Genomic DNA, 241,752 nt, shown 5'->3' on the forward strand with positions numbered 1-241,752 from the left:
ATTATATTATTTTCATCAAAATTTGCACAGATGGTGTGAACGTTTATCAACAATATGTCCCTAAAAATTTGAATGCATAACTTTATGTAAAGTAGTAAAAATTTACAGATTTTAAATGACCCAGTAGTGCATTTAGCTCCTTTTGAATAAAACTCAAATTTGCAATCAATTTTTACCAATCTTCCAAGATTTTTTTTTATATGCGATATGGTGCATTTGATTCTCAAGTGTAAGATACGTATTTGTTTTAAGTTTTGGTCAAAACTGGATTTAGCTCCTTTGGAATCAAGCTCTTCATATATTTCACCATTGTACCGTTTTAATCAATAATATGAAACGCTAGATTAAAAAAAAATACTTATAATATTGTTTGTGTTTATTTGTATTATTGTTGTAAAACCACATTACACATAATGATATCTTGAGTAATTTAGTGGTTTTAAAGATTTCAATGGTGGTTATTTCCCCTGACAAGATGAAGAAATATGAATGTTTGTTAGTATGAAATCAGGGGATCGTTGGCATTAGATCATCTCTGAGGCATTGGGTAATGATTCTGGATACAGTGCTTTGAGAAATTGTGAATTTCATTAGAGGAATAAAGTACGCCAAATGTAGGGAACGAGTCATTGTAAATTTGAGTAAATACTCATTTAAAATTGAAAAGTACATAAAAGTTACTAATATGGTTACTTTGCCTGGTATCCATGCAATTCCATGCAAATAACCATTGCATGGCAGTGACCATAACGTAACTTTTATGATACTTGGCACTGAAATGGCGCCCAAGGTCCCGTTACATAAAATATTTGTTTAAAAGCAAATTGAATAATAATTCCAACTCCGGTGACAGTTACACTAATTATGTGACCTGGGTCCCGTATGCTTGACAGATGCCATTCCATTAAAATTCAACAGTATGATTATAGTGGTTGTACACAGCCAGGGGGCTTTCCAGAAATTTTGAAAATTTACATTCTTTAATTGGAAATTTTCACGAAATAGTGCGCAATAACTTCCAGTTTCACTTACGAAAATTCAAAAGCCCCAGATGACGAGACATGATCGGATTCACCTCGTACTCAGAGAGATCACCCTCACCCCTCCCTCAACTTAATGTTCTTCAGTACTCCCGCAACCAAACCCTTGTTCTTCTTTGGTTGTCCCCCTTCCCCTCTGACAAGCCACTTCATACTCAAGCACCCTTCTCAAAACATGATTATTACCCCCCCCCTCAACACATGCCCATACCAAAGTTCTTCCTTCGCTACCTATCCACCGTCTCTTCCAAATTCAACATCTGGATCGAAACCTCAGTCTTTTTCCGTTTCATCAGCTTCACACCACAAATCGCCCTCGCCATTGATTTCTCATCAGCCCTTCTCAAAATTCCCATCTCTTTTTCACTTAACACCACATTTATCCAATCTCGCTAATGTGACATATTACAAAAATTCAAATGGTACAAATAAGAAGGCATTCAATCATATTCAGATTTCTTTTACCCCAAATGTAATAAAAAATCTCTCCTATGTAGCAATATTTACAAAAGCATTTCATCAACACGACATTAAATATTCAGATTCAATTCGATTCATTAGCATGTACAACAGTGTACATAACCACACACAATACCTCCTGGCAGTAGACTCATGCCATCATGACACAACTCTATGCTGACATTAATAATCATTTAAAGCTTATTCCAGTACTATGCAAATAAATCTTTGATAAAAACAAAACAAATAGGTACGACATGTTAGGAATTGTGACAAAAACACAGAATGTTTATGAAATTTAAATCTTTATCAGAAATAGTATGATACTGACCAAGTTAAAATGGGAATAAAAGCCAATATAGTTTTAAAATGTCATGGCCTAATGAAATTATCAAATGTAATGATCAATAATTGAAATAAGAATGTGGTATTCTATACTTAATGCAACAAAAATTGAATACATATAGGTAAGTACATATAACTTTACACAGACAACAAACTGGCAAAGTAAGATTCGCATATGGAAGATTGCTGAAGCTTGCTAAAGGCATGATATCCTGTTTTATTTTGGTCAAAACATAAATTGTTTATGTTCAATATTAATGGATGGAACATAATTCACAATTAAAAGCCTTTCAGCTTTGTATAAGCACTGTTCATGCACATATACATTTTTAAGATTGCAGAAATCCACAGCTTAATTTTACATAGAAGGCAAAAAAAATAATCAGCTGGCAAAGAAATCAGTTTGAAAATGGCAAAAAATCCATGAAAAGTAAACACATAAAATCACTAGGTAACTAAAATCTACATTAGGTCTCCACATTACATGTAGGTAAAACATTTGTGCAATGGCATTCCATGCAGATCTTATACAAGTTTGGAGTGTATGTATGTATCAATGCAGGTAAAATAGAATATTCATTTATGTGCTGAACAAAGAGAGAAAGGCAAGTAATAAAGCTTAGAAGTATACATGTGGTTTGAATGTCTGTGCAAACTGAAAGCAAACCACTGGTGTCGAAGAAAAAGGCAGGTAGTGGTTATTAAGAGGTAAGTGACATGGTGGCTCAGTGGTAAAGCATCCACCTCATGAACAGGGCCCTGTTGTACAAAGAGTAACGGTGATCTGATCAATCGCAACTATGGACGGCCAGCAACGTCAACATCTATTATGCATGTTTGTTCAAAATCTTTTCTAGCTGTGATGTATATTCATGCATTCATTGTTTTCTTGAAAATTCACTGTGCTTCTCTTTGCATAAAAAGGACATTGTGCAAATTTTTCGTAGAAACAATTATGACACTGATGGATTTCCATAGAGTTAAGACTGATCGGATCAATCGTAACTCTTTGTACAACAGGGCCCAGGTCTTCCATTCAATCCCAGACCGAATCATACCAAAGACTTCATGTCAAGCGCTCTACCTTTTAGAATGGAGAAGGGTAATAATAATGTTATGTTATGCAGGGACTGCTGGGAGAACAGTTCATTAGAGCTGAAGTGTTTACCATGGGTTAATAAGAATTATTAATAATATCAAAATTATTATCATTATTAGAATACTATTTTGCCACTTGATCTTCAACCCAATGTATACTTTCCATACAGCCTTATCCCACGTGGTCTCATAATAATTTATCCAAACAAATTCATCTCCTGATTATTTGGTCTGGTTAACATTTATTATTTTTGTCTAATTTCCAGTTAGGCTATACCCATATTGGCTTATACCAATTTCATCTCACACTACTTAATAATTTATATGATTAGAACCAAATTATTCATTTGACAAAGCAACAAGTTGAATGCCTCTGGCCGTCTCACCTGCATCACGCGATTCAACATAGCAGCAGTGCTGACTTTGAAAACTACTATAACTCGCACAAGAAGTTCAGTGATACTTGGTTACTCTTATTTCCACGTTTTATGAATTAGACCAATACACTTACAGAGATAGGATGGCAATTCAACAAATACCCCCAATGCGGCCAAAGTTCATTGATCTCACATGACCTTTGACCTTGATCATGTGACCTAAAACTTGCACAGGATATTCAGTGATATTTGATTACTCTTATGTCCAAGTTTCAAAAGTCAGATCAATAAACTTGCAAAGTTATGATGGTAATTCAACAGATACCCCCATTCTGGCCAAAGTTCATTGACCTTTGACCTTGGTCATGTGACCTATAATGCACACAGGATGTTCAGTGATACTTGATTACTCTTATGTCCAGATTTTATGAACTAGACCAACATACTTTCAAAGTTATGATGGTATTTCAACAAATACCCCCAATTTGACCGAAGTTTATTGACCCTAAATGACCTTTGACCTTGATCATGTGACCTGAAACTTGCACAGATTGTTGGGTGATACTTAATTACTCTTATGTCCAGATTTTATGAACTAGACCAACATACTTTCAAAGTTATGATGGTATTTCAACAAATACCCCCAATTTGACCGAAGTTTATTGACCCTAAATGACCTTTGACCTTGATCATGTGACCTGAAACTTGCACAGATTGTTGGGTGATACTTAATTACTATTATGTCCAAGTTTCATGAATCAGATCCAAAATCTTTTAAAGTTTTGATTGTAATTCAATAGATTCCACCAAATCGGCCAAAGTTCATTGACCCCAAGTGACCTTTGACCTTGGTCATGTGACGTGAAACTCATGCAGGATGTTTGGTGATACTTGATTAATCTTATGGCCAAGTTTCATGAACTAGGTCCATACACTTTCTAAGTTATGATGTCATTTCAAAAACTTAACCTCAGGTTAAGATTTGATGTTGACGCCGCCGCCGTCGCTGTCGCTGTCGGAAAAGCGGCGCTCACTCTGCTAGTCTCATTCTGCTATGCAGGTGAGACAAAAATGTGAGCAAAGAAAAAAATTACACCAAGTGTTGGATGGAACAAATAGAAATTGATGAGAGTGAACCAAGTGGTTTTTGCTATGATTGTGTAAACATTAGACCATCTGCAATTAGACCAACTGGATGCAGACCATCAGAATGGTCAGTTTTCACTTTAATGACGCGAGCCTGTGTCAAGACATTTTTAACATTTATTCAAATTTCTTGATATCAAGAAAGACAATTCCTTGTATCAAGAATGTTTATTTCTTTCAAGAAATTAATTTTGATATCAAGAGTTAAATTCTTTATATCAAGATTGTATTTCTTGGTATTAAAGGAAATTAAAACCCAAGAAGAGAAGCAATCTTATTGGAAAGAGTAAATCAAGAACAATTTAAAAGAAGTTTCATCAAAATCGGTTTTGAAATAGGCAAGTTATGGATGTTTAAGAAGTCTTGGTGAACTTTCTATGGGGAACCTCAAATTGGCTAACATGCTTCAAAATGGCTGATTTTGTGGACAACCCTCCATTTTTTTGTACACAAGTATTCAGATTTTCCCCTTTATTTAACATATTTCCCATCATTTCCTTTTGACCTTGACATATGTGGTGCGAATTATATTTTCCCATGACATACATTATTGCTCAGAATGAGGCAATATGTAATTTGAAAGATAATGGGGAAAATCTGAAAAATTGTGTACAAAACAAACCGATAGTTGTCCCAAAATCAGCCATTTTGAAGCATGATTACCAATTTGAGGATTTCATAGAAAGTACAAGACCTTTAAAAAGTCCATAATTTGCTTATTTCACAAGAAATTTTGATGAAACTTGTTTTAAATTGTTCCTCTCATTTCACTCTTTCCAATAAGATTGCTTCTCTTCTTAAGTTTTGGTTTCCTTCAAGAACTAGGAATAAATGCTAAAAGGGCTTGCCATACAACTGCATCGCTGAAACCGCCGTATATCGCTGAGCGAAAATTTGCTAATGATAATTCATTAGAGATAGCAATTGACGTACATAGCACCCCAGCATTCTAAAAGCAATGGCACTCTATAAAAAAAATGAAATGATTATGGTCTGCTTTACAGGAGGGAAAATTGATGGGCATAAGTTTATGAGCATCAGGGCCCTTTTTAATAAAACTTTTTAAACAATGATATGCAATTACAGTTTAAAGCTACTAAAATCCTTCATTCTGATTGGCTGATAGTAATTTTTTGTATTGAAATCATGCCTTTGCTATTATAACCATATTTCATGCAATGAGCAATGAGAGTTCACCTCCCCCCCCAAAAAAAAAAAACAACATTGAAATACTCTAATACTTTTTCAACAAGGAATAGACCAACAAGTGCAACAAATAATCAAAGTTATTTTTGATTTATGGCACTCATCCACTCATAATCAACACTTGAAACTTCATGTCTTTGTCTTAAAGCTAACCAACCCCCAAAACAATGAAGGATGTGTGTAGTAGAAATTGAGAGGGTCTCCTCCCTACCCCATCAAATTGATAAATTGAAGTGGAGTGAATGAATTATGCACAGATAAATGGTTTTCAGATAACATTGCAGTATTTTGAGCCCGTACCTGTTGTTCATAATAACACATTATGTTCATTTGTTTGGGACTTGACCTATACAGTGAAGGGAATATGATAAAGACTTATCACATTACAAGAGAAACTAAAAAAAGTTGTAAGGAACAAAGAATTGGAAACATATTGATAAAATTGAGCAAATCACATGACTTGTGGAGTTTAGTCCAACTGTGGAAACCCTGATTTCAGTACAGCTAATTGGATTATAAAATTTGTACGCAAAAAAAAGTAATATGGAAAATGGAAATGAAATGATTTTACTGATAAAACATTCCAAGGAGCAAATCACATGTGGAATTTAAATCCCATGTTGGTGGAATTTAAACCCCATGTTGAACCCTGATTTCAGTGTTATGCAAAAATAACTCATTAAATTCTTTAGGAAATCAACAAAGGCAAAGAAAACTATATCATCAAGAAAACAAAATTCATTAGTGCTTTGACATGTATACATCAACTCGTCTTAACCAACAAAATATACACACTTTTTGATAGATGGACACTTACCAAATTTACACAACGGCATATTAAACTGGCTAGTCACCATGTTAACACCATACACCAATAATTGCACTTATAAGAGTCACAAACAGCATAAAGATATTTGGTTTCTTTTGCAACAATGACAATAACCAATCTTTTACTAAAAAGAGTCATAAATATATTCAGTTTCATTCTTTACTTTGCTATTTGTTTACACCAGCCTCCAAATGATTTTAAGTTAATTTACTAATTGCACCTAATTTGCATGATTTCAAAGCAGTTATTAAGCCAAGTCAATTTTCTTCAATTATTTACAAAATCATGTTCCATTTTTCATGCAAGTAGTTTCACTGAATATGTCAAGCAAAAAATTTGTGATATAAAAGGATACATCAAAAAGGATACAAAGTGATCTATGATTTTGCTGGCAGCATGGCTACAATTTCAGACATAATAGAGTGCAGGATTCGCATGTACTACACCGATAGGAGGAAATAAACAATGGCATCATGCACAAAAGACGTATTGGGAAAACAGGCAGAACACATTAATACTAATTCTGTTAACATTTTATAGATAAATATGTGAAATTTTTCATCATATAATAGAATTTGATATTTTTTTTAAATAGGCACCATCCCCAAAGTCAAATAAAGAAAATGCTGGAATGCTATTGCAAATGTTAAATGATCAACTTGCAGATTCATTCAAGTATGCCTGATTACAGATATATTTGATTATACTTTCAATAGAATGATTGTCAGATTTGGGTGGATATTCAAATTGTCTTTTGCAAATTATGATTGATCTTATCATTCGATTGGGGTAGAATCCACAGAAGTTAAATCTCTTTGGACAACAAAATCTGCACAACTTTGGAAAAATTCAAGTTGGACAATGTATATGACAGGTTTGCATATTCTGGTCTGGAAATCGTGATTATTAGACTTTTGGAAGGTTGATTTAAGGCTTGTTCCTAACTGGCCGTACTTGCAAGTGAAAAATTTGGGGATTTGTACATGACGAGTACCGCCTCCATACAAATTCGGGAACACACAGACACAACATAGCATTTTTACTGTATGAGGAACTTACAACGTACTTGAGAGTGAGCGAGCACACCGTACGTGAGAAGCACACAATTCCGAAGGATAACATGGCAATCGCAAGTTGATTGAACATTGTAAGCATGTACAGCTCTCTTACCAAATGCAAAGTACAATGCATGCAACCACTCACAGCCGTGCAAGTGACATGCGTAGGCCTCCTCCTTCCCTACTCTTTCCACTCTCTCCTCACCTTTTTCAGAAAAACATGGAGGCCATAGCCTCAAAAACAAAACCTAGACAATAAATATGCATGGTAGATTGCGACCAAGGTTATATGCAAGTCTATCGGATTGGGTTAATAATGCAAACCAGCAAAGGCAAATCAAAAAAGAATATTCCATGGGTGGGGGGAAATCTTAAATAGGGGGGGGGGGTCAGCATTTGCTTCCCTTGAACTACTACTAGTGTCTCTGGAGTGTGTTCATTGACTAAATTTTGCTTTACAGATTACATTTCACTTCATCTAATTTACCAGTTAATTTCCAAGAGTTATATTCCATATTATGGCACAATACTTATGCAACATTAAAAAATCTCATTACTGTATAATTTTTGTGTAAGTTCATCAAGCCTCCTTTAAAGAGTGAATACGTCATGAAATTGGAACAAAACATATATTTTTTTAGAGAATAAGAATTGTTATAAAGATATTAAGAGATATCAAGATATTAGATATGAAATTGTGCTGTATTCAGGCAAGATTAAGTCGACAGTTTGGGAGCGTTATATTCTGTAATAGTAGAATTATAGAGCAGTAAAGAGATACCATCGCTTGCCATATATATGTAACATGTATATCAAAATTAGAGCTTTTCTACCTACATGTAATCCGATCAATTGCTTGTATGAAAACTGTGTTGCATGAGCCATGACGAGGTAACCATTGAAATACATGGTCCTATTTGACAAAGCTAATTCTCATAGACAAGCTCCAAGGTACTGTTATAGGTTACTGATACCAGACCTGCCAACCTCTCGGAATGAAAACTGTATTCTGTGATAAAAAAACTGTATTTTTCCCCAAAAAAGTGTATTTTATAATAAAATGCTTGGCGCACTCGCTCATCGAGGCGCTCAAGCTGCATGCAAGCTAAAATACGCACTGCTCATGCAGATTGAAAAAAAAACATTGAAACATGTGTATATCTCACCCTGGTTTTTAAAAAATTGATCGACATGTAATAACCATATTTGTGTACGTTTTGTGAAATAGAGACATATAGAGATGATTTTTTTTGTAACAATAAACATATTTTTTAAAGAAAAAACGTACTGCCATATTTTGGTTACAAAAACGTACTGGTTGGCAGGTCTGTGAAACCATGCATTTTGACTGGCCAATAAAACATCTGTCATAATATTTAGCAGTATTGTACTTAAGATCTATAGATTGCATCTAGACTTTTGTGACTATAAAACTGATTGAAGCAGTAAGAGATTTGTCAAAATCCATTTGTTATCCTATGAAGAGGGCAAGACAGACAATTATTCATATTCCTATTTCAAGGATTCCACCAAAAATATGAAAGTATATGAGATATTTTAAAATGCTATAAAACAAAATTAATGATTAATAGTAAAGAAAAAATAACATAAAAAAGTATTTAAAACCTTGATTGTCTCAGCGCATGATGTTTGACCACATAACAAAGTATAAACGTTGGGGACAACTTCATGAATTGAATGGAAATCAACTAGTAAAGAAAATTGAGAACAGTTTACAGAATAAAGTAGATTTGCAAGGTCTTAAAATGGGACAAAATAATTACTAAGAAAGACTGAAAATCTTCCTTTTCACAATTATTAAAATGAGGCTACAAGGCAAACTCTAAAACAGTTCTAAGCAGAGAAGGAAAAAAAGAGGATGAACAGAATGAAAAATGGAAATGAGGATAAGAAGAGAAAGAAATGTAAGAGAAGTAGAAGGAGAGGGAAAATGAGGAGATGGAGAGATGGAGAGATTAAGAATAAGAAAGGGGAGGACACCAAGATCACATGAAGAAAAAAAATAACAAATTGTGTTAGCATTTGATAGTCAACAGTAAGAAACCATTTCTGATGCCAAGATCACTTTAGGTAACACAACAATATACAATTAATAATAAAAGTAAAATGTAATTTGACAGCAAAGAGAATGTTACAACCAGATTATTTATATATCCCTTTGGCAAAATGAAAATTATACACTGCAATTACTTCAAAAGCAATGTATAGAACACTACTGACTTCTTAAGATATGTAAGTTCCAATGACGTCGTCAAAATTTCTGTTCCTGGCAAACCCACTTCGGTTTGATAAAAATTGGTTGGTCCTCAACTAAAGAACAGACTTCATTTGCATAAATGGGTTCAGAAAGGCTGCAGGAACCAAAAGTCAAATACATATCATCAACATCACCCCCTCCGCGTAACCCTTTCCCCCTTTGGTCCACTGGCACATCCCAACTCCCACTGGATGAGTGTACAGGAGTGGAAGAATCTATTCCTGGTACAGGGGGTGGAGTATGGAAGGATAAATCATTTTGTTCATTTTCATCATTGGTTGCATCCCTGCCAGCCTCTAGTGGACCATTCCAGCTATGACTTGTTCTCAGGATGGTCCTGGGATGTTCCATTTCCTGGGAGGGGAGATACACTAGGCGATCATCTGTAGCACTTCCATCACAAGACAAATCACCTCTGAGAAATGGATTCTTCCTCCCAACACTAGGCTCCGCAGACCGGTTCAGTGCTGTAGTTACATCACTATGGAAGACATCACTTTTTGGAGGGGTGGATTTGGCATCGGTAGCTGCATGGGGAGGTTCCGAACGACGTCTATTCATCTTCTCTTCACTCATCTTTATTGCACGATGTCTCTTCTGAACATAATAAAGAGTTTTTGCCTGCAGGGGTTACAAAAAAAATCAAAGAGAAATTGTAATTTGAAAAATATCAGCACAATTGAAGGCATAGATATAATAAATGTCATCAGAAAATAACAGTGATTAATCATATGTATGTACACACTTTGTCAGGAAACTATTTAACTGAAAATATACATGTACAAGAAATCACACCATTGAGAATATCTGATGTGTGCAAAGCTTTGGGACCAATGGCAAGGCATCCTTAATTTTGTCTGAAAAACATGCTAAAGTTTAAAAATTAATATGCCATGAATTGCTTCTACAGAATTAATTATTATGAGAAACATCAGGGGGAGGGGTCACATTTCATCACACAGATTAATGGGGAAGTTCTCCCTCACATAAAGCTGGTTTTAATAAAAGAAGAATAATGATAGAAAAACATAAATCATGGATAGGTGAAATTCTTCAAAGAACAAGAGAAGAATATATTTTTTTAAAATTCCACAAAATGCCATTTTCTCAGAAAATTGGAAATTATTCTATAGATCTGTGCACTCATGGGCATATACACTATTTTATACATGCTTCTGTGAGAAAATATATTATCAGTTATTACAAGCCACTGAAGGATGAGAATTCATAGGATATTAAAGTGGGCTGCTTGCATCACATGCCATTACAAACTCATAACTTAAACAAAAGATGTTACTAAGGCAAGCACATAATACGCCCGCCTGAAACACAGAAAATATAGTTATTGGTCAAGCAAGAAGAGTGGATGGTGGAGACTTCACCTTTGACCTTCTGACCCCAAAATCAATAGACTTGCTGGAATCTATGCTAGTATCATACACATAAAATTATATGAGCCTAGGTTTAAGTTCAACTAAAGTTATCGCATTAACAAGGACTTCAGAAGGGCAAGATGAAAATATGTAATTGATCTTGACCTTTGACCTTTTGACCTCAAAATCAATAGGCTTCCTGGGATCCATGCTAGTATCATATACACCAAATTATATGAGCCTAGGTTATTAAAGTTAAACTGAAGTTATCACATTTACAAGAACTGCAGAAGGGGTAGATAAAAATATGTCACTGTGACCTTGACCGTAAAATCTATAGGTTTCTTGGGATCCATGCTAGTATCATACAAACCAAATTATATAAGCCTCGGTTAAGTCAAACTGAAGTTATCGCATTTACAAGGAAAAGTTAACGGACGGACAGATAGACAGACGGACGGACATCAAACGTGATACCACAATACGTCCCATCTAGGACGGGCGTATAAAAAAGTAAATAACAATGTCATTCTGTCATAGCAAGATTTTCATCAAACTTTCTGTAAATATGTTCCTCTCATTTTTCTACATTTATCAGAATCAGCTTACTGTCTGGGTGGACTTGCCCTTTAGCATTGAATAATCACATTAAAAAAACCTCTGTTTTCACTGAAATTGATATTAGTATTGAAAGCATAAAACCTTGTTAATACATACCAATAAAATGGTACAGTGAGTGTGTGTTATAGGGGCAAGCTCCTCCTTGGCTGTGATTGGTTAGAAGAGCAAAGGAAGGAAAGGAAAATGAATGAATAAAACAACTCCAAAAACACTGCAAACATAACAACAAATGTGTTTAATACAGGAGCCGTAGAATCTGGAATCTATGCGGGGAGGCAGCAGCCTCCACTTTTTTCAGTTAACATGTACAAGAAATATGAAAAATACCAATTGTGTTTTTTTTTTTGTGTGTGGTGGTTGACTTTAGCTCCCATTTTCCCCCAGTAAACACGTGCAAAAACATGAAAGTTACAGACTAATTGCTTTTCTGTATGTTAAACCCCCCTCCCTCAAACTTTCCACATTATTCTGAGGCCCGTAAGTTAAACACATTTTAGATAGGTGCAACAAGAACAAAACTAACAGCAAAATTCTGAATTGTATCTAAAGTATGACTAGATTATTTCCAAACTGTAACTCGGTAATGGAGCTTTGGACTTGTTTAAAATAAAATGAGAATTCAACCAATGTTGCACAGTAAGATCATGTAAGGGGTAACATTTGTATGGTGTATTTATTTGACACCATTTCACAAGCCATCCCAAGAGGATTTAAAGAGAAAGAATGAAATTTCTGTGATGAAAAAGACTAAAGCCTATTTAGGAGGCTTAAAATTTGTAACTAAAATCAAAACAGATTTTTTTCTCCCAAATTAAAGGGACTCACCAGTCCAGTTCAAATACATGTATAGGAAAAGCAGATCATTCATTAATTATTTATTATTTTTTTCCTCTTCTGAAACTTTGTAAATATAATAATGAATTTCTGAATCAAAATGTTCAGAGGGTTGTACAAACTAGGAAACAAACCAATAATATACAAATACACATAATAAAGAAAACTGATTAGTATAACACTGCAAACTTTAACACGTAAATTTGAAATCAGGAAAAATTCTTGAATGCCTTTTACATGTTGAAACTATAGAAAATGCATCATCAAGATAGTACGTGTACTTTAAGAACAATAAGATTAGAATTAGATTTTTCACCAGAAGTAAATGCATTTCAGCAATTCATTTGCTGTTTGGTCACTGTTGAATCCAAATAGCAGTGATTTAAATGGGTTACTGTACATCAATGTACAATATGTAATGTAACTAGAGCTCATTTATACTAATATTATGCATTAACATGTCTCAGCTTTTTTCAAACAGTAGTTGATACTGGGGAAAACATGGAGGTGTCCCCCCCCCCCCCCCCTCCAAAAAAAAGCTGACATTGTGTTATCCTTTTGGTTATTGATTGGCAACATGACTATTTCAGGACCAAGTCTGAAGATTTCCTGTGAAATAAATCAATGCTTTTGTGAATGAAGGAACTTCATTTCTGCATTTAAAAAACCCTTTAAGAACATGCGAATTAAAGAACGTGTAAGGCTGGTTAAATCCTGCAACACTTAAAGGGGAATCCAACCCAAATAAAAACTTGTTTTATAAGAAAAAGAAAAATCAGACAAGTTGGTAGGTGAAAGTTTGAACAATATTGGACAAATAACAAGAAAGTTATGAATTTCTAAAAGTTGTAAATATTTGTAATCACTATACCAATGGAGACTTCAAATTGGCCGCTTATGTGATGTCATAGTGATGTAAGGCAAGGACTACTCTTCCATGTACTCCAATACATATTATGGCTAAAATGTCATTTTCCCCAAAAGTCTTATTTCAAATTATATTTTTCTTTCATGAGGACATTAAACAATATACTACCTGGGATATATTTAGATTACTGCCCCAGGGGAATGGGTACTTAGGAGAAAACCACTAATCCCTGATAATAAATATAGTACATGGCCAATGGGAAAGTTGTCCTTGCCCCTTGTCATAATTTACTTACCCAGTTGCCAATTTGAAATATACATGTTATTAGTGATCTCAATTTTAAAGCAGCTATAACTTTCTTATTGCTTGTCCGATTTCTTTCAAACTTTCACCATTCTGTTTAATTCATTTTTCTCCTTCCCAACACAACATCCTATGGCCAAGGCTGGATTCCCCTTTAAAAAAAAATCAGAAAATTAAATACAAGAAAATCTTGATACAATTTGATGCAGCTCGAGAGCTAGGTTATATAGGATTCGGATCAAGGGGAGTTTCACAAAGGTTTAAGTATGACTAAGTATGAGTCACACCTACGGTAAATGCCTATTAGCATGCGGTATAAAAAGCATGATCGCATTGGTCAGATCATACCAATAGGTCATGCACTACTGCGTATTGATCAATAAGATTGCACGTTGCATATCATGTACACATCAGTATTTAAGTGCGATTCTAAGTCATACTTAAATCTTTGTGAAACACCCCCCACCACAAGGACTGTGAATGAGTTTTAGTTAAAGGTTAGGTTAAGATGTAATGTCGGGCCAAGGAAATGAAGCTAAAATTGGGGAAGGCCATAAAAAATAGCCATTTGTTTGCAATAACAGTGGAAGCAAATTAGGGTTGGTGCCAAATGAGAGGCCATTTTTTGTGTGTGTGGTAGGTACTCCTCTCTATCGAGCCATACAGTATGCATAATGAACATAAATGGAGATCAAGGGTCATCTTGACTGTGTTATTCGCCAGTTTTCTAAACTTTATTGTAAAAAAGAACTTTTAAAAAATTAGTAAACTTAGGATTAGTCAGAACATATTTTTTCCCAAAACTGAATTAAAAAATTAAATTTGATAAGCAGTTTATGTTGGGGGGAAATATATAATCTAGTTCTGTACAGTAAAAAAGAGCCTGATATACAAGTCATTATGAGTTGCGTAAAAAAAAGGGTTTGAAAATTGAAATGGAATACCTGGAAATTATTCAATGTTAAATGAATTATACATGTATGAGCTGGGTTTTACCCTTTCAAAATTTCATGCATCGACAAAGAAAAAATTTAGTCACCATGATCCAGGGATTTCACTCGCCTTACAGTTGTGAAATACAAGGTTATGTAACACAAAATATAGATATCAAGATATCAATCAGAATTAAAGGACTATCTTACTTCCATCTTGGGTGCTGACCTAGCTGCCCTGGCCTCCTCTTGGACTGGTCTAAGCTGCTTACCCCCGGGAGACTTGCCAGTACTGGGTCTCCTTGGATTGGCCGTCCCCATGGACGGGAGCAAGGGGCTCATGGAGGGTAGTATGGGACCCCCAGAAGGGTGGACTCCACCCATCAACGGGTGCGCTGTGGAAGTCATCCCTGGATGGGCGTGGCTCATGTTTGGGTGGGACGGGCTAGCGCCCGGGCTGGAATTGAACTGCATGCTTCCGGGGGAGCTGCAGTAGTCGCTGGTTTCTGATTTGGAGTCGGAGGAAGACACCTGGAGCGTTCTGGGGCGGGATGTGGCCTTGCTATACACCACTGGACTCCCGGCACTTCCTGGAAGGGTTGGTGAACTTGGAGGTCCAAGGTTTCGCAGACTCTCCCAACGTAGTATCTATTACGGAGGATTTTTCAATATATATTTTTTTTTTAGTTCATCATTCAAGCATATTTACGACTACAGTAGATAGAAAAGAATAATCCATTTGTGCATAATGTACAGGTGGTTGGTATTTTGATGGCACATGAAGGCATGCGTTGGTAGCAAGGTTACATCTAGTAAAAAAACCCATATAGGGGTAACTATCGTTCAAAATAATATTGGTGAAAGTGGTGTTAACACAATCAAAGCAAACAAAGGCAACATTACATTGAGGAGTACACAAATGTACAAATCACAGCTTTTGACAGTAATAAATGATAGTTATATCGAAAGACAATAATGCAATTGAATACAATATTTCTCATCAAAAGATAGGTGCATGCACAGTATGGTTCGTTAGATAAATTGAAATCAAAGGAACAATTTGAATTTTTCACAAATCAAAAAATATATATTGATGGGAAACAATTGAGGAAAATTAGTGTTTGATATTCAATAATGATATTACAAAGTGTTTTGTTGACAGTATATACCAATGGAGTATAGATTTAATGCAAAACAAATTCAACGAATAAACAGTTCATACATTTATAAATTACAAGATACTTAAATCAACAAATGGTTACAATGATCAAGGATATAACAAATATAATACATGTAGATATGAATATGATGCCACACATACATGTATGCAATCACAGAATATTTGAAAATGTACAATACCCATTTTTAAAAAAATAGTAAAAATGATATCACCGGACAAACCAATTTGACATCATGTGTTCGGTAGGAAAGAATTTGGAAATAAAGTAAAAAGCCATTAGAAATTGGAAATTTCACAAACTGAAGATTCACAAGCAAAGCCCCTCTTCTTTCTCAAGCAATGAATGGATAAACAAAAGAAATAAATTACTAAGACTTTTAAATTTTGATTTTTAATAACACTTATCCCTCTTCATATATTTCCAAATACATATGAATGTTGATCTTGTTTAATCTAGCATTTTATCTTGATTGACCTAACATTTGATTTTTTTTTACCTAATATTTGATTTGGTTGACCTTTAACCTATTCACATGCAAGCTTTGATGTAGAGCTATGTATAGTGGGGGAGGGGTAAGTTCATTTATGCCTGGTCAAAATTCCAGAAGAATTGACCTTTCATGATTTTGAGTTCTGGGGCCTGTTGCATAAAAGTAACCATTATAGTAACTTTGTCATTCAACTTCCCTGAAATCCTTGATTCTGACTAAATGTTGATCATTGTTGCCATGGAAGTTACTGTCATTGGATGGCAAAGTTACTAACGGGCCCTAGGATGGGGAGGGGTGAGGAATGATTCAGCCTTAATCAATATCAAATGAGAAAAAAACAAATTTATTTACCTAAAATCATGTCGCTCTACAGCTTTTGAAAATCAAATTTTCACTGCTAGTCAATTAGTAAAATTCGCAAAGCAAAATGCTGAAAATTTTATCAAAATCAGATAACAAATAACAAAGTTATTGAATTTTAAAGATTAGTGTTTTTCCGGTGAAACAGTTCTAGGCACGTCTTTATGAATATTCATTAGGTGGGCTGATGATGTCATATCCCCACTTGTTCTTTTGTATTTTATTACATGAAATTAGGTTTATTAAAAAAAATTCTACCAAGAACTAAAACAATTGGATTGACAAATGATTAAGTGCATTAGTTATTTATTGCCACAATTTATTTCATCATAATGGAGACACATCAATTACACAATTATGAAAAATGAAACATTTATGATTTCATGTAATAACAAAACGGAAAGTAGGGATGAAACATTGTGAGCCCATCTAATAAATATTCATGACGATGTGCATAAAACTGTTTTCACAATATATTGATAAACTTTAAAATTCAATATTTTGTTTTAGTTATTTGTTATCAGATTTTGATGAAATTTTCATCATTTTGCTCTGTGAATTTTACTTTATTTTAATAGTTAAATATAAATATTTTCAGCCCAGACCATCCCATTAATAAATAAGAATAATGAAGGATGACATGTGCCTACCCTGAAATCTTCATCGAGGCAGTCCATGGATCGACTCATGTCAAGGTTGCGTGAAATGGAGCCCTGCATGGAATTATGGGATAGCAATGGAGGAGGAAAAAACTCAAGGTGAAATGGATGCAACATGAATGATGAAACAAGAATGTATTGGATAATGAAAAATTATATCGTTGATTGAACTTCAAAATGCATCTTCGTTGAGATATTGAAATGAAATTGGTGGATCAGTTGACGAAGGCAAATGGGGGTATTGAGGACGGCCGTGTGTCCTCCGCATGGCAAAGTTTTATCAGGCAAAACTACGTATCTCTAACTTTGCCATGCGGAGGACATACGTAGGCCTGATAAATATTTGCCACGGCCTCGGCCGCGTACCTTGTGACATACGTAGTTTTGCCTGATAAACATTTGCCACGCGGCCGCGTACCTTGTGACATACGTAGTTTTGCCTGATAAGTTAGAACATACGTAGTTTTGCCTGATAAAAAGCTCGGAGTGTGTCATCGATTTTATCAGGCAAAAGTGCGTATGTTTTAAAAAAAGTGGAAAATTAGAAGATTAAATGAGTAAATCAACTAGTTTTTGGTGCCAATAGCTTTTATAAGTTCCGCAGATCAAAGGAAAACAAAAAAAATCGATATACCATTTTCCACTTTTCCAAGAAAAGCAAAAGGAGCAATGTAAAATATTCAAGCTCGAATATCTCGGAATGGCAAAAAAGGAGATACATAGTTTTGCCAGATCACGGCCGTGGAGGGATAATACATGTAGGTATGTTTTAATGGCTTTTGAGTTTGAGGAGGAGGGGGGAGGGGGCAATCAAAAAAGAAAAGCAAGTAGAGGAGAGTAAGAGGGTTGGTTTGATGGAGGAGGATGCACTGAATTGTGAAGGAAGGGAGGGGGTAAGGGCAATTGCTGCAAGTGTGGGGTGAGTTTGGCCATCCCGCTAAACAGGGACAAAAGCGGACTTCAAACTTTGGACTCCTGCCTGACTCACATGATAGGAAATCAAACAGAGATGCAAAGACCCAAAATTTTAACATGACTTTTTCTTATTCTTAGACTTTTATCTGATTGAACAGAGATCGGCATAGATAATAAATTGTGCAAACATGATTGGACATTATAATGGATAGTATATATGTACATATTTTCCATACATACTTATTAGCATACAACAAAAGAAGGAAGAATATAGAGGATCCTGTTTTGTTTCATTCAGGCAGAGCATTTATCATAATGAACAATTTAATACAGCATTATACACAAGGCAATCTAAAACATAAAAAAAAATAGTTCTTAATAAAATGCGTAAAACAAATGGAAATAGCTCCCTATTTTAATTATCAATTCATGTCTTTCCCATTTCTAATCAGAAATTGCTCAAATATTTTAACCAATGGGCAATTCCAAAAAATATGTCCGACCACTTATATGTGGGACCTTCATGAAATTTTCTGTCTCTGATTTCTGGTTCTTATAAAAGTCTGTAATGCTCTAAAAATGATCATGACTTGGTCAGTTTATAAAGTGAAGTAAAACTTTAGAAAAATGGGGGTGGGATGTACAAAAATATTGATTATTTTATCAATTTGCCCCAATGTCACATCTGGAAGGACTTTCTCTTTTCAAGATGAAACTTATCGCTCTTAACAGAGTAGAGTACTTAGACCTCAAGTGTTCCATCATAACATGATAATGGATTTAGAATGTTATAAATGAACCCAAATATCTCATTCTTTAGTTCTGTTAACAAATGTCATGAAAGGCAATACACATTACATAATTACCGTATGTACATGTATATCATGCAAATACACTCCATGTCATAAAGCTTTGGATATACATATGTTGGCATTAAATAGCTTTAACTTGTAAATGGAAAAATAAAGGCCATGGAATAAAAAAAAGTTAGAGTGTTTGATTATCATGAATAGATACATATACTAATAGAGATGTAATTGTGAAGTAAGCAAGATTGGAAAAGAAAATCTAAAGACTTACATCTTTATTTGAATAGTAGAATACTGGCTATAATTCAGTAATAAGGAAACACATTTCAATGTCCAAGATAGAATAACTATTGTAATATAAATATACAATGGAGAAGAATCCCACTTAAAACAAAGAAAGAAATCACAAAACTTAAGCAAGCACACACTGTATGATCCATTTTGCAATCCATTTTTGGAGAAATTTCTAATAACATTCGAATTATAAAGTCATAACAATGAAAATTACAGTGGTATGAATATTACATGTACTTCCCAGTCAATTGCGAGTCTCCTGACAAAGAATAAGCACATCATAATTCAAATCCTGGTTACATCACAGCATATCGGCCATGATTTGAAGCTGATTCTACTCCTACAACAAGGCTTGCAGAATTTTTTAATTTTAGTATTCCTAGCAAGCACTATCTAAAACTTCAAAATATGATGAGTTTACTTGATTAAATTTTCATATCTGATACAACATTCTATATGTTACAAATTTTGGCCGCAGCTGGATGTAACAGAATGCAGCAGGCTTCACATTGACAAAACCACAAGTATATTTCTTCTGTCATGTGTTTACTTTGAATACTAAAACACATATAAAATACACTACATACATATATAACTAAGGGTAAGGAGAGAAATATTGCAAGGGACCAATGAAAACAGAGAGTGGAAGGGGAAGGAGCAAGGGAGGATTGAAGAGAGAAAGAGAGGGAAAAGGTAATGGGAGAAAGGAGCAGCAGCAGATTAGAGTGATGGGGAGAGGACCGACTTCAAAGGAAATTGTAAGGATGATCGAAAGATATTAACATATATGTAGGCACAATTTACTAACAAATGTCGCTAAGGCGAGCACATATTACGCCTGCCTGTAACATGGAAAATGGAGTTATTGGTCAAGCAAGAAAAGTGGGAGGTGGCAACTTCATCTTTGACCTTCTGACCTTAAATTCAATAGAATTTCTGGGATCTATGCTAGTATCACACACACCAAATTATATGAGCCTACACTGTAGGTTAAGCTGAACTAAAGTAATCGCGTTTACAAGGACTTCAGAAGGGTAAGATGGAAACATGTCACTGTGATCTTGACCTTTGACCTTTTGACCTCTAAATCAAAAGGCTTCCTGGCATCCATGCTTGTATCATACACACCAAATTATATGAGCCTGGGTTAAGTTAAACTAAAGTTATCATGTCTGCAAGGGCTGCAGAAGGGTAAGATGAAAGCATGTCACTGTGACCTTAATCTTTGGACCTCAAAATCAACAGGCTTTCTGGGATCCATGCTAGTATCATACTCACCACAATATATGAGCCTAGGTTAAGTCAAAACCATGACACTGTAACCTTGACCTTTGACCTCTTGACCTCAAAATCAATAGGCTTCCTAGCATCTATGCTAGTATCATACAAACCAAATTATATGAACCTAGGTTAAGTCAAATGGACGGACGGACGGACACCTTGCATGATCCCATAATACGTCCCGTCTAGGACGGCCGTATAAAAATTAGAGAAAAGTATACTTACAGGTATGTTCGGTACACTGGACGTCTTCCTCAAATTGCGCCCCCTACTGGCCAGCTTCTCCTTGATGATGACCTCCTGCCGTAATCTATCAAGTGCTAGGATACTCTCGACTGCCGAAACCCCTCTTGTGTACTTCTCAATGTAAGTTTCCCCATCTCCAGTACTGCCATTCTCTTCCGCTCCTGCTGCAGCCATCAAGGCCAAGGATTCCCGGTCTTCAGGGTCTTCTGATGCCTGTTAAGCATTGAAGAGGATTCTTGATTTGGGAAATGAATATTAAATACCCTTTCACCTCATAAGGTAAGAAATTCAAGTTCCTTTTAATAGTCTGTCCTTTTATTCATGTTTTGCAGGTATATCAAACAGCAATGAGTGCATGCATGCAATACACTGATGGAAAAGTTTTGGGTAAAGTTGATAGATCGTTGAAAAGAAAGGTGAGGGGAAAGGGACTACTTAACATTTAAGAGGCATAATAATAATAATAATAATAATAATAGAAATAGCTATTGTTTATATAGCACTTTTCCCATGATGGCCCAAAGCGCATTGCAGCATATTATAACCCCAGTCATCAGATCCCTGCATGCCCGCATACAATGTATGCACCTTCTCCACTACCTGGTACCATTCCAACAAGAGTTCCAAGACTCAATTGCTAGGCATACTAACATCATCCTACCGGGTACCCATTTAGCACCTGGGTCGAGAGTGGCAAATTGTGGATTAATGCCTTGCCAAAGGATGCTAGACCGTATTGGGATTCAAACACACAACCCTCTGTACTCAGGCTATACCACAGCTCTTCCACACATACAGGCAAAGACTTGAAAGCTGTACTGGTCAAATCAGCCAATGCTTCTAATTGTAAACAAGTGTCAAGTGTGAAATCATATGGCAGAGTTCTACATGGAGTAAGAAGTTGTGATTGTTCTCAACAATGTTCTTCATGTATTCAAGTTTAAATCAGTATTCAATAACCCGTTTAAAATACACAATATGTGTGTGGGGGTGTAATTGGGTCTCATATGTGTATAGAGACTTACCTTAAATACACACACACAAAAAAAAGATTGACCCTCAGATCTATACTTCATTGTCTAAAATTCACTTCTAGCTGTTTACAGATGCATACAGCAATGCCCCACAAGAAGTCCTAATGAATAATGCTAGATTAAACATCTACCTATTAACTGAACCTTTTATAGTATACTGAAACAAGTGACCATTTACCTTTGGAATGTTTGAGACAATCTCATAGGTCACACCACAGGAATGAACTGTGTCCTGAAAGAGAAAAAAATCAGAAGAAATATTATACAAGGATTACTGACCATAAAATGCCATTGGCATAATTAGATGGCTTCTCAACTGCACACATGATATTCTTCAAGGTTTCATGTTTCAGCATGTATTCAATAGAATCTTCTGCCAAACACTAAATGTCATTTGCAATTGTCCCTTCACTATTAATTAATAGCTTATGATTGAGTTTGATGTGATTCACATTCGTTAGTTAAAAAAAAAAAGATAATCAAATGTCACTCAAAGATATCATCATCAAATACAACCTACCCCTTTCCCTAGCCGTCTTCTGAATGCCGTTGCAAAACCTTGTTTCTTGTAGATATTGACACAGATGCGTTTCCTGACGACCAATTCCATGGTTGCGGGGTGACTAAGCTGAACCACCGCCTTGACGATGAGATAGATGCGTTCGTTAGGGTTGGTATTTCTGTTCAGGTACGGTGAGTCATGGAGGGAGGAGTCCCATGATGCACACGCACACACCTAATGCAATGTATGAGGAGTAGAACATAAAACAATAGAAAGAGAATATAGATAGGAGCGTGTGGCCTTGTCAGTTAAACACTATATTTTGGCAATCCTTGACACTCCTGGTATCCATACCTGCCAACCCTGACAGAAATGGAAACAAATTACAGGCAATTTCCAGATTTATCAACCTTATCAAATTTCCTTTTCAGCAATACAGAAAAGTTTCCAAAGAAATAGAAACATAGAGGTTTATTTGCCAACCTTTTTTAAACCAAAAATAGGAATATTCCTATTTACAAGGAACTCAAGGCAGGTATTGATATCTCAAGTTAAGAGACTTGACCCAACTGTATTGGTATATGAAATTACCGGTAGTGTCATATGATTTCTTAGAAAATTCGGGGATGGGCACTCAGTTGACCAATATCATTTATAAAAGGGTTAGTTGTTGTATGGCACTTTAAAGTGTTTCATTTGACACAGAAAAGCTTTGACTTAAAACATGATCTAATTCTATAGCAATGAAGTAACTTACATCTTTTTCATAGTACTTGATAATGGGTAGATTGACCATCTTAGTCCCAAGTTCCTTTGGTAGGATGGAGTGATAACCAGCTGCATGAATTCCTTCAAGTAAACCTGATGTACCCATCTCATCAGCTAAACAAAACAAAATAGAACAAAAATCAGTAAATGATTGCAATTCAAGTAGGAAGCAGTGCTCTTTTTTCTTGTGAGAATAATGGAGGTCACTCGCTGTTGGAAAGTAACCATATTGAAATTTACTTTCAAAGCGCGTACCTCTAGATATTTTTTCATCATATATACACTCCTCAACAATGGGGTAAAGTTGGTTCAACTCACTTTCAATATCAAGGAATAGTACTGGTATATGTGTCTCCATGCCCGCAGGAGGGGTCCAGTTAGCAGGTGCCCCTGGTACCCCGCTCTCTGGGGCTGGGACCAAGACAGCATTCCTCTCCTCTGTGAGGGAGACCCACTGGTTGATCAGGCTGGCTTCTCTCTCAGTGTCTTTCTGTGTTCTCCCTGTGAGTTCAGAAGAGAAAATAGAACAATGATAAAGGGAAATTCGATACAATAATCAACCCTTTTTGTACATCTTACCCCACATTTTACTCTTTTTTAACTTCACTTCACAATCTGCTAAAGTCATGATTTTTTCAAAGCTTTTCAACTTATGTTCAAAGTAGAAAACAGAGACCAATGATTTCCAGAAAGTCCCACATATACATGTAGATGGGTCAGAATGAAAATACTTTATGGAATTACCCTTTTATAATATTTTGTATTTATAGAGTGCATATCACATTATCTATGCAATGTCTATATGTGCTTGCTGGGCTTTAGATAATATTACATCCTAGATGAAGGCCAGCAGCTTTTTACATGGCACATGCATATCAAGGAATTGTTCATGCCAGATCCTTTAATTCCCTGTTACCTCATCTGGGTCAAGTGTGGAAAATTTAAATCAATGCCTTGACAAATGAGCATTATTGCTCCAGTAGCCAAACTTGAATTCATAAACATATATGCACAAATTGCTAATTTAAAATTGATTCATTTGCATATTTCTATGAATTATTCCATTCCCATATAACCCTCTTGACAACAGTCCCTATTACAACTGAGGAAATATACATGTAAATGAAGGTGATGAATGTTCTTGCTCTATGATGACTTTATTGTCATAATATACCCTTACCCTAGCAATATAGTTTCCAACACATTCAATTCATGCTTTTTTGCATGTCTCCACTCAAAGAAACATATGTGCCAAGTGTCATGAGCATCAGTTGAAAACCGAGGCACTAGTTCTTACCCGGTTTATGCATAATTTTATGAATCTGTTCATCAAGATATTCTCTCCTCTTCATCAGGGCGTCTGACCATCTCTCCCTCAGCCTGGTCAGGTCTCCATCTTGGTAGCTATCCAGACCTTTCTGGAGCTTGGAGCGAGCGCAGATGCTACCAACGGAGATTGATGTAATGGCTTCACAGATGATTGGTAAAGTCCCAGAGTTCTGGACTGGTTTTACCCTCACTAGTATCCTCCGAGAGTGACCCTGATAAACAATTTCCATAAATAATAATATTGATAATATTGGTCTTGCCAGTTAAATAGGACACTCAATAGTGGCATTCCACAATTATTACCTGGAGGCATTTCATATAGCTGTTCGTCAATTATTCATGACTTAATGCATAACTGAAAATCCTTTTTTGTGCTAAATCATTTCATAATATTAAAACAAATTTAGGCTTCTAAAATCATTAGATTTGGTTGGCTGATAGTGATTTTTTTTACAGAAATTACGAATTTGTATTATAACATGCCTTTATGAAACAGGACCCCCAAAACCAAAAATTTCTGTTGAAATACTATAGCACTGAACTTTCTATCATTCCTTTAATACCAAATACTTGTATACTTTTTAACAATGAGATATTAATCTATACATATCAGAATTCAACATGAGCTGATAAAAACACAATTTATGAGTACATGATTTAGCACAATCAAATGGTCACCAGTCACTTGTACAGTCATTTGTAATTTTAATACAGTTTAGTGGAATATCCATCACATCACCAGAGGCCCATAACACAAAGGTTAGCGATTGATTGTAAGCTTGACTTTTCTGATTGATTGTACATTGTAATCAATGGAATCGATCGTAGAAAAATGTTCTATGATCATGGCTAAGTTTTGTGTTCTGGGCCCCTGGTCATGTGTAAAGAAAGTTACAAACAGTTTAATAAAATATTAGCCTGATTTGATATTTTTACCTGTCTGATTTGGAAGATGCCTCCGGTTAGAACCTCAGGCTTGATATGGCTCTCGACAGGTACGTATTCACCTTGTTCATTCAATTCATGAATCTCAACCCAAAGCTCAATCTTCCTTATTAACTCAGTCCATCTACAAAGTGATTGAAATGTACAGACGGTCACAAAAATATCCAGATATAATTTCTCAAATTTCATCTCATCAAATGTTGTATGCAGTCTGATATGAACAGAACTGTCAAACTTCAATCTCCCTTAATATTGGACCTTCCTATCATGAGTTGCCTCTTTCATCTCAATCTAATAGGGCTTAAGCAGCAAGAATGGAGAAAATGATGGTTGGACACATGAAACGGTTGTTTATTTTAAGCACTTGCCCTGCTTTACATAAAAAGTACAAGTACATGTAGTAGTCATAGTGGTACATTTAGTATCAGTACAACCACTTTCTCGGATTACTTTTTTAGCCCAGGGTTAAAACTGAAAAAGTTCACTAAAAACAGAAAAAATGTCAAAGACTCTTGAAGGCAGAGAAGGGGGGGGGGGGGTAGATGAAGTATAGATTGGTGATTTGAAGAACCAGTGATGGCATTATGAGAATTAATTACCTCTGTAAACAGAATGCTCAGTAGTGAGCATATTATTTACTAACAAGCTATACTTACCTATACCATCTCATCAAATTGCTATTCGTTACCCTGACTCGAATAGCCACCGGTAAAAACTCCCCGAAAAAGGCTAACTGCAATCAGATAGCCTGGGAAACCCGTCACGGGACGAGACCCATAAAACCCCCTCGCCACATATAAGCCTCCTCTTTCGTTGCCAAGGAGGGGCGAGGTCTGCTGGGGAGGACGGGAGGGGAGCTATAGGTAAGTATAGCTTGTTAGTAAATAATATGCTCACTACTGAGCATTCTGATTACTACACTGCGCTATACTTACCTATACCATCTCATCAAATTGCTAGAATAGCACGGAAAAACTGGAGGAGGGGCAGAAACGAGACCCTTTCCAGACAAGTAGGCAAAACAATGATAAAGAAACTGATTTTCTATAAAATGGAGTAGTCTCCCAACTGGAGAAGCTACTCTTGTAATAAAGGGATAAGAATCATCAACCACGTTAATGAAATATATCAAGTGGAAATAGCCTAGGAAAATTTAGGACAAGACAAGAACCGCCAAGGCAAAACCTGTGTCTTGGCTATTACATCAAATAAGTAATAAGATACAAGATATTGAATAGGTCCAATAGGATGCCTGGAGGATCTCCTCCAAAGAGGTACCCTGAAAAGTGCCCAAGATGCTGCTATGCCCCGTGAATCGTGGGCTCTAAAGGATCCTGATAAAATGGTATTTTCTCCATCTGACCTGATCCCCTGCACTAACCTTCGAGAAATTGTAATTGGATTAACAGGGCTGTGAGGTTCTATTGAACTAATGAACAGTTGGTGGGAAGTGCGAATGTACTTTAATCAATGTACCACTTTAAGGCACGTACGGGACAACATAACCTATCTTCGGAAACTGACGAGAGACTGTAAAATCACATTGTTCACCCTAGGACTTGAACCTGGGACTCCAAGGACGCTAGTCAAGTGCGTTATCCATTCAGCCATGATATCCCCCTAATGGTTGGAAGAACATCACAGGATTTAGGGGTTTCTATTTCTTAGCTAGGAAATCAGGTCTAGGGATCAAGCGGACTCTGTCCTCCCAACGAATATGACCCGGTCTCACCGTGGTGTATGAAGCAAACTACGTCTTAGACTTGAAGCTATAGTCAACAAGAAGGCTGTCTTAATGGAAAGATCAAGAAGGGAGCAATTATGGGTTTAAAGGGGAATTTGGCTAGGGCACCGAAGGACTCTTGGCAGGTTCCAATTGGGGAAGAGTCTTCGGCTGGGAGGAATCTGTTAAGAAGAAGGATCTTGTTAGTCTGGTAAGGACAGCTGAATTGAGGTAGTTTCCCTATTATAGAAGCCTGAATGAATGGCTGCTATGGTTGACCAGTAACCCCTTATAAAAGAGACTGATAAACCTTCATCAAATAATAAAGGAAATAAATCTGCTATCTGACTTAAAGAGGCAGAAATTGGATCAATTTGTAAACTGCCACACCATCTGAAGTATCTCTGGAGTCTAGAATCATGAGTGTTCTAATTATGATGTATATTCATGCATTCATTGTTTTCTTAAAATTTCAATGAGCTTCTCTTGTTTACAAATGACATTATGCAAATTTCCTGTAGAAAAAAAATTTACGACACTGATGGATTTCAATATAGTTACAATGAATTGGACGATTGATTGGATCAATCGTAACTCTTTGTAAGACAGGGCCCTGGTTTGAGAACAAACCTGTCATATCATAAGATATAACCTTTCTGGTGGAATCCCTAACAAATCTAGAATTTTTTTTGTTATTTTCTATCCTTTTCAAATAGTTATTTTGGATGGAGACCTCTTTACACAGCACTTGCTCAACCCTTTTGATAGTTGTTGGATTGCTGCAAGGTCCATAGGGACTATTTGATATCATACGAGGGCTTCATGATCAAACCAATGACATTTGCATAATAATGAATATCGTACAGATGATGTGGAGCGTTGTGGCCCTGTGGATTAGTCTTCCAACTTAGTAACTGAGGGTCGTGGGCTCATATCCCAGTCATGGCATAATAACCTTCAGCAAATTTTTTTTTTTTTTTATTTTTTATTTTTTTTTTTATCCACATTGCGCAGCACTCAATCCAAGAGAGATGAATGGGTACCTGGCAGGACTTTATTCCTCGAAACCCCAGGGTAATAATATCCAGGTCTTTGGACATAATGTGATATGTGCTAAACAAGAACTGATTTATTATCATTAACCAATTCCTGATGAAAGTTGCAGGCAAAATATATGAGATACCATATTGGCCTTCAATTTGATGTAGGCAAAAAATTGACCACCCCTTGTACACTTTCAGAACCAGTTAGTTGGATCAGTTGGTAGAATGTACTTCTCACAAACAGGTGTGGGGGGGTATTTGCTACCACCCTGTTCGGCGTTCAACATTTAGAGTATAGAGCCTCATCGGTCTGGAGCTGCACAGTGGCTGCCAGGCTCACAATAAATTGGGTAAAAAGAATTGTGGAATATTTCTAAACTCAGATTTCTATTACGAACATTAAAATATTATCTTAATCACAATCCCTGATTGAGAACTCTGGGATTGTATGGGAATCTTTATCATTGGAACACACAGTAGATTTATGTCATAAATATTTCCGAGAAGCTGATATCATTGTGGCAAGTGTGGTAGAAACTGATGGACAATAGCAGCAATTCTTAAGGGTTCACCACCCTCAGGCCTTGGTTTGAGATCTCAAGACTGTCTGAGCATCCAAAGACCACTCCATAAACCACATCTACAAGTTACTTCTGTCATTGCTTTATAAGCCAAAAATAGTGTAGATATATACCTCAGATGCCACAAAATTATCAAGAATATTACTAGGTCTACATTCTATACAAGTGAACGCAACTTTGTAAGTAACCCAAGTTTGGCAAGTTTTACCATTATGCCTGTATGATTTGCCTGGTATGATTTTGACAACCTCATCCATCACCACTATTTCCTCCTTTCTATGTTCTTCTGATATGAAAGGGTAGTTTTTTTTTTTTTTTTTTTTTGGCACATGAACACCTCAATATTACATATTGCTGTGGACTTGGAACAGATTTCAAATAATGAAAAGTAAAGGCAAAGAAATAGTCTTCTCCCTACTGCTTGTGGGGAAGGGTTAGTGTTAGATTGTCATAAGTCCCGGTTATGAGTGGGGGCCCTGAATTTGGTGCATTGAAAGAACGCCTGGCGGCCCCGTCCCCCCACCATGAGGATTCCTATGACTTTCCCAGCGGCCCCTTTCATTCCTGGCGTCGCTACCAGAGCGAGGGAAGAGGGGGATGACCCTTTAAGTTCATTATAGGTCTAGGGTATGGAGCTAGAGCTAGCGTATGGAGGTCTCTGGTCTGGGCCTGGCCCTGGACTAGGGCCTGGCGGACTAGGTCTACTCGAGGAGAGCTAATAAAATGTCTTGTCAGCTGTGGTGTTGGCTGAAAAAGACTTGTGCAATGCTTCTTGAAAGTGTCCATAAACAAGTCCTTACCTTCGCAAGGAAGCTTATTGAGAATGAGAAGTCCAGCTCAGTAGCTGCCCCTTTCTCAATCATCTTGAGAGCATCTAGTCTTTAGCCCTCCTTGCCCTTGTGCATAGCAGTGTTGATTGCTGCTTGCTCATACTGGAGATCAGCGATTTTGTGACTCTAGCAATAAGTTCTTGTCATTGGTAGAGACTCAGTCCAAGCCGCTCAGCTTCACTACGAGCGGATATCAGATACCCCTAGTACATCGCGAAAACCATACCGCTCCGGGCGGCCACGTCCAGCGCTGCAACTGTAAGCTGATAGTCGGCTGAGTGGTAACCAGTGCCGCGGCGAGGGTTACGGCCCGATCTAGTCTTCCTCGCTCCCGCATCCCCGACACGGAAAGCAACGTCCGGGGCCGAAGGGATGCACAAAAAATCCTCAGTCTTGAGCGGCAAACCGATAAAGTTCGAGACTTCTTTACTGATGGGTATAAGCCAAGAGTATTGCTTATCTGGGAGCGGACGTCCCGAAAGCAGGATCTATATACGGAACGTCCATCTTGATCGCAGACGGACGAGTTCAGGCGGAAGATTGACTTCTTCTTCGCTCATATTCGCTGCTAGCTACGTATACGCTACTGGTATACTGTTTTCGGCCCGAAGATGAGGGCAGTATTTAAAAGGCATGTTCCCACTAGTCGGAGTATCGCGTTTGAGTAAGCCAGAACTCTCTCGTACCCCTAATGGTGAATCTCTTCGATCGAATCCCATTTGCTGGGCAGCTTTCAGGGAATGCAAGGAGCTGCTACACTGTTAGAAAATTTATCCTTAAAATAAAAGAAGTTCCTGCAGCAGAGTCTGTTCTGTTGAATTGCAGAAAAGTTCCTGTTTAATGAATTTACAGAATGATTCTGTTATTAATTTCTGCATAATCGTCTGTTTATTTCCAGTAAAATCACGTTTTTTTTTTTTTTTTTTTTTTTTTTTTTTTTTACAGTGTATAAGAAATTGTTGGGGGAAATCGCCCCCAATCTCTTCTAATGAATTGGGTCGGTGGTAATCGAATTCCGAATCAGATTCTCCCACGATGGAAAACTATTATCTACGGCTAGTACGAGGCGAGTTATCATTAGCCCCAACTCCGCGATCTGTATGAGGCGATCTAGGCCTCTCTCTCTACGTCTAGAGCATTGAATTATGGTCTAGAATGAGTCGAGTTTTCATTAGCTCATTGTCTCGGGCGGCTAGGGGTCGGGATGGGTCGATTGCAGCACCCGATGGGGGAGGATCGCCTGCAAGGCTTCCAAGATCCAACTACTACAATTGTTAATAATTTCTCTTAATTATTATTATTTTAGACCGCATGTACGTAGAATAGATCTTAATTCCACAGCACTGCATGAACTCCTGCACAATTCTACAAGTACGATGATACACCAACCTGGTGGACTGTACTATAGATAACTGATGATGACCCGTCTCGGCGGGGTCTGGCAATGAATGGACTGACCGGTCACAATCCCGGGCCAGTCGAAGCTTCTTATAAAATATAGGGGTTGTAGTGAGTCGTTAACTCGAGCCTGATTGTCATTAGAACACGAGTGGTCATAGCGAGGCTTCTTCTTGCCCGCCCTATACTCTTTGATGAGGAGTTACCCCGATCGGAAGGAGTGTAAACAGCCTCTTCCGATTTATCCGTACCCTTGTCTACCTCCCGCCTAAGGGGCTGGGTGTCTGATTGTGTAGTGTCATTTGCCGGCGTTGTCTTGGCCGGGTTATAAGTGTTAGACTTCTTATTCTTCGGCTTTATCTTGGCCGCCTTATCATCGTGCTGTTATTATTTCTCGGCTTTGTCTTGACCGAGATAATGGCCCTCGGCTTTATCTTGACCGAGTTGATCTCCCCTTTTTATTGAGATCTTTAGGGTTGGAAAATAATAATGTTTATTTCAGTTATTTCTTCAGACATCGTGATTCATAAAAAAATTGCGCGGTGGCTAAACGTTTCGAGTGTACTCAACGACGTCGCGGTAACGAAAGAGGTTTTATGGGTCTCGTCCCGTGACGGGTTTCCCAGGCTATCTGATTGCAGTTAGCCTCTTTCGGGGAGTTTTTACCGGTGGCTATTCGAGTCAGGGTAACGAATAGCAATTTGATGAGATGGTATAGGTAAGTATAGCGCAGTGTAGTAAATTAGTCTGTTGCAATAAGGTCATGTGAAAACCATTTCAACAAATAGAGTACATCATTTAATTTTCTTCTGAAAATTATCATTTCATCTCAAAGTTACTTCAAATTCTATGCCATGTGGATCTAAAGCTAAATCTGCAGTGTATTAGAATATGCAGTGTATCACACAATGTTATGAACTCAATTATGAGCATATGAATATTCAATATTGTTGGCAGTTCTATAGAATATGTGCAGATTAATTCAGGTGTACTGCTAAGGCATCAGGTATATCAATTTCTCTTTTCAAGTTAGATTTGTTACTACAACAAACTTCTAAACTATCTCACATATTTGAATCATGCTGTAGTGTGGTTAATTATGCATATAAAGTATATCATATTCTACATGTACATGTACATATCAAACTTTACATTCTATATTTTCAAGTTTACAAAGTTGCAAGATATTTTAAATGTCAGACATTGCAAGTATGGAAAGAAAAATCACACATCACACCATACATAATTTCTGATGTTCCCCTTTTCAAGCATTGTAACCAATCAAATTTTGGAAGTAAACAAAATAATCAGCAGTGATCTAAATTGCTCTAGAATAATTACATATTAGATTTAAAAACATTCAGTGATTTTACATGTTGAGATAATTAGTCATCATCCAAAACTAATTAAAGTATTTTTTTAAGTTAGAGTGCTGATAACTGTAATGAAATAATTTGATCATCTTTAAAATCCCTCAACATTTGCTTCTTTACAATAACCAAAACTAGTTAAAGGTAAATGCTAGTTTTGGTAACGATATCAAAATGAGTTCGTACAGAATCCAATGAAATGACCACTAAAGTGTCTGTTTGTATAAATAAAACGCATGTGCCAAAGGATTCTGGAAGAAATTGTGTAATTGCTGAGAAATCAGCAAATAAGCACAGGATTCGGGTAGGGCGTCGGGCCCGACGCCCTGAGCAATAATTATACATTGTCCCACGTGCGCTTATCTGTGTTGGGGATTTTCGGTGTGAACATTTTTCAGCGTAGATTTCAAGATTTCACAAAGTCCAGTTAATGTAACTGTACCAGATCTAGATCCTCGATGATATACTTGCAATTAAGCCTTGTTTTACAGACTTTCTCATGAAATCAGTGTTAACTGCAACTACTGGAATTTCTCTTTAACATTGCGTGACTTCTGAGGACATGTATATGTATTCTTGGAGAAATGTGAAAATAGTGAGAATGAATTAATATTGCAATGTTAGTATCCACATCACTCACATGCTGTTAGTACCTCTATCTTTGTGCTGGTGCAAAATCTTATTATCTGCACAAATCAACTCACTGGATACTCACCCAAAACTTTCATACTCAGTCACTGGTCTAATAATTTGAGAAATCATGCAGGAATTTACAAAATAACAAAAACATCAAGATTGGTCGCATGCACAATGTAATGGAGGAAACGTGTAAATGGACATAGCATTACAGACCAGTTTTCACAGAGCAAAACAATCGAAGGAGCAATCCCACAAGGATTGCAAAGTCCGACATTTATTTCTAAGTCACCCAAAATCATAAATACGTGTTGTGGTCAAGATGCACTACCAAACATTCATGTACTTTTTCTAGTAATAATATTTTTTTAAGTTCAAGAAGCTTCTGTACATAATTATTGCAGAGGCACCAGAACAATATCTGGCAATGCCTTCAAACCAAAATATTTTTATAGCCCCTTTGAAATGATTCAGAGCTTATTAATTTATTTTGAATAATTACATCCCTGTGCGACTGTGAAAACTAGTCATAACATAACTACATACATGTAAATGCAGACAAAAGGAAATGATTGTTTTAACCTGGAGCACAAAAAGTTATCAATTTTAACTTAAACTGGGAGACTCCTCATTTGGTAATCTGTCCTCTTCAATCCTATGAGATGATATAGGTTTCAATATTGTATGATTGATGCATTTTCACCCACTGAATGTATGCACAGCATTATTTTTTTCTATGATTGTCAACATTAATTTTGACATGCTTCAAAGCTTGTACAACTGTCCAAGGCAATTATGCACACCAGTAAGAACCTGTGTGTGCATCTCATGTTTGTTATGATAGTATGAAAAACAAAAGATTTTGCCAACAATACATTTTTCAGAAAACAAGCAACATTGCTAAATTCATACATTAACTTTGGTCCAAATGCTCAAACAAATTGTGATCAATGATCCTCAAAAATTAAGGATAAAAAGTAATCTGAACTATGTTTGAAATAGTAACTTTTTATGCCAAGGTGGATGAGAAGGGGGGGGGGGGAACATACAATATGTACAATGACTACATGCTTTAGATTTGACAAGATGCAAGCTGACATGCAAACAAAGCATCATGAATAGCAACAGGATTTCAACAATAGACATTAAAAGCTATGGTTGTTTACCACATTAAGGGCACAACATGATTATTCATCGAGGGGTGAATAAAATACCTTTTAAAAATTCAGAGCCACATAAACATCTTTTTGTTATTAATTCTTATACATGGATTTCATCACAGACTAATCAATGAGGAATGCAAGAAAGCCACTATGAAGAAAACAAATAGTGCCTTCAAAGATTCATCAGGGGCAGATCAAAGGGTTTCAACAACAAAAATAGGAGAGAAAAAAGAAAAGAAGGGAAAAGAGAGGAGAAAAAAAAGAGGAAGATGATTGAATAAAGTAAGGTGAGGGGGAAGACTTGAAAAAAAAATTCATGTCACTATAAAAAGTTTCTCACATTGCAATTCGATGAAATACATATCTTGCTCAATAAGCTAATATGGAAACTAAAATATCAAGTATTAGAGTCAATATACAAATTATATTTCAGTTTGGACATCAACCTTTCAGTATTTTGTTTGATTTACAAATTGATTTTCAAAAAGTGCTCTGTAAAATGTTCACTTTATTGTCTGATTATCAACATTTTCAGCCCGCAGCGTGGGCTCGCATTATTCAATTTGTCAAGTACCTTTTCTCTTTGTGTGTTTCATAAGGTTCACAAAATATCACTTTTTAGGTTTGATTATCAAAACCAATCAGCTAGCACTGCGTGCTTGCATTTTGATTGGTGAGTAATGTAAACCTCTATTGTAATTCTACAACAAACTACTTAAAATCCCGTTTTCCTCAGTGACGTTTTATCAAAACTTTTAGCTAGCGATTTGCATTTACATTAATTGTCAAAGGACAAGTCCACTCCAACAAATAGTTGATTTGAATAAAAAGAGAAAAGATAAAAATCCAACAAGCACATCCACTTCATTCGTGCCTGTTCATGCTAAAAGATGCAGCTCAGACTATTGACATAGCTAAAAACTGCTTCAACTTTGATCAATTTCACTGGTAACAATTACTTCCCACACGTTCTCTCAAATCTTATGATTTGCTTTGGCCAAGGATTTGGGATAAGATAAGGAGAGACACATAAATGGTGTAAAAAAGAAAACCCGAAAAGGAAAATAAACAAAGAAACTTGAGAGAGTGGTAAAGAGAAAGAGAGGATCAATATGGAAAAGTCACTGTTGAGAATGGTAGATAACAGGAGAGAATTGAAGAGAATATAGATAAAGAATATGAAACAGACAAGGAGGGACAGAAAGGAGAGTATACACATAATGGAAGGATGTGGTAGAAAAATTAATTTGTTTAAAAAATGAAGACGATGCATGGGAAAGAAAGAGACATAGGGAATGACAGACATCAAATCAACAGCCCTTGTAAGCAAGAAAAACATCAACTGAAAAAAATGCTGTTGATGATAAAGACATCCTTTCATACCTATCTGCCAGGGATCTCGACTTGGAATGTAAGCTGTCGATCTCCCAGCCAGGTTTGGAGATGAGACCATGGTTGCCGACACGATGACCCCACACCTCCACAGCTAGTGATCCCTCCAGGGCGTGCTCTATGAACTCTTCTGTCACATTCACTGTGAATTCCTGCAACAGATTTAGAAATCCCATCAATCTGTAACATTACCAAGTACGACTATTTGAGTCCAGGGCTCGTTTTTTTTAAACCATCACATATCTAAATTCCTGGATAACTAAAATAAAAATGTGTGAAAATACAGCAATATTCCTAGTTTGTTCTCAAGATAAGACTTGCAATGGGTTTGTTACACAGACCTAAGTTAGAGTAAGTCAGGTTTATTTGCAACCAAAGTTAGTAACAAATTACAGGTATTGTAAGTTGGAAATCTCTAGCAAAATTCCCTGACAGCCCCAAAATTGTACATGCCACTGGATAAATATATAATCATAAAAACATTATCTCCGATAGTTACTTTCTTAATAAAATCACATTCTTGATAATTCAAAGGCTAAGCTTTGAACAGTAAACAATGCTTGTCAGGGTCCCTTGTCCTCAATTCATTTGCAGAAAACAAGAATTTTCTCGGAACAGGTGTACTAAAAATGTATTTTCCCAAGATTTGAACAGAAAAAATGTTTGCAATATTGAAATTTGCAACGTTGGACTCCCAACTCGAATGTGAAAAAAATAGAATATGGATTATTAATTATTCATTTTAACAACCCTTCGGGTTCCTAACAGAACATCTAGAATATAAACAAATTAAAATCTAATGCATACAGAGGATTCTCAAAGAAGTAAGACAGAAAAAGTTTCAAGTACTTTTGTATGGTTGAACTTCATAACACCCTTCGTAGCTTCAGGGCCCCTTCCAGGTTCATCATCAACATCAGGATTTATATAGGGTGGGACTACAGTAGGACCATCTTTGCCAAAAAAGGTATACTGGCAGAAGACAAAATGGGCTAGACTCAGTGGTAGATCATAGGCTTCCTTGATTTTTAACTGTGGATAAAAGAATGTGACAAGAATGAGCAAGGTTAAAGGTACATGTAAGGTTATTACATAATACATGCAGTGACTAGGATGCAGGCAATGCCTAATCTATACTTTATATCTCTTATATTCCACAATACGCTTGAAACATGGCACTTTGAAGTTTCTAACACACTCGTTTTACTTTTAGTCTTTCATATATATGTCTTCAAATAGAGATCAATAGGTGTGCCTGGTTGGAAAAAAACCAAAATGGTTTGGTTCTTCCAATTTACCAAAGACGGATGGACCGCCTGCCTGGCAGACAACATACTGATTCCTATGTTACCCTCTTCAAAGTTTGGCTGGTGGTGCAGACTGTTTTATTAAGATTTAAAGTGTCAACAACCAGTTTTAACTCACATTTCTGCACTTGATATTCCTGTTGTTCAAAAGAATTATGCACTTTACTTTCCCTATCGTTCATAAAATACATATTATTGCAGTGTTGATTGATATATAAATTCATTTATACGATTACAAGAACTAGAGTAAGTATAGTGGGAATTATTCCGTTCAGATGTACTGGTAAAATAACTATTTTTCCCTCGGAACTTTGCCCCTCGGGGTAAAATAATAATGCCTGTCCAACCTTAGATGAATAATTCCCACTTTAATCACTCAAAACCTGGTATATTTGTATATAATTTCTCATTTCGATAAGGGACATCCATCCTACAAGCTTTGTTTTTCAATAGACCCCTCCACTTTATCATTTTATAGGTACATGTCAAAATCTGCATATTTCGTGCAGATGATATATCTTTTCCAAAGATTGAAATGTAATAAAATGTAATGAATAATTTATGGAATATGAATAAATAAATCAATGAATAAAGCCATTGACACTTTACAATAATACAAGGTGCCACACAGGTTGTATACAAATATGTGTACGGTATTTGAAAAGGATTCTATTCAATTTACATGTTTGATACCTGCCAGCTATGAATCCCAAGAAAATGAAAGAACTGGAAGACAAAGGCTTACAATACGGACATTACATACCCTGCAGGTGAGAGGTGCTCCTACTGCTAGGCTTCCCTCAGGGTCTGGTTCTTCCGCCCCTTCTGATCCTCCAGAACTACCGTTAGAGGTGGTCGACTCTTCTTCTCCATTCACATCTGGTATAGACCCACTTATCCTTTGGATCTCTATGTTTAGTTTCCCAGCAACCTGTTAGTAAAATATAAAAACGATTGACCTCTATATGATCTGATATATCTCACATTGTGATGAAACTCACATCATCATCATCAACACCACCACCACAACCACCATCATCTATTCTCCGATGGAAGGCCCCCAATTATGGCTGTCAAAAGTTAGTTAAGTCAAACTCAGATGTAATTATTATTCTTATGATTGCTTTGACTAGCATATAACTGCTAAGAAGTAAGAACACAATTAATCTTAATGAAATAACAAAAAAGGAAATAAAAGTTGTAACTTGAAATAATATACAAGTACATTCAATAACCATCTGCAATACTTCAATATTAAGAATATTGTAAAAAACATAGCCATGCACTTAACACTGATCTATTCTCCATTAGTTTGTACTACTAGTCAACCATTCCTTGCATTAATCATAGCAATCCAATATGTCCATACCTCCCCTTGTTGGCTGATGATCGGCACACCGTAGTTTAGTTTCACATCATGAAATAGCACTTCTAGGAAGACATTAGCAACCCCGATGAGGCTGTGATTTTCTTGAGATTCGTAAAACGGATCTTCATCCTATTAGATGCAAAGGAAAAAACATGTCAAAGACAAATAACAATGACACTAATTCCAAAGTTTAGAATGGAATAGAATCATTATACATATTTCAAAGGAACAGCCATTCTTACAAGTATCAGCACACCGATGAAAGCTGAAGAAATGATGATACGCTGTCATAAAGATGCTGCAAAGTGTAAAATAGCTCAAAGGATGAAACAATGTATGGATGTACTTGTAGCAATGTGTATGGTACAATGGTACAAAGTTAAAAAAAAAAGTTCTGGGGCCCGTTGCATAAAACTTTTTACCTGAGAAAACTCAGGTTGTTTTTACCGGAGTTTTTGCCCTGTGTTAAAGTCAATGGCATAAATCAGACTAGACCAAAAGCTTCGGTCTCTGTTTTGTTGGTTGTTCAGCTGAACTTCATTGGCTTCACTCACCAAATACAGAGACCGAAGTTCTAGCGCGATCTGTACAGGGGACTCAATGGCTATATGTTTATGTACTTAAGATCGGATAAAACGGGGAAGTGAATTTGCGCGACAGCCGAGGTAAGTCACTGTTTTTGTTCCTTTTAACTTCATTTTTCTCCGTTTTTTGGCAATTGATGCCAAGAGGGAATATAAATTTGCACTCTGGTCACTATAATTTTCGAAATTTTTATTCATTAAAGACAAAAATTGAAAAGCCCCGACGGGGGGATTTTGCATTGCAAGTCCCCTAATGGTGGCTGCACGATAGCGAGCCGTCTGTGTACGAGGAGAAATAAAAAAAAATGTTAAAAAACTCCTCGAAACAGACGGCTGCCAGCTGTCTAAAATCAGACTAACCTTAGTTTTCAGTTTTTACCAGGGTTTTCTCAGGTAAAAAGTTTTATACAACAGGCTCCTGATGTTGTGTTCTACAAAGCATTAAAATAAATGTGGATATATTTGTTGGCCTCTTCTGTTAATGTAGGTTCAAGTAGCTGTATGAACTGACAATTAGATAAATTGAATTTACAAGTAGCCCGCATTTCAGACCAGGGGCAGAATTCTGAAAACTGTCGAAACACAAATATTCTTGTATCTTCATAGTACTGATAAAATCAATATTCAGAAAAAATATCCTGTACATGTATTAAACTTTTCTTGTAACTTTCACTGAGCACACATGATATCAGAGCTATTATATGCTCAAGCTAAAAGGTATTCTGAAAATTCACTTATCCTTTTCCTCATAATAGGAAAAAAAATCAGCTCAAACATGTACATCTGTACCAAATTAGCTTAGCATTTGTAATGTTAGATGATCGGATTATCAATTTTATTCAAAACCGGGGGGGGGGGGGGGGTGTTTCACGAAGATGTAAGTATGACTTTAATAGAGTCGCACATAAATGCTGACGCATAAATGTACATGATTTGCAACACGTAATCTTATTGATCAATACGCAGTATTGCGCACCCTCTTGGCATGATCTGACCAATGCGGTCATGCCTTTTATACTGCACGCAACCAGGCATTTAAATGCGAGTGCCACTTTAAGTAAACTTAAGTCTTTGTGAAGCACCCCTAAGGTCACTACATTACCATATAATCTCACATACTGTATATCGGTGCAAATATGTGACAACAAAATGATGGTTTATAATAAAAAGACTTGCATTTATGAAGAAAAACAATGTACAATCAAATTTTAAACACTGTACCATAGTGATAATAGTTCTGCATTCATAACTTTTTTTTCATTGAATTTTGTAGTTTTTGAGGTGAAGAGTTTTCTGACTCACTCGGTATAAATAAAGCCCCTGTACTGCTGACATTATAATATGAGGGATTGTGATCAAACGTATGAAAACAAATATCAATATTACAATGTTTTATAGAAAATTTCTATGCTTCTTGAATTTTGGTACTCTTTTTTTTTGTCCCTTCTTTTAGTTTCAGTTGTGCATAAATAACAAAAAAAAACTTCATGAAACAAGGGTCCTATTTCATAAAACGTGTCACCAATGACAAAATAATGCTATCATTCCCTGAGAACTCACTGAGTTTACATCAATCAAATTATACCAATCCAACACCTACCAAAGGAACAAGAACTTCTATTTGCCACTGACAATTCTCATGAAAGAGGGCTCAGTAATATGTAGCAATTATAATGTGGATGACAGACAAATATAGCATTCAAATGATTGTAAAGAAGACACAAAAGGAACTGGAAAGCAGATGAGTGGGACTACACTGTGGATCAGGTGCATGCAGCTACAGGATGGGTGCAGTGACACAGCACACTAAGGGTCAAAGGAGAGGTCATATAAAGGTCAAAGGTCACCTCTGATGCTGGAGAAGGAGTCTGAACATTGCTTGGAACAGGAACTGTCAAATTCTGGTCCTTTTCAGGATTGCCATTGGGTAAGAAATATATAGAAATGAACTGAATTAGATATTAGATACAGTATGTTGTTAAACGCATAAGACAAAAGGCATAAATACAAAAATTTGAAGGAGAAATGAAATATATGTACATGTACATGGATGCCTTTTTATCAACCTTAAAGGTAAATTCCAGTTTTGGTAACGATCTCAAAATAACTTTTTACAGAATCTAATATAATGACCACCCAAGTGTCTGTTTGTATGAATAAAAAATATGTGCCAAAGGATTCTGGAAGAAATTGTGTAATTGCTGAGAAATAAGCAAAATAAGCGCGGATTCGGTCATTTCTGTCGGGTCTTTATTCCAGCAATAATAATACACTGTCCCAAGTGTGCCTACATGTATCTGTGTTGGCGATCTTCAGTGTGATCGTATTTCAGCTTAGATTTTATGATTTCACAAAGTTCAGTTTCTGTAACTGTACCAGATCTAGATCCAGTCATGATTTAGTCATACTTAACCTTGGTTTACAGACTTTCTTACTGCAACTACTATCATTTAGCTTTGAAACCCTGAAACCAACAAAAGAAATGCTTTAGATACGTTATAATTGAAGATTTTGTGTAATTTCTTATTGTGCTCATAATAATAGAACGAGTGTATGTCATGAAATTAAGATGCTGTTTTCGGTCACTATATATCTCAAGTTTTTTTAAAGTCAAATCAATGTTAGTCAATGGAAAGTACATCCTGGTACAAAGTTTAAATATATGGGCAGAAAAACAAAAGAAATGAGTGAGTAAGGGTTTGGTGAAAATCCATCAAAGAATAACAAGAGTTTCAATTATTTTTATTTTTTATTTTGTGACATCACAAACAAGCAATTCCCCCATACATCATCTAAAACACACTTCATATAAAAATGTGATTTTCAAGGTAAAATGAATTCATTTGAAATTTTCAGCACCAGACACATAATTTCTCACCCCTTGTCATAAAATATTTTATTCATCATTTGAATAACAAAATTGGAGTTTATGGATTTCATGACACAAAACAGGCAGGATATTCCCCGAGGTTCTGAAAAAAAATCTGGGGAAAAAATGTAGCCAATGGTCTCCGCCGAAGTCTGAGGCGGCCTGGTTGGGGTTACAAGCTCTCGCATAGTAAACAAATCAATAGTGATTTTTCAAGGTGAGTCTGCATGATAGTTTTATTATTTGACTTTAAAAAGCAGATAAAAAACAGCATGAGAATATTTTGGGGCAAAGGATTTCACATTAAAAATAATCTTTTTTTTTTTCTTTTTCAAATCAGAATTACAATTTTAGTAGAGAATATCATGCCTGATAAAATGAGACAGCTTTTCACACATGATTTCAGTTTAGAAACTTCGGAAATACATGATTCCTTCACTCTTTGATGAGTTGTCATCAAATTTTCTTTCGATTTTGTTTTCTGCTTTTATTAAAACCAATCTATTTTGAGGTAAACTTTCAATTTAATAGTAACAATAAATGTCAAGAGATTGAATACTGAAATGGGTTAAAGTCATTTTGATTGGTTAACCATGCATGCTATCTCTCTTTGAAATGATCAATCAATCAGTTATAATGAAAGATTATAAAAATTAATACTGACTAAACAATTAAACATTTTCGTCAAAACATTTGAATGAGTGGGAAACTCAAGCTCACAAAAAAAAGTAAAGAGGAAAGAAGAAAATTGACATAGCAAGGGAATGAAGTATCAATTCAAAAGGATTTTTTTTTTTTCATAAAAAAAATTTACAAAGTACACTATATCATCAGAAGTTAACTGAGAGGTTGTTTTTCAATTACATGCAGTTAAGCTATATAATTGAAAGATGAATTGTTTCTTCACAGAAATAGTGCAATGACATTGAAAGGAAAAAGGTAAATCTATACTTCTTCTAACAACATGCGACATAGAGAACACGGTTTACTAATGAGCATGTTCATATGAATTCATTTATAGGTAAAAGAGAGAAAAAAAAACTCAAGCTTCATGTGCATGAACAAAGTAAACATAAGTTTCAATTCATCATGCCAGTTTTAAATGTGACATTCAAATGCATGCTCATGTGAATGATTTGAATAGATAACTACAAAAACACAAATTAACTTTTAGGGAATATAAAAACAAAAAACTTCCACCAAGTGTAACATTCAGAAAATAATCTGTGAAACAGTAACAATGGTGCAATCATTAGGGGAGGGGGTTGGTTTAAATTGGACTCAATCCCCCTTTTTTAAGCTAATGCATTGTCTGCAGTCTCCATGTACTTGTACATGCATGGGTAATAAACCAACTTTGACACAATTATCAAGACTGTATACTAACTATATAAAGAACAACTTTCTAGGAATGATAAATATACTATAGTCAACTTGAACATACAGACCACCAAAGAAAGGCAAGAAAATTGTCTTTAAGGGCAGATGCTATCTTTGTAGATAGTGTCTATTAATATAACTCAAATGAGAATTCTATCAAAAACAAGTGGAATGCCTCTGGCCGTCTCAACTGCATCACGCGATTCAACATAGCAGCAGTACTGACTTTGAAAACTACTATAACTCGCACAAGATGTTCAGTGATACTTGGTTACTCTTATTTCCACGTTTTATGAACTAAACCAATACACTTTATAGCTCTAGATAGGATGGTAATTCAACAAATACCCACAATGTGGCCAAAGTTCATTGACCTCACATGACCTTTGACCTTGATCATGTGACCTGAAACTTGCACAGGATATTCAGTGATACTTGATTACTCTTATTTCCAAGTTTCAAAAGTCAGATCAATAAACTTGCAAAGTTATGATGGCAATTCAACAGATACCCCCATTATTGCCAAAGTTCATTGACCTTTGACCTTGGTCATGTGACCTAAAATGTGCACAGGATGTTCAGTGATACTTGATTACTCTTATGTTCAAGTTTTATTAACTAGACCAACATACTTCTAAAGTTATGATGGTAATTCAACAAATATCCCCAATTCGGCCAAAGTTCATTGACCCTAAATGACCTTTGACCTTGATCAGGATGTTCAGTGATACTTGATTACTATCATGTCCAAGTTTCATGAATCAGATCCAAAAACTTAAAGTTTTGATTGTAATTCAACAGATACCCCCAAATCGGTCAAAGTTCATTGACCCTAAATGACCTTTGACCTCGGTCATGTGATTTGAAACTCCAGCAGGATGTTTGGTGATACTTGATTAAACTTATGTCTAAGTTTCATGAACTAGGTCCATATATTTTCTAAGTTATGATGACATTTCAAAAACTTAACCTCGGGTTAAGATTTTGATGTTGATTCTCCCAACATGGACTAAGTTCATTGACCCTAAATGACCTTTGACCTTGGTCATGTGACATGAAACTCTAATAGGATGTTCAGTAATACTTGATTAACCTTATGGCCAAGTTTCATGAACTAGGTCCACATACTTATTAAGTTATGATGTCATTTCAAAAACTTAACCTTAGGTTAAGATTTGATGTTGACGCCGCCGCCGCCGTCGGAAAAGCGGGGCCTTTAGTCTCTCTCTGCTATGCAGGTGAGACAAAAAACTAATGGTCTGTACTGACAAGTGGTCACTACAGCAGGTGTACAACCCCTGTCCATTACGGAAAGATGTGATGAGCCTAACTCGAAAAAGCCACATGCAACTTGATTTTCATACAAAACGTAGTGCGCATTAAAAAGACTTGTCAAAGATCTTTAATGAAGCAATTGATTGCAACTCTTTCTCCATAAATACAAACAAGGCACTTGACAGTGTAGATGGAACAGTCACTATTAGTTAAATGTTAAAAATTAAACAATACGTTTCCTTATTTGTGAATTAGTTGATGAAGAGAGAGAGAGAGACAGAAAGAGACACAGAGACAAAGATAGACAGACAGAAAAAAAGAGAAAAAAAATAAAAGAAAGAGCTATCCATGTGCTTTTCTACATGTACAACCGCAGTTAATCGATTGAAGACTTTCTGTATTTAAAAGGAAACTTTTTTATTGCAATGCTACATGTACATTTATATTTGTCCTAGTAGAGGATAGAAACATTTCTGCAATGTTGATGATGAGACATACATGTATAAGCGATTTCTTAATTCTTCTGAGTGAAGTAAAGGAGAAGCTTTCTAACATACATGTACACTAGCATGCCACTCTAATACATGACTTTGTGCACTCTTATGTCATCACAAGTAGAATAACTACATGTACGTATATATTCATTATAAGTAGACATTTCATGGGCAAAATGTAGCAAGGTAAAAAAATTTGAAACAGATTTCTTTAATAGATGAGTGGTAAAGAGATTATAATTCAAAAAAATATTGTCATTCTAAAATGACAAAATAATGTGAATAAATAAATCTGTAACAAATTTTTAAAGTCAAATATAATTGTTTGTTTCAAAATACAATTTACTCATGGTTTTAGGTGAACCTGCTGGGTCTATAAAATGAAAGTCGTAAGTTTGAATGATTTTTTTTTTACATTAATCCTATGTTGCTGTTTTTTTTCTTTCATTTGTTTGAAAATTTTTCTTTGTTCATTAATCATATTGGTTGGTTTGACTCAGTCCTATTTCAAACCATCAATAAAGTTAGTTTGGGACAAAAAACAAAAATGCATGTATGAGTTTGCTATTATCCTCACTGCCACTATTTCATTGCCAGAAAATCATTCTCTAATGTTCAACTACAGTTGCCTGAAACAGAGTGCATACATGTACATGTAGGTAGGCAACATATCATACAGTCTATACACATCAAAGTACAAGATTTCAAACCTTAAACAGTGGCAATGGCAATGGTAGTAGAGACATTGGAGATGCGAGCGAGTCCTAGCCAAAGATCGGCAAGCAATGTAAAAAAAATAAACCATGATGGCTATTTTATTTTCTACTCTCTAGTTATTATTTTATCTAATGTACTACATAACTATTTTCTTCTTCTTTTATCATATAATTAATATACCAGTAGTCATTAATACTCGATATCAGAGAAACCAAAATCATGAAAATTTGACTTTTTATCACCTTAATATTCATACTTGGATCCTAGCATGTTCCAAGGAACTTTATCTTTACAAAATAGGAGGGATTTTGAATAATAATAGACTTATATGAATAAATATTAAATTAACCATATTTTACCATTCACTATTTTTGGTAAATTAGGTTAACTTTATAGAATTTCAACAGTGTATGAAGTCATGTATGTTTTGTTCATATAATTTTTTAAGGAAAGGCCTACATCATTTTCAAAAACTCAATTACAAAATAATAAGATATATATGCTATAATTGATATTAACCTCCCAAAAAAATCAACCCCATCATCCTTTGCAAATTACAAATTTCATTAAAGGCATGGGCCGGGCTGAAAATAAATGGAGTAAAATTCATCAAAATCGGAAAACAAATAACAAAGTTATTGAATTTTAAAGTTTATAAATATTTTGTGAAAACAGTTATATGCACTTTGTCATGAATATTAACGAGGTGGGCTGATGATGTCAAATCCCCACTTTTTTTATGTAATTGCATGAAATCATAAATGTTTCAGTTTTCATGTGTAAATGATGTGTCTCCATTATGAGGATATAAGTTGTGGCAGTAAATACATGTAGGGGAAGGCGGGGTAAGTTGAGCATAGGGGCAAGTTGAGCCACCAGCCCCAGGCCAATAATGAATGAGTCAGACATTGTGGTGGTGTCATGTATTGATGACCCATAGCATAACCCCTGACCCCACCATATTGTTTTCAACTTTGAAACAAAAAGTAGTTTTTTAGAGGGAAAAATATGAATTTCAGCCAAAAAAGTAAAGAAGAGTGTGAAATAGATAGGTGCTTTATAAACACACACGTCTTTAAATATAATAAAGACATGATAACAACATTATTAGTCCAGGTATGGATCTTCATTCTTGTCACAGTCTTTTATATGATGGATGCATAATAAATGTGTGGATACAAAATTATCGCACTAAGTTCGGACTGGGGTAAGTTGAGCCAAACAGCATGGGGCAAGTTGAGCCATGGTAATTCCTATGGTAATGTATCTTAAAAAACAAACAAACCATAAAAATCGATTGAAATGCTGGCTGAAAGGAGCAAATTTACATGACTGCTCTTTTCCTTTTAAAGGATGTTAGTATTTATAGAGAATTAGCAAGTGAAAAGACTTTAAACAAAAAATTGACATGCTGGTTCTCCCCTCATACATTTTGTACATAGTTTTTGTGGCTCAACTTACCCCAGAAGGTGGCTCAAACTTACCCCATATATGGGGCAAGTTGAGCCATTTGACATCGTTTTTTTTCAAAGGTCATGATGACTTTCAGTGTGGGGATAGAAAGTTATATATAGGTGGAAAATATTTCAGAAGAATTAAATTTCAAGTCAAGGTACTTATTTCGACAAGATTATTAATCATATCAATTCTAACATGCAAAAAGCAAAAACTGTCACAACTTACCCCGCCTTCCCCTAACTAATGCACTTAATCAGTTGTCAATTCAATTGTTTTAGTTCTTGGTAGAAAGATTTTAAATAAACCTAATTTCATATAATACAAAAGAACAAGTGGGGATATGACATCATAAGCCCACCTAATGAATATTCATGACTACATGCCTAGAATTGTTTCACTGCAATAATGCAAATCTTTAAAATTCAATAACTGTTATCTGTTATCTGATTTTGATCAAATTTTCAGCATTTTGCTCTGTGAATTTTACATTTATTGAGATAGAAATATCTCCAGCCTGGATCATCCCTATAAATTAATGGCCTTATCCTAAAGAAATCATAAAAGTTTCTTCATGACTTATTTGTACTTCTACTGTTCTAAGAACAGCTACAAGACCTAAAAACAAAACAGAAATTCAAATTGAAAAGTATACCTGTGACTCAAAGAAGGAGAGCTTGCGAAGCGAATCTGTTTCTTCATCCTTTTGAGTGCAACAGGAATGCATAAACAGAACCAATTAGTTATATCAAATGTCACATTTCTTTTCCTTTTTTGGGGGGGGGGGCTTTTTTTAAGTAAGAGTTAATTTGTACTAAAATGTGTACAATTTAAGCCATAGGAATACATGAACACACAAGTCTCCCCATAAAAATGACACAAATAAATTATCTATATGAAAATTGTTCATATAAAAAAATATCTATATAAAAGACACAATGGCCACAGTTTGCTGATTTTAAGGTCACCTTACCAATGTTCTGTCCAAAGAAGTCATGTGCTTCTGATCTCACAATATTCTACTTCAATATAACAGCATACCTGATATACAGTACCTAACAGATGTGAGTACATCCCTCATGGACATGATGATTAACATAGTACAACTTTGTGCGTAGCTTCTTATAACAAGAATAAATTCTTCATGGTCAAAATAATTGATGTACATGTTAATGTATCATAAGAGGTGTGCTATATTTCGGGGTCAATGCTCGAGTTAAAACCTTGAGCTGCACTGATAATTAGATGTTTCTGAGAAGGAAGTACTCGCTCATGTGGAACATTGTATATGTACAAACAAAATACAAATGCCATCGATCATCAATAAATTTCAATGAAATATAGCATCTGTAAGATAAACAAAGATTAACACTGTACCACTGGATTATTTTCATCCATAAACCATATCTTACCTTTAATGGAATGCCTTTATCTTTTCTATCGTTGTACATATCACGCATGTCAATGATCTTATTCTCTAACTTTTCCACGGACCAGATTTGTGTACCCCTGTCCTTACGCTTCACCTGAATGGCTGGTTCACTCACTATTGCTCCCCTCTGACCAATGAAATTAAAGGTTACAAAGATACATGCAGTCAAGTCAGTTCTTAACATGAATATTTATCATCTTAAGTTTAATATACTTTTGAATGTGTGGATCTTTCCATGATATTCAAAACCATGCACATAAGATATAAAATATGAAAATACTTACCTGATTTTCTTATTTACGAGATAACTCATACATCTACTTGATTTGCTAGTTCAGCCCTCTGGACTGCCATACCCGAATAGAACTCCCAAGGATTTAAAAAGCGCGAGCGCGCCCTCTCCCGTTCAGGCTTACTACCCATGATCACCGCGCAACTAGCGTCCATCTTCCTCACCTTTCGCAAGCCCATACGTTGAAACATGTTGCTACGCAAGGCGGAGGGTCGGTGGGAGGGTATCAAGTAGATGTATGAGTTATCTCGTAAATAAGAAAATCAGGTAAGTATTTTCATAATTTACTTCAATAACTCCATACATCTACTTGATTTGCTAGACCAGCACGGACTCAAACCGTAGGGAGGCATGTTTTCAATTGTAAGCCTAAGAAAATTTAAAAGAAAAAACAAAAACAACGAAATTTAGGGAGAGGGGGAAAAAGCCGCAGCTGCTTTAAGCGCCGAAGCAGCAAATCTCGCCTCGCTGGACGGAATGTCCTTCAAGTAGAAAGAAGTGAAGGAGTTAGTTGAGCGCCAAAAGGCGGCCCTCAAAAATGTCCTCGAGAGGAATGCCCTGTATACTCAGGAATACTAAGTATCATGGGCCCTCGGCCTAGTGTCAGGAGAACAACATCACCTGCTGACTAGAGCGTAAGAATCGAAATTTGTTGAAAATTTCAACAAGAATCGTGATCGGAAAACTGAAGCTTTTAAGGCTCAGTAAGTGATCAATCGACCAACCTGAGAAGGCGAGATATCTCAGAACCCCTACCGAAATTTAAGCGTGCCGCTTGCTAGTAACTAGCATGCGACTAGCAGGGCACTCGCTTAATAAGCGAGTGCATGCTAGCGAACAGTCCCTGCTCGCTAAAAGATCGCTTAACTATTACTCTGCACGCATATCACACGCTTATTAAGCTAACCGCATGCTAGTTACTAGCATGCCGCAAGCTTGCGCAAGCTAGTCGCACGCTTCCCGCAAGCTTGGAAATTTCTGTAGGGGAAGCCTCCGCGTGGGAGAAAACGCCCAGAATTCGATATCTGTCTCAAATGCGTGAGGGCAGAAATCTGCAGAATTCTGATAGAGAGCTGTGGTAAAAAGTTACTAGCGGTCCGAAGGGGACCAGGAACGACGGAGAGTAGGGATTTAGGAAGAAAACCACTCGTAAGGCAGACAAGGGTCGAGAAAGCGACTGAGTGCCATCCTGTTAATAAGGAATGCCGCGGACATGTTGCCTATGTAGAATAGAGCAGTCTGGTCAAAACAGCTCAACCGGGCGTGTCAGGGATACAGCGCGGTACACATCACGACAAAAGTGTGTTAGACCGAGTGATCGAGAGAGAACTCAGGATCCCCTTTCTCCCATACTGATTGAAGCACCCATCTGAGGGTGCAGTGCCCGCGGTGGAAGAGGTGGCTTGGCTCAAGCCACCATCGCCGAGAGAGCCCGTGAGGCTAGGCTGCGATGGCTGTCCGCTGGGCGGGGGAATCCCTAGCAGCAGCAAGTGTACGCCAGAGGGAGCTGGCGAAAAAAAATCTGTCACGATATTACGTGTAAACGACCATCAAGAGATGCTCTAAACGAACAGACATCGCCAGATATGATACCTCAACCGTTACATTCCCAACGGAATCGAATGAGGTAGCAACGGCCCTGTCCTATCAAGTTAGGGACGGAAACTGGCTAAGAGTGTCGAAGTCCTCGCTTGAAGAAACAAGCGAAGGAGACTTGAGGAAGTAATCACAAAATTTCCATCAGTCTGCGGTGAGAACCAGTTGTTTATGAAAACAGTCACAAGGCCTGTTTCTCAGGTGATCGTAAGAGCGAGCACCGCCGGCGCCGGTTGCGGCAGCGTGGAACAGTCCGATATCGGTAAGATAAGGAGCTCCAAAAAGCTGCGGGGGGGGGGGGGGCGGCAAAAATGACGCCCTAAGCAGCGGGGGATGAGAATCTAAATTTCTAAAAGAAGAACTCCAGTGAAGTAAATCACTTACATGGAGAGGCTCATCCACAGTCGGCCCGAGAGAAGGCGGGTCGTAGTGATCGTGGTTAGGAAGGCATAAGCATACATCCATCCACTGTTACATCATCCTCGGTCGTGCGGTGACCCTGGCCACATGCCTTGCATGGAAGGAGGATGAAAGCAGCATGCGGGGCGACTCGAGTGTGCCGTGAAAAAAATTTCTAAGAAAGAAGCCGATTCGACTAACGGGCACGGTAAAGACATCCACCGTAGACCACTCCGCACAAGGAGGGAGCGGCGGAGACGCCCGCAAGATTGACCCACATAGAGGGCAGTCTATAAGATAGACAGTTAGAGCTCGACCGATGGTCTGGCGGTGTACAGTTTGGTGTGAACTCGCCGACCCGGTACGGTGGGTGTGCCCAGAAAGTAGGCATAGAATGCCGACAGAGAATCCTGGGGCTTTAAACAAGTTTGAACGCACGTACATAGCCAACAATCTCATGAGATGTACGGCGGTTACTTTCCTCCGAGATGATGTTTACCCAACCGGGAAAGACTCGGGGAACAGCTGTGAATGTCAACAGGAGGGATATCTAGCATATGAAAAGCTGATTCCTTCCACGTATTCGGTGCGGGTGCTGCCGGCGGTGTCCGGGGGGACGACCGGTGATGGCAGCTCGGGCAGGGTTCGTACGAGCCGCCCGAATACGAGACAAATAGGTTAACATAACCATAATGCATCGGGTGGTGAAGGCATAGCGATTATTAAGCACAGGAGAACTTTTAATCGCCGTGACATTCAGATCCGATATACATACTCATAAGCTCGGAGAGCTATGAGATAGTGAGACATACCGCTGAGCGGTGATGGTGCTCATATCAGAGTCGCCCTCTCTTCAGCGGCGATCGCTGGAGAACGGGTGTCTGTACTATAGCCCTGACTCTGGCGTTGCAAGGGTAGGAGCTAAGTAAGACAGGGCACCCTTACTTTCGAATAGAAAGTGAGGTTCAGGCCAGAAAAGCGACGGTCCCGTCGCCTGGGCGGACGGTCCGCGGACGTGATAGGTTGTCCTCTCAAAGCAGCCAAACATTCTCACGAGAGAAGTGCGGCATGCGGTATGTAAGAGATTCATACCTCCAATCTACGGGCCCGCTTAGGGGGAAGAATGGAGAGGGTTACCGCTGAAGGAGTCGTCGCCGTATGTGAGCTTGACGTAGAGGGCGAATTCGGGAGTACCTGCATAATAATCGCCCCCCCCCCCTGCCTCTGCCTTCTCGCTAGCCTCGAGAGGCTTGAAAATTTCAAAGACGGCGGCGCCGGAGCCTGGCGCTTCCGGGCAGCAGCAGAGCGGGGGTGGGTTTACACCCACGGAGCTGGCGGCTTCCTCGTCGTAGGAGCCGCCTCGTCTAGAGCGACCCCGTCACTCTCCGAGACCCCCAATTCGGCCGATTGAGCTCGGAGCGCCTGAAGAGGCGGGGCGAGAAAATATGGACTCCCTTGCTTCATCAATACCCCCGCTCGGAGGGTAGATGTGAGGTAGATACTTGTCAAGCAGCGCCTGAGCGCTTACTGAAAAGTCGCCCGCGGGATAGGGGTTGTCCTCGTAAAGGGAGTCTCGCTCTATGGACTGAACCGGGAGGTTGTCCAGTAAGCGCCGGGGTGGCCCCGCGTGTCGGCTGGGACACGTGCTCTGAGATCGACGAAAATGCTGGAAAGCACACGCGATCTTGGGGCACCCGGTTAGTCGGTGCACTGGCTGGCGATTTAACAGAATCGCTCGAGGATTTCCCGGGTGTCTGGTGGTTATTGCCCACTTGTCTCGCTTGATGCTCAGGGGCATCAGCGGGGTGAGTAGACGTCGAGGGTGGGGTGAACCCGCACTACTCGAAAGCAGAATGTAGCAGCATGAATAGCTGTGACATCTGACCACCGACACAAGGGTCTGAAGGAGGGACGCCCATGGCAACAGGGCTGGCCGACCTCACCTTCGACCTCTTCTTCTTCGCGGCCTCCGCCGGTGTGGCCGGGGCAGAAGAAGGCACAAGAGGCACGGGTGATTTCTTACGATTTGCCGCCCCTGGCAGGGCGGCCGTCAACAACGAAACTTCACCCGAATCTGACGGGGTCAGATTGTGGTCACAGTCTGATGTGTGACGCCTCTCGCGGTAGCAGAATGTAGCAGCATGAATAGCTGTAACATCTGACCACCGACACAAGGGTCTGAAGGAGGAACGCCCATGGCAGCAGGGCTGGCCAACCTCTCCTTCGACCTCTTCTTCTTCTTCTCTTTCTGCGGGCTCCGCCGGCGTGGCCGGGGCAGAAGAAGGCATGAGAGGCACGGGTGATTTCTTACGATTTGCCGCCCCTGGCAGGGCGGCCGCCGACAATGAAACTTCACCCGAATCTGACGGGGTCAGATTGTGGTCACAGCCCGATGTGTGACGCCTCTCGCGGTAGCAGAATATAGCAGCATAACATGTATGACTGTAACATCTGGCCACCGATAAGAGGGTCTGAAGGAGGAATGCCCATGGCAACAGGGCTGGCCGACCTCTCCTTCGACCTCTTCTTCTTCTTCTTATTTTGCGGGCTCCGCCGGCGTGGCCGGAGCAGAAGAAGGCACAAGAGGCACGGGTGATCTCTTACGATTTGCCGCCCCTGGCAGGGCGGCCGCCAACAACGAAACTTCACCCGAATCTGACGGGGTCAGATTGTGGTCACGATCAGATTGTGGTTACAGTCTGTGTGACGCCTCTCGCGGTCAGGGGCTGGGCGATCTCTCCCGATGCTGTCAACGGAGGACGACTTATACGGCAGAGATCCTGACCTGTGCCGGGGGGAGAGAACCGCACTCTCCCTCCGGACTTCTGGTGACCCGGTAGCCGGTGGGTCGCATAGCCCTATGGGTGCTGCGGCGGCAGGACCTAGTTTAGGCTTGGAAGCCTTGGCTACCACTTTTTCCTTTGTCCGAGACCGTGGCACCACAGTCTCGGCCTTCCTTCTCTTAGCATCCGACCGCAAATTCGGAATGCTGATCGACGCACCCTCATACTCACCGCCGCTGGGCGCTCACCGCGGCGTCCCTCCTGCTCGCCTGGAGGCGGCCGACTTCTGTAACTTGCAATCGGGACGGTCCCCGTGGAGGGCACCAGGTCCTCTGGGGCTGTGTTAGTCCCATTCAAAGATACCTCTCTCTACCCTGAAAAAGGAAAAACAAGAATTTTTCTTTTTCTTTTTTTTTTTTTTTACAAAGATCTCGCTTAGATTAAAAGTGGAGACCGGAGTGGTCTTTCCCTCCTCCTAAAAGGAGTTTGTTTGAGCAAACAGAACAAAACAAGAGGGGAGGGGTAGGGAGGAAGAAGAACCTAAGAATAGTTTAGGTATCTGCCTGTAAGAAAATAAAAAGGAGGTCGGAGACTTTGAAAAAAGAACTCCTACAAGGTTCCCCTACTATATTCTCTTTTTTTTTTTTTGTGCCCGAAGGAAAAATTCGAAACAAAAATTCAAAAATGAATGCAAGTTCAGAAGAGAAAGAAGTTTCCACCTGCGAAGAAACACAAAAACAAGCATTTCAGAGCAGGAAGAAAAGGGATTGAGAGACAAATAATTCCTAGATAAGAGAAATTTTACGATAATTTCCAAGAGGAAAAAAAAAGTAACCTCCTGTGGAAAGGTAAAGAAATTCAGAACAGGAGGAAGGAGGAACGTCTCTAGTAACGATTCCAAGAGGAAGAACGACACAGTAAATCCTCAAAGGGAATCGTAGAGCCCGCCTGTCGAAATAAAAAAATATATAAGACTAGGAGGGAAGAGGGAATTGAACGAAGAAAACAATTCCGGGACAGGTCAAAAAAATTTCTAACAGGAAGGAGACCCCACCTGTAAAGAACAAAAATTTTTTTTTTTTTTTTTTAGGGGGGATTGAATAACCAAACAATCATCAGGTATAATTGCGTAAGCCGAATTAAACAATCCCCGAAGCGTCTGTGAATAAAATATTAATCAAGAATTTTATTCAGAACAGAAAGGAAAAGGAATTGAGCTTTAGGATCCGCCTGTGAATAAAATATCAATCAAGAAATTTATTCAGAACAGAAGGAAAAGGAATTGAGCTTTAAGATCCGCCTGTGAATAAAATATCAATCAAGAAATTTATTCAGAACAGAAGGAAAAAGGAATTGAGCTTTAAGATCCGCCTGTGAATAAAATATCAATTAAGAAATTTATTCAGAACAGAAAGGAAAGAGAATTGAAGAATTAATCAATCAATAATCAATCGAAAATCTTAATAAATCAATTCCAGAAAGCAAGGAAGGAACAGAGTTGAAGATCCCAACCTGCAAAAAGAAATAACAATAACACCCTCGACAACAAAGTGTAGAGGCTGTCTAGAATTTAATTCAAAAACGGCACCAAAAGCCACCACGCTTTGAACGTGAAGAACAATAACCATGACAGGTGGTGAAGGCTTGCTGCCACGTAGGCAGGCCAAGCCCGGTGCCTCGCGAACGCGCTAGCGATGCGGCGCGACGAGAACTCAAACGTTAGAAAACAATTTAAGTGTCACCAAAAACACGTCTAAAAAGTCACGCCAAGTGTAAATTCTGAACACAATCTTACACACAAATGGAAAGATTGAAATTAAAAGGGAGAATGCACCACAGATAAGCGAAAATAATATACCAAAGCTCAAAAAGATTTGAGCTCTTAGGAGACTTATCTGAGCACGTCTTGACAGGTGGCTTGCCGAAAGCAAAAGAGGAAGATGGACGCTAGTTGCGCGGTGATCATGGGTAGTAAGCCTGAACGGGAGAGGGCGCGCTCGCGCTTTTTAAATCCTTGGGAGTTCTATTCGGGTATGGCAGTCCAGAGGGCTGAACTAGCAAATCAAGTAGATGTATGGAGTTATTGAAGTAAATTATGTTTACCAGTATATTTATATTTCATATACAAAGGAATTTTTATTTTATTAAAGAAATCTGACATTGTTGGGAGTATATATGGTTTAAGCTGTTGTAATTCCCTTTAATTACATATTAAATTCCTTTCCTGAAAATAACAGCTATATAGTGTAAGCAGGTATAATAACCACCTGCTATAATGAAACATACAAAAATAAAGCATTTCAGAAGTCTGGTTATTCATCAAGAGATATTTTCTTTATGTTTTAGAATTACTTCATTGGATAAATTCATCAGCCAAATGACCACTGAATTGGTAAAGTTTATGTCAAAAATTGAGAAAGCACAAGAATAAACAGGGTCGAAGTAATAAAACACATACATGTATTCTATTCCTTTTCTATCTAAATGATCATTTCATAAAACTTGCAGAAACTGCAAAAAAAAATCAGCAATTTTCTACAGCACCGTGATAGAGGAGTAAGTGTAATTAATAGAAGAGCTACCTTCCTATTTGGAGTAAGGTTACAGGCGGGTATTTGCAGTGTGACTCTGAACTCTGTCTGTTTCCCCATTTCCTCCCCCAGGAAGTTGGCCTCTCTGATTAGGGCATTTGCTTTGACAACGTCTTCCCTCAGCTTGGCCAGGCTCTGTCTGAACATATCGTCCCTATAGATAAAAAAAATATCAGAATACAAATAGCTTGCCTATCGCAATGAAGAATACTTAGAATAATAGCAAATTCAGTAGGTTTGAAGTCTTGCATTGAGCTAAAGTTTAGACAGATATTCTAGACATCCTTGCAGAGTAGGCGTGTTGCAGAGAAAGATCTAAATTTCCAAAAGGTGATGAGCTTTCCTCTAGAGAGTCAAAAGATTGGTTCTTTTTATAATAAAATCCTTTTGTCATGTTAAGTATATGTGTGTCCACACTTAGAGGTCAGTGCAATTTTACCAAAGCTAATTAATAGCTAACTTAGATGGTCTGGGAAACAATTTTTCATAGCATAATCAGACTTATTACATTAATGAAGTAATTTTCCATCTTTTTAATGTCATATCTAGCGATACATGTATATTGAATAAATTATCAACAAATTCATTCCCCTTGAATTACCCCCCCCCCCCTCCACCTTATGACCAGTATTCTGTCATAAAGACAACAATTCATGCTAAAAGAACAATTCACATATGTTTTTTAACCAAACAAACTTCTCTTTGTATCTACACACATCCTCACAATCGATCACCACCAACCTATCTTCGCTCCACTCCTCGTATGGCTCCACCCCTAGCGACGACCCCACCCCTAACGATGACCCATCCCCACTCTGGCTCTGGTTTCCCTCATCCTCTATCCTTCTGTCCTCCTGCCTGTTGTTGGTTTGGTGGCCTGTGGAGTTCTTGGGAAGCAGCTGCTGCTTGAGTGCGGCCAGCTCCTGCTCGTACGCCTCACGCTGCTTGGAGAGGGCGCCATCTTTGTCCTTCTGGTGTTGATCTTCTAAGAGTTTCATTGCAGCTTGGACAGGATCTGATGGTATGAACATATACATTAAGGTCATAGGAAACATTCATCTGATAGGTGTGATCATAATACTACTAATAATAACAAAGCATGTATAATAGACAAAAATCTATCTACTATGCTTTACAGAATAGGAGAATTGCATATTTATGAAATTTAAAATATTGGCAGGAAAAAAAAATATTCTGAAGGGTATAAATTACTGAGACAACTTGAAAACACAACATTGGATAATTGAAATACATGTAAATCTAGACATAAGATGTGTATCAAATCACATGATGTGAAAAATATATCTTTTTTCAAAATCATGAAATTCTACCTGACTTGAGCCTTGAAGATTCCCAATCTAGAATCTTCAGATTCCGTTATTCCATTCCATTTTACTTTAATATACTTATATCATCAACATGAACTCAAAAGAAAAACTTATCTGTTTGTAATGTGTTTTTTTTAGAATGAAACTATCATGTGAGACTTTTATCAATGTGAATAATAATGCAAGGTTCTTTTTTCTAAAGTAAATTAGAAACAAAAATATATATAGAATATGTATGTATCATGTAAGAAAGGGTACATAGATCAGCTGATTCATATGTGTCTTATTTTATTTTATTTTTTTATTTCACATGATTTGTATTCTTTGAATGAACCTGTTAAAATTGAATTTGGTATAAAGTATGTGAGGTAGTCATTCATGTGGATGGAATACAGGTCTGCAGTTGAAATGTTCATCAACATGTACTGTATAAGGAAAACGAAAATTCAGTTTTGCTTCTGTGAATTTCACTAGGAATGATTTCCGTGAAAAATTTTCACTCCTAAATACATGTATCTATCATTGCACACAAAAGTAAAACCAAAACTACCAAAACAACATGCAAATGTTATTATAAAAAAGTAAAATATGTATACTTAAAGATTGTACTTAACATTCATATAAAGTCATACCGGTATGTGATTGTGTTACATACCGTTGTGTAGTTCTTGCATCATGACTTCATTCTGTGCATAATCAAAGTCAAAGCTTTCTGTAACAGGCTGGGCTACAGGTTCGGGGGTTGTTGTTCCACTTGATCCTAAGAATTGACCAAAAATACAAATGGCATAATGACCAGTTGTCAGATAAGGGGTGTAACATGAAAGGATGCAACTAATATTTAAAACTGATTGTAACTATTTGCGTATGGTTTGCAGTAAACTTTCCATTAGACTTCATTAAATTGATTTTTTTATTGTGTGGAAGATTCGTGGTGTAGCCGTTCGGAATCTTGCCTTGTAATAAGAAGGGCCATGTGTTCAAATCAGACCACAGCATAATGTGCTTTGGCGAAGCATCAATCCACACTATGCCACTCTCCACCCAGGTGTTAGTGGGTATCCAGTAGCAAAGTTACCCTGAGCAGTTTTTAATAAAGTTATTCATAAAATTATGGAAAAGTTTACAAATGGCAGGAATCTAGCATGTTCAAAATGTCGCCCAATTACCTTAATCACATCATTCTAATTGAGAATTTTATTACAGATGTCCACATATTTATTCATCAATCTATCTAAAGTAACAAACTATAGCACCTAATTCCTTACCAACTCCTGGTGCACGAGGGCAGTTTATCCTGAAGAAATGGTAGTTGCCGAGTAATATCCTGTCACCGTGCCTCAATGACGTCTTGCTTGTGACTGCACTTCCATTCACATACACCCTAAGGAACACAACAGCGATAACAATTTGACTCTACAATCTATGAAACAATATACCCTTAGAAAAAAAAAGAATAGCAAAAGAAGAACACACCCTTAGAAAAACCATCAGCAACATCAATTTTACCCTACAGAACGGAACGATAAAGTGTTAAAACATACAAAAACCTATACATACTTTGCTAATTATAAGATGGTGGCGAAAGAAAATGGCAGAAGAATGAACTTTTGGAAGATGATTAAAGCATCAGGATTTCACTATAAACAAAAAAAATCTACAAACATGAATGCATGGATAAAAACAGATTCCATCTCTCTATATTCAATCAGAGGTACCTACCTCCTGCTACAGAACATGCCTGCTTAATATCACCCCCCCCCCATATATCAAATGGACCTATTCATAAAATTGATTTATTACAACTAATTTCCCCCTGAACTTTGAAAACATGAACTACTTTTAGATAGTCCCTCCTACCCCTTCAATACTGAGGAAGAATGTAATGAACTCCCCTTCCTGTAATGAACACCACTACCTGCAATGAACATCATGACCCTCCTTGACCTACATTCCAAATCAATAAGATTGTAGATTACATCTCTACACCTGCCACCATATTGTAGAATTCACTTCAGAATTTGTAATTAAAATACCAGTGTAATTTATTGCTTGTAGATATCTGCCAATCAATGCAAATCACAGGTGCACACCCTCCATATTTTACAAAGTCATTTTGTTTGAAGGTTATAAGAAATGTCGAGAGTCTGGGTATTTATCAATTGATTCATTTATTCACCGATTCATTCTTTATTCATCTGATCATTTACTTATTCATTTATTTATTTATTGATTAATATACTTATTTATTTTTATATTTATTTTTTTTCTTACTTCATTCATAAGAATTCATATTCTGTTTCTCAAGTGCTACTCGTGTTAGCATTTCAAATGTACAAATCATCATAACATTTCAACATTCATCAAACCAAATGAATAAAAGTAAAGCAGTATCTCATATCAACATCAAATAAATGTTTTTCATCAACAAATCACATGCATTTCTCCTCCTAAAATGTTACAATGATTCACTGAATTGTTTGTAAGAAAGGAGAAATCTTTTTTTTTTAACTTAGCATTTTCACAAGGAATGGTTTGCATACATGTAGCTTCTTGCAATAATCCTATGCTCATAATTTTCTTATTATTCATTCAGTTACATGTATTCTACAACTTTTATTTAACTACTTCTTTGTTGCGTTTTTAATAAGATTCAAATCATTTTGAGGCTTTCATTCTCCTTAAATTTTGTCTGTAAGAAATGTGCAATGAATTAGACTTACTTTGCATTTTCACAAGGAGTGATATAGACATCGATCTCATTTTCTACATCAATAGTACAATGTCTTGGCATGATGCCGAGTCCGTTAAGCTGGATATCCGTCTGTGTGTCCTCATCAGGCCTACCAGCTACATTGTGATCCTATACAGAAACAAAAACATGTAGCAAAATCATTGATCAGCTAATGAATCAGAATGGCATGAATTTGATACAACTTCATTGGTACTGCTTTGCAGTGTCTACACTGGCTACTGACTCAACTTTAAACCCTCCCCCCCTTCTGTCAAAAATAAAATGAAAAAGAAAGATAGGGAGAGAAAGAGAAGAAAAAAGTCAAAGGAATTAAAACTGCTTTACAAATGAACGTTTCACTGGGTGAACCAGCAATCTATAAATTGTTTGGAAATTCCTATACCTAGAAACAGTTTCCAATTGCAGGAATCTTGAACTGACAAATACTATCAACAAGGTAAATTCCATCAGCCTTGTTCTCTTCGGACACCCAAATGGGGGGCGGTTACTTAATCAATTGAGTATTTTCTTTTCTTCTTTAACCCTATCTAGGGTTGAGGGGGGTCCTCTGAGGCCCCCCTCAACGAATCGCACGATATTTTTGCCGTGCAAAATTTTTTGACCACACCACTTGCTGAGTTTTTACTTTCAATCAAGTCTTGCGCAACTTTTGAGACCAATTTTTCGTCACCCGGGTATGTGGTTCCGAAATTACTTAACATTATGTAAGTGCATGTCAGACCGAAAATTGCTCGAAAACGTGATTTCGTGTACAAAGTCAATGCAAATTGTGTTTTCAACCAAAATTCATAAATGTATTATTTTTGGTTTTGCCAGACTAAATGTATTCATTTTATGATTTTTATGATCACAGAAGAGTCCCCAACAAATTTCATTGAAAAAACAATGAAAAACAAAAGGTCAAAAATCAAATACATAAGAAATTGCAAAAAGCAATACATAAGAAAATGATTTGATATCACTTTTTCATGTACTCTTGCTAAGGACAGCATAAAGAGTTTCTATACCAAAAATTAGTATATTTGGAGCTACATTTTAATAGGGAGTTAGAGGAAAAAGTATGATTTCGCATACTAATTACGCATAAATTAGCATAATCACTTAATAGCGATTCGCATGAAATAAATTACTATACAATCTTGTAGATTATGTCCCAGACAACCCGCGTGCCAATTTTCGGCGCGATCGCGTGGTCGACGGCCGATATTAGGGGGGGGGGCTGGGAGGCCCCCCCCCAGGCCATAGGAACTTCCAAAATACCCCGGCCTAGATAGGGTTAAAGAATGACAAAACAGAATTATTTTTTATAGATACACTGTAGCTCAGTCGGCAGAGCCGGGTTCGGATTCCGGTGACCAGGGTTCAATTCCTACTTCATGTGCTAGTGCCCTTTGGGTAGGCATTTATCCTCATTGCCAGGTCCCTCGGAGAGGACCTAAGCTGTCAGTCCTTTGATTGCTTGCTTGCTTACAAGCATTCATGCTTTCTAAGCTATCAGGTAATAAATCAGGGCCAATTTAAGGGATATGTATGGAACCAATTTGGCAACATTGGCTGCAATGATCTTTTAATACACCAATTCATCTATCTATCTAATACCCTTTTCATAAACCTATCCTCCAATTAGCCGCCTAAGAGTAATGCGGATAATTCAATAAAAATTGCGTTCATAAACTCCGAAAATAAGCCGCATTATTTTTACGAGCACCCGTCCTGAAAAAGGCGGATAATCGCCATGACAACTGGACACGCCCCCTCCGATGCGGTTGTGTTGGAAAAGGGTGACCTTGTGACCGCACCATGGCAATTATCCGCATTATTTGGAAATGCGTTCATAAACTCAAAATCTTATCCCGATGCTGCTATTATGCGGATAATAGCAGCATCAGAGTAATGCGGATAACTCTTGTCCTCCTCCAATTTTACGACCAAATTATGCTGCTATTAGCCGCCTAATTCATTTTAATGGGGTTTATGAAAGGGGTATAAATGTACATGTATGACATGGTTAGCATTTAATTTGCAGCAAAATTCTAATTTTACTTGTTTCTCTGATCATAGATACTTTATCACATTTTTACTACTACATAACATGTTATTTCATCTGTATATTTTTCATCATTATCACATTTGGAAGTGTGATTGAGAATCATGTGATATTTGTCATTGGTGTGAAATATCAGTGCAATGAATAACCATAATCACAATGGCCAATTGAATTCAAGGATTCCCCTGTGGTTTATACTGAATGCCAATATGTATCATTGATAGAAATGAGTAGTCATCGGCCCTTTTATATCAAGCATACCAACTGACCATGATCCTGACTTTTAAGATTGATCATACATAATAATCAGTGCAATCAATGATAGAAATCAAGCTAAAGATCAATCACTAGGCCTTGCCCTGACTTGCCTTGAGGTAGTAAACAAGCAGTTCATTGAGAGAAGGATCCGCATTGAGATTGACCAAAAAACATTTATTTCTTTCAACTTTGATGCCGGACGTCTGCACGGAGATGCCCATTTGTTCCAATGCTGCTTGCCTCTCCTGAAATCAAAGAAGTACATAAGTATAAAATACAACATTAAAACATGAACAGATCATTATAACCATCACATTCAGCACAGTCATTATCATCACCATCAACGCAATTATCAATGTCATCATCACCAACAACATAATCATCAAAATCATCATCATCGTTATCATCACCACAATCATCATCATAAACATCACCATCTTCATCATCATCATCACCATTGTTATCATCACCATCATCATCATCATAAACATCATCATAATCATCATCGTTATCATAAACATCATAATCACCATCATCATCATCTTCATCATTAACATTATCACCACCACCACCACCATCTTCATCATAATCACCATCATCATCATCATCATAATCACCATCATCATCATCACCAACACCATCATCATCATCATAAACATCATCAATGGCAACCAAAATCATTTCCATTGGATTGTTATAGAATTAAATCAGATCATTGTAGGAGCTACCATTAATACCCTAGCAGAGGTTGTAAAGAAAGTGTTCATTTTTTGGTTACCTTCAGATGGAAGTAATGATCTTACTTTGTGTATTCTTTCTGTGTTGACTAGTTTTTCCTCCCAACTCAGTGACATCTCTTTCATCAGCTTCTCTGATTCCTCTAGTCGATCCTTCAGACTGTCAGCTTTCATACTCTTAACAAATAAATGGAAGAACAGGTTATACATGTATATAAATGAATAATGAAATACTTGAAGGAAATACATGTAGATAAACCTGTAAAGACTAACATGTACACTGTGAAATTTAACCCTGAATTTCCCAATAAAGCATCTGAATTGAACTACAAAAAAACAAACAAATTACTAGTGGGACAATCTAAGATTTAACCGATTTCTTCCGGAACAGAACAGGTGCGAAGAGTAACACAGAAAAGTATGATAATCATTCATACTCAATGATAATAACTATTTACTCATAAATGATTTTTTTTCTTTTATTATCAGCCATTTAAGTATGTCCATTAAGTATATGGCATAGAACATTTCTGCTCTTTGAATGTTACAGTTTTGGACATTGTTAAGTTATTAATACAGTCTATAGACATGTGGATCACATTATAAAAATATCTGTTTGAATTATTTTTAAAATATTAAAGGAAATTCAACACATATTAAACAGGAAATAGAAAGTTACAGATGTTTGGAACAGCGAAACTATAAACCCATTTTGCCCATTCAAATTCAAATTTGTATTGTTTTCATGCTTCCATAAATCCAGAGATGCCAAACGAATCAAAGCTTCTCAGTATTTTAAGAGTTAAAATAAGTATTTTGGTAAACAAAAATCAGTATTTTCACAGATATACCATAGGACAACAAAATCAACTGAAACTTAAGAAATCAGTAATTTGCATGAAACCACCAGTATTCTTTCTCATTTTTCAGTAATAATTACTGAAATCCAGTACTACTTGGCAGCTCTGCAAATCTAATTTTCATATTATCTGTCTTTCATTTCGTCAACTAGGCGGTAGGACTGGATTTACGAATCTGACCTTTCACTCCCTAAATTTACAAATGTATTTCTTAATTTCAATTCAAAAACATTTAAAAAATGTAAGTATACCACAATGCAAAATAAATAAGTGGAGTGCCTCTGGCAGTCTCACCTGCGTCACGCGATTCAATATAGCAGCAGTGCGTACTTTGAAATATACTACAATGTATAAATAATTATTCACAAAAAACACAATTCATATAATGATACAATACTATGTTCATTGACAATAAATGACATTTGACCTTGATCATGCGACCTAAGACTTTTCAGTGATACTTGATTACCCCTATATCCAAACTTTGAAAGTTATGACAGCAATCTAATAGTTACCTCCAAAGTGGCCAAAGTTCATTCACCTTAAAGATAAATGCCAGTTGAAAGATTAGTTTTTACAGAATCTAATACAATGACCACCCAAATGAAAAAATATGTGCCAAAGGATTCTTGAAGAAAATGTGTAATTGCTGAGAAATAAGCAAATAAGCGCGGATTTGGTCACTTCCGTTGGGTCTTTATTCCAGCAATAATAATACACTGTCCCACGTGTGCCTATCTGTGTTGGCAATCTTCAGTGTGATCGTTTTTCAGGTTAAATTTATGATTTCACAGAGTTCAGTTTATGTAACTGTACCAGATCTAGATCTACGATGATATAGTAATACTTAACCTTGGTTTTACAGACTTCCTCAAGAAATCAGTGTTTTATTGCAACTACTTTCAGTTTTAAATGACCTTTCACTTTGGTCATGTGACCTGAATCTCACATGAGATGTTCAGTAATACTTGATTACCCTTATGTCCAAGTTTTATGAAATAGATCCAAACACTTTTGGAGTTATAATGGTTATTCAACAAATTCCCCCCCCCCCCCCCGACATGGGCAAAGTTTACTGACCTTTGACCTTGAGTCATGTAAATCTGAAACTCGTACAGGATGTTCAGTCATACTTGATTACTCTTATGTCCAAGTTTATGGACTAGACCAATACACTTACAGAGTTATGATGGTAATTCAACAAATACCCACACCATATCAAAAGTTCATTGACCTTAAATGACCTTTGACCTTGGACATGTGACCTGAAACTCATACAGGATGTTCAGTGATACTTGTTATTCTTATGTCCATGTTATACATGTACGAATTAGATCCATAAACTTTCAAAGATATGATGGTAATTCAACAAATACCCACACCATAGCCAAAGTTCATTGACCCTAAATGACCTTTGACCTTGGTCATGTGACTTGAAACTCGGGCAGAATGTTCAGTTATACTTGATTAATCTGATGTCGAGGATTCATGAACTAGGTCCATATACTTTCTAAGTTATGCTGTCATTTGAAAAAAAAACGATTTGATGTTGATGCCACCGCCGTCGAAAAAAGCGGCGCCTATAGTCTCCACTCTGATATGCAGGTGAGACAAAAATAAGGCCATTTTCAAATAGAGATGACGTTGATCTATTGTGTTGCCAATTTAGGCATTATAATGAATAACTTTTAAGTCAAAGCGCTCTTATTAAAATATGTATCCCAATATAATCCCAAATGTAAACAATCTAGATCAAATGATACTGGAATAAAATACTTTGATTTGCCTAGAAATAAGCAATTTTTATTAGCTGAAAAAATAAAACCACAATCATCTTACCTCTGCTTCTTTAAGTTGCTTCTTCAACATATCAACCTCTTCCCTGAGTTCTCTGATGATCTATATAGAAATAACAGTGACATTGGTCTTACATGTATATCATGCCATAGCTACATGTAATCTATAGTGTGCTCAGGGTGTTTTTCAAGAAATATTGAAGGAAATAGCAGATCTAAACATTTTTAATGTCTTCAGGGTGACTGTTCCTTAACTTAAAGGGTCAGAGGTCAGTGATCATTCTCCCAAGATTTTGGAAACTTTATGGGTAATAGAAACCATCACTTCTAAATATGAGCATGTGCAAAATTTAACTGAAGTGTTTGAAAATGATTTGTCATTACCTTTGCATTGGGATCTTCATTGATCACGGCATTGTTGACGATCCTCTTGGCCCTGTCTGCATACCGTAATGTTGATAACGATTCTTCGTAATTATCAGCTGCTGGGCTCACCGTGGCAACCATGACAGTTTTACTATTTCCTCCAAGGCATTCCTACATGTACATTCAAAATACATTAGATTTATATATTTTGAAAAGAGTTGTATCTTTTGTTGCTGCTTAAAGAAAGTAAATATATTGTTACTGCTAAAAGATAGTAGTACTTTCAATGTGGGATATTTCAAAGTATGGACATTTTGTGTATTTTGAGCAGCTTTTGACAATGGTGTAAATAATAAAGTCACAAAAAAAATCATTCATTTTACATGTCTAAGATATTGAGGAAACATTTAGAGTTCACTCTTCATTGCTTAAAAAAGCAAAAACATGATGTAGATTTATACCAAAATGTTTCAAATATAGAATATCTCACAATATGGATTTTTTAATGAATTTTCAACAGCTTAACAATGGCGTAAAAAGGAATCATGGTACAGCATAACTATTTATACATTATCAAGTATACAGAGCTTCATCAGTACTGCACCAATTTTGTTTCATAGGAAGGATTCCAATAATTCTTGTTTAAACATTCCACAATTTTCACCTTCAGAAGCCATGTTAGTACTGAGTCTCTGTAAGGCACAAAACTGTTCTTCTTCTTCCCTGACGACTGATCGGCGAGATGAGAGATGACTAGACCTAACGTTGTTAGGGATCTGCAAGGCAAAAAGTATTTACATGACAATTGTTACATGATATTTTTTAAACATAAAAAGAACAATAAATGTGTCTTCGATATAACTACGAATTAAGAAATTGTCTTATACTTGGATATAGCGTGAAGATCATTTGTAACTTCAAATGTGAAATGTATTCACTTGTCATGTGTCATCAATGATAATGATGGTGATGGTCATCATGATGATGATGACGATGGCGATAATGAGGATGATGATGGTAATGGTGGTGATGGTGATGATGACAACAATGATAATGATGATTGATGATGATAATGAAGGTGGTAGTGGTGGTGGTGGTGGTGGTGTTGATGACGACGATGATGATGATGGTGAAAATGATGATGGTGAAAATGATGATGATGATGATGTTGATGATGACAATGATGATCAACTTACTTATTGATGTTACTGCCTTCTCGTAACCTTTCACCTGATGACCCTGTCTTGTGCACCCTTTCACTTCCTGCTAGGTCAACCAAGCTGATTTTGCTTACCTTTTCACCAGATACCTAATATATTGGTATACAAAAACCAGATCATGAATCTATCAACTGATAACCTGATAAAATCAGATGTATATAAAGGAAAACCTAACAAAATACACTGTACTTTTCACTAAAATAATCTTTAAACTTTTACAAGCAAAAAAAAAACCAAGTGCAATAAACCATTTCTTGATTGCTTCCAGTAATAATGAAAGAGAGAGGGAAATGAGAATTAATTCATGTTCTCACCATCAACAGATTGCCTTCAGAAATAGACCAATTGAGCATTTCATGTAATAGTCAGTGATTTTCATACACTGGCTCTTCTTTAAGCTACCCAAACCTGAAAATCATTGACTAGATGCTGAATATGAAACACTCTCCAACAGCACAAAAGCATAAACAGATGATAACATAACAATAAAGGATATTGACAAACAAATGCACAAATTTGTAATGGAATGTACATTTCTTGTGAGTGTTGCTGCTGTCATGTGGTTTTGCACTAATCTCAGTGATGCACCTAACCCCGATGCCTTGCAGGATATTAACAAAGCTCTACATATTGACTTTGTGGACATGAAGCTCCATGTAAAATGAAAATCTGCACATGACACGGAAAAGAAAATCAATTTATTCTGCCATTTAAAATGCGTCCACATGGTAAACATATTGGGCATAAGTGAATAAAATAGTTCCAACCTGCAAAACATTACTGGCAGAAAAGGTATAAAAGACAAAAGGAAAGAATGAAGATGACAACTTAAGTGTCAAAATAGTAAGATTTTTTTTATGAGGAAAGGCAATCAGTGCATACATTATATATATATATATACATATGTTTTTAACAACTGTTTCAGAAACGGATTTTGAATTCTCTTTTTTTTTTGTCACATCATGGGCACTGACGAAGAGTGTGACTTTACCTTTCATTTTTGAGGGCTATGCTCTTTTTAAAATCTATGATTTTATTTCTACGGCATTTACTATACCATTCATGATTTATATATATATATATATATATATATATATATGTAAAGAAAACATGGCATAAAATAAAATACTTGTATAGGCATACTAAACAAGGGGTAGAAAACATACAGAGGGAATGAGACAATACAGACACAGAGGGAAAGAGAGAAAGATAGAAACATAAACAAAGTATGCAGTGGGAAAGAGAGAGAGAAAGAAACAGACAGGTATGAACAAACCTTAGAGAGATTGATGAAGAGAGACATGGACACACAGAGAGACAAACATGTACATGTACAGTGCAGATCAAAACAGAGAGAGGAGAGAAAGATAGAGAAAACATGCAAGGGGAGGTATGCTTCACATGTTGATAAAAGGTACATGAAGAGTAAACAAATGAGGCAAGAAGGCCAAAGAGAGTAATATGTGTGTGATCATAGATTGAAAGAATGCTTACCACTCTAATGGTATCATTAGCATCCTGATGATAGTGTTGATGATGATGAGGTGAAAGAACATGAAATTGGTGTTTGGTAGAAAAACAAAGAGACCACAAGTGCAGACAAACATGAACAATGAGACAAACAAGGGATACATTTGCTTGCACATAGAATCAAAACACTAGAAAACACTATCAAAACACACTTTTAATCTAATTTCAATAGCTTTCATTATCAGCTGAACCATATTTCATTAACACTGCTCATATTTCCAATTATTGTGTTATGAGGGCACTTGTTTAAAATTTTGTAGAAATTTATATTCAAAATGGAATACAAAAATATACTTGAATATCTCCCTTTTCATTTTGTCAAGCATTTTCTAATATAACAATACAGTGTAATTAAAGGACAAGATCACCAAAAAAAAAGTTGATTTGAATAAAAAGAGAAAAATCCAACAACCATAACACGGAAAATTTCATCAAAATCAGATGTAAAATAAGAAAGTAATGACATTTTAAAGTTTCGCTTAATTTTCACAAAACAGTTATGCACATCCTGGTCAGTTTGCAAATGAGGAGACTGATGATGTCATCCACTCACTATTTCTTTTGTATTTTCTTATATGAAGTATAAAATATTCTAATTTTCTCCTCATTGTCAAGTGAAACAACGGTTAATTCCTCCATGAACAAATGAAATTAATGTAGCATTGTTTAATACTACATGGTTCAGTCAAGTTGGTCCTTCTTGTCAAATCTGTAAAAAATGAAATATTGTATAATTCAAACAATAGAAAAAAAAGAAATAGTGAGTGAGGGATATCATCGACCATCTCATTTGCATGCCACTGAGTTGTTAATATCACTGTTTTGTGAAAAAAAGGCAAAACTTGAAAATGTAATAACTTACTTTATTTAATATCTGATTTTGATTAAATTTTCAGCGTTATGCTAGTTTGATTTTTCTCTATTTATTCAAATCAACATTTTTCTGCTCTTGACCAATTTTGATTAATAATAATAATAATCCGCTTTTATATAGCGCTTAATCCATCGGAACAACGTTTCTAAGCGCTTTACAGATATATTATTACCCCGGTCATCGGATTCAATCAGTCATTCCCGCACACAATGTGTGCACATCCTCCACTCCCTGGGGAGTATTCCAGTCAATCGCCGGTGAGGCGCACACAATACTGGACAAGCTACAATGACTTTCACATCCTACCGGGTACCCATTTAGCACCTGGGTCGAGAGTGGCAAAGTGTGGATTAACGCCTTGCCAAAGGACGCCAGACCGCGGTGGGATTCGAACACACGACCCTCTGTTTACAAGGCGAGAGTCAGAACCACTACACCACGGCTCCTCCATGATGAAATAATGTTTTGAAAAAAAATATTACTTGGACAGAAAGCTAACTGATAGGCTACATGAATTTTATTCCCACTCGACATTTTAATTGCACTTCTGAAAATATTTTTTATCACAAGTCTGTCGTAACATTGGCTCATATACAATGTTCATACCATCTCAATTTATCTACCCACCATATAATTCCTTCAAGCACAATCATTAAAAATTCTAAAATATTGTGGAACAGATATCAAGGCTAATATCTACAGCAACATATATTAGTCCAGACCAGCAAAAAATGAAACTTTAACAGGAAGTCAGAAACTTCCTTTACTACAGCAGGAATGTTTGTAGGAAGTGAATCTGTAAGGCCTTTGAGGCTTTTTTTGTCCATATTTCCAGGAGTAAAATATTTTGAACACATTATTTTTCTTAATGAAAGGATATTTTACTAAAGATGTTGCCAGTGGAACAAAGCAGAAGTAATGGCCCGTATTCTGAAGACTGGCTTAACTTTATAGGCTATGGTTTAGCTCTGTTATAATTATGGGAAGGAACAAATTTCAAAATAACATTTTTATAAATTTTGCCATCTTTAAACGGTTCCTTCCTCTTGTTTTAATGATGGAAAGAACTATTTCAGTAATTATTCCCAGTCAGTTATGCTGACAAATGTAACTTTTATGGTCACAGATATTTTTCTCAGTTTGCAATCCACAGCAATCATAACTTTTGACCAGAGTTCAGAAAGCGGACCGATAAGTCTTGTACATTAGATGCACAGCTCCCAGACCAGTTGGGTGTTTCATAAAGCTGTTCGTAAGTTAAGAGCGACTTTAAGAACGACTGGTGATCCTTTCTTGTGGTAAATGGTATGTTGAATTAGAGATGGCTTGGTGCGTAAGAAAGGATCATCAGTCGTCCTTAAAGTCGCTCTTAACTTGCAAACAGCTTTATGAAACGGCTCCCAGGTGGATGATTCGTACAGCTGTTTGTAAGATAAGAATGACTTAACACACAACTGGCGATCCTTTCTTGTGCTATGTGACATCATAATTAATTTATGACCTAAGAACATGTTCCAGTCATGCGTAAAGCCATGCGTAACTTTGCAAAAACTTTATGTAACACCCACCAGGCGAGTTTGGTCATTTCTTAAATCATCTAGAACCTACGCTTATCATATTCCATGTCCCATAATATATTCAAGTCTGTCAAAAGTCATACAGGGGTCTGTTACAAGGGTAACTCTGCCATGATGGCAACTACATGTACCATCATGACAAAAATCTTGCTTGTGATTGGCTATTGACCTGTGGTAGTTGCCATAATGGTAAAGTCACCATAGCTGTAACTCTTTATAAAAATTTTCCTTGAACTTTTGAAAAGTTTGATGGAACACCAAAGGTCCTGCATTCAGACATTTGTCCAAAATTTAATACCCCTCTTAAAACACGCAAATTTTAGAGTGCTTTAGAAAAGACTGTCATCACAACTATTTTTATGTGATCATTAGTGCAATCTAATGTACCTTTGAAATTTACCCAAACTGAGACCCATGACTTAAAGCTTTATATACAATTGATAATGGAGCTGAGTTTTAAGATTGATCTTACACAATAACCATATGGAATCAATGTTAGAAAACAATAATCAATCACTTAAGCCGCATTTTTAAAAGTCTCATACTTACATCTGATTCTATATCAGTGAGTGTCTGTGTTAGGGTGATATTGAAGACTGCATGTGATCTACTGCTCTCTGAGTTCATGTTGGTTGCTGCAACAGTTCTGGACTTGTTACCTTCTGACATCAAGGCTTCTATGTTCTATAAAAAAAGAAATAAATGAAAGAGATATCCACTTAAAATAAGGCAATTTCTGATTGAGAAAAAAATATATATTGATACAAGTATTACTCTTGTTTTGTTTCAAAATATTGTAACTCTCAACAGTTTCAACTGGGAGGGTTTTAAACTTCTATCATGGAGCTAAAAGCTAGGAAGAAACATACAGATGGTGCAATGAATCTGTTTTAGTGGTAAGTCAGTACATAAAATATCTTTTGTTGGTATACTTTATTAAAGCATTGAAAAATAAATTTTCAAAAAAGAAAACTGGGCCTCATTACATAAAAGTTACTATTAATTGTAACTTTGTCATCCAGTGGTAACTTTCATTGAATCCTTGATTCTATGATACATGTAGCTGAACAAGCCTAACACTTACAAATACATACACCTAATACCTACAGGGATACTGTGTATGTATGCAGACCTGAGAAGAAAAATGGCATCCTCATAGAAGCTATTTTTTTTATAAAGTAGCGCCACACTTTGTCTACGTACTTGCTCAAGATTTACAAGAGGGTAGTTTTACATGTTGGCTTGCCCGGATCATGAACTCGGCTTCAACAAGTCCGAGACACATATCAGGTGTCCTTTTCCAATTTAGTCTAGAAATCCCGAAACCTGAAACCTTTTCATCTGATAGTGAGAATTCACAAGGGTGCATGAGAACATTGGAAAGGCATGCATGAATTCTTTCCAAGACATCGTCTGGTGGGAGCTGAAAGGACTTCAACGGGAGAAATAAACCCCCATATCAAGTTTAGTAGTTCTAACTGATGGACAGTTTCAGAAGAAGAAGAACTTGATAAAAATAAGACAAATGTTTGTATTTATCTTGTTTCTTTACTTTTTTATAGCTTTGGGCAAGTATTCAGGGTTTGCTTGATGAAGAGAACATTGAGGGAAGCATTTCATGGAATAATCAGTCACAGAATTTCACTGGCTGTTTGTTATAAGCTACTGAAATCCTTGCATCTGATTGGTTCAAAGCAGTGACAAGATTGTACATGAAATACTCAACTGGTGGATGTTTCATAAAGCTGTTCATAAGATACAAATGACTTTGACTGGCGATCCTTTCTTGTGCTATGTGATAATCCCTATGTAATTACTACCGAAGAACATGTTCCAGTCATGCGTAAAATAAATAACAATAATAATTAACATTATTAGTATAGCACTTATCACAAAACATGTCTAAGTGCTTAGGAAAGTTGTGCGTAACTTTATGAAACCCCCTCCAGGTCTAAATACATATGGATGATGGTTACCATTCAGCCCTTCACAAAATTGGTGAGCTTCGCTGTTACGTTTTCTGAAATTGTGGCAAAACGTACATGTAGGCCTATACTAGGTACTGTAATGTTTATGTAATTAAGATTACATTAATAGTAAACAGGGATTGTTTCTAAAAGTTACAAACTAATATGTCTCATAACTGGAGTATACGTGACTTCATTTTGGGAACACACTTTTGAATAATATTTGCAAAGTAAGGTGAAGCTCGGCCCGCATACGTGTATACTGTATATAAGTTCCAAGTGGGATTCAAGATTAAGATGGATAGTATTACAAATTGCATGTAAAACACCTCAAGCAAAATTCAATCGATTCTATTTTAGACTCGACCCTGTTTACATCTAAAAGTAAAACTGAAAATGAAACTGAGAGCTGGCTCTGTTACACAAAGGTTTCCAATGGATTGCAAACATGAGAGAACAGTTCTGATTGGTTCATGCTCAGCATTTTGTGCAAATTATGCATGCAAGTAATGACCATTATTGGCCATTTAGTGATTGATTTCAAACCTTTGTGTTCAGGGACTCAGGTGCTTACTTCCCGAACTCTAATTTCAGTCAAATAAAGAAAATTTGCATGTTAATGTCTTTTAAAAATAGTCATGTTGATCATTTCCTTTTCTTCAAAAAAGTTAATTTCCTTTTTGTCACAACTGTCTACACAGGATCTAATGTTTTTTTTATAATGAAATACCATTTTACATGAAAGGTAAATTTACTTCCATTAGAATATTAATGTAAAGATTTTCAAATAAATGAGCTTATTGAATATTCATCTGAATTAGAAGTACATGTAGGCAGATCTATGTTATTATGAGAGTTCTTGCTGAATATACTTTGAAATTAGCAAAGTATATGGCAGAAACAAAAAAATACAGAACATGAAAACTTTGTTTTAAAAAAATCATTAAATTCTAATCTAATGAATGTGCTTTCAAAAACAGCTTGCTAAAAGTCAATATTTGGCTCCCAGTCTCTAAAGGCCTTTTATTTACCAATCTGAAATAACTCCTCTGCAGTTTAGCCATGCTTAAAGGACAAGTCCATCCCAACAAAAAGTTTATTTGAATAAAAAGAGTAAAATCCAACAAACATAATACTGAAAGATTTCATCAAAATCTGGTGTAAAATAAGAAAGTTATAACATTTTAAATTTTCGCTTTATTTCACGAAACAGTTATATGCACATTCTGGTTGGCATGCAAATGAGGAGACTATGACTTCATCCACTCACTATTCCTTTTGAATTTTATCATATGAAATATGAAATATTTTAATTTTCTCCTCATTGTTATTAAAGTGATACAATGATTAATTTCTCCCTGAACATGTGGAATTAGCATTGTTTAAAGGGGAAGTTCACCCTGAAGAAAACTTTGTTGTAAAAATAGCAGAAAAAATAGTGAAAAATATTGGTGAAGGTTTGAGGAAAATCCGTTAAAGAGTAAGAACGTTATTAGAGTTCAAAGTTTTGGATTTGTGACGTCATAAACGAGCAGTTGCCCCATGTGTTATGTAATATAAAACGCATGAATTTCAAATTTTATATGGTTCCTGATGCCTTGATTTTGTTTTCTATTTATGATCGGGTGTGAAATGATTTTTCTATTTATATACAAAAGGTACAGTAAAAACCATTTTCAATTTTCTGAGAAAATGACATTTCATTGATTTTTTTACCATTCGCTATGTAGGAATGCTGCTCGCATATGACGTCACAAATCAAATAATTGAAATTCTAATAACTTTTTAATTATTTGATGAATTTTTCTCAAACCTTCAGCAATATTTTTTATTATTTTTTCTGCTATTTTTACAATAAACTTTTTGTCAGGGTGAACTTCCCCTTTAATAGTTCTATATGGTTCAATCAAGTTGGTCCTTATTGTCAAATCTATAAAAAAATGAAATATTGTATAAATAAAACAATAAAAAACAAAAGAAATAGTGAGTAATGGGCATCGACTGACTCACCTAGTTGTGCATATCACTGTTTGTGAAAAAAAAGCGAAACTTTAAACTGTCATAACTTTCTTATTTTACGTCCGATTTTGATGAAATTTACAGCACTATGTTAGTTTGATTGTTCTCTACATATTCAAGTCAGCATTTTCCTGGGGTGGACTTGACCTTTAAAGACATGGCTTCATGCACAATGATTAATACCATGGTACTCAACGAGGCGTAACATTAAAAGAACAGTTGAGTGCACCTCAAAACAGGGTGGTATTAGTAATTCTGTCCCTTGATTTGTTTATTCATATGACTGGAGAAGGGTTGTCCCTTATACAAGACAATATCTGCAAAAAAAATATTCCATATTTTGAAATGATTGTTTCCAATCTGGGGCCCGAGCCACTTTGCATTAGAAGTATTTTGGGGTTTTTAAAACTGTTTATGCATTTTGTCTTGCAAATAAGTAAAATCTATCAGATAATTTATAGACTTGTTGTGTCTCTTTTGTGCTAGTTAGACTATATCACTACACAGAATATATTTGAATATGATGATCATCATGTAAAATATATAATTGCAAACCAGGGGTGGTATTCTGGAACACTGTCATAACTTTTGTCATAAATTTTGTCATTTCTCTCTGAGATGTGACACGGCTATGATTGTCACAAATCGGTATTCTGAACATTGTCTTTTCCCTGACATATCTTTTAAAGTTCCCGCCCATCTTTTTGGAAGCAAACCAAGCAAAATCATTGTTAGTTCCCAATTGGAGCCCTTCTAGCCAATAAGAAGGCCCTGTGGAAGGAACATGTAGGGCGTAACCCCAATACAGTTGCTTGCATCATGCAACCACACATATATTGATGCGCTTTACAAAGAGAGACAGGGAGCTGTGAAGGATTTTAGAAGAGAAATTGAAAAAGAAGGAAAACAGAACAAAAAAGGAGGAAATAATATGTACATGTAGGGCCTAACTAATTGTAGCATGAAAATTAATTTTGAAAATTGTCATGGATGATGAGTGCAACTAATTCAGTCGCTAGGGTATCGGGATATTTGGTACTAAAAAATTTGACTAAATTGATTTTGTCATATCTTTTGCTTGTATAAACTATGAGGATTATGCGTATTTAAAGCTGCATATTTTTGGTCCTTACTAAAGAGAAGAGACAAAATTTATGACAATATTTGTGACAAAAGATATGACATCCACCAGAATACCGATTTTGTCATACATGTATCTCTTAGAAAAAGATAAAATATGGAGAACAGATAATGTTCAGAATATCGTTTACAGGGTTATAACACTACGGATCCATGGGACCTAAATGTATAAACTCTGTGCATATATCAGGATAATGTGCGGCGTGGCCTGTACCTACACAAACGTAACCCCAGCGCAAGATTTCTACGCAATCAGTGTATGTTTGCGCACGCCATGCATGATGCACGACTGCAAGGTAATCACTTACGTCACAACTGCTTATTAAGGGTTACTTTGCTAAGTTTGTGAATAACCTGAAATCAGACCCCTACAGAAATTTAAGCGTGCCGCTTGCTAGTAACTAGCATGCGACTAGCAGGGCGCTCGCTTAATAAGCGAGTGCATGCTAGCGAACAGTCCCTGCTTGCTAAAAGATCGCTTAACTATTACTCTGCACGCATATTACACGCTTATTAAGCTAGCCGCATGCTAGTTACTAGCATGCCGCAAGCTTGCGCAAGCTAGTCGCACGCTTCCCGCAAGCTTGGAAATTTCTGTAGGGGGAAGTAGCACTGATAAGCAAACAGGCATATAAATTGTTCCAAATTGAAGCTTGAATTACACATTGTACAGCCATAGGTAATAACAATAATATTGACTGGCTCTTCTTTCGAGAAACATCAATATGTTGCCCTTAAAGAACCATATTGCCCTCGTCTAAGACTCGAGCCAATATGATTCTGTTGCGGACAACATACAGCCGGAATGCAAAGTTTATTTTCCATGCACGGCGACCGTGCATTTTTTTCATTTTTCCATAGCACGGTTGAGCTAACGTGTGTGTATGTACATTTTGTATGTGTGTGTGTTCGCGCGCATCAAAGTCAGCGCATTGATCAACAAGTGGAATGCCTCTGGCCGTCTCACCTGCATTACGCAGTTCAATATAGCATCAGTGCTGACTTTGAAAACTACTCTAACTGGCACAAGATGTTCAGTGATACATGGTTACTTTTAGTTTTATGTCCACTTTTTATGAACTAGACCAATAAACTTACAGAGATATGATGGTTATTCAACGAAAGAACCCAACATGGCCAAAGTTCATTGACCTTATATGACCTTTGACCTTGATCATGTGACTTGAAACTCACACAGTTTGTTCAGTGATACTTGATTACTCTTATGTCCAAGATTCGTGAATCAGATTCATAAACTTTCAAAGTTATGATGGTAATTCAACAGATACACCCAATTCGGCCAAAGTTCATTGACCTTTGACCTTGGTCATGTGACCTGAAATGCGCACAGGATGTTCAGTGATACTTGATTACTCTAATGTCCAAGTTTAACAAACTAGACCAATACATTTTCAAAGTTATGATGGTAATTCAACAGATACCCCCAATTTGGCCACAGTTCATTGACCCTAAATGACCTTTGACCTTAATCATGAGAGCTGAAACTTGTACAAAATGTTCAGTGATGCTTGATTACTATTATGTCCATGTTTCATGAATCAGATCCATAAACTGTCAAAGTTATGATGGGAATTCAACAGATACCCCCAATTCGGCCAAAGTTCATTGACCCTAAATGACCTTTGACCTTGGTCATGTGACATAAAACTCACGCAGGATGTTCAGTGATAATTGTTTAACCTTATGTCCAAGTTTCATGAACTAGGTCCATATATTTTCTAAGTTATGATGACATTTCAAAAACTTAACCTCAGGTTAAGATTTCAAGTTCAAGTTCAAGTTCAAGTTTATTTATTCAAAACCAAAAACATCACATAATCAAAATAGATGTACATACAACGTAAATGACTACATGAACATACATCAATCAGACTATAGCATATAGGAATTGGTTTTAGGACCCCTTTAAAAGCAAAGCTTGTGAGTAGGGCCCTGGAATACTTATGATTATTAACATAAAACATAGGATATACTAATCTACAAGATACAGAGAGAGAGAAAAAAAAAATGTATAATAAGGTTAAGATGCTAAAAATAAAATGGAAAAAACTATAACAAACACACATATATACACAAACCCACACACACACACAACCACATCCACCCACAAATATACATGTTAAACATAGATTCTGAGTAGGTCATCAACTTAAATGCAAATTAACTTAAACACATATTGAAGGAAAATAATCACAATCTGTCAAGAAAATAAGTTTTGGATAATCTTTTGAACATGAAATGAGTTTTACTATTTTTTATATCAACAGGTAAATTGTTCCACTCTTTAATACATGATATATGAAAGGAGGTCAGAGTGACATTTGTTCTTGCAAATGGCTGACGAATCAGATCCTTTTGACGTGTATTATAATTATGTATTTTTGAATTCTGAAGAAATAATTTTTCGATGCTGATTCCTCCAACATGGTCTAAGTTCATTGACCCTAAATGACCTTTGACCTTGGTCATGTGACATGAAACTCTATTAGGATGTTCAGTAATACTTGATTAACCATTAACCTTATGGCCAAGTTTCATGAACTAGGTCCATATACTTTTTAAGTTATGATGTCATTCAAAAACTTAACCTCAGGTTAAGATTTGATGTTGACGCCGCCGCCGCCGTCGGAAAAGCGGCGCCTACAGTCTCACTCTGCTATGCAGGTGAGACAACAAGGCTGACTGTGCGCACTCAAATTCATGAATCAAAGTATGTCACAAAAGAACAAAAACAATTGTCTGCTTTCATACACGAGGAAAATAATATTTTCAGAGAAAATGAAATGTCAGACAAGGGCAAAATATGTCTGAATTCCATCTGCTTTTTTTTCTCTCTATTGTCAAAGAACAAAAGCTAGAAAATGCATGTCTTCATTCCTCCATTATGCGACCTATCCACTCTCAATGAGGCTGTGCTCAATCCATTGCACGAAGCTGTTTGTTCACCCCATAGCACCCAGCCTAAAGCTTCGTGCAATAGATTGAACAGAGCCTCAACTTGTGTGAGGATAGATCGATTTAATAATGAACTCATGTGCATGCATCATTTGTACACCAATTTTTCTGTATTAGGCACATACATCTGTTCTTTATCGTCTAAAATCAATCAAGCAATCAATAAATTGGGTCCTCCATTTAAAAGCTATGGGGAAATCTTATCCATCCTATTTGCCACTTAACTATACTTGTGATTTTTTAAAACTCTTTTCTTTCCTACTTTTAATCTTTTAATATAAAATGAAAATACAAGAAAGTTCAGGGAGGGGTAATAAATGAATCTCTGCCCCCCCCCCCCCTCTCTTGCCTATTGGTAAGACTCATTTCTTTATTCCTTGATGCTTCAGCTCTTCTTTAATCAAAATGCACTGACGTACTTACAACATCTCTCAGAATAAAAAGACCAATCAGTATGCTTGGGGTCTCTATTTCTCCGCAAACACCCCCCCCCCCCCTTCTGCCCTACTTTCCATGAATTCCATTAATTTCCCTTGCCTCTTTATTACTCAGCACTTCAGCTATTTTTTAATCACACCTCACTGTAACATTCTATTCAGAAATGACTTCTAGAATTCTGGCATCTGAATTCAAAAAGGGAGAAAAATTACACTATACTAGCCTAGACATACATAATGCCACATTTGATGTTTCCCTCATGCAAAGAAAAGAGGCTGAATATTACATTATCATAATTGGTGGATGCTGGGCACCATCATGTGAAACCACAGACTTGCATCATCCAGGATTGTTGGTGCGCTGAAGGAAGTTGATCCATGTTCCATTATTACTCTTCCATCTTGATTACAAACATCTCTAGTTTTTTCAATTCATATGGCAAGCATCTCTATTTTTCTCTGCCGGCACATACATTTTAGTATGTGGACCTGTGGGGGTACATTTTTTTTTACATACACTGTATCTATATCTTTGTTAAAAATGTATTTCCCTATTTGTACAATTTTCCAGGGAATAAAGTTGGTTCTCATATTTGTTCCTAAAGCAGTTAAAAGCCTCTATAATGTCTTTTCTGTACAGTTCTCCACTATGTGAAATTAAGAAATTATGTGTGGCAGTTAAAGAAAAATGCAAAGCAAACAGAGATGCAATACAAAAACAAATCATCTCATATTCAGACCTTCATTTTTGAGGAGTGCGATCGTGCCGGCACTCCTACTGCGCTCCTCAAAAAAAAAAAAATCGTGCCCCATACTATTTTACTACTATTTTCAAAACATGACTTTAAAAATATGTTTCTTGTACGCGCCCGCACCCCTTTTTGATTGCCACATCAATTTTCTTGATATTTATTATTTTTATGGCAGCTGAAAAGCGAAAAATACACGATTGACAAGCAATTTGCTCTCATCTACTCTGGCATCGCTCCTGCAACTCCTAAAACAATTGAAAAGTCCCATATCACTGTAACTGCAATGAAGAAAAAAAATCTGGTTTCGTTTTTTTATTGGTAATTTTGAAAATACAATCCTAAATTAGCAAAATAAAGTTTACGATCTCAGAAAAAATAACAGATTTCTTCATTTTTACTGCATTTTCAAAGACTGCGCTTTCTGAATCTGAACCAATCTGTCGCATGCTTTGGAAATATGGCACAGATAAAGCAACAATAAAGGACGTAATTTGTATTTTAGCGGGGATTTTGGTGAGTGATAGCGCTTGTTGATGTGATCGATGTGTGTTGTGGTGATTGACTGTGCTTGTGTTGCTGTTATGTGATTGACTGTGCTGGTGCGACATGTGAAATGAATAATTTTCTGGCTAGTTATCCAGCAGCAATGCATTGAATATTCAAAAATATATATTTTCAAGAGTTATTTATTATCAAATATTGAAAATTATAAATAGGATTCCTGGAAGTACCAACTCTGAATTTAATGAACTTCATTCTTCCTTACCAGAAGCATAATAGTGCGAGCTATCGCTACCACATTGCTATTAACTCTATATTGTCACTTTGAGAAAAGCGATTTTTGAGCTCCAAGAAATCATAAACATGAAGGGCTGCATATTAATCCCTTATACATATTTACTCTTCAATGATCTATGCATTAGCTAAATGTATGTTCATCTCTTAAAACTGATAAAAGGACACATGTGAAGGATAGCGATTTTAAACTGACATTCACAACAAGCAGAAGTATGTTAAAATTTATGCAATATAGCTGCAAAAAGAGCAGAAAAAGCAAAAGCATCAGTGCTGTCAAGTGTGTTTTACTCAAACTGTGCTCAATAAAGGTCAGAGATTTTCTAGGACATTTTCCATGAAACATAACCTTAGACAATGTAGCCTGACAAAACTTACATGTGAAACAAGAGGCCCTTTGACCATTTGCTGTCTATTTTTATTCTCTAGTTTGACAAAACAATGTCTATTCTTGATTTTTTAGTCATTCAATTATTTCCACTAAGTTGAGATGATAGTTTTTCCTATTGCAGTTTTCAAAGAATGAAAATGTTGTACTTATTCTGTACACTATAAAAGGGGGGATAAGTCAATTTTCGAGAATGATGCATAAAAGAAAATGGGATTTGTTGACAGTACTCTCATCAATACGACAAAGTATCATTTCCTTCATATTAGATTTCATCTGAATTATGGGTGAAGTGAGAATATGCACGCAGAAAAATGGGACTAATCTCCTGGGATTTCATACTGATACTTTATACAGCATGCTATGCTTCAGGCTAATGAGCTAAAGACACACATCTGGGCCCTGGAAGAATTGTGACTGATCCAATCAATCTCAACTATAGAACTGCATAGGCATCCCTAGGTGTGTGTGTCTATGAATTTTACTTGCTAGAAGGCAGTTATGTAAAAATAGAGTTGCTGCAATATGGGGAGTTCATCTTTTGTCTTTTTTTATATATGGTAATACTATTTTCATAGTTATATTTCTCAGTAAATATTTCTGTATTCCGGCATTTTTTTTACCTATAAACAATTTTTATAATTCAGCTCATTCTGTCAATCAATCTTGAAATAAATATAATATTGACAGTGTATAGATATTGTTTGGAAACATACCCAATATTTTATGGAATTCCATGCTTATTTTGCTCATATCTTGACATTTACACATTTTTTCCAGAGCAATTTAGCACACATTGATTATTCACACATACAAACATGCACTTTGGTGACCATTACATTGGATTCTGTTTGAACTCATTCATATATTATTACCACAACTGGGTGGTGTTTCATAAAGCTGTTTGTAAAGTTACGCACAACTTTACGAACGACTGGAACATGTTTTTATACATAAGTCAGCTACATAGGGATATATCACATAGCACAAGAAAGGGTCACCAGTTGTGCGTAAAGTCATTCGTAACTTACGAACAGCTTTATGAAACGGGCCCCTGGTATTTATCTTTAAATGCTGTAGAAGTCTTTAAAAAAATATGGAGCAAATTGTGATGCAATACCAGGAAAACTATTCCCTGCAATTTTAAGTGTGAATCCAGCTGCTCTGGTTTATGATATTGATGTCCCCTGCGGGATTGTATATGAAGGTATTCAGATGGTATACTAATAAGGTAAATATGTAAATCAAATGTATACATACAATAATACATGTATATTCAATTTTAAAAATCATGACTTGTCCAAAATACAATTTCAAGGAACTGTGGTTTATTATGTCTTCTGTGGGATTATATAGAGAGATTCGGGTTACACGCTAATGTGGTATTATATTTTTTAAATCTATGAATGTGTCCCAATACAATTTTTAACGTGAACCCAGCTACTGTGGTTTATGATGTCTCCTGTTGGATTATGTGGAGGTATTCAGATGGCATGCTAATGAGGTAAGGAGATCTCAACAACAATCTGTCTCCATTGGAAATTATCCATCCCATGACAGGAATAGAGAAGAAGTATAAAGAGAAGGTCAAGAGGCAAAGATAAAACCTTGAATAAATATCTAAAGTTTACGAAAAATGAAATATATCAGAGAGGAGACTGGAGAGCAATAATTTCTTTTCATTTCACATTCTAATCATCCTCTGTACAGTCATTTACTCAAAACTAATAAATAGTCTTGAACCAGGGAAAAATTACAAGGGGGCTCGGAGCTATGTCGCCCTCAAAACACTCAAGAGAGCCCTGGAAATTAATTTTAAAAAGAGCCTCAGAATATTCCCGTTAAAGTCTGTGTATAGCTTTGGTAAAGGGTCAATAATGTGATTGATAATCGAATATCATCTAATATGACAGTCTTACTGAAGCGTAGAGACCGTTAGATATTTTTCCAACTGCACTTCTATGAGAAAATTTCAAATATTCAAATCTTGGATATATAGCGCCCTCTCTCAGCGATGCTTGTTTTAAATTAAAAAAATGGGCATTCAAGCACTTATCTTATAAATTTTGTGATTAGATATCCAAAAGTTACAGACAAAGAACATATATCTTGAAAGTTTCAGCCCATTCCATGATTTGGAATAGGATTTAATTGAAAGACAAAAACACACAGATATTTTAATTTGATCGGGTGACCCGATCAAGTTAAATTTCCATGTAAAATCGCAAAATTTATCCTGTAAAACACATTTTTATTTCATATCCTCCACATCATAACTGTTATAGGGCATATCCATTCATATTAGCTAGCAATGAATTGGAATAATGATAGGTGCATTTTGGTGGATTTACCAAAACTATACACAAGCTTTAAAGCTTATCCAATGTAGCAGATTTAGGCAGTAGGTTGCGAAAAGTAGCCCCCCCCCCCAAATAAAAAGAAATGAACAAAAATTGATTGTCTTGAACAAAGATTTTTAAGAGAAAAACATTTGAAAATGAACGTACATAATATACAGGGTGAAACAAGGCAAAAGCAATTGTGTGTCTCGCCCACTTATGAAAATAACCAGAAATATCGTGATTTGCGAGGGCATGCAACAGCATTGTATCGAAACTTCATTGTGAAATGGCTGGGATGGAATAACACTTATCATAAGAGCCTAGCACGTAAACTTTAACCCTAAATAGACTGGGCTATTTCGACGCCTAAAAAGACTGAATCAGCCCCCCCCCCTTATGATCTCGGCCGTCGATCGCGCGATCGCGACGAAAATTGGCACACACGTTACCCATGGCATTATCTACAAAACTGTAACATCAAATTCTGCAAAAAATCTCATGTCTCATTAATTATGCTAATTTATGCGTAAAATCATGTTTGCTCTAATTAATAAAATAATGCCCCTGAAATGCTAATTTTTGTTTCACATACTCTAGATAGGCATCTGATCAAGTTGATTTTAAAAAAATTCAAAATCACATTTATTTTCTTATGTATTCTATTGTTTTCTGAATTTCTTATGTATTTCTGTGTTTTTCGACTTTTTGTTTTTTATTGTTTTTTCAATGGATATTGTAGGGGACTTTATTTTGACCATAAAAAAGATAAAATTAATTGATTTTAAGCAGCAAAAGGAAAAATAATGATACATTTATGAATTTTGGCTAAGAACATTATTTGCATTGGATTTGTACACAAATTCACGTTTTTGAGTAATTTTGGGTCTGCATGCACTTACGAAATGTTGCGTAACTTTGGAACCGCGTACCTGGGGGTCACAATTTTGGTCTCAAAAGTTGCGCGAGACTTGAAAGTAAATAGTCAGCGAGCGACGCGGTCAAAAAATTTTGCGCGGCGAATTTAGCGCGAAAAATGTCTTTTTAGGGTTAATGTTGGCCTGAAATCGACCTTTGACCTTACCATGTGACCTCCGACAGCAGCATAATATGCAGGTCGCTTAAGTCAATCTACCATCCAGTTTAGTTGAAAATTCACTTAACATAGCGGAGTTAGGTGTCATACATGTAAGTCTTGCATGTAAAGTTTAATACTGACCTGAAAATCAGGTTTGACCTAACCATGTGACCTCCGACTGCAGCATCAAATGCATGTCCCCAAAGTCAATCTACCATCCAAGTTTGGTTGAAGAGCGACTTACGGTTGCGGAGTTAGGTGTCTTAAGAGAGTCTTGAATGTAAACACTGACGTTGACCTAAAAATGACCTTTGACCTTATCATGTGACCTTCGACTACCATCTACCATCCAAGCTTGGTTGAAAAGCGACTTACGTTTGCAGAGTTAGGTGTCATAAAGAGAGTCTTGCATGTAAACTTTAACGTTGACCTGAAAATGACCTTTGACCTTACCATTTGACCTCCGACTGCAGCATAACATGCAGGTCCCCCAAATCCATCTACCATCCAAGTTTGGTTGAAAAGCAACTTACGGTTATGGAGTTAGGTGTCATTAGGTTTGTGACGGACGGACAACGGACAACATTTGGATCCCTAAGTCTCGCCTTCACCTCTGGTGGGCAATAACATCAAATTCTGCAAATTATTTGCAGCAATGGACGGATAGTAGAGCTGCGGCCAGCCTGTGTACTGCTGGTTCCAAGAGTTTTCGGACTTATTTTCTTCCACCTTGTAGAAGAAAAATACCCCCATGACTTGGCCTTAACACCAACCACCATCAATAACCTTTTCTTCTTCATTTTACTATACTGCAAAGTTTGGAAGATATTCAACAAAATGAGTAAGGAACAAATAATGTAATGGCAAAGTGGAATATTTAAAATAAATGCCAGACAACTGAAGCAATACCAACCTCGAATGAGGAGACAGCAAGGGTAGATAAGCCATCCACATATGGACCATAAATCTTGTGTTCCCTAACTTTCAGATTCTGTTTGTTCCTGGAAGATAGAACATATGTGAAAAGCAAAAAGAAGAGAAAATTATAGAACAAAAACATGAGTATGCCGAATTTCACAAGTCATATCTTCAAAGTATTATTCTCTACTGTGTACAGTTAAAACATCACACTTGAAACCTAATATGAATTTGGACTACTTACTTTGTAATTCAACATTTGACTTACAGTTTCTGTTTAAAATCACAGATAAAAATGCATGGAATATAGCACGACCAAGCTGGGGCAAGTTCCACAAACAGCGGTAATCGAGCACATCTCTACACTACATTGTTCAAGTTTTAAAAACTTCAAAACTTTTTTGGATTTTCAGTTTTTTCTCAATTAATACGCACCTTTTTGAGAAAGTCATTATTGCATTTTTTAAATATTTGGACAGAATATGAAATAAACAAACTGAATTCAATTAAAATAAAAATGCATCTTGGCTTTAAACAATAGTTTTCATGCTTTGGGACTTTATTATTTCATCTTATAATCTCTCTGCGACAGGCCACTGGAAAGTAGACTGGGTTCCTGCAGTAACCTTAGGATGTAGATTCGCACATTACAAAAATCCATTTATTTACAAAACTAATAATAAGACCATTATAGACGAATAAAGAAGAATTACTATATCAAAACAGTCAGAGCTACAACAGAGATATTTCATACGAATAAGAGGAAAGTCACAAGCAATGAAGAAATTTGATTGGTTGGTAGAGATTTGGTTGTAATTTAGCGATTTGGAAACAGGGACGTGGGTATTGATCTATCAAGGCATATTCACACTGCTTTTAAAGGACAAGTCCACCCCAACAAAAACTTGATTTGAATAAAAAGAGAATAACTCAACAAGCATAACACTGAAAATTCATCAATCGGATGTAAAATAAGAAAGTTATGACATTTTAAAGTTTCGCTTCATTTTCACAAAACAGTTATATGCACATCTCGGTCGGTATGCAAATGAGGGAACTGATGACATCACTCACTCACTATTTCTTTTGTATTTTATTATATGAAATATGAAATATTTATTTTCTCGTCATTGTCATGTGAAATGAAGTTTCATTCCTCCCTGAACACGTGGAATTCCATTATTTTAACATTATGTGTTTCAGGCAAGAAGGTCCTAATCATCGAATTCGTAAAAATTGAAATATTGTATAATTCAAACAATAAAAAACAAAAGAAATAGTGAGTGAGTGACATCATCGACTCTCTCATTTGGATGTAACTGGCTCGTTCAAGTAACTATTTTGTTAAAAATAAGTGAAACTTTGAAATGTCATAACTTTCTTATTTTACATCCGATTTTGATGAAATTTTCAGCATTGTGCTTATCTGATTTTCCTCTTTTCTCTATTGATTCAAATTAACATTTTTCTGAGGTGGACTTGACCTTAAAGTTCGAGAATACTGACCAGGTATTCTCTCATCAGGAAATTTGTCCTGATCTACTCCAATCGGAAATACCTTTTTTTTTTCCTTTTTTGCCAATGTGTAAACAAAATACTTGTAATATTCCTGAAAGAAAATACCTGCTAAAAGTACTTGTCAAAATTTTCAGAACTTTTGCAGGGATTTTTCCGAAGTTGCAGGTATTTTGGCAGTGTGAAAATACATGATCACTTTTTCTAACCAAGCAAGTAATTGGTCACAAGTGCTGTGGGTGGCTGCTCAGCTAGCGATTTTGAATCATACACTTGCCTGCCAATCAGACCATACTGCGCATCTTCGTAACTTTAGTGACTGTGTAAATGCAGAAAATACTTGACAGGTATTTTTGAGCCAGACTGCATGTTCTCATAATTTAACGGGTACTCTAGTGAAGGAGGCAGTCTGAATACACCTTCTGTTATATATTTTCTTACCCTTTTGGATCGAGCAAATCTCTGACTTTCTCATTGTAGATCTCCATGTAGGAGACCTCGACCTTGAAAGAAAGGGTGTCCTCATTAGCTTCCTTGGCCATCCTCTCAAACAGGGTATCACAGAGGCGAGGGATTATACCCTTCTGATCCTCTGTACCCATCATGGTGTAGGATTTACCTGATCCTGAGGGAAGGAGGAGAAAGGGGTGGTTTAAGAATACATTGAATATGAATGTATTAGAGCTAATAAGTGCACATGAATGATGAGATACAATCATCATCATCTGTTAAAGTACAGTCCACCAGGTTGGTGTATCATCGTACTTGTAGAATTGTGCAGGAGTATAAACAGTGCTGTGGAATTATGATCTATTCTATGTACGTGCCGGGGGGCCACTTCCATTCACGAGTGGATACCATGCGCGACCATGGGGTCTGGAAAAGCACCCTAAACACGTAATTTCCATATTCTGAAAATGCACCCCTTAACAAGTATTGGCGTGTGAAACCCTACCCTTAACAAGTATTGGAAACAAAACGATACTCTTGGCAAATATTACCTGAAATGAACCCCTAAACAAGTACAGTAATGTTTTATTGTTACGGGTCCTTCGGTCGTCGGCTTTACCTTATTTGGTTTAGTACGACCCCACGTTCTTCTACACCTCGCGCAAATCTGACTCTAAACACGAAGTGTTGGGGCAAAAAGGACATCCTTTATAAAACATTTTAATTTTGTTTTATCATCCCGACAATTTCGACCCTAAACACGTAATTTTCCTAGTGAAATAGATACCCTTTTTTCATTATTTTTGTGTTTTTGACACCCTTATCACGTTACGTACGTAACGTGCCCTATCGTGAAAAAGACATCCTTTTTACATGTTTTTTTGGTCGCGCATGGTATCCACTCGTCAACGTAAGTGGCCCCCCGGGATGTACGTGCGGTTTAAAAATAAAAAATTAAAAAAGAATCAGCGCAGTCTTAGCGCAATTGGATTTTCTGCACCTCAGCCTTGAAGCTGGCTACTGAAGTGCAGTTAACTGTAATGGCAGCGAGAATATTCCACAGTCTAATGGCATCAGGAATAAAAGTTTTCTGATAAGTAACAGTGCGAGAATGAGGGACGTGTAACCTCATCTGATGACCATGAAGCGAAGTGGAAGTACAGCAGCCTGTTTGAAGCACTGTACCTTTGGTACATCAACAATTGTGTTTACCAAGCGATAAACCATCACCACAAGTTTGTGAACAAGAAGATTAAAAAGTCCAGATACATTAACATGCCCTGTTCCTCATCTGTAAATCAGGATCCCGTAGCAGAAAAGTTGCCATACAATGGTAACACGCATGGAATCCTTGAATTTTATTGGCTGTTGAGCATCGTTACCATGGTAGTAACCTTTACCATTGGATGGCAAAGTTACCATATTGCAATGGGGCCCAGGTTATAAAGATAATATCGTGGCAGAATGAGAACAAAAGACAAGAACTTCAATGTTTTTTTTCTAAATAGTCATCATCAAGTCAACTTGATAAGATACAGCAACTGAAGCCCATAAGATAAAGCTTAGCAATCATCGCACAACATTTTCTTTTTACAACAGACTGTATTGACTACAGTGTACTATTAATCATGAAAATCAAGCGTACGATTGATCTCTAACCTTTGTGTTATGTGACCCAGGTCCCATTGCCCTCTTGATGAAACCAAGTGTTCTCTCATCTTCTTCATTGTCTTTAATTCCAAATCACATCAGTGTAATTTCAGGCTCCCATATATTTTTTTCTGAAGTAGAAGTACTCTATATTCACATACATGTAATATAAAAGTACAAAATTTCTGTTTTCTAAAATTCAATTTATGTGTTCTTTGGTAAAGGTACAAACCATATGATAAAGAAATTATAAACTGAAAATCTTAAGGCCTGGTCACACCGCCCGAGCGTCGTTGGAGCGGTCGTGGAGCGGTAGGGAAAGAGGGTCGAATTTAGCTTTCAAAATTGGGGGAAAAAATCGAAAACAAAAATCAAAAACAAAAAAACAATTGAAAATGAAAATGGTGAACGGTAGCGAGCGGTGATGATTTTTCTCTCTCCGCTGATCAACCGCTCCAACAACGCTCGGGCGGTGTGACCATGCCTTTAGAAAAAAAACCTAAGTTGTCTCTTACCAGTTTGTCCATATGCAAAGATGCATGCATTGTATCCTTCAAAGGCATTGTCTAAGAGATCCCTGCCCAGGCAGTCAAATACTTTCAGCTGACCTACAAGAAAGAAAAAAGGGGAGAGATAGACAAACAGAGGTGAATAGTGAGTGAAAGAGATAGTTAAGAGAGGGAAAGAGAGAAAGAGATTATCATTAGTCATGGTTAAGGTTACAGAATTTTCACAACTGTTGTTTTATAATTGGCCAAGCAGAGGGGGAGGCCAAAACCCTAGTATGTATTGTGCATTCCTTTCTTGCTCTTTAGAAACTTAACATACATGTATAAAGCCATACCATACTGTATACTACTATGCCATTTTTGCACCAACTTGCAAAATTTCTCATACTGCTTTCATTAATTCATAATAAAATGGCTTTTACAAAAAATATGTTTATTGTTTCAAAATAGTCTGAACTACTTTTTTTCCAAGTTGATCAAGGAAATGGTGCAGATTATTGCAATGGTATTCCTGCTTTGCTCCATAACCATGGATTTGGAAAAGGGGTATTTTTGATTTGAGAAGAAAATTGGAGTCAACCTAGAGCTAATACATGTGTACAAAAACTCAAAACTACGCCTTCAATTTAATACATCAACAAAATTCCACATTCATTTAATATTTCAATAATAATGAGTTTTAATCATAAAATAAGTTTAATCATTTTAATGTTTTTGATTATGATTATATTGAAATATAAATCAGGATTAAATCCTAGAATTTAAGAAATTAAATGACATGTCAACCCCAACAAAAAGTTAAGTTTAAAGAGAAAAATCCAACAAGCATAACACTGAAAATTTCATCAAAATCGAATGTTAAATAAGAAAGTTATGACAAATTATGTTTCGCTTCATTTCACAAAACAGTTAAATGCACATTCTGGTTGGTATGCTAATGAGGAGACTGATGACATCATCCACTCAATTTTTCATTTGTATCTTATTATATGAAATATGACATATTTTCTCCTCATTGCTAATTGAAATGATTGATTCCTCCGTGAACATGTGGAATTTGCAATGTTTAATACTATATGGTTCGGTCATGTTGGCCCTTATTGTCAAAATTGTTTTTGAAATAATGCATAATTCAAACAATAAAAAACAAAAGAAATAGTGAGGGACATCATCGACTGTCTCATTTGCATGTCACTGAGTTGTGCATACCACTGTTTTATGATAGGCCTAAATAAGCGTAACTTTGAAATGTCATTACTTTCTTATTTCACATCTAATTTTGATGAAATATTCAGCGTTATGCTAGTTTAATTTTTCTCTATTTATTCAAATCCACATTTTTCTGGGGTGAACTTCACCTTTAAATTATCTATCTATTCTATTTCATGTTTATTTTACAGAGTCACCCTCCTGGCTTAGTCTTTTATAAGCCCCTGCTAAATAATGTTCATATACATATAGCTTGCAAACATCCACAAACGATAACAAACTGCATCTTGTACATGTAGACATTAACAGTGGCCACCAGAAATACAACTCGGGCAACCACTATTTAAAATCGTGCAACCAATAATTTTTAAAGTAGCGCAATTTTTCTCCTGACTTTGCACACATTTTTATCAAATTTCTACAGTTCAAATTACAAGCCAGATAGACTTCCAACTTTATCCTCGATCTACACACAAAATACACACACAAAGTTTGCATAGTCCTGACAATACATAATGCTATAGCATGCAAGGCACGGCATACAGCTGAATGAAGCCTTTGCAACTAGCAGCCTGTGGATGTACATGTAGCTGCGACACGAAATCTCAGCCAAAGTCACATTAATTAAATGCCCTTCTACAGTCCATATTGCGAAAATCTGGTGTACCCTAATTATTTGCAAGCATTAGAAAGAGGAATCATGACCTCTCTTTTGACTCAAAAAGACCCAATTTTAAATGAATCAATACACACAAAAACCCATAGGAGAGGCTAGAAAACACAAAGCTTCGAAAGAAACTATCAGTATCAACACACATACAAATGCACGTGTGGGGACATTACAGTCCCCACGCGTGCATTTGTATGTGTGTTGATACTAATAGTTTCTTTCGAAGCTTTGTGTTTTCTAGCCAAAATTAAACAGATAATTTCTTTCTTCATTGTTTATAAATGACTTCTCAAAAGTACTCTTGAGAAATATACTTTTAGAAGGCATTTCATCGATATGAAATGTGGATTTTTCCGACATTTTGGCAAATATAGGGAAGGACTTTTCTCACTTTTTTTCCGGATGTAGGCTTACTTTCGTCATTCCCTTATCATTCTTTTTTCTCTTTCATTTTTTGACAGTGGTTAGGTTGTTTCTACCCCTTCCAATTGACTCTGCCTGATTAAAGAATATGACAAAAATGATTAATAATACAAACTGACGGATATAAAAATAGAACTGCCCCATTCCCAAAAGGCAAGTGAAAATTATTTGCTTGGCTTTTAATTGTATCAAGTTCCAGTCACTAGTCAGAATAGACTTTTGGCACAGCTGTTAAAAATATTTGTTATGGCTTCTTAATTTTCCCCCTTTCTCTTCCCCTTTTCCCCTTTTTCCCAATTTTTATTTTCATTTTGTTTTATTCATTTTTCTTCATGTTCTTTTGTTTCTTTTCTTTTTTTCTAAATTTGTTCTTTTCTTTTTTTTCTCTTACTTTTTTTTGCTGTTCTTTTTTCTTTCATTTCTTTTTTTTTGTTTTATTCCACTACTTTCTTTATTTTTGTATGCCTCCCACTTTTATGCATTGTTCTAATTTTGCAGCATATTTTGCAATGATTTTCTCCTGCTATGATATGCTGAAAGGCAGAGAAAACAAAAATAAACTAGTTTGGGGCCTGCATACTCTAGGTTTGGGATTCAATGAGGAAGAAAGGGAAATTTATTGTTTTGTATCAAGTTTGTTATGCATAATTTATTTGCTTTAACATTATGATCGTGTGTCTATATTACAAGTATGCGTAGATCAATGAAAAAAGGTCCACACAACCTGGGAATAATACAATTGATTTATTCTCTTTCAATCATTTCATATTTACAATGATGAAATAAATTATATTTTACCACAAATCAATTTGCAAACTATAATAACAGCAAACAAGGTTTATATACAAGAGTAACAAGATACACAAAGTGAAAGTACATGTAATGGTGCTTGTGGCTACAGAATTAATATTTTACAAGTTAGCTTATTCATTTTGAATGTTTTTCTTTATATTTTTCGGGCCAAAAAAAAATAGTACATGAAGGTTTTGGTGGCCCGAACAGGCCACCACCAAAAAAAGTTAATGTAGAGCCTTGATGTATGCCTATTAATGCAGTATCAATCTGCCCATAACTGCCAAGTGAGCCCTAAAACCAGAATTAAACACTATTCTCATTACGCTTTCTACAATTACTTTTAATACTGGAAACCAATTCAGGAAACCAGTTTGGAAGATCACTTTGCTAGCAATCCCAGTTTGATCACTGTGACATGAAAGTGGTTTTCAAAATCCATTCACGTAAAGCGATTTTGTTGCAATGGAAATACTCTCAGTGGGGTGACATGTTTCGTGTCACTTTCGTGAACTTTGAAACTGCAGTGTAGGCATTCTACACCTGTCGTGTAGAGTAGCGCGCTCAAATGTGCCAAGATCGCTTCCCGAAGAACGGTTGTATCCTCACTTTATACGCTAAAACCAGTTTAACGAGGCAAAGTGATCTTGAAAACTACATCACGATGTAGATTTCTGAAAGAAAGATTTTTCTGGAAGATTGCTTCGACCGTTCTCAAAACACGCTATTAGTTTCCACTAAAATTTGTTTCCAGTAAACTAGTTTTAGGAAGCCAGGTAGTTAGAAAGGTATCTTACACTTGTATTATATGATGACCTGTTCCATACAATTGATAGTTTATTATGGCATCTGAACTCCCAAGAATATCACCAGTTGTAGACAGCAGATTCATCATACACTGAGTCATCAGCTTTAAATACACCCAGACAGAACCAAGCTTTCTGAGGTCATATGCATGCAAGGACACTATAATTTGCCACTCAAAAAAGAAAAAAAAGGTTGCCATGGCAACTTGGCATCAGGAGATGCATTGATTTACAATGCAGAGTTTTGTAGACTAGAGCTGGACTTGATTATCATGTTTTTTTACAGATGCTGGTATAAAACTTATGAGTAATTTGGTTTCCATTATGAAACTACATGTAGTAGGCCTACAGAGATCAACAGACATGTAGGCCCTATAGCCCCCCCCCCCCTCCCCCAATAAGAATCCTTGTTGTTTAGGGATTATGATTTTCCTTTTTTTTTCATAAAGGATTCATTCATATATAAAAATAACAATTATTCAATCTCTTTAAGCTTATATCCTTTTTGGGGTGGTTAAACTGATATTAAACTTGGTATACATTTTCAAGCCTACAGCAGGTGTTCACAATTGTTGTGGATCGTTATGTAGGTCAGCATGCAAAAAAACTTTTATCCTTTGATAATAATAAAAAGTGTAATTTTCAAGATTATTGGCACTATATCTTACACATGTAATACCAGGGATATGCGGCATATCCCTGGTAATACTATGCCTTGCTTCAGTGGCATTAAATTAATACTGGAATTGACAATGAACTCTCCCAATGTTACATGTACACTTTCATTAAACAACGCCTCTGGCAGTCTCACCTGCACTACGCGGTTCGTAGCAGCAGTGCTGACTTTGAAATCAGAGCTTTATTCACAAAGGAAAACACTCATATATATGTCCATTGACCCAACATGACCTTTGACCATGATCATGTGAGCAAAGATGTGCAAAACAATCATTCATACTTGATTATGTTTATGAACATCATGTGTGTAGATCCATAAACTTTCTAAATGTAAGCAGAGCTGCCAACTTGAACAAGAGCATTTCAGTATTCTAAAAGTAGAAAATCAGTATTTTGGTGAGGAAATCAGTATTTCCAAAGAAATACCATAGAACACATAAAACTGAAACCTAGAAATCAGTATTTTGCATGAAACCATCAGTATTCTTCTCATTTTTCAGTACTAAATACTGAAAATCAGTAATAGTTGGCACCTCTGTGTAAGGTACATGTATGATGCCAATTCAACAAATACCCCCAACAGGGCCAATGTTCACTGACTCTAAATGACCTTTGATTTTGGTCATGTGACCAGAAACAAGCACAAGATATTCAGGGATACATGGTTGCTCTTATGTCCCAAGTTTCATGAACTAGCTCTATAAACTCTAAAGTTATGATGACACTTCCACAAATATCCCCAACATTATCAAAGTTTGTTGACCTTGAGTGACGTTTGACCTTGGTCAAGTGACCTGAAACTCAGGCAGGATCTTCAGTGATACACTATTACCCTTATATGTTCATAGTTTCTAAGTTATGATGACATCTCAAAAACTTTAATAACCTTGGTTAAAATCTCGATATTGATTCCCCCAACATGGTCTATTAAAGTTCATTGACCCTAAATGACCTTTGGCATTGGTCACGCAACCTGAAACTCAAGCAGGATGTAAGTAATACTTGATTACCCTTACGTCCAAGTTTCGTGAACTACATTTAGGTCCATATACATGTACTTTGTATTGTTATGGTGACATTTCAAAAACTTGACCTTGGTTAAGATATCAATGTTGACGACGCCGCCGCCATCGCCACCGCAACTGGCGTCAGAAAAGCTGCGCCTACAGTCTCGCTCTGCTATGCAGGCGAGACAAAACCCAACAAGTCCATGTGAAATCAAGTCCATTATAGAAGGACATGAGATATTTAGGCAAAAAAAATCATTCTGTGCATGTCAGGGCCTGTTCTAACCACAATGACAGTGTGCATTATGCAGTGAGAATGCACAAAGCAGTACCCCTGTGGTCTTCAATTCTGAGATTATATAAAAATTATCAATCGTGAGTGCAAACATATAATGTATGTAGAGCACGGCTCTTTTTTTTTACCTCTGCCATTTTTCACCTCTGCCATTATTACCTTTGCCATTTTTACCTCTGCCATTTTTACCTCTGCCATTATTACCTCTGCCATTTTTACCTCTGCCATTTTTGCCTCTGCCATTATTACCTTTGCCATTTTTGCCTCTGCCATTATTACCTTTGCCATTTTTACCTCTGTCATTTTTACCTCTGCCATTTTTACCTCTGCCATTATTACCTCTGCCATTATTACCTCTGCCATTTTTACCTCTGCCATTTTTACCTCTGCCATTTTTACCTCTGCCATTATTACCTCTGCCATTATTACCTCTGCCATTTTTACCTTTGCCATTATTACCTTTGCCATTTTTACCTCTGCCATTTTTACCTCTGCCATTTTTACCTCTGCCATTATTACCTCTGCCATTTTTACCTCTGCCATTTTTGCCTCTGCCATTATTACCTTTGCCATTTTTGCCTCTGCCATTATTACCTTTGCCATTTTTACCTCTGTCATTTTTACCTCTGCCATTTTTACCTCTGCCATTTTTACCTCTGCCATTTTTACCTCTGCCATTATTACCTCTGCCATTATTACCTCTGCCATTTTTACCTCTGCCATTATTACCTCTGCCATTTTTACCTGGCACCGTAGAGCACAGCTATCTCAATTCATAAATAAGAAATCCTACTTGTAGTTTATGGCAATTTTTTCCTGCATCAAATACAGTGGGACAACAGTAGGTAGCATAATACAATGCAGTGATCAGCTACTAATTAAAAGTTCTTGTTTGTTATCTTTGTAATTGTTGTTTTTCTCTTTTGCTTGATTGTTTGTTTTTCTTTCAATGATGTAAAAAAATATTCTACCAGTTTACAATCTTATGCAGCTTCAAAATGATATAACAGCCCAAAGAAATTTTTATTCGTATGTTGATCATGTGTTGTTTTTTTTTATGGAATTATGCCCATTTTATGTCCAATCAAAGTTGATAACATTCTATATGTTCAATGTGTTTTTCTCATATACATGTATTGTACTCATATAAATTGCGTGTAATGCTTAATAGCTATCGCAGTTTTCAGTATTTTACATCATTTTTGTTATTCATTTTTGCTGCTTACTTTTCTTTTGTTACAAGTACATGTATACTGATTCAATGTTGTTAAGCCTTTAAAAATGAATAAATTAAAACATATAAAACAAAATTAAAAGCTTTATAGAGCAGACAAAAAATACACAGGGACTAAGGAAAATTTTGACTCAAAATGCTCAAAAGTGCCCTGGTAACATTTTTCAAAAGGCCATGAATTCCTATTTGATGTTTCTCAGAAGTTTGTAGGAGCCATAATAATTTTTTTAATTTTAATTTAATTTTTTTGTGGGGGGTCTTTTAAAGCTTCTCAGAAGTTCTGAGCCGACATTATTTTTGTATTATAATTTATTTTTGTTTTTTTTTTTGGGGGGGGGCCTCTTCCCGTGTCCAGGTCCAGAGCAATTTCAGACAGGCCCTCTCCTTGAATTTTACAGGAAAAGCACATATTGGCTACAAAACATACATTAGGGCCTACATGTACTTGAAGGTCTATTTTATGCAAACAATCATCTACATGTAGGCCAGTAAGAAACTCAGATTTGGACATTGACTTCGCCTTCAAAATAAATTCAGGAATTTCTATACATTGTAGATCAACCTTGACTTTTACTGCATTGTAAACTCGTCTTTCACAGAGACCCAAAATCCACACAGACAGTTCGTGCCAATCAAAAGCTGGTAGAAAATAAGTGACATTTCTCACACTCAATCAACTTCCTTCATAATACTACTCCCACATAAAACATACTGTAGTCTAGGCAGAGCTCCTGTGCCATGGCAGATTCACCCAAATGACATTACCAGCTGATATGCCAATTTAGAGCAGTTGTAGAACATTATAACTGTCTCTTCACATGACTGCATGCTTGGTGAAATCATGCTTTTCAGACTACGACCCTGTTCTCATTACCGACCTAAAACTAGTTTACTGGAAACTAGTTTCCAGTAGCGTTCTTGAAAGCGATCTTCCAAACCAGTTCTCAAAACCACCTCGCGATGTAGATTACAAGATCGCTTTGCCTAGTTAGACTGGTTTTAGCGTAGGTGAGGTCCGTGAGGACACAACCGTTCTTCGGGAAGCGATCTTCGCACATGTGGAGTGGTTTCAAAATTTTGCATGAAACTGCAGAGCATAGGCCTACCCATAGAAACAAGATCGCTCTCCATGAGGCGGTCATGAAGAGGTTTTTAAAACGACTTTCGGTGATCAAATGGGATCTTCCAAACTGGTTTCCTGAACTGGTTTCCAGTAAACTATTTTTCATGATTGTCATGCCAACGGTAGCTTAAGTTTCTAAACCCTGAAAATGTCATCAAAATCTTAATAATGAAGCTATTGAATTTTAAAGTTCTTAAATATTTTGTAATAACTATAGGCCTACAAGGGGAGTGAATATACCATCTCCACTTTCCATTTTTCTCATTTTATCACATGAAATCATATTCATATTTCCATTCATGTACATCTAAACATGTATCTCTCCATTGTAAAACAATGTACATGTATCAATAACAAGTTGCAGCAATGACATCAGTTGTCTTATTTTTCTTTCTTTGCTCTGGGCTTTATGTTACAAGACGTAAGGTTTAGAGTTGCTATATGTTGTTAAGTTACATGTACATAATATTACCCCACCCACAAGTTTTTTTAAATGAAAACTTCTAGGGCTTCCCAATCCCATGTTTTTACCTATTTTGTGTATACCTGTATTTTCATGATTTATTGATTGAAATTGAATTATGTACACATAATATTAGGGTTAGGTTTAGGGTAGGGTATTCGGGGTTAAAGTAAATATCGTCTTTAGGGCAAGTCCAAGAATTCGCGCGCGTTACGTATGGGACATTTCAGAGGCTTTAATGACCTGAAAAATAGTGTTAAATGACTTTGATTAGATTGAATACCCTCATGATGGTAGACATCTAGGAAAAGAATAATCATGCAAAAAATGGTGACATTTGACCTTGACCTTGACCTTTTAGAGGGAAAAGATGGGCCGTTACGTATGGGACGCAGAAAAAAGACAATTTTTGAAACATTTTTTTCAAGCTGAGAATTCTCTAAAAGTATTTCATTTGACAACTTGTAACTTACTGTGATAAAAGTCACAATACTCTAGTATATCTAAGGCAAGTTTCATGTCATAAGCGAAATCCCTCTAATTACAGACTCTAATTAAACAAATTAATGACATGTTACGTATGGGACAGTTACGTATGGGACATTTTGTCCCCATAGAGAACGTACACAATTTTCCCCATAATTCAAAAAAATTGAAATAATTTAAAATATGGAAATAACAAGAGTTTCAGTCTTTTAAAATGTTCTATTGAGACATATTTGATATGACTGAAGAGGAAATTAGCCATTTCAACATTTTTTTCTTTTTTTTTTCATGGTTTCATGAATTTCTGTATTTCTATTGTTTTTATTTTTTTTCATATTTTTCCATTTTCACAAATTTTTTGTTTCAATTGCTTTCATTAATCAGTATTCATAACAAATCAGTCTTTAAAAACTAAAGAAAAGGTAAATAATCACTTTTTAGAGCACTCTTGAAATTTGTTTTTCTCCATTCACTTTGTACACAAATCTCCCCATTGACATTGTGTGTAAATGTCCCATACGTAACATGTTGTCCCATACGTAACAATTTTTTAATTAACTTTTAATTAAAAGGTGAACTCTATTTTTGAAACTTTTTTGGGTATAACATTTTCATACTTTATAAATTAGAACTTCCCAGAGATGCAACAATACAAGTATTGTATTATGAGAAATAACTTAAAAAAACGTCCTCAAAATGTTACGTATGGGACATTCCATCGTTGGACAAGACCTAATTTGCATAATTAATTAGATGACACCACTTTTTTTTCCCCAAAATTAATAAGATGTGAGGGGGTCCATGTCCCACCTATGACTAAATCTCACAAGTTTTCTTTTCATTTTCTATGAGTTTTTATAATTGTCCCATACGTAACGCCCATTTTACCAATTATGCAAATTAGGTGCCCCAAATTAGCATAAATATGCATATTATCAAATTTTTCTTAATGAAATTTTAAAATTCAACATTTGGGCTTTCTTACCCCACCAAAGATAACTTCTTAAATTAAAGATGAAATTTTGCCTTCTAGGGTGACCTTTCTTGGACTTGCCCTTTACATGTGATCGGCTTTTGGTTCAGAACCGCGAGTCGATACAGAATCGGCTTTTGGGTTTATCTTGCACCGCGTTTATACGCTGTTACAGCTCGCGGTGCAGAATCGGCTCACGTGGCAAGAACCTGAAATGATACGAGCACCAACAATATACGTCATAACAAAGACAATGCTGGATCCATGCGCTTTGAAGTACATGTACGTCACAATGGTAAAGCAAATGAAATGCGCGCCAATTGCCGATGCAGAATTGGCTTTCTGTTTACACGCAACAAAAAAGCAGATTCTGCATCGGCTCGCGGTTCAGAAACGCGAGCAGATGCAAAAGCCGATCACATGTAAACACGGAATATGTCAGTTGCTTGAAGTGTGAAAAATTTACAGCGAAGCAATTGTCGCCAGAGCAAACATCATGGAATCCGGTAATTATTGCTTACTCTACAGTTTAGATTTGGCTTTTATCTCTACCACAATTTGCTCACTGCATAGTGCATGCAATCTGCCAGCATGAAGTGACCATGAAAAATCCACACAAAATCAATTTTATAGGTCTACAGCAATGATAGTGGTTTTGAGGCACTGATACACTTTTCAATGTAGAACTGTTCTGAAAATAACACCTTTTATCATGATTCATCGACCTAGAACAATGATGACTAATTAGATTGAATAACTAAGGAAATAAATGTGAACTCCCGACTGATTTTGATAACAATATCATTATAATGAGTCATTACCAACAAAATGTTGTCACAGACAGGGATATTATTATAGTAAGGATAGGATCACTCAAAATTCAGAGAGAGGGGGGCAAGAGAAACTGAGAATGAAAAGAAAGTCCTGGCCTGGGAATGGAGAGAGATGGGGGAGGGGGTCCAGAGAAACAGAGGACAAGAGATAAATGTACCGTTCTTTATATTCCATGCAGCAAATTTCATCATAATCTGTTGAAGAATAATTGATTGACTATCATTTAAAATACTGTACATATACATAGTTGGGCTGATGATGTCCCCACTCTCCCTTTTTCTCTTTCACTACATGAATAAAAAACTTCATCAATTGCAATTTATATTATTTTCTAATACTTGTGTAATGTATAAAATGTGTCTTCCCTGAATTCCTTGTGACAAAATATTATAAGTTTCAGCAATGATTATGATTTTTTATACATATTCAATACCCAACCCTATCAAAAACATCTTTAATTTCATACAATACAAAATAAATGTACAAAGGGAAGTGACATCCTCTGCTCATTCATAAAAACAGATCTATTTCATTGAAATAATTCGAAACTTCTAAATCAAGTTTATAGAAATATACACACTGTACTGCACATGATATTTGTATGTACTTGTAAAAGAGGGCAATACAAAGTTTACGCCAATCGAAGTCTAAAAGTGATACATAAAATCACTGATAACTTTCAGGTTCTTTTTCTCAACTTCAAAAATATAATCAAAAGGAGTAGATTTGTGCATCATTCACTTTCTACAGCTGGGGTAATAATATCCAAGTCCTATAGAAGCGCATATATAGACATTATTCATTATGTGATATGCGCTATACAAGAACTTTATATTCTTTAAAGTGGATACACAATGTCATACAATGTAGGACTAGAGTTAGCATTTTTTTAATTTAATAATTTTAAAAATCTGATTTTCCCAGTATTGCACTTCAATAATCAATCTTTCTTTTTACATAAATGGGCAGTGGCTACTGGCATGTGTGCATACACAATAAAACAAATAGTGAAAGTGAAAATCAATAGTTCCCCACTTTTCTGATTGATTGCAGAATTTCATTTTGGTGATTGCAGCAGAAAGGTCATGCAGGAGATAAAATCATCACATTGTACGTTTGCAGGAAAAATTCCTTTGGAGTCCGCTATGTATTTCCAATAAAACTTTGCTGCAGCGCGCAACACTGGCACTGGTCAGACAGTCCCAGACCAGTAAAAATTGCTGTCGGGCCAGTAACTTTTCAGAAATAGCCAGATTTACTGGTCTGAAATGACCAGTATTATATCAAACTATTAAATATAATTATGATATTTTCTCCTCTATAGTCAATAATAAAAAAATAACTTTGGCATGTTATAAAATGGCTTTCCAAAATTGAGAAATGGTTCTTATGAATGATGTGTGTACTGTTTTGTTAGTAAGTTTTTTTTGGGGGGGGCAAAAAAGCAAAAAAATACAGCAAAATAAGCAAGTCTTTATGTTTTTCTTTATTTTGGGGGAACAGTGAAATTTAGGTTTGGACCAGTAAAAAATGGAAAAACTGGGTATCTGCTGGTCCGACATGAACAGGTTGGACCAGTAGAAATAAAGGGTTAGTGTGGAGCCCTGCTTGCTGTCAAAGAAAATGTCTTTTTTTCTGCTGGCATTCTCATTTTCTCTATTACCTGTATTGCCCTGCATAAAGCAAGACATATCAATTTTGTTTAATAGATTAAAGATGATACAATAAATGGCAAGCATCATAAAAGCCATGGCATTTAAATTTATATTTTGATTTTTTTTGGGGGGGGTATCCAAATAAATTCACATGTTGTCCCTTTTATGTTGATTTTTCTTTCGCAGCTCCCTCTCTTTCGATCGTACTATATTCCCTTTTCTCTGCCCTTTTCACTCTTCTTCCATTTTTTTGTTCTTGTTTTGATTTTTTTTTCTTATCAATAAAAACCAAGAATATACAGTATATTCAATGGAACAAAAATTAACGTAATTATGTAAATATTTGATCCATCCAATATTTCTCTCACTATATCACAATGAAATTGCATTTGTAAATAATGTGATATTATTTGAGAATCAATGATTTGTTACAAATTCCATCAACATACTTCAGCTTTTAAATCAGTACAAATTTTGTGGAAGCATAACTCTCCAATATTGCAAAATTGCTAAATTTCCGAATACCATAAATATTTGTCTTTTGTCTCTTGCCAATATTGGGAGGCATGGTATTGATACTGATTGAACCATGTCAGAAGCAATTTAGGACAAACTTGTCTTCGTGGCAAACAGAGGGAGTGTTTTCATCAGTCTCCGTAATAACACACAAAACCGTGATTAATTGGTGACTTGATGTACATACATGTACATGTACATACATACAAACACATTAAACACATACATGTATCTGGGTCCCATAATACAAAGGTTAGCGATTGATCGTATGCTTGATTTTCACGAATGGTTGTAAATTGTAGTCAATGGAATCAAGTAGAAAATTATTCTACGATCATTGCTAAGTTTTGTGTTACAGCCCCCTGGTGTTACAACTTACATGTACATTGTTGGTGTTGGATCAACATCTGTCTGGGTTCTATTACAACACCTTTGCTTGTTGCTTTAACACTCTTTGGTGTTACTATGTATGTTCTATCTCTATATTAGGTGTAAATCAAACACCCAATAGGGGTGTTGGTCTCTAGGTACACCAACTGGAGTCAGTTTTAACACACCAAGTTTTCAGGTAACACTCTGAATTTGGCCAACTTGATCACAACATGGATTTTTTTTTAATGAAAACCAAACAATAATCAACTGTAGTTCCCATATGTGGGTGATACAGCTACAAATCAATTATTTTATCATCAAAGGCAACCAAACTCTGTAGATCTGGGGCCCAATTACACTTGTTATGATAAAAAATGCAATCAACAGTTTTAGCGCTACTGAAATTGTTTGATTTGGTTGGCTGTTTTTAGTTAAACCCGTTTTATATAGAAATTGTGCATAATTCGTTCCCTACATGTATACTATAACAAGTCTTTAAATGGAACCATGACTCCCATATAAACCAAGATGGGGTACATACAGTAATTAGGTATCCTCTATCAGGGGCAGATCCAAGGTTTTCCAAAAGAAGGCACATTTTCCTGAAGAAAATTTGACAAGCAAAAAAAAAAAGGGTTTTCACATTAAGATCTAAGGTCATTTCGTCCGCGGAAAATTGGAAAAGCAAAAAAAAAGTCCTTACTTTTAAAAGGGGGCACAGTTGGTTGGTAAAAATGGGATATACATCATAACAAATTTTAATTATGGCTCTCAAAGGGGGGCACGGGCCGGCTGTGCCCCCCCCCCCCCCCCCCCCCGGATCCACCACTAGCCTGTATGAGCTGTCGTTTTTGTATGCAGAATTTTCGCAAATCACAGGGATCCCAACAATTTTATGAGTTTATGAATTTGCGATCGGAAGATAATATAGTACATATATCTGATCTATGGTTGCTGGAAATAGCTTATACTTTTTGTTGGTTATTGCATACTGTACATGCATCATGAGTACTGATTGAATATTGTGGAAAGGCATAACAGTCGAGAGTTTGATGTCCTCTTTATCCCCATTCAAATATTGCAACATGTAAGTCTGCACGCATGGGCAATTAGTTCAAAATGTCATAGTCTGAGTGGATCCTAACAGGCAAATTAGCTTGCCGATTGGTTTTCAAAGCGGCTCATTTTATGAACAAGCTCTCGCTTTACTGATATGGTTAGCGTGGTGCAGAATTAGATGGTTCATTTTAACAATCTCTGAAAATTCTTTAGCTGGAGTTCCTGATAAGGTTCCATTCCATGGATTCATCAATACCCATTTCCCATTCAGCTCAAGCTTTTGGCCCGCTAAAATTTATCCACACAACTGACAAGCCTTTCACAGTAAAAACATTTGGACAAATTACCATTGAAACATTGTCCTCACATTTATGCTTGACCTTGTATTTGGTGGGCAAAAATTTTGTACAGTTTTTAACCAGTTTAAAAGGCATGTATGCCCTAGTCTTACATGAAGAATGTACCTGAACCCCTTCGCCTGGTCAAACTACCATCCTATAACTATTTACTGGAAAAAAATTGTTACTTGTAATGAGAACGGTCCAAGCTGTCTTGGAAGTGATCTTCCAAACCACACTTCCAAACCACACCAGTGATCTTCCAAACCAAACCAATGTAAATTTCAAAGTGAGGACACAACTGGTCTTCCGGAAGCAATCTTTGCAACTTCATGCACTGTGTGTAGTATGCCTATGCTGCAGTTTCAAATTCTGCGTGAAACATGTCCCCCACTGAGAGTGCTCCAGTAGCGACAAGACCACTTTACTATACAAGGCAAAAGCGATTTTGTGTCTCGTCGACTATGAAAATAACCAGAAATATCGTGATTTGTGAGGGCACGAAACATAATTGTATTGAAACTTCATTATGAAATGACTGGGATGGAATAACACAATTTTGTCATAAGAGCCTTGCCATTAACTTTAATACTGACCTGAAAATGACGTTCGACCGTAACATGTGACCTCCGACTGCAGCATAACAGCAGGTCACCTAAGTACATCTACCATCTAAGTTTGGTTGAAAAGTGACTTACGGTTGCACAGTTAGGTGTCATAAGAGTGTCTTGCATGTAAACTTTAACGTTGACCTGAAAATTACCTTTGACCTTAACATGTGACCTCCGACTGCAGCATAACATGCAGGTCCCCAAAGTCCACCTACCATCCAAGTTTGGTTGAAAAGTGACTTACAGTTGCGGAGTTAGGTGTTAGAAGAGAGTCTTGCATGTAAACTTTAACGTTGACCTGAAAATGACCTCTGACCTTACCATGTGACCTCCGACTGCAGCATAACATGCAGGTAATCCAAGTCCATCTAACATTCAAGTTTGGTTGAAAAGTGATTTACGGTTACGGAGTTAGGTGTCATAAGAGAGTCTTGCATGTAAACGTTAACGTTGACATGAAAATAACCTTTGACCTACCATGTGACCGCCGACTGCAGCAGAATATGCAGGTCCTCCAAGTCCATCTACCATCCAAGTTTGGTTGAAAAACAACTTACGGTTGTGGAGTTACATGTATGTGTCATTAGATTTGTGACTGACGGACGTACGACGGACGACATTTGGATCCCTACCTCGCCTTCACCTCTGGTGGGCGAGACAAAAAGTGGTTTTGTAAACAACTGATCAAATGGGAATGCCACAGCAAAGCGATTTTCCACCAAACTGGTTTTCGTAAACCATTTCCCAGTAAACTAGTTTTAGAAAGTATAATGAGAACAGGGTATGCATGAGATGAATTCATTTTCTATGTGAAACCTGTGGGAAAAGGCCTTGCAGACATGGGTTTCCTCCTCCCCCTTAATAGGTTTATTTTTATGTTTACTGTCAGGCCTATTTATAAAAACAAACAAAAATTCATATTGCAACTTTCAATCAGCAATGAGCAAACAAAGGTCGTCAAGTTGTAAGTTTCATTTCTTAGATTTAAAATATCTCTCCAGGTTATCATTTTCTCTCCATGCACTTGTGTTTTGTTGTTTTTTTTAATTCAAATAAGGGTTAAGTCAGCCAACAAATGTATTATGCATACATATACATGTACATAAACATATAACTTGTTCCTTTTTTTCTGAAGGGTACATGAGATACAATTATATGACTATGTTAACATCTACTTTAATAGAAAGTGCATTTTCCCTATTATACATTGTATGCATATTTGTTTTTATTCAAACGATTGTAAAGTCAACCAACAAATTTTAAAAAGCATATTTATCTACATATACGTTATGTACATACTACATGTACAGGTAGTACATGTATGTTGCTTCGTGTGTGTTAACATCTACCTTAAGTAACGGTGTATTAACCGCACCTTTTTCTCGGCGGGACAGAAGCAAAAGTCGGGGGTGCGGTTTATACACGGTGACGGGTCCGAGCCAGCCCGCCGTAACCCCTCCCGTACATGTACGATGTCTGCCAGTTCACAACACGTCGAGTGGCCGGGCGTAGCCGCCCAGGCAATGTCGTTTAGAGGGGTATGAGCCGCGGGTAATGGGAAGCGAACGATCTTAATTAAATGATGTCCATAACAAACGCACCCACCTTCATGACACTAATTTTGACTTTATTCTCGATTCAAAGTAGTGAAGTTCCCTGGCTAATTTAAAAGGGACGCCAAGCATACTCGGTATATTTTTGTCACCGCCAAGCACACTCGCCAATATTTTTGTCACCGATGAGCGAGAGTTGAGTGAGCTTGCTTAGAGATTGCGTTGGAATGTGGTTATAATGCGACTTAAGCTGGCGCTATTCAAAGTCCCGTTTCGCGCCAGCTTTTTTTTTGCCTTCCTGTTTGCTTTTCATAAGATACCATGTAAACCATGCACGAGAGAGACGGCACGAAGCCGAAAAAAACAACTGGACAAAATGTCAATTTCTTTGTTTCTTGAATCTTCCTGTAATCCCGTATCCAAAATTCATGCTAAGACATCAAATTTTCGAAAGTGATTGTGAGGTTGTGATGCAAGAAATGTGAATGTTTCTTCCTCCTACGCTGGGAAAGACACAGATCATAATTTGATGTACTGGCATGACTGGTACTGTATCGTAGTTTGCAATGTAATGGCAGTGCTATGTGTGTGCGTGTACACTGTGACTGTGAGGTGAGTGTGTAAGTTGCCAATATTGGCGGGACCGTTCTTTCTTTCTAACATTTGTAGATGAATTGATCAAGAACAGCAGATTTCCGCATACCGGTGATCTCTTTGGATACTTTGAAATATTAAAAACTTCGATTTTGTTTCTTCGTACCTCAAATATGCATGTAAATGTAAGATTTTTTTTTTTAGTCCAAAGTTGGGGGTGCGGTTAATACACGGGTGCGGTTAATACACCGTTACTTACGGTACTTTAGAAAGTGCATGGTGTTGTATTCAGTGCTTGGCCTTGACTTTTCTATTGCTAATGTGTATCCTTTGTATTAAGGAAGCCTTCATCTCTATACGAATTTTTTGCCTGCAACCCTCATTACACATTCAATACATGAACTTCTTCGCACTATTAAGATGTACACATGTAATGGCTTGTTGAACAGCCACCCCCCCCCCCCCTTGACACTCTCTCATGTATATATCTCTCTATCCATTTGTCTGCAATCCTCATTTACATCACCATTCCAATTCATCAATATTTTCTTCACACTGATTTACTGATGTATACTTGGTTTGTTGAACAGCCCCCCCCCCAAAAAAAAAAAAAATTTCTTTCATATAATTTACATGTATGTCTCTATTAAATGAGAATCCTTGATGCAGTAATTGTACATTGCACTGTTTATGTTGGCTTTATTTTTCTCTGAGCACTACCTGATTCACTTGCACCACCACCCCACTAATACACTTTATTACATTTCTATCAGAACTGACTACCTGCCCCTATTCTTACCCCCCCCCCACACTTTCCCTCTCCCTCTCTGACTCTTTCTCTCTGTGTTGCCCCCTCCCCTTTCTTCTGCCTAAATACTTGCCCTGACACTCTATTTTCCAAATTTTTTTTTATATGGATACATGAAAATACATGTAAAGTGTCTTCTCCCCACCATCCCCCTTTGCTCTGGCATAGCTGTTTGTCTCCAACTGTGGATAACTATCCCTGAAATACCCTTTTTACACAGGATTTTCTTAGCCCCGGACTATCGCTAACCCCGTTTTAACCCCAGACTAGTGGTAGCTCATGCTTTAAATACATTTGTCGATCATTCGTAGTACAAGTACTTCACTCGTACACTTTTTACACACGCTAAAATTTCCTTAACCCCGTACTATAGGTGGGGCTAAATTGCCATTTAGCCCCACCTATAGTACCGGGTTAAGGTTAGCCCACTTTCGTTTTACACTAGCGATCTTAACCCTGTACTATCGCTCTTAGCACTGCAATTGCTGAGATAACCCTGCTTTTTTGCAGGGCCAAAAAATCCCGTACTAAAGGTGGGGTTAGCCCACTTTGCAAAAATGCTGTGTAAAAAGAAAGGGGGCTAAGCTTAACCCAGTACTATCGGTGGGGCTAAATGGCAATTTAGCCCCACCTATAGTACGGGGTTAAGGAAATTTCTGCGTGTGTAAAAAGGGTATTGGAGTACAATCATGCTGTTGTAATAACATGTGTTGGCAGTAAGTATTTGAAGCTGGTGAGATATCATTTTTGCCATGCAGAAGGAAATGAAAATGAATCCACAGTAGGCCTATAGAGTAGAATGCTGAATGTTCATTGACTATTTCTGAGACCTAAGCACAACATCAATTTTACAGTTCATCTATAATTACTGGTAGTCAGTAAATTACAAGTCAAATGTGTACATGTACATGTTATCATACTGATTTCAACATTGTAGCCTACATGTGTTGTTTTTTGTTTTCTTTTAATATGGATATTCTTCCCCCTAACAATAATTCAATTCCGATTTGAAAGTTACCAAAGTCTGAAATGGTACAGTACGAAAAAGCCTTGTGAAAACACTTCATGTACAAAATCAATAGGAAATATGGGGCAACATAACGTTTATAATGATATTTTTCTGCTATGGCTACATACATGTACATGTACAACATGTATATGAACAGCATGAATGTGTACAAAACGCAGACCAATCAAATTTCTTTTAAACATTAGCCTATTTAGACAGAGTTTCACATGAAATAATATGAATCATTTAATCAAAATGAAATCAATGCCATCATGGAAAAATATTCCAATTCAGCATACATGTCAATGCACCAAGTGCAACATTCAATTCATTTCAATTTGTTTTGTTTCCATTAAAAAACATCAAAATATACATGTATAGTACATTCATGATACCGTAGACAGCTGAACCATGTACGTACATGTATACATGTATACAAAAAAATAATTCATATACATGCATAAGATTATAAGTAAAAACTACGATCATTGATGTAGAGCTCATCCGGCATCTACATGTAACAACGAAATTTAACACAATTTTAATTTCAGCCCAGTTGACACTGTAGTGAATGATATTGGTGACATAAATTGAGGATAGAAATTAGAATTGAAATTGATGAAGAAATGACATAGAAGCATTTTTTGTGATCTATTCATAAATTTCATATAAATGAAGCATAAATAACTTTCTAGTCAAAATTTCTTAACTCTGTGTAGAACCTTGGTCAATCTAATGTAGCTCTCAGACGGAACAAAAATAATCAAAATCAATCAACAGATAAATAAAGGAATTTTTGTGAGTTTTGAAAATATATGAATAAATTAGCATATTCAAAGAAATTCAAAATTCTGTGTTGAAATTTTGTATCACCACCTCGAGCTATCATATAAAGCAAACAAAATTGAAATTGACCAATAAACAAAGAAGAAAAAACATTTTTTGTGATTTATGAATAAATTTTGCATAAATTAGGATAAACAATTTTCCAGACACAATTTCAAAATTTTCTGTACAAGTTTGGTGAACCTCATGCAGTTCTACCTGATGGAAGAACAAAATCAAAATCGGTCAACAAATAAATAAGAGGCATTTCTGTGATTTCTGAATAAATTTTACATAAATTAGCATAAGTAATTTTCTACTGAAAATATCAAAATTATGTGTAGAAGTTTGGTGAACCTTATTAAGTTCTACCAGATGGAAGAAAAAAAATCAAAATCGATCAATATTTAAAGAAGAAAAAGCATTTTATTGGAATTTATAAAAATATGAATAAATTAAATTAGCATAAAAATTGTTCTAGTCAAAATTTCAAAATTCTGTGCAGAATTTTGTTGAACCTCATCAAGCTCTACCAGATGGAAGAAAAAAAAATGGGTCAACAAATAAAGAAGAAACATTTTATGTGAATTTTTAAAATATGCATAAATTAATTTCACATAAATTACCATAAAAATTGTTCAGTTCAAAAATTCAAAATTCTGTGTAGAAGTTTGCTAAAACCTCATGAAGCTCTACCAGGTGGAAGTAAAAAATTCAAAATCGGTCAACAAATAAAAGCATTTTTTGTGAATTTTGAAAATGTGCATAAATTAGCATATTTAATGAATTTCAAAATTCTGTGTAGAAGTTTCGAACCCCCCACCTAGTGCTATCATATAAAGCAAACAGAATTGAAATCGGACTTGAAATGGCGAAGAAGGAGCATTTTGAAATTGTGGATGGACGACAGACAACGGACGCCACGCCACGGCATAAAGCTCATTTGGCCCTTCGGGCCGGATGAGCTAACAAATAATGGAAAATGGAACACCTGTAGTGAAGCTTTTTTTTAAGCTTGTATTATGACAGGAGTCCCACAGTACAAAATACAGAATGTATTATTTAATAGATGGTGCATGTATTTGAATTCAACATCTCCCCCCCCCTGCACATGTACCTCCAACCCCATCTCTCTCAGGTACATGTACATGTACATGTATGGAATGATTTTGAATGGACTGAAATTCTTTTTCTGTTGTATTAGTACAGAAGTAATTAAGAGGCCTCCAAAATTGATATCAATTCTTGTACTGTAGAGAGTTCTGAACTTAATCATGAATTTATCAAATTTTCTTATGAGGTATAGGCCTACATGTACATGTATATACATGTATTGTGACCAGCCATTTTCAATAACTGTTGAATCAAGCAATATAAATATTCCCTGCATTCAATTACAATAAAAATGTCCTTTCAACCATGAAAAGGACTCCAGTCTGATTGATATACAGCTGAATGTCAAGGATATGAGCCAACTGACTACAAAATTGTTCAAGCAACACATTCAAATGGATGATTGGTCAGTGAAAATGGAGAAAACAACTCCCTACACCATTCAGTATTATGTGAAGATAACAAAAAATAGTATGGCACACCACACGGTCGATCGCATGCATGCATACCACCCTGGAGATATCTAAAGTATGTAAATGAATGCCACAACCGTTGTCTCATTGAGCCCTGGCTCATGTATGGAGGCTGAATCCAGCATTCAATTATTAAAAGCAGAAGAAACAGGCAGCCAGTGGCCGGCAAATTATGAACTTGAAAAATGATGCTTGAACATTCAAAATGTGCGCTTGTGACAAGGTATTGAAAGATTATATGCTCTTCTTGTTTTGTTTATTCGTATAGGGTTTCTTCCCTTTACTCATTCTCTCTCTTAAAAATCATAAGCCCAAATTCACAACCCTGCTTTTTAAAACCCTCGGTTGAATGCATGGTTTATGCGGAAATCCTGTATACATGTAAATTACGCTTTACTGTGTTCATTAAAAAATTCCAATGCTGATGCGCGTTTTTGTCGCAGTGCGCCAAATTGACGTCTGTTGCCATGGTTAAGTTCGCTATTTCATTCATGAGTCCACTGTTTTGAATTGATGACTTAACTCTTCAAACAGTGGACTCATGAATAAATTAGCATCTTACAGGCGTCAATTTGGTGCACTGTGACAAAAGCGCAAATCAACATTGGATATTTTTTATACAATCGCCCGATACCCGGTAAATTAAGCATAATTTATACAGGAAATCTGCATAAACCATGGATTCAATCGTGGGTTTTCAAAACCACCTTTTAAATTTGAGCCATGAAAATTGAAGCACCATTAACAATAAGAATGCAACGCTGCCTTTATGGACAAAGGTTTTAGAGATAGCCTTCTTTTAAGTTTCAACCTATCCAAAATACAAAAATATTTATTTTAATACTTACTTGCAAATTTCTTATTCTTTTCATCCATGGAGAAGAAGCAGTGATCAAATGCAAATGTCTACAAGTGGAGATAGAAAAATAAATTTAATTTCATTTAATCATTTGAAATGAGAAAGGGAGAGAGACAGAAAGGGGGGGAGGACTAAAGCTACAACATTCCTGGAACATCCTTTCTCACAAATATGCGTGTTTACCGTGTTTAAATTGTTTTTAATTTCAAACTTTAGATCCGACAGTCAAAATATTATAAATTGTTACATGTTTTCTGTTAAGCTTGAACTGGGAGGTATCTTTTATTCCAAGCAAATAAAATATACTAGTGAAATCAAATACTTAGCTCTAACATATATATTACATTACATGTACATGTTGGCCCTATTGAAATAATTTTATCTTCCTTACTATAGCTGCATGGTATATATGTTTTAACAGAGAGGAATCAAAATATTAAGCATGCAATTACAGGTATTAAAGGATGTACTACAGTATACATGTACTTAAAGGTCAAGTCCACCTCAGAAAAATGTTGATTTGAATCAATAGAGAAAAATCAGACAAGCACAATGCTGAAAATTTCATCAAAATCGGATGTAAAATAAGAAAGTTATGACATTTTAAATTTTCGCTTATTTTCAACAAAATAGTTATATGAACGAGCCAGTTACATCCAAATGGGAGAGTCAATGATGTCACTCACTCACTATTTCTTTTGTTTTTTATTGTTTGAATTATACAATATTTCAATTTTTACGAATTTGACGATTAGGGCCTCCTTGCCTGAAAGGGGAATCCAGCCTTGGCCATAAAATGTTGTGTCGGGAAGGAGAAAAATAAATCAAACAGAATGGTGAAAGTTTGAAAGAAATTAGACAAGAAATAAGACAGTTATAGCTGCTTTCAAATTGAGATCACTAATATTATGTAGATTTCAAATTGGCAACTCAGTAAGTAAATTATGACAAGGGGCAAGGACAACTATTTCTCATAGGCCATGTACTTTATTATCAGGGATTTGTGGTTTTCTCCAAAGTACCTATTCCCCTGGGGCAGTAATCTAAATATAACCCAGGTAGTATATTGTTTTATGTCCTCATGAAAGAAAAATATAATTTGAAATAAAACTTTTGGGGAAAATGACATTTTAGCCAAAATATGTATTGGAGTACATGGAGGAATAGTCCTTGCCTTACATCACTATGACATCCCATATGCGGCCAATATGAAGCCTCCATGGGTATAGTGATTACCAATATTTACAACTTTTAAAAATTCATAACTTTCTTGTTGTTTGTCCATTATTGTTCAAACTTTCACCTATCAACTTGTCTGATTTTTCTTTTCCTTATAAAAACATTTTTTTATTTGGTTGGATTCTCCTTGAAGCACAAAATGTTAAAATAATGGAATTCTACGTGTTCAGGGAGGAATGAAACTTCATTTCACATGACAATGACGAGAAAATAAAAATATTTCATATTTCATATAATAAAATACAAAAGAAATAGTGAGTGAGTGATGTCATCAACTCTCTCATTTGGATGTAACTGGCTCGTTCATATAACTATTTTGTTGAAAATAAGCGAAACTTTAAAATGCCATATTCATCCCTTTCTATTTTAGGAGGTAAAACAATTTAAATCGTGTCCATGAAGCAAATTAAAGGTATTGGGCAGAATGAAAACCTTGAGGGGCATTGATACATGTACAAGATATTAATTTCCCCACAATTTACATTAAAGATGCGCAGTTTATTCATACTATCTAGTAAAAAAAACATAAAACACATTTTTTTAATAATATGTAACAGTACCAGTAATAAAATCTAATTTAGTTATTCATTACATTGTACTTACTCTTGTGCCTTTCCTGTAATTTGGTATTCCAACAGAAGAGAGATATGCAAAACAAACAGAAGAAAAATAACACTGAATTGATCAACAATATAAATAGTTTGGTTGCAATTTTGAATGGTATGCTACTGTACTGAAAATAGGGAAATTATACCAACATACAGATACATGTATTCAAAAAGGGGTATTCAAAAATGTACATGTATTTTTATATAAAAAATAAATTGGAACCACGTTAAAACAACGAACCTGTACTGTAGACAATGTAGTCATTCGAACATCTGTGAAATACTGGTAAGTTGGTAATTCAACAGACATTTGCCTGATATGAGGTACATGTAGGCCTATATGTATATTTACTGTATGTACAGTACAAGTACATGTATTATGTTATGTAAAGTTTGAGTGAAGTTCTTTCCAAGTTTTGTCAAATTTAATACCAAACAGCCAGTGTGAGTGTCTGAACTAATCAGTCTACATAGTATGGTCTTAAAGGTAAATGCTAGTTTTGGTAACAATATCAAAATGAGTTCGTACAGAATCCAATGAAATGACCACCAAAGTGTCTGTAAAATAAAGCGTATGTGCCAAAGGATTCTGGAAGAAATTGTGAAATTGCTGAGAAATCAGCAAATAAGCACAGGATTCGGGTAGAGCGTCGGGCGCGACATTTGAAGCAATAATTCTACACTGTCCCACATGCATTTATCTGTGTTGGGGATCTTCAGTCTGAACATTTTTCAGGCTCATAGATTTCAAGATTTCACAAAGTTCATTTTATGTACCTGTTCCAGATCTAGATCCTCGATGATATACTGACAATTAAGCCTTGTTTCACAGACTTTCTCATGAAATCAGTGTTTACTGCAACTACTGGAATTTCTCTTTAAGTACAATTTTAAACATACAGGTATGTAGACCATGGTCTACCTGAAATTCTGTGCTAGAATGATGGGAACCCCAAATTCTATGCTTTAATATTATTTCTTTCTTCATCCATTAACAATGAAGACAATCAGCTTTATCATTTTGAGAGAATCATGAATGACAAAGACCCCTGTTACATCTGAGAGATTCCCTACCTCTGGCCGGCCCGGGGCGTACCTCGGGTCGCAAAGAAATCAGATGTAAACATCCCAAACCTACCTCGGGCCACCTTTTAGCGAACCTACCCGAGACCACATCCAGAGGTAGTCTCGGGTAGGTATTGGGCCGGCCCCGGTCCACCGATTCGTAGATGTAAATGCACACAAGCTTTCGAACCTATCTCGGTCCGTGGATACCGGATACCATGCCGATAGGGGAGGGAATGAACACTGTGATGTAAACAGACCACATTTCGGACTCGGTCCATTCGCTAATCCACCAATAATCTAGTCAAGGTTGCAAATGGACTCGGTCGGGTCTCGGGTAGGAAACTTTCAGATGCAACAGGGGTCTTTGGTGCCAAATAAGCCGATTTAACCTCGCTTGTTTTGTGTCACAATGGACAATCGATCCATGGGAGAACCACCGTTTCAGACCAGTGTTATACCATATCAAACCTTAGTTCAGAATATGGGCAATAGAATTCAATCAACAATGATGTATTTCAGGAAGTTTTTTTTCCTTCATGGCAATAGATGGTGTCAAACCACCTCGATCACAATAATCCCTGTTAAATTACGAGAACTTTTTTAGGCTAAAAAATACCCATTAATTATTCCTGCATTCACACCGCCCTGAAACATACCCTTTCGGAAAAAGTTCCCGAAGTTACGAGCATGCGCAGTATGGTCTGATAAGCAGGCAAGGCGCGAGATTCAAAATCACTAGCCCAGCAGCCACCCACGCCGCCGCGCCCAACGACACGCTGGGCTAAAAGTTCCCGTAAATTGCTTTCACATTGCCAAAATACCTGCGACCTTGGAAAAATCCCCGCGAAAGTTCTCGTAATTTCGCCAAGTACCTACTATTTAGCGGGTATTTTCTTTCGGGGAAATTAAGCGTAGTTTGCTTTTACATTAGGGCAAGTCCAAGAAAAGGTCACCCTAGAAGGCAAAATTTCATCTTTAATTTAAGAAGTTATCTTTGGTGGGGTAAGAAAGCCCAAATGTTGAATTTTAAAATTTCATTGAGAAAAATTTGATAATATGCATATTTATGCTAATTTGGGGCACCTAATTTGCATAATTGGTAAAATGGGTGTTACGTATGGGACAATTATAAAAACTCATAGAAAATAAAAAGAAAACTTGTGAGATTTAGTCATAGGTGGGACATGGACCCCCTAACATCTTAATACTTTTTTGGGGAAAAAAGCGGTGTCATCTAATTAATTATGCAAATTAGGTCTTGTCCAAGGATGGAATGTCCCATACGTAACATTTTGAGGATGTTTTTTTAAGTTATTTCTCATAATACAATACTTGTATTGTTGCTTCTCAGGGAAGTTCTAATTTATCAAGTATGAAAATGCTATACCCAAAAAAGTTTCAAAAATAGAGTTTACTTTTTAATTAAAAGTTAATTAAAAAATTGTTACGTATGGGACAACATGTTACGTATGGGACATTTACACACAATGTCAATGGGGAGATTTGTGTACAAAGTGAATGGAGAAAAACAAATTTCAAGAGTGCTCTAAAAAGTGATTATTTACCTTTTCTTTAGTTTTTAAAGACTGATTTGTTATGAATACTGATTAATGAAAACAATTGAAGTAAAAAAATTGTGAAAATGGAAAAATATGAAAAAATGAAAAACAATAGAAATACATAAGAAATTCATGAAACCATGAAAAACAAGAAAAAAAAATATTGAAATGGCTAATTTCCTCTTCAGTCATATCAAATATGTATCTATAGAACATTTTAAAAGACAGAAACTCTTTTGTTATTTCCATATTTTAAATTATTTCAATTTTTTTAATTATGGGGAAAATTGTGTACGTTCTCTATGGGGACAAAATGTCCCATACGTAACTGTCCCATACGTAACATGTCATTAATTTGTTTAATTAGAGTCTGTAATTAGAGGGATTTGGCTTATGACATGAAACTTGCTTTAGATATACTAGAGTATTGTGACTTCTATCACACTAAGTTACAAGTTGTCAAATGAAATAATTTCAGAGAATCCTCAACTTGAAAAAAATGTTTCAAAAGTTGTCTTTTTTCTGCGTCCCATACGTAACAGCCCATCTTTTCTCTCTAAAAGGCCAAGGTCGAGGTCAAATGTCACCATTTTTTGCATGATTATTCTTCTCCTAGATGTCTACCATCATGAGGGTAATTAATCTAATCAAAGTCAATTAACACTATTTTTCAGGTCATTAAAGCCTCTGAAATGTCCCATACGTAACACGCGCGAATTCTTGGACTTGCCCTTTACCAAAATACCTGGTATTTTCTGATCGGGGTAAATTTCCCGATCAGAGAATACCTGGAACTGACGAACTTCGAGGCGGTCTGAAACCACCTACTCATCATCAATCTAAACTTGGACACCTCTGCAAACACTCTGTCACATTATCAGAGAAAAATCTATAAATCCTGAACTTTTCTTAAACTGTTCTCATATGCTTCCCTTGCTCTCTCTTCACCTAAATATGTTCCAGCCTCCCCCCCCCCCTTCCTTCCCACCTTTCCCTCACACAAGAATAAAACCAATTTGTCATCATCATGGAAAATACACTGCATGAATACATCTATAGTCAACCCCGGGTACAGAAAATGGGATATAATTATGAAAGTCCTATTACCAGCCTTGGCTGAAAAGATATGTCAATTACATGTACATGTAGGTCGTTTGAGGGGAAATAAAAGCAATCAATGGTTTTCCTGGGCAGGCTATAGAAACAACCATCTACAATGTATTGTTACTGTGACAATGGACTTCCTTCAACACATTGCTTGGAGCAAGAAATTCCCCATTAGCTGCGATCAGTAGGAAATGAAGATGAAGCTTTGGCAAGGTTGTTATTTTTTGTTGAAATAATCTTTAATCCTGGGTTCATTCTCACACACATGCCAGTTTTGTCAAAAAAGCTTTTGGCCAATACACCATTAATTACTAGTATACATGTACATGTAGTTTGTCATTGTACCAAGCTCCATATGTATAAACTGTACATACATAGAGCTAATATACAGAAGGAGAACCATCTTCCAATTCCTCTGTTAATCCTTTGTTATCGCTTCCTTCTGGCGAAGGAACGATACATGTATCTAACATCAATCGGCCAAGCCGCCAGGCGAAAGTTAGAGCCCGCTTACATAACGCGAAAAGCCCGCTCAAAAAATCTGAGGTCAGAGATTTTTTGAAGGTCCCTGCGAGGCACAGCCATTAACGACGTTCTCCCACATAACTTCCCTTCGAGCTCTGTTTTTTTCAAAAATCGAAACACGACTTGCTGTTCTTCCAACATCCATATCTCTTCGTACGGATTTCTGATGTACCGGTATGTCTTTTATGTATGGTTGAACTTCTGAGATGATCCACTTTGCATACATACCAAATACGTTACAATCTCATTCACCCCAGCCACGATACGAACAGAAAAAGTTGGATAATAACTGATACTAGTATCAGTTATTATACCAAACAGTTTTCCAAATTTCGTAAGATTAATAACATTGCCTTTACGTTCTAATGAATTTGTAACATATTTCCAAAGTGGAGTAACTTTTTCACATTCACAAAATAGGTGTACAATCGCTTCTTCTTCCTTTTCACAAAATACAGTTGGGAGATTTCTTTCTATTGATTTTGAATAAAAAATCATTCAATGCTATTGTTTTATGAAATATTCTAAAATAAAAAGAGTGCAATCTAGTGTCAAAAGTACAAGTGAAATTGACATTATGAACCATCTCCCAAATGGTTTCTTCAGGAACAGTAATTTGACTTTTCCAATAATACCTCTTCTCAGGGATATGAGGTACATTCAGCATACTTCAAAGTTGATTTCGATGGTAAGATTGTATGCCTTGAAAATATAACAACGAATCTACGGGGCATTTCTACATCGATTGATGCATCGTTGAGTATCTTCCGGTGCCCAACGTACTCCTATTTGTGTAAGTTGAAGGTGAGTATGATGCTTGAGCTCCGAGCTTGCTCGCTCAGCTCATTCACACAGTATAGGCCTGAGCTCCGGACCATTTCAGAAAAATACTAGAATTGATGAACTTGAAGCAATAGATCTAGAACGAACGTTTATGATATTTCGTTGATTATGATCTGTAAATTTTTTATATTAATATTTAATACCCATTGGGTAAAGTTTAAATTTGTATTCGATCAACTTTCCCTATCTGATTTAGGGCTGATTCAAGGGGGGCCTGCGCCTGTAAGTGTGAAAGTGCCGTGATGGACCACCCTGCTGTGAGGGGATTAGCGGTGCAGCACATGGGGCAAAGCATTGTAGAGTCAGTCCTCCTTCTGTAATAGCTCTATGGTACATACATGTACATTTAGTAAAGTACAGAGTGTAAGTCAATAATTGATGCAAAATTGATGACATGCATAATCTGATAAGAGGCCTACTGTGAATGTGCATGTACAAGGGACAGACAAGAAGCAGCAACTGTTTGTTTGAAAACAATCACAGTATTTCAACACCTGTATTAATAACTTATTTGATCCCCCTAGATCCATCACTATGCAAGTACAAGTAATTTCCAGGGTGATGGGGAAAAATTTATGTATGTACACAAAGCATTTCAGATTTGGTTCAATCTGTGTTCGTTCATAGTGTTGGAAATGCCTGCCCCTCCCACTTGCAAAGTCCATACCAGTCAGTCCGCAGCCCGTCCGAAAGTGCTCTATTTTATTCAGCGGTATGCATAGCCGTCCGTGGTTATGCATACGTAATGAGCTGTGAAGACGAACTTTCCGATCGGTGTTTTTTGCTCTTAGAATCGTTTATTCCTCACAAAATTGGTCTTATTTTATAGATAAGGCTTTGAAATATCTGATCATTTGAATAAAATGCACATTTGACGTATTTTGAAGACCGATATTTAGCTTAGAAAAAAGGATTTTTTTCAAGAAATATGTGTGAATAAACGGAGCGTATTTTTGCATAGAAATCACACTTGCGTCAAATTGATATTATAATCAATGTAAAGCGTAGACATTCTTCTTTACGACTAAAAAAAAATCATGAAATTTCATGATGTAGCAAAGTCAGGAACCACAAAAAACCACGGCAATGTCCATCGCAAAATGATTGGAATTGCAGTACAATTGCCGACGCGTTCTGATTGGTCAACAGCGGCGCACAGACTTACAACATCTTATATAGCATTAAAAACCCGGAAGTGGTACGAAAGCGGTCTGTGGCGACTTGCGTAGGCACTATGTTTGACGAGTGCAGGGACCCTGGTTCGAATCCGATCGACGGAGTTTTTTTTTTTTTCGTGGGGGGAGGGGGAATATATTTTGGCTTTTTCTTTAAATCATATTCCTCCCCGTTCCTACCCAGCTTTATTCTCTTTTTTTTTACTTTCATGTGAATTTCTATTTAGGGCTGCATTATTAAATCATGGAGCTATGAATAAATCTTCTACTTAATCACTTCTGATTTTCAGGTTCTTGATTACACTTATTTGGGCAGAGGTGGGAAGGGAAGTGAGTTAAAGGTCAAGTGCACATCAACAAAAAATTCTTTGAATAGAGAAATTTCCCCTTTTTAACACATAACAGTTATATACACAAAACAATGGTATGCAAATAGAGTTGATTATGTCATTCACATCACATTACTTTCTAAATTTTGGTTGCATTTTATTATATCAATTTTAGCAAATTTGTTATAAAAACTCTTCGAGTCACAATAGGTTACATTCATGGAAACTACAAATGTTAATGGAGGAATTAAAATCTCTCAAAATTTGTCAAAGAAAATGAGAAAATCAAAATAAAACATACATGTCATGAACAGGTATCAAACAAAAAAATACACAAGAAATTAGAGTGTGTGTGACATAATCAGTTCTGTAATTTGCACCTTGACCAAGATGAGCATATAATTGTTTAATGAAATTAGGCAAATTTCTAAATGTCAAAATTATAATTTTTTAAATTTTGAATCATAATGTTTATTAAATTTTCTGCAATACTTTATCTTTCTTTAAATTCAAATTACTTTTTTGTTGGGGTGGACCTCTCCTTTACATGGAATGTAGGGAATGCACATTAATATTTATCCACGAACAAAATTGTCTTAAAGTGTGCAAATCAGTAATTGGACACATGTTCACTTTCCTTTCATCCAGGCCACTCCCTCACATCCACCAGGTTTACAGTCTTACAACAAAAATGATGAATTAATCATAATAACATCACACCATAGCTCCATGATCACACAACATTCACACAGTGCTTCGCAACAAATATTTCACTTCTGTTCACTTCACACATGCAATAATTACTGTGGAAAACAAAAACAAAGCGTAACCACATTCGAATACCGTTTAAAAGGACAAATATATTATAACTTTTGAGAAAAAAATTGTGAACATACATAAACACTTAACCTTCAGCACATTGGATAACATTAACAGAGTTGCTTGAGAACAAAATATAATTATGGGGCATTGCAAGAAACTTATGTTCAATTGCAAATCAACTACATGTTTGTGTTTAAGCAAAGGACTTACCCTTGATTTTGGAATGTGTGAATGAGTAGAAAGTTTCTTGCAATGCACCATTAGTAACATTAAAACTGTTCTTTGGTTTTAAATTGTGTATTCTTATTTTTGTCAAGCTGTATTCCTGTCAAAGTCAGTATTCTTAGTCCTCTCCAAAACTGTGCTCGAATTTTCTTGTTTCCAATATCGATAAAGATCAATTTTCTGTTGTATCATTATCACTTCAAAATTTGCAAACGAAAAATGGCTTTGTCCAAATCAGTCCGACCAGTACATGATGGATCATCTCCCAGAATGAAGTAGCGAGCAGGGACCAGAGTCAGCAAGTGTGCAGATCTGAGTGTAGAAGAGACAAAAAAAAGAGATAAATAGTCTAAATTACTAAATAATCATTCAAAGTACATGTATGATACATGTAAGAGAGACTATTTACACGTAGTACTGTACTGTCTGCGCTGCAACAGCCACATTTTTTTTATTTGAACAAAATGGTTTATAAATACTACTGAGTACGGTAGTACCAAACTTTTTAGTTGACTTGAAATTGTTTATTTTCTATAGAGTAGACTGTCTAAAATAATCATCATTTCATTCTTAACCGCAGCCTGTGGCAAAAATCATCATGGGACTCAACTTCGACTAGGCCTAATTATTAAGAAAAAGGTTAACTTTTTTTCAACATAGGCCTAAATCAAGAAATATCTCAATCTATAAAAACTTGATGGAATTCGGAAACCTGATAATCATTAAATAAATTTTAGAAGACATCTACTTATTGAGCTTCGTTTATATTAAGTCTTAATTACAAATAAAAACAGGTCCACCGTCCACAGTCACATAAATAATGCGAGCCATCTGTCATCATTACAGAAGTTTCAACGTATGGGACCAAAGACGAAATCCTACCAACCCGCGACGAACGCAATTTTAGCATTATTTCGCGCCATCGTAGAGTGAACGCGAAGGTTACTTCCGGGTAAAACGTAAATTTCTTGATTTTTAGGGTATCATTTTCTCTAAAATAAAAATATAAGGTGAGTTTGCGTCAAATCGGTTCTGACATATTTTGAACAGTGACTTTTCTTCTTTATAAAAAACCCCGATCGAAACAATTTGGTTATGTAGCAAAGCCAGGAACTAAAAGTGAAATTCCGACTACAAAATCGTAGTTAAAATATTACTAAAATAAGCATCAATTAAACAGGTAAAAATGGTAGGTTGAAAATGTCGAAATATGAAAAATTATATATCAAAATGTAGATGAAGGCCTTGAGAATACCTTACCACAATTCGTTTCGACGTAAACTGAAGTTAGCGACCAGTACAGAGCTATAACTTCAGCCCCTCCAAATCACTGGGAAAATCAAGCCAAATTGATCGCACGTTTTCCTTCGGAGACCGCTAGAGGGCCGCTGAATAAATCTTCGTGAATATGCTCATTATCGCGCGAGCTGCGGTCTGACTGTTACTCTACGCCTGCATAGTGTACAGGATCAATGGTGTACATGTATGCATGGAGGGTTTTGGGACTGTAGACATATGTACATATATATATACAAATTGCAACTGAGGGTTTGGTTTGTTTTTGGTTTTATTATTAACCTTATCATAAAAATCATTACAAAATACATTATAAAAAATATCAAAATTTATGACATCTAGAAAGATCCTTGTGATTTGATTGATTGTTTGACTTGTTTTAATTATGTATGTTTTATTTTATGAGTTACTGTAATATTTTTTTTTATATATTCTTATTGTCTCACTTTTACATGTTTTTTAATGTTCACGGACTTGCTGAAAAGCAGTCTGTAATGACTGAATGTAAGTTTAAGTTATGTAAGTTCATTCAGTCCATTTTTATAGCAATGACGTCATCAACCGTGCAATTTTGGATCCATTCATCTTGCAATTTTGGAACCATATGATTTTGTCCATTGCACTCGCGCACCAAGACTGCATGCAGCTCATGCACCAGCAGTGCGCATATTGTAATGACATACATGTAACAATCAACAGACCGAACTCGCACGGCATGAGCATGTTTTGCATCAAAATTCATGAATTTCGTATGGGAAAAATATCATTTTTAAGGTGTCATATACATGTACATAAAACCAAATAATGAATGTTTTTTCATTGAATGGATCATCATGAAGTGAAAGATGAAATAATGATCCATTCAACTAGGCGTAGCCGAGTTGAATGGATCATTTCTTCTTTCACCTCATGAAGTATTCTGTCCATTGCACTCATAAACATTCATTATATGTATATACATGTACAAACACCATATGGATGGATCACTCTATTCAGAGCCATTGATATAATGGCTCTGTTCTTTCATTAATAGTGGGCTTGTCTGGTCTAGTGGTTCTGACTCTCGCCTTTCAAACAGAGGGTCGTGGGTTTGAATCCTAGCCATGGCGTGCTTTCCTTCAGCAAGAAATTTATCCACACTGTGCTGCACTCGACCCAGGTGAGGAAAATGGGTACCGGCAGGAAGTAATTCCTCTAAAAGCTGTGCACACCAGAATCAGAAGACTAGCTTTAATAGCCAGGGTATAATATAGGAGTGCCTTGAGCACCTACATGTAGCAAGGTGGATACATATTATTATTCACATGTTCAAGGGGTGCAACCTGATAGCTTTCAAAAAAAATATATCATTTTCATTTTACATTTAAGTTCTCTAATTCTATCTAGCAGTTGTCAAAGTTTTCAAGAGAGTTACTGTCGGAATATCCAGAGTGTTGGCTCAGTTGGTAGAGCGCCAGTCTCATGACCAGGTCGGGAGTTCAACCCCCAGCCACGTCAGACAAAAAGACGTAAAAAGGTGGGAGTTGTTGCTCCCCTGTTTGGCATTCAACATTTTAATAAAGATATAGCCTCGTTGATCTGGCTCTGCACAGTGGCTACCACCATCAATTGGGCAAAATGAATTTTCCAAATATTTCTATTTTGAACAATAAAATATGGATTTTCATTTAAAGCCTTTCAATATAAGGCACCACAATCCCTCTCATTAGAGAAGCTAAAGGGGCAAAAGTGAAGGGGAGAAAACAAAATTACAAAGGAATTCACAGAATATGCAACAACAAAAACAGGGTCGGCAATTTTTTTTTTTTAATTATTTTAAAAAATGGATTTATTTGATTTAAATCAGAATTTTTGTATTTTTTCAGCAAAGCTCAAACACCAAAAATATAATCTTTTCACTGATATCAATTTTAAAATCATACATGTACATAATGTACAATTCACTACTAAAATTATTCTTCAAAATCTATTTCATAATTAAATCCAGTCTAATAGAATTTATAGAAAACATTATGTGATGAAGATGCTGATTTTTCTGCATACTCGGGTGTAGAGAGCCTGTACTGACTAGTTCAGGCCAAGTTGAGTACTGTCTTGGTGCAGCGAATGCTGTTAAGTTGGTGGTCCTAGGGTGCATTTATGTGCCACTTTTTTACCCTAGAATGATGATCTGAATCCCGGGGGGGCGGGGGCCACTTACATTGATGAGTGGATACCATGCGCGACCAAAAAATAAGGATGCGCGACCACGTAAAAGGATGTCTTTTTCACGATAGGGGACGTTACGTACGTAACGTGATAAGGGTGTAAAAAAACACAAAAATAATGAAAAAAGGTATCTATTTCGCTAGAAAAATTACATGTTTAGGGTCGATTTTGCGGGGATGAAAAAACAAAATTAAACTAATGTATAAAGGGTGTCCTTTTTGCCCCAACACAGTTTAGAGTCCGATTTGCGCGAGGTGTAGAAGGTGGGGTCGTACTAAACCAAATAAGGTAAAGCCAAGGACCGAAGGACCCGTAACAATAAAACATTCCTATACTTGTTTAGGGGTTCATTTCAGGGAATATTTGCCAAGAGTATCGTTTTGTTTCCAATACTTGTTAAGGGTAGGGTTTCGCACGCCAATACTTGTTAAGGGGTGCACTTTCAGAATATGGAAATTATGTGTTTAGGGTGCTTTTCGAGACCCCATGGTCACGCATGGTATCCACTCGTGAATGGAAGTGCCCCCCCCCCCCCCCCGGGTCTGAATCATGATTCAAATCATGACTCTGCTGAATCACGATTGAATTTGTATAAATGTAATCATGATTTGAATCATGATTCTATGACATCACTGTGTCAGGCTACTTTTGGTTTGACTTTTGCCAAGCTCAAGGCGTGCTATGCTCAGTGTATTTGTACATATAATTATGTGCTATGCATGCATTTCTTGCCACATGCATTTAACTTTATTCTGTGTTGGGCATCACATTATCCACTACTTTTCATCTTTATTTTTGTCATGTCCTCAATTTTAAGTGAACTACATGTAATAAATGAACTAACTGAACAGACAATGATAGCCTATCAATTGTTGTTATTAAGTTAACAGTATCAATATGAAATAGGATCTACCCTAAAATTCACTTCTGAACACCATTTTCGATAAAGAGACAAGAAGATATAAAGCAAACAATATGAGGTATAATAGACTGAATTTGAAAGCAAATGTAATATACAATTGATATGTATTTGTACATGTATTATTTTCCCCTTCCTTGCTATAAGGGATGCTCTGGGCAAAAAATATTTATATCTAAATAAATAGAGTAAAATTCAGAGTAAAAATCTGAAAATTTCTAATATCAAAATCAGATAACAGATAACAAAGTAATTGAATTTTAAAGTTTATCATTATTTTGTGAAAACAGTTGTATGCAGATCATCATGAATATTCACTAGGTGGGCTGATGTCACATCCCCACTTTCCTTTTCTCATTTACATGAAATAATAATTTTCAGGTGCTTTTGGCTCTGTGACACTGAAAGGGTTTATAAATATCCCTGATTCCTTCCAGGGGGGCCAATTGACGAGCGGATACCATGCGTGACAAAAAACATATAAAAAGGATGTCATTTTCAAGATAGGGCACGTTATGTATGTAAATAGTTGGAATACACTTGCCCAAAAATCTATTTCACTTGCCAGAAAAAATTCTTGAAAAAAAGTTCTAATTTCAAAAGAAATTTTACATGTAGATTAAAAATGCATTTCTTTTTCCAAAGTGATTTTATCTTGCCTGCCATGACCAAAATGAGGGTCAATATCATACTTCAACTTTAATTTTGGTCATTCTACTGTGAGAATTTTGGTTGCCCGATTCGGGCAAGTAGTTTTGGTCTTTACTTTAAAACACTAGCCTGACTCTTAACTTTTACTTGCCCCGGGCAATCGGGCAAGTGCTTATGTAGCACCCTGCTTGCCAATAGTATCGCTTTGTTTCCAATACTTATTTATACCCTTTTCATAAACCTATCCTCCAATTAGCCGCCTAAGAGTAATGCGGATAATTCAATAAAAATTGCGTTCATAAACTCCGAAAATAAGCCGCATTATTTCTACGAGCGCCCGTCCTGAAAAAGGGGGATAATCGCCATGACAACTGGACACGCCCCCTCCGATGCGGTTGTGTTGGAAAAGGGTGACCTTGTGACCGCACCATGGCAATTATCCGCATAATTTGGAAATGCGTTCATAAACTCAAAATCTTGTCCCGATGCTGCTATTATGCGGATAATAGCAGCATCAGAGTAATGCGGATAACTCTTGTCCTCCTCCAATTTTACGACCAAATTATGCTGCTATTAGCCGCCTAATTCATTTTAATGGGGTTTATGAAAGGGGTATAAGAGTAGGGTTTCACACTCCAATACTTGTTAAGGGGTGCATTTTCAGATATGGAAATACGTGTTTAGGGTGCTTTTCGAGACCTTGTGGTCACGCATGGTATCAACTCGTCAATGGAAGTGCCCCCCCCCCCCATTCCCTGTACATTCTTTTGTTGTTTTCAATGTTGTGTAGGCTGCTGACCTTCAGTATGAAATTGTATCATTCAAGCTATATTTTTGTTTGGTTTGTTTGTGTTTTTTACATTCTTATCACAATGATCTGTGCAATACTCAATACTTCACGAATCATATAGGTCCATGGCCAAATGGTTCCATTTTATGTTAAAGGGATGGTCCTAGTCTGCTATGCAGACTCTGAATGGCTCGTGAGGTGGGATCTGCTACTGGTTTGCGAAGAAAACCATCTGCAGCCTCAGTAGACCTAGTCTGCTATGCAGACTCGTTGAATCAGCTGAGGTACACACACTGCAGATGTGGGTCTACATTTGTAGACTACATGTAGGATGGTCCTGGGTGGAGATATTTTTATCTCAATTAATAGAGTAAAATTCACAAAGTAAAATGCTGAAAATTTAATCAAAATTGGATGACAAATAACGAATATTGAATTTTAAAGATTTGCATTATTCCGGTGAAACGGTTCTAGGCTTGTCTTTATGAATATTAAATAGTTGGGCTGATAATGTCATATCCCCACTTGTTCTTTTTTATTTCATTAATATGAAATTTAGGTTTATTAAAAAAATTCTACCAAAAACTACAATTGGATTGACAACTGATTATTGTGCATTAGTTATTAATGGCACATCTTATTTCATCATAATGGAGACACATGATCATTTACCTATGATATTGTCTGGCAAAAAGGAAATACAGCACAGTTATCCCTCTATTCACTGTTCAGATTTGGGTAATCACTACAAAGCTGCATGGATTTCAGGATGAGGTCCTGAGTCTTTATGAAGTCATGCCTAACTTCTAATTGTAGGCCTATTGTTTTTAATCTTAATGTAACAGGTTTTTTCTTTCCAAAAGTTTAATAGATTGTATCCTCCTCTGAATAGGCTATCAATTCATCTCACATGAAACATTCACAGGAAATTGACCTTTCAGTCACATCACACAACACCAATGACCACAGAGGAACACAATAGAACATTGGAGAATAATGGACAACAAGTTGACCAAAGGAACTCTCCATTGTCCAGACTACAATGATTTCCAGACACATGAAAGGGTTTATGGCCCCCAATATTGATTTAGAGCACTTTTGTTGTCTTCATAATGGTCAAACCCAACCAACCCAATCTAAACCTCTAAATCGTAACAGGCAAGTTACATGTATAAAGGGGAATAGAATAGAGAACTACTGATCATCTGCCAGCAGAGTCCATAGAAATGATGAAGACACTTGATGTGTTGACATACACATGCATACAGTAGGGGGCTAATACAGGACTACATATATGTTCATCATATACATGTAGTTCATGCCATCATGAACAATTCCCCCTTAATACCCTTTCCTACCTTGTACAAATATGTTGAACAAGCGCTGGGGGAGTCAAATATATTGCTGTATACACCCGTGATCAAAAATATGTTTAAATGGGTGTTTTTTTCAGTTTTGGACATGGGCCGCGCATGCAATCGTTAAGGGTATTAAAAGCATTGATCTTCAAAAAAAGGGGTACATACAATGTAGTTTTGAAAGACTGGTTAATCATTTGGTCAATCGCAGGGTAAAAAATATTTAAAATTAGGATATTTTTTTCCGAACCGTTTTTTAAGAATAGCCAAACGTTCTCCTAAAGGGTATATTTTCCCCCCCAAGCTTATTCCGCGGAGTCATATTCTGGTGACAACTTGTTCTGGGGCCAAAATGTGTAAATAAAGCCCACGAAAAACTTGTTTAGGGGGTTATTTTTTACACAGAGACAAACTTGTTTATAGGGGGTTTGGAAATGATTTAGCCATGCGTGTGGACAGCAATACACTGTACATGTACATTTGACTGCCCCATCCCCCCCAAAGTGAACAAGCCTCAACTAAGCACTGATTATTAGGGCTTGAATTAATCCAATCACATTATTAAAGGCCATTGCATAGCCATAAGATGCCAATTGGGGGGAAGGGATATATATTGGTATGGGGCAATTTAGCCCCCCAAATGATCAAGAGAGCCCTGGAAACTAAATTTTAAATAAAGAGCCCTGAAGATCTCCATTGATTGCAATGTTAAAGCTTATCCAATGTTGCAGATTTAGGCAGTAAGGTGTAAAAAAAAAGTAGCCCCTGAAAATAACAAAAAAAATAATATTTTTTTGGCTGTTGCCAATTTAGCAGTGGATCTGAAGTTAATATGGGTGGATTTCTGGATTTGCAATCATACATTGTACAAACAACAAAAAAGGAGATTTACATGAGAAAGTTCGATCCAGAATCCAGATTCATCTGGGCCTACGTGCTGGTGAAGTACATGCCTATACAAAAGACTGTCACCAGTCACCACTGAACTGACATCTGTGGAAATAAGGACTTCCTGTGTCAGGTCCTCTAAAAACAAACGCTGTTGATTGATGACCAATTTTCCCTCAAATACATGTACATGTAGAGTAGGGGAGATTGGGGTTAGTTGGAACATTTTTGACAAAAATGGCCTCAAAGTCAATATAGATTTTATTCAAGAAATATCAGCTTAAAGCATACTACATGTATCTAAGGGCTACAGATGTACCATGGAGTTATTACAGAAATTCACCTTGAACAAGACCATCTCAAGTGTTCTAACTTACAATGTACCACATATACAGTGCGGGGTAAGATGGAACATGGTATGGCCTGGGGTATTGGAACGCTGCATGGCAAATTAAGAATTATACTGTAATACATGGTTTAAGCCTACGTGTATTTGCTTGTTTCTTTCAAGTTCAAAATATTAAAGGTGTGTATTCTGATCTGTTAAACTTTGTTTTCTATTATGATATACAGCCACTCACTCAAGCCGACTGTGTAGTAGAATTTTGTGTGAATTTTATTTTACAAGCATAGCTATTAGGGTATCAGCTATACTTCTGCACCAAATTTACATGACATTGATTGGATAATTATTTACAGAATGTAGTTTATTGAACTGTATGATGGATATGGAGGCTGACACTGTATAAACCCCTCAAAAGAGTTTGGAAATCTGAGTTTGGCCATTAATTTCTCCCAACTCCAAATTTTACACAATGCATTTTTGACATCATTCAAAAGATCATTTAATTCTCTTTAAAATGATACCATGCTTGTTATGATCATGCCATCACAAAAAGAGCAGGACTCAAAGTGTTGGATGAAGTCTGAATTGAAAAGCTGCAAAACAAGCAAAAAAAATTTGGAAATCTGAGTTTGGCCATTAATTTCTCTCTTGAAACTTCAAATCCAAATCCAACTCCAAATTTTACACAATGCATGTTTGATATAATTCAAAAGATCATTAACTTCTCAAACAATGCCATGTTTATAGGAAAACTAATTTATCCAACATACTATCCAACCTCAACCAGTTATAGTATTCATTTCATTTAAAAAAAATCAAAAAGAAGAAAACAAAGGGTCTAACATTTATAGTCCTACTCTAGATCTAGAATCTAGATGTTTATAAAAAAAATTACACTGTAAATTTGTAGTACATGTACATGTAGGGTGCCTAACTACATGTACATGTAGTCTAGTAGTCTCTGAACCTCGATTTTATGTAGTCTTGAGGACGCAATGATGTTTTTTATATACAATGTACATGGGTCAATCCATGTCAAATCAACCAATGCTTGTCACCCGACCCTCTTCGATTTTCTTTAAACTCGCACCAAATGTTGCCCCAAGTATCTGATGGAAAAATCTGAAATATTTTGCCCCAAGGTCAAATGGTTGCTAAGATACAGCCTCCCATAGCAAGCAATGCGCACTCAAATAAATTATTTTAAATAAAATTGCCTATTTTTGATTGACTACTGCAGCAAAGTTTGATTGATAACAGTCTTCATTTTAAGTAAATTGGAAGAACTTTTTGGTCTAAACATGCAGAGTATACTGTAGCGCGGACCTGTCAACCGGATTTCGCACACGAGGTCACCGAAAATGGCGTTAAGCATCCGTGTCAATGATTTCAGAAGCATGTTTGGAGGCTCATAAATCCAAAACTAAATTAGCTTAGAACCAAATATCATGCACATTTATGGACTTTCATATACTCAACAGAATTACAAAAAATTGACCCAAGAGTGTGCGTCGTTTTCCTGTAGGGCGCCCTCAAAGTTGGATTTTTTTCAAAAGATGCCAAGTTCAAGGTCACGGATCACCTCCCGTCCCATCGAGGAGGGGGACCAATTTCTGTGTTTTGATAGACATTTACCCATATTTTCAAGTGTTACTTGAGAAATTTTGCTACCGGAATGTTTAGGGGCTGATTTGCGCATTCCAAAATGGTCGTAAACACCCTAAATTTGACGTTAATGACACATACATGCTTTCCAACACTTTTCAAATTGTGATAACTCAAAGATGAAATGCCAAGAGACATTGATATCTTCTTTGATGATAGTCTGTAATTGGTATTAAAAGGATATATCTCCAGAAATAGTTTTTGTTGTTGGTAATGACCTTGAAAACACACCTAAAATTCAATAAAAACAGTAAATTGGCGAATTTTCCAGAATCATATGGCATTCAAATGGTGTTTACATTGACTTTCAAATGGGTGTCATTTCAATACAAAGGGTGAGCTTAAGCCAAAACTTGAAAGACATGTTCAACTTTTGTTCTACTTTAAGCAACATAAAATATTTGAACTCAAAACTATATCATTTGACCTTGAAATTATTCCAAATATAGCTGATTATTGCTTCGTAAGTAGCATATTCAAATTGCGCGAGTACATTGCACTTTGCAACACATTTCAAAATGGATTTTCTCATAGAGAGAATACCTGATCAGGCTGATATTTGCAGTATTGGTAGTCTGTAATGAGTTCTTGGAGGATCTACAGATTAAGTACCTATTCTCTCATGACAATGACCTTGAAAATACAGCTGAAAATCATGAAAATCAATAAATCATACAATTTTCATTAGTAATCTGTTTTTACCCACTTTTCATTGTGTGTTATTCCATCTTATGAGCTCATGCTGATAATTGCAAATCATGTTCCACTTTTGGTCTACTTTAAGCTACATAAAATATTTGAACTCAAAACCTTATCATTTGACCTTGAAATTGTTCCAAATATAGCTATTTGTGCTTCATAAGTAGCATATTGAAATCACACGTGTACTTTGCAACACATTTTAAAATGGATTTTCTCAAAGAGAGAATACCTGATCAGGCTGAGATTTGCAGTATTAGTAGTCTGTAATGAGTTCTTGCAGGATCTACAGATCAAGGAACTATTCTTTCATGACAATGACCTTGAAAATACAGCTGAAAATCATGAAAAATCAATAAATCAGACTGAACTCAAAACCATATATTTTGACCTTGAAATCATTCCAAATATAGCTATTATTTTGTTGCTTCATAAGTAGCATAAATTATATTCAAATCGTGCATGTACATTGTACTTAGCAACACATTTCAATACTTGGAAATAATTTCAAGGTCAAATGATGATTTAATGGTCAGACCTACATACGTGTTTTACTGTTATTACTGGCGGCGTGTGGTGGTATCCACAGATAGGTGTTCTGGATATAACCACACGCGTGTGGCTGGATGGTAAAGACACACGCGTGTGGCTGTATACACTGCCCTTTACGCATGAATTTCAAATTTTGCATGGTTCCTGATGACTTAATTTTGTTTTCTATCATGATCGGGTGTGAAATGATTTGTCTATTGATATACAAAAGGTACAGTGAAAACCATTTTCAATTTTCTGAGAAAATGACATTTCATTGATTTTTTACCATTCACTATAGCTATGCCTATGCAGGGGCGGATCCAGCCTTCGCCAATAGGGGGGGCCCGGATTTTTTTTTTTCAGCCATATTTTCCCCGATCGGCCACTCGAATATGATATTTGCCGGGATTTTTGGTTTCTTTAAAGGGGTAGTCCTATTAGTCACTTCTTAGCTTTATTCTTATGAATAAACATAAATATATAATAACATAATCATTATTAATATAATGCGAGCGCGAAGCGCGAGCTATTTTTTTTGGGGGGGGAATCTTCTGTACTTTTTTCTAAAAGTTTTGAACATTCTGGGCAATCCTGAAAAAAGATGTGTATGCAAGTGAATAATTATTATGAACGTGTAGCGCGAGCAGAAATGAACTGATGGAAAAGGTACTGTTAAGGACTTGCTTGCAGTTAGCCATGAAGACGTTACATATTTTCAAAAAATCAAATAATGCGAGCGCGAAGCGCGAGCTGAAATTTTTTGACATTTTTACCTAAGAAATGGAAATTCTAAGCACTTTTTGTAACTTAACAGAATAGATAAATAACTAAAAGATTGGTGCGAGCGCGAAGCGCGAGCAAAAAAATTCGTTATTTGGACCTACTGAACGAGACACTATTCAAGTTTTGTAAATCATGAAAAGGATGAGGAAGTGGGGATCTTCCTTACATTAATAATGCGAGCGCAGAGCGCGAGCGGAAAATTTTTATATACGTTTTGAGCTGATCGTATTTGTTATGGACTGCTTGAACTTAGCCATGAAGACGTTACATATGTCAACATTCAAATATTGCGAGCGCAAAGCGCGAGCTGAAAATTTTTGACATTTCTATCTGAATAATGGAAATTTTAAGCACTTTTTGTAATCGTGGAAAGGATAAGACAAAAACTGAACATTATTGATGCGAGCGTGAAGCGCGAGCGGAAAAATTCTGGACACTCTATTCATGTTTTGTAAATCATGAAAAGGTTAAGCTATTGGAAATTTTCATACATTGATAATGCGAGCACAAAGCGCGAGCAGACAATTTTTTTATATTGTTATCTGAAACTGGATAATTGTTTAAATGGAGAACAAGCTGCGTATCTGAATAAACGTGTATTTGAGATATCGACCTAGAATTTGGGTATTCTAAATACCTTTTTTACCATGAAAATCAATAAAGCGAGCGCAAAGCGCGAGCTAAAAATATATGATATTCAGATCTGAAAAGGGGTCGACTTTAAGCTCTGTATTGCAAGCACTTTGTGGAAAAATTGTGAGGTGAAGAAGGATCACAGTTAAAACAGAGCTGATATTTTCAATTATTGTTACTTTGAGTTTTGACATAGGACCGGGATATTATATAAGGACATTATGTCATCATAAGAAAATGATGACTATCTTCCTATTTCTCTTCCTAAGCATGAGAGCGCAAAATCTATTAATATTATGGCCTGAAAATTGGACATTTAAAGCACTTTTGGAATTATGCATAAGATGCATATGAGTTTAAAATCTATCAATGCGAGCGTAAATCGTGAGCAGAAATTTATGATAAATTGTCATCAAATGGTGATTTTAAGTAGTTTGTTTTAGAATTAATATTGAGATATACATAACTCACTAATCAAAATGCAAGCGTGCAGCGCTACCTGATACGTTTTGACAATCTGACCTAAATAGGGATATTTTGAGAACTTCATGGAATACAGGAAACTAATAGGTACCTGACAAATCAAATTTTGCGAGTGCGCAGCGCAAGCAGAAATTTTTAATATTCAAACCATTAAACAGAAATTTTTAAACTTTTAAAAAATCAATTTGTAAATAAAACAAAATAGGTCGCATTTCATAAGTTGGGTATGCAAAAAGGGTGGCGTATGAACAATTTTCCACACGGTGCCATGGATAAATTGTTGCTACATCACAGTATCTTGACCAAATTTATTGAGTAATATCTCATTTTGAAGCTAGAACTATAGGCTAAATATATTACTATGAATTAAATCAATACAATATCAGGAACAAAAACTATAGCACATTAAGTTTGAAGTAACAGGGGTGGCGGAGCCGGTGGATGCGGAGCCGGTGGATGTGGTAAATGATAAAATATTAATTAAAACTAATTAACAACTTACTATAATATGTAATATGACTGTTATCCTCATATTTCTGGGCATTTTAAAGCAGGGAACAACTAAATGTCATAAAAATTTGACAATTTTGAAAATATGCAGCAATGGAATACATGTGTATGTCAGCTTTGATCTGCAACCTAATCAATTAGTAAACCGGAGAGATTTGGTTAATTATCTAATTTGTAATCTTAATTTTTAATACAAATATTGTGTATCATTGCAACAAACATTTCTACCCATGATATTGTCATTTTGCCAAGCATATAAATACAGTGACAGGTATTTTGGGGGCAAAAATGTGAAATTAAATACTGTTAATTAATTAGTATAATTAATATGCATACAATAATAGATAATTATTTGATTTTTGGTACAGATTTAATTATTGATGTTTAATGATTATAACTGCAAAATACTAGGGTGATCCAACGTTGCATTAACTTTTGACACCATTTTATGTGCAGCAGGTCCAATTTGAGTAAAACACATTTCAAAATTCACATTTTACATTGACGTCTATGTAATAATTAGCTGTTAATTAGTCATTTTAAGGAAAAATAAAAGTATTCGAGACTTAAAACTTTTTCATTATTTAGAGAATGGTAATAGCTATAACATATCAAAAAATAAATTTTTGACCATTTTTACCCTGTTCGCGAAATTGGACCACCTTATGACATGCGACCAATAAGGAAAGTTCAATTTCCCAGCTGAAATATGTTTCGTATATTGACTTCAGAATTTGATATTTTAAGGTCCATATTGAGCAAGATATCACCTAAAAGGCAATGCGAGCGCAAAGCGCGAGCGAAAATTTTATATGCCGACATGAAAGATTAAAAAAAAATAATTTCCAAGTCTTCCCCTTATCTTATTTTATTCACTCATCTTCCTCCTCTTATGATTGCCTTCCTTCTTTTCTCCTCTCTTTTCCCTTTTTCTTTTTTCCTTTTCCCCTTTTTTCTTTTTTTTTGCTCCGCCAATAGGGGGGGCCCGGGCCCCTCGGGCCCCCCCCTGGATCCGCCTATGCCTATGTAGGAATGCTGCTCGCATATGATGTCACAAATCAAATAATTGAAATTCTAATAACTTTTTAATTATTTGATGAATTTTTCTCAAACCTTCGGCAAAATTTTTTATTACTTTTTCTGCTATTTTTACAATAAAGTTTTTGTCAGGGTGAACTTCCCCTTTAAAGATCATACAGGATTCCCCTTGCATGTGCAATCGGGCAAGGCCGGGGGACACGCCTACTTTAGTTTAGTACTTACCTATCCGATGCTTTGCCCGTGACGGGGTGGAGAATCGTCTGGTTGTCTTCCATATCCACACAGCATTTCGTCTGCAATTCAACCTCTGAAACACAAAAAAACGTTCAAAAATCATCATAAATCAACCATACCATGTAAATTCATCACCACACAAGCATATAGTTTTGCCAGTAACATAAAACAACATTTTTATATTTTTCATTCATTCGATTTTCATCAGAACTTACCTCGACGATTGAATGGCCGAACACGCACTGCAACATTTACTTTGGACATGGCTGCAATTTACAGGTGGTTTTTCACCGATTAAACGTGATTCTCCTGAGCTAATTGTCAGAATATTCCACCCTGATACCTTCCATAGAATAATATCCTGAAATAGTCCCAATCACTTGGTGGAATATGTCATAATCCAAGCTCGCCTACAGCCCATGTAGTTCTCAGCACAGGGATAGAAACACAGCAACAATACACATTATGCATTTACAATCAGCGCAGCGCGGCCGATCGAATCTTTGGCGGGCCAGCTAGTTCCCCGATCCGGTGGTGGTTATGGTGCGATACCGGCGCGGCGATGCTAGCCACGGAAATTTCCGTGGCCGTGGCGCGAGCTCGAGGTCTTTTTTTGTAGTTTGTGTTGACATTATAGTGCAGGTGTCGCAAGCTGGCGCTATAACACAAAATGTGAAAGGAACAGACAAGGATCGGATCGAATGTTGTTGCTCGTCTGCTGGGCAAACCCTTCACTCGTGTAAAGGGTCTGAATTGCAGCCTACTCATGCCTTGTGTACTGTTCAAAGGCAAGTTTTGTATGTGCTAGTCTATGCGTGGAGACACTGATCAAAGTTTCAATCATGGTCTGTGCCTGCAGACTATGTTGTTGCCGTACGGACAATTACACCCCGGACAATAACTCGATCCTGAGGACAATTATACCCGAGGACAATTACCCCTGGAAAATTACCCCCCCCCGGAAAATCACCCCGGACAATTACCCCAAGACAAAGGGAGAGCATGCTGCAGAAAGTCATACGACGGCCGTACGTTTTTAACAGACGTAAGAAGTACTCGAGGCATATTCTCGAGTATTAATCAAACGAACGCCTTAAGAAAACTGTAAAAAGTGAGCTACTTTTGCAAATCTTCACCTTACCTTACTCTAATTACCGTTTTTCCTTACCTTACTTTACCGCAAATACTGGTAGAATGCTGAATTAGCAGTCGAGCTTCCAGGTCTATCTTCTTGTCAGCTTCCTTCATGCTTAATAAGTTTAAGGAGGCCCGGGGGGCACTTCCATTCACGAGTGGATACCATGTGCGACCATGGGGTCTCGAAAAGCACCCTACATAATTCTGAAAATGCACCCCTTAACAAGTATTGGCGTGTGAAACCCTACCCTTAACAAGTATTGGAAACAAAACGTTACTCTTGGCAAATATTCCCCGAAATGAACCCCTAAACAAGTACAGGAATGTTTTATTGTTACGGGTCCTTCGGTTATCTGCTTTACCTTATTTGGTTTAGTACGATCCCACCTTCTACACCTCGCGCAAAACGGACTCTAACACGAAGTGTTGGGGCAAAAAGGACATCCTTTATAGAACATTTTAATTTTGTTTTATCATCCCCGTAAATTCGACCCAAACACGTAATTTTCCTAGCGAAATAGATACCCTTTTTCATTATTTTTGTGTTTTTGACACCCTTATCACGTTACGTACGTAACGTGCCATATCGTGAAAAGGACATCCTTTTTACGTTTTTTTTTGGTCGCGCATGGTATCCACTCGTCAATGTAAGTGCCCCCCCCCCCGGGCAGTGGGGTAAGTTGGTGAAAATTGACTTCTCATAATCTAATTAAGAGTAGTGGGGATCATAATGCTTATTTCTCCAGTGTCGGTCTAGGTTTACAAAACCTAGAATTCGTTCGAAAGCATCGTTCGTACGATCTTTTATGTCACCGTAGCGTAAGATCATTAGTTTTTTAGCAATCTTTTTTTCTTGGCTCGCCGTAAGGGCCACTGGAAGGTGTTATTGAAGCAGCTTTTTACATTCCATTCCGCAATGTAAATGTCGCGCAGCTCATATACCGCTATATACCTCCCGTGCGTTCAGACGAGGTAAAATAGATCGAGGGGAAGACTATTATGTAAAGTGATACAATGGATTTCTTTGTTGTTGTTGTTGTTTTAAAGCTTAAAATATCACAACATCCTATACTGAGGCTTGAACTTCGTTTGGAGCAAGCTGATCAGACGTGCACGATGCTAATCCTGCATACTGTCTTTAGGTTGTGTAAACAGAGTTATTATGATATTTGTTTAATGTTTTTTTTTTATTTCCCTCCGATAGAGCATAATTTATATTTGCATAAAAATTAACAATGATATGAATGACATAACATATCATACACACATAGTATAATTTAAGTACAGGCCTACAGGGCGTTTCAAACAAAAGGCAACAAAATCCTACTAGCCCCCCCCCCCCCCTGGCGGATTTCACTCTGGGAAAATAAAAAAAAACGGGAAAGCTAGAGAAAAGGGAGGGAGAAAGAAAGGGGAAGGGAAGGGGAAAAGGAAAGGAGCTAAATTAAAGGGAAAGGAAAACGAAGAAAAAATATTCTTTTTAAATGGAAAAGGAAGGAAAGAGGGAAAGGAACGAAAGAAAAACAATTGAGAAAGAACAAATCATTCCGAAATAGGCCTATGTAATGAAATATCATAATGGGAAATAAATTAAAAGATGACAAAGTGGCAAACAATAGCGGAAAATGAAATTAGTCAAAAGCTAAATTGGTACAAAAGGGACAAGAAAAAACCCTTCAATAACACGACCAGGCTCCTGAAGATTGAAAATAACAAGCGGAAAGAAAGATCATGGAGAGCATACAACATCAACATTGTGCTATAAGCTTTCTAACATTTATGTTACCGGGGCTTTGCCCCAGACCCCATCATGGCAGTAGGGGCTCTTCATCGATAACCTCCAAATTGCTCTATAACGCCCCCTGTATAGGGACCCTTCCTACATTTAGTTTACTTTCAATTACTGGTGTACAGGCGCCGGCGGGGGGGGGGTCTAATTGGTTCCACACCCAAGAGGAAATAAACGAAATTATAGGAGACAACGTATATGAATGGAAACAATGAAATGTGTTATTTGCTGTAATGGAAACATCACATAATTTATCGAATTTTGATTGCAATATGCAATTTTTTTTCCAGCACGCTTTGCTTGCTGGCGATTTCTTTTTTCAATTTCCCACATTGCTATGTTTTGCCCGATCAAAACATTTGGTTCATTACGCAACTGGGTTGAATAAACATGTTGTGTAAAAGCTATACTGTATATATCCACGATTTTATTAAAAATAGCAGCAATCTGCGAGTGTTTAATGGCATCGATATCAATAAGTTCCGGGGGCTCCGCCTGGACCCCAACCGCATAGCACTGCCGTATATATAGTATGGAAGGGTTGGGCCATGGCCCCAAGAGCTTTAAAACCAAGAACAAACAAAAAAAAGAGAAAAGAAAAGCAAAGGAAAAGTGTAGAATATGATTTCATTTATAATGTCAAAAAATATCTCAAAGTTATATTCTTATAAAAAGGTGATTTTTTTATCGCTCACTTCGCTCGCTCGGGACTTATATCAAGCAGCTTTTTAGCACATGCACCATGCGTCATCGTAGCCAGGGGGCGGTAGGGGCGGTCGCCCCCCCAAACGTCCCCAAAAAGAAAAAAAGAAGGGAAAAAAGAGAGGAGAAAAGGAAAGGCGAAGGGAGGAAAGGGAAGAAAGGTAGCTTTGTGTGTTTATCTTTTTCTTTTTTTCTCAAAAAGAAACTCCTTCACTCTTGCTCTAAATTTAAATTCATATGAATTTTGCTTTCGCGCTGCGCGCGGTTAAATGACAATACTGGAGGGCCTTTGTTTCCCTCACCCTTAATCTATCCCTGTTTTTCCACCTCAGCTATATGTGTTTCTTGCCAGTTAAAGTTCAAATGTATACACATTAGGGCATGGACAAGAGTAAGGTTAGGCCGAAATATATGAAGTTATCTTTTTTTCAAAATGATCGCGCAACTTTGGTCGGGTCGGCTCCGGCGGGTAAAATCTTTACATCAATTTCTGCCGTCACCTCCATATAGGCAACGCTTTTCAGCTCATTACTAAACAACCATAATTTGGGGGCAAACAGGTTCCTAATTTAAAAAGAGGAAGGTATAAAATTCGTCTTATTAAATTAAAAATAATATACCTTTTTTTATTAAATTCTATCAAACTTCATGTCATTTCCCTGCACATTCATTTCCTGTCCTGTTTTACGCCCTCAGTTTTAAATTTTGAATGACACCTAAAGTTTCTTTATTATTTAAAATGAAGCGCATCAGGATAAGTCAAAGAAATAATACATCATCCTGTTTTATACAATTTTAATAAATCACATAAGTGCAACTTTTTGCGCACTATTTCCCTAGTGATTAAGTCCAATAAGCTTAGAAAATCGGAGCCGATGGGGGTAGGCCTATTGGAGATATCTGCATTTGATGTAACGTCCGCCCTTAGAAATTTCAGAGTTTCATTGCTCTGCACGGGGAGGAATAACTTCCTCCCGGCATATGTCCTTCTCCTCTGTTTTGCGAGTTAAAGACATGCACTGTTACTAAATTGATTGTAATAAAATCTGATCTTTCCAAGGAAAGTATTCAATATAACTTAGAGAGTACCCTTTTCTTGGGACCCCTTTCCTTGCAAAAAAAAATGACAAAACGCTTAACCTTATGCGCTTCGCACGGGGTTAATATTTTCCCCCTCCTTTATCCCTTTTTGTGCGTTCACTATCACTTTTGAAAACAAGGTTCAAAATCACAATATAGTCAACTGAATAGGAGCGGAAATAGGTATGCGAGAGAAAGAGTTGGTTCCTTTTCATTTACATTTATGAAACACCGAAAGCTCAGTCGCGCTTCGCGCGGGATGGGGGGAATTAAACTCCCCCTCCCTGCACCCACCCCCTAGGGAGCGCGCTTCGCGCGCTCTGTAAGTGTTGGCTGGTTGGCACGCTTCACGTGCATTTACCGCCCCCTCCAAAATGAAATCCTGGCTACGCAGTAGTGCCGTCATTTTTTCCAAACTGTAATATGCATATTTTTTTATTGATTTGAATTAATTTGAAATGGCTTGGTTTTTCAAAAAGAAATTCACGACCATAAGAAAAACAAAACAGATGGAACTTCAAAATCCCGTGTTCAAAATCAATCTCAAAATCAGATATCGGTATATAAAAAAGGTCTTTTTTTTACTCACTTGCAATTAATTAAGCCTATATATTTCTCCCAACACGGCCATGTACATGTCTTGCATGCCCCCTACCCTAGGCCTAGCTTCTTTTTTTTTCATTACGCCACATGGACCCTACATCTTGTTTATGAAACAGGTTTGGGCAATTTTCGGCATGCCCAATTTTCCCGATAGACCCCGAGAATATGAATGTATTTTGTCATTCCTTCGCTTATTAAAGACACTACCATATTTGGATATTTAGATTTTCCATTCCAGCTGATTGTGTATTTGGCTCTTCAAACTGTATCCCACAATGCATATTTTGTTTCCGAAACTTTATTCGCTGATACAAGAGGAAGTCGCTCAGCTCAGATTGTGGAATGGGTTGATGGCTTTCGGTACATGTTTTGGTGCGTGGGACAGCGAATTTCATTACCTACCATACTTCCGGGTTTTCGACCACTCCCACAAATTTACACGGCTCGTCTGGTTGAATTGATATTCCCAGTTCCTTGTTGAATTCGTGATTCTAAAGAGGTAAGTATTACTTAATATATTTTTTTTGCTTCAAAGTCTAGTGTTTGGAAAATTTCTAATGATAGGGATCTGGTTTTTCTACCGCATACATTGCTGTTAAATGCTGGCAGTGTGGCACTCTCTGTGGCTGTGCCTGTGGCGCTGGAGCGTGGGACCGTGAGCCATGCGAGTACGAGCTGGCATGGGAGATGGCTGGGTTGTGCCTTGGGGAAGCCGAAAAACTGGGTCGGCGACGGGATCTCGACTCGAGGTGGCACTCTCCACGGCCCACTGCAGCTCAGCTCTCGGCGCGGCCGCGGCGGCACCGCGCTGTTACCCTCAAAATGTGCTACTGCAGTTTTGAATTTTTCAAATTACATTTCCACATTGGAGCTCAATCCCGGGCGCTAATGTAGTCTTGAGGACGCAATGATGATGATTTTTTTAGATATGTCTTACATTCTTTCATCATTGACGTCTTGACACTCTCTCCATAACGCCTTCAGCGAACGACCAAAACAAAGATGGATTCCCCCCAAAATCCATCTTTTTAAACCGAACTAACTAGAAATTTGTTAATTTTATTAATTCTTACACCTTCCTACGCCTAATGCGTAGGAAGGTTTTAAATACTACTTTAAAAAATGTAAAAAAATGAAGATTTCTTACCTAACTGATGCCGCGTAGACCTCTCGTTCCACATGTAAACAACGGAAATACAATAGCGTCGACCCTTGAACCGCTTATGTATGACGTACTTCCGGAAAGCAATGCCGTCTTAACGAACAATTTAGAGATAAAAAATCTTATTTAACAAATATTAAAATTTATTTTGTGATCATAAATATTTCATATCAATATATATAAATTATTTATGATCACAAAATAATTTTAATATTTGTTAAATAAGATTTTTTATCTCTAAATTGTTCGTTAAGACGGCATTGCTTTCCGGAAGTACGTCATACATAAGCGGTTCAAGGGTCGACGCTATTGTATTTCCGTTGTTTACATGTGGAACGAGAGGTCTACGCGGCATCAGTTAGGTAAGAATTCTTCATTTTTTTACATTTTTTAAAGTAGTATTTAAAACCTTCCTACGCATTAGGCGTAGGAAGGTGTAAGAATTAATAAAATTAACAAATTTCTAGTTAGTTCGGTTTAAAAAGATGGATTTTGGGGGGAAATCCATCTTTGTTTTGGTCGTTCGCTGAAGGCGTTATGGAGAGAGTGTCAAGACGTCAATGATGAAAGAATGTAAGACATATCTAAATAAATCATCATCATTGCGTCCTCAAGACTAGCGCTAATGCCTTTTTTAATCGCAAATGCAGTTTCGCACCGGCTGACTACCGCCCGGCTACCGGCCAATTTCACCACCACCAATTGGCAATTACGCAAATGTTATAAAAAATCTCTCAATCCCATTTCATTTTCAAGGTCAAATAGCACCCAGCATCGTATTTCACCGCATTCTGAAAAATTTCGATGCATTCTGAAAATTTTTCGATTATCGATGGATTCTAAATCTAATTTTGTTAAAAATTAACAAATTTTGGATTGAAATCATTACCTCAATACCTGTTTCCGTCCTACACACAAGTTGTGCCTATATAAATATATCGCATAGAGTATTGTGAGCTGAAATTATCAAGCAAATTTCTCTCTATTTTGTCTGGTAGCAGCAATTGAAACTTGGAAATTTTCCTTACACTTTGCCTCAAATGAGAAAGGTACTCGTTACGCAAGAGGCCCACTGCAGCTCAGCTCTCAGCGCGGCGGCACCGCGCCGTTACCCTCAAAATGTGCTAGGCCCTACTGCAGTTTTGAATTTTTCAAATTACATTTCCACATTGGAGCTCAAGCCCGGGCGCTAATGCCTTTTTTAATGGCAAATGCAGTTTCGCACCGGCTGACTACCGGCCAATTTCACCACCACCAATTGGCAATATTACGCAAATGTTATGAAAAATCTCTCAATCCCATTTCATTTTCAAGGTCAAATAGCACCCAGCATCGTATTTCGCCGCATTCTGAAAAATTTCGATTATCGATGTATTCTAAATCTAATTTTGTTAAAAATTAACAAATTTTGTTAAAAATTAACAAATTTTGGATTGAAATCATTACCACTAAGCCTGAGTCATATCGATTATTTTGAAAACCGGTGTTCGACAGCTCTAATTCGATCGAACATCGACGCATCGAATATTGAAGGCGGAGAAAATTTAGTCTTTTGTTTTTGCGTCGATGCGATGCGCTTTGCATATGCACTACGCACTGACGGTATGCGCTGGCGTTGGCCGGGTGAGCGTTGCACAAGCAGATGACAGAGCAAAGTTCGTTTGTATTTTCCATGATCACAAAACACACAAAAAAGGCCGGGGACCAAAGCAGAATTCTTCCCAAAATATCTTCAACAATGATATTTGCAGATGACAACATATAAGTTTAAAATGAAACAATAATAAAGACATTCATGAATCACGCAGAGTCGATCCGAATGATTTTCGGTCGACTAGCATTCGCAGTCCATTCACCAGCCCCGTCCGCAGCTCCGTACACTCACTCTCCCGAAACGACAGGCGTGCTTGACGTCAGCGCCAGCAAACAATTGCAATCAACGGAGAGCGCTGTAACTTGCCTGAGATTGTGTAGTTGGATCCAAAATGAGCTCCAAATAAATTTATGGGAATAAATACGTAATTTTCTCTGGATGGTCATTTGAATTGCTATTCAATGCTGATATAACGATTGTGAGGAAAGATTGTGGAATATGAGTTATGACGATGTTCGAGAATTAATCCTGATAATGACAATCCAGTTTTTTAGACGCAATTGAGCATGCGATCAAAATAAATACGAATGTTTTGAATCGAGCCCTAAATTCATCTAAATTATTACGATTTAACAAGATTTTATGGTCATACTAAGAATATTGACGATGTCAGCAAAGTATGTTATGTTCATATGGAAGAAATAATACTGGGATTATTTCTATTGTTCCATCTCTCGACGTCTCCTCCAAGCTCCGAGAAAATAAACACAATGCGCATGCGTGTTTGATGACGTATGACATATTTTCCCATTCATGAAATCAGAGCCCAAAGTTGGGCACAAACTAGCTTCAAATTGATGGGAAAAATATCAAACGCAATTTTCTCTGTTTTGTCATGTAAAATGTTATTATATGGTGATATTACGAACTTGAACAGAGTTTTTGCATGTAGACAATGTTCGAGAATTAATCCTGACGTGATGATTTTTTTTAGACAAGTGCACTAGCTCGACTCAAGAAGTCAAGTCGATCGTCATGAGATGTCCGCCATTGAAAATTGAAACGAAATACAAACGTTTCACATCAAGCTCTAAATTCATATTAATGATTATCATATGCAAATTATTGTTAAATATTACGATTAAATAATGTTCTATGGTCATGATTTTAATATTGTTCATGAAAGCAAGATTTATTTTACGTTGATCGCGTCAATTTCCGGCCATTTTCTGGTTTGATTAAAGAACAGTACTGCGCATGCACGATCGATGGCCATGACTTCCATTCATGAATTCATCGTGCATAAATTATCTCGGCACGAGCAGACGAGTAAAGACTCGAACTATGATCGAAATAAACTTCAAATTAATGGTGAATAGCATCATAATTACTCATTCGGTTTCATTTTGGGGGCAATAGAAATCAAGTAAGTAGTAGTAAAGTTGGACATTACTGATATTTTGATGATTGATTGTAAAACCAAACGAATCGGCCGGCCGACGTATTTTTTTTTTTTTTCGATGCACCGATTTTGCAAAATCTGCACCGGTGTTCGATGACATCGATCGAACACCGATTTTAAAATCGATTCGACTCAGGCTTAATTACCACAATACCTGTTTCCGTCCTACACACAAGTTGTGCCTATAATAAATATATCGCATAGAGTATTGTGAGCTGAAATTATCAAGCAAATTTTTCTCTATTTTGTATGGTAGCCACAATTGAAACTTGGAAATTTTCCTTGCACTTTGCCTCAAATGAGAAAGGTACTCGTTACGCAAGAGAAAAAGAAAGGGGGGGGGTCGATATAAAAACTTGAACTTTTCCGATAGAGAGCGAGAGATTAACCCTCATGCGTATCGAGTACGTTTCTCATTCTAGGCAAAGTGAAATGTGTGTTTGTGTGTATTCAAGTTTTGTCAGACGTGTATCAATCAGATATGATTATTTAAGTCTGGGACCAACCTTTTACGTCACCATCCGAAACACGTGACCAGGGCACTCATTCAATGAACAAGGTTATAATATAACCTTGTTCTCAGTTATACCTCCATGTGTGACAAAATAAAGGTGGCAATGTTTGGCTTATTTTCTCTTTTTCTTTGGGGCAAATGCTTGATTTTTTTACACTGACAGTTTCCATTAGACCTGTTAATTCATACCGCTTGGCTCTTATTTAAATTTGATTCTTTATATCATTTTTTCTTAATTAAAAATAGAGATAAAAAAATGAAAATTTTCTTGCCATATTACTTTCCACCAATAGAGGGCGTACACAAAAATATGCCCAAAATTCAAGTTTTTGAGCGCTCTGGTGAATACAAAAATTATTCCCACATTACTAATGATAAATGAATTAAAACTATATGGAAATTAGTAATTTTGGTCACAAAAGTGATATTTTAATGATTTTTTAAAGTGTGTGCTCTATACAGCATTGGCATACCATAGTCCTACCTGTAGATTCTCCACAGGCCAGATGGTAGCAGTGAACAAGTGGACCAGGGGAGCGTTTCATGAAAGGACTTGTCAGACGTTTTATCCGACAGTTACTATGGTAACAGTGCTTGTGCCAGGAAAGTTGTTAGATCTGATAACTTGTCTGACTAAAATATTGATGAAATGCCCCCCAGGGCTCGAACCACTCACACATACTAACCTCGCACAACGCATGTGATTTCATAGTGGACTTTGACGTTTTCATTCATCACACGAATGTGAGGGAATAAAACATGCCAAACCTTTCAATATTTCTTCACTATGTTAATCTTAATCGTATGATTTAAATTCATTTTAAAAAGGAATTGGAAATTATTTGTAAAAGTGTTTTTATCGCTTACCTCCAAATCTTTAATAACCAGGATACTCCGTTCGATCTGTCCTTTGTTATCCTTAATACTGCGGTGGAAATTACGCAAACAATCAAAATGCAATTTTTCCTATTGAACATTCTCGATTCAAGTCGTCGGTGCATGATAGGAAATACCAAAAATCAACAGGTTGCATCTCATGTACCGTATTTTTTGGAATATAAACTGCGGCCGTGTATTAACCGCACCCCCAAAATCGGGAGGCTCTAAAAAAAAAAAAATTGGCAAACCGAGTTTGGTACTATTTGGATGATCAAATTAAACTTATAATTTCTTGACAGACCAAAAGATATATTACTAATTTTTGTATTTAAAAAAATGGTTACTACATTCTTTAACTTTATTTTTCAAAGAATATGAATTATTTCTTTGTAGAATAAAGAAAAAAAAGACCATGAAATAGCAGTAAGTATATCAAACTTATAGTCTAAAAATGGAAAAGAAAACAAAAATGTTGAGATAAAGTGAGGGTGAAAAAATGAATAGAGGACATTTTTATTGCCTATTTTCAAACCGATTACGATCGATTACGATTACATGCCTATTGTAAAGCATTTTCAATGCACTTTTTAGGTGTAAAAAAATTAGTTTTCATTAAAAAAAAGGTTTTTTTTTAAGGAAATAAAATGGCATTTTTTAATATCAAAATTATGGTATAAAAAGGGAAAGTTTTTTTTTTTAATACTGAGAGAAAAACTAGAGAAATAAAGGACATTATTTATTGCCTTTTTAATAACCGATTACGATCGATTACGATAACATGTCTATTGAAGAGCATTTCCCATGCAATTTTAGTTGAAAAAAAAAATTTTTATCACAAAACAATCAGGTTTTTTTTTGGAAAACATTTTTAAATTGATAGTAGTTAAATAAATAATATAAACCAATCTTTACAAAGAAGATTTTCGAAGAAGACTTTGCAAAATATACTCCCTATTTTTAGTAACCAAGAAATAATTATACATTAAATATTTTATATTATTGTTGGTTCACATGAAAGTATTACTACCAACAAAATGTAGTCACTTTTCCGACGAAATTTTGTTGTTTCTGTGTATACTGTAAAAGTGGAAATATTCGCGTTGTGGAAATTTTTTCGCATTTCGCAGCAAGATCGGCAAGCACGAATTTAAAAACACGCGAATTTATGAGCATCTATTTTAATGCAAGTTTTGAACGGCGGTTCAATTGCGTGTATCGTTTTGGCAAAGAGATTGCATAATTTGATCTAAAGAGGGCGGCATTTACGCAAGCAAGCTTGAGCTCCAATATCATGTGCATCACCAGAATTCGTTTTAAAAGCAATGCGATCATTTTTTTAACAGTCGCAGATCAGTATTTAAATTATGATTTTGGTTGAAATATAAATTGCTTTTGCTATTTGATTGGTGAGTGTTTAGATCTGTTTAGTTTTTGAGAAGATGTTGGGTCGATCGCCCGTGTTTGTTGATTGATCCCATGCACTTCGAATAGCCGTAGTCCCCCCGATCCTTACCCGGTGCTCGGCCGTCTATCCCAGGCCAGCAGCTAGCAGCGCCTCCGTTTTGCCTTTCCCGATGTCCGCCCCACAAAGAAAAGTTGCGCTAAATGTCACAAAGCTCATGATTAGATCAAAGCATTTCTGAATTATGCGGCCCTAGAGCTAAAATTATGATCAGAAAATACAATTTCGTTGCTGAAGTTTTAATTGAAACCATTCACAGATGGCAAGAAGGTAGTGACTTTGTGATTATGGAGTGTGCAGCGCGAATATGTTTGAAGCCGCCCGAGCGCGAAATATTAATCCAGCGAAAATAACAGCGTTTACAGTAAACCGCACCCAATATTTTAAGATTATAAAGCGGAAAAAAGGCGCGGTTTATACACCGGAATATACGGTATATACTTATAGGTAAAGTACACCATCTTTTGACAAGATGATGATGAAAGTGGATTGAACAAGCAAGAAAATAATGCTGATCACCTAGAATGCAGCTAGCAGTACAAGCTGCAGAACCGTAAACAAACCGGCTTGTGAATAATATCGCGCGCCCTCTTGACTTGAGGCGAAAATTGATATCCACACGGACCAAGAGGCATGAACGTGAAGATAAAAAAAACAGTTTTTATTAAAAAAAACAGCAAAGAGCAATTTGAAATCTTGGGTATTAGGTAATGATACATTATTTTGAAAAAAATGGTATGAATCCTTCGCACGCGAGATGAATTGAAGCCATGGGGGGCTCGAACCTCAAACCTCTGCATCAATTCGTAACTTCCCCACATATCTTGGATCACAGGCGCATGCCACAACGCCCAGTTGTAAAAAAAGTTTCCATTGCGGCTACCATACAAAATAGAGAGAAATTTGCTTGATAATTTCAGCTGACAATACTCTTCGTGATAAGGTACATCTTGTGTGTGGAACGGGAACAAGCAGGTACCGTTAATGATTTCAATCCAAACTTCGTTCTTTTTAACAAAATTAGAATCCAACGAAAAATTGAAATTTTTCAGAGAGTGGCGAAATACGATGCTGGGCACAATTTGACCTTGAAATGGGATTGAGAGATTTTTTATAACATTTGCAAAGTATTGGTGGTGGTGAAATTGGCCGGTAGTCGGCCGGTGCGAAACTGCATTAGCGCCCAAGCCCGCTCAATCTTGTTTGCGTGAGTGTGTACTACTCAATCCTGTGCTCACAGCTTTTTGAGGAATTACTTCCTGTCGGTATCCATTTGCTGATTTATGAAATGAAATATTTAATTTCTTTTTTGTAATAATAATTAAAAGCAATAATAAGTTGAGTTTGTTTATTGGACAGCTTGAGACATGTAAATGAACTTTAAGAAATTGCATGCTCGGTGTAATTGTGTTTAGGATAATTCGTTATTATTCTTTTTAACAATGTGTTTTGATTTTATTAAGCTCGATTATTATGAAAACAATATTGCTTGATTTGAATATAATGCACTGGTTCACTGCTACCATCCTGCCTGTGGGGAATCTACAGTACAGGTAGGACTATGGTTCAGGTACATGTACAGTATGCCAATGCTGTATAGAGCACACACTTTAAAAAGTCATTAAAATATTACTTTTGTGACCAAAATTATTAATTTCCTTACAGATGCAATTCAATTTTCATTAGTAACTTAGAATAATATTTGTATTGACCAGAGCGCTGAAAAACTTGAATTTTGGGCATATATTTGTGTACGCCCTCTATTGGCGGAAAGTAATATGGCAAGAAAATTTTTATTTTTCAAGCTCAATTTTTAATAAAGCAAAAATGATTTAAAGATACTTGAGAGCCAAGTTATGTAATGAAAAGCTGTAATGGAAACTGACAGTGTAAAAAAAACCAAGCATTTGTCCAAAAGAAAAAGAGAAAATAAGCCAAACATTGTCAAACTTATTTTGCCACACATGACACATGGAGATGTAACTGAGAACAAAGTTATAACCTTGTTCATTGAATGAGTGATATAATGATGTCTGCAATAGTTGGTTTTCACAATACTGCAACCAATTTAATGTAAAAGTGTATGCAGATGATTTTGTTTTTAAAAATAAAATTGCAAAAGGACTGATACTTATAAAAGGTCAAGTCCACCTCAGAAAAATGTTGATTTGAATCAATAGAGAAAAATCAAGCAAGCACAATGCTGAAAATTTCATCAAAATCGGATGTAAAATAAGAAAGTTATGACATATCAAATTCCGCTTATTTTTGACAAAATAGTTATATGAACGTGCCAGATACATCCAAATGAGAAAGTTGATGACGTCACTCACTATTTCTTTTGTTTTTTATTGTTTGAATTATACAATATTTCAATTTTTACGAATTTGACGACTAGGACCTCCTTGCCTGAAGCACAAAATACTAAAATAATGGAATTCCAAGTGTTCAGGGAGGAATGAAACTTTATTTAACATGACAATGACGAGAAAATAAAAATATGTCATATTTCATATGTAAAATACAAAAGAAATAGTGAGTGAGTGATGTCATCAGTTCCTTATTTGCATACCGACCGAGATGTGCATATAACTGTTTTGTTGAAAATAAGCGGAACTTTGAGATGTCATTACTTATTTTACATCCGATTTTGATGAAATTTTCAGCATTATGCTTGTCTGATTTTTCTCTTTTTATTCTAATAAAGTTTTTGTTTGGGTGGACTTGTCCTTTAATTTAATGGAAAGATGAATGATAATAATAGTAAAGTTTTGAGACTTGCCAACATTTTTCTGATTCATGTTTGTCGAAATTCAGAATTTTGTCAGTCTCTGTGGCCTGGGACGTCGCTCGTGGGGGGGGGGGGGTGAATCGGTAAACAACTCTGGATAATAATGCGTCTTATTCGGGAGGTCATGCGACCTTTAAGAGTTTATGATTACCTCCGCCATCACTACGATGTTGTAGAGAAGGTGAATATCATGGTAAACAACTCTGGATAATAATGCGTTTACCGTGATATTCACCTTCTCTACAACATCGTAGTGATGGCGGAGGTAATCGTAAACTCTTAAAGGTCGCATGACCTCCCGAAAAAGACGCATTATTATCCAGAGTTGTTTACCATGATATTCACCTTCTCTACAACATCGTAGTGATGGCGGAGGTAATCGTAAACACTTAAAGGTCGCATGACCTCCCGAAAAAGACACATTATTATCAAGAGTTGTTTACCGTGATATTCACCTTCTCTACAACATCGTAGTGATGGCGGAGGTAATCGTAAACTCTTAAAGGTCGCATGACCTCCCGAAAAAGACGCATTATTATCCAGAGTTGTTTACCATGATATTCACCTTCTCTACAACATCGTAGTGATGGCGGAGGTAATCGTAATCTCATAAAGGTCGCATGACCTCCCGAAAAGACACATTATTATCAAGAGTTGTTTACCGTAATATTCACCTTCTCTACAACATCGTAGTGATGGCGGAGGTAATCGTAAACTCTTAAAGGTCGCATGACCTCCCGAAAAAGACGCATTATTATCCAGAGTTGTTTGCCATGATATTCACCTTCTCTACAACATCGTAGTGATGGCGGAGGTAATCGTAAACTCTTAAAGGTCGCATGACCTCCCGAAAAAGACACATTATCAAGAGTTGTTTACCGTGATATTCACCTTCTCTACAACATCGTAGTGCTGGCGGAGGTAATCGTAAACTCTTAAAGGTCGCATGACCTCCCGAAAAAGACGCATTATTATCCAGAGTTGTTTACCGTGATATTCACCTTCTCTACAACATCGTAGTGATGGCGGAGGTAATCGTAAACTCTTAAAGGTCGCATGACCTCCCGAAAAAGACGCATTATTATCCAGAGTTGTTTACCATGATATTCACCTTCTCTACAACATCGTAGTGATGGCGGAGGTAATCGTAATCTCATAAAGGTCGCATGACCTCCCGAAAAAGACGCATTATTATCCAGAGTTGTTTACCATGATATTCACCTTCTCTACAACATCGTAGTGATGGCGGAGGTAATCTTAATCTCAAAAAGGTCGCATGACCTCCCGAAAAAGACGCATTATTATCAAGAGTTGTTTACCGTGATATTCACCTTCTCTACAACATCGAAGTGATATGTTGTAGAGAAGGTGAATATCATGGTAAACAACTCTGGATAATAATGCGTCTTTTTCGGGAGGTCCTGCGACCTTTATGAGATTACGATTACCTCCGCCATCACTACGATGTTGTAGAGAAGGTGAATATCATGGTAAACAAGTCTGGATAATTATGCGTCTTTTTCGGGAGGTCCTGCGACCTTTAAGAGTTTATGATTACCTCCGCCATCACCACGATGTTGTAGAGAAGAGGCCTACCGTTGATCGGCGGTAGTGTCGCGCGCTGGAACGTCATTATCTTATTTTCCTTCCTCCGATTATGTCGGAGATCAAAACAACTCATCTTCTTCCTCCGCTTTTGTCGGAGATCAAAACAAATTCTGCCATCAGCGTAGCATGCCGCATTTGTCCACGCACCGGCCACATACAAATTTTAATGTATTTTTTCATTTTTGAATATCTTCCGATCCGATATCCGAACCGATTCCGATTTTAGGAGCAAAACTTCCGAACCGAACTCTGATCCCGTAAATGAACGAGCCAGAATACATCCAAATGAGAAAGTCGATGACGTCACTCACTCACTATTTATTTTGTTTTTTATTGTTTGAATTATACAATATTTCAATTTTTACGAATTTGACGACTAGGACCTCCTTGCCTGAAGCACAAAATACTAAAATAATGGAATTCCAAGTGTTCAGGGAGGAATGAAACTTTATTTAACATGACAATGACGAGAAAATAAAAACAAGTCTGGATAATTATGCGTCTTTATGAGATTACGATTACCTCCGCCATCACTACGATGTTGTAGAGAAGGTGAATATCATGGTAAACAACTCTGGATAATAATGCGTCTTTTTCGGGAGGTCATGCGACCTTTAAGAGTTTACGATTACCTCCGCCATCACTACGATGTTGTAGAGAAGAGGCCTATCGTTGATCGGCGGTAGTGTCGCACGCTGGAACGTCATTATCTTATTTTCCTTCCTCCGATTATGTCGGAGATCAAAACAACTCATCTTCTTCCTCCACTTTTGTCGGAGATCAAAACAAATTCTGCCATCAGCTAGCATGCCGCATTTGTCCACGCACCGGCCACATACAAATTTTAATGTATTTTTTCGTTTTTGAATATCTTCCTATCCGATATCCGAACCGATTCCGATTTTAGGAGCAAAACTTCCGAACCGAACTCCGATCCCGTAATTGCTCTAACTTACAACATTATGAACTACCACCCCCACACACCTCACTCAAATAAGAACTTAAACACATAGCGTTGGGGCAAAAAGTACATCCTATATATGTAGCATTTTTATACCCTCGCAAATTGTACACATTAAGCTTTTTCGATATACCGGTATTAGTAATACCGTTCGGTATGAAAGTCATACCGGTATGGATACCGCCGTTGAAATTTCAATACCGAAATACCGTCATACCAGAAGTTGAAAATATCATACCGGTATTTTCCTCTGTATTGTCGTTTATGGGTATTTTTACAGTAAAATTAAGCCAAAACAATAAGTTCTTTGGCTCTCTCAACGTATTTAATGAAATCAGAATCCAATAATCTAACCTCGAAATGAATACATCGCCCCTTAACTACTGTCTGAGCTCCGTTAGCCGCTGCATAAGGCCTCGGCCCCACCGCTACTGATACTGGGGTGCATGTCGGCTCAGCTCCATGCACTCGTGTACACAGCTACAGTAAACAACGAAGTCGACCGAGACGGAGAGCATTTCATGAAGAGTTTTTTTCAGTGGTTTCAACAACAGATTTGCTTTCCGCCAATCACATGCGAGGGTTTCCTAGCTTGTAACATCCCTCTACACAAACAAAATCACTGACAAAACTCTTTTTGAAACACTCCCTAGCCTGCCTTTTGACCACGTGGTGTATTGCGGGGCTTCAACAAAGTATCAACCTTGGCTTGGGGCGTTGACAGACAAACCACAGGGATTAACACTTGTTTTTTCTTTATGCAAGTTTTTTTTTTCTCGGACTGCTCTTAACTTGTATCGATGGGAATGTCCACTGAGTTTTTTTTTTTTTTTTTTTTTGGGGGGGGGGTGCTGTGCATTGACAGACAAACCACAGGGATTAACACTTTTTTTCTTTATGCAATGTTTTTTTTCTGGACTGCTCTTGACTTGTTTCAATTATGAAAAGTTTACTGTTATACTATAAGCCTGCTACAAAAATCGTCTGACCCCCCCAAAAAAAAAAATAATAATAAATAAATACATAAAGAAAAAAAATAATACATTAATGAATAAACAAATTAAATATGAAAATAAAAAAGACAGAAAATGTTGATAACATTAACAGGAAAAAAAATGTTACGCCATCCCTCTTTGTTTATTTTGATCTGTGAAGTGATCGTAAATGGAAGAAAGTGGCTGAGAATATTTGTGTGATTTGTGATGGGTGTTGTATCCGTTTTGTGCATGTTTGGTCATGAATAAAATAAACTATTGGATTGATTGTAATTTAAATTTATGATGGTCTCGTGGCGTGATAAGATGTTGATCAACTAAAATTTGGCATGTGTGAAAGATGAAATTTACAAAAAAAGAGGGGAAGATCGAGATTCGGAGAAGAGGAGGATGTTGATTGTTCGTGGTAAGAGAGGGGTGGTGACGGGGAGAGAATGGGCCAATGGGAAAGAGAGAGTGAAGAATTAAGGGGCTGGGGAGAAAAAGAAAAACAAAAGCAAGAAAAAATGAGTAAGAAAGAGGCAGCCGGGGGATAAGAAGCTTAGGGGGAGGGGTTTACTTTTAGACAACGTGGAGATTCACAAGAGGGGGTGGGGTTCAACACAATGGACATTTATAAGAAAAGTTATTTACGAGACGTCAAAATTTGAGGTCAACAAACTTTGAACCTTCGACGAACACGTGTTGATGTGAGTGGTAAACAAAAGGGGCGAATCTGAATGTGAATGAGTGGGGCCAGATCGGTGAAGGGAAAATCACGCATATATCCTTGACAGTTTTAGCAGGGAATTTTGGTGCTTGGAAGTTAGGGCATGTACACACGTTTAGCAAAGTACATGTAAGTAGTGCTCAGTGAGTTTGTGCGGTGTAGCATTTGGCAACTTGACTTATTGGTTTCGTACCATGTGCTTGCTGAGATTATTTTGCACACATGCACAGGTAATTCACAGCTCTCGTTGGGGAGAAAGCATGATCGTATAACTTTTGGTAAAGAAAGAGAAAGTTTTTGTCAATGAGAATGGACCATGCTGAGCATTCCTCAGCTGACCACAAGCATCCCCTCTTTATCCGAGGCCATATCAGGGCTAAACAAACATTGGACACAATTTGCACAATAAATTGGGAATTTACTCGGTATTAGTCGGTATACCGGTATTGAAGCTATTAGTAATACCGGTATTGAAAATATCAATACCGAAAAAGCTTAGTACACATATAGAAAATATTGCAGTATTTATAAAGGAATGAAAAATAAGACTTTTGAGTGTAAAAATCTTGATGTAAAAGGTATTTATAATTTCCAAGTTTTTCCAATAAAGCAATAATACGATTTGGGGGGGGGGGGAATGAAGCTTAGTATGCACATACATGTACACTGTACATGTAGTGGTGGAACAAAAGGGCGGAAATCTTTAATGTCATGTTGCTCATAATCTTACTTTCGCTTTTATTACAACATTATTTTCCAATTGTACGTATTTTTTCTTCTTCAATGAAGGAAGCGGAATATTGTTTTAATATTGGTTGCCACTCTCGTTGGAGGGCATTCCATGGATAGGCTACAGTTCATTAGTTTTCATCTACAGTACTAGTAAATTCTTTACAGTATGTTCACAACAGTAGGCCTACATCGTAGTTCAATCAGATACCCTTTTTACACAGGATTTTCTTAACCCCGGACTATCGCTAACCCCGTACTATCCTTAACCCCGTACTATTTTTTTTCCTTTTCACACATGCCAAATTGTTATTGCTAACCCCGGATAAGGAATGCTTGCTTTTTACACACGAAACTCGCTAACCCCGGACTAGTGGTTTTTGTCGATCATTCGTAGTACAAGTACTTCACTCGTACACTTTTTACACACGCTAAAATTTCCTTAACCCCGTACTATTGCTATTTAGCCCCACCTATAGTACGGGGTTAAGCTTAGCCCACTTTCGTTTTACACTAGCGATCTTAACCCCGTACTATCGCTCTTAGCACCGCAATTGCTGGGATAACCCTGCTTTTTTGCAGGGCCAAATAATCCCGTACTAAAGGTGGGATTAGCCCACTTTGCAAAAATGCTGTGTAAAACGAAAGTGGGCTAAGCTTAACCCTGTACTATAGGTGGGGCTAAATGGCAATTTAGCCCCACCTATAGTACGGGGTTAAGGAAATTTTAGCCTGTGTAAAAAGGGTAGTTCAATCTTACATGAAAGTCAATCTGTCAACAAAAAGGATGAGGGCAGACCAACATATCATATTGCAAACTGTGACAGGGATCATGTGCCAACAAGGAAGTTGGCTCAAATGATTAGGCCAACATACAGTTGTACTGTACATACTAACATGCTTTTCACACTGTACTTTTTTTCTTTAACCCCGGGAAATTGGTGGAGCTAAGGGGGTGTCTTAGCCCCACCAATTTCCCGGGGTTAAGCTTAGCCCACTTCGTTTTCACACTACATTTTAGCAAAGTGGGCTAGCACGGTAAATAGTACGGTACTATCTGGCCCTGCAAAAAAGCAGGGTTAGCCGGCTTATTGTGGTGCTAGTACCAGAATTGCAGTGCTAAGAGATGCAGTTTGAAAACAAAACATTGCTAAAGAAAGTGGGGCTAGCAATAGCCAATCACAGAAGTCGAATTGCACGTGAATCACGCTCTGTATGGTAAAATCATCAATATTCATGAGCTGAGGGATAGTCCGGGGTTAAGGCATTAACCCCGGTTGAGCAGATAGTTTGGGGTTAAGAAAGACAGTGTGAAATGAAAAAAAGATAGTATGGGGTTAAGGAAATGCAGTGTGAAAAGCATGAGTATATTTAATCAGGAAATCAAAGTCAAAGACTTACACATGTACCAAATCTACTGATCAAATTTAAACCCTTGGATTCCAATAAGCCCTTTTTAAAGGGTACAGAATGTGATACATTTTAAAGGTCCCATCTACCCCAACATAAATAGGCTATAATTTGGATAAAAGGAGAAAAATCACACATTACATTTCATTAAATCTTAATTGCTTAATTCACAAAATAGTTGGAATGGAAGTCATGGCAGATATTGTGTAAAATAATGGAACCAATATAAGCCAATATTTCTTTTATAGTAAACCATTCAATTGCTTTTGTTTCCCTCAAGTTTTTGACAGATTTGAATCCTCTTTGAACATCTGGCATAAAGCTCTGCATGTATTCATGCAGCCCTGTCATTTAATGAAGACCTTTCTTAACGATCAAGTCCAACCCAATGAAGTGATTGAATAAATAGAGAAAAATCAAACTAGCCTAACACTGAAAATTTCAACAAAATTTGATGTACAATAAGAAAGTTACGACATTTTAAAGTTTCGCTTGTTTTTCACAAAACAGTGATGTGCATAATTCAGTGACATGCAAATGAGACAGTCTATGATGTCCCTTACTCACTATTTCTTTTGCTTTGTATTTTTTTTTTACAGATTTCAGGGTGCTACATAAGCACTTGCCCGATTGCCCAGTGCAAGTAAAAGTTAGAGTCAGGCAAGTGTTTTGAAGTAGAGACCAAAACTACTTGCCCAAATTTGGCAAGCAAAATTCTCACAGTAGAATGACCAAAATTAGGGTTGATTGCAATAACAAGGTAGATCAGGTCAAAAGAGAGAAAAAGTTCAATGGTTTATAAAACCCCAATACTTTCTTTTGAAGAGGTAAAACTTTTTTTTCAATGATTTTCTTTCGGGCTAGTGAAATCAATTTTTGGGAAAGTATATTTAAACTATTTAAAAAATTACTTGCCTGACTGGGCAAGTGCTTCTAAAAAGTGATGTACATGTAGCACCCTGGATTTGGCAATAAGGTCCAACATTACTGAACTACATGTATGTACTATTTATAGACAATTCTAATTCCACATGCAGGGGTGTGAGTGGTAAAAAAACCCTGAAAAAAGCTAAAGTGTTGAAAAAGTTTGAAAAAGAAAGAGCTCCCATACTTTTTGCACAGAGAAGGCAAAAAATAAAGCTGAAAATAAAAACAAAAACATCTGAAATCAGAAAAAAAATCTGAACTCTCACACCCCTGCACATGTTCAGGGAGGAATTGTTGTTTCACTTGAAAATGAGAATATTAGAATATTCCATATACATGTATGATAAAATAAAAAAAGAAATAGTGAGTGGATTAAATCATTAGTCACTTCATTTACATACCGACCAGGATGTGATGCATAACTGGTTTGTGAAATTAAGCGAAACTTTAAAATGTCACATTATTTTCTTATTTCACATCCGATTTTCATGAAATTTTCAGCGTTATGCTTGTTGGATTTTTCTCTCTTAAAACAAATCAACTTTTTGTTGGGATGGACTTGTCCTTTAAACTGTCAAATTTGTAATTTGAAATATTCTTGTGTACATGTATACCCATTTTACACACGCTAAAATTTCCTTAACCCGTACTATAGGTAGGGCTAAATTGCCATTTAGCCCCACCTATAATACGGGATTAAGCTTAGCCCACTTTCTTTTTACACGGCATTTTTTCAAAGTGGGCTAACCCCACCTTTAGTACAGGATTATTTGGCCCTTCAAAAAGCGGTTATCCCAGCAATTGCGGTGCTAAGAGCGATAGTACGGGGTTAAGATCGCTGGTGTAAAATGGAAGTGGGCTAAAAGCGCTCCCATTCTTGTCCCGCTACAGAGCCGGCGCTGTTGTCCAATCAGAGGTAAGCATAATGAATACATGAACAGCGAACACGGCGATGAGAAAAAGCACGCGCCATAAGTCAGCGAGTTGGAATTCGTGTTTTAATACTTTCCTATGGAAGCTTAAAAGTGCCACCCAGATGCTGAGATAATTAGCTTGGGAAATCAACATCTTGCAAGCAAAAAGACCAGATGACGAGATCCCGGATCTCATCATGTCCACATCTTTCAGAATAGATGATCAGATGACAAGATCCCGGATCTCATGTCGGCATCTTTTAGACGAGATGAGCAGATGACAAGATCCCGGATCTCATCATGTCGACATCTTGTAGAATAGATGATCAGATGACAAGATCTCGGATCTCATCATGTCTACATCCAGTGGAAGAGATGATCAGATGTCATGATCTCGTAACTCGTCATGTCTACATCTTTCAGATGATCAGATGACATGATCATGGATCGAAGATCTTGTCATCTGATCATCTCTTCTAAAAGATGTCAACATGACGAGATCCAGGATCTTGTCGTCTGGTCATCTCTTCTAAAAGATGTCGACATGATGAGTTCCGGAATCTTGTCATCTGATCATCTCTTCTAAAAGATGTCGACATGATGAGTTCCGGAATCTTGTCATCTGATCATCTCTTCTAAAAGATGTCGACATGATGAGTTCCGGGATCTCGTCATCTGATCTTTTCTATCAAGATGTCGACTTCCCAAGATAATTATCTCAACATCTCGGTGGCACTCTTAAACTTCTATACTTTCCTCATCGACGCTCGTGATTATTCATGAGCTACCACTAGTCCGGGATTAACGAGTTTCGTGTGTGAAAAGCAAGCATTCCTTTTCTGGGGTTAGCAATAACAATTTGGCATGTGTGAAAAGGAAAAAAACATTGTACGGGGTTAAGGATAGTATTGGGTTAGCGATAGTCCGGGGCTAAGAAAATCCTGTGTAAAAAGGGTAGTAGTCATACTGTACATGTATATTTCATTATTCAAAATACAAATGAAAGTGAGTGTATGACATTGACTCTCTCATTTCGGTATCAACCATACAGTGTTCCTGTTAATGAAGTTAAGTCTGTTTTCAATGAAACTTTCAGTGTTACATGTATACTGGTTTTATCTTTATTCACTAGTTCGAATCAGTTGAGGTTAACTTGACCTTTGGCTTTTATCATCAACTTCTACATGCACGTTCTTGCTCCACATATAACAGAAGACCAATCATATTGCCAAATGTTCTGCCTCCAATCCCCTTGCAATACATGTCAGGCCCATAGGAAGGCAATTGTACTGTAGTAGCCAATATATTTGCAGCTTGACCTCTACAATGAAATGACAAATATTACGAATTACCTCCCATGCCATTGCAAGCGTCTTCATGCTTATTGCTGGTATGTGAATCACACTGCTTGGTATGTGGTAGATACTCAACAGACATTTTAAAGGGATAGGTCAGTAAAATTCACTCTCAAGCCCACAACATACCCACCTTGAACATTCAAATATCTGTTCATGAAGTCAGATGCAGTAATAATGTGAAAATTACAGTACAATGCAAAGTACATACATGTAGTACATACATGTACATGTACTTTTTTAAAGGTAAATGCCAGTTTTGGTAATGATATCAAAATGAATTCTTACCTGTAGAATCCAATGGAATGACCACCAAAGTGTCTGTTTGTATATGTAGATAAAACATATGTGCCAAAGGATTCTGGAAGAAATTGTGTAACTGTTGAGAAATCAGCAAATAAGCACAGGATTCGGGTCAAGCGTCGGGCCCGACATTCAATGCAGTTATTATACACTGTCCCACGTGCACTTTTCTGTGTTGGTGATCTTCAGTGTGAACATTTTTCAGCGTAGATTTCAAGATTTCACAAAGTTCAGTTTATGTAATGTGTTTTTGTAATGTATGTTATGTGCTTTTCGAAACCTCATGGTCATGCATGGTATCCACCCATCAATGGAAGTGCCCCCCCCCCCCCCGGCCCACAGTACTACATGCAATTCAGAATGAACAGGAATAAGACGCTGCACAAAAAATCTTGAAGTTTTCCCCATGTCTTTTGTGACTGATATCAAGTATTGCCAATTCAAACATTTTCCAACATAATTGAATTCACATAATGTACATATTTCCTGTAATAGAGCCTGGATCATATATATGCTTTTCACACTGCATTTCCTTAACCACGTACTATCCTTAACCCCATACCTTTTTTTTTCGATTTACACTGTCTTTCTTAACCCCATCTGCTCAACCGGGGTTAATGCCTTAGCCCCGGACTTACTATCCCTCATCAGCTCATGAATATTGATGATTTTTTTCCATACAGTGCATGATTAACGTGCAATTCGACTTCTGTGATTGGCTAATAATTAGCCCCACTTTCCTTAGCCCTGTTTCGTTTTCACACTGCATCTCTTAGCACCACAATTGTGGTGCTAGCACCACAATAAGCCGGCTAACCCTGCTTTTTTGCAGGGCCAGATAGTACCGTACTAATACCGTGCTAGCCCACTTTGCTAAAGCGTAGTGGGCTAAGCTTAACCCCGGGAAATTGGTGGGGCTAATACCCCCCCTTAGCCCCACTAATTTAAGGAGGGGTTAAGGAAAAAAAGTGCAGTGTGAAAAGCATAATAGTCTTTGCATGAGTCATCTCTGTTATTGTATGGGAAGTGGTGACATCGTTGTGTCTGTTCAGAGCTAAAAATACATGTACTGTAACATTTGCTCTGATCTATGTACACAGAATCCTTATTTTGAGCTAATTCAGGGGTATTCTGGCCAGGGTGACCAGACGTCCTGTATTTCCCGGGATTGTTCCGTAATTTGCTTCTTTGTCCCGGCATCCCGACACACCCTTCCCGGAACGCCAGATTTGTCCCGTATTTCAAAATATTGAACAAAATGTGTTTAAAAGTGACGAATTTTCATCAAAATAACCAACAGATGACCAAAGCAGAGACAATAAAATTGATAAATAAACTTACGCAAGTTCTGTGGTGATTTTCTTGCTAACCCCAATACATCGCAAATGAACTGGCCTCCTGCCATTGATTGTGGGGCAGGCTACTAGCTAGGCATGTAGGATCGGAGCAGATTCTCTCCACCAAACATGCCAAAATAATCACAAAATTGGCGGGAAATTTGTGTATTATTATTATTATTTGTTTGGCGTCACCTGTGCCTGGGAGACGAAAAGCGACTGAATCACTATGACCCACAGGTCTCTCTTCCCAATATAACTGATTGGGGGAATGCAGGTGGACCACTACACCGGGGTTTCCCCCTACTCTTATACGAATAGTGGAGTGGGTTCTTAACGTGCAAAGGTGGTGACTCCTCTACACAGGGCCCCAATTTAACGTCCTATCCGAGGGATGGAGTGTTTTCCATTGTAACATAGCCTGCATCTATGAAACATGGGAGAGACGTTTACACACAGCGCACTGGCTTCAGTCATCCTTCTTTCTTCATCTTTCCTGCTTGCCCGTTTTTGTTCCATCTTTATTTCCTATTTGTCTTTCCTGATCCTTTCTCTCTGTGTGCATTTTTCTTTCTTTCCTCCTTTTTCTTACCTGTCTTCTTTATCAAATTTCCTTTTATATTAATTTCCTTCATTCTTTCTTTAACTTTTTTTTCGCCCCCCTTCCTCTCCTTTTTCTTTTAATTCTTTCTCTTCTTCCATTATGTTTTAATTTCCTCCTCACTTCATTCTTCCTCCCTCTCGTTCCTCCTATCTATCTTTCATTCTTTATTTATCTTATTTTTCCTTCTAATTCTTTCCCTTATTCTTTCTCTTCCTCCCTCCCTTAATTCCTTCCTTTCTTCCCTCCTCCCTTACTGTTTTCTTTCTTTCTTTCTTTCTTTCTTTCAAAGAATAAAGGAAACATTTTATTTTTGTCTCACCTGTGAAGCAGAGTGAGACTATACCTGCGCCACTTTTCCGACGGCGGCGGCGTCAACACCAAATCTTAACCTAAGATTAAGTTTTTGATATGACAGCATAACTTAGAAAGTATATGGACCTAGTTCATGAAACTTGGCCATAAGGTTAATCAAGTATTACTGAACATCCTGCCTGAGTTTTGAGTCAAAGGTCATTTAGGGTCAATGAACTTAGACCATGTTGGGGAAATCAACATCAAAATCTTAACCTTAGGTTAAGTTTTTCAAATGTCATAACTTATATTAAAATATATGGACCTAGTTCATGAAACTTGGCCATACATGTAAGGTTCATCAAGTATTGCTGAACATCCTGCCTGAGTTTTGAGTCACATGACCAAGGTCAAAGTCATTTAGTGTCAATGAACTTTTGCCAAACTGAGGGTATTTGTTGAATTACCATCATAACTTTGATAGTTTATTGATTTAGTTCATAAAACTTGGACATAAGAGTAATCAAGTATCATTGAACATCCTGTGCAAGTTTCAGGTCACATGATCAAGTTCCAAGGTCATGTAAGGTCAATGAACTTTGGCAAAGTTGGGGGGTATTTGTTGAATTACCATCATAACTTTGAAAGTTCATTGGTCTAGTTCATAAATCTTGGACATGAGAGTAATCAAGTATCACTGAACATCCTGTGCGAATTTCAGGTCACATGACCAACGTCAAACGTCAATGAACTTTGGCCACGTGGGGGTATCTGTTGAATTACCACCATAACTTTGAAAGTAATGTGGATATAATTCATGAAACTTGTAACCAAGTATCACTGAACATCTTGTGTGAGTTTCAGGTCACATGACCTTTCAAAGTTTATAGATATAGTGTATAAAATGTGGATATAGGGTAATCAAGTATCACTGACAAGTGTTAGGTCACATGATCAAGGTCAAATGTCAATGAACGTAATATTGTATCATTATATATGAATGGTGTGTTTTGTGAATAATTATTTATAGGAGTTTTCAAAGTCAGAACTGCTGCTATAATAATCGCGTAATGCAAGTGAAACCGCCATCGGGGGGGCACTCAGTATATTAATCATAGTGGGTATGTGCCGCGGAGGGGACCTTCATTTTTACACTCAAATTTCCGTTCCAAGGCAAAGCATTTTCTTCTTATCGAGAGAAAAGGAAGTTCAAGAAATTCGCTACAAAGCTTCGCATATTTTTCGTTACGCCGTTCCGGTCGCATTGATCTGCTATATAATAAGCTGCAATTTTGGTGAAAAGCGGCCGAGAGCGCTGTCCGACTATCGCCTCTGCGTGAGCGCACTCGGCGGCTGTACCGCCTGGCTCGCTGCATCATGCATGCATGCCCGTTCCATAGGGATGCATACAAACTCTGGCGATCCATTCCAAGGACCCCCGTTTTTATAAACATTTGTTGTTCCGAAGGCCATTCTGAGGACCCTCCTTTTTACAATAAATCCGCTTCAAGACCCCCTTTTTTGTCTCGCCTGCGGCACACCCCTACCACTTTTTGGGTCAAGTGCCCCCCTCCCCCCGGGATCGCCAGAGGCATTCCACTTGTTCTTTCCTTCATTCTTTTTTCCTCCTTTGTTTTGTCTTTCACACATGTATTCTTCTTCCATTCCTTTCTTTTTCTTTCTGTATTCAAAGAATGACAGAAACTTTTTTCTCTCTCTTATTCTTTCTTTCATCCTTTATTCTAACTTTCTTTTATTTTTTTTATTTTTTCCTTCATTTTCCCCTTAATTTTTTTCTTTCTTTCTTCTCAAGTCATCTCTTTTCGTTCGTCTTTTCTTTCTCTCCTTCATTCTTTCCTTCACCCTCCCTTCCAATTCTTTATAATTTTTCACAGGTGTAACACTGTGTAGCCTTCTTTGTTGATCTTTTTTGTCGATTGTCCCGTATTTAATTTTGTGAAAATCTGGTCACCCTGATTCTGGCTGATGCGATAGAACCTCTGGAAATTTGCTGAATCTACACCCAGAGATGATTGAAATTTAGGTGCTAACCAGAACTTATTTCTCGATGATATCACCAAGTGAATTCATATGATCATAGGGATTATAAGACTGGGGGAGGGGGGGTGGGGGCCTCAACATTTTCCACAATAAATGAGCTGCACAAAATTATTTTGGCCTAGGGCTTGCTGACTTTTTACTTTAAAGTCTCATCTCACGCAACTTTTTTTAGATCAATTTTGCAACCACTGGGTACACGGCTCTGAAATTACCAACATTTCGTACATAAATGCAGACCCAAAATTGCTAAAAAAATGTGAATTTGTGTCCAAATCTAATGCAAATTGTGTTTGAGTCATAATTCCTTAATGTGCCATTATTTCTGCTTAAATTACTGATTAAATCCAGTTAATGTTCAACTTGTTTATGGTCAAAATAAAATCCCTTGCGATTTCCAACAAAAAATAATAAAAAAAACAAAGTAGGAAAAACAAAGATATATATAATAAATCAAGAAAGCAATGAAATATATAAAAAAATAATTGTGATTTTGATTTTTTTAAAGGACAGTGCATTTGGTCAGAATCCTATTAAGAGTCTGTGAATAAATAATGCATTTTAGGGTCATTTATAGCAAATTGTTTATTAATGATTATGAGATTTTTCGAGGAATTTCCTCTTACAGTGTTGTAGATTATGGCATCGATTGGAAATGTGCCGATTTGTCGCAATCGCGAGATCCTAAGGGGGGGGGGGCTAAATCCGCCCTCCCGTTCTGTCTTCTTGGGCATCAAAATAGCCCAGTCTTTTGGGGTTTAAACCCAATACCACTTGGCCACAAAGAACAGTGTGTTCATTTTAGCAGAAATACTGGACACTTTATAAATTGGCAATTGACATTTTCAATTTTTTTCATCCATGCCATCAAAAATGCACCCTGGACCCGATACCTGGGTCCTGTAAGACAAAGGTCAGCAATTGATTGTACGCTTGAATTTTACGATTGATTGTACGCTTGAATTTTACGATTGATTGTATCGTAGTCAATGCAATCAATCTTAAAAAATGTTCTACGATTCATCGCTAATCTTTGTGTTACAGGCCTCTGGTCTTGAATTCAGGGCATCCGGTTCAATTTAAGATCCCCCTAGAATGAGAAAGTGACTGGCAGTATTTCACCAGTAATATACTGTACAATGCCTTGGCTGAAGTGAAATTCATGCTCATGCTGGGTACAGGATTTTGGTGACAAGATATTTGCTCCTGTGACAGTGGCTCCAGGCTCAATTTTAATCTACACTGTAGGGTCAGGGTTAGAGACTTTGCAATATGGTCTTATGTGAGGTTGAGGGTTAGGTTTAGTGTTAAACCCAGGGGTGAAGTTGGTCATTTGATAGTGTGTCAAAATAGAATCTAGAGTGGAGCAAATATCATGAAACCAAAAATTCATGCTCATAAGCACTGCCTTATTTGAGAAGTTCCTATATATGCATGAACATCCTCTGGGCTAAATCATATTTAGCACGATGTCCCATAGATTGCCATTTCACTGATTTTTGTTTTTGTTTTTTGTTTCTCCCAGCAACCATAGTATTTAGTCTTCCAAGATGGCAACTGATGCTCTGAACCTGGTCAAGCAGCTGAGTAAAGAGACGGAAGATCTCAGGAAACTTGCAGAGACTGTCAAAAAGGTAGAACTAACCAAGGACTTTGGGAACATCCTGGAAGAGGTCATCTCGACCTTGACCTCGGTCAACACTGAACTATGTGTGGGTGAGTAGTACTCTACTTTCGGTGACACAAAATATGCTCCTGCGACAGTTGCTCTAGGCTTAATTTAGTTTAAGATGTACATGTATGGTTAGGGTTGCAATAGGGTTTTATGTTACATTTAGGTTTAGTGTTAAATCCAGGGTTAGAGTTGGTTGATTTGTGTGGAATTTAGAGCGGAGCAATTATCACAGGAGCAAATGTCTTCAAACCCTATTTCCCATGATAAGATGAAAAACATTCATATTCAAACTTAAAAAGGCCTTGTCACATTGCTTCGTGCAAGTGGTTTGTGTGACCCCGCAAAAATTAATCCAAGAAGCTCAAAAGAACTTCACATCCTCCATCAATTTCAAGCTCCAAGCTCTTGATGGTATCCCATATTTCTATTAATGATTTTTTTAGTTCATTTGAACATGTTTCAACAATAAGAAAGAAGAAAGATAATATAGGTACATTATAATAGTGCTTTGTATGTTTATCATTGGTTATTTTGTGTTGTGTTGAATGTACTTGTACAGTATACTTTAGATATTGAAATGTGGAAATGAAATACAATGAAAAATCAAATCAAACTTGAATCATAAAACCACCTCTGTATTTTGCTCCATGTAGGAAGTTCTGCTTCTGTCCAAGACTTTGACGAGCTTATCAATGGTGCATTGGCCAATTTAGTCACAATCAGCAACCAAATTGATCCTGATATTGCAGCAGGGGTATGTTGATTTTTTTTTAGGGCAGGGTTGGCAGTTTTCCTGGAATATACACTACAGGGAAAAAGAAAATTGGCATTCGGGATCGTGAAACACGCTAGCAAATGTGCGGGATGGTCTAACGGGATTTGAACGGATTTGTAGCGGGAAACTCAAAAGTGAGACGCAAATTCTAGCGTGCTCGGTCGTGATTTTATCGTGCGCGGTCGTGATTTTCATCCCCGCTTCTAACGTGATTTCCATGCTTCCACCGAGATCCCGTTGGTTTGACGCGCGTTTTTGCGCGATAGATGTATGCGCAAGCTAGTTTCAGGACATGCGCGCGCACCTTTTAAAAGGCGAGACGACAACAGGAAATGATTTTAAAGGGAATGATCACCCTTGCGCGAAACTGAACAAAAAGGATTGAAGTGGAAATGTAACTGTATTGACGACTTTCATTGCTAATTCATTTTTACTCTGACATGAATATTGCGTGTTCACAGATCATTCATTGAATATCCGAATGTGTTTTTTTTTTGTAAAGAGGAAACCCTTCTTATTCATGATTATAAGGCGGGACATGTTTTAAGATTGTCTTGAGGCTTTCACAATTTCAGATAATGTCCATTTACATTTTGAACAGAATTTATGTTCTCCGATAAGAAATATTAAAGACGCATTTTCGGAATAATAGAGACATCCCGGTGTGACAAAAACGGGTATAAAATGATAATCTATAAAATGGTTGAAGTTCCTTAACATATTTGTAAAGAGTTATGAAATGGAAATCATCTGATTGAGATATTTCAAGTCCGGTGTCGGCCCTGATGGTGTTGAAATTTTGATTGCTTCCCCTAACTCTAAAACTTATTCAAGTTTGCATAACTGATTCAGATCACATTATTGTCATCTCAACAACTAGTGATTGACTTTTCGGGACCATCTTCATTTTATGTTTGGCGTTATAATCGTGTAAAAATTGACCATACACCAACACCAAAAAGGTCAACACCGAACTTGAAATCACCCATTTACGACTTGAAATTAATGATGATCTAAAAATAATTGTAAGTTCTTAACAAATTCGTAAAGAGTTTTGAGGTTAAAATATAATATCGATATGATTCATGATGTAAAATCACTCAAATTTACTTCCGAAATATATGAGTTTCGCTTCGATCTTGGAGCACAGACCCTGATAAAAAGGTACAAAATATAATCTAGAAATTGTTGATGGTTCTTTATTCGTAAGAGTTATGACGTAATCATGTCAGCTATGATTTATGACATGAAATTATCATACTCAGCATTTGAAAGATAGGAGTTGCGCTTGGATATTGGAGCTCCTTGGTCTGATTAAAGCGTATGAAAATGATTGATAATCTATTAATTTTGTTGAAGGTTCTTGACATAATTATTCGTAAAATGTTTTAAGGAAGAAAGTAATCATATCCATGTAATCTATGACGTAAAATAATTTTTCTTAGCTTTCAAAAGCTACGAGTTTCGCTTGGATATTGAAGCACCTTAGCCAGATCAAATTATATGAAAATGATAATGTAAAATTGTTGAAGGTTCTTAACATATTCGTAAAGAATTTGGAGTTAAAAAATCATTAATAGCTTTTGAAAGATACGAGTTTCGCTTGGATATTGGAGCGCCCTGGCTTGATAAAAAGTATGAATAATCTAGAAATATTGTTGGTTTTCAACATATGGATTCGTAAAATGTATTGAAGTATAAATCATATCATATCGATATGATTTATAACGTAAAATCGGATACTTCACTTTCGAAATAATACGAGATTCGATTGGATCTTGGAGCACACGGCATGGTAAAGAGGTATAAGAAATAATAATCTAAGAATTGTTGAAGGTTCGTATTCGTAAAGAGTTGTGAGGTAAAAATATCACAAAAATATGTTATACGACGTGAAATCATCCCTAACATTTGAAAGATACGAGTTGTACTTGCCTTTTCTAAAATATTTTTTTTTCAAATGAGTTTCGTTACGACTTCAGATCTTGAAGAAGGCACCAAAACAAATTGTTCGGAAACAAACGCATTTACCATGTTTACGGCAATAAAAGAGACGTTCATTTTGATTGCACAGAGCGAAATATTTTCTTCCTCTTCTCTTCCTCCTCTTTTGTAGTTTATTCCTTTTTTTATTTTCCTTATAATTTTCTTCGACTTCTTAGCCATGTCCTGAACCTGGTCCTTTCTTATTTCCCTTCCTTTTGGACAATTCCAAAAAATTATCAACCTTTTTGTACGTCCGATTCCCTTTTTTCTCAAGTTTTACTTCATTTTCATAAACTGACCACACTGCAAAAACTGCGGTGTTTATTGAACAACAGTCTGGAATATATGACCACACGAAACATTCAAATCGATGATTTATTAATAATAATTGGTGTTGTATAAACGCATATTTGGAATTAGTCCAAAACCAAACCAATGTTTTTTTAACACCTCTCTAGTGTGGTCATATAGATTCCAGACTGGTGTTGAATTAACACCGCAGTTTTTGCAGTGCACAGACTGTCAAAAGTAAAAGAAATCAGGGACAGAAAATTTCATGAATGTCCCGGTCGGACGGATACGGAATATGGAGTTGTCCTTTTTTTTCATCTTCTCCGTGTCCTGCACACGATTCTGCATTTTATTTCCCATTATCCCCAATATTCTTCTCTCTCAGCATTCGATCCGCAGTTGTTAGAAAAATATACAAAACTTTATAACAAGTTGTACACATTATATTCCACTCACTATACATTAGTTGGGTGGATGAAAGATTTATTCGCACAAAATATAATGCTTTGAAGGGCGGTTGGGGTCTATGCCGCAATGCCAATGGATATGACTTAACACTCATCATATCAAATACATAAATATTTTTAAAATCAATCAGACTTCCACCCCCGAAAAAATACACCAAAATACAGATAGGCCTATTACAATTTTTTTACGGTATGACACCAGCTTTGGAATATCGCACCCCTCTTTCCATAAAGATGTTTGGTCTCTTGAAAATAAAATCTACTGATAGTGTGCTTCATTATGTTGTGAAAATTTGGAAATATAGGAAAATTACTTATCACGTTATTTTAAACAATTTATTATTTTCAGAAAATGAAGGCTTTGACAATTTGTTTTGAACATTTCCATTTACTATTCAAATCCTCCTAGGAATTAAGGTACAATGTCTGTCTTGATGAATAGAAAAATGATGGAAAATAAAACTACTCGTTCTTTGAATGAACCATGGATACAAGTGATTAAAAAAACAGAATTGATGAACAGAAAATGATGTCAGGCAAATCTACATCTTCTTTGAATGAAAGGCGTAGCTGAAAAAAAAAAACATAGAATTGATGAACAGAAAATGCGAATCCATCCCTCCTTCAGATAAACAAAGTAACTGATTAAATATAAAAAAAAGAGTTGCTGATGAACAGAAAAATGATGGAAAGCGAATCTATTCGTTCTTTGACGTAGCTGATGAAAAAACAATTAATGAAGAGAAAAATGATGGAAAGGGGATCTATTGGTTCTTGGAATGAACGATGTAACTGATAAAATAAAAATACAGAATTGTTGAACAGAAAAATGATGGAAAGCGTTTCTATGAATAAAAGACGTAATTGATGAAACAATTAAAAAACATAATTTTGGGGACTAAAAAAATGATGGAAAGGGAATAGATTTGTTCTTGCAATGAACGATGTAACTGATAAAATAAAAATACAGAATTGAACAGAAAAATGATTGAGAGTGAATCTTCTTTGATTAAAAGTCGATAGTGATGAAAATAAACACATGCAGAATTGATAAACAAAAAATGATGGTTAGCCAATATAGTCATCTCTGTTCAATTCTTAATAGATTTCGTATCTCAAATGTTGTGTTTTTTATTTAAGTTATTCTATAACTATATGATTAATTCCGTTACAATAACTTGATTCTAAATCTCTAATTCATAACTCCATAGATAAAAACTCAAAACTGAATAATACTCGTCCTTTGAATGAACATCGTAACCGATTAAATGAAAAAAAAGCATGAACAGAAAAATGATGGCAAGCAAATCTACTCGCTCTTTAAATGAACGACGTAACTGATAAAATAAGAAATACAGAATTTATGAACAGAAAATGGCGGAAAGCGGATCTTTTAACAAAAGACGTAAGTGATGAAATAAAAAAAAACAGAATTGATGAACAGAAAATGATTGTGAGCAAATCTTCTCGTCCTGTAAATGAACGACGTATTACGGATTAAAGAACAATGTTGGAAAGCAAATCTTCCTCGAATAAAAGACGTAAGAGTGATGAAATAAAAAAAAAAACATAATTGACGAACAGAAAATTATGGGAGACGAATCTCACTTGTCCTTTAGATGAACGACGCATTACAGACGTAACTGATAAAATAAAAAAAATACAGAATTAATGAACAGAAAATAATGGAATTATGGAAAGTGAATCTTCTTTGATTTAAAGTCGTAAGTGATGAAAATAACACAGAATTGATTAACAAAAACATGATGGTTAGCAAATATAGTCATCTCTGTTCCATTCTTAATATGGATTTCGTATCTCAAAGGTTGTTTTTTATTTAAGTATAACTATATGTTTAATTCTGTTACAATAACTTGATTCTAAATCTCTATTTCATAACTCCATAAATAAAACTCAAAACTGAATAATACTCGTCCTTTAAATGAACGTTGTAACCGATTAAATGAAAAAAAAAGAGAATGAACAGAAAAATGACGGCAAGCAAATCTACTCGCTCTTTAAATGAACGACGTAACTGATAAAATAAGAAATACAGAATTTATGAACAGAAAATGGCGGAAAGCAAATCTTTTAACAAAAGACGTAAGTGATGAAATAAAAAAAACAGAATTGATGAACAGAAAATGATGGTTAGTAAATCTTCTCGTCCTTTAAATGAACGACGTATTACGGATTAAAAAAAACATTGAACAGAAAATGATGGAAAGCAAATCTTCCTCGAATAAAAGACGTAAGTGATGAAATTAAAAAAAATACACATAACTGACGAACAGAAAATTATGGGAGACGAATCTCACTTGTCCTTTAGATGAACGACGTATGCAGACGTAACTGATAAAATAATAATAAAAAAAAAATTAATGAACAGAAAATAATGGAATTATGGAAAGTAAATCTTCTTTGATGAAAAGTCATAAGTGATGAAAATAACAACAAAGAATTGATGAACAAAAAAATGATGGTTAGCAAATATAGTCATCTCTGTTCCATTCTTAATGTGGATTTCGTATCTCAAAGGTTGTGTTTTATTCAAATTTCTATAACTACGATTAATTCTGTTACAATCTCTATTTCATAACTCCATAAATAAAACTCAAAACTGAATTATACTCGTCCTTGAATGAAAGTCGCAACCGATTAAATGGGAAAAAAGAATGAACAGAAAAACGATGGTAAGCAAATCTACTCGTTCTTTAAATGAACGACTAACTGATAAAATAAGAAATACAGAATTAATGAACAGGAAATGGCGGAAAGCGTGATGATGAAATAAAAAAAACACAGAATTGATGAACACAAAATGATGGTTAGCAAATCTACTCGTCCTTTAAATGAACGAATTATTACTGATTAAAAACAACAACAATGAACAGTAAATGATGGAAAGCGAATCTTTTATAAAAGACATGATGAAATAAAAAAAAACACGTAATGAACAGAAAATGATGAAATTACTCGTTGTTTGAATGAAATACGTACCTGATTAAAGTTTTATAAAATTACAGAAAAGATAAAAATGAAAGATAAAAAAAGGATTATCTAATCGTCCTTTAAACGGAAGAAGTCATTGGTAACAAACACTGGAAAATAAATCATGGAGCTAGCACCGTAAATAAACATTGGAAAGAGAATCTACTCGTCTTTTAAGCCAAAGACGTAACTATAACGGGGTCACTCGGTCAAGAGCTGCGCACATGGATTTCTATCGGGGGACGCGTTTGATGCGCGCGCTAGCAGTGGCCCGCTGTCTATCGGGAATTAAGGATTTTCTATCAAGTTGATAGCGTGTTGAAATATCGATCTTGCGGGTTGAAAATCCCGTTATCCATTTTGAAGTGGCCTAAAAATAACGGGATTGCATCGTGATTGCTTCGAGATTGCATCGTGTTTTGATCAAAAAGTGCCTAACGGGAAAATGCGCATCCCGCAAAATCATGCCAAGTTTCTTTTTCCCTGTAGTGTACCAGGAATTTCCTGCCTAAATCTGAATAAAAAAAAGGCAATTCAACATTACTTTCTGAGGATAATTTGTCAGAAAACTGAAGGGATACTCCGGGCTGAAGATATGTAATAGAGTAAAATTCATAGAGCAAAATACTGAAAATTTCATGAAAATCCGATAACAAATACAACAAAGTTATTGAATTTTAAAGATTTGCATTATTCCGGTGAAACAGTTCTACATGTAGGCATGCCCTCTTGAATTTTAATTACATGTAGGTGGGCTGATGATGTCATATCCCCACTTAACCTTTTTTGTATGTTATTACATGAAATCATAATCGTTGCAATTTTTTCTCATCTGCAAAACAGAGTGAGGATATACAGGTAGGCGCAGCTTTTCCAATGGCAGCAGCGGTGTCGACATCAAATCTTAACCGAAGGTTAAGTTTTTGAAATGACCGCTTAACTTAGAAAGTATATGGACCTAGTTCATGAAACCTCGACATAATTTTAATCAAGTATTACTGAACATCTTGTCTGAGTTTCAGGTCACATGACCAAGGTCAACGATCATTTAGGGTCAATGAACATAGTATTGTACCATTATATGAATGGTGTTTTTTGTGAATAATTATTTTATAGAAGTTCCAAAGTCAGCACTGCTGCTATATTGAACCGTGTAATGCAGGTGTGACTGCCAGAGGCGCTCCACTTGCTTCATTTATGTGTATTATGATGTGTCTCCATTACGATGAAATAAGTTGCAGCAAGAAATAACTGATGCACTAATCAGTTTTCAATCTGATCGTTTTATACTTCTTGGTAGAAAAATTTGAAAAAGCCTTATTTCATATAATAAGTTACAAAAGAAAAAGTGGGGATATGACATCATCAGCCCACCTAATGAATATTCATGAAGATGTGCCTAGAACTGTTTCACCGTCATGATGCAAATCTTTAAAATTTAATAACTTCGTTATTTGTTATCTAAATTTGGTAAAATTTTCAACATTTTGCTATGTGAATTTTACTCTATTTATTGAGATAAAAATATCTTCAGCTGGAGCATCCCTTTAATAGATACTTACTTGCATGTATTGCCCCCTCCTGGGACACAGAGACTCTCAATGATGTTCCTTCAGGCAGTGTGGTTTTGAGCCAGCCTCTTCAGATCTTTCTATGCAGCCATCCTTTAAGCATCTGCCTGCATGTCTTTGCACAATTAGTAATAGTCAAGAATGTTTTGACAAATTTAACTGATTGTTTTGGTGTTGTATAAAAGCAACACTTCATATGACTTTATATTATGACTTGACATACGATAGGTAATCCTTTCTCAGGAGCTAAATCACAAATGATAAGTTAAAGGACAAGTCCACCAAAATATAGTTGATTTGAATATAGAGAAAAATCCAACAAGCATAACATTTAAAAGTTTCGCTTAATTTCACAAAGCAGTTGTATGCACATCCTGGTTGGTATGCGAATGAGGAGACTAATGACATCATCCACTCACTATTTCTTCTATGTTTTATTATATGAAATATAATTTTCTCCCCATTGTCAAGTGAAACGGCGATTGATTCCCCCTATGAACATGTAGAATTAACATTGTTTTAATACTATATGGTTCAGTCAAGTTGATCCTTATTGTCAAATCTGTAAAAAAACAAAACATTGTATGATTCAAACAATTAAAAACAAAAGAAATAATGAGTGAGGGACATCATTGATTGTCTCATTTGCATGTCCCTGAGTTGTGCATCACTGTTTTGTGAAAAAGAAGCGAAACTTTAAAATATAATTTTCTTATTTCACATCCAAATTTGATGAAATTTTCAGCATTATGCTACATGTACATGTAGTTTGATTTTTCTCTATTTACTGAGCAAATCAATGTTTTCAGGGGTGGACTTGACCTGTAAGGTATATCATTTTCCAAAAGAAAGGGTCATCGGTTGTGCGTTAAGTAAAGTAAGTGTCAAGTAATATTGTAACTTACAAACTGCTTTAGGAAACAGCCTCCAGGGTCCAGTACACAAAAAAGGATCATCGTTTAATTTACAAGTTTGAAGACCATTGTAGTCATTGCAATTAATCTATAAAAAAATGGTCTATGATCATTGCTAAGGTTTGGGTTATGGGCACCAGGTCTACGAAAAAAGGATTTGACAATGTTTTAGGTGCCAGATAAGACACTAACCTGCTATATTTTTATGACAGTGACATCTTGGTGACGAGTGTCGCCTCTGATAAAACTTAACAGGGACACACTTGATCTTAATTTGCATTACTCTTGGGCTGTTTAACCTGATTGATAAAATCCTTTGGAATAAAGAAGAGGGGTACCTATCACAAAGCTTAGCAATCATCATAGTACATTTTTCTACAATTGATTACATTGACTACATTGTACGATTAATCGTGGAGATGAAGCATACGATTAATCGCCAATCTTTGTGTTATGAGACCCTGGTGTGTTTAATGACTCAAATAATTTTAGATAAAAAAAAAGACACTGATGGCATACAGTACATATGATTTAACCAATGGAGGGAGCTCAGCTATTGCAAAGTATTACCATATTGATTTGATTTTGTAAAAAAAAATGATTTTTTTTTTTAATGTGACAGGTTGGTTTGTTAAAGGAAGGCTTTGGGACCCAACGAGCATTTCTGACAATAGCAGCAGAAAGCAAGCAACCAAATGAGGTATGATATCAGTCTTCAAGGCCATACTTAGAAATTTGTAAAACCTTCAAAACCGTATTATTGGACTGAGAAACACGCTATGCATATAGTTTTACTTACAGAACATATTTTGAAGATTTTGAATGTCTTTGTAAGAAGAACATGTTCCATGACAAGTTGGAGGGGGTGTTCTGGAAAGGCCTGCATGCTGACTGTACAAAGCTGCACCTGAATGAGCTTGACTGTAGTTTGTTTTGAATTATAAGCATATGACTAACATAAACACTCACCATTGGCTACATCCTTGAACCCATTTTATAATACTTTTTATTGGTAGATTATGTCGTAAATTTTTGGCTAATCTTTTATACTCACTGCTTTTTCTTATATTATTGAAGAAAACTTTGAAAGAGCTTGTGGTTCCAACTTATGAAAAGCTGGAAGAAATTCGGAAGTACAGGGATGCTAAGAAATCTTCCAAGTTTTTCAACAATATAGCAGCTATTGCTGAAAGTGCCGAGATGATGTTATGGATTGGTATGGTAAGTATCAAACTCAAAGAACAGGAGATAATAATGAAGTTAGTAATGTTGATGATAATGATGATGACAGCAATAATACTGCAACTAATGTTGATGATGATGCTGATGATAATGTTGATAATGGTGACGGTGATAAAAATGAGGAGGAGGGGGATGATGATGATGATGAGGAGGATGGCGATGGTGATGATGGTGTGGTGATTGTGATGGTATTAAATCGTTGTACGCACCACGATCCGTCCTCTCTGCGCACTTCGATGCGAAAGTTAGTTTTGCAGAGAATGCACTTAAAAAAAAGTTTTTTTAAAACCAGCAATAAGTGCACCTACAAAGAGAGTAAACTATTTACCGGTGTCTTTGTTCGATAGTTCAGGTTCCAAAGTTTCATCTCGTATCTTTACATTTTCTTGAAATGAATTATTTACGCCACAGTGGGCATCGTAACAGAGAGGACGGTTCATGGTGAAATCGCGAGGCGCAATAGCGCACTGTCTCTGCGCAGAGAGGACGGTTCGTGGTGCGTGCGACGAAATGTGTAATGAAGATGTTTCTGGTACTTGTAATAAGGATGATCATCATGATGGTTATGGTAATAGCGGCACTGTTGCTGAGAGTGACGTTGGATATATTATATCTATGAGCTATTTTCATCTTCTTTTCACAGCAAAGCAAGCCAGCACCATACGTGAAAGAAATGCAGAGCTCAGCAATGTTTTACATCAACAAAATCCTGAAAGAATTTAGAGAAAGGTTAGTCTTTTTGCTCTTACCTTTGTATTTTCTCACTGTGAACTCAACTTTACATCTTATACAAATGTTTTTCTCTTACCTACAGTAGGCCTATATGTTGAGATAAAGAGTTCTTTCATTGTAACAGTGGGCCAGTCCATGTTTAATAGACAAAAGCACTGATTAATCCAGGGGCTTGGAGTATGCCACGTTAGCAGTGTCTCCAATGATTTCTCAACATTTTAAACACTTTTTGGTATTCTTGATACTTTCAATAATAAGTGTATTCCTTTTACAGTCAGCATAGGAAATACATGAGGGCAATTTCATCCCTAAAATTCCTCCCAAAATGCATGCTTTGGGGCGACCATCCTTTGTGGGGTCGCCTCAAGGTCTGTCACAAACAATATTCAAGATTATTTGGAAAATTTATATTCTTACAGTGGCACAATAATGATATTTGTATAATTGCTTGTTGCTCCTTAAAGAAGCCCTTAAAATGAAAGAAATAGCCCCCAAAGTTCCCCAGTTGCCCCATTGTGAGATAAAATTATTTTCCTACCATTTTTGTGATAACAGTGACCCGAGACATGTTGAATGGAAATCTTCGTTGATCAAGCTCATCCAAGAACTTGAGGTTTATGTCAAAAAACATCATCTTACAGGCGTCACATGGAACAGACAGGTGAGCTTCATGAGAAGTAGTATTAGACCAAAATTTGTCCAATACATATTTTTAGCGGGTATCCTTGAATCCTTCACCTCTTTTTTTTTCTTTTTAGGGCATACTAATTCATATTATAGTAATATAGAAATATAAGAATGGTAAATTCACTTTTTTTTTTTTTTGGGGGGGGGAGATTTACCAAAACTAAAGATACACTTTAAGATAGATATTACCTGCAGTAGACTTGCAAAGTATTAAAAATATGGAATCAATCTTGTGATTATTAGTATTAATTTATTATTTCTTTGGCCACAAAAATTAATAATCATGCTATGTGAAAGAAGAAAAAACAAAAATGAAATATTTTTAAATATCACCTTTATAGAGTGTTTTAGCGATGCATTAAGAATGTGTATTTTAGTCTGCATCAATTGCCCGTGCAGTATCGGAGCGTATCCCTAAATAGGACTGAAATCCGATGAATATCCCATATGCTCAAAATTTGCTATTGAATATTAGAGCATATTCAACGGTTTAGGGCGCGTGCATTAATGCGTGAAAAATACAACGTGTTCAACAATGAAAGCAATGCCAGGGTTACCAGCCCATCAGGGGAAAAACCGGGAAAATTATTTTACTTTTTTCCAGTCAGGGAAAATTCAAGGAATCTGATAAAAAATACCTCAAACAAGGGAAAAATCAGGGAATTCTGATCAGCCCAAAAGTCTAAAGCACGGTAGTCAGTCAGACTATTAAATTTTGTTGCATATCGAAACAACATCCATCGAATGACTGGTCATGGTGGTACTTATTCGTTTTACATTATTTGTTTATGCTGAAAATACATGTAATTCACTGCAACAACTTAGAAAACATGCAAAGCTTGGAATGGGTTTAAATAATATCAGGGAAATTTCAAACATTGTCAGGGAAAAATCAGGGAATTTTGTTTTCTTGAAAAGCTGGGAACCCTGAATGCGATACGCAGCATAAAGAACTTCTACGCTCAATGACGTCATAATGAACTACATGGAAGTAGCATGTCAACGATCAAATTTAATCCTATGAAGTGATAATGGCATAATGTGATAAGTGATATGACTTGTTAAATCAAATTGCTCCCTCTCTTTTTTTGGGGGGGGGGGGTTGGGATATATGATAATAATTATGTTGGATGGGCGATGGCTTGATTTCATGAGGTACCAGAAATATTCCACTCATCTGCGATTCGTGGAATATTTTCCTGAACTCTTGAAATATTTCTAGTATTCCATTCTGAGCCATCCAATGTAATGTAATTATTAAATGCAGATAAGTTTTGAAAATGATAGAAAAGAAGAGGAGAAAGACATGGTTATCCATCGGCCAGGGCTCATGAAAGACAAATTTAATGCTGTTGCCCAGAGACATGCTACGCTTCACAGAAAACCATTGAGAAAATTTTGCATGATCTCATAAGCAAATTGAAAAAACAAAAAAAATGTGTTTAATGGGTTTGTTTGTTGCCAGTTTAAATAGTTAACACTGATTAATGTCAGCAATAGGTACATTCAGGTCCTATAGGTGATGACATTTTTGGAGTGAATACTGATTAATGTAAACTATAGGTATATTTAGGTCTTGTACATGAAGAAAACTCTATGTTTATCTTATATCCCTGGATCTAGGGCAAGGATGCCAGCGCACCATCAGCAAAGGCCGCTCCCCCACCGCCACCTGCAGCTGGTGGTCCCCCTCCTCCACCACCCCCAGCAGTTGTACCCCCCTCTGGTCCTGCTGCTCCCGCCTCAAGCGACGACTCCGGCAGGGCTGCTCTCTTCGCCTCCCTGAACCAGGGTGAAAATATCACAAGCGGTAAGTCATGCCAGAATCCATATTTGCACAAGCTAGTCATTCAATGATGATTGAATCTAGTTGTCTCATGGTAGTATGATGGATTTTTATTGGGGGGGGGGTAGGAGGGAAGAGGTAGGGGAGGAGAAATCATAGAAATGTTAAAAAACATATGTATCCGAGAGAACTTAATGACCAAGCTGGGGCCAAGGGCATTTCTCGCATTTTGATTTTTAAACTGATCAATCTGGGGAAATTTTGATATGTTTTGAAAATTGGAGGATGTCTCTAATCAGTTGGGCAAGTAAATTTTTATATAATTGTAATATACTTGCCCAAAAATCTATTCACTTGCCTGAAAATATCCTTGTTAAAATAGTTAAATTACCTCTTCAAAAGAAAGTTTGCAGTTTTATAAACCATTGACCTTTTCTGTCGTTTGACGTGAACTGATCTACCTTGTTATTGCGTTTCTTTTTCCAAAGTGATTTTATCTAGCCTTCCATGACCAAAATTGGGGTCAATATCATGTCATATGGACCCTAATTTTGGTCATTCTTCTATGATAATTTTGCTTGCCCAATTCGGGCAAGTAGTTTTGGTCTTTACTTTAAAACACATGCCCGACACTAACTTTTACTTGCCCCTGGAAATTGGGCAAGTGCTTATGTAGCTGTGAACTATTATAAAAAAAAATGGGTATCAAGAATTTCAGACCGCTTTAAGATTAAAATTATTCAAATTATGAATTTGAACACAAGTACTCATGCATGCAGCGAGTACAAGCACAGAGGTTAATATAGCAAATAATCTTGAAAGAATGAAATCGCACCTTTCATTTTGTCCAAATATACCTTTACCTGTACATACATTCTGTGAAGCAAGACTTTGTCTGTCTATGGTCATTGATATCTGTTGGTGTATCATTTGCATTTATTTGCAAATGCACGACATAGTATCGCATAATTCATTAGAAAATTCTAAATTCTATTTGGAAATTACGAATTTAAAGCACTGGATCACATCCAATTGGATCTATCTAATGATGTATTCAGAGTTGTTGTAGATAAGTCTCCTGACTTTGAACCACAAGGTCTGGGGTTCAAATCCCACCGCAGAACTCGCATCTGTTGTCAAGGCATTTACCGTATCTACATTTGTCACTCCCTACCCAGGTGTAGTAAACTGGTACCCGGTAGGAAGAAACTCCTTGAATGCTTGAGCGTCCATTCAGGGTAGCTAGGCTAAAGCCGGGGAAATAGTATTCAGTGCTTAGAAACATTTTATTAAGCCCTTTATAAATGTTGCATGTTATTATTTTATCATTATTCAGAGAGTGCGCATGAAAGAGAGAGAGAGAGCATGAGAATGGCATAGGGAACATTTATGAAAGGACTTGGAAGTTTTTATCTGACTTTTACCATAGGAACTGTGCTTCTCAACAAATCAAATATAAGGAAAGTTGTCTGACAACTCACTGGAAAACAAATGGTGATGATATGCTCTCCTGGGTCCTGTAACACCAAGTTTAGCAATTAATAGTACACTTGATTTTCACGTTTAATTGTATATTGTAATCAAAGCAAACAGTCTAATCTTTGTGTCATGGGCCTTGGGTTTATAATGCAAACGAGTAGAGTATTTGGCACCAGTATTCTTGATATTTTTCTTGTGGGTCCTCCCCCCCTTTCTTCAACCAAGGTTTGAAGAAGGTGACTAACGACATGAAGACCCACAAGAACCCAGAACTAAGGAAACAACCACCCAAGCAGGTATCAACCACCGCAAAGCCCTACCAACCCCCGGCTGTCAAGTCTGCTCCTAAAGCCGCTGCTGCTGCCCCTGTCAAGAAACCACCCAGGATTGAACTCACCCAGAGAAAATGGGATGTGGTAAGTGAGACAAACATCACAGTGGTGCCAATTCACAAAGGTGGTTTCAAATCGATGGTTGAAACCATGATTTGTGTAGATTTTATGCCAAATACCAGAATGGCCTGAATTCATAATGATAGTTTCAAATCGATGATTGAATCCATGATTTATGTAGATTTCAAGCCAAATACCAGAATTGCCTGAATTCATAATGATGATTTCAAATCGATGGGTGAAACCATGATTTATGCAGAGTTCATGCCAAATATCACAAAGGCCGGAATTAAGAAAGATGGTTTCAAACTGATGGTTGAAACCTTTTAAGCAGACTTCATGCCAAATATCACAGTGGCAGAATTCACAAAGGTGGTTTCAAATCTGTGGTTAGAAACCAAAGTTTATGAAGACTTTATACCAAATATAATTAAAAAAGGTGGTTTCAAGCCCTCAATTTGACGACATGGTTTATGCAGTTTTCATGTTTGATTATTCTTGATTAAATATTATATTACAATGAGAATCCTCCCATATATTGATGCTTGTTTTCTAAAGTTACAGAAGTAATAAACCCACCAATTTAAAAAAATGGTTCCATAGCTTTTGTTAATCAATTAAAGCAGTACTCCAGGCTGAAAATAATGATTTTAACAGATAAAGAAAAATCAGACAGGCAAAACATTGAAAATTTGATCAAAATCGGACAAGGAATAACAAAGTTGTGGCATTTTAAAGATTTCAGTATAACGCTGAAACAGTTCTAGGCGTTCTTTATGAATATTCAGTGAGCAATCTCATGATGTCATATTTTCCTCCAAGAACTAAAAAAGTTAGATTGACAACTGATTTAGTGCATCAGATATTTATTGCTGCAAGTTATTGAAACAATTATGATTTCATGTATTATCATAAGAAAAAGGAAAGTGGGGATGTGATATCATTAGCCCACCTCATGAAAATTCATGACAATATGTATAAAACTGTTTTCATGGTATATTCCTAAATTTTAAGATTCTATAACTTCACTGTTTGTTACCAGATTTTGATGAAATTTTCAGCAATTTGCTTTGTGAATTGTACTCTTTTTATTTATCTACAATTATTTTCAGCCCGGAGTACACCTTTAACATGAACAGTCAGATTTTTAACACAGTATGCGTTCTCTGTATCGTATATTCTAGGAATACTATTCGAACAATACAGACATCCGTCTAGATCAAGTTGAAATGAAGCAGAGTGTGTACATCTACAAGTGCGACAACAGTGTCATCAACATCCCCAACAAAGTTAACTCCATCACTGTTGGTATGAATGTCTATTTTTTCATTTTGCAGTCATCTTTGGAATAGCTTTTCTCGTACAAAGGGACATGTGTCGACATGATCATGCAGTCTAATCTATCAATCACAGACATCAGGCAAAAAGTATTAAGACTTGGTTGGAGCATCGTTAGCCCTTATATAACAGATAGAACCACTGCAAGTCAGAAGTAGTTTTCAGGGGAAGAAGTTTTCAAGGGTTATGTTAAGTTATTAAGGCACCCCAAAATGTGTCTGGGTTTATCTCAAACCTACTGTTACTCCTTTTGGAAAACTAAGCAGTATACTCGAAGTCAATTTGAGGATCACCTTTCATGGCAGTGATCATTGAAATTTGCGTGTAATAATCACCTGTTCATACATGTATGCGCTAGGAACACACACTTGTAATAAAAAAAAAAATATCAACCAATAACTTCAGCACAACCACTACGGTGACCACACACTTATTTCCACATTATTGGCGTTCTGGGCTTCAACAGCTCGGCTCAGTGAAACAAACACTAAATCACTGCTGTGAACACCTGGGGGCCGTTTCATAAAGGTTTTTGTATTAAGTTAAGAGTGACTTTCAGAACGACTGGTGATTCTTTCTTGTGGTAAGGGATATTCACCATTTGGTGATTATTTAGCCCATAAGAAAGGTTCACCAGTCGTTCTTTAAGTCACTCTTAACTTACAAACAGCTTTATGAAACAGCCCCCCAGGAACGTTTGCTGATCTTAGCTGGGGTGATATCGGAACACCTTGAGGTGGAGTCATGCACTATATAAATGTCCTATACTAGTATTATTATTAGTAGTCGTAGTATTAGTAGTTGAAATAGTAGTACTTATACTTCTGTCTTGATTTGTTTTTAGATTCATGCAAGAAGGTCGGTGTTGTCTGTGAGAGTGTCCTTGGGTCTTTAGATGTTGTCAATTGCCAGAGTATGAAAATGCAGGTTAGTTATTCCATATATTCAGTCATTGAAGTACAATGGGCATTGTGGCATGCACCTGTCATCCACGCTTCATGGGTGAAGTTATGAATTGACACAGAGATTCTTGGTTTGAGCCCTGGTCAGTCACCTTCTGGATGGTGACGTTGCAGGTCGGCCCCAGGTGAAAATTATCTTACCCGTTGGTTTCACATCTGTAAAAGAAAAAAACAAACTCAAATTACACACACACACACAAAATAGTAAGATGATCAGAACCTGTTTAATAGCCTGGTGACTTCGCTCAATGTCAGTCATTTGTGCTGCAACATACATTAAGAATGAACCCTACAGAAAATGACCTCGCCCTAAAAAAAAATCTATATTTGTTTTCATTTTTCTACAGATAACAGGTACAGCTCACATCGTAAACATAGACAAAACAGATGGATGTATGGTGTACTTGAGTGAAAATTCTAAGTTTGCTGAAGTCATTAGCGCCAAGTCATCAGAAATGAACATCCTTATCCCAAGTGGAGAAGATGGAGACTATGTAAGTCAAAGTCAAAGCTTTTCTGGCCCTGTGAAAGAATATGTCTGTTTGGTAATTTCCTGTGATGGTGTTTGTAGTTTCCATAATCATGGCTGCGGATGACATGCAAAAATTTAGTGTTCATTCACAAATATTTGTGGAAATAGTGGAGCGTTGTGGCCCAGTGGATTAGTCTTCTGACTTTGAAACAGAGGGTCGTGGGTTCAAATCCCAGCCATGGCGTAATTTCCTTCAGCAAGAAATTCATCCTTATTGTGCTGCACTCAACCCAGGTGAGGTGAATGGGTACCTGGCAGGAATTTATTCCTTAAAATGCCACCGCACTGTAAAAGGCTGCGGGGCTAAAGCCGGGGTAATAATATCCAAGTCCTTTGGAAGTGCATAGGGACGTTATGACATAATGTGATATGCGCTATACAAGAACTGCATTATTATTATTAAAGATGACTTTTAATTTGAAGGAAGATTAATTGTGTAATGAATGAAAATGCAACGCCATCCCTTATCTATTTCAAAGCTAAAGCAGGGATAATAATATCCAATTTCTTTGAAAGCAGAAAGAGACGTTGTAATCATAATGTGTTATGCGCTATACAAGAACTGTTCATTATTATTATTATTTCATATGAAGGATGTACCACAAGGATACTTATGTGCTCCTTGGATGTTCAGGATCAGCTGTGCATGTATTTTCTATACTTGTAAAGTGTATATGGAATTTTTGGGACAAGATTCTTAAGATTGTATGGGGAGGAAAGCTACCTTAGCCCAATGAAATGATAATAAAGAGAGTTAGGGTTCCACACTGTCCCATTATTTCTACTATACATGTTTGTCGTTTAGGCCGTGGGCCGAAGGCGTTTATCGTGTCAAAACATTTCAGTTGGAGCCTGAGGTTTTTATTATACATTGAAAAAAAGGAAAAAAATACATTGATTGGGAAATTGCTTGTTCCCGCAGTCATATCGCTGCAGTTAGTGAAATATGGAATTCGGAACTTGGGTTTCATCACGCTGCCTAACAATTGTACGAGCCGCATTTAGCCATACGCACTGCCATAGCACATCCATGAGCACGGCAGAGAAATGCGCGCTTGTTATCCAAACTTCGAGTCTAAATTGGTCAGGATTGAGCCTTATTATTATTCATAGACTCACTGTAAAGTAACTTAAAAATTTTTGTGGCTGTCAACAACCTACCTTCAGATGCAAATCATCGCAATATGGGAATATTCCATAATAATATTCTCAAATTTATCGAAACAGTCGAGAAAAATGAAGACTCACGTGTCGGACTGAAACTGAACATAGAAGCAGAAAAATTTGCATTGCCAATTCAGCTGTATACACAGAACGTACGTAGTGCGCCGTTTCTTAATTCAAACTGCGTTATTTAATATGGTGAAAATATGTATTTATAAACTATTTTATTCACAAACAAACACTTGAAAATGAACATTTAGACTAGTCTTGGTGGAATTCTGGTATAATAGCATAATACTTTGCCTTGGACCAATTTTAAGAAATGATATTTATTCCTTTTCCAAAGTGACAAGATGTATAGATTCCATTAACATGATTTAAGAAGGCAGATTGCGTCCTTTTATGAATGTTTTTATTCTGGCCCTGTCTTTCGATCTTTGGGTTTCTGCGTCTGTGTGTAGTTAAAGAAAGAGAAAAAAAAGGGGGATGAGAGGAGAGAGAGAGAGAAATAAGAGATTATATCAAAGAAAAATATAGACAAAGAACGAGGAAAAAATGAATGTAAATGCATAATATTAATTTTAGTAAATTCAATGGAAGACAGGCGCGGATCCCAAGGGATGCACCCCTCTTTTGAGAAGCAAAATAACAAAAGATTTTTTTTTGGGGGGGGCTTGTCAAATTTTATTTATCCTTAATTTTTGGTTGAAAACCTTTTTTTTGTCTGGTACGAAATATCCTTTATTTTTGGTTGAAAACGTTTTTATTATTTTGCTTGTCAAATTTTTTTTCTGGTACGAGATATTCCTAATTTTTGGTTGAAAACCCCTTTTTTTGTCAATTTTTTGTCTGGTACGAAATATCCTTTATTTTTGGTTGAAAACGTTTTCATTATTTTGCTTGTCAATTTTTTTTTCTGGTACGAAATATTCCTAATTTTAGGTTGAAAACCTCTTTTTTATATTTTGCTTGTCAATTTTTTTCTGGTACGAAATATCCTTAATTTTTGGTTGAAAACCTTTTTATTTTGCCTGTCAAAAATTTGCCCCCCCCCCCTTGAAAAATACCGGATCCACCCCTTATGGAAGATTCAGTTTTCCTAAAAACAGAACCATGTTACTTCTAGTAAATGTAATAATTTCCATTGCAAGATATGATTTGTATGAAGAAGAAAGGAAAATTAGTGAATATTTTTTAGAATCTGATGAATACAAAATGTGTGCCTTTTATTATTTTGTGAACAGAAATTTAAAACTTTATTCATAATAATGAAGACCAGGGGAAGGTGGATGGATGAAGACTTATATGTTTCTCCTGACAAAGTGTTCTTTATCTGATGGTATAAGGATGGATATTATTGTCAGACAACAAAATAATGATGATGAAAATGCTTGCTTCTTTGAGAAGACGAGGGAAGAATAGAGAGGGAATGGGAAGAAGGAGAAAGAATTTGTATGAGGTGTAGATACAAACTACAAAAAAAAGTTGTTTTTTTCAGGACAGAGAACATTACACGATGAGAAATTTGAGGATGTTGTAGAATATTCATACATTGCGATGATTTACAACTAAAGGTAGGTGATTAACGTCCAACGACATTTCCAGGGATACAACATACTGAGAGTAGAAATAATAATACTGTTTATTACTGACCAAATCAACTCGAAGTTCGGCGGCATAGCGCTCACATTACTCCGCTGTGCAGTTGCAGTGCACATGTCTATGTGCGGCTCGTACAATAACTAGGCAGCATGATGAAACCAGAGTTCTAAATTACATATTTTGCTAACTGAAGCGGGTTTACTGCGGGAACAAGCTATTTCCTTATCAATGTATTTTTCTTCATTTCTTTTAGTATATAAAAAATACCTCAGGGTCAAGTGAAGCAAAAGTTAAAAACTAAAGCACTTTTGATTGTTCGGCCCACGGCCTATTTGAGCTGAATGTGTTTTAACAAAGTTAGACTGAATTCTTGTCTAACTTGTCATTGAAATTGAACTGCTTGTTAAGCACAATAATTTCAATCTACAAAGATCATATTTCAAATTCAACTTTAGCAGATGCAAATTTAATAAATAGACCAATGATTTAGCAAATAATATATTCCAGTCATTTGTATTAAAAGTGACGCCCTTTGGAACTTTACAAACTGCTTTATGTACATGTAACAGCTCCCAGGGTGGTGTTTCATAAAGCTACTTGTAAAGTTATGCACGACTGGAACATGTTCTTTTGTGCTAGTCAGTTACGTAGTGATATACAATTTAGCACAAGAAAGGGACACCAGTCATTAGTGAAGTCATTAATGACCTGGAAACAGCTTAATGAAAAACCCACCTTTGCCCAGTTGCATAAAACTTACTACTATGGTAATTTTTCCATCCAATGTTAACTCCCGTGGTAATGCTGATCAACAGCCAATCAAATTCAAGGATTCCATGCAAGTTACCATTGCATGGGAAAGTTACAATAAAGGTAACTTTGATGCAACAGGGTCCAGGGGGGTGTTTCACAAAGATTTAAGTATGACTTAGAGTCGCACTTTAATGTGTTGTTGCGCGCTGTATAAAAGGCATGACCGTATTGTGCAGATCGTGCCAAGAGGATGCACCCTATTGTGCATTGATCAATAATCCTGCGCGTTTCATAAAATAAAAAAATAAAAATGCGCGTTTCATATCATGTATGCGTTAGCCTTTTAAGTGCGACCTAAGTCATAGTTAAATCTTTGTGAAACACCCCCCCAGGTCTGTTCCAAAAAAATGTTATAATTATCATTGTTTTTGTTTATGCATTTCTCCTCCTCCTCTTCCTTCTACATGTAGGTTGAATATGCCCTTCCTGAGCAGTACAGAAGTGTGTATGATGCAAACAAGAAGTGTATGGTCACAACCTGTACTGAGTCAATGGGATAAATCCTGGCGCCTCTCCTAAACAGGCAGATAAATATATGTGTAACCTCAGAGTCCCAAACAGCAAATTATTATGCTTGAGGGAATTTCAGTATGGTTACAAAGGATATGATTATGATCGTTTACTTATTTCATGTATCACCCAAATTATTGAAAGATTTGTAGAAAATACCACAATGAACCATACTTAACATGTGTGCCATTAAAAAATACCATATATTTAGAGTTACCTTAATACAGATCAAACAATGTTAGACAGGTATCATATTAGATTTATAAGTGTTTAGTTTGTTTAATGTTATCAAATTACGCAACCTTTTATTTTTTCGTTTCAATGATTACACAGTCTTTGGAACTGTTTTTTTGTTTATTTCAGAATGTTTTCATATGTGTGTTGCTTATCATTTTGAATGAAGATTCTAGAATATGAAATCTCTTGGATGGATGATACAATGTTGTTAAGCTCAGATTATCATTTCTGATTTTTCTCATAATATCCTACCTTAGTATTGTGAAGGATTTTTCGGGGGGGGGGGGGGCGGTGGGGGTAGTCATCCATGAGAAAATCATCCTTCATATTTATCAATTAAGATATTAATGAAACTTGCAATTCATCTGCAGTGGAAACTGGCTGGTGACATCAGCTGGTCCCCCCCCCCATGTTGCGTTATTCGCAAGTTTAATTTATAAATTAATTGAAGGAAGGACTCAATTATGAATATGATTCTTGACATGTTTATGTGGTTATAAGCAGCAAATCATGGATTATAATATAACACATTACGATGACCATATATGTATTACCAAAAGTATATATACATGTAGGTAATTTGTAACTCATGAGAAGTTATGATATATCAAAGTTAGACCAATGAAAAAGAAAAAGATACCAGCCGAATTTTATGCTTGTGATGGTAGTTGTATCCCAATTCTGAGTTTTATGAGATATATATATATTTATATTTATTTTGCCACACAGTCTTTAAAATCAATGACTTTAATTTCATGTTTAGTATTTGACATTCTTCATTAATATGAATATTCTTTGTACATGTAGTTTTTTTTAAGGATTGGATGTTACTTAATCTGTGTGTTTTTTTTTTTTTAGTAGTGATTGTTTTTTTATCAAATAGATTTGATATGATTATCGTTGATTGGGATTGACATACTGCAATATATTGACTAACATTTTTTATTTTGAGTAGGAAAGCACCAAGTGCAACTGGATGTATGTTAGTTTGAAACTTTTTGTCAACCAATCTGTATAGCCCAAACCAGCATTTGTTTTAATACATGTACTTTCATCAGCCCTTATTCAAGGTGAAATATTCAGGTAATATAAATGCTTTCAGCTTAAGAAATATCCCCAGCTAACTGGAACCAACCATTTTGAAGACTTGTCGATTGATAGGCATTTTTTTTGTGCAAAATGTGTGGTTTAACAATATTATAGCATGCTGGCTACCAGTAAGTCTGCACTTTATACCTTGACCTGATGTTTATTTAAATTAAATTGAATTTTATTTCATTGTATAGTATTTAGATGTAATGTCAATACTTAAAGTCATTTAATTTGGATTGAGTGAATGCTTTGGTAACACACTGACATAAATCTAGTATGTGAAAATCCTGTATAACTTTGATAAATTCTTATTTGGGAATGGGGTTTCGCGTTTATGAAACACTGGACTATTCAAAGTACTGGTAGTATGCAAATTAGCTGTAGTAGTGCTGGAATTATACAAATCATTATGCAATTAACCACTTCCAATATCAATGTATATGTAGGTGATCTAATATTCTTTTAGATTAATATACATATATATGTATATGCAATAGCCGTTAGTGGAAGATTAAACACACAATTTGATTTTGTCGCATCCTTTCAAATATTGAAACACCATAAATAATGAATCATTGTGTCCTACGTCTAGATTAGTGTTCTTACACATGTGCCTGTCTGCGTAATGAATTGTTGAATTTTTGTTACCTATCCGAGAGGCATGTTAGGGAAAACTCAGCTGTGTCTTAACTAGATGTAGGTAGAGCACAGAGCAAAGACACACATCTTCTGTTCAATATTATGGTGAGATTAAGACAGAAATATTGTATTTACTCATAGACTAACAAACTGTACTTCATGTGATGACCTTACACAAAGCTACGAGTTAACAAGGAACCATTGTCGCTCATTTGATCATACAGGTTTGTATCAAATTCTGCTATTTAGAACTGTTTGTAATGATATTGTTTTTTATGGAAAAGAATGGAAGACAAAATATATGGTGGTTTTTGGCAAGAATATTGCTCCTGCATACATGCCTTATGAATCTGAATGTACTCTGAATTGTGTGAAAGCAAAGCAATAAATTGGCTCAGTTTAGAATTGTTTGGGGTGATATGTGCACTTATCCATGTTTGTCACTCTCCACTCGTGTGTTAATTGGTACCAGGGGGCCGTTTCATAAAGCTGTTCGTAAGTTAAGAGCGACTTTAAGAACGACTGGTGATCCTTTCTTGTGGTAGGTGGTATTCATTGACGATGGTTACATACGTAAGAAAGGCTCACCAGTCGTTCCTAATATCACTCTTAACTTCCAAACAGCTTTATGAAACACCCACCCGGTAGGATGTGGATGTCTAAGTGATTAGATTGGCACGTGTCCATGGTAAAAAATGATTGCCTGGCCAGGATCCTGCCCAGGGAGTGGAGACAGTGCACTTTGGAATGGATGGAACAGTGGTGGATCCAATGACCAGGGTAATGATAATTACATGTAAAGCGCCTAGAAACACGAAGTAGGAAGCGTGGTATAAATCTAACTTTTACTATTTTTAAAACTTCATCATGTGTGTCCATCTTTAATTACAGGTGAATCAGCCAAGGTTGGATCTCTTTTGCACAGAGCAACTTGCTGGTTAATTATTTCTCCCTCTCTCTCTTTTACGTCAGGGTTGTAGCCCTTATGAAAAAAAACAGTGAAAGAATAACAAATGTTTATCCATTTAGAATGTTTGGGCTGATATGTGGATTGCAGTGTGTGCCTGTTTTAGTTACAGATGACTTGGCCTAGGTCTAATCTCTTTCACATAGGGCAACTTTGTAGCTTTTTTTCTCCCTGTCTCTTTTACAGCCGTTTGTAGAGCATTTTTTGAAATACAGAGAATTAATAAATTTTTCTCTATTTGGTTTATCCCATAGGGATTAATTAGTACATAAAATGAGTAAAATATTGCTAGCCAACAAAAAGGAAAATGTCCATTTTGCACTGTTTGGTTCACTTATTTAACCCTAAAAGGACTGGGCTATTTGAGATGTATCTGATCTCGGCCGCCGTTCTCACGATCTCGCCAAAATTTTGCACGCACATTCTTCACCGTATAAATTACAAGCCAGTATACAAAATTTGAGAATATTTATCTTTTATATATGAATAAACTATACCAATTTAGTCGTGAAAAACATATGCAAATTGCACACGCAATTTTACTTCAAACTTTTTTTTTTTTACAGATGTCATCTTTGTAATCTAGTTTAAAGGTTTTCGCGAAGAAAAGTTGCAAAAGCCATTTTTTTTTCTTAAGTATTTCTTTGTTTTTTAGAAGTTCTTATGTATTTCCTTATCTTTTCATATTTTTTTTTCAATGGAATTAATTACAGACCATTTAACAACTAAATCAAATCCTAAAGTAATTAAGCAGAACAATTAGAATGAAAAATAATCGCCCTTTTATGAATTTCATCTCCCATAGACTTTGTACACAAAGTCATTTTCGGCATGACATTGTCTCGTAACCTGAATGTCGCGAATTCGGTCTCAAAAGTTGCGCGAGACTTCCAAGAAAGAGTGATACATTTTGCGGCGCTAGCTTTCTGCGTTTCGGAAATGTCGCGCGAAGCGTTGGGGGCATCTGTCCTTTATGGGTTAAAGGGGAAGTTCACCCTGACAAAAAGTTTATTGTAAAAATAGCAGAAAAACTAATGAAAAATATTGCCGAAGGTTTGAGAAAAATTCATCAAATAATTAAAAAGTTATTAGAATTTCAATTATTTGATTTGTGACGTCATATGCGAGCAGCATTCCTACATAGCGAATGGTAAAAAAATCAATGAAATGTCATTTTCTCAGAAAATTGAAAATGGTTTTCACTGTAACTTTTGTATATCAATAGACAAATCGTTTCACACCCGATCATGAAAAGAAAACAAAACTAAGTCATCAGAAACCATACAAAATTTGAAATTTATGCATTTTATATTGCATAACACATGGGACAGCTGCTCGTTTATGACGTCACAAATCCAAAACTTTGAACTCTAATAACTTTCTTACTCTTAAACGGATTTTCCTCAAACCTTCACCAATATTTTTTACTATTTTTTCTGCTATTTTTACAAGAAAGTTTTCTTCAGGGTGAACTTCCCCTTTAAGGTCATAGACATCTGCTCAATTTAAAGCAAAGGCACATTAGAAGCCTTGTTATGCACCACCTCAAGTCTTCAACTTCTCAAAACTGGACAGGTTCCTATCCTATAATTCCAGTGGCGTAACAGGCGGGCTGGGGGGGGGGCAAGCTGCCCCCCTCTCCCCTGGCGGATCTCACCGGGAAATTGAAAAAAAGGGGGGGGAGAAAGAAAGGGGAAATGGAAAGGAGGAAAAGAAAAAGGTTTTTTTAATGGAAAGGAAGGAAAGCGGGAAAAGGAACAAAAAATAAAACAAAAACACTGAGAAAGGACAAATTCCGAAATAGGCCTATGTAATGTAATAGCAGGATTGATGGGAAGTAAATTAAAAGATGATAAAATTGCAAACGATTAGGGGGAAATGAAGGTAGAATGGAATTAGTCAAAGGCTAAATCGGAAAACAAAGTAAAGGGACAAGGAAAACACTAAATAACACGACCGGGCTGCCGAGGATTGAAGAGCGGGAAGAAATATGTACTGCATACAACATTGTGCTATAAGCTTGCTAAATTAATGCCAATTAGCTAACGGGGCTTTGCCCCAGACCCCACGTGGTAGGGGCTGTTCATCTATAACCTTCAAATGGCTCTATAACCCCCCCCCCCTCCCCCCTTGCAGGGACCTTTGCTACATTAAGCATTACATTCAATCACTGGCGTACAGGCGGGGTCTTGGCTCCACCTAAGAGGAAATAAAAGAAACTGTAAGATACAACGTATAATGAAATGAATGGAACAAATCTATGACATAATTGGAATTTAATTATTTCAACAGGCAATTTTTTCCAGCTCATTTTGCTCGCTGGCGACTTTTACAAATTTTCCCACATTGCTGTATGATTTGCCACCTCAAAATAGCTTATTTGGTTCAACTGGGTTGAATGAATGTGTTGTGTGAAAGCTATATTTTGTATATACCCGTGATTTGATTAAAATAGCGGCAATATGCGAGGTTGATATCAAGAAGTTCTGGGGGCTCCGCCCCTGACCCAAACCGCGTAGCACTAGCTGCCGTATATGAGTATGGAAGGGTTGGACCATGGTCCCCAAAGTTCTACAACCAAGAAAAAAAGGAGGCCGAAAGAAAAGCAAAGGAAAAGTGTAGGATATGATTTTATCTACTGGATATAATGTCAAAAATTATCTGGGAGCTAGATTCTCATGAAAACGTGACTTTGTTCTCGCTCGCTTGGCTCACTCAGGACTTATATTAAGCAATTTTTTAGTACATGCACCATACTGCGCCCCTCGGTTTTATTATTATTATTATTATTATTTTACTATTCACGCCACTGCCGCCAAGAATCCTGTTCACAGTAATGACAGTGGCGTATGCAGACCACAAAAAAGGAATTCAAAGAGAGAAGAGGGAAATATATTATTCTCTGGATATTATGTCAAAATCCTTCACAAAATTGGATTTTTGTATTAAAAATATCAAAGTTTTTGACAGCTTGCTTCGCTCGCACGCAACATTTTTTTTATAGATAAATTCAGCCTGATACGCAATGTCTGGCCCTCTCAAAATCGTCGCCTCATTACGCCTGTTCATACCATGATATGGGGAAATTTTGGGCTCTGGCCGCCGACCCCTGTTCCGCAGCTGCATAATGCAACATTCTCGCTCCGCTCCTATGCTCAATCTAATCTTAGAGATTTTGGCCATGACAAATTCCAAAGTTTTGCCAATTGCAAAGGATATCCTCCGATTCATGAGAGTATGGTTATAATACGTCCATTTATGAATTGTTTGATACCAATGGTATCAACCAAAACATCCTTTGAATACACTGATCTGAACTTTGCTGGGGGGGGGGGGTCATATTCTAGCATTTTTGTAAAAGCGGGGGAATAATTTGTACAAAAAATATAAGCATACCCTAAACTTCAGGTTTAGTGTACGATGAGTTTACTGATGACATTGACCAAATCAATGTCTGGTGACATTAACCAAATTAACAAATTACAGATTGAAGCAAGTTGGATCACACTATGCAAAATATGCATGGCTAGAATCTTTCTGAAAAAAATTCTTGAAATTTGCAACAGCCAACCTCGGATGCGGTGCCACTGCACTGTCAAAACTGTGGTGTTAAAACTGACACCAATTGGTGTTATTAGAGGACCACACCCTGAGGTGTTAAAATTACACCCTAGAGATTGAACATAACACCAACGAGTGTAAATATAACAACCAAAGGTGTTGTAATAACACCGATAGGTGTAAAACTAACACCACCAATTCAACACCGGTGTAAAATAACTGGTGTGGAATGAAGTGAGAGAGGGGATATACGGGGATTTACGCCTATATATATATATATATATATATATATATATAGGCGTAAATAATTCAAGCATTAATGCTAGACGTAGCTTCCAAGTATCTCTTTTATTGCGAGCTTTCGGCCAGTGGGGCCTTCATCAGGCCTATTATGCATTGAAACAAACAAAACAGAACAAAACAATACAAATAAAATCGTAATGACAACAAAGTAAATAATGTGTAGCAAAGGGTACAGAACAGAAGGATTACACTAAGAAAATAACAAAAAAATAACAACAGAGTGGGTTGAGTACAGAACAGAAGGATTACAGTAAGATAACAAAAATAACAACAGAGGGGGTAATGGCTTAAACGAGATGGTGGAATACAACAGAAACGATTGGGAAACTTAAGTGTGTGGAAAGACAAGGTATTTACCGGCATTGAAATTAAGTTTGGTTTCTGTTCATCCGGAGGAGTAGTAAGTCTTGTGTAGGTAATACTGTGAAAAAAGGAGGATCTCAAGTAAATGACACCTCATTTCAATATTGTATCTTGTATTTGAGTACATAACTATATTGATCCGTTTACATAGTATTCAAGTAACTGGTGATACAAGTTATAGTTTGAGACATAAAAAGGTACATTGTCATGTGCACTGAAATGTATACGTATAATTTATATAGATGTTTGAGCGGTAAGCAATATAATAAACATAATGAACAGAATAAACATACAGCAATCAGGAGCAAAATAAACATACAGCCATAAAGGAGCAAAGAAATCGTAATAATCAGTCAAATAATCAGATATGATCAAGTGATCAAGATACTAAGCATACCAAACTGTATAGGGGTAAAGAGACGTAACTATAAAACTATATAAAGTGGCCTGGCGGGTGAGAATGTAAAATGGTATTTAAAGGAAACCAAAACACAAGAAGAGAAGTAATACTATTGGAAAGAGTAAAATGAGAGGAACAATTTAAAAAAATTCATCAAAGTCGGTTATGAAATAAGCAAGTTATGGGAGTTTGAAAACTCTTGTTGTACTTTCTATGGGCATCCTCAAATTGGCAAACGTGCTTCAAAATGGCTGATTTTGTGGACAACTCTCCATTTGTTTTGTACACAAATTTTCAGATTTTCCTCATTATCTTTCAAATTGCATCTTACCGTCTTCTGAGCACAACATATGTCATGGGGAAATATAATCCACACCATATATGTCAAGGTCAGGAGGAGATAATGTGAAATATGTAAAATAAAGGAGAAAATCTGAAAATATGTGTACCAAACAAATGGAGAGTTGTCCACAAAATCAGCCATTTTTAAGCATGTTTGCCAATTTGAGGAACCACATAGTAAGTACAACAAGACTTTTTAATCGTCCATAACTTGCTTATTTCATAACCGATTTTGATGAAACTTTTTTTTAATTGTTCCTCTTGTTTTACTCTTTCCAATAAGATTGCTTCTCTTCTTGGGTTTTGGTTTCCTTTAATGCTTTAATGCTTGAATTATTTACGCCTGTACGACGCGCTGCATTACACGTTATGCAAAGGGCCCTCTTCTTATATATACATATATATATATATGTATATATATATATATATATATTCACAATCATTGGTGGTTGACGAAAACTACGGTAGGAAACAAACTGGTGCGAAGTTTGTATGCATTTCCTCACTGACTTTTATAAAAAAAAACACATTATGAACAAATTATAGGTATCAGCCATTGCTGTATAGTATCAAATTCGAAAGGGGAAGTTTTCAGTGAGAGCCTAGACCCGCAGTTCAAGAAAGTCACGGATGACGGATGGTCACGATGATTAAACTCATTCCACGTTTTAATGGTAAAAGTATAATCGTGCCTGAACCAGTTACATGTACGTAAATTGTGTTAATTCTTCAATAAACTCGTTCTGGAACGTCTTAAACTCTCAGAACAGAAAGTGTCATAACAACCAGAATTGATCAACAGAGAAAGTTGTAAAATGTGTGTGTGTGGGGGGGGGGGGGGCAAAATTGCCGCTCAGGTTTATGTGCGGCCCCTTTCCATGCCTTGCCACCAGTTGCCGAGGATACCATTTTCGCCCTTTTTTCGTTGACAAACCCCTTTTCCCCATTCTTAAGCCCCCTCCCCCATTTTAGGCGTCGGTTCAAATCATCTCATGTTAAATTCTAGTTTCCCATCATTCCCTCCCCATTTGCAGAGAGCAATCTAGTTCTTAAGCACCTCATTTTATAGCAATTTAGTAATTATGGGTACTTGAGGTCAATTCAATTTCAATTTTTTTCAATTCAATTCAGTTCAATTTATTTCATTTCATATTTTGCAACAGAACAAAGTAATGTGGTAAAAATAGTAACAATGAACCTACACAGACAAAATAAATTGTCATACACCCTACCCTTTTACAAGTCCGAGTGCCTGCCGGGGGAGGGGGGGGGGGTGATACTTAAAGGAAAGTTCCTCCCTAACATCCATTTGATTGGAATGAATAAATTCAAAACAAACAAGAGAACAAGAATAATTCTGTAATTTTAATTAATTCGGATATATAATTCTAAAAGCTTTTCTGATTGATTTCACAAACATCCGATCATGGTGAATCATAATGATTTCATGTATATGAGGGAGCTTTTAATACCACCCTTCAGTCATTTAAAAAAAAATTGTGTTTCAATTAACCGGTGTGAATAGATTCTTACTTTGGTGTTGAATTTAAATTGATAGTTTAACGCCTAAACTTTGACACTGTAGGATGTAACTTTAAAACCATACTGTGTGATCTTCCAGGAACAAACATCTGGGGCCTGTTGCATAAAAATTTTACCTGAGAAAACTCTGGTAAAAACTAAAACTAATAAGGTCAGTCTGATTCCTGCCATTGACTTGAAAGCAGGGCAAAACTGCGGTGAAAAGAACCAGAGTTTTCTCAGGTAAAACGTTTTATGCAACGGCTCCTAATGTCATTTTAACACTCAATTAGTTTCACAGTGCATATGCACACTAATGAATAAACGTTCAAAATTTAATTCCGAAAGGTTGATGCAAAATCAGCACTCTATGGGTTCAAAAATTGAACCCCTGATTTGGTGTTCAAAAATTGAACCCTGCGATTGGGGTTCATTTTTGCACCCTGCGGGTTCAAAACTGCACCCCTAGGGGTTCAATATAAAATTTAGGGGTGCAGTTTTGAACCCGCAGGGTGCAAAAATGAACCCCAGATCAGGGGTACAATTTTTAAACCCATAGGGTGATGATTTTGCATCAACCTTTCAGGGTTCAATTTGAACCTTTATTTGTTAGTGCGTACCGTCTTTTTTATCGAGTGACGTTGATATATGGGCGTTCTGTTCAGTGTAATTAGGTCGACTGTTTTATTAATATCGCTTTTAACCCAAATATGACGTATCGTAGCTGTAAAAGAAAACAATTATTATTATTATAAACCTCCGTGTTTTGTCTGAGCTCATATTGTATAGGTAAATCATTTACTTGTCCTCGTCTTTGTTAGATTCTTTGACAACAATGGCTCAGTTGGTAAGTTTCGTCTTCGTTTTATTTGCAGCCCAATCTTACATGCACGGAAACTATTATGAAAATGAATTTAAAGCTTGCTTGCTAAGTCCAAAAAATTGAAACAACTATATTATAGCGAAATAATGCCTTTAATCTTCCTATCAATCTGTTCAGTGTAATTAGCTCTATTTTTGTTCATTGTATAGGTCGATTTGTGTGAATCTCTCATTTTCACAGATACCCTTTTTTCTATTTAAATTATATATTATAATTTGTCTAAAAAGTGCACCATATTTTGTATATATCTTTATATGTAAATTATTATTGATGTTTTTGAATATTATTATAATGAAAATGATTTGTATCAATATTCATTTCATTTCTGTTGGAAATAATTCTGAACCTTAATCTCTCATTTTTTATTGCAATAGAAAAGGTGAAGTCTATTGTTAATACGGTGCTGCTTTTTTCTTTTTTTGAGTCATGCGGGTTGAAACTAATCATTTCATTAATAAAAATGTTGAATGTTATCTGGGATTGTTATGAGAAATAGAAAGATGAATAGAGACCTATGAAACTGTTGTGTATATTTTTCTCGTTTTAGACACAGAGGTGTCGCCATATGAGGGAACTGGAGACGACCGCCTTTTGGTATTTGGAGTAGTGAAATAAAACGTAAATAAGGGATGAAAAGGGGGAGAAAAGAAGAGACAATCGAATGTATAAAGGAGAGATGTATGGGTAGTATATACCGGTAGTATCGCTTTTAATTATATTGAAAAGGCCCGGTGCCCCCAACACATAAAGAAACGATTAATACACCTTTTTTCTCTGGTTAATACTTATTCAAACTAAAAAAAAAACCCTTAAAGATCTAATTTGGAGTTTCATAATACAGGTGCCGCTTACCATCTGGACAATACTTCAGCAAGGTAAGAGAAATATTGTGGTCTGTTTACCCAAATCGTTCGACATAGTGAAATCATTTGCATTCAGATTATCCTTTTCACGCATCCAATGAAGGGGCCCAAGCTTTTTTTGGTATTATGATTTTCTTTTTAATTTTCTGTTTTTGGTTTGACAATTACGTCCAAAGAAATTGTTTCCGTGATCAGAAGTGATAACCCTTCTTCTTTTTCTTCTTCTTCCTTGTCCTCCTCCTCCTCTTCTTCTTCTTCGTGAGATCTGATACGAGTCATTTTCTAAAAAATATGGTCCAGGCTGGAAATATTTATATCTCAATAAATAGAGTAAAATTCACAAATCAAAATCCTGAAAATGTGAACAAAATCGGATAACAAATAACAAAGTTATTGAAATTTAAAGATTTGCATTATTCCGGTAAAACAGTTCTACTAGGCATGTCTTTATGAATATTCATTAGGTGGGATGATGATGTCGTATCCCCACATTTTATTTTGTATTTTATTATATGAAATTAGGTTTATTCCAATGTTTTTCTACCAAGAACTAAGACGATTGGATTGACAACTGATTAAGTGCATTAGTTAGTTACTGCCGCAACTTATTTCATCACAATCAGTGGCGTACCGTGGGTCAAGGCATGGGGGGGGGGGGCACCAGCAAAATTTCGAGTCACTTATGGCTGTCAGGTATATAAACTTAATAGAGATGTATTAAGGACATGCAATGCCAATACACGGATATGTATCTCACTGATTTAATAATGCGAGCGCGAAGCGCGAGCTGAAATTTTTTTGATATTCAGAGCTAAAAAGGGACATTATATAAGCAAATTTGGGGAATCATAATACGTAACTGTCCCGCTCATCAAACAATGCGACCGCGAATCGCGAGCTTAATTGTTTGTATATATTGACCAGGGAAATTTTAAGGACTATATTTTAGAATCCATTAAGAGTATGAATATCTCACCATAGTCATCTAATGCTACTGCCATCCTTTGTTGATTTTGTTAGAATTACATCTAAACACAGTCATGAAGCACCCTTTTTAAGTCATTGTAATCATGATTATCATACGCATCTCGCTAATCAAATACTGCAAGCGCGATGCGCGAGCTGAAAATTTAGGAAATTCAGACCTGAAGAGGGGCATTCTAAGGCGTGTTTATAAGAATTCACTAAGACCCTACGTATTTAATTAACCAAATGATGCGAGCGCGAAAATTTTTCATATTCCGATCAGAAAAATTGACATTTTAAGGACTGATTTTAGGAGTTCATGAAGAGCAGAAATCTCACCAATCCATTAATGCGAACGGTAGCACGGACAGGAAATGTTTAATATTAGGACCTTAAAAAAGGGCAATCACTTTAAGTCATGAAAAAGGAGAATATGTCACTGCATAAAAACAATAATAACTCGAATTGCGAGGAAATATATTTGTTGTATATTGATTTGAAAACGGGATATTTTAGTACAACAGGATTATATATCTCGTTGAACAGTCTATACGAGCACCAGGAACAATGAAGACACAATGAAGCAAATAATGTTTCATAAAGTTACGAAAAAAATGCTTCTTATGTAACATAACATAATATAATATAACATTATAATGAACAATAATTTCTTCTTTCCCCACTATGTTCCTCTTCCTTTCTCCCTCTTTTTCTCCTTTTCCCCGTTTTTTTGGCCAGCCGATTGAGGGGGGGGGGCACTTGCCCCCCATGCCCCCCGTAGTTACCCCACTGATTACAATGGAGACACATCATTTACTCATGTATGAACAAAATGAAAGATTTATGATTTCATGTAATTCGAGAAAAGGAAAGTGGGGATGTGAAATCATCCGCCCACCTCATGAATATTTATGACGATGTGCACATAACTGTTTTCACAAAATATTGATAAACTTTAAAATTCAATAACTTTGTTATTTGTAATCCGATTTTGATGTAATTCTCACATTTTGCTCTGTCAATTTTACTCTCAAATTTAGCTATAAATATTTTCAACCCGGACAATCGCTTTAAAATCTTTATTCGACGGTGTCTGAAAATTTACCACCGCTGTTGGTCACAAATGTAGAACATAGTCGAAGTAGTAGTAGTAGTAGTAGTAGTAGTAGTAGAAACAGTAATAGTATAAATAGGAAAAGATATTATAGAAGGCCTATACGGTAGCAACAGAATTAGTAACAGAATTAGTAACATCAGCAACAGCTGTACATATTGAAGCTAGTAGCTTCTCCTTATAATATTTCTTTATCATTATCATGCACCTCCATCCTTGATGCTCTAAAAAATAATTTCAGATGATCGTTGTAGGTTTGCATGGTGGAGTTTATAACGTGGATAAGGTAAACGATTCACCATGTGTAATATAAAGGACTGTAAACCAGATGAGATGAGCTAAATATGGCTTGAGTAGTTATGGTTTGAGAAGTCTGGTCTACAGTCCTTTTCAGGACTTCACTCACTTTCAAGAAAATAATACCTCTAATTTCTTCTTTTTATCTTTCGTCTTTCCATTTCAAATTTCTGCCTGTATTTCCTTTTCCTTCTTCATATTACACACGGTGAACCGTAAACCTTCTCCACATTGAAATAATTTAATCTAATACATGTAATTACTTTTTACTTCAGTTATAATCATCCAGAGTGAATGCCATTGCCCGGTCGCGATATACCCAGACGGGGGAGTTTTTGATTTCCTTCAAGGAATTGCAAGGTTTTTGGACAAAACTCAGCCCCCTTCAAAAATACCTGGTGTCTCCGGCGATTCTCGAATCTTAGACTGCACCACAAGTTGTAAGTTATCTCCATTCATTATCATTAATAGGAATAATGACTTTTTATTTAATATTTTTTTCGTTGAAAACTCTAGACGTGGGCTGTATGGTTTGTTTTCTTTACATTCATAGATAGACCAGAAGCCTCCACGTACTCGTTTTTTGTATCCCAAAAGTCAGGATCGACCCATGTCTCTGATGGAAGGGGGTGGATGGGGAAAAATGCCCAAGTTTAGAATATTGTGTGCGAAGCTCGCCGAAAATTGAACATTTTTGTATATTTAAGAATATTCTTATGGCAAGTTCAATGGTTTTATATAGTTCTTCCCGTTGCTTTCTAAAACGGTGACTTGACATTTGCTCCGGCGACAATTGCTTCAGGCAAAATTTCCTCTGAAAAATAGGGTTAAGGTTAAGTGTAAGGCATATATTATATATATATATATATATATATATATATATATATATAGTAAATAGTGGTAGTAAAATACGAGCTGTGATTGGCTGGATTTGTACCACGTGACCTCCCTTCAAAAAGTTATATTGTACATATGTACAATATAACTTTCGATTTTTGGATGGCAAAATCCATGATGGGGGCTTAGATTGAGGGGTCTATTTACTATAATAAATAGTGAACGTTCTATCATACAACATTACTGGACTATATGAACTCCAAATATAAAATTATCCCTCGTGCAAGCCTATTTCACCTCGGCCTTCGGCCTCGGAGAAATAAACCTGCACTCGGGATAATTTTATATTTGTCGTACACATAATCCAGTATATTGTACAATAGATTGTACACTATTTATATAATATATATATATACAAAGTTGTTTTCATAACAAATGCATGTACAAATGCATGTACGTGTACGGGTCTCCTTCATAATTATATTTGAGATCAGTAGTTTGGAGAGGGCCGTAGCAAGGTCAATCAATACCCGTCTTCATCAAGCTTTCGGGCACATGCCCTTCATCAGGATCGTAGGGTCCGTAAGTATAGTGTATTGTTGACAGTGAAGTTAAGTTGATATATATATACATATTACAGAGGCGTCGATTATGGGGGGGCAGGGGGGGCGATCGCCCCACCAATGAAAATATTGGGGGGGCAAACATATCATTTTGCCCCCCCAATAATTCCGCATGTGCTAAAAATAAAATAAGATTGTAATGTTACCCAGAAATCAGCAAGCGAGATTGAGATACACAACTCGTTCTTCGTCTAAAATCGTGCTCAAAATGTCCACTTTTCAGATTGGAATATCAAAAAATTTCAGCTCGCGCTTCGCGCTCGCATCATTTTTGAACCAAAAACCCATACTTTCCATGATTGAATAGGTGAATATGGTCCCGTTTTTAGTTCTAAGCCTCAAGAGAACTCCCACTTCGATTTGCAATAATCTTTTGTTGGATATATATATCTTGTTCTTTATCAAAAACGTCCATGAAACTCAATTTTTTTTCAGATCGAAATATCAAAATTTTCAGCTCGCGCTTCGCGCTCGCATTAATCTGCTGGTGAGATATATATGTATATATATATATATATGTGTGTGTGTGTGTATATATACATATATATGTGTACACATATATATATAGGCATATGTGTGTGTTTGTGTGATCGAGCGCCTTTGGAAAATTGATTCATGATTTTGCCCCCCCCCCCAATCTGAAAAATGGATCGACGCCCCTGTACATATAGGGTTGATTCCAGGGCTGAAGTTGGTCTGTCCATTAACTTGTATGGAATTTACAGCGGAGCAATTTTTGCCGTAGCATATGTTATGGAACCTTAAAAACGTATGTTTGCAGTGTATATTCATGTGAATATTTCAATATTTCAATTTGTTTGCCCATCCCCAGAATTTTCATGCATGTGGAGGTTGTCGCATCTGAATGTAGTATTATAGCGTTGAACTTAAGTTGAGTTTAAAACCTGGTGGGGCACATTAAAAAAAATGTCTGCGTTAGCAGTTAAACGCTACCAAAATCCTTCACTTTATTGGCTAATAGTAAATTTGACATAGAAATTGTGCATTTGTTATGAAAACAAATTTGTGTGATACAGATGATACGTGCTACTCTAATCCGTGCTTGAATGGAGGGACTTGTGTGGTTACAGGCTTTAGATCATACCGTTGCGTCTGTGCAACGGGATACGATGGATGTGCATGTGGTGAGTCGTTTTTCTTTGTAATTCGGGAGTCGGGTATCGGGAGTTTTTGGTAAATCTCTCAAAGCGCACTATTCCAATTCAGTGCTAGATTATTATTTTTTCTTATTTGAATGTGTTATAGTGATAATGATGATGATAATTATAATAATAATAATTATAAGAATAATAATAATAATTATAAGAATAATAATAATGATAATAATAAGGGCATATTTTTACCAAAGGTCGCCACTTCAGTTCCAAAAGCTGTTCTCACAGCGCTGCAGCGATCCGTGCTGAATGGACAAATTTTGTGATATTATATTAAAATAATTATCCGGATGTAATATTATCAATTACAGTGCGTCCCACAAAAAACGAAACCGAGATTTATGAATAATTTATCATAACAAACACGTTTATTTAATGAAGTTATGGAAATACAAATATTGTTTCGAGGGAACAGCACTTTTTTTTTACTTCTTGACCATTTTGTGTGATTTTTTTTTAATTTCAGACACCCCCCCCCTTCAAAATGAGTCTCTGGTATCCTTTCTTCAAATATTTTGTGCTCAATCATGCGTGCATGAGGAATAATCTTAGTAGGTTAAGATGAAAGAAGACATTCTAAGCTTTACTTTGGTAGGTCATTTGTCTATTGTATTTGTGATTAAGTTATGATAAATCATCGCCAAATCTCGGTTTCGTTTTTGGTAGGACAACTGTATATATATTTCCCCCTCCAAATGGAGGATTTTATTTACAAACAAAGCAACGTAACATGTTATAAAATCAACATGCATGAGATGACAGGACATTTCGAAAATTATATCGATAAAAAAGCAATTACATGGTTATGCAATCATCCAATAATCTTACATAAGCAATGTATGCAATCGATTTTGTAAAACATTGAGTGACAACAAAGATTCACCACGTAAAAATGATTTCTCTAGACTCTATCGAGCTTTATTTTCTACTCTTCTTGCTATTTCTATTAGGAATATGAATTTCAGATTATCTCTCTTTTTTTCCACATATGTTTCTTGAAAGAATTACTTTGTGAATGCACCAAAATGCAACAGAAGCAAAAATAAATTCTCGTCTACTTCATGTTTAAAACAAAATTGTATCATTTATTTCTAAATCTTTATGAAACACTTGTTTAATCATTTTTTTTCTCAAAAATTCAAGGAATGGTTTGTTTAAATCACAAGAAATAAAAGCGTGGTGAATATCTTCTCCCGTTTTGCTATGAGACCAGATGTTATCATTCACTGAATCGCATTTGTGTAGGTTTCTTCCCATAGGCAATAGGTTATAAAGAAGTTCAAAATTTAATTCCTGTAACTTGTCTTAAATTTGATTAGATTACGTTTACAGATTACTTCCAAATCGGAATTGGTTCCTATCTTATCTTCCCAGTAAATAACTAGTATTGGTGTGCGAGTAATCAGTAAAAGCAGTTTATATAGAAATTTGCTACTACATTCACTGATATGTTATTCTTTTTCTCCAATGATCAAAAGTGGTATTTGTAAATGTGGTTCTATTGAAGGGTTTCAAATTTGGGGCATCGACTCTCTTGATTTAGAGTAATTATACATCACAATACATTTTCCTTTTATCTGTTTATGGTTTTTAGTCTTAAAGCATTTTTTTCTGTGGAGAGAAAATTCCCATCACATTTTCCATCCTCTAGAAAGGTTAAACCACTTTCATACCATCCTCTAAAAATATTGTGTATTTGTTGAACGTTATATATATATACAATGCGAATAAAAAAAGTTTATACGTAGAAATAACCGTGTAAAATTATATATTTGTAATATCCTGAAACTTGTTCCCCCATTTAAACATTGTTACAGATCTCTGTTTACGATATAACTGTCGAAAAATCTTTCCTCTTGACTGAGTACCACCGATTTTTGAAAAGTTCGTGAAAATGATTTGCCAAGATCTTGGAAATATTTAAGATAAAGATCGACGTTAGAATATCTTGATTTTTAGCTAGAAAGATTTATTTGAATGTATCTTTTACCTTTTTGACTTGTTCCATTGCCAAAAGCACTTCACATAGAGCACCATTTCGCCCACCCCCTCTCCACACACCGAAGTCATAGTGATGATATAATTTGCTTTACACAGAGCTGTGATTTACATGAAATGGCTTAGGCTTGATTCTCCTTTTGTTAATCACTGTCAAGCTTGGGAAAAGTGTAGAGAAGCTCGGGAGAGAAACAAGTATTAAAAGAAATATAAAATGCAAATCCACTTTAAATGATTAAAAACACTTAGTGAAAAATAAAAAATGTCTAAAATAACTTTTGTTTACATTCACTTATGTCCTCAGATCCAGCTTGTACAAAAATGTTAATTTGGCTGTCAAAGTTATTACAAAATATTATAATGTATCTGTTTTTATTTCAATTGGCTAAAAATGCAAAAGAAATGTATGAGAGATGTACCGCACTGTCAGGGTTTGTTTTCGCCTTTTTTCCTTAGAACATCGTAAATTGAGCATTTTTGCGCAAACCTACTTACTACGAGCTTTACAAAGTTGGAAAGTGTTCACTCAAGTGTATTTTTTTTTTCAAAATGTTTGCTTTGATTTGAAAGATAAGACCCAAACCCAAGAATGTATGTGAAAGAAATTATCCCCATGTTGTTTCAGTATTCTTTTTCAAAGTGTAAATTTTTTTATTGATACGAACTGTATATATTTTCGTTATACCAAATAATTTGTTTCAGCTTATTACTTACCGTTGCATATCTTTCCACGCGGGGAATGCTTGACCTGATTCTCATCCAGGCTTGTAAAATTCGTCCGTAAAACAGCGGTACACGATTCTTTCTTACATGTGACGATATATTGTCATTGGTGATCAAACCAGTAATGAATCATATTATCCCACCAGGGGCGTCGATCCATTTTTCAGATGGGGGGGGGGGGGCAAAATCATTAACGTTCCAAAGGCGCTCGATCGTACAAGATACCAATCTACACACCCTACACACACACACACACATCTATATATACATTTATATAATGTATTGAAAAAACCCAGGGCTCTGTTTTACAAAGAGTCACGATGAATTCCGATGACGTTCAACTATCTGGAAATCAATCAATGTCAGAATTTCTACAACAAGAAATGTGCACAATGTCCTTTGCTAATAAAGAGAAGCACACTGAACTTTCAATTAAAAAAAAGGTATAAATATGCATCAATATTTTTGGCTTGTGAACTTCTTTCAAGTGTAATTTTTTTTCTCTCTCTCATATTTTGCAACGATAAACAGGAACTAGCTTCAAGAGATGATTGGTTAATATTATTCTTTCAATTGAAAGTGAACTCAAGATTAATTTGTATTATTGGATTGGTCACAGTCACTCTAACGAAACAGACTCCAGGGGCCCGTTGCTGAAGGAGTTGCGATCAAACACAACTTCAACAATTAAACGCAACTTGACTTTCATCCAATGAAATGCACGTATTAGGGACTTATGTTTGATTTTATGACTTGCGTTTGAACGCATCTCTTTCTGCAAAGGGTCCCAGACCCATCAAAGCTATCGCGTTTGTTTCGAATCTCCTGTCGGTTTTGAGCCTAGTCTGTTTCTTTAGAGAACCATTCTATCTTTCCAAGCAAATAAGGCTTATCAAAATGACTTGATTCTTTTTCAAAATTGCAGAAAACCAAGTTCAGCTTCTCATAAAAAACATAAATAGGAGAGGAGTGATGATTGCTAATGTGTCAGACCTGGTGTTTTCATCGATATTAACCCTCCATGATAATACCCAAATTGAATATTTTGACTTCGATGCCACGGATGGTATTATATACTTCGTGCATGTCACTTCCGGGCGTTTTAATTCTATCAGTGATATAAGGATGGTAGAATTGGGATCGCATAATTCGACCATCATTTCTGATGGAGAAGAAGGTAGGTATATTTCCTTTGCGAATGCGCATTTGAAGGTGGGCAGATTGAAAGGAGCATGGATGGGCATTGGTTGCAGATCATGGGTGAAGGGGTGATGGGGATGGGGGGGGGGGCTTACTTCGTATCATAGCCATGCAAATAATGAAGAGATAATCGTCCAAAGAGCCGGTACTCATTAATGCAACGTCGATAACTTTGTGAATCCGCAGACAGCGTAATAATAGAATATAGAAAATGAAATGAAAGTAAAGATAGTAAAGGGGGAAATGTGACAAAAATAGTACAAAATGGAATAGAAAAAGTGAAAATATATTGTCAAAAGATAAAGAGAAGATAATAAAGACGAAACTAAAAGGAAAACAAGGGAAAAAAGAGCACTAAAGTTAAAAAGATTGGTTGTTATTAGGTGGTGTCAGTTAAAATCTTGAGACCCTCCCTTGTCATTATTATCGTAGTAAAAATGAGTTGGGAGAAAAGGGGAAATTTACATTTTAAAATGTTTTGCTCGCTTTGTTCGCTCCCTTATCATTGCCAATTTATATTATGACAAAGTTTAATGCTGAAGTATTTTACTACTTGTATAATACAACAGAACATAGTTTTTGTCTCTGTGTCTACTGAACGTGATAACGATAAAGAGAATATTTCAAAGTTCGCCAGACTTTTCGCACACATTGGGCGATCGTTTCGTAAAGATATTTTCTTCAAGGGGATGTGGTGCCTTTAAAACTTGTATTTTCATCTATATACTACAACCCTCCACCGTATCAAGGATAGAGAAGGTTTTGCTCTTTAGATTAATAATGCAACCCTTGATCATCGACCCAAACTTTAAATCAAAGTTTTCGAGGGGGCAGACATGGCGTGGGGACAAAACTTCATAAAAATTGCGAGCCTGCAAGGTGAGAGACATTTTTTAATCGATTTTGATATGAATATAAAAAACAATATCAAATTCCTCAATCTTTCTCATTTTTATTTTTCTTATTTTTCCTTGGTCGTGAAACTCATAGGATCCATGGCTATAAGCCAACCTCCTCCATTCGTCTGTACGCTAGTGGCACAATGATTAAGATTATTCACCTTCACATCTTTGTTTCCTCCTTTGTGTCTTCGCAGACGTTGTCGACATCAAATTTCTTCGTACAAGCATGACGCTTTATTGGGCCTGTAGGAGAAAACTCAAATGGATATCTCTACCAATCAGACATTCTAAAGACATTTCTAGATCTGTGGAAGAGACCAGAATTCGTCATAGCATCTACCGTTTTGTGATTGATCCACGCCAAGGGTGAATTTTCGCTAAATTTTCCTAATCAAGCTGCCCGATGACTCCTGATGATATCTATTTACATAAAATACCACAAAATGTGTTTCATTATTATCATTTGATAATTTGAATTGTATTTTTTTTTCAAAAATGGTGAATTGGGAGATATTGTTTGAAAGCATGCCATTCATTTAAATATGATTTTCCTATTTTATACATATAAAATGACTTGATGTAACAGTGATGTCAATTGCCGGTTTTTCAGCTTAGATCTAAGGAGTTTAGAAAATTATGAAAACATCGATAATTTAAGTGGATTCATTAATTATGACAAAATGTGATCAATGGGAAATATTTGTGATGTTTGAATAAACCCTTAAAGGACAGGGGGGGGGGCTTCGCGAGATATCTCCGAAACGCAAAGAGATAGCTCCACAAAAATTTATGACTTTTTGTTGTTGTTGAAGTTTTGCGCTACTTCTTACGGGAAAATGTCATGCCGAAAATGGCTCATTTTTATACTTTGTGTACAAAGTCTATGTGAGATTAAATTCATAAAAGGATTATTATCTTTCATTCTGATCGGTCTGCTTGATTAGTTTAGGGTTTATTTCAGTTGTTATATGGTCTGTAATAATTTCCATCGAAAAAAACAACGAAAAAAATCATTCTAAAAAAAACTAAATACATAAGGAAAAAAATGACTTCGCAATTTTTCTTTGTAAAAACCTTTACATTATATTACAAAGATGACATCTGGAAAAAAAATAAGAAAATCTGAAGTGATATTGGGTGTTAAATTTGCGAATAATGTTTTTCACGAATAAATTTGCATATTTTATTCATAATAATTTATATAAAAAATATTATTGTGGAGCGTTGTGGCCCAGCCGATAAGTCTCCTGACTTTGAAACAGAGGGTCGTGGGTTCGAATCCCAGCCATGGCGTAATTTCCTTCAGCAAGAAATTTATCCACATTGTGCAGCACTCGACCCAGGTGAGGTGAATGGGTTCCCGGCAGGATTAATTCTTTGAATGCACGAGCGCTGAAAGGCAGCTCGAGCTAAAGCCGGGGTAATAATAATGATAACAATGTGCCTCGGAATAGAATATTTCTAGATAGATAGCGCTATATAAATGCCTATTATTATTATTATTGTTATTTTTATTATTATTTTCAGAAGTTTTTATTATACTGGTTTGTAGTTTAAGAAGTAAAAAATGTGCGTGCCAAATTTTGGCGCAATAGCGCGAACGGCGGCCGAGATCAGAAGGGGGGCATCATGCCCCCATCCCAGTCCTCAATACATCTCAAATAGCCCAGCCCCTTTAGGGTTAAAGGTCATGAAGATCGGAACCAGGGGCCCATAACGCAAACATTTTTTTCTTTCGATTGCATGAATTGACTTTGGGGACCTTTGAATTACCAGACGCCCAACATTAAAGCAAATAAGTTCGGCCTGCAGTCTGGGCTCCACCATTTTTATCAATGGACAGTATTTGTTTCATGGTGTCTGACTAAAGGTTTTGACCGGGAGGACATTCCTATTCTTATGATAAGTACCAGATTCATAATGCTACGATCAATATCATATAAAGTAGTGTCAATTCAACTCGATTCAATAACTGGTGATCGGCGACAACCCTATAAAACCGAATCTATCGGAAAATAAATTCTGGGAGGGAAGGATCGAAAACATACAACTTTCACCCTCCTTTAAATTGCATGTTTCTATCATCAACATTGCAGGTGCTTGTATTTCCTCACCATTCGCGGAATATATCGGATGACAGTAACTGGACAGGAACAGACTTTCATAGCCAATGTGAATGTCAGTTCATCAGTAAGCGGGTTTACTATGGACTTTCTTGGTAAGGAGAGAAAGAGAATATCATATGTTGAGAGCTGGCTCAGCTATAAATATGAATTCATCAACAATGAAGCAAAAGTAAACTTACGCAGTGATACTGGCCCGGAAAAAAAATCCAGAAAAAATAGGTGCAGTAATTATTGCAAGAAAGGGGAGGAGGAGAAATAAAAACATGCGTTATGTTGTTTATGATTTTCAGTTAAACATCTTTTTAAACTGTTAAAAAATACTGCAAAGTTCATATAAAAATAGCATTGAATATTTGTTAAACGAACGGATGATTTTGACTTGAAAAAGCGTTCTATAAAAATCTTAAACATCGTTTTGCTGTGTGGTGTTTGACTTTGGCTAGTAAATTTAATAAAACCGTAGGCCTATACAGACTTGCTTGTTTTTATAAATTTATTTTGAAATGGATAAGAACCATGTGAATCATTTGTTAATGCACAATCATTTGGTACTCAATAAGCGAAATCCATTATATGCTTTTTGGAACCCAACAAAGATTTAAAAATTGCGATCTAAACCTCGTCATTGAACGACATAGAATTGAAAGTGTCGAATTTCAGATATCTCGGAGTAGATTTTGATGAACAGCTCACGTGACGAGCTCATGTAAATGAAACCAGTAAGAAAGTTGCATCTAGACTTGCATTTTTTTACTAGATTACGGAAATACATGACAGTTTCGAGTGATAAACTATTGGCATATTCATTAGTTTAATGTTGCCATCGGCGGATCCAGGGTTGGAACAGTGGGCGCCCCCCTAATATTTGAGTGGCGCCGAAGGCGCTGGTCAAAATAAAAAAATAAAAGAAAAGTAAAAGAAAGAAAAGGCGCCGCTTGAAAAAATAAAAATAAAGGAAAGAAAGGCGCTGCTTAGAAAAATTATACACTGATATAATATTAGCAACAGTAAAGGAAAGACTAACCCCCAGCAAAGTTGTTTGGAAAAAGGTAGTTGAAAGAAAAGATAAGGGAGATGATATGATTGTGCTTTGCTGGGGAATAGCCTTTTTTATTCCCCCCCCCCTGCGCCACCCACCTGGATCCGCCGATGCTTTTTCCCAACAACCTCGCCGGTAGTGCGATGCCTGCATCTCACTGGCGCCAATCAAGGATAATCGGCGCCACCTAAATCCAAATCGGCGCCAGACGAGAATAATCAGCACCACCTGGTTAAAAAATCGGCGCCTGTCAAGAATAATCGGCGCCTTTTGGTTCTAAATCGGCGCCAGTCGATTATGAATTGCTGCGGCCTGAATCTTACGTGACGTCGGTAAAAATAATCAGCAATACTTGTTTAAATCGGCGCCGGTTAAGAATGATCAGCGTCCCTTGATTCCAATAAATAGGCGCCGGTAGAATAATGAAGAAGTGCCTATTGCTAACCAAATCTAGATCGGCGCCGGTCAAGAATGATTAGCGGCACCTGTTTATACATTTTATTGTTGAATGGTCATAACGAATAACAAAGCTTATCGCATGCCCTAACAGAGTGGACTGGGGCGGGACAGTTGCCCACAGATGTCATGAAATCTTTAATTTGTTATTTAAAAATTCACAGAATCATACAAAAGTGTAGAGGAAATCCTTTGATTTTGATCTTATTTTCCAATGCTTTAGTAAGAAAAGGTCAGTCACCTTTCTTCTTTACACATTCCACATTCATTTTGTGCCACCTCTTTGGCCTTTAGTAGTCGATTTGACAGTCTCATAGGCTCAATACACCAACCTAGAAATGTTCTTTCCGATGAAGTTTTTTTCTTGATTCGTGTTCCTATGGGGTCCTAGAACAAATTCAGCTTGGTTGCCAAAAGTTGCCGTTTGGGCAATTTTGCTAATTAGCATAAATCCAAAATGGCCGCCAGATGCCATCTTGAAAACCTAACTTTTGAACCCCTGTCCACAAAATGATGAGTAATGACTCGTTTTAGGGGTTAAGAGATGTGTAGAACCGATTTCTGTAATCATTTTTGCAATATAAGGTCATCTTCAGGTCAAATCCAAGATGGCCGCCAGATGCCATCTTGAAAATTGACTTTTGATCCCCTTGCCCCAGAATGACGAGTAATACCTCTGTTTAGGGGTTTTGGCGTGTGCAGAATCTCTTTCTGCTTTCTATTTTGCAATATAATGTTATCTTCAGGTCAAATCCAAGATGGCCGCCATATGAAGCCATCTTGAAATATCAACTTTTTAACCCTTTTGCCCCAGAATCAAGAATAATAACTCTAGTCATGAGTCATTTGTTGTGTTGATTCAATTCATGCAGTTATTTTGCACAAAGGATAATCTTCAGATCAAATCCAAGATGGCCGCCAACCGCCATCTTGAAAATTACTTTCCGAGGCTTATACGTGTTAGATCTAATTTCAGTAAGAATATTCATTTCTTTTTTTTCATTAATACTAAGTTTTTGTCAAAGAATGATGAATAATCCCTCTTTTCGTGAGTTATTTGGTATGCTGATTCCATTTCTGTTAATAATTTTGCAATATAGGATCATCTCCAGGTCAAAATAATCCAACAGGACCACTAAACGCCATATTAAGAAAAAAAACTACTTCCGAGATTATTGAACATTGAAGAAGTGCTCTCCCTAATAAGGTTGTTGTTATATGTATTTGAGCTCATGTAAGGAGATTTCAGTGAGAATGATTCATTTCTTTTAATCACTCCATTTTTAGTTCGAGGTCAAGTCATGTCTAATATGGTCAGATGGTTGATAGATTTCGTCATTAACCGCTTACTTTAGAATGAAACCATTCAAGGTTTGGGCTATGATTTCGGGAGTTTTTATCCTTTTTTATTTCTGTGCAATCATACTTTTCCAGTGAAATGACTTTAAAGTATTATTTGAATAAAAAAGTGATTTCTCGGTAATATTAAAAAAAAATAGTTAACTTATTAACTTCCTTTATAATTATTATTGGACTTTTCCTCCTGACAAGAGCCATTGACTTGGTCAGCAGGAGTGCACTCTTTAGCCTCCTGCAGAAGATAGGCTCCCCTAAAACTGTTCCACGGTCAGGATTGTTCTCATTCGTGAAATGTTTTACGGAAACGATGTCGCCCTGCCTCTCAAGAAGTGGGAGTACAAGACCTAGTCATACATAACAGCTGCCTGTCCTGTGCATGTTAAGGGTTTGGATCATCCATCAGCCTTTGAGACAGTGAGAAATCCTGATAGACTCAAGACACCGACTGTCCTCCAAATACACACTCGTCTGGTTGTGGTGGACCCCTCACCTACCTTGGACCGACTATATGTCTCTTGCCCCCTTTCACAGGACAAGCATAGGGATTGTAAAATCTGTCAAAGTCATGGCCAAGCTCCTGCACGAAAATAAGTCCTGGAAAACGTACGCAGACCAAGAAAAGTGGTTAAACACCTTCCATGTCAGCTGCCTCGGACGTATCATGCACGTCAAATGGCAGGACAAAGTGAAAAATACAGAGGCCCTTTAGCGTACGTGCTGGCATCAAAAGCTTATTCTCGCTCCTTAGTCAAAGGCACCTCAGGTGGTTGGGGCATGTTTGCCGCATGAAACCTTGGCGAATCCAAGAAGGGATTCGCCAAGGTAAGGTGAGCTATGTGATTGGTCTCACCCCATTGGTAGATCACACCTCCGTTATAAAGACACCTGCAAACGTGACATAAAACTTCCCGGCATAGACACTAACACTTATGAAGGTGTAGATGATAGTCGCCATTCTATGGAGAGCTACTAAGTACAGGGGTCAAGATGTCAGAAAATAATCGGAATGCTAAATTGGCAGGCCAAAGGCCTAGGAGGAAGGCTAGGGCAGCATCTCTATATAAACGTGTCTCAGCGCCATCCTCCTTCATCTGTAAAAATTTGCTCTAGAGACTGCCACTCTAGAGTGGAGCTCTATAGTCACTCTCGAAAATGTAAGGCCGAGCGCTACACCATCGTCTTTTAAGGCGAACTGATGCCTACCAATCATTGGACACATTGATTTAGAAAAAAATATTGATAAAACACTTTCAAATTCAAATAAGACCCTAAAAGCCTCTTCAGTATAAAGGTATGGATGGACCTCAAAAAATAAAACTACACTCGGAATGGATCATGGCCCAAACCTGAAGAGGATTCATTCTAAGTTGAGCAATTAATGTTGAAATCTGACATCTAAGATGTAACTTCACCTTGACTTTGAACTTGAGAATTGATAAAAGAAATAAGTATTCTTACTGAAATCCCTTTACATTAGTTCTAACACGTATAAGCCTCGGACAGTAATTTTTCAAGATGGTGGTTGGCGGCCATCTTGGATTTGATCTGAAGATTATCCTTTGTGCAAAATAACTGCATGAATTGAATCAACACAATAAATGACTCATGAATAGAGTTATTATTCATAATTCTTGGGCAAAGTGTTCAACAATTGATATTTCGAGATGGCGTCATATGGCGGCCACCTTGGATTTGACCTGAAGATGAGATTATATTGCAAAATAGACAGCAGAAATGGATTCTGCACACCCCAAAACCCCTAAATAGAGGTATTACTCGTCATTCTGGAGCAAGGGGAACAAAAGTCAATTTTCAAGATGGCATATGGCGGCCATCTTGGATTTGACCTGAAGATGACCTTATATTGCAAAAATGATTACAGAAATCGGTTCTACACATCTCTAAACCCCTAAAACGAGTCATTACTCATCATTTTGTGGACAGGGGTTCAAAAGTTAGGTTTTCAAGATGGCATCTGGCGGCCATTTTGGATTTATGCTAATTAGCAAAATTGCCCAAACGGCAACTTTTGGCAACCAAGCTGAATTTGTTCTAGGACAACATAGGAACACGAATCAAGAAAAAAAACTTCATCGGAAAGAACATTTCTAGGTTCGGAAAATGTCAAATCGACTATAGTGTAAGACAGCTACTATAGTGTTTTATGAAGATGATTCGATATTTTAGTCCAAAGCTTTGCTAAAACCCGTAGCTTATAATAATAATAAGACATTTATAATGCGCAAACATATCCACCCTATTAGGGGTGCTCAAGGAGCTTACAATAAACTTAACTCACTACTGGTACAACTTACAATATGGCCATTAGATAAGTTTTTAAACTGGCCTTGAAATGTTCTACTGATCTACAGTCTTTTAGTTTAGTTGGAAGATTGTTCCATAGACGGGGAGCTGCTGATGCAAATGCACGATCTCCCCATGACCGTCTGGTTTTTGGAATAGAGAAATCGAGAGAAGAAGTCTTAGAAGAGCGAAGACCAGAGCGACCAGGTTTTCGAAAATCAAGAAGAGATGAGATGTATTCTGGTGAAGAGAAGGTCAGTGCACGATATACTATCAGAAAAAATTTACAGGTGATACGATGTTGCCAGGAAGCCAATGAAGGGACTTAAGGACTGGTGTGATATGGGAAGACCTCCGCGTAGAGGTAACTAGACGTGCAGCGGCATTCTGAACAAGTTGGAGCCTCTTTACTTGAGACAAGGGAATGCCGTACAACAAAGAGTTACAACAATCAATGCGAGAAGTAACAAATGCATGAACAAGCTGCTCAGTGGCTTTTTAGTGAGATATTTGCGAACAATATGGAGATTGCGGAGACTGTAGATTGCAAGTTTAACACTGGATGATACTTGCGATTCCATTTTCATATTTGAGTCAAAAATTACTTCTAGATTTCGAACTTTATCCACTGGAATAATCGATAAGGAACCAATATGCAAATTTGGAATTGTCAGCTTGGCGAGTTGCAGCTTAGAACCCAGCATAAGAAACTGAGTTTTATCATCATTAAGCTTCAAATAATTCTCCATCATCCAGTTCCTAATTTCACTTATACCGGGAGTGTATAATTACGCAACCAGACGTATATTCGTTAGACCTTAAACCACTCAATATAATTTTCAGTGTATAAATACAGTTTGTCAATACCTTTGTTTTAACATTTAAATGTTTACACCAAAAAATTTGACTTATTTTCATCTTCCATTTAGTTAAATATTATTCATCTGATCACTCTGGAAGAAGTTTAAACAAAGATAACGATACCTGTAAAACTGGAGAACTATTTCCAAAGCTCTGTCTTGAGGGATCTCTTTCTGAATTCAGGTCATAAGCATTATATCCAGTTACATCAAAGTAATTAGATAAAAATGACTCATCATTTAGCATCACAATATATATAAATACCAAATTCTGTATATAGGCCTATACATCATGTTCAATGAAATTGAATGATAATAATATAAACCTGGATGTATAGCATCACTGTATATGCAGAGACGTCGATCGGGGGGGGGGGGGTGGGCAGGGGGGATCGCCCCACCATGAAAATATTGGGGGACAAACATATCGTATTGCCCTCCCCCAATAATTCCGCATGTGCAAAAATACGATTAGATGGTAATGTTACACAGAAATCAGCAAACGAGATTGAGCTACACAACTCGTTCTTTATTTAAAATCGTGCTCTAATTGTCCACTTTTCAGATTGGAATATAAAAATTTTCAGCTCGCGTTTCGCGCTCGCATCATTTCTGTACCAACTTCTCATACGTTTCATGATTAAATAGGTGAATAGAATGTCCCGTTTTCAGTTCTGAACCTAAAAAGAATTCCCACTTCGATTTGCAATAATCTTTTTTCGTTCTTTATTAAAAACGTCCATTAAACTCATTTTCACATCGAAATATCAAAATTTTAAGATCGCGCTTCGTGCTCGCATCTATTTTTTTTAGATACCCATCTTAATCATTGGTACCAAAAATGCTTAGAATATCAAGCTTTCAAGTCAGAATATTAAGAAATTTCAGCTCGCCCTCGGCACTCGCATTACTTGTGTATAGTATATTTATTTTATTTATTTATTTGTTTCAAATCTTTATCCAGAGTAGCCTGTTCAGCTTTATACAAACAAATATGTAAAATTACACAATATATGCAATTAAAACGTTGCTAAAACCCGTTCATAACGTTCGTAACATAAAGAAAACATAAGTATAGGAGACATATATACACACCAAAATAAGATTCAGAATGAGAAAGTAAAAGGACATGGTAAGAGAGGAAGAAAGAGATATAGAGAGAGAAAGGGGCAGAGGCAAATAGAGAGAGAGAGTTCAGGAGCAAAGAAAATTATGTAATATTTGACCAGTCAAGCATAATCTATTCTTATGTATATATAGCATACGATAAAAAACAAATTGAGGAAGGGATCATGCATTTCTGATAAAACATAATACATGTAGCATGGGCTGTAAGTATGAGAAGTGATGTCATATTCCTATCTATGATTGCATTTCGAGCTGCGTAGCGTCCGGAAGGTTGTTCCACTTTGTGGAACCTGAATAAAGGAAAGAATTTTGATAGAAAGAGGTGGAATATTTTGGGAGTCTCAAAATCATTTTATTTGATCGTCTAGAGTTCATCATTAGTAGGGTGTCTAGACGTACAATTCTACGTGAAAGTATAGGTGGGGCAAGTTCATGAATTATTTTAAACAATGTGCAGCAGTCACATTTCCGAAAGAGTTTGTCCAATGTTGGCCAAGAAAATTTTGTAAATACTTCATTGGACGGGGTTTCCCAAGTTAAGTGTGAAATTAAGTATGCTGCCCTTTGATGTAGGCGATTAAGGATATCGTAATTGACATCACTTCTCCCTGTCCACACATTACAATAGTGAGACATGTACCATCCTCATGAGTTACTACAAACAGTCCTACACAGGCGCCTTTTACCTGTTTTTAGGTCAGTATACTATAAAAATTTCAGCTCGCGCTTCGCGCTCGCATTAATTTGTCGGTGAAATATGAGCCTCTATCTCATGAGTCATATAGATAAATATATGTATTTATGCATGTATGTGTGTGCGTGTTTGTGTGTGTGAGTTTGTTTGCTTTGTGTGATCTAGCGCCTTCGGAAAGTTGATTCATGATTAAGCCCCCCCCCATCTGAAAAAAAATCGACGCCCCTGTGTGTATATATATATAGTTTTAAAAAATGTATCTCAATTAATATACAAAAATAATGGCCTCATCGCAATAAAAGGGTTAGTACACGACATTTTGAAATCGCACATAACATGCATAATTTGTGTTGCTTTTTGCTTGTTTCTTTCTTTAATAATTTTTTAATCTCTCTCTCTCTCTATTTGTTTTAGAAAGAAATTGATGTATATTTTCTGTTATAATGAGATATGTTTAAGTGGACTTTAGGGAATGGTCGTACACATCAAGGGAGAAGGGGGGGGGGCAAATTCCTGATCAGCTGTTGTGAAAACACATTTTTTCCTGAACATTTCATGAAAACTATGAATAATGTGCAAATGTGAGATATGCAACAAATACTTTTATAGCTCGGTCCATTTACTCTATCGTTTTTGTTTTTTTTTCAAAAGTTTGTTCGAGTCTTGCCCCCCGGAAACATTATCCTACATTTTGAAAAGAGTATTTGACAGGGTCAAACTTTACCACTTTTTCAACATTTTTGTTTTATGGCGCCGGTGAAGTGCATAAATATGTGCTCCGCTCGGCAGTGCGCCCGCCCCCCCCCCCCTTTCGCTAAAAGCTGGATACGATACGCCTATGGTTGCAATGCCTGGACCATTTCAACTGTAATCGAAACTTTATACAGTGCATATAAAAAAAAGTTTACACTTAGAAAAAGTCCTGTAAAATCATACATTTCTAATATCCTGAGGATTTTTCCACATTTTTACATTGGTACAGATCCATTTAAGCAAATGACGATACAAATGTCGAAAAATATTTCCGCTTGAGTGAGCACCAATTACTTTTGAAAAGTTAGTGAAAAATGATTTGCGCAGAACTTTGAAATAGTTATGCGAATAAAAGAAGACCTTAATTACTCATGAAGAACACATGGAATTAGCTAGTAAAATTGATTTGAAGATATCTTTTACCTTTTCAACTTGTTTCCTTGCCCAAAACACTTCGAAGAGTGCATTGGGCCCTACCCCACTTCCCCACACACCGAGGGCCATCGTGACAATATTTGCTTTACATACACTGAGCTGTGATTTACATGAAATGGCTCAGGCTTGATTTTCATTTTGTTAATCATTGTAAAGCTTAGGAAAAGTGTGGAAAAACAAGTATTAAATGAAAAATGAAATGTAAACCCACTTTGAATTATAAAAACTTAGTGAAAAAATGCTGGAGATGTCTGATATCAATTTGTGTTCAGATTGAGTTGTGTCCTCAGATCCAGCTGGCACAAAAAGGGTAAAGGTTGTCAAAAACCCAATTTTATGCGGCTAATAGCAGCATAATTTATACCCTTTTCATAAACCTATCCTCCATGCGGATAATTGCCATGGTGCGGTCACAAGGTCACCCTTTTCCAACACAACCGCATCGGAAGGGGCGTGTCCAGTTGTCATGACGATTATCCGCCTTTTTCAGGACGGGCGTTCGTAAAAATAATGCGGCTTATTTTCGGAGTTTGTGAACGCAGTTTTGTATTGAATTATCCGCATTACTCTTAGGCGGCTAATGAGGATAGGTTTATGAAAAGGGTATAAGTGTTGAAATTACAATTTGGGTGCAAAACTGTTACATAATGTTTGAACGTATCCGTTTTATTTCACTTGACTAATACCCTTTGGAAAAGGGTGACCTTGTGACCGCACCATGGCAATTATCCGCATTATTTGGAAATGCTTTCATAAACTCAAAATCTTGTCCCGATGCTGCTATTATGCGGATAATAGCAGCATCAAAATAATGCGGATAACTCTTGTCCTCCAATTTTACGACCAAATTATGCTGCTATTAGCCGCATAATTGGGTTCATGAAAGGGGTATGTGCAAGGGAAATGTGTGAGAAATGTTTAGCAGGGTAAGTTTGATTTCACCCTTTCTCCTGGACACAGCGTGAAAACAAGCATTTCTGCGCAAACAGATTTCTGCGAGCTTTACAAAAATGGACAGTGCTCACTCAAGTGTAACTTTCTGTCAAAACTTTTACTTTCATTGGATAGATGAGACCCAAACCCAAGATTATATGTGAACAAATTACCCACATGTTGTATATTTTTTAATTCCCAGGGCTTTTTCAAAGTGTAAACTTTTTTTTGATACGCACTGTATATAAAGGACACTGCATAAAACATCACAAACGAATGGCTCGACTGGTCTTGCAGGTATGGCAGTGTATCCTATTGCCGGACACCTTTATTTCAGTGCTTTAAAAACAACAACTATAGGAAATACAATCAAGAAAAAACGCACTTGCTATTCCAAATGTTATGGAAAATATGAATATGATAAAATCATCTTATATTTACCAACCATTTTCTTTGCATCGCACTTGCACTTGCCGCATACCCCTCTACGAAAAACAATATTTTCGTGCGCGACAAATTGCATCATGATTCCGGACGCACGCCGCAGGGATAAATATATCCTTGATTATAGTGATGTACGAACAAATTTGTGTGATTTTTTTCTTCTTATATCATATCATGAGTAAATTCTCAGTTTTTGTTTGCTTTTTCTGTATCGAATCTGAGCAGATGTTGGTAATAAATTCGTGTTTGATAACTTATTTTATTTTTCTTGTTAGCTGAATGCAGGGCTGAATGTTCCATGGTACTTTCCAATATTATGCTCGTTCGTATGTTACGCACATCAAGATATATCGATGCGCTGCTGATCGTCGACGGCTCTAATCACAGTAAACCTCGCGCACGGTTACCTTGAGAACTAGCCGTCGACGACCACCTCATAATTTGATCGAAAGAGTGGACGCTAGATTGAAATTTGGCATATCAGGCCCATATTTTCGTTAGAAAATATAACAATTGTTAATGCAAAACTATGTTATATGATATTTTAAGCATTTTCTGTCATTTTAGAGATAAATAAGGTAAAAGTTGGATTTTTCGCCTAGTTTTTTCCCCGGGGGGGGGCACTTCTATTCACGAGTGGATACCATGCGCGACCATGGGGTCGCGAAAAGCACCCTAAACACGTAATTTCCATATTCTGAAAATGCACCCCTTAACAAGTATTGGCATGTGAAACCCTACCCTTAACGAGTATTGGAAACAAAACGATACTCTTGGCAAATCTTCCCTGAAATGAACCCCTAAACAAGTACAGGAATATTTTATTGTTACGGGTCCTTCGGTCGTCGGCTTTATCTTATTTGGTTTAGTACGACCCCACCTTTTACACATCGCGCAAATCGGACTCTAAACACGAAGTGTTGAGGCAAAAAGGACATCCTTTATAAAACATTTTAATTTTGTTTTATCATCCCCGCAAATTCGACCCTAAACACGTAATTTTCCTAGCGAAATAGATACCCTTTTTTCAGTATTTTTGTCTTTTTGACACCCTTATCACGTTACGTACGTAACGTGTCCTATCGTGAAAAAGACATCTTTTTTTACGTGTTTTTTTGGTCGCGCATGGTATCCACTCCTCAATGTAAGTGCCCCCCCCCCCCGGGGTTTTTTCAATCTTGTTCTATGTATTGCTCAGTGAAATTGAATTGCGAAAGTCTTACGCGGGGTCTTACGATACGAAATTGTTTTCGAACACAGTAATATGCGCGTCCAGAATCCTAATAGTGTCCGGTAATACAATACGTGACCCTGTGGTTATATTTGAATACCCAGACTGCAGTAGTGTTTGCAAGATTAATTAGGTGTCACTTGAAGGATGGCGATTTAAAATGTTGCAAAACTGTGTTTAATTCTATGCAGGGTGAAGCCACAGGTAACCTCCCAGATTTGCTCCCGATATTTAGTTCTGTCCATTCCCATCAGACTAGAAATGCATTGAATCGTGGAATCATGGTTCCACAGGCACGCACCAAGCTGGTAAAAGAGCTTTCTCCCATCCCGGGTGTTTGCCTGTAGAATCAACTTCCTAACGACATTAAAAACTCCATATCGCTTCCCTATCACTTTCTACTTGTAGCTCTGGTTTAAATCATTGTTTTAATTTCATATACAATTCTCTTTTATTAGATGTATACCTGAAATTTCCATCTGCTTATGTTTAGGATTTGTATTTTCCATTTGTATTGTATATTATGTTTGTATTTGTTTTGTGTTATACAGGGCCCCCAAGTACAACAGTTTTTTTTAACTACTGATGGGGCTACCCTGTTCAAATAACATAGATAAATAAATGAATAAAAAATGAATAAACCAGCTAGGAAACTACCTGCCAGATTTGTCGGATGAATAACAAAAAAATAATGTTCATATCGTCGATATTTTAATTAAATCCGGTCAGCTTTCAAATTCTGGGCGATTCTGGAAATAGTTCCTAACTCCGTCAGTTTCTTTTAATATACTGTGATAAGAGCAAGTACATAATAATGCTTTTAAATTGGAGTTTTCAAAGCTTCACCTTGAACAACCGGAGTCCCCAAAACGCAAGTTATACTCACAACAAAACACTTTGCCATCCTTCTATATTATGATCAGGTATTGTTCAATGTCAAACAGAGTGTTTGAAATTTGAATAGCTATGTTCAGTTTCAAGTATTTTAAAGTTGGACATTGTGTGCAGAATTTTAAAACATTTGATGAAACTCCCAGTAAGCTCTTAAATAGCATGCAAGCGTATGCTCACATAATGATGTATATGAATTCATTCTTTTACTATGTAGAGCATGCGCGTGCAGTTGACTCTGTGCCTCGATGTCACATCCATGCGAGTAACACCATTTACATGTAGTATTTGAACTTATTAGACTTCTTTCTCCTTTCTGCAATTTTCATACTAAAGATCAACGTCTCTTCTGGTCTTTTTATCATGATGGACGGATATTCTACTACGATCTGATCAGGAATGCTGGATCACCTTTGGCCGAGTACGAAAGAAAATCCATTACCAATATCCTCTACAGTGGCGGCTGGTTAGTATGGTTAAACATTTCTGACCGTACCGTTTGTGTGAGTCTGGCGTTACAAGGGGGCAAAATCCAGTATTGCAAATCACCTGAGGACTACAAAAGCACAAGTTTTTGGCACACATCTGGAATGACACTTGCATAGAATGTATAGAGGATAAAAGGAAACGGTAGAATGATCACCAAAGGATAGGGTGCAAGGCCATTTGAACCTGAGCCAAAATATAGAGTTAGTGGTATAGAGTTCTTTCATCTACACAAACTTTGTTCGTCAATACCTCGGAATGTAATTTGCAATATCTTGATGGGAACTATCTCGGTTATCCGTGCTTCCCACTCTAACGATTCGCGCCATGATTGTAACAGTGATACTTGTGATGGAGTAACCGTAGTGATCGATGATGTCTCAATCCCATCGTTATCATGGTTATATGATCCAATAAGAACGTAAAGATTAGCTTTCCGTAACTGATCGCGAGAATTTTTGAACCACTCATTTTTGTTTTCTACGATAAGTACGATTGTCAGGAACGATTGGATACGATCTGATACTATCACTACGACTAATCCACGATTAAGATCAACATTTCATTTGGAGTGCGAATCCTGACAGTGGGAACTATTGGGCTATATGCATTAGAAGTAAAATATATATGTATATATATATATATATATATATATATATATATATATATATATATATATATATATATATATATATATATATATATATTAGTCTATTAAGTCTATTCAGACGTAGGAGCATCTAATTTTACTGTCAGCATTAAACACTATGAACTTCAAGTCTGTTGATTTTGTAATTTAATCATGTTAATTGTAATCATTTCTTTCCGTATACCTGCTACAAAAGTAGCACTTACGTCAGCATTTGTAATCTAGTAAAAACACTTGTCAGAAAATATTGTATGTGTCTTTTAGCTGTGAGAGTTGGTCAGTGTTAAATAATTTATCAAATGATTTGTAAAACTGAGATGTTTCTTACACTCCCATCATTTTATACACTATTCGTCGAGTAGATATGGCACTAAAACAGTTTAAGCTGGAGATAGTTACAGAGGAAAAGTTTAAGAACCTTACAGTAGTTGTTTAAACCGTTTAAAAAAGGATTAAAAATCTTAAACAAACCTATTTAAATCTTTAACTCTTAATTCTTAATGAATTATGCGTCTTTGTTTAAAATGTTATACAACTTTTCTTAAGGTTCAGCAGTGTTGTATAAAAATTAAAATGGCGTTTTTACTATGTAAAATATAAAAAATTCAAACGATAAGATAAATTAATTACTACGTGTTGTACCCTTACTAGTAAGATACCACCTTCATTGGCGGGGGTGCCGTGGCCGAATAAAGCGACTGGCTATACATAGGAATTCCGTGGTTCGATCCCCGGCCTCGGCACCTATGACCATGAGCAATCGTCAATGCTCTTTAAATCCTGCATTCAAATAAATGGAAATGCAATATGCATTATTGGTAACTCTGTGTGCACTTGTTTAAAAAAATGACACCATTGTGTAGCACTTTTAGTTTTGAACAAAGTTTAGTTTCGATTTATTGATTCTTGGCTTGATGAACTAGGCACCGTGGCAGAAGTCTCGCAGAAATAAATGAACGAAAATATTGAGAGCTTCGTCAGACTTACCTTGTCTTGTTTTACTACATTTACCAGCTGAATTTTTTTTAATCTGATCATTGATATTTGGAGTCATATGCCTCGCGTAATAATTCAAACTTGAACTTGTGTTTCTCACTGAAGGTCGAATACGTTTAGGTATTCAACTTTTCCCTTAGACATTTGTTTTGATATAGCAGTATATTTTTTTTTAAAGGTTGAATTAGGAAGACAAATGTATTTACTTGCAGAAGGTAAGAAATATAGCTGACTTTTCGTAGCCGACCCTCAAATGATTCTCTAATCATCGGCTCATTACGGAAAAACAGTGCCGAATATTGAAATATTCGTCACTAGAAATAAACCAACATGACGCCATTTCGCGACGATAAACCAGTTGCTGAAGTCAACCTCGAGAAAGGGTTGATTTCAATATAAAAATATAAAAATAAATTACACAAATATAGCGCTGATTTTTGCTTTGTTAAACAAAATCTGATTTGCAATAAGACATTAATTATGACATTTTTTTATTTCTCTTATTCTTTACAAAACAAAACTATTTTGACCTTTTTATTTTTTACAAAACAATTATGCTAAACACAGTGATATGCAAATTAGAGAGTCAATGGTGTCCCTCACCATAAGCGGATCCAGGGGGGCCGAGGGCCCCCCCCCCCATTGTCGGAGCAAAAAAAATGAAAAAGGGGGAAAGAAAGGTAAAAAAGAGAAAAAGAAGGGAAAAGAAAGAAAGAAAAAGAAGAAATAAGATAAGAGGAGGGAGACAAGTGAATAAAACAAGGTCAGGGGAAGAATTTGAAAATGATAGAAAAATATTTATTTTATGTCACTAAATTAAATTTTTGCTCGCGTTTACGCTCGCGTAGCCTGTTCGATGAGATACATACCTTGCTCATTATTAATGTAGGAAGATACAAAGTTACCCATCCTCTTTCATGATTCCCAAAACATGATTAGAGTGTCTCATATATAGGTCTGAAATCTTACTTTTTTCGCTCGCGCTTCACACTCGCATCAATTGTTTATACCTACATGTATACCTCTAATGATTACAAAAAGGTGCTTAAAATGTCCATTTTTAAGGTCGGAATGTCAAAAAAACTTCAGCTCGCGCCTCGCATTATTTAATAGTTGAAAAACGTATCGTCTTAATGGCTAACTACAAAACGTCCTTAACAGGTCCCTTTTCAATCAAGCCAGAACCCATATTAAAAATTTCTGCTCGCGCTTCGCTTGCAGTAATTATCTAATTAAATACACATCCTGTTCACGAACATTGCCCAAAATATTCAATTTTCAGGATAAAATACCTGAAATTCCAAAAACTTTCAGCTCTCGCTTCGCGCTCGCACTATATATATTTTGAATATATTTGAATAGGGTTTATGACATTAATACACTTTTTTGTTGTTTCATAAGAATAAAGCTTAGAAATGACTGTTAGGACATCGGCGTCCCCCCCTAATTTTCAAGAACAAAAGAAAAAAAGAGAAAAGGAAAGGGATAAGGGTGAAATATAAGCCTATTATTTTCCAAAAATTTTATGTTGAAATCTATCAAAAACTAATTTTTGTAATGAAAATGCCGAAATTTTTGCTCGCTCGCTTCCCTCGCTCACAACTTGTCATTAATTTTCACGCGATATGCCGTATTGAGCCTCCTCAATTTTTTTTGGCTCAATACGCCACTGGAACAACCCCTTTAAAGAAACAAACAAAATAAACTTTGAGTGGCCGATCGGGGAAAATATGGGTGAAAAAAATTTCGGGCCCCCTATTGGCAGGAGCTGGATCCGCCCCTGCCTCACCCACAGTTTCTTTTGATTGATTAATTTAAGATTTACGAATTTCGTACAATAAAGTACAAAAGAAATAGCAAGTGGACGATGTCACCGGTTCACTCAATTGCATACCTACCAAGATGTGCACATAACTGTCTTGTGAAATTAAACAAATTTCAAAATGTCACAACTTACTTATTCAACATCTGATTTTGATGAAATTTTCAGTGTTAAGCTTGGTTGATTTTTCTGTTTTTATTCAAATAAACGCTTTTTAGCGGTGGACGAAACCTATACAATTAGAGCACAAAGTTGACAAACAACTGCATCAATACCATCCTTATTTGATTTTCGTTTACTTTATTAAATAAAACACATGATTACCTACTGAAATATCTCTTGAAGTAGAAAACAGAAAATAATCGTATGGAATGTGGGTTGCTTTCTTTTGTATTGCATATTAAGTTTAAACACATTCTCAACGAGCCCCATTTTTTCCATATAAGAAAAAGAACAACATCGAGGGGCCTTTTACATAAATATTTTATAATCATTTTGAGTCCGGGTTACCCTGTAAGGACACCCAAACTGCTTTATTGCTGACGTGCTTGCGGAGTTATTTTTTATGATGCATTACAAGCATTTTAAATTCACATTTTCTAATCCCAACTTTAAATAGGTGATTTTCATGATTTTGTTACAATGAGAAATTCTTTAAGTAGAGCTGCAACTATAGATCACAGAAGCATAATATGTAAAAAAAAAAAAAAAAACTCTTCTGAAAGAAGGTATAACGGGGAAAATACAAGACAAATATACAAAATTGCTTTATATATTTTTCACGCACACACAGTTCAATATAGATTGCACAAGACGAATACTGGATTACAATTAATTTGATCAAAATAATTCAAGGTTTGAATGGAATAGAATGCATATTTGCATTAGACCATCATGTAATAATTACAGTTCCATATCAAATTGGAGAAATAAATAAAACTATCTATACAGATAATATTGATTCATCTGAAACATGTCTAACTTAATGTATTCAATTTTACTTGTAAACAAACTTAAAAATTGACATCGAGCTTGATATTCCCTCCAAAGTTGCATGCTTGCTAAATTAGACCAAGTTAACCCTTGGTATTTTACTTATAGCAACATGTATTGTACACCAATGAAATTATCGACATTGAAATACAGGTAAATACAATCTCTTTGTTTTTTAGAAAATTATTGGACGGATTGTAATTGCACAATGTTCGTACAATAAACCAAACTATCTGAACAAAATGATAGACAACTTCTTTTACATAGATTACAAAAGAATTCAAGCAACACTACCACAAATAAATTAAACTTATATTTAGAAAATGGTTGCGTTTTAAAACATGCAATGCCCTTCTTATAACTTTCAGAATAAATATATAAAAAAAATATTCACATGTCTCATGAACCGCAAACCTGGTGGAGACATTACTTGTAGAGAAAATAGGACCTACTGATGTAAAAATAACTCTTTGCTTAGACCTTTTTACTGACCCTTTGAAGAATCTTCAACGGTTCCAATCAGATGGGGCAATAATAAATATTAAAATACAAATTGGCCCTTTTTTCATGAATGACTAATAGAAGAATATTAGTTGGAAACGTTAGATGACGCCCTGCGTAGTTTTTAAATGATTATAGTGCATGGAGGCAATTTTCATTTCAGACAACAGCAACGAAAGGTCTAACATAGACTTGATATCTTCATAAACATGGGGCGTGGGATTCCTTTTTTTAAGAAACAAATTACAGTAATTGGCATTCAAGTTTCAAACATAGGAGTATTAAATGCACAAAAGCAGCACACCGGCAGGTGCAAATGCGTGTGCAGACATTTATGCACATTTAATGATGGAGAAAGCTGCACCCTAAACATGCTTAAAGGTGCTGAGATTAAATACAAGTGGGCATTTTATAGAGTGTAAACAATATTCCAAACGGTAAATTTTTTCATCTTTTTATATAGTCGGCCGTCACCCCAGCCTTGGAGTATCTGCGAAATGCAAATTCTTCGCAAATTCAAGTTTTCACCTTTTTCACACTGATTTAGGGTGCATGATTTCGCCCTAAAATGTACTACAGTGTTTCGTTAAGTAGAAAACATTTGAACTCTCATTTCTTTGTTGGACTTATGAGTTAACTTTTTTTTCAATTTGTGAGCCTGTGAGTGGTTACCTATTGTTTCTCCTGATACATTCCATATTACATCACATCATTGTCATTCTGCTAACGCCAATATACATGTGTATTGTTTTTATCCCAAAAGTAGATCTTTCCTATCCACAAAGAAGACCTTAGATCTCTTTGACATATGAATCAAAGCATTCTTCGATCACTAAAATCAATCCCATTCTCTGTATCGATTATTGATTAACCGCGAACAGCAGATGTTCACTTTCACTCGGGGAAGTTGCCTGGTAAAGGGCATCAACTGTCATTAATGACTGCAAACATTACTATACTCATTCAAGGTTGTATCCAATAGACCATTGCCTTCTAATAACCCAAAATAGGTTTGTGCTAGGCGACATGATCAGAATAATTGCATTCACCAGTATGGATTTTTTTTTTGCTGTCAGTGAAAATGGATAATGCTTGCGTGACGGTATCGCTTTAAATACAGTTGTTGCTGCTATGCCAGAAAGGCCATGCATGCAGTGCCACTTAACATGAATCTAGTTGGTCGACAGTGGGATGATTTCTACGATTGATTTTACATTGATTATTGTGTACAACCAGCCCAAAGATCAATGATTAACTTAATGTTACAGAGTCCTCAATAAAATTGTTTTCAATCAATGCTCTTCTCTCTTAGACAGAAAACAGTTCATTCCTGTGATATAATCAATCTAAGCGTTTACAACTATAGAATATCATACATCTGTATGAAACTCGAATGAAAAACAATTTTGCAATATTTTTAATTCTTGATAATTCTTTGTGGTATTGTCTACTCGCATAGTTTTTCATGTGAAAGTTGACATCAATGATTTCAATCTGCAATTTCTCTCCGTTTCATTCATTTGAATTGATCACATATATTTGCTATGGCACTAAATAAAGGGAATAATCAGACAGGCACATCATCACCTAATAATCTTCTTCTTTTCAGCCGGTTTCTTCTCCAACTCTCGTAAATGTTTATAGATATCCGGCGTGACGGTCAAGGTGTATTTCTGATTCAGCAATCCCGGATACGGTTGCGTTGCAGCAGCACCGCTTCTCTGGACACTCGGGTATCCGCAATCGACCATCGGATGACAGGCGGTGATGAAGAGCAGACGGTCATAAAATTCGACTGTTTCTCCCGCGTATTTCAACATCCCTTCTGTCAATTCGCGTACACCCTGTTGCACTTGCCCCTGACTCGCAATCTCCATCTGTGGTGGGAACTTTTTCTGTAGCATTGCTAACCATTTTGCTTTCGGCATGACGATTGGCAGCGTCTCGATCTCCCATCGAACGTCGACTCGGATTTGCTGCAAGTTTTTGATAAGTTTCGTATACGGTTCGTCGTTATCTTCTTCGGTTAGTCGTTTATTTGCTGCTGAAAACAAAGGTAATGTATTCATTGGTCCCGGTCGGTGAACAATTAAGACTTTCCCTAAGGAAGAGATTGTTCTCATTATATGCGCAAATGTCACCGCTGGATTCGTAAAATGTTCACTGGCGTCTTTCAGCATCATCTTGTCAAACGGCGCATCTTTCTTACCTTCTTCTAAATCCAACGACAGCTGTCGGAAGTATTCTTCAGCGCCGACGTGCTTGATCTTAAAGGGCAACATTCTCTGGTTGCTGGTTTCCTCGTAGTGTATTAACCCGGGGTATATGTTAACCATGGGTTGAAGTAAGCAGAACTTTTCCTTGAGCTTTTCCGCGAAGCTGCCTTTGCTGTTGCCGACGTACGCGAAGCGGTCATGGGTGTCCAGCTCCAGATGTTTGTGAACCAACTTGTACATGGCGTCCTCGTAGACCTTGCCAAAACTGAAGATGTCATTGTCGTCATAGAGCGGGAGATGTAGCCTATCCGACCAATGTTCACTGATGACAGCGAAGGGTTGCGGGATACCCGGTAGAAGTGGGTCTCTTGGTGTGAAAGGCCCCGGGTCAGACACGGGTTTATGGACATCCGTCTCCTGCATAGTCTGCGAAAATATAATAATACATAACAAAATGGGATATATTAGTATTTAAGTATATCCTAGTTGATTAACACGGACTCTCTCTTGATGAGCGTGCATGAAAGGCAAATTTTCTTTCAGGCTATTGACCCTATAAATTAATTTAAAATGCGTCTTTACAGGTGCCTAGGAAAGATTCAGGAAAAGGGGAAAGGGGGTTTCACCCCAAAAATGAAGGCGAGTTTGGTAATGTCTACATTTTAACATAAAACCTATATTTCGAGGGGATGCTGCTATGATGGTTTATACACTGTTAGAAAAAATAAAAGAAGTTCCTGCAGCAGAGTCTCGAGAACACCTGTAATCTTACCGAATTGCGTAATCTTACAGGAAATTGGTATTTGATGTATGGAATCTTACAAATTTCCTTGAATAAAACACCCTTTTCCCCTTTTTAAACAGACCTGTTCTGTTAAATTGCAGAAAAATTCTTGTTTTATGAATTTACAGAATGATTCTGTTATTGCTTTCTACAAAATCTGTTTATTTTCTGTAAAATCACGGGTTTCTTACCAATTTCCTGTAAGATTACGCAATTCGGTAAGATTACAGGTGTTCTCGAGACTCTGCTGCAGGAACTTCTTTTATTTTTTCTAACAGTGTAACATACTTAGTGCCCCCAGAAAAATATGTGAGGTTGTTCCATTACCAGTTTTCCACGGAGGACCATGTTAAATAAATAGAGAACCTAATATGAAAAGTTCCTTCCAGAAATAAATAGATCACATAGATCGATATGAGTCCACAAAGACAGGACAGTTTTATGTAAATACAACATAGAAGTCGTTATCGAATGTCATATAAACTCATATCATTTAAAGCTGTCCTCACGTCGATATAAGACCAAAGAACTGTAATAAATTTGTGCATGACAGCATATAACATGCGTATACTTGCAATGATTAAGAAGTTCGGGACAGAATTGTTTTTCTGTAATATAAATATAAAATGGCAGTTGTACAATAGGATCAATGTCTAATCTAAAAAAATAATGTGAATTATGTTTTTCATCAATGATGTCTGTCTGAACAAAATGAGTAAAGCACAGAGTGTAATAAATCAATAAAACAACATAACGATAACAAATAATACCGGAATATTAGTAATAGTGTGAATTGAAGAGGACGATGATGATGTTAATAGGCCTAATATTGATGATAACAATAATGATAATACAACAATAAAAAAAAATAATAGTAACAATAATGAAAATATTGCATGTAATGACACCAATAATGATTTTAGAAATCATAATGATGATAATTATGCTCTTACAATGTGGTGGTAAGCCAAATAACAATGACAATTTTAATGATATTACAAAATTTACAACGTTGAGAAATAATGCAATTTAGGTATATGTAGTTCATGTGTTAAAACCTTACGGTATAGAGTCCTTTTAGGTAAAAAAAAAGCTATGTTCTTCAAATTATTATATAGGTAGGCCTATTTCTTGACTGCTTAGAGTATTTAATATAGTCATGCAAACAGTAGATGTGTACTACTTTCATGTTATAATATTACCACCTTACCTTTGCTCTTGGGTAGTTTCCACCAGAAGCAAACATCCCGTCAATGTTAAGAATATTGGATATTTCCGAGCGTAGATGGGACATGGTGGCCTCCGCTCACCTCACGGTGCAAGATGATCAGATTATCAAATTATCCATTTTAATGATTTTCTCCCTACGAATATGCTGCCGAAGAATCAGTATCGTTTGGTATTGAGGGACAGAGATATCAGACAATATTTTGTCTCTATGAGCCGAGGTTGCTAATGTCAAGTGCGGATAAACTAATGATCGCGTGCTAGTTTGAACTCAACAGGTGTTTTGTTACTAATGCTTTGTGCCTATACACTAAAATTCGTTCAAGGGTTCACGCACACACACATGACACAGAGCTGTCGCGCCGGGTTTTCGCTCGCCCCCACAATTCATGCCCTTCTACACGCTGATCGGGACGTTTGTGGTGTCAACGAAGCGGGCATAGCGGTTACCATGGTGCGGAGACGCCTGAACAAATTTGCATACACACACAAACCACGGAGAGATGGATGTAGAGGATAGTCCCTATTCTTCGGAGAGGTTTCACAAACAATACATTAAGGTCTACCAATATAGGCTTTTATCAGCACTGTTATTGTTCTTCTATTGATATCTATCCGTTAAGTAAAGGTTTACAAGGGTTCAGACTTTGGATCTTTGAACACAATTTCTGAGGCAACTGATAATGATGCATGAAAAAAAATGTCGGTACATTCGAAGCAATCAAATTAACATTTCGAGTAAATACTATTGTGAAAATAAAGCGAGCGCAGAAATATGATTTTATAAGGCATTCAAACAATTTAAATCTGCCTTCAAATTTTGTCTACATATGATGTATATATATATATATATATATATATATGATATATATATATATATATATATGAATATATATACATTCTTGTACCATTTGTCCAATCATTTCTTTAATACATAGACATACTCATGTCTTATAAACTTTCATAACATTTTTTTCTTATAGATTAACGATTACTAGATATTTGTTGGTGAAAACAAATTCATTCTTCATGCTGCAACATGCATGATTTATCCATCATTTTGCAAACCTGTTATTAACTTAAAAGTTCAGAAATCTTATGGGTTTTTCAGCATTTTCTATTTTGATGTAAATAAAAGGATATTTGTATTTACTTACGTAAATATGTATCTTCTATCGAAGTAGCTAGATATCTTGATATCTCATTTTCTTCTCTCTCTTACGTTCCCCTTATCCCCTCTACTTTTCAATGTTGTCCCATCCCTTTCTTCCCCATTCCTCCTCCTTCATTTTTTTCTTCCTCAATTTCTATCGATTTTTTTTTGAGGGGGCAGGCCCCTAATACTATCGCACCCATGAATCCGCACCCTTCAATAGGGCAAGTGTCAGTAGAATAGTCATATCGAAAGGCGACCAATATTTAGTAATTGATTATATCTCTTTAATTTTTTCCGATCTGAACACATACCGTATTTCTCAAAAATATATATTTTTTCATATTCAATTTAAGCATACTTATCGTTCGGGCGAACTTCCTCTTTAAAGAGTTTTCTGGTAGAGTCTTCGTTCATCAAAATTGTTGAGTATCCGTACCCACCCCCTGTTCCACCCATAACAATAGTAAAGACGGATATTCTTATGAAGAGTGTGACCCACGTCGAGTCGAAGGTATAATGCCAAGAACACGGATCCAAGAACACAGTTAATATATTGAAAATGCCCGTCAAATGACAATGATCAGCTGGCGGGTCTTTGCCGTAAATTGGTAAACCGGAACAGCAGGGGCCCGTTGCAGAAAGAGTTGCAATCAATCGCAACTCAAAAAACTCATGCGCAACTTGATTTTCAACCAATCAACAGCGCGCATTTGGGACTTGCGATTGATTTTTTGGCTTGCGTTTAAACGCAACTCTTTCTGCAACGGGTCCCTGATTAGTCCTAACTTTTGGAGTTGACAAAAGAAAAAAATGTGTCATTTGTCCAGAGTCCAGGACAAAACTGCTATCTTGGTTCACCAATTTTCGACAAAGATTTCTCTGTTTTTTTTTTTTAAGAAGGGAATTCGCTAAAACATTTTCTATTTTGTTTTAATCCTTGGAGCGAACACTCTCTTTTCTCCTACACACCGCTAGCGGTTAATTTGTTTGGACCTGTCACACCACACAATAAACATTTTAGTTGACAAATCAACTTGGCCCAAAAGCACCAAAATCAAAACACATTATTTCAAGATTTTGAAGATTCATTTATGTTATTCTCATCATCTTTTTAAAATATTTTTTTCAGTTAAGCAAACAAGATAAACATGACTGAACATAACATATACGTAGTAATACAGAGGGTCGCATAGTATAGTGGCTAGAGAATTAGACTCAGTTGTGAGGTCGTGAGTACAAATACCTGCTTTGCCATTATCTCCGCTTTCATTAAAAAAAATCCCGAGAGTAAATTATATATTTTTTTTATTTTCATGCAATTGGTTACATACCAGCTATAAAGCTTGGCATTAATGCGGTCAAACGCTGCTTTGCAAAGTTCGTGTACGCGAGTTACTATAATAGAAATAATTTGCTGTAATATAAATACGAAACAATATTCAGTATACATTGACAATGAAAATATAATCAGATATAATTAGGATACAACTTTTGAAGCTTTACATAAACAGTAATGAAAAAGGGGAACGAAACCGGCCCTGATAAAAAAAACAAAGAAATACAACGTATAATTAAACGAATGATGTACATGTACGTAAACCATGGATATTAAGGCTGGATGGAGATGGTAGTGAAATCATAAACACGATAAATTGTGACCTAGATTATCTTCATATATATATATATATATATATATATATATATATATATATATATATATATATATATATATATATATATAAGTGTGTGTGTGTGTGCGTGCGTATGTGTGAAATTATAAATGTACAACAGCTTTGGCAACTCCAGTAGTTAAATATGTTATAAAAGAAACATATGAGAGCAATGGTAGGCGTTGCTTAAATGAAGGTTCCCAAAAGCTATCTTTGGGGAAAAATTCCACGTGATGCCGAAAAAAGTCTTTACCTGGAATCCAACCCTGGCCTCCATATTGGAACACCCGTGCCTTAACCACTAGACCACAGAGACGGGTTAGTGGCTTGGGCGACCCCGATCTGATTGACCTTCAGATAAACAGATTTTAATTGGTATAGTGTCGTGCATGTATAATTTTTCACATTTGTGTAATTTCTCCCAACTCCTCAAAAAAAGTTTGGAAATTTGACTTTGATCGATAATCCCTTTTCGGTTTTAGTAATCAATGTGAAATTAATATCAATCAATGGAAAATTTCATTTTCTTTAAAATGATACCCTTTATGTTATGATTATGCTTCACATGGAGGTGCAGTGCCTTGCAATGTGTGGCTAGGTCAAAATTCAAAAGTTGCAAAATGACACAATATCGAAAGTCACTGTTCTTTTTTCCGTGGTTACGAGTGAGCTTCTCAGCGGGTTTTTAAAATTATTTTCATGCACCTTAACATCAACATTAACATGGAATCAAAGATACTTCTGCACAAGCAAACACATTAGAAACAAACATGCATGGGTATTTCAAACCACGACTCAAACCATGTTATCTCGCAGAACCATCACTACAGAAGCAGAGGCTTGATTTGAATAGATTTTCATCTCTACTGACAGACAAAAAGAATCATGTTCTTTACTGACCCTTCATGACTATATTCTGCTTGTTTTGCAGCTTTTCAATTCAGACCTCATCAAACACTTTTGAATCCTGCTCTTTTCATGATGACATGATCATAACAAACATCGTATCATTTTAAAGGGAATTAAATGATCTGTTGAATGATATCAAATATGCAGTGTGTAAAATTGGTAGTTGGGCGGAATTAATGGCCAAACACAGATCTCCAAACCTTTTTAAGGGGTTTATATCTAAGCAATAATAATAACAACTGAAACTTATATAGCGCTTTTCATGATATCATATCAAAGCGCTTTACAATGTAGAACATACAAAATATACAAACAAAAGTGATATTAAAAATCAAATAACTAAGAGAAAAAAGGACACTGTAAATAGAGCTATGTTGAATATGCTTTCTTCATGAGGTTCGTATTTGCATTAGATCGAAATGAAGTGATATTTGGGATACAACGGAGGAAAGCTGGAAGAGTGTTCCATAGACGTGGGGCACAGCTTGAAAACGACCTGTCACCAAAAGTTTAGTTTTTGCTTTTTTGACTGTTAAGAAATTTTGATTGGCAGAACGAAGGGACCTACTGGGAGTATATGCCTGGATTAATTCGGAGAGATATTTTGGAGCATGTCCATGAAGAGATTTGAATGTTAGGAGTAGAATTTTGAATTGTATACGGAATTTAATTGGGAGCCAGTTCAATTGTTTAAGAGTAGGGGGTAACGTGGTCATGTTTTTTAGTGAGGGGAAACTAGACGGGCTGCAGAGTTTTGAATTCTCTGCAGCTTAGAAATATCCTTTTCTGGAATTCCATGGAGCAGGCTATTGCAACTGTTTTTACACAGCTGGGGCATGGCGGCTTGTCATTGTTCAAAACCCATTTACAACCGAAAAAGGAAATTAAAGTTGGTCAAGTGTCAAAAATCTGTTTATCTGATGTACAATAATAATACGTGTATAAACAATTAACAATAGTTGAGTTTATATGAATATATGCTTACATCTTATTACTCTGTATATATATATTTTCCAATTTTGCATATCAAAGTTTTATCATTTCTACAAATAACTCCTGTACATGTCATAGGCAAACATTTTAAACCAGGCCCCATATTTCGGTGGATAATAAGACACGTTATATTCTAAAATACAGAACAGTATCACAGTACTACAGAGAACACTAGAAAAATAATATAGGAATGATGATGATGACAATAGTATTGATAATAATAATAATTACAATAATAATTTGATTGTATAATAAGGCACATCCCAATCAAAGAAGTCTATATGCATTTTTTATTATAATCAAGAAAATGAAAAAAAAATATACACCATCATAACAAAATGGAAGAAATCATCAGTCATGATGAATTTATTAATGATTTTGTATCGTATTTTTCTATATTTATGACATTAGCACATTAGAGTTTCAAGGTATGAAACCCTAATAAAAACTGGTAGAGTATCACCATACGTCTCCATCACAGATATAGGATTTAATGTATAAAGCGCACGTATCCTCCATGTTGCATATTTAAGTTTTATCATATTTACAT

General features: G+C 36.3%; 3 protein-coding genes and 1 long non-coding RNA gene across 10 annotated transcripts; 1 reads left to right on the forward strand and 3 right to left on the reverse strand.

The window, feature by feature from the left end:
• Positions 1-8,835: 8,835 nt before the first annotated feature.
• On the reverse strand, positions 8,836-138,563 carry LOC121415808 (kinesin-like protein KIF13A). Of its 7 annotated transcripts, XM_041609177.1 has the most exons (39): positions 138,072-138,557; positions 137,845-137,929; positions 115,161-115,173; positions 113,308-113,365; positions 90,547-90,639; positions 88,373-88,556; positions 86,412-86,499; positions 72,157-72,291; positions 67,603-67,715; positions 67,071-67,182; positions 66,425-66,577; positions 66,084-66,143; positions 63,451-63,561; positions 62,758-62,892; positions 60,311-60,450; positions 58,856-58,971; positions 58,243-58,347; positions 57,001-57,274; positions 56,251-56,413; positions 48,579-48,725; positions 47,822-47,869; positions 45,705-45,758; positions 40,824-40,883; positions 38,393-38,521; positions 37,787-37,954; positions 36,566-36,748; positions 35,708-35,868; positions 33,241-33,267; positions 25,572-25,704; positions 24,604-24,847; positions 23,625-23,807; positions 23,296-23,420; positions 22,557-22,772; positions 22,215-22,268; positions 20,982-21,215; positions 17,449-17,511; positions 14,978-15,415; positions 11,927-11,976; positions 10,369-10,457 (listed from the first exon to the last, which is right to left on the reverse strand). In XM_041609177.1, the coding sequence occupies exons 1-38, from the start codon at positions 138,118-138,120 to the stop codon at positions 11,953-11,955; spliced, it is 4,878 nt and encodes a 1,625-aa protein (XP_041465111.1). In that variant the 5' UTR covers positions 138,121-138,557; the 3' UTR covers positions 10,369-10,457; positions 11,927-11,952. The 7 variants fall into 7 exon arrangements, with proteins under 7 accessions (XP_041465077.1, XP_041465086.1, XP_041465093.1 ...); XM_041609143.1 differs by lacking the exon at positions 11,927-11,976 and having other exon boundaries at positions 8,836-10,457; positions 138,072-138,562; XM_041609186.1 differs by lacking the exon at positions 10,369-10,457 and having other exon boundaries at positions 11,926-11,976.
• LOC121415843 lies at positions 122,612-124,261 on the reverse strand. Its single transcript, XR_005970065.1, has 2 exons — positions 124,079-124,261; positions 122,612-123,130 (listed from the first exon to the last, which is right to left on the reverse strand). It is a non-coding gene; the product is annotated as an uncharacterized LOC121415843 (long non-coding RNA).
• A 4,970-nt stretch (positions 138,564-143,533) lies between the features above and the next one.
• LOC121415848 (adenylyl cyclase-associated protein 1-like) lies at positions 143,534-193,509 on the forward strand. The gene is made up of 13 exons (XM_041609216.1): positions 143,534-143,666; positions 168,758-168,948; positions 169,561-169,661; positions 178,525-178,602; positions 178,980-179,123; positions 179,788-179,873; positions 180,432-180,537; positions 182,187-182,373; positions 184,054-184,244; positions 185,405-185,528; positions 186,403-186,485; positions 186,868-187,014; positions 191,042-193,509. The coding sequence occupies exons 2-13, from the start codon at positions 168,783-168,785 to the stop codon at positions 191,129-191,131; spliced, it is 1,503 nt and encodes a 500-aa protein (XP_041465150.1). The 5' UTR covers positions 143,534-143,666; positions 168,758-168,782; the 3' UTR covers positions 191,132-193,509.
• A 37,527-nt stretch (positions 193,510-231,036) lies between these two features.
• On the reverse strand, positions 231,037-236,829 carry LOC121415854. Its single transcript, XM_041609229.1, has 2 exons — positions 236,458-236,829; positions 231,037-234,889 (listed from the first exon to the last, which is right to left on the reverse strand). Exons 1-2 carry the CDS (start codon positions 236,539-236,541, stop codon positions 233,831-233,833), a joined length of 1,143 nt encoding a protein of 380 aa, XP_041465163.1. The 5' UTR covers positions 236,542-236,829; the 3' UTR covers positions 231,037-233,830.
• Between the last annotated feature and the right edge of the window lie 4,923 nt (positions 236,830-241,752).

Source organism: Lytechinus variegatus, chromosome 1, assembly GCF_018143015.1.
Source record: "Lytechinus variegatus isolate NC3 chromosome 1, Lvar_3.0, whole genome shotgun sequence".
In the NCBI taxonomy this organism is placed as follows: domain Eukaryota; kingdom Metazoa; phylum Echinodermata; class Echinoidea; order Temnopleuroida; family Toxopneustidae; genus Lytechinus; species Lytechinus variegatus.

Coding starts and splice junctions, on each gene's coding strand:
- LOC121415808 (XM_041609143.1), bottom strand. CDS start 138,120: ATGTCCAAAGTAAATGTTGCAGTGCGTGTTCGGCCATTCAATCGTCGA. Junction 35,869..36,565: donor TGAAGTTCAACCATACAAAA/GTACTTGAAACT, acceptor AATCTGTTGCAG/GAATTCACAGTGAATGTGAC. Junction 22,773..23,295: donor TCAAGTACTATGAAAAAGAT/GTAAGTTACTTC, acceptor ACATTGCATTAG/GTGTGTGCGTGTGCATCATG.
- LOC121415848 (XM_041609216.1), top strand. CDS start 168,783: ATGGCAACTGATGCTCTGAACCTGGTCAAGCAGCTGAGTAAAGAGACG. Junction 180,538..182,186: donor GCGTCACATGGAACAGACAG/GTGAGCTTCATG, acceptor CCCTGGATCTAG/GGCAAGGATGCCAGCGCACC. Junction 185,529..186,402: donor AGTTAACTCCATCACTGTTG/GTATGAATGTCT, acceptor ATTTGTTTTTAG/ATTCATGCAAGAAGGTCGGT.
- LOC121415854 (XM_041609229.1), bottom strand. CDS start 236,541: ATGTCCCATCTACGCTCGGAAATATCCAATATTCTTAACATTGACGGG. Junction 234,890..236,457: donor GAAACTACCCAAGAGCAAAG/GTAAGGTGGTAA, acceptor ATATTTTCGCAG/ACTATGCAGGAGACGGATGT.